General features: G+C 34.7%; 1 protein-coding gene and 1 long non-coding RNA gene across 2 annotated transcripts; one reads left to right on the top strand and one right to left on the bottom strand.

The window, feature by feature from the left end:
* Positions 1-46941: 46941 nt before the first annotated feature.
* Positions 46942-49452, bottom strand: LOC117974604 (deoxycytidine kinase-like). The gene has a single exon (XM_034930590.3). It carries the CDS (start codon positions 49230-49232, stop codon positions 48450-48452), a length of 783 nt encoding a protein of 260 aa, XP_034786481.2. The 5' UTR covers positions 49233-49452; the 3' UTR covers positions 46942-48449.
* Positions 49453-88400: 38948 nt separating this feature from the next.
* LOC106635170 (uncharacterized) lies at positions 88401-204916 on the top strand. The gene is made up of 4 exons (XR_008619930.2): positions 88401-89040; positions 197946-198073; positions 199238-199354; positions 204668-204916. It is a non-coding gene; the product is annotated as an uncharacterized LOC106635170 (long non-coding RNA).
* The last annotated feature ends 83442 nt before the right edge of the window (positions 204917-288358 follow it).

Raw genomic sequence — 288358 nt, 5'->3', positions numbered from 1 at the left:
GGCAGGTAGATCTCTTGAGCTCAGGAGTTTGAGACCAGCCTGCCCAACATGGTGAAACCTAGTATCTACTAAAAATACGAAAATTAGCTGGGCATGGTGGAGGATGCCTGTAATCCCAGCTACTTGGGTGGCTGAGGCAGGAGAATCTCTTGAACCTGGGAGGCGGAAGTTGCAATGAGCTGAGATCAAGCTACTGCAGTCCAGCCTAGGCGACAGAACAAGACTCCATCTCAAAAACAACAACAAAAAATAGAAATCTGCATACAGGAAACTCATTAGAAAGTACTCTCAGGATTTATAACAGTAAAGAAAGGAAAGGAAGCAACATTGGGAGGAGGAGGAATTGGCCACAATGCAGTCACAACAAATGCCTCAACCAACTCCATAGGGTAATGGGAAGCTAGAAAGTCCCTATAGACTGCCCGTTTTGGGATGATAATCACACTCCTGCTTTGCCCAGCACTCGCTATAACTGGAAGTTTACTTCATTAGGGCAGAGGACAGGACTCTCATACCATCATCTTATCTAGCTTTTTGATTAATACACCTATCTCTAAATGTTCTAATGATTAAAATTTTATGTTCCTATAAAGTGAAAGGCAATACTAACATCAGAGAGAAGACATACTTGTCTTTTTGCCAAAACAAAAACAAAAACAAAAACAAAAAAAACTCATGTATATATCTAAAATTTCCAAGGATGATACATTGAGATATACTGATGTTTTCTAGTCTAAAGCAAGAGATTGCCTTTAAGATTTTTATTCATTCAAATGAAGGTAAATTAATATTATAATAACTAAATAAGTTATAAATTATATATTATGAAAAGCAGATGGTAGGAATATGAAAGGTTAAAATAGTTTAGGAAAAGCTCATTAACTGCTGCTCGTTATTTATTTGGAGATTTTAATGACAGAAAGTCTAACCCTTAGAGAACATAACTGAAAAAATAAAAGCTATCTTACATTTACAATGAAAATAGACAGGATTTTATTTTAATTTTCAAAAAAATTGTCTCAAAAATGTTTTACTATAGATTTTATTAAAATAATATAAAGTTGTTCTAAAAGCTGCTGATCTTTTAAAATTTATAGTAACAAGCACACTTTGCTCAAAATAGAAATTGAATTTCAAATACAAGCATATTTCATAATACCAAAAGGTACTTTCAGAGTTAAATTTTAAGACAAAGTGTTGTTAGAGGTTTTTGTTGTTGTTGTTTTTAATAATGGCCAACTGGGTGTTAAACTGTTTTGGATCATGGATAAATGAGAATAAGATGATTAAACTTTCATTAAAAATATTACTATTTGGTGTTGAGACTAATCACCTTAAATAAAGTAGAACAGAGCACTTTCTGAAGTAAAATGGATACCTATTTATAGCTGGAGGCATCTGGGGATCTCAACTTATTAGTAACAGAAAAATATACTTACTACTAATGAACTATTTTAGGTTATTTTCTGTAAGGGAAGATTGCAATAATACCTCTATGATTTATTATGGTAATAACTGTCAAAATACTGTTGAATTCAACATTTCTATTAACATTAGGTTCAAATTTTGCCACCACTTGCCTTGACTGTAACTCAGAAATTCACATTTTTATGAGACTCCATGACATAACTTACCCTTTACTTGCCCAAAATACATCATTTACAATTTTAAAAAGTTTTCTGTTATTTAAAGTAGTTGTTACTCTGCCACAGTCTGTTGTTTTTCTTCTGTCAAATCAATATATCAAGATATTTAAAAACTAAAATGACAAATCTGTCAATTTGTCTAGAAAAAAATTTCCTTTAGTTATCACTATATTAGGGAAGTTCTACCTTTAAATCTGCCAAAAGAATTCAATCTAACTACACAAGTGTAAGACTGTTGTAATTTTAGCATTATGTTATGTCAATTTAAGACACCGGACATCCTGGCAATTACTAGCACATTAAATGCTAAATGTTATCTCTTTTGGGAAATAATTTAAGCTTCAAACCAGGCATTGATATCCTATGCTGGCATTTCATTAAATGGAGGTCATCAAACTCGATCCAAAATATACTCATTTTTTTTTTGTCGAGATAACTATCAGATTGAAAATCTAAGTTTAATATTTCTTTTAAGATTTGAGGAATCCTGAAGCAATCTGTTGTCTCTTTTATGACATCAATTTTGGAAGTGTTACACAAAGTAAAAAAACGAAATGCTCTGAGAGATGACACTTGAGAGAATGACTTTTATCCCAATTCAGAAAAAGATAATTGCTCAAGAGTCTTCTAAAGTCTTTATAAATCACAGAATAAAAGACTTTGCATTTATCCCAACTGCGGAAGGAGGAAAAGAGAGCCAATTCCAAGGAGAGTCTGGAGGGCACAACATAAACTCCCAACAGCCTCATTGTGTTCCATCTTGAGTAACAAGGTGGCCAGGTTGGCTTACGTTTAAACAAACAAACAAAAAGATGTTAAAGATACTAAAATATTCAGTATTTTTTTAAATAAAGTCCTATCTTCCTTTGTAGTGATTAAAGGCAGGGAGGATAAAATTTTTCAGAAGGGAAATTTATAACAAAAACCACTTCACCAAAAGAATAAGAGCAGTTTACGCAGTGTGATATTGAATAAAAGCAGTTTACCCAGTGTGATATTGTGAAATATATATTTAGTTTTCATCCCCATTTCCTGGCATATAACTCTTAGAATCCTTGGAATCTCCAAAGTGATGTCCTTTTGCATGCCAATAATTGACTGATGTTTGGCAGCTCCTAGGCAACTTCAGGATGGGGAAGACCAAGGTATGATGGAAGGATTGAGACTGAGGGGAGGGGAGCTGAGGGTTAAGTTAATCACCGATGGCCAATAGGTTAATCAATCATGTCTACATAATGAGGCCTCCCTAAAAACCCTCAAACCAGGATTCAGAGAGCTTCCACATAACTGAACATGGGGAGATTCCTGAGACCAGGGGGGCATGGAAGCTTTGCACCCCTTCCCCTGTACCTCATCCTGTGTATCTCTTTATCTGTATTCTTTGTAATATCCTTTATAATTAACTGGTAAATGTAAGAACATGTTTCCCTGAGTTCTGAGAGTCGCTGAACAACTTAATCAAAGAGGGTATTGTGGCAACCCCAACTTGAAGCTGGTTGGTCAGATATTCTTGATGAGTTCACGTGTGATTCACACAGTGTAAATTAGAGAATGAGTTGTTTTTCAACAAAGAAAGTTTGGGAATTTTGTTCTTATTAACAATATGTTATAAATCTGTTAATGAAACTTCCGTGTACTTTTCCCTGGTAATAGTTGTAACAGAAATAGAAGGCATAATAGTTTCTATTAGCACACACTAGGAACCAAGGAATGATTAATCTTCTCCAGGACTCCAATGTTGGTGATATTTTATTACGGATATTTTACAAATGAGGAGGTTGATGCTTTAAGAGGTCATTAATGTCTAATGGTCAAATCTAGAAGGAGTTTAAGGTGAATTAGACCTGGGTTTCCATGTAGAGTCCATGCTTGTCTAACTTGTCCTGTGTTTATAAAGTGTTTTAAATGAATTTCAACTTTTACTTGACAATGTAGTTTTAATCATAAACATATCTACAATATTGATTATTGTTCTTTGATAACACTGAGGGTAATTTATCTCCTAACTAGTCCAAGATATTATACTTTGATTTTTTATGTTTTCTTGGACAGCTTTGTATTACTTCTTTTTATCTTTAGGGCACCTCACAATGTTGTCAGTGGACCTACCTATCTTCTTGAGACAGTTCTCTTATTCCTCCATTTCCAGAAAACTGACAATTGCAACGTGTCTGTGAGTTAAGAGATTAAAATATGATGTTACTTTTACTTGTCTAAATGGCCCACCTAAGAATTATGTATAACCATTACTTTTTTTGTAAACGTCGCTTGTAGTTATTTTATTTGACTACTTGGAGACCTTTATTCTTTATTCTCTGGTTCTCATTTGTCTTGAAGGATGAAATTTCCAGAGAAGTAAACTCTAGCAAATGAAAGCATTTAAATGGGTTTTTGAAAATTGTTATTTTTTGTTTCTTGCATGTCATCATAGTACAAACAAAATTATTGAAAAACATCAGGTGTTTTGTAAGAACTTGAAATTGTGTTTTCTAAATTAGTAAGAATAGAAACAAATTAACTACAAATCCCAAGTAATAGAGACAGTCACTGACTCTGGAAGATTGACATCTTAAAAGTTTCTGTGTCTATTGATATTATAATGCGGTTTGTGTCTTTAGTTCTGTTTATGTGATGAATCACAATGATTGATTTGCGTATGTTGAATCAGCCTTGCATCCTGGGGATGAAGACTATTTGATCGTGGTGCATAAGGTTTTTGGTGTGCTGCTGGATTCAGTTTGCCAGTATTTTGTTGAGGATTTTTGTACCTATGTTCATCAACGACATTGGCTTTAAAGGTTTCTGTTTTTATGGCATCTCTGTCAGGTTTTGGTATCAAGATGATGCTGGCCTCATAGGATGAGTTAGAGAGGAGTTTGCAGGAACATGGATGGAGGCAGAGGCCATTATCCTTAGCAAACTAATACAGGAACAGAAAACCAAAGATTGCATGTTCTCACTTGTAAGTGGGAAATAAATGATGAAAACACATGGACACATGGGAGGGAACAACACACATTGGAGCCTGTTGGAGAGTGAGTGGTGGGAGGAAGGAGAGGATCAGAAAGAGTAGCTAATGGATGCTGGGCTTAATACCTGGGTGACAGGATGATCTGTGCAACAAACCACCCTGGCACAACTTTATCTATGTGACAAACCTGCGCATCCTGCACATGTGCCCCTGCTTAAAATAAAAATTGGAAATTAAAAAAAAATGTTTCTATGAAAAAAGTTTTCTATGAGAAACAACACTCTGGAGCCCTTCACATATATCATTTCCTGGAGATTTTTAATGCAGTATAGTTTTTAAAGACTCTGAAATGTCCTGTGAAAAATAAACCTGGTTAAACTGATTGAACCTGATATTTTCCAAAACAAATATATAGATACACACAGACAGATACATATATACGCACATATATGTACATAAATATGTATTTAAATTAAAATAAATGAAAAAGTAGTAGTCAAATATGCAGATCTATGTCATATATACAGATATGTATATGTGACTACTACTTTTTTGTTTAATTCTCTTACCCCTATCTTTCTCTTTTCTATGTATGCAGGTAGGTCAAACAGATATGCAATTGTATCTTGGAAGATGCTTTTCTCATATTTTGGCATCACCTATTGTTTAATCCTAAAGCCAAGGAAAGACTCAATATTTAACACTTGAATTTAAGATTATAAATTATATTTACCAAAAAGGCAAATATTATCCTAACACTGCATTTTAATTTCATGACTTCCAATATATCTGGAGATTAGGGAGGAAAAAGGTGTTAAAATTTTTATTTTAAAGTACATCACTTTACAATTTTCTGACAACTATAGCTTACAAATTTGTTTTGTCTCAAAGATTATTTAGAGTGACAAGTTATTTCTTTTGGGGGCCACAGATGCAAGAAAAGATTTACTTCATCTGCTTATTATCCTAGAAATCTCTAAACAAAATTCTAGTTCAACTTGCATTTGTGATTTCTCTAGACTTTACCTTATTTACCAGTGCCCTATATGGACAAGATCATTTAATTAAAAACAACCCTTAGAATTATAAAATTATAAAGTAAAATTGAAGGAAATGTATGGAGTATTTCATTGAACCTTATCATTTCTTTGTGTGCATGTGTTTGTGTGTGCGTGTGTGTCTGTCTGTCTGTGAGAGAAAGACAAAGCACAATGACTTAAATTGGCCATTTTGTCTCCCTATATTGGACAACTAGAGTCATGAATGCTGATTTTGCTGAGTCAGCATCCCTACTGGGAAACACAGAGGCCACTTGGTAGAGGCAAATATAAATGTTCTTGGGAAACACATTTTTGTTTAAATTTTCCTCATAAATTTATTAGACTAAAATCAACTGGTATAACAGAAATAAAAACACGGTGCAAATATAAACTTTTATTTTTATATTGATTCATTATTTGCTTTATAAATTTTTTATTTTATACATAAAATGGCCTTATGTAATTGCAATGGCATACATGAATTTTTTTCCAGGTATTGTTTGACTTTTAATAAGCTGGCTAGTGACTTTCCACTAAGTAAATCTTCACGACTAAACAGTGTACTGCAGGGATGCAAATACAACCCCGGGCCTTTGTCAACAAGCTCCCTCTATGCTCTAGTGTAAAATAAAATTATCGTTTGCTTCTTCACATCTCATATCCCTTCTCCATTTTGTACTGTGTAGAATTTGTACTTTTGCTTTGCATTTAAGGAAATACCTGTCACTTATCTTTTTTTTTTCTTTTGTAGCTTTCATGTTAATAAAGAATTGGCTGTCCTCACCTAGCAAAATATTTTTATGCACAAACTACAATGACATGGTTGCCAACCTGGTTTAATGGTTTGAATTAAGAATGACCGTTTATTTATGATAATAGAAATGCTCTCAATAAACCAGTTCAGTGCACTATATGCCATAAGTAGACTTACTAAATTGAGAGGACAGAGCCTGGTAAAAAGAAGTCAACTCCTGATCAAACAAAGAAGAAAAAAGAAAGATTGAAATAACAGACTAATTCATTTTTGATACAACGTTTTTAAAATCTTTTGAGGGAGAAATTGTCTGCTCTCTGCAAATGCAAACCAGCTAGTTTCTGCTTCCAAACAATTGAAGAGTATTGCTCACAAAATTATAAAGAAGGCTGTTTGTTTATGGAGCTCTCACGCATCTCCTTTCAGTCTTTCTCTTGACTTTTCCCTCCCTACTCCATCAGAAAACTGTGTGATTCCTTATTCCTGACATCACAAGCTCAATGACACAAAAGCCAGGCATTTAATAAAGGTGTGAAGACAACAGTGTGTGTGTGTGTGTGTATGTGTGTGTGTGTGTGTGTGAGGCATGAATTTTACAGATGTTTGAGTGCATGTGTGCATGTGCTTTGGAAGCAGGGATTTATTTCTCAGGTACTACCAATTGTTGCTAGAACTAATTGCAGGCTGTAAAAATAACCTAGATACCTACATTTTTATTTGGAATTCCTTAATTTCTGCATGTTGGTCTCTGTTATGAGCTGAATTATGTCCCCCTCAAAATTCATATGTTGTAGCACTAACCCGTAATAATTCAGAATATGTCTGTATTTGGATACAGGGCTGTTAAACAGATAATTAAGGTAAAATTGGGTCATATAGGTGTGCCCTAATCTAATATGACTGGTGTTTTTATAAGAAGAGATTAGGGCAGACAACACAGAGATGAAGAGAGGGCCACGTGAGTACACCATCTGCAAACCAAGGTGAGAGGCCTCGGTAGAAATAAAAAATTCTGACATCTTGTTCTGGGACTTCTAACCTGCAAAACTACAAAAAATTAGTTTCTATTGTTTCAGCCATCCAGTTTGCAGTATTTTGTTATGGCAGCCATAGTAAACTAATGCAGTCTTCTTTTTCAAAATATTTCTCTGGTCAAACGAAATGTGTAAAGTTCAAATTTCACATTTTGCCAAAAGTCTGCTAAAGTTTACCTGTGCTTTATTTACTAACTGAATCGTATTTTATCAAATAGGACTTGTAATTTACTGTTAATTGGCCAAAGCATGCAATTTTAACTCATTACCTTTTTTTTTCTTTTGAATCACATATTTTACTTTTAAATGATTGTAGATTCACACGTAGGTATAAGAAATAATACAGAGAGATGCGGGGTATAATCGACTGGGTTTCCTCCAATGATGACAACCAGGATATTCATATTGTTACATTCAATATACAGAATATTTCCATCACATTTCCATTCATAATGTTCTTTGTAGCCACACTTACTTCTCTCTCATTTTCACTTCCTCCATAAACCCTGACAACCATTAATCTGTTCTCAATTTCTATAATTTTCTTTTTTCAAGAATGTTATGGGCGGGGCATGGTGGCTCATGCCTGTACTCCCAGCACTTTGGGAGGCTGAGGTGGGCGGATCATGAGGTCAAGAGATTGAGACCATCTTGGCTAACACGATGAAACCCTGTCTCTACTAAAAATACGAACATTAGCTGGGCGTGTTGGCGGGTGCCTGTAATCCCAGCTGCTTGGGAGGCTGTGGCAGGAGAATCTCTTGCACCCAGGAGGCGGAGGTTGCAGTGAGCCAAGATAGCTCCACTGCACTCCAGCCCGGTGACAGAGTGAGGCTCTGTCTCAAAAAAAAAAAAAAAAAAAAAAGTGATATAATAGGAATCACGCAACGTGTAACCATAACTTTTTGGGATTGGCTTCTTTACATTTCAGCATAACTTTGTAGCAATTTCGTTACATTTTTATGTATATCAAAAGTTTATTCCTTTATACCTTTGAGTATCATTTGATGATATGGATGCATCATAATTTGTTTAACCGTTCAGCTATTGAAGGACAACTAGGTCATTTTCGATTTTGAGTTATTACAAATTGAGCTTCTATAAACATTCATATATAGGTTTTTGTGTGAATATGTCTTAATTTCTCACAATAAACGCTCAGGGATGCAATTTATGGGTTGTATGATAGTTACATTTTTAGTTATTTAATTTATTAAACTGTTTGTAATAATGGCTATACCATTTTATATTTCCATCAACAGTGTATGAGTGATCTGATTTCATCTTGTCGGCATTTTAGTTTTGTCACTATTTTTAATTTTAGACATTTTGATAGGTATGTAGTTATATCACATTGTGGTTTCATTTTGGATTTCCCTATTGTCTAATAATGTTGGACATTTTTTCATGGGCTTATATGCCATCTGTATATATTCTTTGGTAACATGTCTTTTGCTAAGTTTCTAAGTGGACGGTTTGCTGTTTTAACTGTTGAATTTTTAAAGTTCTTCATATATTATCGACATTAGTCCTTTGTAAGATAGTTTGCGAACTTCTTTTTAAATCTTAATAGGTTCTTTCAGAGAGCAAATATTTTTGTTCTTTTAAATTTTGATGAAGCACATTATATCAAAAATTATTTTTAATGTATTACACTTTTGATACTAAGTCTAGGAGCTCTTTGCCAGCCCTTGATTTAAAAGATTTTCTTTTATGTCTTTTGCAAAAGTATAGTAGTTTTACATTTTACATTCAAGTCCTTGATCTATTTTGAGTTTGTATAAAATGTGTGAGATTTAGGTTGAGGGTATTTATTTATTTATTGCTTGTGAAGGCAATTGCTCCAGCATGACATGTTTAAAATGCTGTCTTTCCTTCATTGAATTACTTTTGCATCATCACAAAAAAGTCATTTGGGTGTAGTTGTATGGGTCCATTTCTGAGTTCTCTATTCAGTTCCATTGATCTACCTATTTATTCCTCTGCTACTATCACGAAGTCTTGAATTCTGTACTATATAATAAATTTTGAAATTGGATGGTGACATCCAATTTCTGATTTAGGCAGAGAATATTCAGTTTTCCCTGATCTTAGGTAGAAAATATTCAAATTTTCATCATTAAGTACAAATATTGGCTGAAGGTTTTCTGTAGATCTTACTTCACCATGGAATTGGCTAAAAAGGGAGAATGAGAAACTGTGGTGGAGAGCTACAGATTAATCAGTAAACCCATTTTCCTAACAGCAAAAAATTGTAATAACTAGTATAGACTGTGAGTCAGAAAAAAAGCCACTTCTTTCTAGAATAAATTATTATGAAAACAACCATGTTAATAAAAATGAGAGAATTACATATTTTTACTCAAACTTTAATAATTTTTCTTACATCAAATTTGTATAAGTCTAGCTACCAGTCTTAAAAACTGTCCTTTATGCTGGGCGTGGTGGCTCACGCTTGTAATGCCAGCACTTTGGGGGACCCGAGGCAGGCGGATCACGAGGTCAGGAGATCGAGATCATCCTGGCTAACACGGTGAAACCCGGTCTATACTAAAAATACAAAAAATTAGCCGGGCGTGGTGGCGGCGCACGTAGTCCCAGCTACTCGGGAGGCTGAGGCAGGAGAATGGCGTGAACCGGGGAGGCGAAGCTTGCAGTGAGCGGAGATGGCGTTACTGCACTCCAGCCTGGGCGACAAAACAAACAAACAAACAAACTGTCCTTTAATAGGATTTAACATTATATCTCAACTTATGCTACTATAGTATGTGTACTCTAATTTATTAATTGGATTTCTAATCATTAAGACAATTTTTAATAATATATAAGAATTATAATAAGAACAATAAAGTTGAGGAGTATAAGTAAAAATGTTCTTGAATCCTAGATTATCATGTACAAAAATGAATTTACTTTTTCAATATTCATTTATCACTGCTTGATTTTAAAATTTTGAGGTTTTTTTGTACTCTTAAAAAGAGCATTGTAACATAATATTCAGTTCTAAATATCTGAGGGGTTCAAATCATTGTCCGTATTTTTATCAATTCAATTTTTTAATTGAATTGAAAATTCACTGCATTTAAAATTTATTCTATTTTTATCTTTGTTTTATATTTCTTTATAGAAAGATACTCAACAATTCAAATAGTTCATTGATAATTTTTTTTAAGTTGGAAATTAAATTCTCAATCTCAAGTGGCTTTTCATAAAGAGTTTTGAATTAGGTATTTAATCTTCAATATAACAAAATGCATAAATTGGAAGGGGAAGCAAAACAAAAGCAAGGTTTAAATCAAGTCAATTCAGAACAGATAGGTCCTAGTATTTTTCAGAAAGATTAACTCTAATTGCTCTAACAAACAACTTTCAAATTTTAGGGACTTAGCATAATGAAAGTTTATTTTTCCACTAAAACCATCAGATTAGTGCTGGACCATTTCCTTTGGACTCTCCTTCAAGCAGCGAGTCAAAGATTTAGGTCTCTTTCATCTACTGACGTTTACATCTTAAATATAGGTTCTGTGATGTAAAGATAGATAAGAAAGAAAGGGTTAAAGAATTGTACAGAATATTTTGAGAACCAGTCTGAATTTTACCTAACTTATAACAGTTTGCAGAAAACATTTATTGTCCAGAACTCAGTCATTTTGCCCCTAACCTCCCTGCAACTGGGGCTGGAAAAAGAGTTTTCTAACTAGTAAGAGGAAACAATTTGCAGAAAACATGGTATTTGCTGTCCCTGCCACACTTTCTTCTTTTTGTAATAGAATGAGAAACATACATTTAACATTGTGACATAGTGAGGGCCAGTTAGACTAGACGACTAAACCCGGGGCTTCAATTCTGTGGTCACAAACTTTCACTTTGGAAAAGTCATCTCCTTGGGTGAACATTAATTCGTCGTGTGTGTGTGTGTCTGTGTGTGTGTGTGTCTGTGTGTGTGTGTAAATAGTAAGATGTATGTGAAAGTCAGCTGTAAATTAAAGCTTAATTATATTTATATTTTTGTTATAGTTATTCATAGTAGTATTACTTTCATTCTTTGAAAACATAATCCTTTCCAAAATGAAGTGACTTACCTTGCCTAAGCTATGTCTCTTTTGGTAATTTTTTCCTTTTTGTGCTATTTTGTTAGGTTTGATTATTCTTAATAAGATTCATCATTTTACTGGGAACATTTCAGTTAAAAGGTATAGGTAGCCAAACCTGATGTGCTCATTCTGTGAAAAAGTTCAACATGAGAAAAAATAGGGAATAGCACCTATTTTGCGTAAATGTAGTAGTAAATACTAAGATAGAAAAATAACTGATTATCTATAAAAATTAGTGGAATGGTAACATTTATTTAAGCTAGTATTTCCAAAATAGGTTCTGAATAGCACAAAGCAGTTTCTTAGTAGATGTTCCAAAAAAAAAAATGCCACATTCAAATAAATTTGGAATGCTCTAAGCTAAATAAAATTGAATAAATTTCTTTATTTTGTGATGTCCTTGAACCTTTAATAACCTTGAATATGCTGATGTGAATTGTGAAGTTGTATGTAGAATTTTGCAAAATCATTAAAAAGGCGAAGACCTTTTAAATGTACTTTTTGATAGGTTTATTGTTATGGTCATATAACTTTAGAAAATACTAATTTAAATCCATCACTGTTCTAAATATGTAGTAAAAATGTTTTACATATTCTTCCCAATTGAATCCAAAATAAATGAAATAATAGCCCAGAATAATGGAACAGAACTATTCCTCTATTGCAAAACAATAGGTGATTAATAAATTATTTTTAAAACTATAAGTACTTCAACTGACCTAGTTTAAAATTTGATGATAAATCATACTCTAATGACATTTGATAGAAATCAAATGCTGATTATTAGTAAAGTAAGTGCTGATTATTAGTAAAATCTCACTGGGAATAATAGGATACTTCCTTAACATGATGGAGAACTCTTTATTTTACTATAAGCCCAATCATCAATGTACTAGTGAAGGACAAGATCTATACTATCATGGTTAAAAATACAAAACAGATTCTGATTTTCACCTTTATGACATAATAGTGATGTGAAAGTTTCTAGTCATTGCAATAAGAAAAAAATAATTAAATAACTTTAATTGTTAGAAAAGAGGAAATATAGCCAGGCGCAGTGGCTTACATCTGTAATCCCAGCACCTTGGGAGGCCCAAGCGGGAAGAGCAACTGAGCTCAGGAGTTTGAGACCAGCCTGGGCAACATAGTGAGACCCCTTCTCTACTTAACAAAAAATTTTTAAAAACAAAAGAAGCAATATTATTTTTATTAGCACCAAATATAACATTTCTAATAAGCCCATGAAAATCAACCCAAAATTGATGTTATATAGTCATTAAGATGCTTAAAGAAATGTTTAATGCAATAGACTATCCTAAATTGTAGTAAACATATAAGGATAGAAATAGCTATATAATAATAATGTTAAACATAAAGTGACAACATATAAATATATAATTATATTTATTAATATATAGTAATTGTGTAAGAATATATATATTTTTTATAGAAGTCTTACAAAGATTAAAAATCCCAGTTTACAGTAACATATGCAAACATATCTGTGTATTCAATATACATATAAAATATATATAAACTTCATGTCAGAATATATGTATTTTATATAAATATTTCATAGAAAATATTTAAAATACAAATTATCATTAATAGTTATCATTGTTCTGTTGAATTTGTTGACTTTTTTTGATTGTTTTACATTTTAGTATTTCTCAAATTATCTACATGGACCATGAATTATTTCCATGATCAGAAATAGCTTATTTTTTAAGCTTATAATACAAAAGAGGCAAGTGATTTTCCATGTAAATATCGTGTATTAATGGAATATTTTCCATATGTTCATTTGTTCTCAAAAGCATAACTGCTTTCCTCAGTTCAGCCATATACAGTTTGTGTTTCAAGGCAAAACAGCCTGCCTGAGGACATCTGTAATGAGCCCACAAAGTGAAACAACATGTACCCTATACTTGTCTTTTTTTAAGGTATTCTGTCACTATTTCTAAAGAATCATTCTGGTGTTTCCTTTATTTGTTCCTAAGATTGTTTTGATATTAAAAAACAAATATTTTGACAAGTACTTTTATAATTTTGAGCTTTAAAAATCAGTATTTGGATTCTGCCACATTCTTTAAAAATTTTATAGCTACTGTCACAGCATAACAGGGATAACATCACATTTATTCGACTTGTGCTTTTTATACCCAAATTCATTAAGCAGAGATCTTAGTAAAAATGGAAATATCAGGTATGGACCAAACTTAAACATTATTAATATAAAGCTGCCAAATACATTTGACATAGAAAAGATTATTTTCATAACGTAACAAAATCCTTCAAGATCTTCATATATTAGACATTGTGAATCTTCTTCCTAGAGTTCTTTGAATATTGATTAGTTTCACCTATAAATCAATGTTGAATCACAGTTTTAGGCACCTCATATAATTCTTGATTTTAATTGAAATACTCTTCTAATGTCAATATCTAGTTAATATTTGATAATTTTTTATAAAGACAATTTTATTATATGAAATTACTTCTATTTCTATTTCGCTTGGAGTTTTTATTGGTAATGATGACAAAACATTACTAAATCTCATTTTTAGTATCTATTTCTGTAATAATATCTTACATTCTGTTGTTTATGATGTAATTGTTTACATTGACAGATTTGGTTAGTATTTCATCACTGAATTTAACCAAATTTGGTCATAAATTAAACTTGTTTTTTAATAGCTAACATCTATCTTATTTAGAGTTTTGGTATCTGTATTTATTAAGAAGTTTATAACGTCTCGTTTTTCGTAGCATATTTATCAGTATTGGATAATCAATTAATTCTGATTTTACAAATTAATTGGGAACTTCTTATCTTTTTCTATGAACTCATTTATATAACATCAAAGTTATGTATTTTTTAGAGAATCTGATGCCATAAAATGTCTGCCTATCTTATGTGGTCTAAAACAAGTCCACACAAGGATACGGAAGATGAAGTATATGTTACACAGTTATCACACTCATAAGAGATAGAGCTAAAGAGTTATGAGTAGCAGATGACAGTAGAATTTAGTTTTAACAATACATTAATCATTCTCATATTGTACAGTTGCTTCTAAATAAATGTTCATTGCTAACCATTTTGAGGATGTATGACAGGAAAATATGGTGACATGTGAACACAGGGAAGATTGCCCTTGGCCTGTTTTAGGTTTGAAATTGATCTGCATCATTGCTATATCTCTCTGCCAAAAGTTTGTTCTCTAATGTGCACTCTGTCACAAGTTGCTCAGAGTCAAAACTCAGTTAGAAACAAAGGAAATAGATAGCATCTAAATATATCGCTTTTGCATAATTTGCTTAAGCAGAACTGAAACCAAGAGAATTTATTGCCAACTGGAAATTAGCCACAAAGATTCTCAAATGTGTTAAATCCCAGCATTAATTAAATTTTAAGTAAGGAAATTGCATTAACTGTTTTAAATCACAAGGGCACTGTTTTGTCCAACCTAAAGCAGTAATTTTTCTGACTTTGACCCAAGTGACCTACTAAAATTAATGACATTTTCAAAAATTGCTTATTTTCTCTCTGCAAGTTCAAAGGAATATTGGTTGGGTAATTATCTAAATTATATCAGACGGCACTAATAACATAAGGGAGGAAAGTTCATGGAGAGAGAAATAATTAATTGTAGATTAGATATCTGAATTTATCTTTTTAAAACATCACCTTGGGGTAAGCTCTACCAAAACCATTTATCCCAGATCACATGAATTCTGATACCACAGCTAGTTGAATGAAGTAATTTTATTTCATTTCATCATCTTTAATGAAAGAGTTTTAAGAGAAGGGGATTGGCTTAAAGTTATCCTATAATACAATAAAGCAATTTAAAATATAATTTCAAGGAAAATAGCAATAATAAAGTTAAAGTGTACTTATTACAAACTCACTTTTCCACACTTTAATATGTGTTCCACACATATTAAACAGGAACACTGAATAGATATCAACCAAGATAAAAGAAAATAACAAACGTTTGAAAAGGTTAAATAACTAATACTAGAAATAAAATATTCAAATCCCCCATTACTGTACTTACTGTCACCTACGCATAACTTAACCCAAGGAAACAGCTCTTACTAGTCAATGGTGAGTAATTTTTGTAAATAAGCCAACCTGGAAATAATACATAGATTATAAAACAAACAAGCAAGTAGATAAACAATTATAGGATACATCCCAAAGAATGAAGTTAGAAAAAACATTTCTTCATACTCACAGATAAAAAGGTGCCAAAGAAGAGGATTCATCTCAAAAGCTGATGAAAAATAATTTGTAATTGTTCTTACAATTTTTTAAAGAAGTGCCTCATGTTCTTCTTTGGCTTTTCTTGGGGAGTATTTGAATGAAAAGAGAGAAAAGAAAATTGCCAGGTGACTTCTGATTACCATTTAATAAATACAAATACATAAATCAATGAAACCATAAAGAATAATGCAGCACCATTGCTATATTAGAGGTAAGTATAGAAAAATCTCAAAAACATCAAAAGTGAAGCTGTATTAGAGCAAATATATTTAGAAAGTCAGATTGCATCATAAACCTTTTATCTTATGATCATTTTGAATAGATATATGTGGATAATTTCTTTGCTCATTGGTCAGATATATTACTGCAAATTCTTTGGGACTATTCCCATCAAGGAATAGTGTCTATGCTCTTTCCTTTTAATCTGAAACAACTTTAACCAATAGAATGCAGAGGTCATTTCTGTAACTTCTGAGGCAAGGGTAGACAAGGTCATGTAGCTTCCTCATAGTTCTTTGGGATTTTTTTTATCTCTAGAGGAAGTGATCAGCTGTGTAAGAAATATAAACAATTCTAAAACAACCATGTTACAGAGGTCATATGTAGGTGCTCTGGTAGATCATTCAGATGAACTCCCAGCAGACAACTGGTACTAACTGCTAAGCATCTGAGAGCGACATCATAGGCATCAAGTAGACAACAGGTCCGGCCAACACCTGCCTGCACATGCAGTCTCCAGTAAGAACAGCCCAGCTGATTATTTCCAAATTATTGACCCACAAAATTGTACGCAAAATAAAATAGTTATTTAAATTTGTTAATTTGGGGGTGCTTTATTGTGCAGCAATAATAAACAGAACAAAATTCAATACCCAGAGGTAGGATGCTTCCATTTAAAAAATAAACAAATAAACAAAACTTAAAACGTGGCTGAATCTGGGACCTGGTGGAAGACAGGAGCTGAAAAAACCTTGAGAAATTTGATAGCACAAACTTCAAGCATGTGAAAAGACTACCGTTGAGAGTTTAAGGAAACTGAAGAAAATGTTATTGGAATTTGGATAATAGAGAATTCTTCTTATGCTGTAGTAGAGAGTTTGACAATGCCATTGCCTGCAATAGCATGGAAAATAGTAATTGAACTTAATGAACTCCATGGTCTGGCTAAGATTTCCATGCGAGTGATGGAAATGCTAAAGAGGCTTTTTATTATGTGCCTATTCATTTATTTATTTTGGGGCAGAATCTTGCTCTGTTGTCCAGACTGGAGTGCAGTGGCACGAACACAGTTCACTGTAGCCTCATTCTCCCAGTCTCAAGTGACCCTCCCACCTCAGCCTCTGGAGTAGCTGGGACTACAGGTGTGTGCCACTATGCTGAGTGCCATTTAACGTGAGAAAAGGAGATGAACGAAAAATCAAATGTCCCAGTTTTCAAACAGAATTTGGAAGAGTATAAGGAGCCAGGACTTGCAGAGTTCCAACATAAAACTGTTCTTTGCCCACAATCTGTCCAAAGAGAAGAGCTCCAAATTAAAAATGAAATTCACAGAAAGTTTCAAATCCACGCTATCATCACATTAACATTGTCTCATGGAAAAGAGACTTGATTTCCTATAAGGGTGATTGTGATCGCAAAATTATTTAAGAACTAGCAAGATTTAAAGCAGTGCCTTTTTGACTCTTTCAAACATTCAAATAATCTTAATGTTACTGACTTTTAAGTCTAAGAAAATTAAATCAGCACCTCATTAGAGATATCGGCACTCTCATGTTCATTGCAACATTATTCATAATAGCCAAGATGTGGAAACGACCTAAGTTCATTGACCAATGAGCAGAGAAATTATCCATATATATCTATTCTTTTGTGTCTGCATTCTTGTTATCCATTTCAAGATTCATTTGTATTGTTGCATGTATTGTGAAGTTTGCTATTTCAGTTACTGAGTGGTATTCTGTTCTATGACTATGTTACAATACGTTTCATCCATTTTGCTCTTGAGAGACTTTTGGTTACAAAGGTCAGAATTCCTAGGAATATTATTTATAAATACTTATATGTATATGTGTTTGCATTTGTTTAGTAAATACCTAAGAGTTGTTGAATCATATGATAGGGATAAGTTTGGCTTTGTAAGAGATTAACACAATTTTCCCTAAGTGATTGTTCATGTTATGCTCCTGGAAGCACTATATGAGGATTTCAGGAGCTCCATTAACATTCGAGATAATGAGTTACCCATTCTTAATAACATTTGGATTTGTTATTCACTTTAATTTTTGTCATTCTGGCAGGTGTATAGTAGTAGTATCTCAATATAAATTTAATTTGCATTTTTGATGCTCATGTATTTGCTTTCTTTTCAATTTTTAAAATTAATTTGTTTTCTGAGACACCGTCCTTATAGCAGCAGGAATCATGCCAATTTTCACTTATCTGTACATAAACTTAAGACTATATCTAAATAGTTATGTGTTGAATGACCAATTGAATGTTTAAAATAAAATTGCTAGAAGAGTTCTTAGTTTTTAAAAGGCTCATTCTGGATTCAGAGATCTTATTGTCAAATTCTAGTTCTGCCAATTTGCCAGTGTGAAACATTATTCAAGCACTCATCTTACCTTGAATCAATTTTCTCATATTTACAGTTGGGATAAAGAATATAACTACCTTATTCTGTTGAAGTAAGAAAGAAATATGCTCTTCTTTAAAACTGTACCTGAGATTTCTTTGGCATTCAACAAAGGTTAGCTATTGTTTAAAAAATGTGTATTTATATTTTCTGTATCTCCAGGGTTTTACAAAATATGTAAAAAGGGAAGAAACAAGTGAACAAGGAACACTTAATTTTAGGTATCTTCCAGGCTCAGAATTAAATGCAATGCCAGCTTTCATTGTCTCAGCTACCACTGGATAGCACAGGCACTGCACCTCTCAGTCCTGTCACTGTGACTGCTGCCAGGATTCTCATTTTCCACTCACCCATATTCACAGTAGTTCTCATACAGCCTTGGAGTGTTTTCTCCCCCTGACTCTCTGATGTCATTCTTTCTTCATCAGCTCAGTACATAGTCACAGTAATTGCAGCAGGACCCCAATTTTAATCACAACATCTACCTCAACAAATCACTACCATTGGTGGGAGCAAATTTGTATGCAAAAGTGCATACAGAAGTACTTCTTTGTTTTTCAAAAAAGATGTATGTATCTTATTTTACTATAGCAAAATATTTCATTCTCAAATACATTTAGAACTGAATATAAATTTTTAGCTTCTGGCTACTAATACCATTACCCTTGCTTTTCTAGGCTTTATTACTTTTTAATGAAGCAAAATGTATTCTCTAGGTGGGCTTATATTTAAAAAATGCATGGGTGAGAAAACTGAAAGAAACTTAGAAGTGACAAATCTATGAACATAATTACACTATTATCAGCATTTTAGACATTTCCTTTCAATGCTTAGGGTCCTGACAATGCCAGCCTACTATTTTCTTCAACAGATCTTCTTACCCAACTATGTGAATTGCTTCAATTCAAAAGAAGCCTCCATTGTCAAGACTAGTTCTCAAAAATGTTAGCTTTCTTTTACTCTACATCTTGCAAGCAATTTCCTCTACAGTCAATTATCTATTTTGCCTTCAGACCAGTAAGAGATATCATTAGGTTGCATTTAGAACTCAGCTGGATGCAAGAAAGAAGTCTCTAACCTTAGAGTGACCAAAATGAAGCTACAGAGGTGCATTTTAATTTCCCCTCCTGAGCTGATTGCAACAAGCTTAATAGGTGATCTAACAATTACCCTACATAGATAGAACCAGAAGTGTCTATTCAGTGTAATTAAATTTGGTGAACAAATTGCTACATCACAAATGTAATGCCACACATTCTTTAAACTGAGTATTGGAAATCCATGCTTATTTTGTCTAGTTCCTTTTGTTTAATTGCAGCTTATTAAAAATAAAATTTCCAGAGTCTTGAATGGTTTCATTAAAATTTTTGTCAGTTTTATCATTGCCTTTGGTGAGAGGATTTGCTGAGCTTCTCAGTAAATCACTCCAATGGTCCTAGCTAATCTGTTTAATTTTAATGTGATTACTGACTTATTTGAGAATAGATATGCTATTTTGCATTTGCCTTCTACTTGTGTTTCTCTTCTGTTTTGCCTTTTTAAAATTGTTTATGTATTTTGTACTCTATTAGCTCATTAGTTACATATTCTTTCACTGTTGGTTTTTTGGTTACTCTAGAAAGTGAAATCTGTGTTCTTGGTGTCTAATATAAACCAGTGATTTTCTAGCTTACCTTACATAGCATTAATCTGAGTACTTTACTTGTATTCATGCCTTTCTGCCTTATGTCATACAGTTGTCACTTAAGTAGATACATAAGTGATAAATAGAGAGAAATAAGTATAGGTTTCTGTTCATGATATATCACTGTTCTTTTATAAAACCACATATTAAAGCATTCATCCATCTATTTAATCTTTCATTTCTGCATAGCAGAATGTTTATTTATAATTATTATTTTTCTACCAAACAATCTAGTATATCCTTGAGTAAGTTCTTCTGGTGACCACTTATATAATTTCCAATTGTCTTTTATTTTACCTTTACTCTTAAAGAGTATTTTTTGCTGACTATAAAATTCTGGTTTGGTAATTATTGCTTTCAATATTTTGAAAGTGCCATTTTCTTCTCTTCTGTCTTCCAGTTTATCTATATTCTGTTCAGTTGCATCTAATTCAATTTTAAATACATTAAGTTTTTAATTTTAGTTATTCCATTTGCAGTTGTAGAATTTCAAAATGTTTCTTCTCTGTAGTTGCCAGGGCTTTTCAGAAAACATTTTCCTTAGCATATTAATCATAGTTGTTTCATAGTTTATGTTGCATAATTTCATAATCTGGATGATTATGGGCTTGTATTTTAAGTGTCTTTTTCCTCTTTTGGTTTCCTATGTTGTCATGTCTTTATCTGTCCCTGGATATTTTAGCTTGGTTAAGATAATTTGAGGTTCAGAATAATACTATTTTTAGTTTCGTCTTGCTTGTTGGCTAGTGAAAGATTATCTTGATCCATTAAATATTTGAACTGACTCAAATGTGGGCTTCATTCCTTCAAAAGGCTGATCTGTATCCAGGAAAACTTGAAACAGTGTGCAATCTTACGAATTTGGCAAAAATATGGCTTTCTGTTAGCCCTAATTACCTAATTGCTGTGATGGTTTTATCTATGCCAACTTTTTTTACATATTGGAATTCTGCTTTTCTCAAACATAAATATTTTTTAAAGTAAGTTGCAGTGAACAGTGATATTTTAAGTCATCCTTTCAAGAAATGACTTTCCCACTCTGCAATTCAATGACAAAGAGAAGGCATAGGCATGCAATAATAGGACAATGTAGTTTGCCTATTTCTTTCTCATGTTACATAGTTTTCAACTTCTGCCTAAGTTGTTTTGTTATCCTCCACCAAAGGCCTCCCCCTCTAACATATTTTAGTAACATATATTTTGGTATTACTTCACTTATTCATTGGGTGAACATACAAAAAACCACAAGTTATTCCAACTTGTTCAATTGTACAATTTTAAAATATCTTGTTTAATTTTTCCTATACCGTGTTTTTGATTTTTAGAAAACATGATTTAATTTTCTTATATCTAGCATCACATCATTGTGTATTACTTAGCTTCTCTTTTACTCTTGCATTTGTGGATAATCAAGATTCAACTCCTGACCTCAGGTGATCCACCTGCCTCAGCCTCCCAAAGTGCTGGGATTACAGGCATGAGCCACCGCGCATAGCCAATATTCATTTTAAGTTTCTAACTTATCCATTGGCCTTTTCTGATATGTCAAAATGATGATACAGGCTCTTAATGTTCTATTTGTTGTTAATTTTTTATAATAAACCTCATTTTTTCTATTTTTAATCTCCAGTATGAAAAGATATTGTTTATTTCATGCATCTACATTTTATACTATATTATATATGATTATGATTAAATATAATCTAATATATAATTTTAAACATAATTGTATATAATAAATATATGATATATAATACATATGTAATATATAATGTAGTATAATATACTAATATGTATATTCTGTTTACTAATATAAAAGTTTTAAGTTAGAAGAATATAACATTTTAATGAAATTAACATTTTAGAGAAGTGTTATGGATATACTCAGAGAAGATACTACATAGGAGTGTATCTCCTCTATACTCCTGCTGTTGTATTGTTCTGTTTGTTATATTGCTGTTATTTGTTTGAAAAAAGCCATATACAGATGGATATGCAGGAATGAAAATACTACTAATATAACTACTTTCCTACAATGGTAAATTTAAATGCATTTTTAAAGTTTTTCTAATAGAAGTCATCATATTCACTTTTCACAGTAATGGTACAGTAAAGGAAATCACTCTTGCCTTCCCTTCAGCAATGTCTTTACATAGTCTTTTCATGTATTGATGTATCAAATTATTTATTTTGCCCTGAAAAGAATAAGAGTCTTCTGGGTGGTAATGTTCTTCCCAAAATTCTCTCTTCTAAGAATGGATTGGCAAATAATAAGGACTCATAGTTAGTAAAACCTATTTTGAGAAATTACACATAAATAAATAAAGATGTCACAGGAGTGTTGTGAGTTAGTTGAAGTTGGCAACTCCGTACTAGGTCCTGTGCTGACACTAGAATATAATCATTATCAAAACGGATACTGTCTTTATCTTTCCCCTGTCCTCACAAAGCTTAGTGCCACATGAACAAGATGTAAATATAACAAAATTTAAATAAGTATCTTTGTAAAAATAGAAGTAAATATTCTTCCCTAAAAGATATTTGCTATATTTAGTATGAGCAGATTTAGTCATTTAGTAGCCTAAAATAGTCTCATCTATTAAACATATTCTAGATCCTTCCCTGGAATAATTTTAGATATAATAATAATAATGCATAATAAAAACAGGGTTTTTAGATAGCAAAAACAGGGTTTCTTAACATTTTGCATTGGGTAATACTTTATTGTGCGGAGCTGTCCCATGCGTTTGGGTATTTAGCAGCATCTCTGGCTTACAACTAGTGAATGTCAGTAACACACCCCTCATTTGTGAACCCAAAATATCTTCAGATATTACCAAATCTGTCTTTGGGTACAAAATTGTTCCCATTGAGAACCACTCACTATGCTGCCCAGGCTAGACACAAACTCCTGGGCTCAAGAGACCCAACTGCCTTAGCATCCCAAGGAGCTTTGACTACAGGCATGTGCCGCTGCACCTGGCTTGATCAAGAAAATTTTTATAGATGGATTCATAGTGTATTATGGCTCTTATTTTTGCATCTCTCAGTGAGTTCTTTTAGTTGATAGAGGAATCTGAAAGCTATCAGGAAGTCAGCATTTATCTCACGCTTGTCCAACTCACAGCCTGCTGGCCACATGCAGCCCAGGATGGCTTTGAATGCGGCCCAACACCAATTCGTAAACTTTAAAACATTATGAAAATTTTTTGCATTTTTTTTAGCTCATCAGCTAGTTAGTATTAGTGTATTTTATGCGTGACCCAAGACAATTCTTCTTCCAATGTGGTTCAGGGAAGCCCGAAGATTGGACACCCCGATCTAGATCCTTTGCTGAAAATAGAGACTCAGGGTACATCAGTTCCAACCTCCTTGTGGGGCAGGAAGTAGACATAGTGGTCTTGATAACGGAAACATGAAGAATTCATCCCCAGATGGTCACCTTAATATGGAATATGTCACGATAGGGTAAATAATTTGGAAGAGAATAGTAGCTCTAATTTGAGAATAGTAACATATTTAATAAAAAATTACCCTATTGTTTCAAATTATTTCTTCTTCAAGCATAGTATGAAAATTACTTTCAAGTGGTAAAATTAAGAGCAACAATAAAGTAAATTACCCATATTTTCTCTGAGCTTTCAAGAAAAATGTTTCTTTAACCCCAGATTCAAACATGTAAGAACAAGTCTATAAGAATTTGACAAGTACAGATCTTGATAAGCCACATGGCCAATTTTGGCTCTTCGTCTGATAAGGGTACCAGGATTTCTTTGGGACTTTCAGAAGTTAGAAAATTGTATTTTGTAATTTGTATTTGTATTTTCTAATTTGTATTTTTCCTTTTGTTATGCAGACTTTGGCTTAAAAGTTGAATCAAGTTGAACTTACATGTTGCTTAGAAGTATGTATTATCTTACATTAATATTCATTTCAATGCATTAATTGAGCATAAGCACAATGCTTTATGATTAATATCTATATAGTCAAAACTATAAAATGGTTCAAATCCTCAAGATGAGAAAAAATTCCCTGCTGTATCTTCTTTTCCTTCCCATGTTATTTATGTAAGAATGGGCTGATAGCAGGTGGCACAATCTGATTATTACCATTTAGTGGCAAGGGTAAGAAATGGGGAATTGTAAGGGTTATTAAGCACCATAAGGGAATTTTCACATGGCACATGGGCAATTAGCATGTAGCATCATTAACTTTAACAGGAGCTGTGTGGCTAATCTGGAAATTTTCACAGTGGATCAGCGCAAAGTTATGTAGTACAGGTGTTTAATTGTTGATGGAATTAAAATCACAGCTGAATTAATTAAAAGATCAAAGAATAAAAGTGTATCACTTGCTTACAAAGGTAAGGAGGTCTGAAAAACAAAAATGTAGGTTACTTGGTACAGAAGAACATTTTATTAAAAGACTTGGAGTAATCTATGAAACAAATCTTAGCTATATCTACTGTATTCATTTTGGCTGTAGATACAGCTCTTCAGTTCTTTTCAATAAAACAGGAATTTTTAAAGCTCCGTTGTTATTTTGGATTGTGTAATACAATATCTCTCTATATATTCATTTGTATTTTTGTAAATTATGTAGAGCAATAACAAAGTGTTTCCAAATCTCATTTTCAGGTAGCTAAACACTAATCCTTCTTGATTAAAACCTTCTTGATAACATATACCTGGAACTGAAGATGTCTCAGAGTCAGAAACACAACTTTCTGTAATATTTAGGCAACCTTTCCTAATTATTCTTATTCATAAATTATTGCCACTTAAAAAAAACTAACTAAATATCTGTGTATCACCAAGTCACCTAATATTACCTCTGGCTTCTTCAGATACACACTTTTAGTCAATTGCCATTTTGCAGTTTACTGTTGAGATGCCCCATAGTGAATATTGTTTCTGAATCCATTGTTTATATTATCATTTAATAAGAATAGCTGATTTTTGTGTTTAGCATTTTAGAGTTTATTTTCTTACTTTTATAGAAATGTATAGTTACAATTGATCTGTTAATAACAAAAACACATTTCACGTATTCATCATTTTTAAAAAGAGCATTTGTAGATTATACAAACTTTGTTGAGAATGAGTGATTTCATTTGGTGTGACAAAGCTACTTTGGTCATTCAATCAGATGCTTGCACATTGAAAGTTTCTCTAAGTATGCATTGAGTAGAAATTAATTTCTGTAATAAAATATTAGTAGATTTTAAAAAACTTAACATATCCTCATATAAATTACATAATCTTAAACTCTGCATCTCTAGTTCCTATAAGGTGATAATATTATGTATAATAATAATAGTATTCAGGATAAAGGAAGATTAAGAATGGAAATTGTGTTGCCCATTTAAAGCAAATTGATAAATACTGTAATATCTTCTCCATTTTCTCATAGTACCACAAGATAATAACTACAACAGGATGAGGCATTGTTAGACATACACACTTTAGTGTCTTAAACCTAAAGATTCTGATTTAGCAAACTTGGGGTGTTGCACATGGTTCCTGGACCACAAATTAAGAAATGTTACCCTGGAAGTAAGATACTATTTGTATTTAAAGATACAGGAGATTACTAGCTTTGTATAGTAGTTATGTAGATAAGCAAAAGTGCAAAACTCCGTTCTGTTAGGGCAAATTAAAATAAATATTTTAAAAATATGTTTTATAAGCACCTACCGTTTTGGACAAAAATCTACACTGCCTTTATTTTACTGAGTCAGTTTTTCTATATGTCTTTGTTTCTTGCTCCAGTTCCAGTAAAACCAAATCAGCTCTGTACAGCTCCTTATGTATCTCAGATATATAAATTTTTTAAAAAATTAGCTAAATATTAGGAAAGGAATACATTATATATCTGTACTTTCATATGCAGCAAGTTCTAATCATTTGTTTTCAAAAATCTAAATAAATAAAATATTTACTTCTATTCTTCTTATAATGTCTTTACATTATTCAAAGACGAGTTTCTATGCAAAGCAGTATGTCTATTAGATATTGCTAAAGAAACCATGCAAATTCAAACAAATGTTTCAGCACACTGTAATTATGACTTTTTATGGATTCATACACAGAAGCATACATGCAGAGTGCAGACAATCTGAATAATCATCTGGAAGTATTTTATGGAGACATTTTTCTTCATTATTATGTTACAGCAAAAATGATTCATTCCTGTGCTTTTGTCAGGCATCTTCACATCCCACAAGTGAATTTCTGGAGTATAAAAAATACAAATTTTATGTGCTATCCTTTGGGTTTAATTTAGTAAGAATGTCAAGGATAATAAGTTTAATAAAATATACATGGTGTTCTCATAGTAGGATATACATTTGAATTAACCAAATGCTTATGTCAAATTTTATTTGTTTTTAATTTTTTAATAAACATCGTGCCCACCCTGAATATATGAATTCTGATGTTTTCTTGTTTCATAGACTATTGAAAAATATTAGTAATTTGAGCGCTTGTAATCCTTAATATTCAACATATGTTATATTTCTGGTTGCAATATGAAAAATGACTCTGAACCTACCTGAACACAGTATTCAAAGGTAATATTCAAAAGAGAATCAGTAAGGCTTAAGTGTTTGGCACTTGGTCACTTAACGATATTTATAAAAGGAAACAACCTAAAAATTTAGATGATTTTTTTTTAAATTTGAGGTAGTATTAATTGTCTTACATTTATTTCCGCAGGGTGAGCAGTTTTAGACTCTGTTGATCCATATGTTTAGTTCATATTGGGGTGTGTGTGTGTGTGCATATGCTATGCATTGCCATTTTGTTTTCTTATATTATTTTTAAAAAGTCAAATTTCTTGCAGTAAAAAATACTGAAGAGGAAATGGCAAGATTAGGTTTGTGCCCATTCACACCATAGTATTCATTAAAATCTAACTATATACATGTTAATGACAATTATATATATCTACAAACTGCATATGTGTACATTTGTCAACATTCTTGGATTGCCGTCTTATCAGTTTACCACAGAAATTTTCTTCTATAATATGCAGTTTACCAAAGCCTAAGAAAGAAACGTTCACACATTGACATTTTTTAACCTATGCAATATTTTTTTAAATTTTTTTTTATTATTATACTTTAAGTTTTAGGGTACATGTGCACATTGTGCAGGTTAGTTACATATGTATACATGTGCCATGCTGGTGCGCTGCACCCACTAACTCGTCATCTAGCATTAGGTATATCTCCCAATGCTATCCCTCCCCCCTCCCCCCACCCCACCACAGTCCCCAGAGTGTGATATTCCCCTTCCTGTGTCCATGTGATCTCATTGTTCAATTCCCACCTACGAGTGAGAGTATGCGGTGTTTGGTTTTTTGTTCTTGCGATAGTTTACTGAGAATGATGACTTCCAATTTCATCCATGTCCCTACAAAGGACATGAACTCCTCATTTTTTATGGCTGCAATATTCTTAATTTCCTTCTACTATGGTTTCATATTTTCTGAATTAAATGTGATGCATTTCGACAAGTAAACAAATTAGGTGCATATTCATCCATTAATCTATTAATGACATTTAGAAAGGATTCCACAGAGAGTCTTTAATAATTACTCACTTAGACTCAGCGTTTTCTGCTCATAAGCTGGTTTGTTGAGTTTCGATTTCTCTCCCTTGTAAGACACTTAGGAGAAAGGAGCATTTGTGAACTACAGGATACCACCGGGAAATAAAGAACCCTTAACATTGTCCTCTACTTTTAAGTACACATTATTTTTTTCTACATCTACGTGAAAGGAGGACCAAGACACTTCTGTTTTCATTGCTCCTTCTCCCTGAGTCTCTTAAAGCACTTAAAATTCTCTTTTCCTTTTACAGAGGCCAGATTCAGGTATTCATTTGAGTATATAGTTGTTGGAAATAAATTCAAGTTTAAAAAAGCATCATTGACTATTTTTACAAAAAATAATTATTATTGAGATATGATGTATGTATAATAGTATTCACCCCTTTAAAATGGATAATTCAATAATTTTATTATAATTACAAAGTGGTACAAACATCTTTATTACCTAATTGCAGAAGTCTTTCATTGCCCCAAAAAGCAGCTCCTTACTCACTAGCGTTCACTACCAATTTCCATGTCCCTCAGGCCCTGTAAACTAATAACCTGCTTCCATTCTCTATGCAGTTGCCTATTCTAAATCTTTTTTCCATAATTTGAATTATACAAGATGAGACATTTTGTGCCTGGATTTTAACACTTATAATAATGTTTTCACTGATCACCCATGTTCTTTGTATGTTGTATATATGTATGTATCCACGTTGTGTGCATCACTGTTCCATGTTGTAACCTGTATTAGTGCTTTATTCTTCTTTTGACTGAACTGTGTTCTATCATATGGAAATATCAAATTTTGTTAATGAACACAGCTGATGGACATTTAGGTTATTTCCACATTTTGACTTTTTAAATAATTCTGCTGTGAACATCCCTATACAGGTTTGTGTGTGGACTCATGCTTTTAATTCTCTTTGATATCTCGCTAGGAGATTGCAGCTTATATGGTAACTAATGTTTAATTTTGGAAAAACTACTAGGCTGTTTTCCATAGCAGCGACACCATTTTTTATTCCCATCAGTAACATGTAAGGGTTGTGATTTATCCACATCCATGCCAAAACTTGCTCTTGTTTGTCTTTCTGATTATAGCCATCCTAGTGGGTGTGAGGAAGTATCTCATTGTGGTCTTGATTTGCATTTCCCTAATAACCACTGATGTTGAGCAGTGTTTATTTTTATGTGCTTATTGGTCATTTGTGTATTTTCTCTTGAGAACTATCTATTAAAAACTGTTGCTTATTTTTCCATTCCTGACTTTTTAATTGGATTATTTGTCATGTATGAGTGAATTAGAAAAGTTCTTTATGTATTCTGGGTAATAGATTCTTAACAGCTATATCACATAAATGTTTTCTCATATTCTGTGGATTGTATTTTCACTCTGTTGATAGTACCATATTGTGCTTCTTGAAAGAAGCCCCAAAATTGTCAATTTTGATGTTTAAATTTTGTTTCTTTTGTTGCTTGTGGTTAAGACATTATATCTAAGGAACCATTGCCTTGTCCAAGGTCATGAAAACATACACTGTTTTCCTGTGGGGATTCCTCAAGGACCTAGAACCAGAAATACCATTTGACCCAGCAATCCCACTACTTTGGGGATTACTGGGTATATACCCAGTTTGGTATATACCCAGTAATCTATTTATAATAGGTATAACTATTATAAATCATTATACTATAAAGACATATGCGCACATATGTTTATTGCAGTACTATTTACAATAGCAAAGACTTGGAACCAACCCAAATGCCCATCAGTGATAAAATGGATAAAGAAAATGTGGCACACATACTGGAATACTATGCAGCCATAAAAAAGAATGAGTTCATGTCTTTTGCAGGGACATGGTTGAAGCTGGAAGTCATCATTCTCAGCAAACTAACAAAGGAACAGAAAACAAAACACCTCATGTTCTCATTCATATGTGGGAGGTGAACAACGAGAACACATGGGCATAGGGAGGGGAACATCACACACCGGGGCCTATCGGGGGATAGGAGGCAAGAGGAGGGAGAGCATTAGGACAAATACCTAATGCATGTGGGGCTTAAAACCTAGATGATGGGTTGATGGGTGCAGCAAACCACCATGGCACATGTACACCTTTGTAACAAACCTGCACATTCTGCACATGTATCCCAGAACTTACAGTAAAATAAAATAAAAATTTTAAGAAAGAAAATACACACTGTTTTCTTTTAAGAGTTTTACTGTTTGAGTGTTCACATTTAGGAACTTGATGTAATTTTAGATAATTTTTGTACATGCCATAAGAGAAGGGTTCCAATTCTTTTCCATGTGGATAAATAGTTGTCTTAGCGCCATTTTTGGAAAGACGGTTCTTTGTCCCCGTTGTATTATCTTGGCAGTGTTTTTGTATAATTGCCCATAAATATGAGAGATCCCGAGTCCCAGTTATTTTATATATATATCAATATTCATTTATTCATACATACAGTGCAGTTAAGTTATATATAACATATAAGTTATGTGTTATATATACATTACATATGTCATATAAGCTATATAACTTCTATATATCATAAAAATTATATTGATAACTTACAAGTTATATTGATATATGATATATATAACATATCATATAAGTTATCATATTTCATATAACTTATGCTAGTAGCACACATCTTAATTACTGTAACTTCCTAGGAAGCTTTACATTTTATATATTATACATTCAATTTTATATATTTGAAGTGTACAACACGATGTTTTGAGATACATATAGTGAAATGACTACTAAAGTCAAGTAAATTAACATATTCATCATTGTACACAGTTACCTATTTTGTGTGTACATGGCAGGAGTGCCTAAAATCTACTCTTTTAGCAAAAGTCCTGAATACAGTATAATACTATTAAGTAGAGACCTCACTATGTACAATGTTTCTAAACTTGCTCATTCTACATATCTGCTATTTTGTATCCTTTGATCTTTATCTCCCCATTTTTTCCTCATCCCCACCTCCTTAACCACTTTTTATTCTCTGTTTCTGTGTTTTTGATTTTTTTTTTTTTAGCAAGCATTAAAATCAGAATACGTGAGTCCTACAGCTTTTTCTTCCTCAAGGTTCTTTTGGCTCTTCTGTGTCTCTAACATTTCTATATGAATTTTAGAATCAATTTATTGATTTCCACAAAAATGCTTTACGTGCTTTTGAAGGGGATTAATTAAATATGCAGATCAATGTGGGGAGTAATTACCGCCTCAATAATATTAAGTATTCTGATCCAGAAATGAAGGATATCATTCAATTTATTTTACTTTTTATAATTAAATTTATTTTATTTATCAAAATGTTATTTTATAGTATTGTGTATACAAGTTTTGCATTGATTTAAATTTATTGATATATAATTTTTCTTTATAAGCTATTATAAATGAAATTGTTTTCTTAATTTCATTTTTGTATTGTTCATTGCTAGTTTATAGAAATAAACAGTGATCATTATTGCTTTGTGTAGTTGTCTTAAAGAAGATACGGGATACAAACAATTACAAACAAAAATATATATATTTTTATATTTATCTATCTAGTTACTTTTACTTGTAATCTTTATTTCTTCACATGAATTTGATTTACTCTCTAGTGTTTTTTCATGTCAACCGAAATGACTCTCTTTAGCATTTTTTCTTGTAGGGCAGGTCTGCTAGTAGTACATTATTTTACTTTTTGTTTATCTGAAAAACTCTTTATATTTGAAGGATTAACTTCTCTTCATATATTAGTAGAACTGTTGATTGTCAGACTTTTTTTCTGCGCATTGTAAATAATGAGTTGTTTCTGTTTTGCTGTTTTCAAGATACCCTCTTTAGCTTTTGAAAGTTTTGTTATGATGTGTCAAGATTTAGATCTTTTTGAATTCATCCCACTTGCAGTTCACTGAGATTCTTGGATGTACAGATGAATGGTTTTCATGAAATTTGGGGATTTTTTAAATCATTATTTCATCAAATATTGTTTCTTACCCTACATCTCTTTTTCCTCTTCTTTCAGGGTTCTCATTATTATAAATTGATATGCATAATAACATTTCTTATGGTCCTTGGGATCTGTTTATTTTCCTTCGTTCACTTTTCTGTTCATTATAATGGCTAATCTCAATTCATCCCTCTCAAATTATCAGATGCATTCTTCTGCCAGCCCAAATCTTTAGTTGAGCTTCTCTGTGATTTTTTTCTATCAAATACTATATTTTCCAACTTCACAGTTTTTATTTCATTCTTTTTTATTTCTATCTTTTTATCATTATTCTCTCTTTGATGAAACATCATTTGCATACTTTCCTTTAGTTCTTTAAATGTGGCTTATTTCTTTGAAAATATTGAAAATAGGTGATTTTAAAGTTTTGACTAATGATCAAAAATTGTGAATCTTTAAGGGCCATTTCTTGTTGTCTTTCTTTTTTGTATGGGACTTTTTTTTGTATTCCTTTCATGTCATGATTTTTAAATTGAAGACTTGACATTTCATATAATATATAGTGTTCCAACTCTGAAATACAGATTATCTCCCATCCTTAGGTTTTGTTGTTGTTTCTTTTTATAGTTATTTGTTGTCATTGTTAATATTTATTTTGTGACAAATAATTTTTAAAATCTGTATTCATTCTCATGTGGGTCTGCTAAAAATCTCTATTCAGTTAGCTTAGTGGTTGATTAATGAGTGGTCAGTTAAAGAGATTTTCTTAAATAGCTGCAACCAGCGTTTCTCATTCTCTGCAAAGGAGGTAGGTATGTATTGGGGCATACCTTCAATGTTCAGTGAAGCTGTTATTCTCTCTGTTCTTCTCTACAATTAAACATTTTTCTTGAAAAAATATTCCAAGGTTTTTGAAATCCTTTAGTTAATTTCAAGGGCCAGCCCAAAACTTTGCCTTAACTTTCAATTTCTATTTGTACAGGGTCTCAAGTTCAGCCAGAAATGAGAACTTAGGTGTTTTCTTAATGTGCACACAGCCCTCATCATATACTTAAGCCTACATATGTGCACCACCTTCAAAATTAACAGAAATATGCCAGAGGTTTTCAAAGCCCCTCCAAAATTTTATTTCTTGGCTATTTATTTTAACTTTTTGAATTAGTTTACATTTTGCCATATTTTAAATAACAACCTTAATTTAACATTTAAATGATAATGCTAAACAACTGTCATTGATTTCCATTGACAAATGACTCAAGGAAAATGTTAGCACAGGGTGAGCTGCAAGTTATGTAAGCAAAGACAAACCTTGTGAGCGTATTTTTCTCTAAGAAAATGCTACATAAGTAAAATAATGATACTTATCTGAAAATTAAGCTTTGAAACTTCTCAAACCCCATTTTGATCCTTGCAGTGACTGTTTACCTGCTGAGTCACTGTGATTGAAGGCTGTTGGTTTTAAGAGTGCCAAATAACTTGGATGAGAGGGATTGGACTAGGTCAAGTTAAAATGCTACGTTAAGTGTTTATTGCTATTCTTAAGGTCCTTCAGAGATTTACATTGATTAAATTCTCCTCAGATGTGAAAAGCTTTGGCTAATTTCCAAGGATCCAAAAAGTTGATTTTGATAATTTCACTGATGTTCTTATCATTTTTATGCAGAAGAGGACTTTTGGAGGTCCTTATTCTGTCATTCCTGATAATGTCACTTTTCACTTTACATAAGAGTTTCTTTTTTTCTGTGTCATTACCAGCATTTGTTATTTTTGTATTTTTTATAATAGCCATTATAAAAAATAAAATAACATCTCATGGTTTTGCTTTGCATTTCCCTGCTGATAAGTGATGTTTAGCCTTTTTTAAAAAAATAAACACTTGCTATATCTTCTTTTGAGAACTATCTATTTAGATCATTTGTGCATTTTGAATTGCATTATTTGTTTTTATATTGTTGAGTTGTTTGAGTACCTTGTATATTCTGGATATCAATCCCTTGTCAGATGAATAGTTTGCAAATATTTTCTCTCATTCTCTATGTTACCTTTCATTTGGTTGACTGTTTCCTTTGCCGTGAAGCTTTTCAACTTGATGTAATCCCCTTTGTCTTTTTTGCTTTTGTTTTCTGCTTTCGAGGTCTTATTCATAAAATTTTTACCCAGACAAATATCCTGAAGCATTTCCCCTATATTTTCTTTTAGTCGCTTCATACACTTGAGTCTTATATTTAAGTTTTAATCCATTTTTAATTGCTCTTACATGAGAGTTAGAAGTCTGAGAGTTAGAGGTCTAGTTACATTCTTCTGTATATGGATATCTAGTTGTTCCATCATAATTTATTGAAGACACTGTTCTTTCTTCAACATACATTGTTGACAACTTTATCAAAAATTAGTTGGTTGTAGATGCATGGCTTTATTTTTGGGTTCTGTATTCTGTTCCATTGTTACCTGTGTCTGTTTTTATGACAGTACCATACTGTTTTGATTCCTATAGTTTTGTATGACATTTTGAAGTCAGGCAGTGTGATGACTCCAGCTTTATTCTTTTTGTTCATGATTGCTTCTGCTATTTGAGGACTTTTGTGGTATCATACAAATTTTAGGATTTTTTTATATTTCTGTGAACAATGTCATTGGCATTTTGATTGGTGTTGCACTGAATCTGCCTATTGCTTTGGATAGTATTATCAGCAATATTAATTCTTCCAGTCTATGACCATATGACATTTTTCCATTTTTTTCTGTCCTGTTCAGTTTTGTTCATCAGTGATTTTCAGATTTACTTGTAGAAATCTTTCACCTCCTTGGATAAATTCATTCCTAGGTGGTTTTTTATATTAGCTATGATAAATGGGATCCCTTTCTTGATTTTTTAAGCTAGTTTGTTATTTGTATATAGAAATGCTACCTATTTTGTTTGTTGATTTTATGTTAGTGAATTTGTTTATCAGCTCTAAGAGTTTTTGGTGGAATCTTTAGATTTTTCTCTACATGAGGTCATATTATCTGCAGACAGGGTCAATTTGACTTCCTTCTTTCCCATTTGGATGCCCTTCATTTCATTCCCTTGCTTAATTGCTCTGGCCAGGACTTCTAGTAGCATGTTAAATAAGAGCAGTAAATATGGGCAAGGGCAAACTTTTCTTATTCCAGTTCTTACAGGAAAAGCTTTCAACTTTTTCTCATTCAGTAGATGTTAACTGGGGTTTTTCATTTATGGCCTTTATTGTGTTGAGCTACATTCCTTCCAAGCTTAATTGTTGAGAGTTTTTATAATAAAGGAATATTGAATTTTATCAACTGTTTTTCCTACATCTGTTGAGCAATCATATGGTTTTTGTCCTTCATTTTGTTGATGCAATATATCATGTTCATTTATTTTCATGTGTACAATCCATCTTTGCATCCCTGGGATAAATCCCTCTTCATCATAGGTATAATTTTTTTAATGTACTGTTGGAATTGATTTGCAATATTTTTTGAGGACTTTTGCATCTTTGTTCATCTGGGACATTAGCCTGCACTTTCCTTACATTGTTATGTTCTTACCTGGTTTTGGTCTCAGGGGTATTGGTTGTTGTTTGAAGTCTGGTGAAATTTAGCAGTGAAGCCATTCAGTTCTGGGCTTGTGTCTTATTGAGAGGCTGTTTATTACTGATTTAATCTCATTACTTGCTATTGATCTGTTCAGGTTTTCTATTTCTGGTTCAATGTTGGTAAGTTTTATGTGTTCAGGAATTTATCTATTTTCTCTATGTTTTCTAATTTGTTAGTGCATAGTTATTCATAATAGACTCTTAACGGTCCTTTGTATTTCTGTGGTTTCAGTTGGAATGTCTTTTTTGTTTCTGATTTTATTTATGAGTCATTTCTCTTTTTTCTTAGTCTGTCGTTACATAGGGTTATCACTTCCATAGAGAAATAGTAGCATATAATAATGAATCTATCAATAGTTATTTACTGGCCAATAGTTGAACTATTTAGTAACTGTAAAACAACCTAGAAGAAAGGACAATGCGAGAAAATTTTATTTTGTAATTAGACAACTGCATAAGATATTTTATGAGGTGGGTGTTTTGGCTTCACTGCGTAACACTTTACTAAATATCTCGTATTTCTCTGCAGCTAACTCTTTCTAGGTATGACTAATATAAAAGTGGTCAATTGACTTTTTAAAATGATAAAATAAATTGCATGTCATACAGAAATATATTCAACGATATGCCTGAATGACCATCTTACTCAATTTAAAAATGAATAATTTTTGCCACATTTATTCCTGGATGTAAACATGAGAAAGTTATTTTGTAATTACATTTGGGTAAAATGTACAGTTTTACTTCCACTTATACATGCAGTGAAATTCCAGGTTATAAAAAGTATATTCTTCTAAACTGCTCTGTGCTATATAACACTAGTAGGGCCTAAAGTTGTTCTACAAGTTCCTAGTTTACCCCTATAAACTCACCTATGCACTGAGAAAAACAAATACATTCATACTCATCTACATTTAATTAGCCAATTATGTTAGAAAAATAAGAATAAATAAGTACAAGATTAAATATTTTTAAAACAAATATTGTTAAATATGCAAATTAATGAATAAATAAACTAGCATAATTCCGAACCAAATAAATTTGTCTTGCTGCATACCTTGAAGGTTGAAGTGAAAAGTGACATCATTAGGAATGACAGAATAAGGACTTCCAAAATCCTCTTCTCTGTTAAAGCAATAAGAATACCAGCAAACTTATCAAATTCAACTTTTTGGAACCCTGGAAATTAGCCAAAGCTTTTCATATCTGAGGAGAATTTAATAAATGTAAATCTCTGAAGGACCTTAAGTATAGCAATAAACACTTACGTAGCATTTTAACTTGACCTAGTCCAATCCCACTCATCCAAGATATTTGGCACTCTTAAAACCAAAAGCCTTCAATCACAATGACCCAACAGGTAAAAGGTCACTGCAGGGGTCAAAATGGGGTTTGAGAAATTTGAAAGCTTAATTTTCAGATAATTGTCATTATTTTACCTATGTGTCATTTTCCTAGAAAAAAAAATCCACTCACCAAGTTTGTCTTATTTAAGTGTGAATGTGAATTAGGATGGATATTATGAAAAACAGTATAGAAGTTCCTCAAAAAACTACAAATAAAACTACTATATGATCCAACAACCCCACTACTGGGTATATATCCAAAAGAAAGAAAATCAGTATATCAAAGAGATATCTGCACCATCATGGTTATTACAACACTATTCACAATAGCCCAGATACACGATCAACCTAAAGGTCTATCAACACATGAATAAAAAAAATGGTGTATATATGCAACAGACTATCATGTAGCCATAAAAAGAATAAAATCCTGTCATTTGCAGCAACATGGATGAACCTGGAAGACATTAAATTATGTGAAATAAGTCAGGCACAGAAAGAAAAATACTGCATATTCTCACTCATGTGTGGAAGCTAAAAAAGTTGATCTCATAGAAGTAGAAAGTAGAATAGTGGTTATTAGAGGCTGTGGACGGCAGGAAAGCAGTTAGACAGTGGTTGGTTAAAAGATCAAAAATTATAGCTGAACTTGGAAGAGTAAGTTATAGTGTCCTACAGCATTGTAGGATAACTATACTTAATAATTTATTGTACACTTTTGAATAGTTAGAAAAGATTTGGAATGTTCCTAACACAAAGAAATGATAAATACTTGAGGTGATGGATATCCCAATTACTCTGATTTGATCATTACATTGTATACATGAATTGTAATATCACATTACACCCTATAAATATGTACAATTATTATGCTAATTTAAAATACTAATACAAATGTACTAATGTCCCAGTTTGTCACAATGGTAATTAGAATTTAAGATACAAACCATTAAAGGAGAATGTTACTTTAAATAGACTGTCTCACAAAGATAATTTTTCTAGGTACCAGCCCAGCACAGCACAATCAGTACATATTAATGAAGTGCTCCAAATTATTTGTTCTGTTTTTATTTTCTCCATTCTCAGTTCACCCATCCCTCGGAGTATATTACCTATATTGTCACTAGTACTTATCTTTCTTTTGCTGTAGTAAAATCACAAATAATAGGAAAACTCGAATGGTTTGTAATAAATATTTTTCCTGTTTTTTCCGTAAAGCATGACTATCTCTACACTGCCCCAGCAGGCTTCTCAAATGGGATTCTTCACCATAAATGAGATTTAGTCAATTTGGTGTTGGAATTTTCTCCCATTTCTGGTAAAACTTCTGCCTGAGCTGGAGAGCGCCAATCTCTTCTATGAGAAGAACTGAGTAGATGAGAATTTCAGATGTAAAATACTTTGAAAAAGGATAAGAAAATTGCATTTAAGAGTTGTTAGCAAAATTAGAGGACTCTTTGCATGCTAGCCATACCTAAAAGAGAGGTTCTAAATTTATGACCTTGATAGGGGAAGGGTTGATGTGAAGAAAAATCAGAAAAAGAATGAAATAAAGAACAATAGGAGTTTCCATCCACAACATGTACTGTTCCTGGCCTTTTAACATGCAATTAATTTTTTAATCTGAAAGTATTTTAGTTAGTGATATGCTAGGCTTCAAACTACTGATATTCAGATTATGTTGCAGAAATAGTCAATTTTATTTAAGAAAAGCTGGAAAGAGAGTTCCTGGGGGACTTTGACTTGCCTTTTATCATGAATAGCTATAATACTGGGAAAAAAATTTTAGGCTTTTGACACCAGTAACATGAACCCTGAAATAAGGGAGGAAGGCAAGATGAGACCCTTTATTTCTTAAGCTTAATACCAGAAAAGTGAGCAATGAAATAGCATTGTTAGGTGAATAGAATTTCAAGGTGCAAAACAATGTATATTTACATATACATTTACATAAAGAAAATGTGTTTGTACAATATATACTGTATATACTCTCAGAATACATATCAAACATTTTTTCACCTCTAGGGATGGAGTGAGAATGAGTTAGTTGTAAAGTTATTGTCTTAAATTTGTCAATACACATGGCAACTGCTTACATTATTTGTAATGGTGTGTTTGTATATTATCTTTGTGAATTTTTAAAGAAAAAATGTTATGAAAACAAAATAAAGCCTTGATAATGAGTTTGAGGGCTGGGAAACAATAGCCTTTGCTCATTAACATATTAAAGCTGTAAAATGGATATTTTTCCCCATGAGCTTCAATCAAGCTTTTGTATTTCGAATGGAAAAAGATGTGTGGAAAAATGTATTCATTTTTTTCTGATTTTTTTTTTTTTTTTTTTTTGATACTAAGTCTCCTCTGTCGCCCAGGCTCGAGTACAGTGGCGCGATCTCGGCTCACTGCAAGCTCCGCCTCCCGGGTTCAGGCCATTCTCCTGCCTCAGCCTCCCGAGTAGCTGGGACTACAGGCGCCTGCCACCACGCCCGGCTAATTTTTTGTAGTTTTAGTAGAGAGGGGGTTTCACCGTGTTAGCCAGGATGGTCTCGATCTCCTGACCTCGTGATCTGCCCGCCTCGGCCTCCCAAAGTGCTGGGATTACAGGCGTGAGCCACCGCGCCCGGCGTCTGAATTCTTTCTCTAGAGAAAACACAAAGCAAAATTAGATTAAAAATACACATGCATAAAGCGCAGCTCCGCCGTTGTTTCAGTAAATGGTGTGACGTGGCTAGGCAGGGCTTTTTAGGTCTGGACCCAAGTTAACTTGAATGCCACGTAGGCTACAGTTCATTTTTACCAGATTATTTCTTATCTCCTGTAATATATTGCACATATTCACCCATTTAGTTTTACTTATTATTTCTCTAATTTTGGAATTTTCTTCACCATTTCTGCCTACTGAAATGCTAATCAGGTATTGAGCCCCATCTCAGGTGTTACTTTCATGATTAGTTTTTGACTTGCTGACCCTCTGGCAATTGCTGTCTCCCTTGCATATTCACACACTGTTTTCCATTACAGATAATTGTGCATATTTTAGTCTCCACCGCTAGACCCCATCTTCTTTAGGGCAGAGGTTATGTCTTAATTAATATTAAATCTCTATCTGCGTAAGATCGTATACACAACATGTTGAATTGACCTGCATGTAACTGTGAGATGTTCTCATTTCACCCTGTCCCACAGCACTGATCTTAAAAGAAGGTTGGTAATAATCAGGGGTGATTTTCTGAAATTTTGTAATGCCATATCATCACAGATAAAAGCTATGAATAGCTTTTATAAAATATCTCAAATAGTGTTTTAAAATAATATGCGAATTGGTACCATTTGCAATGTAGTATTGTAAATGATTATTTAACTCTAAAAATATTTTCAGATAACATTCTTTCTAGAGCTTTTACTCAACTACATACTAAACTTAAAATTCTATTTTACTCAACCTGCTATGTATCATTTCTCAGTTTTCTTTATTTTCTGACACTGATTTTTCATGTTTATATAACTATTTTAAATTATGCCATAGGAAAAAATCCTTATGCTTTTTTTTATTAAAAAAAACGAGGCCTCACAAAATTCAGATTAAATGTTTTAACTTCCAGTTTAAAGCAGGAACAACAGTTTCCTAGATTTCCAAGAAGAAAGATAATGGTCCTGTTAAGAATGGAAAGTGACTTCTTCCTTTATCGGATAGGGAAGGAAGAAAGAAAGATGTTTTCCTGGAGAATATAGACTGTAGCTCAAAGTGGCAATATCTTTTGCCCATGCAGAAGATAAGACCTAGAACAATGGTGTCAACTCAATAAGAGGAAAGGAGTGGTCCAAGACATGGGGAAAGAAATGGAAAGAATTTCAGATTTTACAGGCAGGGTACATACCTTCTGACAAATTAAGGATGATATTAATATGTTCTACCCTAAATTGATTCATTACGAAAAGAATTGAGAATTGATCATGTACCAGCCTTGCTAAAGACAGATATGTAATCCTGAGCTAAATCTAGAATTAACAAGAGTATAGACTCTTCTGAATCTTTTTGGTGGTGGCAGACTATTTCGAGCAGGTAATATGCTGGAGGTCAAAGGAGGAGACATGAAACAATATTAGATGTTGGGTTTATTCATTTTCCATAAGGATTTTAAATGTTTCCAACTTGTGGAATGATCTTTAGAAATTCGTGTACAATCACCATACAATGACATGATAATCTCTGTTGTCTTGAATTTAGTAAAGGAGGAACTTGAACAAATTATTTAGTGGCCTGCTCTCCCTTCAGTAATCATGGTTTGTTAATGTCAAAAGTGGACAGTTATGTCATTTTACCAGCATGGTGTTAGTAAACTAGTCTTAGAACAAAACAGAGAAGAACACTGTCAAAGTAATCCAAAGTTATAAAAAAACGTGAGCCAGAGACACTGCACAGAACCAAACTCGACGTCTACTGCAACCTGGGACTTCTGATTATGACTTATTTAACCCAGTTTGAAGGTGGGTCTCTTTATAGATAAAGGGCCTAACTTAAACAAATTTGCAAACTCAGCTTCCATCCTAAATTGACAACTTACTTTTTCATAGTAACTCCCTGAAACCTATATATATACCATACATTGGACCGTCAGATTTTTTTCTCAGGTGTCTTGAAGTTGGATTTAGTAATCATGAACAAATTTGCGGCTATAAAGCTTATATGTTTTTGCTAAGTTTATGAGAATACTGAAATTTAAATTGCACGTGTCATTAAGTTCACTGAAAGATGAAACAATTTATAAAATATTATATTAGATAATGTTGAAGAAGATATTTTGAATGTCTATTCTTGCAAAAGATACACAAGTGCAGATGTTAAACATAAGGTTCAAAAGCCTCACCATTCTTTCCTTCTAAAACACCCAAGAAATGTTTCACTATACCTAAGATACCTCATTAGATATAGACTATGCCTATTTCCTTTTGCCAATTATTCATAAACAAGATTGAGAAACTCTAGATATGATGAAAGTACATAATATCTCATTGTAAAACTACGCATAGAATAGGGACATGGTAGAAGGATGTGAACAGTTCGGCACAATTTTATCATCACTGTTTTAAAATACAGATCAAAACATATCATGTGGCAATGTTGAGTTAGTAACACTATTTTTATATGAAATGGAGTATAGATCTATATAATTTATTACATATAGAATGAAGATCTACATTTACAAGTTTGTCAAAAATTTACTTTGAATAAACCAATACGTGGTATATTAGTTAAGGGAATATTTTTCTACAATAATCCTGCCTTGGTTAAACTCAAAGATCTACTACTGATTATCAAGTAATAAACTATACTTGTATCTTTTGACCTCTCTCAATATCACACTTCAAACATATGTAGATTAAGGATAACAGCAAATTTATACAATAATGCTTTGAATGAATAGATTTATGCATATTTATCAATTCATATATATATGTATACAGTCAAAAACAAAATTTTAACAGATTTAAAGATCTAGTTGGCTTTTTTTAGAGATTCACCAATCAGCCAGTATTTCATCTATGAAATTAAAATACACTCTGAGGAGCCTATAAAGGCAGAAAAGGGATGAAGAGGTAGAAAAAAGAGAAAAAAAAATTTGGTTGTTTCAAAGTCACTTTTCTTACAGAATTAAAAGAAAAAAGATTTTCTTCCTTTTAATTTTAAATTTTTATGAGTACATTATAGTTGTACATATTGATGGGGTATACATGTTATTTTGATATTAACATGCAATATGTAATATCAAATATGGGTAATTGGAATATATATTAAGATTTATTATTTCTTCGTATTAATAACATTTTATTTTTTTCTAGCTATTATCAAATGTACAATAAATTATTGTTAACTATGGTCTCCCTATTATGCCATCAAACACTAGAACTTATTGCTTCTATCTAACTGTGTTTTGTACCCATTAATAAGCCCATATTTATTCCCCCCTCTCCACTACCGTTCCCACCATCTGGTAACCATCATTCTATTCATTGGTGTAGAGCTAAAAATGTTGATCACATGAGATCACATAAGAGACACCAACGAGACATCAGTTCTAACCAAATTGATCTCTACTTCCATGAGATCAATTTTTTTTAGCTCCCACATATTAGTGAGAACATGCAACTTTCTTTTTATGCTATTTCAAATTGACTGGGTTCCTTCTGAATGGTTTTGGTGAATCTCCTGTTTTTTGGAAAACTATCCTTTTTTAAAGTTCAGTTTGATTACATGGTGCCTAGCATGACTGATTTATTTCTGGGGGGTGAGATCTGTTGGGGTCTAGTGCAGGAGCTCAGTCCAAAACAATGTCCTTTCATACATTTTATTTAACAACATATATATAGTAAATTTATATGCCTAAGTAATCGAGATTTGAAAATGCTCAATAAATATTAACTATGAAAAAAGAAAACAAATTAAGCAACGAGGTTGTTTTACATTTACACTTTAACATGTTTAAAATTAAATAAATTAGGCTGAGCTCGGTGGCTCACGCCTGTAATCCCTGCACTTTGGGAAGCTGAGGTGGGCAGGTCACTTGAGGTCAGGAGTTAGAGACCAGCCGGGCCAGCAGAGTGAAACCCCATCTCTAATAAAAATACAAAAATTAGCGGGGCATGGTGGTGTGCCCAGCTACTCAGGAGGCTGAGACAGGAGAATCGCTTGAACCTAGGGGGCAGAGGTTGCAGTGAGCCGAGATCGTGCCACTGGACTCCGGCCTGGCCCACAGAGCGAGACTTCATTTCAAAAACAAAACAAAAAACAACAAAAAAGAAACACTAAAATAAATTAAACAATTTCTATAGTTGAGTCTATAGTTACACAATTTGTTTCATTTAACAGGCTCTGTGTTATTTCTGGTAGTGAGACAATAGAACACACATTTGTTTATTTGATAAGTCTTTATTTTACTAGCTGTTTGATACTTATCACATGGATAGCTTCATTTATAGGAGGTTTTTTCCTCAGGAATTTAAAAATATTATTCTAAAAAATAAAATTTAATCTATAAACAACACCCAATTTTTATATGTATTTATAACAACCATAATTTCACATGATATATTTGAAATTGTTCCTATATAAAATATGATTGAAAGGGGGAAGAGTCTTTGGGGAAAATGCTAAAGATGAAACAAAATCAAATAGAAAGCAGATAATTCCACTAAGAAAAGAGAGATATTACCATTTTCTTCTGCATAAGGGAAGCTCAGAATAGGACAAATAATGTCATCACTTCTGTTGTATAAAATGTTTAGCTGACTTGATGTGCTGGAACTTTCAAATACATATTTGTAAATAAATATTCCCATATTACTACTGGAAGTTGAAAGTTGAAGAGCTCAGAGAGTTCTATTTATAAACTAAACATGAGACTACGTTAGGTGACTACGATAATATTCAAGTGTAGTCTAGTGATATTTCTATCTTTTCATTTACCTTTTCTGGCAACCTCCAAGCTGGGTCCTGAGATCTTTCTTTTTCTCATTCTGCACTCTTCACTTGAGTAAACTTGTTCAGGGCCATAACTTCAAATATTATTGCTCCAATGACAAATTTATATTTAGCCATTATCTTTAAACTAGAGACTTGGGGATTAAACAAATCACTTGACATCACCACCTTGATATTTCTTAGGCATTTTACACTTTACACTTATCTCTACCAAAGCAAAATTCTTGATCCCTAGCTGTCTTACTAAGCTAGGGATCAATTCCCTCTGGTCTTCTCCATCTCAGTAAATTACCAATCATATATCCCGCTGTTGGAGTGAAAATTATTTTCTTCATCTCCTGATTCCCATCTATCAGCAAACCTATTAGTTTAATTTCAAAATATAACTCATATCTCTCCCTACCTCACCATCCTTTGAGCAACTATCCATTCTATTCCTGGTCATTATAATCTCTCATAAGTATTTACTTCTAAAATAATCTGCATCTGACCACTTCTTACCCCTACCCTAGGCACTGCAATAGCCTTCTAGCTCTTTCCTGACTTCTACTCTTGTTTCCATATCCTCTATATTTTTTCAACAGTCTGAGTAACCAGCCCCTTCCTACCTCTACTTTCATCCTCTGCATTCTGTGGTTGCTCACTTTATTCAAACAGGTTTCTTTTCTGTTTTTGAACAGTCGTTCTTTCCTATTTCAACTTCTTGGCAAATGATGTTCCTTTGTTGATTCTTAATTGACATAACATTTCTCATTCTTTTCGTGTCAACATGAACCTTTCCTACTCTGAAATCCTTTGCCTTACAACCGTCTATTAAGTGGCTCCCTGACTGCCCTTCCCCAGCTCACTGAGTTACTGTGTTACAGCGCAGTACTGAATTTCTTTCATTTTCCTCTTCAGATCTGTTCTCCCTTTTCTTTAGCTTGCCTTCTGCCAGGGGAGGATGATATAAACCTTTGGTTCTGGTTTGCTTCCACCTGTAAGGAGCTCTGGGAAGAGGTTCGAGGTATGGAAACAAAGCCAGGAAACAAACCTGTTACTCTACCTACCTCCCTGTGATGTGTTCATGGGCTGGTTGTGTCCCTAAAACAAGATCGCTGAGTCCTTGAGTGCTGGGCAACTTCATACAGCTCATTTCTTTAGGTCTAGGGATGGTAATAGCTCAGATGTTCATAGCGGCAAGTCATTGAACTATCACTCATGGTTCTACTAGGCTCAAACCTTTGTAAAAAAAATCCTTTCTGAAAACAAAACAAATAAGCAAGCAAACAAATACAACTGTCTGGTGATTCCAGTGTGAGTCTGCTTATCCAATTGAGTGTGCTTTCAGTTTACTAGTGGGATTCTGACTGAAACAATTATTTTCTTGATTTCCATCATAGCATGATGATAACATGAAATAAATTTTTAATTTATTGGTTTACAATTTACTGTGCTCTGCCCACTGGAATATAAACTCAATAAGGGCAAAGAAAGTCCCTCTTTTGTTCATTTCCATTTTTATTAGTTTCTAAAATAATGTTTAGTATGAAGCAAAGCAGGCACCAAATAAATATTTTTGAATAAATAACTTATGAACTAAAGTAAGAGAAGATAATTATTAGTATGTTAGCATACAAAGAATATAAATTGAAGAATTGAGGTTAATATTAAAGCTGTTAGTATATCCAGCAAATTTTATCTTCTTTGAAAATTTTAGTGTGGAAGAATAGTCTAGTGACTCAAGATCTATACAAATCTTCACAAAGTTGGAGATAAATTTACTAATGTAGAAAACAAAACCAGATGTTTAAACTTTTGTAATGCCAAAGCAGTAAGTGGCTTAAAAGAAATTTAAAGTTTTAGCAGAAAATTTGAATTGTATGCAGATGTTCAGCATTGTACAAGCCTGTAATTTAATCATATGTGATTGCTAGCCAACTCTTCTATTCTGTTCTCATACTAGCTAAGGTAATAGGTAACACTTAGCCACTAATTCTTTAATCCAATTGACTGGGGTACTTATGGCAGAAGAATAAAGCAAACGGATGCTCACATACATAGTTTCTGCTTATCAGGAAGGAGATTTGTTGCCAAGATTGAGATAATAAGTGACTAAAAAACAGAGATAGGTTCAGTGAGAAGATGTACTGAGTCTTCATATTTTAAATCTTTTTGTGTGTGTTACTAGAGCGAAACTTTTCTGACAAGTGGTATATTTTCTATACTTTGACTGACAACCTAATCTCTAGGGAGAACTGAGCATTTCAGTGGATCAAAGACATGTCTTTCACACTCACTGGCTGCTGAGCCCAAAACAGAAAAGAGGCTGCCACAGGGAGATAGTGCAGAAGCCAGAGTGAGGAAGGTGGAGATAAAAGCACAAAGCCTTGTTATGACATTTTTGGAATCAGTTCCTCATTGTTGACCTTTATGAATAAAAGTCTTCCATGCTGAATGAGATTAAATTCTCATATCTTGAATCCTAAGTATTGCATTCCATTGAACCAGCATCTCTTCATTTCAATACAATCATTACTATGTATCTTCATTTAAACATAAAAACATTTAAGTGGTGCTTCATATTTTTAAGTAATAAAAAATTATTACTACACAAAATCTATTGTTTTAAATGAATATTTATTGGCATAGATTCTCTTGATATTTTTTCACCAAGAAAAATAACTATGAAATAATAAGTAGAGTGTAATATATATATTCTATATACACGGAATACACATTAAATTATACACACATACCTACAAATAAAGGTGCTCAAGAAATAATTACTTTAAGGTTATAAGATTATAGATATTTTAATTTTTTACTATTCTTTTTTTATGACAAATAATAAATTTTTATTAGCGTCTTTTCAATTCTACAAATTTTAAAAGTCATTATACATTTTTAAAGGTTACTAAAAATCACTGAAATATGTCTCCACTTAAAATGGAATCAAAGTAATTTATACAATTTTCACCTTTAATATTCATAATTTATTTAAAAGTAGAATAAATTTTAATTCTAAAATGATTATTACATCTTTTTAGAACTGAAATTACATTTCAATGAGTGTAGCTCCACTGTAGTTCATGAGGTTTATACTTAAGAAATATTTAATTAACAAATTAATTTATACCAAACAAAAACAAACTAAAAAAATGCATACGTATAATGAGACAGTTTATGTATGGTAATTACAGATTTGAAATTAAGTCTCCTTTGCAAAGATCAGTGCATTTGGACTGGTTAATCCACTAAATTATCATCTTTGAATAAGAAACCAAAAACAAAAATGACTTGGAAAGAAAAATAGTAGTTTCAAACTGAAAATGACTCTTCCCCTTATTTTAAAATACATAAAATTTTCTAAAACGTAAAATGGAAAGGTTTAATACACAGGAAAAACACTGCACAACTTAACTAAACAAACTAGAAAGAAAATATATTTATATACAGAACTAAGATGAATCCATGCATTATTTTTACAAATATTCACATAGATGGTTTAGAGATAAGTAGTTAAGTGTGTCTCATTAATTAATGGATGCTTTCTAGCCTCTGTCTTCATTAATTTTATTTCCTATTCAACAAAAAATAATGCTTTCAGGATATATTACATATAGAGCAATATCATTTTTATCAGTAATTTGTCTGAAAAAGAGAAAAACTTAAAGCAGAACCCTACAAAGCAAAGCAAACTACAAAGCAAAGAGTAATCACAGTGTTTGCAAAATAGAAATGTGTGACTTTAACTTTACAGCAGGCTGCCTAATTAATTCAGACAGTAGAGAAAGGAGACTGAGGCAGGAAGTAAGAGGTGGGACTAAACTGTTAAGAAGATAATAATTTAAAATAAAACTTCAGAATCCTTATTCTAGGGATTCCTTTAATTCCACTTTGCAACTTTTAATAGGTACACTAATTTACACAGGACACACTACCATTTACTATGTAACATTAAAGCTTTCAGTTTAAGAAACTGGTCACCAACGAGGTGAGAGGCACCAGGGAAAAAAGCCAACCTGCTGAGGAAGACAAAAGAGGGGAATGACAGAAGGAAGCTGGATCTTTTATAATGTAGTTTAGTCACTATGCTGATACTGGAACCATCTACCTCTACATTTCCTGCTATGAGAAATAATGTCTTTGTCTTTAAATGTCTTTTTTAAAAAAAAACAAAAGAAAAGAAACTGGTCAAAAAGTTTTGCATAAGATTCATTTTAAAAATCTTTTTTCCTTAAAACAAAAATGATTAAAAACTTGAGTTTTCTAAAGAAACATATTAATATGAAGTTACGAAGATACACAAAGCTGAAGTATCTGGAACCATTTGGCTGCCTGTAGTCTTCAGCAAGATCACAAAGTACTCAAAAACTCTTTGACCTTTTCAACCAGACTTTCATATTTATCTTTAAAGTCTTCATTAACATCCAGTGTTAAGATAGGCACCTCTTGAAGATAATCGAAGTTGGTTTTCAGTGTCCTATGCAGGAGCCAGCTTTCATGTTTATAATGAAGCTTCTCTAAATATTCAAGAGGAATGCCTTGCTCTTCATTTCTTCCCCGTAAATATATTCTATGTAAGCATTTCTCTGGAGTGGCTCGAAGATAAATGATTCCATCCAATTCAAGGCTTTGGCCAAATTGGTTATTCATCCAGTCATGCCAGTCTTGATAAATTGTCCACTCTGTCTCATTCATGCATTCAGATTCATACAAATTAGATGCAAAAATATACCTGTCACTATACACAGATCGTTCAAAAAATAATACAGGTTTCTCTGCATCTTTGAGCTTGCCATTCAGAGAGGCAAGCTGAGCTCTTATTCGACTGAGACAGGCATATGTTTGGAAGGTAAAAGACCATCGTTCAGGTTTCTCATACATCATCTGAAGAACATTCCCACCATTTTTCTGAGACGTTGTAAGTTCCTCAAATTCATCTTGAGTACTTTGAACATTGCACCGTCTGGCAACAGGTTCAGGAACCACTTCCCAATCTTCACACAATTGTTTAAGGATATTCACAAATGTTGACTTACCTGCAACGATGTTCCCTTCGATGGAGATTTTCTTGATGCGGGTCCCCTCAGAGCTGGCTGAGAGAGACGGGCAGCTTCTCTTGGGCGGGGTGGCCATTCCTTAGTCTTGTGGCGGCCCAGAGCTCTTCCGGCAGAGAGAACTAGGAGGCGGCCACAGGTGCGCGCACTGGAGCTCGCGGCGCCGCTAAGCCAGATCCTGACCTGCCGGGTCAGCTAGTGAGCTCACCGGCCCGCCAGCGGGTGTCGGGGTTGGACCTCGGCGCGCGGAGGCAGCTGAGGACACTGGCAGGCCTGCGGGGCGGCCCCGCCCTCCTCAAGCCCATTTTTTACTATTTTTTATTCATCCATAATTTCTATTTTTCCCTGCTATATTTTCATATATTTATTATATATAATATACTACATATTATACATTTATTACATGCTATAAATTACATGGCTTATACAATGCATTTTATATTATATATAAGAAAAATGTGATTATAATTTTTAAAAGTGCTGACGAATATGGAATAGACTTGTAGACATTAGTAAAATAATTTTTACTCGGTAAAGTTGAGCAGCAAAAACGTGAAAGCAATCTTCAGGAAATCACTTATCTCTGTCCAGAGGCCTAGAATAGGACAGTCTCAAAAGGTATATACAACATGTTTGTTAAGTAACTAAGAATTCACAAATAACTTGCCCGTTTTGAACAAGAAAATTGATGAAACAGTGGTAGAACTGAAGTGTACCTGCAGTAGACTTGCAGATGAGAGAAAAGGTATAAGGGATAGAAATAACAGGATTGGCAAGAAGGGGTATGCCTTATAGCAGAAAGGGTTGGAGATTATTTAGTATTTATCAACATGTACATATGTTGGTCCTCCCATTCTTGCCTTCTGGGAAAGAAAGTCCACAAATAGTAAAGAAAAGGGAGGAGAGGAAAAACATAAAATAAAGCATGGAAAAGAAACACATACATGGCAGAGAGGGAAATCCTCATAAAAAGACACTTAGAAGGCATTGCATCTGGAGTTGGTTCCTTCATGTGCATTATTTGTCTCGCTGACTTCAAGAATGAAGCCTCTGACATTCGTGGTCAGTGTTACAGCTCTTAAAGGTGGCATGGACCCAAACAGAGAGCAGCAGCAAGATTTATTTTGAAGAGTGAAAGAACAAAGCTTCCAAAACAGGTAAGGGGATCCAAGGGGTTGCCTCTGGTGGCTGGGGTGGCCAGCTTTTATTCCCTTATTTCCCAGCCCATATACTGCTGATTGGTCACTTTTACAGAGCACTGATTGGTCCATTTTACAGTGTGCTGATTGGTACATTTTACAGACCTGTAGCTAGCCACAGAGCACTGATTGGTGCGTTTTACAATCCTAGCTACAGAGTGCTGATTGGTGCATTATACAATCCTCTTGTAAGACAGAAAAGTTCTCCAAGTCTCCACTCCACCCAGGAAGTCCAGTGGGCTTCACCTCTCAGAATGACTAGGAAAGTAGAAGTTAAGACAGAGGGCACTGTCACAGTGGCCAGGAAGGAAAGAAGTACAAGTAGAAGAGTTCGGTACATAGTTGAACATGGAACTATGTTGAGATTAGAAAAGACATGTCTGTTGAAGGAAAAAGAGAAATCATGTTTGGCATCTTGAATTTCAGTGATAATCTTAGCTACAACCTATGCAGTAAACAGGTGAAGAAAAATTCAGATTATATGAGATTTGGAGGTAAATAAAATATGACGGGGAAGAGTATAGACTTCAATTTTAAGACGCTTGACAACTGAAGGGAATAGTTACAAAGAAAACAGAAATTTGAGAATTAGACAACTTCATTTTATTTTTGAAGCCAAGTAACATTTTAATCATTGGAGACAAAGACATTGAAAATAATGAAACTATATCATTGATGGCACACGGTTTCTGAGGAAGTAGGATGTTGTTATTATCTTTAAATTGCAATGGAAATAATTCAACTTAAACTAATTTTTAAAAAAAGAAAAGAGAAAATTAAAAATAAGGTCTGCATTGATTCACCATTTCTGACTCTAAAAAGACTTGGTTATTGCTATTTAAGAAAGCTTCCAAAGACTTGGGAGTGACTGCAAAGGAATAGAAGTAAGAGTTGGGTCTAAACTTTAGAACATATTGGGGTGGAATCACTAAGTCATTTTCACTGTGGTCTAATATTTCAGCCCATAAATTAAAAAATTAAAAACAAAACAACTGCAGTAATCACTAATGTTATATTTAAACTAGTTGGCAAACTGACTGAGATTCTAAGCCACCAAGTACTTCCTTGCACATTCACTGCTCTATACTCTTCCCAAGATTTTCCATGTAACTAAAGGGTAAATACTTTATATGAGCTACTACTTTATTTGTTTCTCAATATTTTAAGTATCACCCTCAATTCCACGAAGGCAGAGGGAAAGTGATGCAAGGGCCATGAATCAGAAACATTAACCACATCAGCAGGAGGGACTGTGACTCACAAAATAATGTACAAGGACTGAGTAAAGCTGAAGTTTAGTTAGTCACCATGAATACAGAACATATAGAAATTTAGAAATCAGAGAGGACAGAGTAAGGCAGATAAAGGGGGGTATAACACATGAGAAAGAGGCTGCAGATTAGTTGTTGGTTAAAATATTTTACTTTGTATGCATACACACACACGGCTATCTCTATATATATATATGCTCTCTCTCTCTCTCTTTCTATATATATGACGTCTCTCTCTCTCTCTCTCTCTCTCTATATATATATATATATGTAATTCTCTCTCTCTCTCTCTCTCGATATTTTTCCTGAGGAGATAATTTCATGGGAAAAGGCAAATACACTGAGCAATGGTTTGCAAGATAGAGTGTGATTAGGTGCATAGAGACACATGTAGAAAGTTCATATGAGGTTTTAAAAACAGAATATGAAAGAAAGAGAGAAAAAGTGAGCACACAGGAATGCTCAAAAATGTGGCATTACGAAGCATGTAGTAATGGCACACTGAAGACGTTTTACTTTAAAGTTTTGAAACATCTATCCACAAAGCCTAATTAGCTTTACATTACATTACATTATATTTTTCAGAATGTGTAGGCAAATATTGTCTGCTATCCTCATTTTCCAGTGTCATATAGAAATCTGAGACAACAGGGAAAGTCACACATAAGGACCTGTTAATGAGGTTTTGTGATTGGTTGGACCTGGCCCCTGTGTATAGCTAAACATTTCTCTGTGAATACAGAAACTGGAAGAGAGACCTATCAACCACTTTTTTTGTCTCTCTAATCCAGATTTACAAGATTCTCTTCTGATATTTGTAATCAATATATTTTAAAAAACAAATGTTTACTCAAAGCAAATGTTCAAGATAGCTTTTCTTTTTGAGCTTGAAAATTTACTCTGAAAATTTACAGAATAGGGATTTGCTTGGGAAGAAAATTAAAGAACCAAATATATTATTTTAATTAGGATTATGTTAAAATTTAAGAGTTAAAGGAAAGGAAGACTAAGTGGATAGCTTTGATGACACTATTTTATGGTTATTTTGGAATATATGACTAGATAAAGCTACATCAACATATATAGAAAAGATATGAAGACAGATAAGGAGTTCTCTGTTTTAATGTTTCTGAATATGTGTATGTATGGCTGTAGATAGGTAAGTCCTTCAAAGTAATTTTTAAATAGTCATTATCCCATTAGCTATAATCATGTGTACTCTTAAGAATGTAAAATTAGTTACAATTTCGTGAGTAGAATTTTCAAATACCTTAAAATTTCGAAGAGTCATTCAACATTTTAATTTGCTACATGACAGCATTGGCAGTGTTTGCGTAAACATTGAAATCACCACACTTACTTTTTGAAGAGTCCCTAACAATTTTTTTAATCACCTGGAATTCAAAGATACTACTAATGAAAGTAACAATATTATAACCTCTCCTACACAGGTTTGTGTTCTTGAGAGCCAACTGGTGACACCGTGATGAAACATAGCACTAATAATTGATTAAAGTGACTTCTCTCCTCGCCCCAGTGCTGGGTGATATGTTACACCTGGCAATATATTATTAAGCCCCATTGTCTTGCTGATGCACTGGGACAGAATGTCACTAACGAATCCTTCCCTGAGTGATATATTTCTCCTTCACAAGTTTGGGAAAATCTTAGAATGCACATTCAAAACCAGTCTATGTGTCTAAAGAATAAAATCAACTTACAAAAATCTTAATATCTCAAAGATTGAAATGTGTATATTATGACTGGAAACCCAGGCAATTCAAACTCATGAATAATGCATTTTGGGTGCATTGTGCATTTATGAAAAGAGTCTTCCTCCTGAGGAAAGAATCAGAGAGTAAACGGCAGACACACTGAATGATGGCTTACAAAATGAAGTGTGACTATGGGCCTGGAGATTTATGCAAAAAGCTCCTACAAAGTTTTTTTTTTTTTTAAGACCACTATAAGGTTATAGAATTACTAAAAAAATATATAAATAATAAGCCAAACGGCTGTGGTTTCAAACCCATGTATTTAAATGTCTGACTATCCACATTACAGGAAAAGTAAAGACAAGTGTGTTTCAGAGATCAAAACTTCCTGAGATGAAAAGATGCAGGTAATAGGTAATATTTGCTTGCATGTTACAAAAAAATGGTGTCAGATCTATACTAAAGAACTTGCCAAAAAGTAAACTAAAATGATAATTTAAATTTTCATCCCCGTCAGCCCTCCCAGTCCTTAGAAAAGAAGGTTAGTGACTCATTAAATCTTTTTTTAAATTCAATTTTAGTCATTGAGAGCCACAGGGGAGGATGAAAGGGTGTTCCTGTTCCCCAATTCAAATCAGATATTTCCATGAAAACCAGTATATAAATTAGGATTGCCTGCAAAAGATGGGAGAGACGTGACATGCAGAAATGTGAAGCTCAGGGGCTGCCATGAGTAGAGTGAGAGCATATAGGGAGAATTTGACCTATGTGTCCTAGATTTGGTAAGTAAAGAGATTGATGCCTAGTTATTGTTATCGTCTGCAAAACATGAAGGGCCAAGCATGATTGAAACAGCCCAAAACGCGAGGAAAGCAGAGAGACCAGCAAAAGGAGTTCCATACATTTCCAGAGACTTGCTGGGACAGCATGTCTATATTTTTCTATGGGTCCAGTGGATACTACTGACAGCACTTGAGTTGATAGCTAGGGCTGAGTCTTTCTGAGAGATCACATCCAGTAGTGTTCCTGTGAAGGCTGAGTGATTATTATGAGAACAAAATCAATGTTGTGTGGTGTATTCTTTAAAGACCAGGAGTAGAGGGATGGCCTTGAACAGTTTTCCTGCAGTGGTATTTTCTACATGTAAATGAAATGTTGGGCAAGGAAAAAAGAAAGATTGGATGATAGGAAAGACATAGATATTTTTATACCATAGCCATGAGAGAAATAATGAAAATTAATGCAAAGTTAAAGTTAGGATTTTCATTGCTATCTCTGTTTTAGGGACAATATTGAAATAGAGGTATGAAGGGGTGATGGGGTCATGTTCTAGCATTTTTTATCTGGCATAAAGTTTCAATGCAGGGTGCCAAGTGCATATATTCTTGTGAAATAGAAGGATTTATAAAATTTCTCCTCTTGCTATGCATAGCTATGTACATGAGAAAATAAAATTAAAATTAATTTAATAAAAATGAATACCCAAAACTTATCCCATCTTAAATATCAAAAGCATGCTAAATCCTTTGGCTATGCTAAGGCATAGGTGCAAGGACTCAAAAAGCCAATAATTATTTCAGAGTTTAATAAATAAATTATTTTGCTATTATTATATGTTTTAAAATCAGCTACCAAAACAGCATGGTAATTATATTAAAAATAGGTACATATACCAATAAAACAGAATAGAGAATCCAGAAACAAAGCCAAATACTTACAGCCAACTGATCTTTGACAAAGCAAACAAAAACATAAAGTGGGGAAAGGACATGCTATTCAACAAATGGTGCCGGGATAATTGGCAAGCCACGTGTAGAATAATGAAACTGTATCCTCATCTCTCACCTTACACAAAAATCAACTCAAGATGGATCAAAGACTTACATCTAAGACCTGAAACCATAAAAATTCTAGAAGATAACATTGGAAAAAACCCTTCTAGACACTGGCTTAGGCAAAGACTTCATGATAGAGAACCAAAAGCAAATGCATCAAAACCAAGATAAATAGATGGGACTTAAACTAAAAAGCTTCTTCTTAGCAGAATAAGGAATCAGCAAAGCAAACATATAACCCACAGACTGGGAGAAAAATCTTCTCAATCTATACATCCAACAAAGGACCAATACCGAGAATCTACAAGGAACTCAAATCAGCAAGAAAAACAAACAAACAAACAATCTCATCAAAAATTGAGCTAAGGGCATGAATAGACAATTCTCAAAAGGAGAAAATGGCCAATAAACATATGAAAAAATGCTCAACATCAGTAGTGATCAGGGAAGTGCAAATCAAAATCACAATGCAATACCACCTTACTCGTGTAAGAATGGTCATAATAAAAAAATGAGGAGTATAATAGTTGTTGGTGTGAATGTGGTGAAAAGGGAACACTTTTATGCTGCTGGTGGGATTGTAAACTAGTACAACCACTATGTGGACATCCCTTAAAGAACTAAAAGTAGATCTAGCATTTGATCCAGCAATCACACTACTGGGTATCTACCCAGAGGAAAAAAGTCATTACAGAAAAAAAGATAGTGGCACACTCATGCTTATAGCAACTCAATTCACAAAAATATGGAACCAGCTCAAATGCCCATCAATCAATGAGTGGATAAAGAAAATGTGGTATATATATATATATATGCCATGGAATATACTTAGCCATATAAAGAAATGGAATAATGGCATTCACAGCAAACTGAATGGAATTGGAGACCATTATTCTAAGTGGGAATAATGGGAAACCAAACATTGTATTTCTCACTTGTAAGTGGGAGCTAAGTTATGAGGACACAAAGGTGTAAGAATGATACAATGGACTTTGAGGACTTGGGGGAAAGGGTGAGGGGGATTGTGGGATGAAAGACTGCACATTGGGTATAGTGTACAGTGCTTGGGAGATGGGTGCACCAAAATCTCGGAAATCACCACTAAAGAACTTATTCATGTAACCATATACCGCCTGTTCCCCAAAAACCTATTGAAATTTAAAAAAGGATACATGCGACTACCATATACCCCCCCAAAACATCAGTTTCACATGAAATAAGTACAAACAGGAATTCAGTAATACACCAATCATCAAAACAAAACAAAACGAAACAAAAAACAAAGGGAATTAATGTTGGAGTCTTTAAAATCGCATTTTTACACATTTTTTTATTTCATATTTTCAAAAGAAGACCTATATGACCATAAACTGCAATAATATTTCATTAAGTGTTCAACATATGGTCAGCCCTCCCTATCCACATTTTCCACCTATGTAGATTCAACCAACTATGGATGGGAAATATTCAGAAAAAATAAATAAATAAAAAAACAACAAAAATAATTTAAATAAAAACAAGACAGCATAACAAATATTTGCACACCATCTACATTATATTATGTATTATAAGTAATCTAGAAATGATGTAAATATATGGGAAGGTGTGTGCAGGTTATATTCAAGTTCTATGGCATTTTATATAAGGGACTTGAGCACCTGTGGGTTTTGGTATCAACAGGGTTCCTGGAACCAATCCCCTGTGGATACAGAGGGAAGACTGTATTTCTAAGGTACAAGCAGGTAGAGGAAAAGGAAAAATTGTGTGTGTGTGTGTGTGTGTGTGTGTGTGTATTATTTTCCATTTAAATTAATAGTACAAATAATTTTCAAATATCCAATAAAGGTGAAAGAAGTTTATAGTATGCACCCATATATCTACATGTAACTTTTTACATTTTAATTTATTTTCAATTTACAAATAAAATTGCATATATTTATAATGCACATTATTAAATTTATTATTAACACCACTGTATTTGTTATATATATGTATGTATATATATATATACACACACACAAACACACATACTTATCATGCTTTTTTTAACATATTTTAAAGTAAATTTCAAATATCTATTCTATTAGCCAAAGAACACAACTATAATTTAACCAGTGAGGTTTATTAATGCAACACGGTGAGGGAGACTCACTATGGGAACCCACAGGGCAATTCATAGGATGTTAGAAAGGCCTTATATTAAGTGAATCTGTGTAGCCTTGAAGGAAATTGAGCTTTTCTATGGATTGAATGCTGGCCGGAAGTGAGGAAAATTTCATAACTGAGAATCTTAATAATTTTTATCTAGAAGGCAGGAGGAAATAAGGACAAAGCTGCAGTTGGTAAAGACTCAGTAGTCATCTTAGCTGGGAGAGGGAGGTGTTTGATATTTTCTGATTTAATGATGACCTTGTTTGTCTATGCTCGGATGAGATAATGAAATGGTCTTTTTTGTTTCTTTCTCTCACATCGTCATAGACACATGATGACAGAGTGACTTTGTCTGATGTAGGTGTTTTGAGATATTTATGTTCCACAGGAGGACACTACAATTTAGTTGTGAATGTCAGCCCAGTTTCTAACAACATCGAGACTAATCTTTAGTGTCAGGTCAGTTTCCAGATGTCAGGGGACACTTTTTTCTTTCTCAGTACACATTCCTAAATGTGAAGCTAGTGGTCCAGATACCTCAAGCCAATTTCTAACTGTTGTTTTAATGAAGCAGTGATCAGACTATCAAAGTATGAACCTTCAACAAAGCCACTCAGATTGAGTAAAAGCAATTTGGACCAACCCTGATTTGTTGCATCTATAATGGGAATGCAAAATTAATTAAACAATGGCAGTAATTCAAATGTATCCAATTCTCTATAATTGATTCGTTGTGTCCACTGGCATGTGCAACGTGTACCATTTGTGCCTACTTCCTGCATAGCAACACCTCCTATAGAAGGAAATTTGGAGATGAGGAGACATTGTTGTAAGGGTTTTCTAGGGTAAACGAACTAACACACATGTATGTCCTTTTGTTCTCTTGTGAACTTCCACTTTTATTTCACTGCTTCCTCTGTAGATAGCTGTATACAAAAGAGATCCTGCCGTGTGTGACCATAATTGCTAGTTAAAAATCAGAAAGCCATCATTTTCCCTCTAACTTTCAGAAATTACCCTTGTCTGCCTATTCTCTATAACTGTTGTCTCCTCTGAGATTTTCAAATACCCACTGACTTAAATCAGACATTATATATTATTTTATAAGAATACCACACACAGAAGAACATCTTTTAAAATATCTTAATCTGATTAGTTGTGAAGACACATCTATAAACTGAAATTCATTTTTATCTGATATTTGTGTGGAAAACTGTAACATCTGACCAAAATTTAGAAATGGCTTGGAATTGTAGATGCAGGGATAGAATTTGTGGAGGGAGAGTGGGAGCATGGAGATAATATATCAAAAAGAAAATCAAGATATTAGAATCAGAGCTGTATATTTTCCACCTTTAGCTGGCCCTGATAAAATGCATGGTTTTTTACATTAAAAGCACTTACAAATATTTAATAAATACGGTAGTATATTGTTATTAGACACTTTTCAGTTCTGTTTTGATGCTTGACTTATTTTCAATCTTCTCTTTCTTAATGGTGTAAAATGAGGAACAGGGAATAGGGGTACTCAGATTCCAACATAGAGTAGTTTTTATAGCATGCACTCTGGAACAAGAGACAAATGGGGGTTGATTCCCAAAATTCTGTAGTAACTCGATACCTAGTATTTAGTATCTTTCTTAAGATGTTTATAATTTAGTGTCTTCATTTGTAAAATAAGAATGATTTTAGCATGTTTTATAGCATTCTTATGAATATTTAATTATATAATTTCTGTAAAGCATATAAAAGAGTACATGGGACATAGAAACACCACGAGTGTGAATTGCATAGTTCAATTGAACCTTGAGAAATTCTTTAATCCATTCTCTTTTTATGAATTGATGGCCAAGGTTGGAGCTAAAAGTGCGTAAGCCCTAGTCTTCCTTCTCTTTGTACCAAATAATATAATACTATTTGGAAACCATCTTCCTCCACAAGGTAGCCAGCAACATCCTTTCCCTGCGTTTCTTCTTCTCACACAGAGACATTTCCACTTTTAGCCTGTTCATCAGAAATGCGAAGTACAGAGTATCTTACAGGCTAGATCAGAATTTGCACATGAAGGGAGTTCCCATGTCTCCTATTTTCATAACAAACATAAAGGAAACAAATAAGAATAATTAAACTTTCAGTTGCATTTCTGTACAAATTTGGCTTATTCGTTCTAGACTTCTATCATTATTTAACATTGAATACATCAGCAGTAACATATGGAAGCTCCCCCAGAAATAGGGGTTATTAGTGATTGGAACTTTACCCATTCATAATAGAAAATAAAGATATAAACCAAAGATAGCACCTGTAAACTGTAGACTCATTTGATATCTTCAATGCTGAAGAAAGACTAAAGATGACTATAGCATAACAAAAAAACTATCAATTTAGAGCCCAAAGACAACATAGAATGCATATAAAATATTTATTAAAATACCTCATACAGTAAGAAAAACCCAGAATCACATTTAAAAAAAAAATCTTTCCCCAAACAAAGCAAGTTGAGAGACCAAAAATTCCCTGACAAATCCAACCTGGCAAGTAGATGAGTTCATTACATATCACATATGAGAAACTCCTGGATGCTAGCAGGAGGGCTTTAGACATCCCTGCTGCCCCTTGTCTCTAAACTACTTTTATGCTTATTTTCTGGCTCTTTGCCTACTGTGTTTAAACGATGAGACTGGTTTTCTTGGTAGGTTCTCAAACACTTTCTGGGATGTTTAGGTTCTTAGAACACCTGCTCCTTTGCTGAACCCCACAGCCTTGGCTCACTGCCCAGCCTTCAAGGTTCAGGTGGTGAGCATATTCCTTTGCCTAGCTAGGTGAGGCACTTGTCACACTATACCGCTCTTTCTCATCAGTTGTTGCCTATGTTCTAAGAACCCGGACAATTTATCTTGTATCATGTGAAACTTACCTCTCTATACCCAACATCTATACCCACACACAAATTCCCCTTCCATCTTATAGATGAAAAAAAAAAATGGAAAAAAGTTAAAATCCATTGGCATTAAGATTTCTCTATGTGTAGTGGATGATATGGTGTGCCACACACAACCCCCTTTTGGACTAAGCTATACAGTCTCCCACATTTTGAACATGTTGGCTACTAACAGCAATTCTTTCCTCGCAATTTGCATTTATAAAAGACAGCTTTCTTTTAAGTTCATGCTGTCTCCCCAGCAGTAGCTTTCATTCAATAACTGGTTGATTCAGGGGTACAAACGTCTCTTCCCTTTGACACAATGTGGTTTAAATTAACTGTCACACTAGCTTCGATGATCTCTCTCGCCCACCATGGTGTCTGTTACCACTGCATTACAATTCAAATTCTTCCCCCGAATCCTACCAGCTTCCTCCCCTTAAGATGGTTGTTTCTAACAGCACTGCCCAATAAACTTCTGTCTGGAATTGGTGAATTCTTGGTCTCACTGACTTCAAGAATGAAGCCGCGGGCCCTCGCCGTGAGTGTTACAGTTCTTAAAGGCGACGCGTCCGGAGTTTCTTCCTTCTGATGTTCGGATGTGTTTGGAGTTCCTTCCTTCTGGTGGGTTCGTGGTCTTGCTGGCTCAGGAGTGAAGCCGCAGACCTTTGCGGTGAGTGTTACAGCTCTTAAAGGCAGCGTGGACCCAAAGCTTTAGCAGTAGCAAGCTTTATTGCAAAGAGTGAAAGAACAAGCATTCCACAGCAAGGAAAGTGACCAGAGGATTGCCACTGCTGGTTTGGGCAGCCTGCTTTTATTCCCTTATCTGGCCCCACCCACATCCTGCTGATTGGTCCATTTTACAGAGATCCCATTGGTCTGTTTTACAGAGAGCTGATTGGTCCGTTTTGACAGGGTGCTGACAGGGTGCTGATTGGTGCGTTTACAATCCCTGAGCTAGACACAAAAGTTCTCCATGTCCCCACTAGATTAGCTAGATACAGAGTGTGGATTGATGCATTTACAAACCTTGAGCTAGATACACAGTGCCAATTGGTGCATTCACAATCCCTTAGCTAGACATAAAGATTCTCCAAGTCCCCACCAGACTCAGGAGCCTAGCTGGCTTCACCCAGTGGATCCCGCCCTGGGGCTGCAGGTGGAGCTGCCTGCCAGTCCCGCACCATGCGCCTGCACTCCTCAGCCCTTGAGTGGTCGATGGGACTGGGTGCTGTGGAGCAGGGAGCAGCGCTCTCCGGTAGGCTCAGGCTGTGCAAGAGCCCATGGCGGGGGAAGGGGAGGCTCAGGCACGGCAGGCTGCAGGTCCCGAGCCCTGCCCTGCAGGGAGGCAGCTAAGGACCAGCAAGAAATCGAGCGCAGAGCCGGTGGGCCAGCACTGCTGGGGGACCTGGCACACCCTCTGCAGCTGCTGGCCCGGGTGCTAAGCCCCTCACTTCCTGGGGCTGGCAGGGCTGGTGGGTCACTCTGAGTGCGGGGCTGCCAAGCCCATCCCCACCCAGAACTCCAACTGGCTCGCAAGGGCCGTGCGCGGCCCCAGTTCCCGCCCGTGCCTCTCCCTCCACACCTCCCGGCAAGCCGAGGGAGCTGGCTTTGGCCTCGGCCAGCCCAGAGAAGGGCTCCCGTGGTGCAGCGGTGGGCTGAAGGGCTCCTCAAGCCCAGCCAGAATGGGCACCGAGGAGGAAGAAGCACCAAGAGAGCGCGAGGGCTGCGAGGGCTGTCAGCACGCTGTCACCTCTCACTTCTACATGAAAATCTCTGTCTCACATTCTGTTTCCAGGGAACTAAACTAAAAGACTAAATTACACATATTTGGAGATGAAAGAGACATAGTTTTTGCCTTCAAATAGCTCAGGTTCTGGCATTTTCTAATGCTTAGTTGCCACATGTTTATTCCCATATTTAATTTTTCAGTAAAGAATTGGTGTCTACTCTGTGCCAGCACTCTATTACTCAGGGCCTCTTTCCATACCACCAGATTAGGCAGCAGTTAATGTATGCATTCTTCAGTGTTTATCAAATATTTACTTGGAAGAACATCTGCAGAAGTCAGAGAAAAATTTCTAAGCTTCTGAATATACCACAAACACTTGTTAATAAGGATTTAATACTGTATGAAACAAAGCATTATCTTCAGAAAATGTTAAGAGCTACCCTAAACCAGCGAACCACCTTTTGTTTAAAGTGAACTTATTTTACTTGATAAAATTCTATTTTTTTTTTCAGTTCAAACTGAAGAAATGAGTAGAAAAGGTGAAGAAAGCTAAGCTTTCATTTTTGGTTCCCTCATTCCCTAGTTATGTGGAGATAAAAATAAGTTTTGTCTAGATCTTTGTTTTTAAATCTATGATGGACAAAGGTAATCTCCAATGACCCAACCCAAATATTTTATTTTTATAAAAGAGCAAACCATCTTTTCTGTATATGTTTATAATTCCATATGTCCACAAATACTTTTGCATTAGCAATGTTTCTACATCAAAATATTATTAATATTTAAATCCTTTAATAAGTAAATTTTAAATTACGCTTTCTATTTTGAGCACTCATCTATCAGACATTAATTTTAGACATATGTTACGGTGTTAGTTACACTTCAATTTTTAATTAGTTTGCTACCATTCTCCATTCTCTCAACTTGAAGCAATCTACTATAAAGCAGTAGTAAATATTTATAAATATGTTCTATTTCAAGAATAATTGGAAGAGATATCCACTTAATTCAGGATTCATTAACACTGCAGATTTAAGTTATTTTTTAACTAAAATGTCTGGCTTCCTAGTTATTAAGTGTCACATCCAAAAAAGTATGTTTGTGGCTGGGCATGTTAGCTCACACCTCTAATCCTAGCACTTTCGGAGGCAGAGGCAGGCAGATCATGAGGTCAGGAGATCGTGACCATCCTGGCCAACATGGTGAAACTCCGTCTCTACTAAAAATACAAAAATTAGCCAGGTGTGGTGGCGCACGCCTGTAGTTCCAGCTACTCGGGAGGCTGAGGCAGGAGAATCGCTTGAACCTGGGAGGCAGAGGTCGCAGTGAGCTGAGATCGCGCCACTGCACTCCAGCCTGGCGACAGAGCAAGACTCCATCTCAAAAAAAAACGGTAAATTTGTTTGCTGTGGGGGTAGATAAATATAAAGACAATATTTTTAATTTTATATTGTGCAGTATAATTATATGAAAATATGTATTTTATAATTGTATAACTGAAGTCAAAATAGATTAAATACAGTTATCTCTGCTAAGCCTCAAAATGCCAATATTTTACGATATTCTGTTTGCTGTCACTTAGTATCAATATAATTTTTCCTGTTGTACTGCAAAGAATACTTGGAGAGGGTGTGTGCTTTCTGAAGTGAATGAAAGAATGAATGAGTGAACCCATGTGTACTTTCAGAACTGAATGAAAAGATGAATGTGTGAGTAGATGCAAATGAAACTATTAATTACCGAAGGACAAGAGAGGTTCATCTTTCTGATAATAGAATTGTCTAGAACACTAGGTCCACACAAAGTTTAAATAATACACATCAAAATGATGGTTATGATGGTGATAACAAAGCACAAGAAAATTATGTGTTGTGTTATATTGTTTAATGTTTATAGTAAAAGGATATAATTTGTTCTGCACAGATTTATTGTGGCTCAGTGCAATGTTGCTCAAATTGATACATATGGAATTATGTGTGATGTTCTTTGAGTGTCATTATTTGCAAGATTTTAACAATTTTGTGCTTTTTTTCTGTGATATTCCTAAAAATAACAAAAGAGAAACTTTCCCTTGACCCCTTTGCAGGCCTCGTGACAGGGATAACTTGCTTACTTGGCCTGCAGCTTTCAGCCCTTCAGGGGAGGGGAAGCAAGTGGGTGAGCAGGTACAGGAGCTCAAGTGAGTGCTTCTGAGCATGGGCAGGAGCAAATCTCCTGCTTTTGTGTGCAGCCCTGCAGCAGCTTCTGGGGGATACCTGCAACCCCTGAAGCTCCAGAGAGTGTGTGTAACAGTGCGCTCTTTTACCTTTGCTGTCTGAGGATGGCTTAAGTGTTAACAGCTCAGGGGAGGGTCAGTGTGACAGCCTTTTGCAATTGAACTCGAATCCTTGTCCAGCATCCAGGAGGAATGAGGTCACACAAACAAATTGAAGGGTGGTAAATGCAGAGGATTTTATTGCTAATGAAAGTGGCATTCAGCAGTAGGAGAGCTGGGAGGGGGATGGAGCAGGAAGGCGATCTTTCCCTAGAGTCCAGCGGTCAGGTGGAACCCTTCTCCCAAGTCCTGCCCTCAAGCCATCTCCCTGAAGTCAAACTGCTTCTCTCCGATGTCTGACTGCTTCTTCTCTTCTCTCCTTCTCTGCTCTCTGCCAGGCGGGCAGGGGTTTTTATGGGTACAGGATGTCGGGCAGGCCAGGAGTGGTTTTGGAAAAGGCAACATTCAGGTGGGACAAAGGGGAAGTAAAGGTCTCGCTTTGGGCCACAGTTCTAGGCTTGAGGGTGGGACCCTTGCCAGGGACCCCACCCTTTTCTACTTTTCTACCTAAAATTTCTCTGCCTCCTGTCCCTGTCAGTAACACTAGCATATTGTATATAATGACTATTATATCTGGAGTCCTAAACATTTACACACCTAAATTTGAACGTTTTCTGTCATGTTTGCATTAAATAAAAGTCACATTGTGTTGTATACTATGCAAATAAAACTTTGCAGTGCTTTAAATAGAACAAAGAGTTGAGGAAATTAATTTGTCACAGAGCTTACTTTAGTGTATGCCCCCACATAAAAACAATAGAGTGTATCATATTTGTACTTTGAAGAGAGTATTTCTGTGCTCAACATCACATGTTCTATGTAGCAACTTGCAAATACCTGCTATGAAGCTGTAGGAAACATTCAATAAATAATTGAAGTAGATGTCCATTTAAATATGATTTAATTGACACATAAAATTTTAATTGAACTAAAATATATAATTGATTTAATTGATATAATTGAAGTTTATATTTAAGTGGCTAGTTTTACAATTGCTAAATGACACATACTAAAAAGTAGCAATAACTCATTCTTAGAGAGTATTCAAATAAATAGGAAGGCTTAACATTTTAATTCTATATTCTACAATGCAGTTATATAAAGAGGTATACTCTGCAATAGAATAATTGAAGTCAAAACAGAAAAATGAATTAAATACAGTATTGGACTTGGCCTAATATTGCTCAGTTCTAAACCCCAAGTCAATTATTTGTTGCTAACATTGAAAAGTCACCTATCCTGCAAAAATCATGCTGTTAATTCATTTGGTATTTTGGGGTTTTATTAATTTTTAAGTTTTGGGGTGTTCATAGTTGTAAAATCAACTAAGAAAAATTATAAGTAATCTACATTGGTCAATGATAAAGATAATTTATGATTACTGAAGTCAAAAGAATAATTTGAATTATGTACACATGTATGAGTGTGTATATTTATAGATGTGTATATGTGTGTGTGTATAGATAAAATTCAGGTGCGAAAGAAAACATTTAATGGAAATATTATTGTTATAAATGCATTTGTAGAGCTTTTACATATAGAAATTTTTAATGTACATTATGTTTCCTTATTTGTTTGAGTCACTTTGTGAGAGTTGTTTTCTGTCACTAAAACTCCTGCTATAGCCCTGAAACAAAGTGATGAAGTTGGTAAAATTAAATCTATATGTGCTTCCCATGTACAAAAGAGTTATTGGTGAAAACATCTTTTAAAGTTATTTTAAAAGCAGAATACATGGTGAACATCTTTGTGGAAAATGTAGAATATCAACCCTTATGCACGCATCCATTTTGCAAACTCCAGAGTTTATTGAATGGAAAATACTATTTATAAAAGGAAAAGAAAATGTCTTATTTTCCATTTAGGTTGGTTGTTATTCGTATCTATTACTTTTGAGGCTTTTAAGTTAGTGATCTTCATCAGCTTTGTGGTAGGAGAGACCAGTAAATAAGACAAACATGACTTCTGGGAATTATGTCATTTAGTAACCATTAAACTAGTCACACATCTTGACAAAAATGCCCAGCTGTTAGGCCAAGATAGCTTCTGTCTAGTTTGTCATTGATAGTAATGTATTTTCCCTTGCTAAGTGAATGTATCTTCCATCAGATTTCAGAATTCTAAGTGATAACATCAGCATAACTTACAATAAAATAATTATGTATGATTAACTGCAAGGAATAGTTATTTCAAAGAAAACATTTTTTAGTCAACAAATGCTCCCAAGAGCTTTTCTTTTGGTGCATGACATTTCAATTTGTTACTATGTGGTTGAAATAAAATTCACTACTCTCCGTTAATATAGTTCACATCTGTAATTTCATTTTGGTATGTTTATGAAGCATATAGATTCATGTAAGCAATAGTTTTCCTCAGAGACCTAACACTGTAAAGGCTCTTGTAGCTCTTGGTTATGTCCTAAGCAATAAGTTATTCATCCAGATAATCACAAAGCATTTAGCTCATAATCCTGTAAAAAATGTTTTATAGCTAATACCCCAATGATATAATAATCATTTATATTTTTGACATGGCTGTAACGACAAATTAAAGCCTTATCTGAAATGCTTCTTTCCCATTAATGTATTTCACTGAGCAGGGCAATATGGATGAAGGTTTTTCAAATGTATCTCAGGAGAATTTATAGATACTCTCAAATAGCATATCTCTTAACTTTAGTGGAATGGAAAGCAGATAGATGATATTGATGAGCTATCTTCAGGTGGATGTGTTAAGAATTGGTTTCAGGGACTGATGTAGACCAGATAAAAGGAAGAAAAAAAATGGATAAGTTGCAACAAGGATGTTTAATTCCAAAAGGGAGGATGGGTTATGTCCCAAAAGAAGGTTTAAACAGGAAGCCAAGATGGCACGAACAAAACTGCTTACCATTTCTAGACACAGAAAGAAGATACACTGACCTATTATTAAGGAGACTCCTCTCTAGCCACTAAAGTTAAATATTGCATAATGTGAAGGATTATTTCTATATTTTAGCTTTTGGATAGCTTTTGGATAGTGAAAATATAAGACAAAAAGTATATGATAAGAACAAGGAGGATCATGAACATTTTAATGTTTTTTCAAACAATGTAAACTCACTAGGAAAACATGCAACCCAACCTCATCTGATCTTAGTTTCTAAAGAGATTAATGGAATTACCCTTTTACTTTTTGACTAGAGGAGAAATTAGTGAATCTCCACTAGAAGAGGAAGGCATTATCTGTACCTGATATATTTTTTATATAACCTGATTATTTTAAAAGATGAAAACAACCCAGTTAACAATCATGACCTAACTGCAGGGCAGGATATATAATTTGTGAGGCCCAGTGCAAGACAAAGTATGTGAATCTACGCTCAAAGTAGCTAAGAATTTCAAGATTACAACAGCAGAATATTAAGCCAAGTGTGAACCCAGTTTAAGCATACTCTACCCATTCTACTGTAAATATCATACACACATAAAATCCACATATGTTAATAAATTCCAAAAAGTAAAATCATCAAAAGTATACTCTATAACCACTATGGAATTAAAGTAGAAAACGCCATCATATAGCTAAAACATCTTCAACTGTTTGGAAATTAAAACATGTATTTCTAAATAACTAATAGAATAAAGAAGGCAGCATAGAAGAAAATATAAATCATGTTTAATTAAATGATAATATTATGTGGTGTGTCAAAACTTGCGGAACAGGCTGGTTGTGGTGGCTTACACCTGTAATTCCAGCACTTCAGGAGACCAAGGCAGGAGGATCACTTGAACGCGGGAGTTCTACACCACCCTAGGCAACATGGCAAAACCCCATATCTACAAAAAATACTAAAATTATATAGGTGTGGTGTGGGTGCCTCTAGTCACGCTACACAGGAGGCTGAAATCGGAGGATCGCTTAAGCCTGGGAGTTCAAGATTGCAGAGAACCATGATAGTGGCATTGCACTCCAGCCTGGGCAACAAAGTGAGACCCTGCACCCACCACCCCCCAAATAAAAACCTTGCAGGATGCAACTAATTAAAACATAGTTAATATAAGAATATATAACTTGGAATTAAAGTATCATATATATTATATATATGCTCATTATGTTATAATTTAAGAATCTAGGCTGGGTGCAGTGGCGTATACCTGTAATCTTAACACTTGAGAAGTTGAGGCAGGAAGACTGATTGAGCCCAGGAGTTCAAGACCAGTGTGGGTAACATAGCAAGACCCTACTTTAACAAAACAATTACAAAAATCAGCCAGTGTGGTGGCGTCTTCCTGTATTCCCAGCTACTCGGGAGGCTGAGGTAGGAGGATTTGCTTGAGTCCAAAAGTTCTAGGATGCAGTGAACTATGATTGCACCACTGCACTCCAGCCTGAGCAACAGAGACCCTGTCTCTAAAACAAACAAACAAACAAAAGTAATCTAGATAGCAAATCAACCTCTTAAGAGAACAATAATAATAAGTAGAAATAATTAAAGACAAACATTAAATAGGCTACACTAGACAAGCTATAAGTTTATTATTTTACAAGATTAATACAATTGATAAAACTCTAGTAACAATGACCAATAGAAAGATAAGAAATGAAAATTAGTTTTATCAGAAGTGAAGACATCGTTATAGATCCCACATATATTTTTTAAATTAAGAATAATTTTCTGCCAATAAACTTGAATAAATATGTATGGCAAATATCTTTGGGAAGAAAAACTTACCAAAATTTACAGATGGTAACATAAAAAATCTAAATAATTCAACAAACATTAAAGAAGATTAATGTTATAAAAGTTTTTTCACAAAGCAAATTGTAGGTACATATTATTTCAATGATTACATCTAATAAACAGGTAAGTAAAATATAACACCAGCATTACATAAGACAAAAATTTTAAAAATCATAATAACAAGGTTATTTATGAAATCAAAAAATCATATTTAATCTCTCAGTAATTGAAAAAATATTTAACCTATGTTAGTATTTTTTACTATAAAAAGTAAATCTACACTTTTTTACTATAAAAAATAAATCTATGTATTTTTTACTATAAATGTAAATCTTTTTTAACCATAAAAAGTGAGTCTATACAGAGTGAAACACGTCACAATCTAATAAGATTTGTTTCAAGAATAGACTGGTACTAATGTTAAAAAATCAATTAATAATATAATATATCACATTAACAGACAATAAAATAAAATTATATAATTATGTTATCACTTGTAGAAAAGATACTTGATAAAATTCGATGTCCCACATTTATTTATCTATTTATTTATTTATTTAGAGACAGCTTCATTCTTGCCACCCAGGCTGCAGTGCAGTAGCACAATCTCAGCTCACTGCAACCTCCACCTCCAGGGTTTAAGCGATTCTCGTGCCAGAGGCTCCTGAGTAGTGGGATTACTACTCAGAGTCTGCCACCATGCCTGGCTAATTTTGTATTTTTAGTAGAAATGGGGTTTCACCATGTTAGCCAGGCTGGTCTTGAACTCCTGACCTCAGGTGATCTGCCTGCCTTGGCCTCCCAAAGTGCTGGGATTATAGGCATGAGCCACCATACCTGGCTATCCCCCATTTATTTTTAAGAATTCTTTGAAGCCAGAAATAAAAATAAACTTTCTACCTGATAAAATGAGTAACTGTAAATAATTTAGTGAACGAGACACTTAATAGTGAACAATTGAAGATATTCTTCTGAAATAAGGTGAGGTGAGATAAAGATACTTGCTATTATTCTTGTTTTTCAATATTTACTCTAAGTGCTAACTGGAGCAATAAGGAAAGAAAATGAAATGCTGTAAGGAATGCACTGAATCTGAGGAACCCGTTGGGAAGTATGGACATTTTAACAATATTAATTCTTCCATTCCATGACATGGAATGTATTTCCATTTGTTTCTGTAATTTTTTACCAATGTTTTAGTTTTCAGTGTACAGATTTTTCACATCCTTGCTTAAATTTACTCTTAAGTATTTTTGATGCTATTATTAATAGTATTGTTTTCTTAAAGTATTTTTCAGATAGTGTGTTGTTAGTGCATAGAAATGCTACTGGTTTTTGTTGTTAATTTTGTAACCTAAAGCTTTACTGAATTTATCAGTTCTGTTTTATTTATTTATTTATTTATTTATTATTTATTTATTTTATTTTTTTGTGGAGTCTTTAGGGTTTTTACATATAAGATAAAGGTAATCGTTATCCAAATTCCAAAGTCAGCTTTTTCAGAAAAGTGGAAAAAATAATTCTAACTTTTGTATGCAACCATGAGATACTCTGAAGAGCCAAAATAATCTTGAATAGAAAGAATAAAGCTTAAGGCATCACATTACTTGATTTCCAAATATATTATAAAGCTATTATAATCAAAACAGCATGGCACTGGCATAAAATCGGCCACAGGAATAGGATGGAAAATCCATATATAAACCCAAGTATTTATGATCAATTGATTTTTGACAAAGTTGCCAAAAGAACATACAATGGGGAAAGGACAATCTCCTTAATAAATGGTGTTGGGAAAACTGTATATTCACATGCAGAAAAATGAAATTGGCATCTTATCTCATACCCTAAACAAAAATCAACTCAAAATGGATTAAAGATGTAAATTTCAGACCTGATACTGTAAAGCTACAAGAAGAAAACATAGCGGAAAATCTCCGCATCATTGGTCAACAGTAGACTTGTTTTGTTAGCCCAGGGATACATCCCCTCTCTAATTCTCTATCAAAGTCTAGTCCACAGGAAACTTTGTTGTATCATTATCCTGCAGAAGGTCATGCTAGTCCACTAGCCTGTTGGCATCATTCTACATGCACCTATATACCAAAGAGTGGTAGCAACAATATTTTCTATTTTCATGATACATTCATGCTACATTGGGGAGGATAGACCATTTCTGGTAACAATTCTGCATAGGTATGGTGCAAATGTTATGATAATGATTTTCTAAAACACAATAGCAGTTTCTTTAACTTTTTTGTAATAGTCTGGAGATTAGTGGGACAGTTTTGGGACAGCCATTCTATCTGGGACTGAGGTTCTTCTTTCTCCACCATTTCCTAAGACCAAGGGAATTGTTCTCATCTTCATAATTGAAGTTGACCACTTTCAAGAGACTTAGAAATAAAATTCTTGGCTAGACAGCTACATGCTCACATAACATTCTCTTTCAAATGGAAGAAAGATATAATAGATTTAACATGACAATGAGCTCCCTGTCACAACTAGGAAGGTCAGAAGCTAAAGTATTATTGCATTCTAAGTTATAAATAGAAATTGGATTTCAACTTTTTAGCCAACAACGATTAATTGGTGGCAGTTACCCAGATATTAATGATGGAAGAGAAAAAGTGATCTTAATTAATAAAAATGCCTACAAGGACAGTAGTGTATGTGTGTGTGTGAGGTTAGAGGAACTGTAGTAAAACAGTTTTCATTTGTCATCAGCGTTATGAGGATGAGATGGGAGTAAATGGAGGAAAAAGTCCCAGCAAAATAAATTAAGATATATAATCTTAATATACATGTTGAATGCTTACTTATTGTCTGGTAATGTGTAAAACACTTTAAATACATCATCTCTTTCACACTGACTTTGTAAGTGAAGTATTATTTTCCCCATCTTACCAGTGGGAAAGTTGAAATTCAGAGAGCTTAATTTACATGCCAAAAGTTATAACTAGTTCATTGCTCTATTCTCACACTGCTATGAAGAAATACCCAAGACTAGGTAATTTATAGAGGAAAGAGGTTTAATTGACTCACAGTTCCACATTTCTAGGGAGACCTCAGGACACTTACAATCATGATGGAAGGCAAAGAAGAAGCAAGCACCTTCTTCACAGGGTGGCAGGATGGAGTGAGTGCAAGCAGAGGAAATGCCAGATGCTTATAAAACCATCAGATCTCATGAGACTCACTCATTATCACAAAAACAACATGGAGGAAACCACTGCCATGATCTGATTACCTCCACCTGGTCCCGCCCTTAACACATGGGGATTATTACAATTCAAGGTGAGATTTGGGTGGGGACACAGAGCTAAACCACATTATTTCACCACTGGCCCTACCCATATCTCTTGTCTTCAGTTTTCAAAACACAGTTATGCCCTTGCCCTTCCAACAATCCCCAAAGTCTTAACTCATTCCAGGATTAACACAAAGTTCAGGTCTAACCTCTTATCTAAGACAAGGCAAGTCCCTTCCACCTATGAGTCTGTAAAATCAAAAGGAAGTTAGTTACTTCCTAGATACAATGGGGGTACAAGCTTTGGATAAATTCATCCATTCCAAATGAGAAAAAATTAGCCAAAACAAAGGGGCTACAGGTCCCATGCAAGTCCAAAATCCATAGGGCACTCATTAAACTTTAGAGTTCCAAAATGATCTCCTTTGACTCCATGTCTCACATCCATAGTAGGTGGGCTCCCATGGCCTTCATCAGCTCCACCACCATGGTTTTGCAGGATACAGCCCCCCTCCAGGTTCTTTTCATGGGCTGGCATTGAGAGTCTGCAGCCTCTTCAGGCACACAGTGCAAGTTGTCAGTGGATCTTACATTCTGAGGTCTGGAGGATGGTGGCCCTCTTTTCACAGCTCTACTAGGCAGTGCTCCAGTGGAGACTCTGTATGGGGGTTTCAATCCAACACTTCCCTTCTGCACTGCCCTAGCAGAGGTTCTCCATAGGGCATCCACCTCTGTAGCAAACTTTTGCCTGGACATCCAGGCATTTCCATAATCCTCTGAAATCTAGGCAGAGGTTCCCCAACCTCAATCCTTGATGTCTGTGCACCTGCAGGACCTATACCATGTGAAAGCTGCCAAGTCTTGGTGCTTGAACCCTCTGAAGCAATGACCTGAGCTACACATTGACCCCTTTAAGCCACAACTGGAGCTGAAGCAGCTGGGACTTACAGAACCATGTCCCAAGGCTACATAGAGTAGGGGGATCCTGGACCCGGCCCACAAAACCACTTTTCCCTCTTAGGCCTCTGGGCCTGTGATGGAAGAGGCTGTCGTAAAGGTCTCTGACATGCTCTAGAGACATTTTCTTCATTGTCTTGGTGATTAATATTTGGCTCCTTATTATTTATGCAAATTTCTGCAGTGGACTTGAATTTCTTTCCAGGAAATGGATTTTTTTTCTTTTCTATCACATAGTCATGAAGCAAATTTTCCATACTTTTATGCTCTGCTTCCTCTTGAATGCTCTGCTGCTTAGAAATTTCTTCCACCAAATACCCTAAGTCATCTCTCTTGAGGTCAAAGTTCCACAGATCTCTAGAGTAGGGCAAAGTGCCTCCAGTCTCTTTGCTAAAGTATAGCAAGAGTGACCTTTACTCCAGTTCCTGACAAGTTCTTCATCTCCATCTGAGACCACGTCAGCCTAGACTTCATTGTCCACATCACTATCACCATTTTGCTCAAAGTCATTCAACAAGTCCCTAGGAAGTTCCAAACTTTCCCACATCTTCCTGTCTTCTGAGCCCTCAAGTTTCTAGGAAATTCCAAACTTTCCCACATTTTCCTGTCTTCTGAGCCCTCTAAATTCTTCCAAACTCTGCCCATAACCAGTTCCAAAGTGGCTTGCACATTTTTGGGTATCTTTATAGCAGTGCCCCACTACCTTGGTATAAATTTACTGTATTAGTCCATTCTCACACTGCTATGAATAAATACCCTAGACTGAGTAATTTATAAAGGAAAGAGATTTATTTGACTCAGAGTTCTGCATTGCCGGAGAGGTTTCAGGAAATGTACAATCATGGTAGAAGACAAAGGAGACACAGGCAGCTTCTTCACGTGGCAAGGCAGAGTGAGTGCCAACAAAGGAAATGCCAGACGCTTATAAAATCATCGGATCTCATGAGACTCACTCATTATCATGAAAACAGCACGGGAGAAACTGCTTCCATGATCCAATTACCTCGACCTGGTCACACCTTTCACACATGGGAATTATTCCAATTCAAGATGTGATTTGGGTGGGGACGCAAAGCCAAATCATATCAACTAGTAAGAGTCTCATGCTGTAATGGATTGAATATTTGTGTCTCCCTAAAATGTATATGTTGAAATCCTGCCCACCAATGTGATGGTGTTTGGAGGTGGGGCTGTCAGGAGGTGATTAGTTCATTAATGTGGAGCCCTCATGAATGGAATTAGTGCCCTTATAAAAAGAGAAATGAGACCTAGCTTGCTCTCTCTGCTCTCTACCAGTTGAGGAAACAATGAGATGATGACTATCTGCAAGGCAGGAAGAGTGCCTTCACTAGACACCAGATCTGCCAGAAGATTGATCTAACATTTCCCAGCCTCCAGAACTGTGAGAATAAATATTTGTTATTTAAGCCACCTAGTCTGTGGTATTTTGCTACAGCAGTCCAAGCTGACTAATACTTTTTGTCTCAAAATCCACCAAAATCAACTACTACCCCTGACACCACCTCCAGAAATTTGGTGCCCTAAGATAGTCGTGATAAGGAGTAATAAACTAAAGGGTGTGACATATTTGCATTAGGTACCCCAAATGTCAACTTATACTTAGTAGATTTTTGTCTATTATTTTCATCACAGACCTGCTTATGCAAATTAACTTTCCACATCCTCAGTGGTCCCTTCTTATTCTTTCTCTCACATAGCTTAAAAATCTAGATACAGAGTTAAGTGAATATAGAAATATCTATTTTTCCTTTTTATTACACAGATTTATAATTTTATTTATTAATCCATGATTCTCTTGTTAAGCTAAGATCATGGCATTTCCAGTTCTTCCTCTTGTGATAAAGAATACTATCTGCTAAAGAGTAATGTTCTTTAGCAAATTTACAGAATTTTTGTGCATTAATAAACTGAGCACAGCACAAAAGTACATTTTCGTCTTTAGATACTTAAATTACCTAAATACATTTAGATTTAATAAACTTTAAATAAATATATAAATCATCTTTTCTAGACAAAGTCAAATAATTTATTATGTGTTCATAGAGTTGTCTCACAGAGAGCTAATGAGAAGTATAAACAAGTATTTTTTTCTGATAAATTAGTAAAATTCAGAATATTTATTTGTTCTTGGTGGGGTTTGGGTTTTGCACTATGCTTTTGCCACCTGTGACAAGGGGCTTCCTTTGTTTCCTCATATCTTTCTCAGAATGAACTTTCTCCTCCTACCACCATCACAACAAACACACACACACACACATGCACGCATGCATGCATGCACACACACAAGCACCCACTAGCATCTTGAGGGCTAACTCAGATTAGAATTAAGAAAGAGTGGGCCAGGTGCAGTTGATCACACCTGTAATCCCAGCACTTTGGGAGGCCGAGCTTAACAGGTCATCTGAGCTCAGGAGTTTGAGACCAGCCTGGCCAACATAGCGAAACCCTGTCTCTACAAAAAACACAAAAATTAGCCGGGCGTGGTGGAACATGCCTGTAGTCCCAGCTTCTTGGGAGGCTGAGGCAGGAGAATTGCTTGAGCCGAGGAGGCGAAAGTTGCAGAAGCCATGATCTCACTACTGCACTTCAGCCTGGGTGACAGAGTGAGACCTTGTCTCAAAAAAAAAAAAAAAAAAAAAAAAAAAATTAAGGAAGAGAGGCTTTGGTAAGGCAGAAAAAGACTAAAACTCATTTCATGTGGACATAAAAACACAGCTGGATTGTACCAAAAATTTTAACAAAAAATGTATTTTTTTCATCATATAGATAATTTATTCTACAGATAGAGCGACATTGATGCTGCTCTTTATCCTTTCCTCCCAGTTTTGGGGTCAGAATCACATGAAGATACATCTAAACCCATTAAAATCTCAGTTTCATTAACAGAGAAATCTCTGCAAGTCTTGGCCAGAAACCTAGAGGAAAAACAAACAAACAACAAAAACAAAAAACAGGATTATTGGAATCACATGCCTGGGAAAATCAGAAGGGCTAATATCAAAAGACCAAGATAACCAGGAGGTCAAGAAAGAGAAGAAAGAGGGGCTATGGATGAAGGGACCTTGCATATCTGAAGTGGAATATGTAAGGACTGATGGAGTCTGTCTTAGCCCGCACAGGCTGCTGTAACAAAATACCATACATTAGATAGCTTAGACAATAAGCATTTATTTCTCACAGTTCTGGAGGCTGGAAAATCCAAGATCAAAGTTCTGGCAGTTCTGCTGTTTATTGTGGGCCAGCGTTGTGGTTTGCAGATTCCTACCTTCTCTTTGTATCTTCACATAGCAGAAGGCACAGAGAGAGCAAGCTCTGGTGTCTATTCTTGTAAGAACATTAATCTCATTCGTGAGGATCATCCTCATAAGCTAATAATTCTCAAAGTCCCAACTTCCAAATACCATCACACTGGGGAATAGGCTTCAACACAAAATTTAGGAGGTTACCATCATTCATTTCATAGGAGAGTCCTTACAGTAACATATGAAGGACTTTTTTGGTGTCTCCATCTATCCCTGTCCCTTATGGGTTGAATTTGTCCCCAAGAAAAGGTATGTTGAAGCACCCACTGCAACAGAATGTGACTTTATTTGCAAATTGATTTATTGTAGATGTAATTAATTATGATGAAATTAGGGTGGGCCCTTAATACAATAGCACTAGTGTTGTTACAAGAAGACAAGAGATGGAGAAATACAGACACATACAAGGAAAATACCATGTAATAACAGATGCAGAGATAGAAGTGCTGCAAGCCAAGGAATCCTAAGACTTGCCAACAAGCCCCCAGAAATTACTGAGGCAAGGAAGGATTTTCCCCTACAGGTTGCTTTGGGCATATGGCTCTGCTGACATTTTGATTTCAGACCTCTAGCTTCTACAACTATAAGACAATACATTTCTGTTGTTTTAAGCTATTTGTTTTATGTTACGGCAGCCCTAGGAACTAGTACACCATTAATATGAATAACTACCTAATACTAAGTTTTTGGAAAAGGACCAGATTGGGCGGACCTTGAATACTGTTAAAAGGACATAACAAACCTGCAAGTGTATCCCTGAATCTAAAATAAAAGTTAAAATATTTTTAAAGAGTGTCTGCTGAGAGACCAAACTTAAGGCAGGAAGACTGAAAAAATGCCTTAGTTTAATGTTTTTAATATAGGAAAACAGAGGAAGAAATGGAATCTCTCTTGGACACCAACAGTGTCCCAGGATTATTATGTTAGATGCTTTCACATACATTATCTCATTTAGTTTTTGGAATTATGCTACATTTTAGACATTTAAAATAATAATTTTCTCCTAAATGATAGAAGAAACCCAAGAAGGGTAGTATGCAACTTGAAAATTTAAAAAGCTAATTAATTAGAAAAAACAGAAATTGAATTTTTTTTGTTTATTACTGATGTTTTTTGGGTTGTATTGTCTTTGTGTTTAATGTTTTCCAAAACCTATTATTATTATTTTTTTTTTTTTTGAGATGGAGTCTCGCTGTCTCCCAGGCTGCAGTGGCGCGATCTCCACTCACTGCAAGCTCCGCCCCCTGGGTTCACGCCATTCTCCTGCCTCAGCCTCCCGAGTTGCTGGGCCTACAGGCACCGGCCACCACGCCCAGCTAATTTTTTTTTGTATTTTTAGTAGAGACGGGGTTTCACCATGTTCTCCAGGATGGTCTCGATCTCCTGACCTCGTGATTCGCCCACCTCGACCTCCCAAAGTGCTGGGATTGCAGGCGTGAGCCACCGCGCCCGGCCCCAAAACCTGTTATTAAATTGATTCAGTTAGATAACATTTAAATACATGTCTTTAGATACAAAATGAATCAAATTTGTGACAACCAAACTAGGTAATTTTATAGGGATGCTTAAGAAACCCCAACACAATATTTTTATTGTATGCAAAAAGAAGATTGAGTGATTTCTAACTACAGGTTGAAAAAAACTTAAGAAGTTCTAATATGTTATTTGAATATTTGCAAATCTATGCTGAAAATGGATTTTTTGCAATAAATTTCTTAGTGGAGCTGTCTACAGAACTTTAAAAGAACCAAATAAAGAGCATGACTCAGAACATGAAAAAAACACTGAACCAAATGTTTCTGATTTATGCTTTTTAAATAAAGTCTGAGTTTCAACACTAATTCAAAACGGGCATTTTGATAGCTATTTTCTCAAGTAGTGTGGTATATCGCCAGCAAAGATTGGTTTGCACCATCATCCAGTCTGGTTATTCTTGACCTAACTCTTTACCACATTTAAATCTGAAGATGTAATAATGTGTTTCAAACTTGAGATCACTCAGAAAAATACTCATTATTTATTGTGAATATGGTAAAAAGTAGTACTTGGAGCTAAGAAAATGTTAAATGTATTTCAAAAAAACCCTAAAAATAAAAACCTTAATAAATGAATTTAATAAATTTTGACATTAATGTGGATATGTAGATTCAAATTATCTTGTTTTCTTTATGAATTTTCTTTATGAATTACCCAGTCTCAGGTATTTCTTCATAGCAGCATGAGAACAGACTAATAAAGTTACTGAAATAAGAACTTGTAGAGTTCATTTTAAACTTTAGGATACTAAATAAATCTGTCTAAAAGCTTCTAATGCAATATATCTATTTTCTAGTTAGATGATGCCACTGAGAAATGCAATCAGAACACATTGACTTGATATTAAAATTTAAAGTGATCTCTCTTTGGTTGCCCACCACCATAACTAACTTCTTAGATAATATTTGTACAAGACTTAAAATTTCACATGGCTTTACCTAAATTATGACAAATAATATTCAGAGAAAACTGGCAATAAATGCAGAACAGATACTAATATTTCCCCTTTACAAATGAGGGAAAAACTGCCCTTCACAATGTTTATGTTGTCTTATAGCATACAATGGATAAATTGTGAAGCTACGGTTTATCCAAGTTTTCTGATTTCTGATTACGTGGATTCCTTCCTTTTGCAAAATATTCTAAATATAAATACAGAAAGCTTTGTGATTTAAAGAAATGATAGAAATATTAAGAAGATGTATCCTTGTAATTTTAAAAAGTGACTTTGAAAAGCATTGGATCAACTGGTTACTGCTGTTAAAATAAATCTGCTTAAAAGAGTCAGTGGCAAATGCAATTCTCAATTTGCATTTGTATACATTTGATAACACAACAATTTTAAAAGATAAATCATTTTCTCTCTTCGAATGAAAATTGCAGGTTCTGGAGAGTGGAGTGTAATGTAAGCAAGATAACTGACTAGGCACACCTAGACTCATCCCTTTCACGGAAAAGGACCAAGGTAATGAATAATAAATTGGACTGGAGTATTTGAGAAAGAGCATTTGAGTGCACCAAGAAAGTGGCGAGGTCCCTGTGGAGCGTGAAAGCTCACAATGACAGCATAGAGAGGGGAGTGAGGCATCCTTCCTCAGATGTCTTATTTTTCCTGCCTGGACCAGCTTGGAGCCAGAAAGGATTTATCCTTGTGAGGAAAATGTAGTCAGAAGACCCTCCAACAGCCTTCATCAACACCACAGTTACCTGAAGCCCCTACTATAGGAAAATCCCATCATTCTTACAAGCTCTGAGCACAGTTTGGGGAGCTGCCTGGAATTCACATGACTGCATTGCTCTAGATTAGGAGCACAGGTGTGTACTCCTCACCTGTCCATGACGAAGGCTGCTGATCACAGTGCCATATTAAAACTGGAGCCAATGCTGGAGTTCCTCCATTCTAGGGGCCATTAGCCACTGTGCCTTTTCAGCCTTGAAGCTCTGCTGTCATTCCCCAGGCCTAAATGGGTAGCTGCAATACCACAATTCTGACTGCCCAGAGTCTGGGCCCAGAAATGCTGTGACTCCAGTCCTGCACAGTAGGGATACCAACTCCAAGCCAGGAGAACCACTATGTGCACACACTCCCAGCTGGAAAAATGGCCCAGGGGACCCACACTTGAGTCAGCTGAACAGCCACATGCCCACACCCCTAGACAGAGACATATCCCAATCAAACTGCCCCAAGTGAACATACTCCTAAGCCAACCAAGCAGCCATGACCACATGACCCTTGACAGAGAACCAGCCAGCTGGATCTTCTCCTGGAAAACCTGCCTGTAAATCAGCCAAGCAGCCCATATACCAATTCCCCTTACTGCAAACCCAGACCAGCAGACCTGTTTCTGTCAGACACACCCCCAAGCCAGACAAGCAGTCACAGGCTTGCACACCTGGCCAAAGGAACAGCCCAGGATCCACTGTTGCAGTCCTTCTCCTGAGCTGATTAAGCAGCCATAGCATGTATGGATACGGCATGTATTTCACCCCTGGTGAAAGAAACAGTATGACATTCCTGATCCCAGTAACCAGTCCCCAATCTAGCCTACTGACTGCTTGTACATGTGTGATTGACATGAGGAACAACCCAGTGAGACAACCCCCAGCAAAACTGCACCTCTGCTACTACAAACTTCTGCATTCTAGGCTACTGAGGAACTCACAATCATTGCTAAAATAGATTATGGATGAATTTACTACACAGAGGCTATACTACTGCATCCACCCAGAGCCAAAGCCAGTGAACCCACCCAATTGACACCACAGGACCCATTTATATAAATAAATCTTTTCCTATGAAATCTACTTCATAAGATTGGAAGAGGCCACTGTGTCACTAGATGCCCAAATATCAACATAGAGGCAAAAGAAGCATAACATTTCAAGGAAACATGACAAACCCAAAGAAACACAATAATTCTACAGTAACAGTCTTCCTAAAAAAGGATATATACAAAATGCTGAAAAGAAATTCAAAATAATAATCTTAAGGAAGCTCAGTAAGATACAAGATAATAGAGATAGAAAATTCAACAAAATTAGAAAGTAAAAGTCATGATCTTAGTGAAAATTTCAACAAAGAGATATTAAAAAAAGAACTAAACAGAAATATTCAATGTGAAGAATTCAATAAATGAAATGAAAAATTCAATTGAGAGCTTCACAAACAGACTAGACACAGCAAAGGGGAGAATTTGTAAACTTGAAGACAGGTCTTTTGAAATAACATTAAATTAACAGGAAGAGACCCACTCCAATACAATAATAGCTGGGGACTTTAATACTCCACTCTTAGCATTGGACAGATCATCTAGCCAGAAAATGCACAAAACCACTCCCAAAACATTAAATTCAAACTGTACTATAGACCAAATGAACCTAATAGATGTTGCAGAACATTTCACCCGGCAGCTCAAAATTTGGAAAATGCACATACTTTTCATTAGCATATGGTCCAGGATTGCCTATATGTTGGTCCACAAAACAAGTCTAAATTTGTTTTAACTGAAATCAGATCAAGCATATTTTCTTACCCCAAGCAATAAAACTGGTAATGAATAACAAGAGAAACTTTTGAACCATACAAATACATATAAATTAAACAACATGCTTCTGAACAACCAACGGATTAATGAAGAAATTAAGAAGGAAGGAAGGAAAAAAATATGTTGAAACAAATGTAAACAAAAACAACACACCAAAACTTTTTGTATACAAGAAAAGTAGTATTAAGAGGCAAGTTTATAGCAATAAATGCCTACATAAAAAATGTAAATAATTTCAAATAAACAACCAAAGGACACAACTCAAACAACTATAAACCAATCCCCAAATTAGCAGAAAAGAAGAAATTATAAAAATGAGAACAGAAGTAAATAAAATAGAGACTAAAAAAATACAAAAGATAAAAAAGAAAAATTATATTTTGGAAAGATTAACTTGAACAAACTAACAACGACTAATGAGATTGAATCAGCAATAAAAATTGTCCCAAACAAACAAACAAAAGCCCAAGACTTGATAGCTTTATTGCTAGATTCTGCCAAACATTTAAATAAAAATTAATGCAAAATTTTATCAAACTACTTGAAAAACTTGAAGGGAAGATAATGCTTTCCAACTCATTCAGTGAGGTCAGCATAGCCTGGATACTAAAACAAGGTAAGGAAACTAACAAAAAAGAAAATAACAGATCAAAAACCCTGATGAACATAGATGCAAAATCATCAACAAAATACTACCATATCTAACCCAACAGCCCATCAAAAAGAGTATACACCATGATTAAGTGAGATTTATTCCAGGAATATAAGGATGATTCAACATACACAAATAATCAATGTGATATCTCACATTAACAGAATGAAAGATAAGTTTATGTAATTATAGGAATAGATGCAGGAAAATAATTTGATAAAATTCAACAATGCCTTATGATAAAAAAAAACTCTAAACAAGTGAAGAATAGAAGAAATGTACCTCAATGCAATATAAGCCATATATGACAAACCCACAGCTAGCGTTATTCTGAATGATGAAAAGCTGAAAAAAAAAACAGGAATAATACACAGATACTCATTCACCCTACTGTTATTCAACATAGTAGTGGAAGTTTTAGCCAGAGCAATTAGAAAAATGAAAGTAAATGGCATTCAAGTTGAAAGCAAGGAAGGCAAGTTATCTCAGTTTGCAGATGATATGATCTTATATAGAGAAAACTCTGAAGACTCCACTACAAAACTCTTAAACTGATAAACTTAGTAAAGTTGCAGGATAAAAATAATCAACATACAAAAATCAATAACATTGCTATATGCCAATAATAAACTAGCTAAAAAGAAATCAAGAAAGCAATCCCATTTACATACAATACTATTGAAAAATCTAGGAATGAATTTATCTAAGGAGATGAAATATCTCTACAAGGAAATCTATTAAACATTGAGGAAGAAAATTGAACAGAACAAAAAAATGGAAACATGTCCCATGTTAATGGACTGGAAGAATTAATACTGTTAAAACAACCATATTTCCCAAAAAGATCTATAGATTCAATGCATTCTCAGTCAAAATATCAATGACATTCTCAATAGAAATAGAAAAAACATTACAAAATTTGTATGGAACCAAAAATGACTCTGAATAGCCAAAGCAATCCCAAACAAAAATGAGGCTGGAGGCATCACACTACCAGAATTCAAAATATACTACAAAGCTGTAGTGACTAAAACAGCGTGGTACTCACCTTAAAACTGATACATAGACTAATGGAACAGAATAGAGAAACCATGTATAAATCCAGGTATTTACAGCCAACTAATTTTTCACAGAGGAGCCAAGAACCTGCATTGAGAAAATGGCAGTCTCTTCCATGAATGGTGTTGGGAAAACTGGATATTTCTATGCAGAAAAATGAAACTAGATCCCTGTCTCTCACCATACACAAAAGCCAAATCAAAGTGGCTTAAAGATTTAAACTTAGGACCCAAAACTCTAATACTACTAGAAGAAAACTGGAAAAACATTTTAGAAAATTGGTCTGGGAAACAATTTTATCATAGATAAGACCTCAAAAGCAGACGCACTAAAACAAAAACAAACAATTGTGGTTATAAACTGATAATGTTCCGCACATAAAAAAAAATCTACCACCACAGTGTAAAGACAACCTATAGAATGAGAGGAGATGTTGTCAAACTAGTAATCTGACCAGCGATTAATATCCACAATATATAGGGAACTCAATTCAACAGGAAAACAGATAAATATTATTTAAAAATTGGTGAATGTTGATAAAAATAGACTTTTTTAAAAAGAAAACATACAAATTGTCAAACAAATTTTGTTTTTAAATACTCAACATTACTAGTCATTAGGGAAATGCAATGATAGCATTTTATCCCATCAAGAATAGCTCTTATCTAAAAGACAAAATGTAATAAATGATGGAGAGAATGTGGTGAAAAGGGATCTCTTTTACCATGTTGGTGGGGATGTAAATTAGTACCATTATTATGGAAAACGGTAGGGAGGGTGCTGTCCTGAAGAAAGTACCAACAGAACTACCATATGATCCAGGAATCATACTGCTGGGTATGTATCCAAAGAAAAGGAAATCAGTATATTGAAGAGATATCACCACCCCCTTGATAATTGCAGCAGTATTCACAATAGTCAATATGTGGAATCAACCTAAGTGTCCATTAATAGATAATGGATAAAGAAAATTTTGTATATATTCAATATAAAATATTATTCATCCATTGAAAAGAATGGCAACCTGTCATTTGCAGCAACATGGGTAAGCCTAGATGATATTATATTAAGTGAAATAAGTCGGGCACAGAAAGATAAGTTAATCTCATAGAAGTAGAGAATAGAATGGTAGCTAGTAAAAGCTAGAAAGTGGAGGCAGATCTTAAATGACACAAAATTATAGTTACATAGGAAGAATAAATTCTAGTGTTCTATAGCACTGTTTTGTGGCTATAGTTAAATATTTTATTGTATATTTTTAAATAGCTAGAAGAGAAGGTTTTAAATGTCCCCAACACAAATAAATGATAAAGATTTGAGGTAATGGATATGATTTGATCATTACCCTAATTTGAACATTACATATTGTATACATGAACCAAAATATCACACTATACCTAATAAGTATGTACAACTATTATCTGTCAATTAAAAATTGTTTTAAAAAATGAAAACTGCAAATTCTATAGGTTGCTACTAAAGAGGAAGAAAATTACAAAGTTTATCGCAAAATATTTGAAAAAGGGTTTGATCTCTGTCTCTATTGTTTCTTCTGTTAATTCCACATTCTTCTTGTTTTAGAATAGTGTGTACATAGTTTCATCATGACAGATGCACTCATTCATTCTAGGAATGCTTACCTCAGCATAGGAACACCTGCCCAACTCGTAAACTTTGGGTATCAAGATAAACTATATACAAAGCAACTGTTTGATTTTTGGCTAGTTTTCCCACCAAGTCTACATCTTACAGGTTAAGAGTCATCTTTTCGTTGCAAGAAATAACTTTCAATTTTCTTGAATCATAATTGTGTTTCACTCCTTCAGGTACTTCTTCCTTGTTCATTATTGCATTCTAACAGGAGTCATATTTCTAAGTTACCACTGACCCGCAGAAGGGCTCCTCCCTACTTCTGCTCTTCCTGCAATTTGGGAAGATAAAAAGATGACAACTTTATATCAGACTTGCACAATATGGCTCAAAATTGTAAACAAATGATTATCCTTGCTGACTAGTATTCAAATGGATAGGTGGCCACAGGGCTAGCCCAAACTAGACAGAGAGTAAAAGGTAGCACTACACCCATTAAGCCAGACACGGAAAATATTTTCTTTGCAATTTCCATTTAAGATAAATTGTCTGTATGCCTTCAGAAAGCCAGGGTTTAGGAGGAGAGTATGCATTTGCTAAGGCTGGAAATAACTGCCTGGGTTGATTGTGTAACTTGGTGTTTATGATATTCATTATACGCAGCATATTTTGTCACTTGTATTGTTGAAGATTGAATATTTATGAAGATTTACGAAACTATCAGGAGGGAACTAAACACATAACACACAGAATTTCACTTGGAAGATCCTCCATCAAACAAGTTTATAGCTTTTTCCAAAATATTTGTTTTGGATCTTGTTCAACAGTTATTTTATTCTTTCACGCGCTTTCTCTGAGAGTATTCTTACTCAGGAGGCAGAACTCAGTCCTTCTAGCTTTCTTCTTTTAAAAATTTTATTTTTATACAGGTTATCTAAGGTAAATTCTTCAAGAAATCTGAATTTTAGGGGTTATGGGTACTTTATTCCTACTTAGAACTGATTTAATTTAAGAATGACAGACTTCTCCCCTCAGAAACATTTTGATGACGTATGCAACCACCCAATATAAATAATGCTTATCATAGGTACGTGGGACATTTAAAGATGTTTTTTTCTGCTTTTTTAAACTCTAAATATTGTGTCAATAACATACAATAATTGTAAACTGAAAATACATATTATTTTACTTCAAATCAAAAAGGAATAATAATATTTTAGCTTACTTATTTAATTTATTTTGATATTTGGCATACTCCATGCAGGATCTATCATGATAAATAAATGATTTTTGGCAGGCTGACTACATAATCTTTGTGACTAGAGAAAGAATCAACTTTGATCCTCTGTCTCAATTAGGACTCTATTGAAGTGGTACTGAACAGTTGAGAAAGAAACATTAAAGTAATATTCTTTACTCCCAAAGATAGATGCTTGAGCCAGGCTGTATTTATAAGTGTGTAGCTCTAACCATAAAATCATTTTCTCCATCCATGCAAACTATAATGGATTTACCTTTATCACCATTGTTAAGGAAATTATTTTGTTTCTCCCCCTTCTAGTTCTTCTAAGCTCCTTTTAGGGTAACTCTTTCAAGCTTTTCAAACTACTCTGTTTGACAGTCGGTGAGGTTATAAACATAAAACCAGTATTGGTATTCATTCACATTTTCTAGATTAGTGTTTTGCAAATGTAGTATATAATTTCACTTCAGCAGAGGAATCCTCTGAGGTGCTTATTAAAAATGAAGGTTTCCAGACCCACTAAATAAGCCTCTAGCATTGACAACATGGGGATCTGGATTTTTAAACACATACTGCAGATAATCCTAGTATATATAAAGTTTAAAAAGCTTTTAGAGGCATATAGAAAATAAATGAAAAGGAGAAAATCTGTTTAATATTTCCATAAAATGTCATGTACATAAGTAATCTCATATCCTCAAGAATATTCAATCTTTGTTTTTCTTCTGTTCAGTTCTATGATACATTTCAAAAGAAAGTCCTTGGGCATTTGAAATGAATGCAAGGCCAACTCATTTTTACTCTGTTGCTTAATTTTGTGCATTCTTCACAGGCTGTTTCAGTGAATTAAATATTAAAACAGTTGGAAAAACTTTTGAGATTCTAATTATATCTTAGATGTGTCAAGAATTTTTTAAAATAATGTATATGAAGATATAAAAAAGTTGACTGGACAGATTTATTGTTGACAAAATTAACTGCCAACTCACTCTATTTTTCTGACAGTGAGTAATTAAAAGTTCAAGTGTTACCTTTCTTTTCTAAAACAGAAAACAACTTTGGAATTTCTACTAATTAAATTTCACCTTAAACTTGTCAAGAATATTTAAGACATAGGTCAAATGTATGGTAGCTATAGTTATAATGCCTGAACTCACCATTTTCAGTTAGGCAGGGTTTTTTGTTGTTTTCATTCTCTGCATTCTCAAGCAGACTGTAATTATTCTTGGCAATTTCAAACCCATTACTCTCTGGGAAACACTGCAGTTTGGTCCTTGACCAAGTTGCCTTTTTACTTCTAAGTCAAAATCCTCAAATAGAATTTTTTTCTGACTCATTCCAAACAGTGTATAGCTAAAGTCTTCTACCCATTTATCTAACCCAGAGATAGGAATTTACAGGCATCTCTTTGCCATGCAAATTAGAATAGAATAAAAAATAAAAAATTAGAATTCAAATAAAGATTCTAATTCTGTTTTTGTTGGACTCTCACACCACAACAGATCAGGCACTTTTTGTGTGGTCAACATTATTTTTAATTACCATTACCACCTGTGAGAATAGAGATTGAATATTAAATTGGGATAAATCATCATACCACAAGTTAACAGATTCTGTCAATGACTAAATAATTATAAATTTTAGATAGTACAATGCAGCTGCTATTAGTTGGATACAAATTGGTGGATAAAGCCTACTTAATTATTTCTTTGCTTTTATAATATTAGCATGAACTGCCTGTAGATATACTGATGATCATGAATGTGTGTTTGAAAATTTATCTGTATTATTCAGGGGAATGAGCAAAATGACAGTTTTTCTCTTATAATTTTGAAATTAGCTTCTGCGTTCTGAGAAAGATATGGAAGAACAAAACCAAAATAACCCTTCTTGTCACAGATGATAAAAGAGTGGTGCATGCCCTATCATGAACAAATAATCATTCTGACCTTTAGTAATTTAACATGTCAAAAATTTAACATTTTAGGACAAAACCTATATAAGGCAATTATTAAGTTTTTATCTTAAAATTTATAAGGAAGCAAAACCAACATTTGTTTTTAAAGGAATATGATTCCAGTTCCTGTAAGACTAGGTTTAGAATGGGAGACATGGATGAGAAAAACTACTAACAAATTCAACCATCCAGAAGAACAGAGAAGCTATTTCTGAAATCTTATTAAAACATATTCCTGGAGATCTTTAGAGTGCCCTCAGATAACAATATTCAAAACACTGAATGTAGGGTCATTGTTTCTAACAAATTTCTCTTTTACACCATTAATGTGGAAAGCAGAACCGTTAATTTTATTGTGTTAGCTAAGTGCATGATTCTCTATTGGCCTTTCTAAATTTTAATTTTTAATATGTACATCATAATCTTTGATAGAAGGTTTTTTATTATATTATAATAGAATAAATGTGTAATGTAATATTTTCTATGTGAGTAATAAAGTAAACGTTAATAACTGCAGTGAATTCTCATAATTTTATGTTGCTTTGGCATCCATTTTGAATACAAGTTTAACTTTCTCATACCAGAAGCAGGGATCAGTCAACCTTGATTCAGTTTCTAGTTCTACACCATATCCATCCAACTGGCTCAAGCCGGTAGCCAGAGATAGGAATTTACAGGCATCTCTTTGTCATGCAGACTGGGCTCCCCACTTTCCCACTGTTTCTTTTAAATGGACTATTCAGGCAATTGCCTGTGAGCTTAGAGTGACATACACCCTATTCCCTTAAATATACTACTGGTAGTCATGTGCTCACTATCTCTGCCTTACTCTTGATTCCTGCCTCCAGTGAACCCAGGATGAAGGAGTGTTTCAACTCATCTGACTCATTATGCCTTCTTTGCCCTGGATCTGTAAGTAAAAACCTTTGAGGTTCCTTTTTTTTTTTTTTTTTAATATTGTGGTAGTGTAGTAAATTTGCTCCTTCCTTCCGAAAATCTAGGGGTTGCCCCAGGCCTGGTTTTCTGGAATAAGGAGGGTGGAGTGGGGTAGCATGGGAGTCACAATTTTGGGATGCCAGCACCGGGGTAATGGTCAGGGAAGCATACATTAGACATGAATTAGACAAGAGCCACCAGGGCATCTGCCAGTATTAAACAAGTTTCCCACGTGAGGGATCCCCGGTCATGGGTGAAACAACTAGGCATTAGGCCATTTGCCAGGTAAAGAAGTATTCCATGAAAGGCACCCTGTAAATACACTAGCCCAACTCCCCTTCATTTCCCTTTGGGGCAAGGTTGCTAGCTGTTCTGGTGCTGGAACCTCAGTTGACTTGGGATTCTCAAAACAATAAGCCAACTTTGCATTTATATTTATTTTAAAATTTGTCTCAAAAAAACACAATAAGAATTCTAGAAATTTATCTTTATCTTTAGTGCACAACTTGATGCCTTTGAAACTAAGAGAGTTTTAATGAGATTAGGTATCAGGATTTTTATATGTAGATATGTGAAAAATAATTGTTTTCTCTGATCCAACAACCCAACAAATTGATATTCTCTTTTTAATTTTAATCCCATCACCCCCCTGTGGAAGTCTCCTTTATTTGGAGAGAAATATTTGAATGTGAAAAGAAGAAAGTCATTTGGAATTTGTGAAGTTTGACACGGCAAATCAGCAGGTCATCAAATAGCCACAATAATTTAATCATGAGTCAGCTAGCTTACAGTATTCTCTCTTTGAGATTTCCTCGTTCACCGGCAAATCATTTATTTTTGTCTTCAATAGGATCTTAGCCTTAGCATAAGAAAAGAAAACCCATCTGTTTCCATAGATCAGCCTACAGTCTGACCTTGCTCTTCTTACTAATATAAAATTCATTTTGTGTATATATATATACACACACACACACACACATAGAAAGAGAGTTTAGTAACTGTAGTATATCTCCAAATGGTGCTTAATTCTATTTAAAATGTAAAATTAACATAATTTCTCTGATGAAAAATAGTTGCAAAAAGGCTTGCTTTTATTTGTAAAAAGCCAATACATAATAACAGCTCCCACTGCTTCTCATACAAAAAGTCCACATAGATATTAGATATATTAAAATAAAATACAGATTCTTCAATCTATATGCAGCATGGTCTCGATATGAAATTCATACACTTATATCCAAAACTGAATACTCTTCCTTTAAGTTTAGGTTCAATCAGATTGTTTATTAGTTTTATGCTTTATGTTCTGTTTCTGGACATTTTGATAATATTAACCAGTTTATATTTCCATTTAGTTTTATAAAAGTTAAGTTTATAAAGTTTTGTTTGTGAGGAGAACAGTGCTGTATATGACCAACAAACACATATTTAATTAGGTTTTGCAATTAATTGCAATTTAGCCACTAGAAAAAATGACCGCTATAACTCTATCCAGGTTTATGTAATGTCAGTAACAGTCCTTTATTCATTTTTCATCTTTTTTTATTTAATTAAATCAAGCATTATGTTAGGAACTTAAATAAAAATATAGATATTATACGTTTTTAGATCTCAAAAATAAGGTGACCAGGGCAACTGATATGTAAACAATTTATTATGTAATATATTTGATGGCTGAAAAGTTACATAGGAGGTGAGTTAAAAGGTAATTAAACTATATCTTAAGCACAGATTAGTCTTTTCATTTGGAGATATTCACAAGTAATGTGGAAAACTTTTAAATTTATTTTAGTGATGGCAGCAGTAAGGTTGAATCACTCTAATAATTGTCATTACTCCTAATTTTCTATATTCATAAAATTCAAAATGTCAGCAAATACATCTTTAACCATGCTGCTCAGAAGTGTAATGTAAAAAGATTTTGGTTACATACACATACATGCAAAATACATATATACACATATGTTTGTATACATATATTTACATATGTATAAATATAATGTATACATATATTGGTATGCACATATATACAATTACACTATAAATATATGTATACATATATTTGTATGCACATATATACAATTGCACTTCCATTATGCATACATATTCACTGTACATATATTAACTTCACATATAAATGTATATGCATATGTATTTGTATATGTGTGTGTGCATCTATATATTCACTTTCCATCTTTTTATTTTTATTTTTATTTTTTAAAGGCAAAATCTAGCTCTGTCACCAGGCTGGAGCGCAGTGGCACAATCTTGGCTCACTGCAACCTCCTCCTCCTTGGTTCAAGTGATTCTCCTGTCTCAGTGTCCCGAGTAGCTGGGACTACAGGTGTGCACCACCACACCCAGCTAATTTTTGTATTTTTAGTAGAGGTGGGGTTTCACCATGTTGGACAGGATGGTCTCCATCTCTTGACATCATGATCTGCCCGCCTCAGCCCCTCAAAGTGCTGGGATTACAGGTGTGAGCCACAGCACCCAGCCATCCCTCTTAAAGAACTTGGGATTTAAATATACACACTCAGAGGCAGATGGGGAAAGAGGAACAATGGAAAATAGAAAAACTGGTGACCAACCAGTGAGAATAGAAAAAGCACATGAAAATAGTATTAGATTTTATATACAGGGCCTAGGTCAGAGAGTCATGTAACTTACTAATATGTGTTACCTTTGCATGCTATATTTCCCAGAAGGAAAAGTAGAAAACATGATTAATAACAGGATCCAGTGTCCATAAAATAAAAACATTTGCTCACAAGAAGCAAAACTATCCTCTTATTAATATCTGAAAAAACCTTTTCTCTAATGTCTTATAGGATGCTATGGAATGTATTGTGAATGACATGCTTACCACATATACAGAAGACAGAGTTGAAGGGCTATTTGCCATAACAACCTTCACAGTATCTCTTTGTTAATACAATAAATCTTCTTTCCTTAAAGCCAAATAAACACACTAGCTAAACAATCTCCTAAAAAACACAGTTATCATGGTCTTATATCAGACAAGAATAGATTTTAAACTACCTGCAGAGAAACAGGGAGTGCATCCCATTTCAGATAATCCTTTTATTAGAATGTACTCCCTGACCTAAACTTGTTAAGCAATCCAGAGTTTGAATTTAGAGTCTGTATCAAATAGCTGGAATTATTATCTATTCCAGTTTGCCAATTAAGAATAGAATCATATCTTTTAACAATTTATTAAGCTGGAGGTGGACATGATATTTTACTATGAAAATTACAGCATTTTACAGAATGGACATCTTAAAAATACATTAAAAAGAGAAAAGCATTTGAATTGAGGACAGTGATACTTAAGCAAAATTGCAAAAGCCTACTATGCATCAACAGATATTTTAACCATCATGTGTGACTCCAATCATGAGTGAAACTATTAAAACAAATGGGTAATACGTTGTATGTTAATTATTTTGTTCTCTTTGTCCGTCTCCATATAAAATTATAATATATTTGAAACATGTAGCATATTAAAGCTTGGCTCACAAATTATAGCGTGGGAATATGCAGAAAAGATGATATTCCTAAAAGGAAAAGCAGGCCCCAAGAAGCTCTCTCTACTGAAAATTATTAGAGTTCAGTAATTCTTGAAAACAACAGCAGGTACACAAATCAAGGTTGGAAACACTCCAAAGATCTCAAATAATAAAGTAGGTAAGATTATTGATAACAAAAACATTGTTTTTATGTTATCTTAACATATTTCTTACCTCAATTTAACAACTAGCTTCAGTATTTAGTGTTAAAATGTATATTTTCTGCTTTGAATGATTCATCCTTATGGAACTAGAAGATGTAGGATAAAAATATTGTTTGGTGATGTATTTTGACATCTGGTTGATATTTTAACTGACTGCTGAGCTCAAAAATCATGAATGTCTATACAGAAACTGTTTATGCTTGTGCTTCTAGAGCGGAATGCAACTCAACTGGTCTAGCTGACAACTCTGTAATCTGAGTTGCTCTTAATGTTAACCCTTTGGCTATGTCTGTATAATACAAGGTAAAGGTAGATGTGGTAAATTGAAGCCAGAGATAACTAATCTGTATGCCCAGGGTCTAAACAATTAAATACCTTGTTCCATGAAAATATATTGAGGTCATACCTTCACAATGGTAGATGAAGTAAGATAAAGAAATTTAGCTTTGCACAGAAATTTATCAGCTATATTTTTGGCATTTGCTCATCTTCCATTATTGATTTTAACTTCCTCCTCCTCCTCCTCCTCCTTCTTCCTCTTCTTTCTTCTTCCTCTGTTTCTTCTTCTTCCTTTTTTCTTCTTTCTTTTTCTTCTTCTTTTTTGTTCTGTGGTAGACAAACCTTAACATTGTCTCAACCTCCTGGTATACATGCCCTTGTGTAATCCTCTCTCATTCACTGTGACTTGCTTTAAAATAATGGAATACAGCAAAGGCTACGAAACGTCACTTCTCTGAATAGGTCACATAAAATTCACATAACTTCCTTCTTGGTAGCAGAATCTCTCAATTGCTGTCTTTGAAGAGCCAAGTTGCCATTTTGGGAGACCCACAGGCTAAGAAACTGAAGGCAATCTCCAGCCAACAGGCAGCTAGGAAATAGCGCCCTCAGTCTAAGGGCCCTAAAAGAACCAAATTCTGCCAGTAACCTTGTACTCTTGAAAGCAAATCTTTCCATAGTCTAGCTTTGAGATGCAGCCTTAGTTTATATAATGATTGTGGCTTTGGGAGTGATTCTGAGTCAGATAACTCAGGTAAGCTGAGCCCTAATTCCTGAGCCACAGAAACTGAGAGATAATAAATGTGTATGTTGGTTTTAAAGTCTCTGAGTTTATAGTAATTTACTATACAACAATGGATAGCTAATACAAGATCAAAAAAATGTTTTCTGTAAATTAGCATATTTTCAATGAAGAAATAACTAACTCTTACTGGCATATTTCTATTTTATGTTGCACTTTGTAGGAAAATTAAGTGATTGGTAACAAACAAAGAAACAAAACCCATGGAAACTCACGTTTAAAAAAAAGAAATTCCATAGATAATTTCAATCAATACATAGGCTTAATATGTTCAATAAGTATTTGGTTTTTGACAAAATCATTTCTAAGCTCTTTCTACCAATTTGTCCTTGATACAAGGCAAAGTACTTGGTATCAGGCTTCTAGTATTTGCTAGTTATAGGCAGCTATTGTTAGAAAGAATAAAACATTTGTATATTAATTTGGACAACTACATTTTAGAAATTAATACTAAATATAACATATGTGCAGAAAAGTTTACAAATAATTACTGTACAGCTCACTAAATTTTCACAAAGTGAACATCCATACATAATCAGTATTCAGATTAAGAAATAGAACATTAGCAACAATCCAGAAGTTTCTTCCAAAAAGAGGAAGACCATGGAAGTGAAGTGCCATTCTCAGCATATCATGTCAATGGTACATGACTTATCACTGTTGATGTTGACTTTGACTACCTGGCTGAGGTAATGTTTGTCAGAATTTTCTACTACAAAAGTTTTTCTTTTCCCACATTTTCATACTGAACACTTGCAAGAAAGTCACTGCATGTAGTCCACACTTAGAGTGGCAAGTTTTGTTTCATCTATTAAAGGAGCAATATCTACATAAATCTTTTAACATTCTTCTGTATGAGAAAATTATCTATTCTCTCCTATTTATGTATTTGATCATTTATTTACATTTGTATGAAAGAAAGGAGAAAGTTCTTTCATGCTATGGGTATATTCAACATTACATTATTTATTTTGTTACTCAGATTGTTTCAGCTTTGACAACTGAAGTAGAGTTGTCATCTATCTCTGACATATTCCCACTGATGTATTTTCTGAACCCTTTCTTACTTTTTCCTGAATGCTTTCTTACTCTTAGACACTAAAACACTATTCAGGCTTATTTTCCATATTTTATTCCCAGTCTTAGAATCATCCATATCTCCCAAGAGCCTGCTTCCTTTTATTGGAGAATTGTATTGGAAAATAAGATCTAGGTGCTAGACATGCTTATTGCTACTGTGGTGTCATTGCTTCTATGCCCTCCTAGCTGACAGAGCAAGAGATACAGTATGCATGTCTACTAACTCACATGTGCAAATCTATACTATCTATATATGCAGGAATCTCTGCCCATATTAAGGCATACATGATTCCTGTCAGTGTTTACTGTATCTTTTAATATGAGCATTCTTAGTTTTTCTCATTTTTCCTCATTATATGGTAAGCATATTAATAGATTTTCTCATGTTGAACCAACCTTTCATTTTAGGAAATAAACCACAATTATCATAATGTTGTGTTCCATTTATACAATATCAGATCGGGTTTTCCAATAATCTGTTTATCATTTTTGCATTTATGTGCATAGAAGTTTTGTCTGTAATTTTTCTTTCTTGTGATATCCTGGTTAGGTTTTGGTTTGTAGGTCATGCTGGATCCATAAAGTGAAGTGTGAAAAGTTTTCTCTCTTTATGCTTCAGTGAAAACTTGAAGCTATTATTCTTATTGTTGTTCCTTTGAAATACATTTTTTCATTTTTTTTAGCTGCTCTTATCTTTCTTGTGTCTTTTGTGGTGAACTTTTTTCTATGACATGGCCTAGTGTGGCTTTGTTTTATTTGGGATTTATAGGACTTCTTGGTAATTCTTTTTATTTGCTTTAGACAATTCTTGGCAATTATGCCTTCATATTTTGCTTCTACTCCATTTTTTCACCTCTCTTTCTAGGACTCCAATTACATGTACAATAAATCATTTCAATTTGTTCTTTGCTTTATGTGTCTCTTTTATTTTTTTTTCTGTATTTTTCTCCCCTTTTCTAAATTCTGTTCTCAGACTATATTTTCTTTTGTCTTCAAGTTTGCTAATTCTCTTCTCTGTTGTGTCTAATATTCTGCTATTTATTTTGAGGTTCCTAATCTAAATTATTTTTATTTTTCAGTTTAAAATATCCAGCTGAATGTTCTTAGTGAATTCTAATCATTTGGTGAAATTCTCTGTTTTGTCTATAATTTTCTCCATCTTCTCCTCTATCATCTTATAAAACTTATCATAACTGTTTTAAAACCCTTCTTTAGGAACTTCAATGTGTCTCAGTCAATTTTGGATTTATTTCTGTTGTCAATTTGTCAGTTGATTTCCTTAAAAAATTGAGCGTGTCTTTTGAAATACTCGGTGTTTTAAAACCTAAGCACTTGACATTGTATATGAAAAAGTCTATAATTAGCCTCTGGATAACTTCTTGTTTTTCCACATATAGGTCAACTTTACTAGGCAGATAACAAAGTCACCAATTATTTTAATCCATCAGGGACTGATCATACTCATGTTTGCTTTGCAGTTTGGGCAAGGTTCTGTATATATCTGATTAGTCTCTTCTACAGCAAATGATTCAAAGTGAATAAATGTCTTTGATTCACATTTATTAGGCATAGAAATTCAAACTAATCCAGAATTGCAAAAACAACTTTTAATTAAGTACCTCAAATTGAGTAGCTCAAATGTATTTGCAACAATAAAAAAGAAAAGTCAGAAGGAAGAAAAAGCTCATTAAGAGAGTATATATAAAATAATGTGGAAATTTAGAAAGAGAATTTAGCTATGCTGCCTTTAGCAAATTTGTTTACCTCTCTGTGCCTCAGTTTCTGCATTCATGCTGTAAAATAATGTTGCTGTGAAGATTGAAGGAGAAAATGTATATAAATTGCTTACAAAAATGCTCAGCAAATAATATGTGCTTAGTAAAATTTATCGGTTCCTATGCTTATTACTATCACTGGTAAAATCACTAATTTGGCATTGTGTTTTTATCTGGGGAAACTGGATGAAGTTCTACAAGTTAGATGCTAAACTGAGCTTCATAGATAATTCTAATTTGACCTATGATTTAGCAATGTGATGAGGGAGGAGACCTAATAAAGGAAAGTGTATGAAGATTCACTCAGATTAGAGAAATAAGTGTATGTTATAGAAAATGACATGAAAACTAGGTTACATTTGTTATGAGTAGTATGGCTCCCCCATGTTTGGTAGTATACTTTCTTTTCCTTTTTTTTTTCCTTCACTTTTTGGACCTATCGAGTCAGAACTGATATTGATAGCAAAATAATCATAAATAACAAAGTTCAAATCCTTACTATGTATCAACTCCGTGATATGCTTCATATGTGTGATCACTCACAATCATCACAGCCACCTCGTGATGTAGCATCTCTTTTTAAGCACCATTTTACAGGTCATGTGAAGGAAGAAAGTAAAGCTAATAGATGTTACCAAATATCTTGTATACGAGAAAAAGTGAAGCCAGTTTTAGAGCACAGAACATTGATTTTACAGTTTAAATGCTGACTTTACACGTCTTCCTTAATTGCCCTTGGTTTTCATTAAAGGCAAAAAAGGAAGCAAAGAAAATTCTTCAAGATTTCTTGTTTTGCCAAAAAGCTGCCATTAACTATTTACTTTCCCTCCTCTCATCCCACTCACGTAAATTTCCTTTAAAATGCATGTTGTGGGTCTTTGCATAATCTGCAAATGTCAGACACTCATTCCCAGGTCTACATTTCCTACCTATTTCCTTTCTTAAACCATACAGATGTTTTTGGCAAACCAATACATCTGCACAGTTTGTTTTCCGAGATTAAACAACAACAACAACAACAACAACGACACCACCACCAGATACCTCTTTAATATTGGAATTGAAAACTCAAGTTACAATTTTGTTTATGTAAAGGTAGTGTGTGTGTGTGTGTGTGTGCGCAATTTATGTGTATTTGAATGCCTATGTGTTAGCATATCATCTTTTGAATTCAAAGAAAAAATAAAGACTTCAACAAAGATGTAGAAAATTTATTCTTATTTGATAATGATTCTTTTAGCTACTTCTCATACACATGTACCTGGTATTACATGATGTTCTTTTGCAAGAAATGGATCTTTAACATTATACCGTAGTTGTATAATTTGGAGAAGAATGTATCATTTGTGGAGAATGATAGCAAAGTGCAACTTTATTTTGAAGTATACATGACACACGGTCAGATATTAAATCAAAATTGAATCACAGAGCTTTTTCACTTGGTAAACTATATCATGTGAAAAACAGTTGGTCCAGTAAGAGAAAGAGTCCACATCTGAGCTATAGAACTAACCTTTATACACATCTTTTAAATGTGATTACTTCACACACTATTCAGTCCCAAGTTTAATTAGTTGCATGAGCTAAGGCATACCTAGTGGATTTGTGGGTAACTGTTTAAGAACTTTGCAGTTTTCTCTTATGAAGTAACATATAAATTTATATTTGTATAATTATTTATGATATTAATATGGTAGATTTGTGCCTCACTCAAATCTCATCTCATCTCAAATTATAATGCCCATAATCCCCACATGGCGAGGGAGGGACAAGGTGGGAGGTGAATGGGTCATGAGGGCGATTTCCCTCATGCGGTTCTCATGATAGTGAGTGAGTTCTCATGAGATCTGGTGGTTTTATAAGCATCTGGCCTTTCCCACACTCACGCATCTCTCTCCTGCCACCATATGAAGAAGGTCCTTGCTTCCCCTTCACCTTCTGCCATGATTTTAAGTTTTCTGAGGCCTCCCCAGCCATGTGGAACTGTGAGTCAATTAAACCTCTTTGCTTTATAAATTACCCAGTCTCAGGTATTTCTTTATAGCAGTGTGAAAATGGACTAATACAGTAAATTGGTACCAAGGCACTGGGGCATTGCTATAAGATACCTGAGAACTGGAAGTGACTTTGGAACTGGGTAACAGGCAGAGGCTGGAAAAATTTGGAAAGCTCAGAAGAAGATAGGGAGGTGTGGGATAGTTTGGAAATTCCTAGAGACTTGCTGAATGGTTTTGGTCACAATGCTGATATTTATATGGACAATGAAATCCAGTCTGAGGTTGTCTCGGATGGAGATGAGGAACGTATTGGGAACTGGAACAAAGGTCACTCTTGCTATGTTTTAGCAAAGAGACTGGCGGCATTTTGCCCTTGCCCTAGAGATCTGTGGAACTCTGAACTTGAGAGAGATGATCTGAAATTGGAACTTAACGTTTAAAAAGGAAGGAGAGCATATAATTTTGGAAAATTTACAGCCTGATTATGTGATGTAAAGAAAAACTCATTTCCTACGGAAAAATTTAAGCTGGCTGCAGACATTTGCATAAGTAATGAGGAGCTGAATGTTAATAGCCAAGAAAATGAGGAAAATGTCTCCAGCGCATGTCAGAGGTCTTCACAGCGGCCCCTCACATCATAAGCCCAGAGGCCTTGAAGGAAAAAATGGTTTTGTGGGCTGTGCCCAGGGACTTGCTGCTTTGTGCTGTCTCAAGACTTGGTGCCCTTGGTCCTAGCCATGGCTAAAAGAAGCCAACATATAGTTCAGCCCATTTCTTCAGAGGGTATAAGCCCCAAACCTTCATGGCTTATATGTGGTGTTGGGCCTGTGCATGCACAGAAGTCAAGAATTAAGGTTTGGGAACTTCTGCCTAGATTTGACAGGATGTATGGAGATGTCTGGATGTCCAGGCAGAAGTTCGCTGCAGGGGTGAATCCTCCCTCTGTTAGGACAGTGTGGAAGGGAAATGTGGGGTCAGAGCCCCCAAACAAAATCTCCACTGGGGCACTGTCTAGTAGAGCTGTGAGAAGAGGACCACCATCCTCCAGACCCCAGAATGGTAGATCCACTGACAGCTTGCACTGTCCACCTGGAAAAGCCACAGATGCTCAATGCCAGCATGTGAAAGCAGCCAGGAGAAAGGCTATACCCTGCAAAGCCACTGGGGCAGAGCTTCCCCAGACTGTGGGAGCCCACCCCTTGCATCAGCATGACCTGGATGTGAGACATGAAGTCAAAGGCGATTATTTTAGAGCTTTAGGATGTAATGACTGCCCCACTGGATTTTGGACTTGCATGGAGCCTGTAGCCTTTTTGTTTTGATCCGAAATTGGAACTTATGTTTAAAAAGGAAGGAGAGCATATAAGTTTGGAAAATTTCTCCCACTTGGAACAGGTGTATTTATCCAATGCCTGTAATACCATTGTATCTTGGAGGGAACTAACTTGTTTTTTATTTTACTGGCTCACAGGTGGAAAGGACTTGCCTTGTTTCAGATGAGACTTTGGAATGTAGACTTTGGGTTAATGCCAAAAGTCTACATTGTTAAGACTTTGGGAGACTGCTGGGAAGGCATGATTGAAATGTGAGGATTTCAAAATCATATCATCCCGCCCATGGCCTCTCCCAATTCTCACATTCTCACATTTCAAAATATAATCATGTGTTCCTACCCAAATCTCATCTCAAATTGTAATCCCCATAATCCCCACATGTCAAGGGAGGGACAAAGAGCAAGGTGATTGGATCATTGGGGCAGTTTCCCTCATGCTGCCCTCATAATAGTAAGTGAGTTCTCACAATATCCAATGGTTTTATAAGGCAGTTTTCCCTGCTGTTGCTCGTTCTCCCTTGCCTGCCGCCATGTAAGATGTGCCTCTTCCCCTTCTACCATAATTGTAAGTTTCCTGAGGCTTCCCCAGCTATGTGGAACTGTGAGTCAATTAAACCTTTTTGCTTTAGAAATTACCCAGTCTGTGGTATTTTTAGTATCTTTAAAGCAGTGTGAAAACAGACTAATACAGATATCTGTTATATAAAGAAATTTACAATATTATTTGAATCTGAAATCTTTTGAAGACCTTGTCATGTTTTATTTTCTCTGATTTTTACATTAATTTTTGTCCAGAATATATGTTTATTAAAGATAAATATTTTACAAATGTTTTGGTCTAATCTAAGAGCGACAACTGATGTGTTCATGTCATGATTATCGAGAGAGCCAGTGTGTGTGTGTGTGTGTGTGTATGTGTCTGTATACAACTTATCTCTTGACTCTCAAGGTAAAGGAAAGTAGTAATCCAAGAGAGAAATGGAAACTAAAGAAATTAAAAGCTCCTGCACCCATGAATTTCTATTACCTGGAAAACAATTTAATGTAAAATACTTAAGCCTTTCTTTTCCATTAGATCAAAAACAAATATACAACTAACAATGTAACTTAGGATATATTGTTGTATCACATTTAAGAATGGTTACTTACAAACTTTAGGCTAGCAAAAAAAAAAAGGCAATAAGTAAAATATCCAAGAAAATAAATTTATTTGGCTTAGGTTGTTATGAGGCACTCATCAAGTAACAACGTTGCCATTGCAGTAATATTTTCAGGTATATTTAGTGGCATGTAAAGATGGGCATGACATCTTAAAGGTAAAACAATCAGTTTTAATAAAATGTGTAATTTTTGTTTGTTCTTTGAGTAGATTTGTGTTTGTTTAGGGAGTGAACACTATGAAAATTAGCCATAGAGATATAAAACAAGTTTCTAACCTCTGTTCAATGAAAATCTCTGAGTTAGTGTCTACAAAAAGATGATTTTATTAAGAAAAATATAGGTGTCAATTATCAAGATAATTCTATAAGTGTTTATATACATGCACACACATACACATACACAAGTTTTAAAACCCATGGCTATATTGCTTTTCCTTAATTGTTGAAATTATAGACTATTTTAATTTTCGATTTTTACTTTATGTATATTTTTGAAAAATTTAAAAATTAAGCTTACCATATTGCATAGTTAAAAAAATACTTAAAAAATTCATATATAAGTTGATGTGAGTTCTAGAAAAAAGATGTATCTATACTTACCTAATGTATATGATATAAAATTTCAGAAATTTATGCTCAACATAATTGAAACAATGAGTAATAAAACATACTTTTTACTAGTAAAAGGAGAGTTCTAAGATTGTATTAGATATTTTTGGAAATGTATAAAACATCTACAAGTTCCTCAAGGGTACGTGTAAGACAAAACAATGTAGACCTGAGTGGAAAAAAGATCTTCCTCTAAAAAATACCTTTCGTTCTGGTTATTTTTTCCCACATACTTCTTATTATTTCAGGAGGCATGACCTAGATGTATTTATAATCCATGGGACAATTTAAGACCCTAGGCTCTTACATTCTTTGAACCTTGGTTCTCACTTCTGGAGTTCTGAATATGTTAGAGAGTATTCTCATTAATAACTAGATGTAGTCCAAAACCACTTATAATGGTTGAATGAGAGGTTTTACAGAACATACCTGTTTTTTTCTCTCTGATTGCTGAATGAAATACAGGTAGTGTTTAATTACATATTTTAAACTTTCACTCTTATTCTGAGATAACTAAAGGTTTTAATAGCATATATGTGGAATGTGACTAATAAAAAATTTAAGTGATAACATCTTGATGGTGTCAAAGAAATTCTAAGGGCCCCAGAGATAATCTTTTTATATAGGTTTGGCATTTTAAAAATGGCGAAAGTATAAACCATCTGATATATAATGAATTTGCTCTAAATAAGAATGCAAAGCATATTGTAATTACAATGTTCAAAATGATAAAGTAACATTTAAAAATGATAGCTATGATATTCAGGCATGAAGAGAATCAGATCTCATTTATACAACTATAAGTGAGAATAATTTAGTACAGCAACTTGAAACTCAAGGGCCTCTGGTTTACCTAATTTTATGTCTCCATTGCAAATTTTAAAATATTCTTTCTCATAGTGAATTTTTACTTAGTTAAGTCATAATTTCTCTAATAAATGTTTAAATACAATATAAATTTAGAGTCAGATATTGATATGGTTTGGCTATGTCCGCACCCAAATCTTATCTTGAATTGTAGTTCCCATAATCCCCATGTGTTGTGGGAATAACTCGAGGAGATGTAACTGAACCATGGAGGAGGTTACCCTCATGCTATTCTCATGATAGTGAGCGAGTTCTCGTGAGATCTGATTGTTTTATAAGGGGTTTCCCCCGTTTTTCTCATTCTTCTCTTTCCTGCTGCCATTTGAAGAAGCAAGTGTTTGCTTCCCCTTCTGCCATGATTGTAAGTTTTTTGATGCCTCCACAGTTATGCTTAACTCTGAGTCAATTAAACCTCATTGCCTTATTAATTACCCAGTCTCAGGTATGTCTTTATTGGCAGAATGAGAACAGACTAATACAAATATACAAATTCATTCTTTGTAATAAATTTTACTCTACATACTGGCATATTTAACATTAACTTAAAAATTTGTGACAAAACCTGTATTTGAGAAAGCTGTGAAAATGACAATAACGTTTATCTGATAAAATGTAACATAGTATAAAAAATGGAATACAATAAAATAAAAATATAAAATCAAAGAAAATGAGAAAAGAAAGGGGAGACCTTTGCTTGCACTCCTAATGCAGTGTCTCATTAATTAGAGACTGCAATTGACTTCACTACGTGTACTTTAGGTCCAAATAATAAAATAAGAATATAAATGACACAAAAGCACTTTTTAAATGTAGACTAAAAAATAAAAACCATTCATAAAAATTATTAGAGCTGTCAATTAATAAAATAATATGGCCAATCAAGTCACGAAAATCTGTTCAGCCTCAGTGCTGATCAGGAAAACATAATTTAAACAACATTGGGAAAAGAAAACTAAAAACTTCTGTGCATTTTACTATCAGATTAAATTTAAAATGTTGATGTTGTTAAGTATTGAGGGAAGTGTTAGGTGAAAAACTCCTTAGTGGCAATGGTAGACTGCACTTGAAATGGCCTTTTTGAATGGAATTTCAGTAATAATTACAAAAATGTGAATTGTACATTTTCTTTGTATATATTGGTAATTGAATTTTATTTCTAATAACAGACCTCAAAACAGTGCTTAAACCAAGTAGGGACTGGACTTTTTTCTGATAAGAAGTCTGGAGACAGGCAGTCCATATTTGGTGTACATATACCAGGATTTCACCGGGAACCTAGTTATCCCTTTGTCTCTCATCTCAGCTTTCTTGAGGACACTTTGACTTTTGTGTGCAAGTCCACTGATCCACATCTACCCCTGCCTTTGACTCTAAAGTACTTTACTTGAAGTCACACCCTACAATCTGTACCAGCATCTGTATATACTGGTTGGAACTTCATTGAGGTCTGTAAATGAGAGGCTGAATTGCTAGTGAATTAGCAGTCTTTGCTATGGTGTTTGTTTGTTTGTTTGTTTCGGAGTCTCATTCTGTTGCCAGGGCTGGAATGCAGTGGCAAGATCTTGGCTCACTGCAACCGCCGCCCCCTGTGTTCAAGCGATTCTCCTGCCTCAGCCTCCCGAGTAGCTGGGATTACAGGTGCCTGCCACTACACCCAGCTAATTTTTTGTATTTTTAGTAGAGACGGGGTTTCACCATATTTGCCAAGCTGGTCTCGAACTCTTGACCTTGTGATTTGCCCACCTTGGCCTCCAAAAGTGCTTGGGATTACAGGCGTGAGCCACCGCGCCCAGCCTGCTATGGTTTTCACTAGCAATTCCTCTTCTATGAAACGATCCTTGGTAGATGTGAAGATGTAACACCCAGATTGCTTCTCAGGGAAGGACTTGCTGCTCTCATGGGGAACATACACATCAGAGAGCCTCCTGTGGTCAGTTTCTCTAGCATCTCTAGACAAAGATGGAAGCTATGAATGGGTTGGTCTAACAGCATCGATTTCCACTTCCCAAATCCAGCCTAACTACTGATCTCTACCAATCAGGCTAACATTTTCTCAGAGATGCACCACAGTCTCAGGCTCTTTCTACTTTTAAAATCTTCTCCATTCTTCTCTTTTTTTCTCAGCTGTCAGACCTGGTTTTTAGAGTCAATATTTGCCCTATTCTCTTCTCCTTCTGTCCTTTATCCCTCACAGGTATTTTTCTCCAATATAATCCTTACATGAAAAATTCTGTGTTAGCATCTGCTTCTTGAGTGCCTGAACCAATTTAATTTAACAGTCAGTAAATTTTATTTCAACAATGCTTTTATTATTTCTCAAATTTCATTTAAAAATCCCCTTCTTTCCATGGAAAAAAATAAAGCACTACAAAAATAGCAGAATCAGTGTATAAACCAATGAAACCAATGTAACAACACTTGAGATGGTAGAAGAAAAGGTAACAGTCACTCTTTCGCCACACTTAAATAATTTGGTGACATAAAATTATGAAACATTTCTGAGAGACTGCAAGGAGATAAGAGAATATTGAAATGTAAAGCAGCAGAATTAAGACTTACTTGTCCTCTGACATTTGTCCTGGTCTGCCATTTTTTGTTATTTAATAATTTTCAATGATTATTTTTCATTATTTCTAATTAAACATTACTCTATGTGTGATCATTGGTGAAAATAATAAATATTCAAATGTTAATTCCAGTTCAAAACTGAAATGTGTGCATACATGTGTTAATACCATTTTCAAATTACTGCTTTTGAGATGGTGGAAACATTTGGATAACTAGGATTTATTTTAGCACAATTAATAGATAAATAAAAATAAATATATGAAATTTTACTCAGTAATTTTACATTTGAATTCATTAGCACCTTTTTCTCATTTGTGATTTCAAACATCTTTTAAATTGTATGCCAACTGCTTTAAATGTATTAAAAGAGAACACATTTTTTTGTTTGTGCTGTATTTTATTAGTGACGTTTGGTGCAAGAAGTATATCCCATGTTCTACATGCAAAACACAAAATTTATAAACTCAGAATATATATGTATATAATATGTAATTTGGCATTTTATACAGCATGAATCCTTTATACTCTGTAAAATATGTTATAAATAAGAAACATTATACGAAAAAGTGGGTTTGGTTCAAGCATCTATCCCAGTTATTTGGACATATGTTATAGAAATTAAAATTTATCAGAAAACATTAATTTGTTTGAATTTCCATAATAATTTCATTTGTTTTTCAAAAAAAGTGGCTAAAATGTGAATAATACTTTACTACTATAAATTTCTATGTTAAGGCTAATCATTATTATACTTTACCACAGAACTAAACTCGTGTTTCAACATTTCTTATATGTGACCTGTTTTACATGGTTTTACCTTTTCTTTTACTGTGGCATGCACAAAGCATGCTCAAGGAATATGTTTTCTTCTGTGACTGAGATTGTAAATGTTCACTTATCTTTAGTTATATTAATTCTTGGACAATGTTGATTGGATTGATAAATTTCTAAGTAAAAGTGAAACATAAAAATGTAAATATTGAAATACCAGATTTTTATCATGTCTATGCAGATTAAAACAAGAAATTAACCAGCAGTTTATGTACAAACATTAAACACATGGTAATGTTTTGCATGGTTTTTATGTTACCCTTGAGAACCTTGCTAATATGGAGAATTCTCCACCATTTCAGAGTGAGTTCTTATCATTTAGAACCTCACTTTCAATGACGAACAACAGATGAGCTAACCAGTGTAGAATGATTCTGCAAAATAAGAAAATCTCCTATCGATTATGGGGTACAGGAAAATATAGATCCTAAATGCCAGTCTGCACAGAGACCGCATGCTATGATAAAGTTTCCAGCACTCAGAAGCAAAAGTATATGAATTAGGTTGCCAGTTAAAATTGTTTGGGATCAACTGTTCTCATTGTATGAAATGTTTTTATGTCATTTGTCCTATTTTCTTTTAAAAATATGACACTTTATTATCATCTTGAGGTGACAGATATCTAGTTGGCATACGTGTTTGTCTTCACATTTTGAAGAGTTGGATGTGGATGGATTTTACTCTTTGTAAAATTTCACAATTGAAAATACCTCGTTACATATTTTTTAAAATAATGACCATTTAGAAGTTGAATAAGTTTCATAATTTGTCATGAAAATCTTGTTTTTCAAAGCATCAAATTCATTTTAATAGCTACTGTTAAAAAACAAAAATGCTTATGGATTTTCTTTTGTAAGTTTGCCAAACCATTCAGTTTCTTTTCTAAGTTTGCCAAACCATTCAGAAAGTGACTTGTATGTAGCTCACACATTTCTCTCATTTTCTTCTATTTATGGGTCATAAATATAAGAAAACAATGAATTTTGATAAACGTAATATGGTATTTTTCTAAGATCAATTAATTTTTCAAGGATAGATTTTTTTCAACCATCACTGGGGCCTTTTAATTTCTATTGAATGAGACACAATTAAAATTACATTGGCACTAAGAAAAACAATCAAGATTGTATTTGACTGTTTTATTTCCCTAATAAATAATGGCTAAGATGACCCTGCAAAAGTTATTGTTCTTCACAAAATAACATTTGAGAGCATTCATATTTACAATGTTTGCCATTTTATATGTTTCTTTAGCCTGCAAGATAATTCTAATTGAGTTGTAAAAAATATGAAGATATGACTTTATTGCACCTCAAGTAATTACAGTGTTAAGTCTAATAAGCTCTTTTGTGCTCATAAATTTTCAAATTCCAGCTGAATAAAAGTGACCACTTTTAACTATCTATTAATGGTTAGGTTAAATTATATACATAAACATAATTAATTTTAGACCCCCAACAATACTGTTTACTGTGTTAGTCTGTTCTCAGGCTGCTAATAAAGACATGTCCAATACTGGGTAATTTACACAGGAAAGATGTTTAGTTGACTCACAGTTCCACATGGTTGAGGAAGCCCTCACAATCACGGTGGAAAGCAAAGGGGAAGCAAGACACAACACATCTTACACGGCAGCAGGCAAGAGGGCATGTGGAGGGGAACTGCCCTTTTATAAAAACATCAGAGCTTGTGAGACTTATTCATTACCACGAGAACAGCAGGGGGGAAAAATCCACCCCTATGATTCAGTTACCTCCCACCAGGCCCTTCCCATGAAATCTGGGGATTATTACAATTCAAGGTGAGATTTGGGTGGGGACATAGAGCCAAAACATATCACATGCATAATGTAAAGTAACAATTATTCAAGTAATGTATAACGTAAAGTAACAAACAAAATATTCAAGATGATTATTTTCTAGTGAGAGATTTAAAGGAGGTAAAGCTTGTCAGAGAAAAATTCCCCACAAAAGTGTTAGGTTGAATTTTATGTCACTTCTCATCTGTATAGCAGATTATAAGAACAAAAAAAATCTAATTCTTGTGTATACATCAGTTATTAAAATATTAAGGAATTTAGTGTTAATTTAGACATTAGGAGCCAAAGAAAACTAGAGGTTGGCCTTTCTTCATGCTTATCCATATGTTTCTTTCTTTTTCTTCTTTTTATTATTATTTTTAAAGTCATGGCCTTGCTTTGTCACCCAGGCTGGAGTGCAGTGGTGTGATCCTAGCTCACTGTAACCTTAAACTCCTGGGCTCGAGTGATCCTCCTGCCTCAGCGTCCAAAAGTGCTGGGATTACAGGTGTGAGTCACCATGCCTGGCCAAACTTCTTATATTTCTTATATAGTATATTTTAAATAAAATAACATGTTGGGAGAAAGTCACACTTTCTAATAAATAAATACATCAGACATTTGAGTTCCTTGATATCTTTTTTTTCTTTCATGCCACTTAAAAATTGGTTGTGAGGTTAGCAATGTACACTTAACTTTGGAAAATAATATTTATTAGCTATTGAATATATGGACCTTGTCATCATGGAGACCTAATATTAAGTCCCATCTTAGTGATTTTGTAGCTATGAGATTTGGGCAAGTTATGTAACCTCTTTATACCTCAGTTTTTGCATATGTAATATCTTATAGTGAACTTACCTCAGAAGATGAGACATATAATTTATGCAAAGCATTTAACATGTTATGTAATATATAGTAAGTTCTCAATAAAATAAATACTATATTCTCTAAAGGTTTGCATTTAAAAATTGATATTTACAATGTGAAAAATTCTAGAGACATACACCACTTTTGAAGGCTACTACAGCTCATTCATTACAGTATATTAAATTTGTATAGTGTATATTTTTGTTTGGATGAAATCTGTTTTCCATTCTGCCTGCTGGGCAAATAGCTAGTTCACAGCGGAGCTGAGGAATCCTTCCAGAGTAGAAAGAAATCCTCTTCCTCCTGCACTGAGGCTCTGAGGAAACTCACATTCCACAGATGGAGGCTCTGGATCTGCTGCATACAGCTCTCAGTATGTTTTTCTGTGCTACAGAAGGTGTCAGGGAAGGTGTGATATAGGAGTTTCAAGAGGTTGCTTATCAACAGGAAAGAGTCATTACAGAAGGAAAATCACAAAGAAAGAATGAAAATGTGAGAATGGGAAATGGAGAATAAAATATGGGCTCTGGAAGCTGGAAAAGTTTAAGTCCAAGTTTTACCACAAAACACCTGTATATTCTTGGGAAAGTTTTTGAGCTTTTTCTGTGTTAAGTTTTTCATCTAGTATGATCTATTATTTCAATGGGGCTAATAATATCTGTCATAGGAGGTTATAAAGGGGATGATTAATAGGTACAAAAATACAGTTAGATAGAAGGAATAAGATCTACTGTTTGGTAGCACAATATGGCAACTGGAGTTAACAGTAATTTATTGTATATCTCAAAATAACTAGAAGAGCAGAACTGGAATGTTCCTAACACAAACAATTGATAAATTCTTGAGGAGATGGATACCCTCATTGGCCTAATTTGACCGTTACACATTGTATGCTTGTACAAAAATATCATACACACTCCATAAACATGTATGACTAGTATGTATCCATAATAATTACAATTTTTAAAAGTTTAAAAGTAAATTGTGTATATTCAATAAGATAATACAGTTTGGGGTACTTACTAAAGAGCTCAGTCTACTGTAAAGTATTGAAATTCGCTAAAGAAGAAGAAGAGGAAGAAAAAGAGGATGAGAAAAAAAGGGGAAGGAGAAAAGAAGAGGTAGTAAGAACATATTTGAATTGTATTCACTGAGAAAAAAAAGCAGAAAAAGGCCGGGCACAGTGGCTCAGGCCTGTAATCCCAGCGCTTTGGGAGGCCGAGGCGGGTGGATCACCAGGTCAGGAGATCGAGACCATCCTGACTAACACGGTGAAACCCCGTCTCTACTAAAAATACAAAAAATTAGCCGGGCGTGGTGGCGGGCGCCTGTAGTCCCAGCTACCGGGGAGGCTGAGGCAGGAGAATGGCATGAATCCGGGAGGCGGAGCTTGCAGTGAGCCGAGATCGCGCCACTGCACTCCAACCTGGGCGACAGAGAGAGATTCTGTCTCAAAAAAAAGAATTGAAGAAAGAAAAGATGTATGAAATTTTGGCTTGTAAAAAGCTAATACTAGACAGAAATAAGGAGTATCAGTGAGAGTATGCAGAATTGGAAACCTCATGCATTGCTGATGGGAATGTAAAATGGCACAAGTGTTTTGGAAACAATTTGGGAGTGCCTCAGAAAGTTACATATGAAGATACTGCATGACCCAGCAATTTCATTCTGAAGTATATAAGCAAGAAATTGAAAATTTATGTTTACAAAAAAACTTTAATGTGAATATTCTTGGCAGAATTATTCATAATAGCTAAAAAGTGGAAATAGCACCAAATGTACATCAGTTAATAGGTGGATAAACAGATATAATACAGCCATACAGTAGAATATTACTGAGGCATAAAAAAAATTAAAGTTGTAATATGTGCTACAACATGGATGGGCTATGAAAACATTATGCTAAATAAAAGAAGCCAAACACAAGAGGCTGCATATTTTTTAAATTCATTTATATGAAATGTCCAGAATGGGCAAATCCACAGAGACAGAAAGTAGTTTAGTGGTTGCCTCCGTGGCAGAAGGGAGGCTGCTAATGGGTATGGGAGTGCTTTGGAGAGTATGAAATTGTTCTGGAATCGGGTAGTAGTGACAGTTGGACAACTTCGTGAATATACTAACAACCATTGAATTATATACGTTAAAAGAGTGGATTTTATGCCTAAATAAAACAAAAATTAATACTAGGAAAAATAAAACAGAAAAAGGCACAATCTGGCAAAGAAATAGTGTAGTATATATAGAGAGAATGCTTAAATTCCAAAATAAACAGTACATTCTATTTTTATATAATACTATGATTAAAATGTTATATATTTTCTCTAAGGGCACTATGTCCACTGAGTAGCAAAATATGCTTAATAAACCAGAATGAACATAGAATGAGGCAAGGTAGAATAAATAAAGCAAAAACAAAGAAATAAAGCAAAAACAATATATTTAAAATATATGTATTACATGCTTAATTTATGGCAGTTATAATTTTTATCAAAACACCATTTTTCATATGAATATGAACTTGCCATAAAAATAATGCCTTTAGATTTAAATATACAAATATATGTCTCAATTATAAAATCTATCCTCATGAGTTACTTTAAAAAATACAAAAAGAGTAATATCAACTATTCTTTAACAACATCTCTGTTTTAAGGGTTCTGCTTTATTATATTTGAATAAATTAATCTGAGTCTAGCAGGGAGCAATGGTAACCTGATCCTCTCAGCTTCACATATAGCACCCTTCCAAGGCTCTCTTCTTTCCTTAGAAAATCATCCAAGGACACATTATAATTCATTGTGTCCTGTATCCTCATTCATCTGCCTAGACTTGTAAATATCCCCATGATACTAACAAAAAGCAGCATAAAATATTGGTCTAATGACATGAATAGAACTATAATTTGTGAAGTGATTAAGACTTATAATTTAATGGGGATTGTCAAGAACACCTTGGACAGAAAAAAAAGTTGATTAGTAATGCTTGAACATAAAGAGCAGAAACTTTACTCATCTGCTTGGTATTTTAGCTTTTTACAAACATCAAATGTAATTGCTTTTAGTAATATTTTAATAGCACAATCATTTAGAATACTTGGTGTGAAATTTGTTAATTTGAGACTTTTAGGTTATGTTGTGTTGGCTCTGATAAATTAAGTTCAAAAGTCCTAGGACAGAGTATTAACCAAAACCCATTCAAATCAGTTAGACATTTGCACTGATTCGACAGTGCTGATCCGCAACCAACTGAAATTTGATCTTATGTAATTGTAACTAAAAACACCAAGTTGCCAGGTTACCTTAGAAAGGCCTATCATAACTTAATGATATTCAAAAATAAAGAAAATGCGTGTGTGTGTATGTGTGCCTCTGTGTGTGTGAGAGAGAGAGAGACAGAGAGTGAATGTTGAAAACTGAGTATTTTCTAGAAGATTTTTTTTCACTGCTTTTTGAATTATTTATGCAGGCAGCAGCCTATTTTCTGCATTAGTGCTTATTCCTTCAATAGGCATAAGTGAACAGTGAGTCAATCCATCTTCTCTCACCAGTTTGTGGACAAAGAGATTTAATTAAAATAAATGCACTTAAAATAAATGTAAAGTTTATTTAAAATTTAGCGTGGGATTATTCTGCCATAACCAAATGGGCAAAATTTTTCTTTCTGAAGTTAATATTTAAAGAGAATCTCAGGAAATGTGGAAAACTTAAAATTTGGGGTGCTAGGAATCTTTTCTAAATAAGATACATTTTATATACCTTTTTATGTAGGAGAAAAATACATGCGCACATATACATAATTCCATATTCAATTTCAAAGTATTTGTGCTGCAGTATATTTGTCTCTAACTGTTATTCTTTCAAATATAAGGGACCAAATGACTGAAATCATCATTGGTCTTCAATGTGAATAATAACCTGTATTTGACTCCAACTCTTACTTGCAGATTTATTTTATATGTCTACATAATAAAGATGATCTTATTCTCTCATTTATATCTACAGTCTTCAGAATAGCTGGTCTATATTGTGACTTTCAATGTTAATAAACTGCACGCTAATGAAAAGACAATGTTACATTGATATTCTCCATAACAATTCCAGGTACATACAGTGGCATTAAATAATGGTAATACAAACAATGAAGAAACTGCTCACTTAAACATTCAAACATCAAAATATCTTTTACATGACTTAGTTTCAATATAATCAATTTCCATTACTTTTTTCATATGTTAATAAGTATAATGTAAAATTATACAGCTGAACTATAAGTATCTTTGACTCACTCTTCATGAAGCTTTTATGAGTCTTAATATTAATGCTATACAGACAGTTGACTAAATATCTTAAATAATTCAACTTTTCAACTGGCCTTTTAGGTCATATTTGATTAAAGATAACTGTTTCAAAAGTGACAGATTTTTTTTCTTTTTTTGGGGAAGGAAATATGTATCAAAGACCTCTGATATTGAAATATTAAAGATCTGAGACATCATTCTAAGAGCATACTGTTTTAAAAAGAATGGTTCAAAATTCTCCAAAACTATGAATAGAAAATGATTATTGAAAGTACTGGTTACCTAACAAAAACAGTTTAAAAAAACAAAACACTGCATATAAAGCCTAGGACTATAACTGACATCCTGTCTAACAGACTATTAATGGTTATATTTTAATATTAATTTATTCTTTGAAATGCAGAGACTGGTGTTTTGAAATAACTACTCAGAGGTTACTCATAATAATATTAAACAAGCATGTTTTTTGGGGGGGTTCTTTTCAACATAATCTTTTTTTCCTTTTGGGTTGTTCATATACTTATTTTCATATATTTTGTTCTTTTCCAGCCCCAGAATTCCCAGTTTTAACAATTTCTGAATTCATTAGCCTTATTTTTTATTCACTCCTCTCTTTATTTGACTTAGATCTCTTAGTCCACAGTTTTCACACCATTTTCCATTTTTCCCTTTTTGGTCTTTTGCCTTTTTGTGTTTGTGCTGCATCTGTCTGGCGGTCCCCAGCCCTTTATCCTTGAAGAAGACCATATGCTTCTCTGCACCACAGCAGCCTAACTAGGGCACGTTCGGCTTTCAATCATCTTAAAAACGTCCTCTGTAGCCCATCACTGCCCTATGTTTATCTATTATTAGATACATATTTATTTGTAAACATTTTATATTGAACAATAGATGATAAAACATAGTACAATATTTCAGATACATTTTTTGAAAGTCTTATCAATTGTCAACACTTTGCTTGTGTTCATTCTCTCTCTCTCTCTCTCTCTTCTTGTATGTATCTTCCTGTGTGTGTATGTGTGTGTGCTGGAAAAAAAAGAGTTAGTTTTATCCCTTACTTACATCTACAGATAATGCTAAAAATAAAAATGCTACACTGCATGACCAAAGAATTGTATTCTCAGTGAAAACTTTTATTTGGAAAAATTAAAAAAAAATAGATGCTGTCCTTTAAAAGCATAGCTCTTGTACACAGTAATTATTATATAAAGAAGAAACTGGTGAACAAATGAATGAAAATAAATCTAATAAGAATAACAGTATATTGGCCAGGAGCGGAGGCTCACGCCTGTAATCCCAGCACTTTGGGAGGCCGAGGTGGGTGGATCACGAGGTCAGGAGATCGAGACCATCCGGCTAATGCGGTGAAACCCCGTCTCTACTAAAAATACACAAAAATCAGCCGGGCGTGGTGGAGGGCGCCTGTAGTCCCAGCTACTGGGGATGCTGAGGCAGGAGAATGGCGTGAACCCAGGAGGTGGACTTTGCAGTGAGCCGAGATGATAGCGCCACTGCACTCCAGCCTGGGAGACAGAGCAAGACTCTGTCTCAAAAAAAAAAAAAAAATGCTTGTGATTTTTGTACATTGATTTTGTATCCTGAGACTTTGCTGAAGTTGCTTATCAGCTTAAGGAGATTTTGGGCTGAGACAATGGGGTTTTCTAGATATACAGTCATGTCATCTGCAAACAGGGACAATTTGACTTCCTCTTTTCCTAATCGAATACCCTTTATTTCCTTTTTCTGCCTAATTGCCCTGGCCAGAACTTCCAACACTATTGTTGAATAGGAGTGGTGAGAGAGGGCATCCCTGTCTTGTGCCAGTTTTCAAAGGGAATGCTTCCAGTTTTTGCCCATTCATTATGATATTGGCTGTGGGTTTGTCATAGATAGCTCTTATTATTTTGAGATACGTCCCATCAATACCTAATTTATTGAGAGTTTTTAGCATGAAGCGTTGTTGAATTTTGTCAAAGGCCTTTTCTGCATCTATTGAGATAATCATGTGGTTTTTGTCTTTGGTTCTGTTTATATGCTGGATTACATTTATTGATTTGCGTATATTGAACCAGCCTTGCATCCCAGGGATGAAGCCCACTTGATCATGGTGGATAAGCTTTTTGATGTGCTGCTGTAAACTAGTTCAACCATTGTGGAAGTCAGTGTGGTGATTCCTCAGGGATCTAGAAGTAGAAATACCATTTGACCCAGCCATCCCATTACTGGGTATATACCCAAAGGACTATAAATCATGCTGCTATAAAGACACATGCACACGTATGTTTATTGCGGCACTATTCACAATAGCAGAGACTTGGAACCAACCCAAATGTCCAACAATGATAGACTGGATTAAGAAAATGTGGCACATATACACCATGGAATACTATGCAGCCATAAAAAATGATGAGTTCATGTCCTTTGTAGGGACATGGATGAAATTGGAAATCATCATTCTCAGTAAACTACCGCAAGAACAAAAAACCAAACACTGCATATTCTCACTCATAGGTGGGAAGTGAACAATGAGAACACATGGACACAGGAAGGGGAACATCACACTCTGGGGACTGTTGTGGGGTTGGGGCGGGGGGAGGGATAGCATTGGGAGATATACCTAATGCTAGATGACGAGTTAGTGGGTGCAGCGCACCAGCGTGGCACATGTATACATATGTAACTAACTGGCACATTGTGCACATGTACCCTAAAACTTAAAGTATAATAATAATAATAATAATAATAAAAGAATAACAGTATATTTTGAGATAAGCATGTTACATTAGGTGAAGAGCAGAGCCTGATTTAAATTATTCTCCAACCATTTGCCTGCTCATACACTATATTGAGTTCATTAGTAAAGATAGGGTTTTAGATGCAGAGTAGTTTTTGTTATACTATTTTATTATAAATAACTAGCCCTCCACTTGTAATTTTTGTCATGTGCATTCAATTTTGTTACCTTGTTTACAATTATTAGACCTGATGGATTTGCTTGCTTCCATTATTCATTACCATAACCTCCAATTCTTTATTTTATTAAAACATTTTCACTCCCTGATCTTTAAATGCCCCCTAGACTATATTCCTTGAGATCAGGGATTTCTTTGTGTTTTGTTGATGACATAATCCTAGCTCCTAGAACAATGTTATTACATATGAATTACCCAATAAATATTTGTTTAATGAATTAATGAGTAAAATGTAAAAGCTTTTATTCTCTTGATGTCCTTGGAGAATTCCTGCCTGACTTTCAATATTTTATAAGTAAGCCTCCACTAAATCTCACCCAGAATTGGTCCTTTCTCCTGTTTCACTACCATGTTTTTTTTGTGTCCACAGTTTTGATCAATGTTACTAAATGTAGCTAGTTTTACTAAATTTTGAGGACTTTAAGGATGGATACTGTTTATTATTTGCTTTTACATTCCCAAAGTTTAGCATAGTGACAACTATATAATCAAGAGTATATATTCACGTAGTTAGTAATTAACAAACTGGTTATTGTCCTTATAATAAATTTTTGTTGTTAAATTTAAAGTAAACTGCTAAAATGGGCAAAGTAAATGTCAAAAATTGGAATTTCACAAGAGATAATATTTTTAGCAAAAATACATGCATTTTGATAGTTTTGTAAATATTTTAGAAAACAACATATCTAAATTAAATTGAAATACGATAAAAATATTAGAGAAAATGTGTTTATAACAGCTTCGTTACTGAAAAGATAGAATTTGGCTAGGTACTTAATTTACTAATAGGTGGCGTACTTACCAAACCTGTGGTAGTCTTTTCACAATATTATATGTAAAAAGCATAGTTTTCACCAAGAACAAAAGAAGCTTGATGTAATATTTGTGTATTATATGAAATTGTTATGAAAATAGATTTTCAAAAATGTTTTGAAAATGTGTATGTATGCTGTAAGAAATGATCACAAACTTGGTGATTTAAACCAACTCAGATTCATCATCTCATAGTTCTGTAGGTAAGACATCTGACATACAACTCACTTGGTTAAAAGGAAGATGCTATTGGCAGGGCTACATTCTTTTCTGGAAACTCTGGGGAAAATCCATTTTCTTGCCTGTTTCAGCTTCTAGAGACTAGCCACATTACTTGCCTATCAACCCACAATCTTCAAAGCCAACAAAAATCCATTGCTATGACCATTTTTCCTTCCTTGCCTCTGCATTCGACTCAATTCTTCTGCCACCATACTCCACTTTCAACAATGTTTGGGATTATATTGGGTCTCCTAGATGGTTCAGGATTTTCTCCCTATTATATGGTCAGTTGATTAGCACACTTATTTCTACCTGCAATGTTAATTTTCCTTTGTCATGTAACATTACAAATTAAAAGGTTCTAGGAATTAGGATATGTCCATAGAGTCATTCCTCAGTATAAAGGGGGACTGCTTCCAGGACTCCTGCATATACCCAAATTTGTGCATAGTCAAGTGCTGTAGTCAACCCTGTGACACCATATATATGAAAAGTTGGCCCTCCTTATGTGCAGCTCTTACATCGTCTGAATAGTGTATTTTCGATCTGCCTTTGGTTGCAAAAAATCCAGGTGTAAATGGACCCATGCAGTTCAAACCTGTGCTGTCTAAGGGTCAACTGTATATATAACTGTATATATAAGAATGTATATGTGTATATACATACACTCACACATACATATATATGAATGTATTCAGCAAGCATTACTGGTATGTTTGATATCTTTGCTTCATATTTATATTATGTAACTAATTTTAGATGCTTTTTAAAATATAAGATTTGAATAAATTTGACATCAAAACATTTGAAAACTGTTTTCCAGTTTAAAGTTTTCTAAGTTAATTGCTTTAATAACTGCAAGTAGGTAAAATATTTCTTCTAATGGTATAATTTTTTAAATTACATATAATTAACATTTTTTGTTTCTAACTTACAAATTCCAAGTTCTCTCTTTGGAACCATTCTATCACTTAAATTCTGAGATAAGATAAATCCATTATCTTGAGTGCAACACATTTAGAGTTAGGCTGTGGGGCTTTTTTTTTTCTTTTTTGAGAACAAGAAAGGCACTTATAGTCCATCCAGTACATCACTTAGCTACAAAATAAATGCATAAAGAAATGGTTGAAATGAAATCTAGACCAAGGAAGTTTAATAACATTGTAATTTATTCAAATAACAGGACATAATGATCTGCTGACTAAAAATCTCAACACCAATATGTGAGATATTTATTTGCCGTATTACTTTAAGGTTTGGAGGGAGCTGGAGTGGGTGAGTATTTTGAGAATTGCATAAAATTTAGTGGGAATATTTGGAATAAGTTGTATCTAAGTTTGGCACATGTGTGAGGGAATACATGATTTCTAAAACATTAGCTTAAAACCTTGCTTCCCTTATATAAGACAATAATTTTATTTATTTAATAAAACCATGCACATAGTAGCATTTCAGGTGAATGAAGATGGTGAAAAATAAATAAAAAATAAATGACTTCAAGAAATCTGTGTTTTATAAGAGAAAAAATAAGTCAGGGTTCAAACAGAATCTTTCATATATGTAAGAAGGCATTTGTTAGAGGGATTTGACCTTATTATATTTTGAGAAAAAAAGCAGGGAGTGAAGTTAAGGTGTAGAGTTTGTATTATTTTCGGTTTTTATTTGTTGGTTTATTCAAACAGCATTAAGTTGTTATGAGGTTAAAATAGTGGGTTTTAAGGTAGTATTTAGAAGCCTCATGGTAACCCCAAACCAAAAATCATACAATGGGTAAACAGACACAAAGCAAGAAACTAAATTATATCACCAGAGAACATCACCTTCAGTAAAGGAAGACAGAAAGAATTGAAAGAAGGCCAGAAAACAAATAACAAAATGGCAGGAGTTAGTCCTTCCTTATCAATAATAACACTGAAGGTAACTATATGAAATTCTTCAATCAAAAGACATGCAGTGGCTGAATGAATGAAAAAAACAAAACTCTTTGATCTGTTCCCTAGAAGAAACACACATCAACCATATATACACACATAGCCTGAAAATAAAGGGATGGAAAAAGATATTCTATGCCAATGGAAACTGAACAAGAACCGGAGTAGCAAAACTTATATCAGACAAAATAGATTTCGAGACAAAAACTATAAAAAGAGACAAAGAAAGTGACTATATAATGATAAAGGCATTAATTCAGCAGGAGGATATCACAATTTTAAATATATATGCACCCATCACTGGAACACCCAGATATACAAAGGAAATATTATTAGGGCTAAAGAGAGAGGCCCAATAAAATAATATCTGGAGACTTCAACACCTAACTTTCAGCATTGGACAGATCTTCCATACAGAAAATCAATAAAAAAACATAAAGCTTGGCCAGGCATGGTGGCCCTCGCCTGTAATCCCAGCACTTTGGGAAGCCAAGGTGGGTTAATCACCTGAGGTGAGGAGTTCAAGACCAGCCTGGCCAACATGGTGAAACTCTGTTTCTACTAAAAATATAAAAACTAGATGGGCGTGGTCGTGGGTGCCTGTAATCCCAGCTACTTGGGAGGCTGAGGCAGGAGAATTGTTTGAACCCTGGAGACGAAGGTTGCAGTGGGCCGACACAGTGCCACTGCACTCTAGCCTCAGTGACAGAGTGAGACTCCATCTCAAAAAAAGAAAAAAAGAAAAATGAAAAGAAACATCAGCTTAATCTGCTGTATAGACCAAACGGATCTAATAGATATATACAGAACATTTCATCCAACAGCTGCAGAGTACGCATTCTTTTCCTCAGCAAATGGATTATTCTCAAAGAAAAACTACATGTTAGATCACAAAACAAGTCTTAAAACCTCAAAAACACTGGAATAATATCAAGCACCTTCTCTGACTACAATGGAATAAAACTAGAGATGCATAAAAAAAGAAATTGTGGGAACTATACAAACACATGTAAATTAAACAATATGCTTCTGAAGTACCAGTGGATCAATGAAGAAATTAAGACAGAAATTGAAAAAGTTCTTGAAACAAATGACGATGGAAATACAACATACCAAAACCTATAGGATATAGCAAAAGCAGTAGTAGGAGGGAAGATTATAGCTGTAAGTACCTACATCAAAGAAGGAGGAAACAAAAAACAATCTAATGATTCATCTTAAAGAACAAGAAAAGCAATTACTAGAAGAAAAGAAATAATAAAGTTCAGAACAGAAATAAATAAAATAGAAATGAAGAACAATATAAAAGACCAATAAACCAAAAGTTGTTTTTTAAAAAAGTTAAAATTGACAAACCATTAGCCAGAGTAACAAAAAAAGAGAATATCTAAATAAATAAAATCAGAAATAAAAAAGGAGACATTACAACAGATAATGCGGAAATCCAAAGGATCATTAGTGTCTACTATGAGCAATTATATGCCAATAAATTGGAAAATCCAGAAGAAATAGACAAATTCCTAGACATGTACAACCTACCAAGATTGAACCCAGAATAATTCAAAAACCTGAACAGATCAATACGAAGTAATGAGACTGAAGTAGTAATAAAATTCTCTCAGTGATTAAAAGCCTGCAGCCCACTGGCTTCACTACTGAATTCTACCAAACATTTAAAGAAGAATTAATACCAATCCTACTCAAACTATTCTGAAAAATAGAGGATGAAATACTTCCAGACTCATTCTATGAAGGCGGTATTACCCTGAAACCAAAACCAGACAAAGACACATCAAAAAAGAAAACTATAGACCAGTTTCTCTGTTTAATATTGATTATTGATGAATAAATCTTCAACAAAATACTAGCAAAATGAATTCAATAATACATTAGAACAATCGTTCATCATGACCAAGTGGGATTTATCCCTGCAATAAAAGGATGATTCAACATATGCAAACCAATCAGTGTGAAACATCATGTCAATAGAAGGAAGGATAAAAACCATATGATTATTTCAGTTGATGCTGAAGAGAATTTGATGAAATTCAACATCCCTTCAAGATAAAAACCCGCAAAGTATAGAAGAAGCATGCCTCAACATTATAAAAGCCATATATGACAGACCCACAACTAGTATCACACTGAATGGGGAAAATCTGAAAAATAAACCTTTTTATCTAAGACCTGCAATGTGACAGTGATGCTCACTTTCACCACTGTTATTCAACAGAGTAGGGGAAGTCCTAACTAGAGAAATCAGACAAGAGAAACACATACAGGGAATCGAAATTGGAATGGAATAAGTCAAATTATCCTCATTTGCAGGTTGTATGATCTTATATTTGGAAAAACCTAAAGACTTTCCCAAAAAACTATTAAAGCTGATAAATTAATTAGAGTTGCAGGATACAAAATCAGCAGCATTCTATATGCCAGTAGTGAACAATCTGAAAAAGAAATCAAAAAAGTATTCCCATTTATCATAGCCTCACATAAAACTAAATACCTAGGAATTAACAAAGGAAGTGGAAGATATCTATAATAAAAAAATTATAAAACACTGATCAAGGAAATTAAAGAGGACACCAAAAAAATGGGAAAAGATTCCATGTTCCTGAATTGGAAAAATCAATATTGTTAAAATGTCCATACTACCTACAGCAATTTACAGATCAATACAATCTCTATCAAAATACAAATGACACTCTTCACAGAATTAGAAAGAAAATCCAAACATTTATACGAAATCACAAAAGATTCAGAATAGCCAAAGCTGTCTTCGGCAAAAAGAACTAAACTGGAGGAATCACATTACCTGACCTCAAATTATACTACCAAAACTGCTGTAACGAAAACAGCATGGTACTGGCATAAAAACAGACACATAAAGAGACATATAAATGGCAAACAGGCAAGGTGCTCAATATCATTGATCTTCAGAGAAATGCAAATCAAAATTACAATGAGATGTCATCTCACTCCAGCTAAAATGGCTTTTATCCAAAAGTCAGGCTATAACAAATGCTGGCAAGAATGTGGATAAAAGAGAATCCTCATATACTGTTGGTGGGAATGTAAATTAGTACAACCACTATGGAGGACAGTTTGGAGGTTCCTTAAAAACCTAAAAACAGAGCTGCTGTGTGATGCAGCAATCTCACTGCTGAGTATATAGCCAAAAGCAAGGAAATCAGCATATTGAGGACATATATGCACTCCTATGTTTGCTACAGCACTATTTACAGTAGATCTGGAAGCAACCTAAGTGTCCATGTACAGATGAATGAATAAAGAAAAGTTGGTACATATACAGTATGGAGTACTATTCGGCCATAAAAAAATGAGATTATGTCATTTGCAACAACATGGATGGAGCTGAAGATCATTATGTTAAGTGCAATAAGCCAGGCACGAAACGACAGACATCACATGTTCTCACTTATTTGTAGGATCTAAAAATGAAAACAATTGAACCCACAGAGATAGAGAATAGAAGGATGGTTACCAGAGGCTGGGAAGAGTAGTGAAGGATCAGGGGGAAGGTGGGGATGGTTAATTGGTAGAAAAAAACTAATCACAAAGAAATACCCTACAAATCCAAACTGAAGGACTTTTTACAAAAGTTTCAGTGTCAGGGTAGACAAAGACTGAAGAACTGTTTCAGATTAAAGCACATAAAAGACACAGAGGAGACATGACAAATAAACAGAATAACTAATCCTGGGCTGATTCTTGAACAGACAAAGAACATTATTGTGACAACTGGAAAATGTTAATATACTACACTATCAATTTCCTGATTTTTGGTAACTCCACTATGGGTATGCGAGATAATGCCCTTTTATTTAAAACAAAAATAAACACAAATATAAATGGTTCCCAACTGATGATGACTCAACTTAAAAATTTTTCAGCTTTATGATGGTGCTAAAGCAATACACATTCAGTGGAAACCACACTTCAAATTTCAAACTTTTATCTTTTATCTGGCTAAGTATATGCAGTACGATACTCTTATATGAGATATTCAAAATTTTATTATAAAATAAGCTTTGTGTTACATGATTTTTCCCAACTGTAGGCTAATGTAAGTGTACTGAAAATGTTTAAGGCAGGCTAGGCTAAGCTATGATGTCAGGTGGATTAAGTGTATTAAATGCTTTTTTTAATTTACAAATTTTCAACTTACGATTGTTTTATTGGGATGTAACTTCATTATAAGTTGAGGAGCATCTATATATTGAGGGGTAAAGTGGCAACATGCCTTCAACTTTCTCTCAAAGCTTTCAGAAAAAAAAACTGTGTGTATGTATGTATAGGTAGACTGGTACAGCTATAGGCACAGACTTTAATATAAATAAAAATGTATGGTAAATTGAAAGAACAAATGTCGAATGGTAATATTTGGGTAATATGAACGAAAGGTATATGAAGCTATTTTGTACTATCTTTGCAACACATTTGTAAATTTGAAATTGTTTCAAAATGAAATTATTTAAAACTAGAGATTATTATTTGAAGAGTAATAAGCCAGGCATCATAAAATCAAACAGACATATGAAAAGGTGCTTAAATCCATGACCCTAAAAAGGAGAACATTTTCTTATGAAGACATGTTTTCGAATGTGTAGGGAAGAATGGGAGCACTTAAGCAAACTTAAACAATTTCATTTAGAGCTCAACATGATGTATATACAACTTTCTCCTGAGATATTCAAATATTAATCACGGGTATTTTAATTGTTCAGATAATTGCAATAATATTTGTTATGGCCTAACATAAGACAGAGTGTTGGTTTCCTTATGTTAATTCTTATGTCTTTCATAGAAAGGCCACACTATTATGTTAGACTTCAATTCAACATGCATTTACTGAGCACATGCTAACCATAACCAATAGCACAAAGGTCTAAATGCTGGTAAAGAATATATGGGGAGAAAAAGAACAGATGAGTACAGATACAAATAAAGACTAACACCTGGTCTGTGGGACACTCAAGAAATTGTAAGAGCTTTGATCAAAATAGACTTTATTTAAAACACATGTAAATTAAAACAGTAACATGAGCAGACAGTCAACCTTTGTATATTGTTTTCTTTAAGTAATTCCTTTGACACATGAGCAGAATTAGTAAGTTCCCTAGGAAGATATTCAGCAACAATGAGAGGTTCATGTCCAGATTTGTTATCCACATTTGTAATATCAACAAAGTGTTGACAAATCCTGAGATTTAGAAGAGAAAGTAAGTAGCAGTGGCAAGAATTGATGTTAGGTAAATTCACACTCATGAGGAAGAAAAGTGGGCCAGAAGTTACAGTGCCCAAAGAGAACATGCATCACTACCTTCCCTTCATTTGAAACCTATGTATATGTTAATATAACTCATCCTTCAAATTGTAGCATAAGAGAAATCCAGAACTTAATATTCTATCTAAATGTAGTCCTTCCTTTATTTTACCTTCCCCTCAATTTGCTTATATTCTTTATATATTAAAATTGTTTACAAAGTCATCTCCTCACTAGAATTTAAACTACTTAAAGGAAGGGAAATAGTGTTTCATTGTATATCTTCAGAATCTTGTTCTCTGAAAATCATTGATGTTCAATAAAAAAAAACAATAAGATTACACAAATTAAGTGACATAAGCTATTAGAAAGAGTTTGAAATTTAAAAATTAATAAGTCAAAAAGAATTGAGAAAGAAGGGATAGAGTTTCAATAGAAGAATATTCTTTGAGACCGTATCGGAGGTTTAAAGTAAATAGATGATGAAAAAAAAAATGATGGTATCTCAACACTAACCTTAGATTTTAGTGGTGAAGGGGAAAATAACAGTTATGTGCTAGCTGGAAAAAGGAGCAGAGATGAGCTGCAAAACTTTGGCAAAAAACATGAGGAGGACTAATCACAGCAGAAAAATTCCTCCCAGTATTGAAGATATAAACCATAGTGAAAAAACATGGCATTAGCAGAAAAGGAACACAAACTTTTCTGCTTAGAAAAAAAAACTTAATGTTAATAGTAATGATGATAATAAACAAAAGCAATATTAATGTTTCTAACATGTTTAGATATTTTACTAAGTGTTCAGTCACTGTCTAAATGCACATTAACATCCCAGCAACACAATGTGGCAGATAGTAATATTCACGTTTTGTAGAAGAGGAAATTAAGCATAGATAAATTACAACACTTGCCCAAGATCACACAAGTGGAAAGTGGCAGATTCATATCTAGAGCCAGGACTTTCAACCACTACATCATTATATTTTACATTTTGCTATGTCCAGCCCTGTGATAGGAATTTGATATATGTTTTCTGGGAAGGCTTTCCTGATTGCCTGTTGGCAACACTTAATGAGTGCAACATATTTTTACACTCTCTGTTGTGTAGTCACAGGAAGACTTGGAGTCACATTTCCCAGAATCTTTTGGCAGACAAATTTTGCTTAGATTCTACTATTGAGGGCTTCTTGCACAAGGTTGGACAGCTGAAGAAAAAAGCCATTTTTCTTCTTCCCCAGCAAAACACAGAGAGAGGATACTGTGTAGTGTTTGTGTATTAAAGAAAGTTTAGTGTATTCGTGTATTAAAGAAACTGCCGATGTTTCTGCACGAAACCCTTGACAGTAGCTCTGACCATTGGTAGTAATTTTCTGTAGTACGTAAGGCTGTACGTGACAAACCTAAAAGCTAGAGGTTATTTTCCTTGACCTTGCTCTTTCTGGTCTTCTTGTAGTTTGGAAGGAGCCATCAGTTTGTATTTCGTCACTTCCTGCTGGAATTTCAAAGGAGTTTCTGTTTCCCAATCCTAATACTGATACTGATTCTATATAATAGTTTAATAGGGACCAATTTATGACTTTTCTCTAACTCACAAGCCTGCAGGTCATATATAGGCCTGATGTAATAAAATTTTACTTTAGAGAATTCAAACATCAGGATCAACCTTGCACCCATGAAATGACAGTAGTAACTACATACTGACATCTTTATAGAGTAGTAAGAATTAAATGATAATGTGTGTCACACACAGATAAAGGTAACTGGAACATTCCACTGGGTTAATGTATAGAAGAGTTATACTGGCAGTTTTTACTTTAGGACTCTAAATTCTTCTAGCTGATTTTATTTGAGCAGCCAATAAAAAAAATCACCAAGAGAGAATGAGAGAAACATGTTTTACATTTAAAGTTAAGAGAGATAATTCATTTTTATAGAAATGAGGCAGTATTATTCTGTTTCATACATTGTGCTCATAACTTTTGATTTTATCTGCCAAAAATATTTTGCTGTTATCTATGCAAATATATCTAAAATGATAGTCATGATGCTGTGTATGTATTTCTTTTAAGTAAAATGTAGTACTAAATTTGATAAAGAAGTAAAAATTTAAATTTAATGTCTGCAAAGTTCTTTGGATGATCTTGCTCCTATGTATTTTAACGTGAAAGTGTGCAACAGAAAAATATTAATGGGGAAATGCTAACAGGAATGCTTGCATAAAGCACATACCTAAGAAGATGATTTTCAAACCCACATATTAAAGCTTTGGGGCCTTTTTATGATCTTTATTCTGCACATGACTGAGTAAAGCTTTAAGACTTAAATTCCCTTAGGTGCTTTATTGGTTAGGGACCAATTTATTTGGCAACTTGGTTGTACAGTGGCGGTGTGGGTATTCTCAGTGCATATCTGCAGATGTAGAGCTCCAACAAACTAGGAATATGTGCTGTAAACTAGAACAGTTTAACAGAGCATTTAATGATTATTTGGTCGAAAATGTCTGTAAAGGGAACAAGAAATTCACACACCAGGCCTGCAATGTTCTTTCTCCTAATCTTTTAAATGAAGCGATTAAAGGTTCATTTGCCTTTTAGGTCTGCAATTTTACATTTTGAGGTTTTGTATACTGACTTTTACATGACTGACTCTAACTTAAAAAATGGATGAATTTTAAGTGCATTTTAAAGAAAAATATCAAATATAAATATTATAGATGATTGTTATATTAGCTAGAAAAGCAGACTACAGACATGTAAACTGAGGTATTACTTAATAATTAAAAATATATATTGTTTAGCCAGTCACAAGAGGGTAGATACTACATGATTACACACACACACACACACATATATATGTGTGTGTGTGATTTAGATATAAGGTATCTAAAGTAGTCATTCTCAAATAAGCAAAGAATAGAACAAAAGCATCATCAGAATGCCATAAACTTAGCCATCACTTCCAAAAGTTTCCTTCTATCCCCTTTGTGTTTTTTGCTTTGTTCTTTCTATGTTAACAGCAGTTCACATAAGATGTGCTCATTTAGCAAATTTTAACTATACTGTACAGTATTGTGAATTATAGGCCCTATGATTTACAAGAGATCCCCAGAACTTATTTTTCTTGCATAACAAATTTTGTATACACTTTGACTCACACCTGACCATTTGCCCCTTCCTTGCGCCTGTCAACTAACAACCATTCTACTCATTGTTCTATGTATTTGACCATTTTAGTGAGTAAAATCATGCAATATTTGTCTTTCAATGTCTGGCTTATTTCACATAACATAATATCCTTCAGATCTGTCCATGTTGTTGAAACTGACTCAATAGTCCCAGAGATAGTTTTTTTTGGACAAACATAGAAATTGACCCTTCTGGTCTTACAGCTTGAGTGTTACCTTTGTTTTATCTTTCCTTCTTTCCTCAGGAAATGACCTTCAGACCTCTCAAAAAAAATGATCAAAGAACTGAAACTCACCAGATCACCACATCCAGACAATGAGATGTTGGACTCCTCATTTATCATGATTGCTTCCTCGCCCCTCCCTAGTTCCTATTTTCTTACATATTGTTACATTTCTTCCCCTGTTGTATAAACCCCTAGTATTAGTCAAACAGGGATATGGATTTGAGACTGAGCTCCCATCTACTGGGATACAGAATCCAATTAAAATCTTCTTCCTTGGCATTACTTCTTGTCTCAGGGACTGGCTTTCTGTAGCCGGGTGTGGTGGTGGGCGCCTGTAGTCTCAGGTACTCAGGAGGCTGAGGCAGGAGAATGGCGTGAACCCGGGAGGCGGAGCTTGCAGTGAGCCGAGATAGTGCCACTGCACTCCAGCCTGGGTGACAGAGCGAGACTTCGTCTAAGAAAAAAAAAAAAAAAAAAAAGAATAGATCATTTTAATGTACACAAATTAAACTAATTTTTTAAGTTGATTTTGATTTTGTGTCTTTTGACTTTACTGATTTTGCTTATTAATTCTAATGTTTTGTGAAATCTAATTTTCTACATATAAAATTACATGATTTGTAGAAATAGATTTACCCTTCCTTTTCTGTTTGGATTAAAAAAAATTTTTTTTAGCCTAATTTTCCTAGATAGGACTTCCAGTATGCAAAATAACAGAGGTTAGAGTAGGCATCCTTGCCTTGTTCTGGAACTTCAAAAGAAAGATTTCAGCTTTTCACTATTGTGGATGATGTTGCTGTGGACTTCCTATAAATGGACTTTATCGTGTTAAGTTTCTTCTATATTTAATTTTTGAAAGTTTTTGTCGTGAAAAAGTGTTGAGTTTTATAAAATTACTTTCCCACATCTTTTGAGATAATTATGTGATTTTTATCCTTCTTTCTGTTAATGCGGTGTATCGCATTGGTTGGTGTACAAATTTGTGTATGTAGAATCTATCCTTGCATTCCGGATTAAATCCTGCTTAGCCATTGTGTATGATTCTTTTAATGTGATGTTGTATTCAGTTTGCTAGTTTTTTACTGAGTAGTTTTGCATCTATGTTCATCAGGGATATTGGCCTGCAGTTTTCTTTTCTTATGGCATCTTTGTCTGGCTTTAGTAACAGGGTGGCTTCATAGAGTGAGTTCAGAAGTGTTCCCTCTTTTCTTTTTTAAAAAACTTTAAGAAGGATTGGTATTATTTTTTCTGTAATGTTTGGTAAAATTTACTCATGGAGTCATCTGGCCCTGGGCTGTTCTTTCTTGGGAGATTTTTTATTACTCCTTTAATTTTTTTATTTTTTATTGGTCTGTTCATACTTTCTATTTCTTCTTGATCTCCTTATTTTATGAAAACGTTTAACAATTTCGTAACCTGTATGTGCATATTTTAACTACATCTGACAGTTTCAACTTTAACTCCTCTCATAATTTTCATGCTGCCATAATCAACTGCAAAAGAGTCATTCATTTCACTATCTCTCTCTGCTTTTGGCTGAAAACATTTATGCATTTTAAACTGAACATCACCATTTTTAAAGTATCTTCATATGGGATGCCTTTTCTCTTTAAAAATATGACAAAATTCTTTATAAAATTTTGTAATATTTTCATAAAGATTTTACAATAGCATGTATTTTGTAATTTTAAGTCCTCTGATGATATCTTTAAGCCCAGATATTTCATCAGAGTTTATCTTTTTCATCCTAGGGTTCTTTGTTGCTTTCATTATTCGCTTACAAACTGTCACTCTAAGAATTTTGTTCATTTCTTTTAAGACTATTAGAAATTTATCTTCAATTTGTTGTCAGCTGGCAGTTTCTACCTTTTGTCTGGAAATTTCCTTAGCTAGACCAATGAATTCATTAGGCACATTTCCCATTTGTCACATCGTTGCAGGAAACAGTGCTGCCAGACAATCCACCTGCTTTCTTTTATGCCTTCAGCAATCACCTCCTCTAAACCTTTTGTTTCCACAAACATTCACCTAAAGATTCTTCAGAGTTTTCCTTGAGACCTGATTCCAGGTCAATGCCAAATATCCAGGTACTAACTTATTTTGCACTCAGTAAATAACCCCAAACTTAGTGGATTGAAATAAAAATAATTATTTTATTTATATCCGTGACTTTTCCAGATCAGGAAGGGGTTCAGATGAGCCGATCTTATTTAAGATCTCTCAGGCGGTTACAGTCAGATAACGGCTGCATATGAAACAGCAGGGAACCAGAGTAGCTGGTTATTGGTCAGGAATCTCTTTTCATGTAGACTCGAGTCCTTTCCAAATGTTCTCTCCACATGCACTAGTTTGGGCTTCTTCACGGCATGGAAGCCTCTGAGAAGTTGTACAGATCACATGATAGCTGGTTTCTCTCAGGGCCAATGTTCAAAGAGAAGCAGGCTGTGTAGCTGCATACCAGCTACAGAAGTCACATAGTGTCACTTATTTCATACTTTATTGGTTGAGGCAGTCACAAAATCCACCTGACTCTGGGGTTATGAGATATAAAGTCAATACTCACTGGAACAAATACAAAAGTCTCATTATAAGAACATACAGAATGGAATATATTTTAAAAGAAGACATCTTAGGAAAATTCCTTCTGCCTTTAAGGCCTTTAGCTAAAATGTAGGAATGGTTTTATTTAATATGCTCTTAAAACTACACACTATTTAATAGCTATACCGAGGTTCTCCCATTATGTTAATTAAAATTAAAATTTAAGGTGTTATAAAATTACCAAGTGTTATGGACTAAATTGTGTCTTCCTATAATTCAGATGCTGAAGCTCTAACTTCAGATGTAACTGTGTTTGGAGACAGGGCCTTCAAAGAGGTGATTAAGGTTAAATAAAGTCATAAGGGTGGGGCTCCACACCCATAGGGCTGGTGTCCTTATAAGGAGAGGAAGAGACAGCATAGAGCTCTCTCCTTCTAGGCTCACGCAGGGGAAAGGCCAAAATAAATTTCTGTTTAAGCTCCCTACTCCATGGTATGTTGTGATGGCAGCCTAAGCTGGCTAACACAATAAACAAAATACATGCTTGTTCTTTAGTTTAAAAGATAGAAAATATGCTTTTCACATTCACTCTTTTGGAGTGCACAATGCAATTTACCAAGTAAAACTATCTGAAATCCTGCAATAAAAGGATAGGCTCAAATACATTTAACTGTTTAATTCTGTGATTTCAAAACCCATCTGTCTGTGCACTAAGATCCTTCATCCTTTCTTGTTACATCTATTGAATGTTGTATAGTAATTTGTTTTTCTGCAGTGTGACGTTTTAGGTAAAACTGAATATTGCTTATTTGTATCGGCTTTTCTACTTAAGGAAAACATATGGTCTATTTCTGACACAGCTTTTTCTTAATTAATAGGCTGATGGTATATATATAGATATATATGTGTGTATATATATAGGCTCTTATATACAACATATATATATAGCTTTACATATATATGTGTATATATATAGCATGAGCCTATATATATAGCATCAACTGAAATATGATTTCTAGAAATGTTGCAGGTATATAATGATAAATGTGATGTAGAAAAGCCAAGTGCCAATAACAATCAGATAAAAAAAAGAAAAAATCATTGATTTATAATATTATCATAGAATCACCATGCCTGCTATTTTAGTCCCTTTGGGCTACTTTAATAAAACACTTTAGACTGGGTAATTTATAAACTTCTTAGAGTTCTGGGGGCTGGGAAGTCCAAGATCAGGGCACTAGATTCAATGTCTGGTGAGGTCATGCTCCCTGCTTGATAGATGGTACTCTCCAGTTGCATCCTCATGTGGCAGAAGAGGGAAATAAGCTCCTTTGGGCCTCTTTTATAATGGTGCCAATCCCAATTATAAAGTTGAAGACCTCATGACCAAATTACCTCCCCAACGTCCTACCTCTTAACACCACCAGACTTAGGACTAGGTTTTAACATATGAATTTTGGGGATCTGCCAATATTTAGGCAACAGCACCTGCCATATTTCTCTATATCTTAAGCAAAATCAATAAACTTCTTACTTTTTTCAGTTATTGTTTGGTGAATATTTGTTGCTCATAGCTTAACATGTTCTGGCTGATGCAGAATTAGTACTTGTAAGTAGAATACTACAAGTAACATAATTTAAAACGTAGAATTGCTATAGTTGATAGGGATGGTTGGCAAAGACATATATATTGTCATCTTATAGATGTCATCATATATATTGTCCTCTAGAATGCTGATGGTCCTTGTTATATACTAGAAAAAAATTGAGGCAAAATTTTATACTTGGTTTCTCATGACAAACTACATGCTGACCAAGTGTTGGAAGAATAAGAAAAATTCAGAACATTGACATGTTCTTATAACTTTTGCTAATTTTGACCAATAATAGTGATGATATCAGATCAGCACTATCCACTTCACTATCAGAGAGAGAAGAAAGTTTCATTAGTTAGAGGAAGAGAGATCTAATGCACTTAATAATGACATATGATATCATTTAATAGAGATTTACATAATTTACAGGTTGCATGATTAAAAAAATGATTATTTCTCTATATTAAACAATAAGATCGAGGCCTATCCAGGTCACCTTCCAAAATGCTGCCTGTAATCCCCACATTTTGGAAGGCCAAGATGGGATGATTGCTTGAAGCCTGGAGTTCAAGGCCAGCAGCCTGGGCAACAAAGCAAGACTTTGCCTCTGCAAAAAAAAAAAAAATTAGCCAGGTGCAGTGGCATGCACCCATAGTCCCACCTATTGAGGAGGCTGAGATGGGAGGATCCTTTAAGCTCAGGAGGTTGAGGCTGCAGTGAGATATGATCAAGGCTCTGCACTCCAGCCTGGGTGATGGAGTGAAACCCTGTCAAAACAAAAAATCTATACAAAGGTGTTGTACGGGGAAGTCTTATCAGGTTTTTAGACTGTGGCAGGAGAACTCTGTTATAAAATATTCTACTGAGACTTATCTGATAAATAACAGCACACTCCAGCAAAGATGAAATTCCAGTGCCCGAATTTCCTTAAGGCAGAGGCCATTTCCCAAATAGGATAATGGCTAGAATACAACCACCATAAGATAAAACAAATATCAAATCTGACCACTTTATCTAAACAAAAACTGTGGAAGGAACATAAATTATTCACACACAAAAAATGTGTTGAGGACTCCTTAGGATGACAACAATGTCTTGTGATTGTTCAAGGAAAGTTCAATCTTCAATGCTAAGAGAATCCTAACTTGGTGATATTTCCAATAGAAAATGTAACTGTCCCAAACTGCCTTTTATTTAAAACAGACCGCATGATATGAGTCTAGCCAAAGAGGTATAACATGGAGCTGTTGTCTGGATGTCTGGTAAACGTTTTTAAGAAGGCAGATACTGCTACATTTTTTTTTTTTTTTTTTTTTTACTCTCTGCCTACTTGCCTTTTAGCTCCTTCTCCACAGAACACAGGTTTGAAAACTGGGGAAACAGCAGCCCTCTCGTAGACGTGAGGGAAAGAGCCACACAGCAAAATGGCATAATGTAAAGGCACAGCAGCCTGGATTTCTGAGGGAATTGTTCAATCACCCTATTTTCTCTGGACTACACAACTCTTAACTTTATGCTAAATGAGAAAGATAAATGTTACTTGAGTAAGTCAATATTTGTTTGGCTTCTGATTGTTGACAGATAAACAAATTCTTCGCTAATACCTTAAGCAATCTAGATAAGTCATTCACCCTTTGAATAGCAGTTTCAGGTGTCCATTCAAGCAGTGTTTCTTGAGTGGACTCCCATTGACAACACTATGTTAAGAGCCGACAGTATAATGTTGAGCAAGACTCAGGGTCTGTATTAATTGGTAGCTGCAGTTAGTACAGTTTGAAAAGTTTCACTCTGCAATAGAAAGTGGTTGAACACAAAGGGCTGCTCTTTATTATAACACAGAGATGAAGTTAAGTAGGAATAGAGCACTGACGATTTGGCCAGAAAATTGGGCAGGGATAAGATCATAGGACTTATGTATCTTGCTAAATTATATAAGCAATATTTTTTCTTGTAATATGGGAAAACAAATTAAAAATTCTTAAATCATTTGTATATTTTCAAATATTTATAGGTTAAATGGTTTGAGTCAAATAGAAACATTTCTACTCTGCAATTCCTCATCTCAATCTACAAGCCATGTATTATTATTGGACATTCTTCTCATGTATTCCTTGAGGATCTTGTACAATTTGTCTGTTAGTTAATTTGTTTGTTTTGATAACTTTATTTTCATGACCATGAAGATAAGGATTTGGCATAACTTCTAAATCTGGTATCATAGGCAGACCTAGATTTATGACAGGTGTTTTTCTAAGTCAATTTATTAGCAATGTCCTTGTGAATAATTTAGTATAGTTATAGCCAAGATTGGTTTCTGTCATATATGCACTAACTCTTAAGAAATTTGCACTTACAATTTCTAGTTCCATTTCAAATATTACCCATTGCTCACTTTCAATACTATAACAATATGTATACCTGAGATTTTTAAAACTCATTCTTAGAGAAATTACTAAATGGAATTTTGAGCTGCTTCAAGTTAGATGCTGTTCACTTTGGATACATCGATTTATTTATTTATTTAAAAAACATTCTTAAACTAACAATATTCACCACTATAGTAACTAAAACATTGTAAGAGATACACATATCTCCTGAATTTCAACCTTTTCACTTTTTTAAGGTTTTAATTTTTTTTTTTTACTCTCTGCCTACTTGCCTTTTAGCTCCTTCTCCACAGAACACAGGTTTGAAAACTGAGGAAACAGCAGCCCTCTCGTAGACGTGAGGGAAAGAGCCACACAGCAAAATGGCATAAACATTTTTAACTTCTATTTTAGGTTCAAGGGTATACGTGCAGGTTTCTTATAAAGGTGAATTGCATGTCACAGGGGTTTGGTGTGCAGAGTATGTCATTGCACAAATAAACATAGTAACTGATGGGTAGTTTTCCCATCCTATACCTCCTTTTACCTTCCACCTGCAGGTAGGTCCTGGTGTCTGATGTTCTCCTCTGTGTGTCCATGTGTTCTCAAAGTTTAGCTCCCACTTATAAGTCAAAACATATGATATTTGGTTTTCTGTCACTGTGTTAGTTTCCTTAGGGTAACGGCCTTCAGCTCTATTTATGCCTTTTTTTTTGAGATGGAGTCTCCCTCTGTCGCCCAGGCTGGAGTGCAGTGGCACGATCTCACCTCACTGCAACCTCCACCTCCCAGGTTCAAGCAATTCTTCTGCCTCAGCCTCCTAAGTAGCTGTGACTACAGGCACACACCATCATGCCCACCTAATTTTTGTATTTTTAGTAGATACAGGGTTTCACCATGTTGGCCAGGCTGGTCTTGAACTCCTGACCTCAGGTGATCCTCCCGACTCAGCCTCCCAAAGTGCTGGGATTACAAGGGTGAACCACAACACCCAGCCTCTATCCATGTTGCTGTAAAGAACATGATTCCTTTCTTTTTCTTCTTTTTCTTTTTTCTTTTCTTTCTTTTTTTTTTTTTTTTTTTTTTTTGCCTCAGCCTCCCGAGTAGCTGGGACTACAGGCGCACACCACCAAGCCCAGCTAATTTTGTATTTTTTTTAGTAGTGATAGGGTTTCACCATGTTGGCCAGGATGGTCTCAATCTCTTGACCTCATGATCCACCTGCCTCGGCCTCCCAAAGTGCTAGGATTACAGGCATGAGCCAACGTGCCCAGCTGATTCCTTTCTTTTTAATGGCTGTGTAGTATTACTTTGTGTATATACATATATATGGTGTATATATATACACATATATACATATATACATATATACATATGTGTATATATACATATGTACATATACATATGTGTGTGTATATATATACATATATATATTCCACATTTTCTTTATCCAGTCTACTGTTTAGGCTGATTCCATGTTTTTGTATTGTGAATAGTGTTTCAATGAACATACACAACAACCATGTGTCTTTATGGTAGAATGATTTATATTCCTTTGGGCACATACACAATAATAAGATTGCTGGGTGAAATGGTAATTCTCTTTTAAGTTCTTTGAGAAATTGCCACACTGCTTCCCACAATGACTAAACTAATTTACATTACCACCACCTGTATATAAGCATTCCTTTTTCTCCACAGCCTCACCAGCATGTCATTTTTGACTTTTTATAACTATTCTGACTAGTGTGAGATGTTATCTCATTGTGTTTTGATTTTCTTTTCTCTAATGATTAGTGATGTAGAGCATTTTTTTTCATATGCTTCTTGGGCACGTGAATGTTTTCTTGTGAAAAATGTCTGTTCATTTACTTTGACCACTGGGCAACAAGCTAATAAGGTTTTTTGTTTGTTTGTTTGTTTGTTTTTTGAGATGGAGTTTCGCTGTTGTTGCCCAGGCTGTAGTACAATGGTGTGATCTCAGCTCACTGCAACCTCTGCCTCCTGGATTCAAGCGATTCTCCTGCCTCAGCCTCCATAGTAGCTGGAATTACAGTCATGTGCCACCACGCCCGGCTAATTTTGTATTTTTAGTAGAGATAGGGTTTCTCCATGTTGGTCATGCTGGTCTCGAACTCCTGACCTCAGGTGATCCACCCACTTTGGCCTCTCAGAGTGCTAGGATTATAGGCGTGAGCCACTGTGCCTGGCTGGTTGTTTTTTGCTTGTAAATATGTTTAAGTTCCTTATAGATTCTGGATATTAAGGCCTTGTCAGATGTGTAGTTTGCAAATATTTTCTCCTATTCTGTAGGTTGTCTGTTTACTCTTAATAGTTTCTTTTTCCGTGCAGAACCCCTTTAGTTTTATTAAATTCCGTTGCTCAATTTTTGTTTTTGTTGTATTGCTTTTAGCATCTTCATTATGAAATCTTTTCCAGGGCCTATGTCCAGACTGGTATTTCCTAGGTTATATTCCAGGACTTTTATAGATTAAGGTTTTACATTTAAGTCTTTAATCCATCTTGAATTGATTTTTGTATATAATACAAGGAAGGAGTACAGTTTTAATCTTCTGCATATGGCTATCCAGTTATCCCAGCACCATTTATTGACTAGGGAGTTCTTTCCTCATTGCTTGTTTTTGTCAACTTTATCAAAGGACAGATGGTTGTACATATGTGGCATTATGTCTGGGCTATCTATTCTGTGCCATTGGCCTGTGTGTCTGTTTTTGTACCAGTCTCAGGTTGTTCTGTTTGCTGTAGCCTTGTAATATAGTTTGAAGTTGGGTAATATGGTGACTATGGCTTTTTTATTCTTCTTAAGATTGCCTTGGCTATTTGTGTTCTTTTTGGGTTCCATTTGAACTTTATAATTTTTTTTTTCTAATTCTGTGAAGAATTTCATGGTAGTTTAACAGGAATAGCACTTGTTTTTCCATTTGTTTGTATCATCTCTGACTTCTTTCAGTGGTGTTTTGGAATTGTAGAAATCTTTTGACTCTCTGGTTAACTATAATTTTAGGTATTTTATTCTTTTATGGCTATTGTAAATAAGATAGCATTTCTGATTTGGCTCTCAGCTTGGATGTTGTTGGCTTTATAACATTTCAACTAATTTTTGTACATTGATTTTATATCCTGAATCTATGCTGAAATTGCTTATCACACTTAGGAGCTTTTGAGCAGAGACTGTGAGGTTTTCTACCTATAGAATCATATCATCTGCAAACAGAGATAGTTTGACCTTCTCGCTTCCTATTTAGATGCCTTTTATCTATTTATCTTGCTTGATTACTTTGGCTAGGACATCCAGTACTGTTGAATAGAAGTGGTTAGAATGGGCATCTTTGTCTTATTTCAGGTCTCAAGGGGAATGCTTCCAGTTTTTGCCTGTTCAGTATAATGTGGGTTTGTCATAGATGGCTGTTAGTTTTTTAAAGTATGTTCCTTCAACGCCTAGTTTGTTGAGGATTATTAACTTGAAGCGATGTTGAATTATATCAAAAGCCTTTTCTGTATCTATTGAAATGATAATGTGCTTTTTGTCGTTAGTTCTGTTTAAGTAATGAATCACATTTAATGACTTCCACATGTTGAAACAACCTTACATCACAGGAATAAAGCCTACTTGATTATGGTGGATTAGCTTTTTGATGTGCTGCTGGATTTAGTTTGCTAGTATTTTCTTGAAGATTTTTGCATCTATGTTCATCAAGGATATTGGCCTGACATTTTTATTTTTTCTGGTATATCTGCCAAGTTTTGGTATCAGGATGATGCTGACCTCATAGAATGAGTTAGGAAGAAATTCTTCCTCCTCAATTTTTTGTAATCGTTTCAACAGAAATGTCACTAGCTCTTCTTTACACATCTGGTAAAATTTGGCTGTGAATCTGTCTGGGCTAGTGCTTTATCTGGTTGGTAGGCTTTTTATTACTGATTCAGTTTTGAAACTTGTTATTGGATCTGCTCAGGGTTTAGATTTCATCCTGTTTCTATCTTGATAGGTTTATCCACTTATCCAAATCTTTTAGATTTTCCAGTTTGTGTGCATGCAGATGTTTGCAGTAGTCTCTGAGGGCTTTTTTTCCCCCCTGTGGTAATGTCCCCTTTGTCATTTCTGATTTTGTTTATTTGCATTTTCTCTCTTTTTTCTTTATTAGTCTAGCTAGCAGTCTATCAATCTTAATTGTTCTTTCAAAAAACAAATTCCTGGATTTGTTTATCTTTTGCATGGTTTTTCAAGTTTCAGTTTCTTTCAGTTCAGCTCTGATTTTTGTTATTTCTTGTCTTCTTCTACCTTTGGAGTTGATTTGCTCTTGTTTGTCTAGTTCCTTTAGTTATGATGTTAGGGTCTTAATTTGAGACCTTTCTAACTTTTTGATGTTGGTGTTTAATGCTATAAATTTCCCTCATAACATTGTTGTAGCTATGTCTCATAAATTCTGGTATGTTGTATCTTTGTTCTCATTAGTTTTAAATAATTTCTTAATTTCTTCTTTCATTTTGTTGTTTACCCAAAAGACACTCAGGAGCAGACTGTTTAATTTTCATATAATTGTATTGTTTTGAGTCATTTTCTTAGTACAGATTTTTATTTTTATTGGGCTGTGGTCCAACAGTATGGTTGGTATAATTTCTTTTTTGTTTTGAATATGCTGAGGATTGTTTATAGCTGATTTTGTGGCCGATTTTAGACTATGTGTCCTTTAGGATTAGAATAATGTATGTTCTGTTTTCTTTGGGTGTAGAATTCTGTAAATATCTTTTAGATTCAATTTTGTCAAGTGTCAAGTTCAGGCCCCAAATGTCTTTGTTAGTTTTCTACCTTGATGATCTGTCTAACACTGTCATTGTGTTGTTGAAGGCTTTCATTACTATTGTGTGATTATCTAACTCTCTTTGTAGGTCTCTAAGAATTTGCTTTATGAATTTGGGTCCTCCCCTGTTGGGTGTGTATATATTTAGGATAGTTAGACCTTCTTGTCAAATTGAACTCTTTACCATTATGTAATGATCTTCTTTGTCTTTTTTGATCATTGTTCATTTAAAGTCTGTTTTGTCTAAAATTAGAATAGCAGCTCCTGCTTTTTTTTTTTTTTTTCTGTTTTCTGTTTGCTTGGTAGATTTTTCTGTGTCCTATTTCTTTGAGCCTATGGGTATCATTACATGTGAGATGAGTCTCTTGAAGCCAGCATGCAACTGGTTCTTGCTTCTTCATCTAACTTGCTATCTGTGCCTTTTAATTGAGGTCTTCATCCCATTTACATTCAAAGTTAATATTGATAAGTTCAAATTTAATTTCTGTAGTCATGTTGTTGTTATGCAGACTTGACTGTGTGGTTGCTTTTTATTGTCAATGGACTATGCACTTAGTGTGTTTCTGTGGTGGCCAGTAACAGTGATCTTTTGTTTCCACATTTAGCACTCCCTTAAGGATCTCCTGGAAGGTAGGTTTGGGTGTAAAATATTCTTTTCACATTTGCTTATCTGAAATGAATCTTAATACTCTTTAACTTGTGGAAGTTTAATTTGGCTAAATATGAAATTCTTGTTTGCAGTCTCTTTTCTTTAAAAATGCTGAATACATGCTGATATGGTTTGGCTCTGTGTCCTTATCCAAATCTCATGTCAAATTGTAATTCCCAGTTTTGGAGGAGGGGCCTGGTGGCAGGTGATGGAATCTTGGGGGTGGACTTCCCCTTGCTGTCCTTGTGATAGAGTTTTCTTGAGATCTGGTTGTTTGAAAGTGTGCAGCACTTCTCCCTTTGCTCTCTCTCTCCTGCTGGATATGGAAAAATGTGCCTACTTCCACTTTGCCTTCCATCATGGTTGTAAGTTTCCCGAAAAACTTACAAAGTAGAAGCCTGTACAGCCTGCAGAACTGTGAGCCAATTAAAACTTTTTGCTCTATAAATTACTGAGTCTCAAGTAGTTGTTTATAGCAGTGTGGGAACGGACTAATACCACAAAATTAGTACCAGAGAAGTGGGGGGCATTGTTATAAAGATACCTGAAAATATGGAATCAACTTTGGAACTGGGTAATGAGTAGAGGTTGGAACAGTTTGTAGGGCTCAGAAAAAGACAGGAAGATAAGGGAAAGTTTGGAACTTCCTAGAGATTTGTTAAATTTTTGTGACCAAAGTGCTGATAGTGATATGGACAATGAAGTCAAGGCTGAGGCAGTCTCAGATGGAGGAACTTATTGGGAACTGGAGTAAAGAGCACCCTTTCTATGCTTTAGCAAAGAGACTGGCAGCACTGTGCCCCTGCTTTAGAAATCTGTGGAACTTTGAGCTTGAGAGAGATGATTTAGAGTATCTGGCAGAAGAAATTTCTAAGCAGCAAATTACTCAAGAGGTTGCCTGGCTGCTTCTAACACTGTACATGCATATACGTGAACAAAGAAATTATCTGAAACTGGAATTTTATTTAAAAGGGAAGCAGCACATAAAAGTTTACAAAATTTGCAGCCTGACCATGTGGTAGAATAGAAAAACCCATTTTCTGGGGAGGAATTCAAGCCAGCTGCAGAAATTTACATAAGTAAAAAAGAGCTAAATATAAATAGCCAAGACAATGGGGAAAATATCTTCAGGGCATTTCAGAGACCTTTGCAGCAGCCCCTCCCATCTCAGGCCTGGAGGCCTAGCAGGGAAGAAGCGTTGTGTGGACCAGGCCCAGGGCTCTGCTGCTCTGTGCAGACTTGGGATCTGACACTCTGCATCATGGCCACTCCAGTTGTCGCTAGAAGGGGCCAAGGTACAGCTTGAGCCATGGCTTCAGAAGGCACAAGCCATAATCCTCAGCAGCTTCCATGTGGTATTAAGACTGTGAGTGCACAGAGGGGAATTGCTGAGGCTTGGGAGCCTCCGCCTAGGTTTCAGAGGATGTAAGGAAGCACCCGGTTGTCCAGGAAGAAGTCTGCTGCAAAGACAGAGCCCTCATGGAGAACCTCTACTAGGGCAGTGCTGGGGGAAAATGTGGGGTTGAAGCCCCCACACAGATTTTCAACTAGGGCACTGCCTAGAGGAGCTGTGAGAAGAGGGCCACCATCCTTCACACCCCAGAATGATAGATCCCCTGACAGCCTGCACTGTGCACCCTAAAAAGCCACAGGCACTCAACACCAGCCCATGAAAGCAGCTGTAGGGGCTGTACCATACAGAGCCACAGAGGCAGAGCTGCCCCAGACCTTGGAAGCCCACCCCTTGCATCAGTGGCCTGGATGTAAGACATGGAGTTAAAGGAGATTATTTTGTATCTTTAAAGTTTAATGACTACCCTGCTGGGTTTTGGACTTGCATAGGGTTTGTAGACCCTTTGTTTTGGCCAATTTCTCCCTTTTGGAAAGGGAGTATTTACCCATGCCAATATTCCCATTGTATCTTGAAAACAATTAGCTTGCTTTTTATTTTGCCAGCTCACAGGTGGAAAGGACTTGCTTTATCTCAGATGAGACTTTAGACTGTGGACTTTTGAGTTAATGCTGAAATGAGTTAAGACTTCAGAGACTGTTGAGAAGGGATTGTTGTATTTTGGAATGTGAGAAAATGAGATTTGGGAGGGGCCAGGGGTGGAATGATATGGCTTGGCTTTGTGTCCCCACCCAAATCTCATGTTGAATTGCAATTCTCAGTGTTGGAGGAAGGGCTGGGGGGGGCTCTCACTCACCATTTCCCTGCAGTGGGGGGGGCCTCCCCTTGCTCTGTGCCACTCCCAATTGGCAGTTGTTCTGCCTCAGTCTTCCTTTCTCATGGGCCAAAATTGCTTCCTTGATGAGTTTGAATGTGTTCACCTGGATGATCCAGTTAAAGAGCTAGTGTTGTCTGGGCTTGGTGGCTCATGCCTGTAATCCCAGCATTTTGGGAGGCTGAGGCAGGCATATCACCTGAGGTCAGGAGTTCGTGATCAGCCTGGCCAACATGGTGAAACCTCGTCTCTACAAAAAATACAAAAATTAGCTGCGCATAGTAGTGGGCTCCTGTAATCCCAGCTACTTGGGAGGCTGAGACAGGAGAATCACTTGAACCTGGGAGGCAGAGTTTGCAGTGAGCCGAGACTGTGCCATTGCACTCCAGCCTGAGAAAGAAGAGAGAAACTCTGTCTTTAAAAAATAAAAATAAAAAAGAGCTAGTGTTTACTCATCACTCTTCCTTCTCTCCATGGGAGCAGTGCACACTAGCTGCTTCTATTCAGGCATCTTGGCTGGAATCAGGTAAGTCAATTTACATCTCATTTTACTTTCTTCAACTTTGCTTCTCAAATTAGAGTTCAAGTACTCATAGGGATTGGAAATAATGTGCCAAAGTATTCAAAAAGCCACAGGAGACCCAAATGTCTATTAATTTTTTTTTTTTTTGAGACAGAGTCTCACTCTGTCACCCAGGCTGGAGTGCAGTGGCACGATCTCTGCTCACTGCAAGCTCCGCCTGCTGGGTTCACACCATTCTCCTGCCTCAGCCTCCTGAGTAGCTGGGACTACAGGCGCCTGCTACCACGCCTGGCTAATTTTTTTGTATTTTTAGTAGAGATGGGGTTTCACCATGTTAGCCCGGATGGTCTCGATCTCCTGACCTCGTGATCTGCCCCACTTGGCCTCCGAAAGTGCTGAGATTACAGGCATGAGCCACCGCGCCCGGCCTAATTTTTAACAAAGAATTATTACAAATAAAAAATCTAACAGGTTCTATAATTTGATTCATTTAGTTTCCAAAATAAAGGGACAAAAGGGTTTTGAGAAAAAATTTCACATCCTGATCCAAGGTTAATTAATGGAAAAATCAGCATTGCATTTTATTTACAATCTATCCACCTATTAGTTTATTGATATAATTTCTGGTTTATCTTTTTAAATTATGGGCTTCTTATTTAGGAGGATACTGGCAATACCAAAAGTTATTTAAAAATAATGTTTGAAAACATTTACTTGTTATTTTCACATACTTCTTGGGCTATTTGATACATTTTCAGAGCAGAGGACTCTTCAAGTTCTTCAACTGCAAATCATTTTCTCTCTCGACTTTAAGCAACTTAAATCAGTCCCTGTACTCCATCCTGTGACAATTGTTGTTACTCGGAACAATTTAAAGAGTTCATGCTAGGCATGTTGGCCTTTCACAGACATTTACCCAGAAAGAAAATAAATGATCTGTATTCTCTTCTCTCCAGCCTACATCTGCAGAACATGGATAAACATGCAATCGCTGAGGGTGGTAGTACTTCCCTGGCAGAATTAAAATATCAGAAAGCTGAAAAGGCTGTTGGGCTGTCAACTGGACCATTCTCCAAACATTGGACAGAATAATTCCAAAAAAAGTACTCTAAAATTGGCTATTTATTGCATGTAAGATTGAGTTCTGAACATTTTGGGGTATTCTTTGGACCTGTACATCATTATCAGAAATCCTATGGTTGAAAAAGCAGGCAGTAGTCATTTTTATTTTATCCCAATCTCCAGGCAATATCCTTGCCATATAGTAAATAATATCAAATCAGATGTAACTGCAGGGACTATATCTTTAACATGCTATCCTCGGCACCTGACATATTACCAGCTGTGACTGAATTTTTCTAGTTTATTTTTGAGACTCAAAGGATAAATTAAATCGTTTTCCAGATAACAAACTGCCTTAAATGAAGTATGGTGATCACAGATCCTCAAAGAATGGTTTCCTCCAGTGATTGACTCTCCTTTTTGTTTGGTTTGTTTTAATTCTATTCACTATTTAGATTTCATCTCATTTGAGCTGAGAAAGTCATTGGGCAAGACAGGCCTGGACTGCCTGCCTTTGGTCACTTATCAATTACAAATAGTGTTTTCGATGTCTATTTTTATCTCATGGTTTCCTGTCGAGCATTTTAAAAAAGAATTGGAATGGCAATTCAGTGAAATTATAGAACATGGGAAAGGTCAAAGGTATATAGTTTAATGTTATCTTTCAGAGAACATATGAGGTTATAAAATTCTAAACCCTAGTTCCTGTGACAAAGCTTGTAAAAAGGAGAAAGAAATAGCAAATCATAAATCTGGCCCTCTCCCACTGTCTGAAGCAGAAGGAACCATACCAGCCTAATCTGTTTGAGTTACAAGGTTTAGAATGTAATCTGTGACTCACCGTTTTATAATCAGGTTTAAATTTAGTCCCTTCAAATAAAACATTTATGAGGGCACTTTTTTTTTTTTTTTTGAGTTGGAGTCTCGCTCTGTCACCCAGGCTGGAGTGCAATGGCACAATCTTGGCTCACTGCAACCTCCGAGGCTTCCTGGGTTCAAGCGATTCTCCTGCCTCAACCTCCCAAGTAGCTGGGATTACAGGCATGCCCCACCACGCCTGTCTGATTTTTGTATTTTTAGTAGAGATGGGGGTTTCACCCTGTTGAACAGGCTGGTCTTGAACTCCTGACCTACTGATCCGCCTGCCTTGGCCTCCCAAAGTGCTGGGATTACAGGCTTGAGCCACTGTGCCTGGCCAATGAGGGCGCTTTTCAATAAGCCTTGTAGTGACTCTGTTTCATTGTTTTAAAAATTGGTCTTTAAAAATAATCTCTGAACTTAAAAGTATTTAATGTTAAATAAATTAAAATGCTTCAACATGAGAGAATGTTATTCATATGACATCAAAAAACCAATTTGAAAATAATCCTTCCATAATCAAACTAAGTTTAGGTCTTTCCAATAGCAAAATTCATGAGGAATATTAATTCAGCGCACGCAGGCAGTAGGTGGAAATTAGCTTCATTGTATGGTATCATTTTCTTGAGGCATTTTGTGCAGATAGTTTTCTTTTTCATTTTTAGTTCCAGATTTAATATATCTAGCCCAAATTTGTTTTGCTCATATGGATATAGTAAAATTAATGGCTTGCAATTTACTGATAGCTATTGCTTTATTTTGCCCCTCCTAAGAGGCTACAAGAGTGCATATAAAACACAGTGGTAAAAATGTCTAAAAGGAACTTGTGTTTCTGGGTTATTCTTGTGTTGTGTACCTTCAACTGGTATTTTACACCATGACTGGTCAGTATAAACATAATCACATTTCTTATGATTTTAGTTATATCAACATCATGTCCTAATAAAAATGGAGACTGAGAAACAGGAGAAGGGGAATATTTTTTGAGCCTAATGAGGTTCATTATATGTAACTACCTGATAAAGAAGTTGCTCATAGTCTCATAATACAGAGCAGGGGAAGTGAGTAATGTTCTCTGCCATTTCTAAGGTGAATCTAAAGCATTTTTCCTTCATTTTTGAGTAAGCTCAAGAGCCTTCCCATTACTATCATTTAAATGCATATATATATCCATACATATACAGACATGTATATGTATATACATAAGGTTATGTGTGTGTATATAGATATATATATGTGTGTGTGTATATGGATATATATGATCTGAGTATATCATATATATGATCATATCATCATTTAAGCTATGATCTTTGAAAAAATGTTTTCTCTCACTCTTCATTCAGAGGAATGAACATGCTTCTGGCCCTTCCTGTCTCTCATTAAATACTTTGCCCTGTAGAATTCTCTTATTCACCAACACAATTTACCCACTCAAACAACTCAGGCTATTGTTTGAGGTGGCTCCCATTTCTAGGTGACCCACAAAAATGGTGTCACCCTTGACCTTTCCATTTCCAGTAATTTTCTCCTAAGATACACCTGAGTCATGTTCATGGGCATTTCCTTGACTGTGTTTTCAGCTGAAATTGGTCCATTTAGAAATTAGCACAGCCAAATTTGACATAACAGACCATCCATCTGTTTTTTCACCTCTTTAGTATTCCTCTCTCTATTCTTCAAATTCAAGACAGTTCTGGCCACTATTTTTTTTTCTCTTTCTCATATATAAAAGCAAATCCATCTTTCAATATGCCCATATTTAAATTTCTTCTCAACATTTTGCTGCCACTGGAGTTCAACCTAATTATAATTACATATCAAGCTGTTGGACATATTCACCTGAGTAAGTAGGAAAAACTGGGATTTTATGTCTGATATGTTAAATACAAATATTTTCATTTAATTTTTAAAGTAATCTAGCTGTGATCTTTGATAAAATGTTTTCTCTTACTCTTTATTCAGAGGAATTAGAGAGCCTCTATATTGGCCCCTGCTTGCAATGAGAATTTCTAAACAAGAACAACACCATCAAGAAAGTACTGAATTATATGAATTTTATCATTTATGAAAATTATATACATAACTGGCTCTTAAGTGCTGTGCAAACTTAACATATTTAAATGTATTGTATGGTTTCTTTGACTGGAAGTTCATCTTCTCAAGTTTTTTTTTTTCTTTTTGAGATGGAATCTCACTCTGTCACCAGGCTGGAGTGCAGTGGTGTGATCTCAGCTCACTGCAACCTCTGCCTCCCGAGTTCAAGTGATTCTCCTGCCTCAGCCTCCTAAGTAACTTGGACTACAGGCATGCACCACCACGCCCAGCTAATTTTTGTATTTTTAGTAGAGACAGGGTTTCACCATGTTGGCCAGGATGGTCTCGATCTCTTGACCTCATGATCCACCCTCCTCGGCCTCCCAAAGTGCTGGGATTACAGGTGTAAGCCACCATGCCCAAACCTTTCTCAAAGATTTTTAACCCTTAGTTATACCTCAGCATAAATTTTCTACATTGTCTGGCATTTAGCTACAGAAACAGTCATTATATAAATTAGCATCTATATTCAGAATCTGCTGTCTCATTGATATCTTTTGTAGCATTTTTCCCCAGCTACCCATTGCATTTAGCTGTCTTGATCTCATTTCAGACTTGTACAATTTATCCTTTGTCTTTCATGAAATGGCATTGATATTTCTGAGGAGTACAAGCTAATTTTTCTGTAGAATGTTCCTCAACATTTTTCTGATAATTCTGCTAGTTCCTCATAATTAAATTTTCATTATACATTTTTGGCACTAATGTCACATAATGTTGTCTCCTTTTCAATGTATAACATTAGGAGGCACTTGTCAGTTTATTTTATTATTGTTGATGTTAAATTCGTTCACTTGCTTTTGCCTATTCTAGAGCGTCACACATAACCTACAGTATAAACTTTTGTGCCTGGCTTCTTTCACTCAGTACAATGTTTATTTGATATACTTGCATTGTTGCATGTTTCAGTAATTTGTCCTTTTTATTACTTTTTATTTATCTTTTAAGTCAGGGATTAACCTTTTTTTTCTGTAAAAAGTTGTATAAGTATGTTAATCTTTGCTGGCCACATACTGATATTTATCATTTATGTGTGTGTGTGTGTATGATATATGAGGGTGTGTGTGTATGCGTGTGTGTGTGTGTATGTGTGTGCATATAGGGGTTGTGTATACAGATTATATGAATATATCCTTTTAAAATGTAAAACCATTCATAGCACTCAAGCTGTATAAACACAAGCCTCAGGCCAGATTTGACCATTGGCCTTAATTTTCCAACTCTTATTCTAAATGAGTTTTTGTTGTTGTTTTGTTGGGGGGGCATTGTCTTCTATTTAATCATTTATTTTTTATTTGTACAAGTTTTGGGGGTAAATATGAAATTTTGTTACATTTATATAATGGATAGTGATCAAGTCAGGGTATTTAGGATGTTCATCTCTTGAATACAATACATTTTGGGTTAACTGTAGTACCCCGACTCTGCTATCAAACATTAAATTTATTCCTTCTATCAAACTATATGTTTGTACCCTTTAACCCACATCTCTTCATTCTCCACCCCATTCCCACTTACCCTTCTCAGTCTTTATTCTGTATGTTTTTCATTCTCTACCTCCATGTAACAAGATTTATTAGCTCCCATGTAAAAGTGAGAACATGCCTTTTGTCATTCACTTTTTGATGAACATTTTGGTTGTTTCTTGTTTTGAGCTATTATTGAAACTAACATGGACATTTCTAGAGAAGTCTTTCTGTAGTTTTTTTTTTCGTTTTCATAAAATATACATAACATGAAATTTACAAGTTTTACCATTTTCAGTTGTACAATTGAGTGGCATTAAGTACATTCACAATGTTGTGCAACCATCACCATTATACCTTTCTGGAATTTGCTCATCGTATCAAACAAACTGTGTACCCATTAAATGATAACTCTCTATTCCCTTTTAGATATGTTTTTACTTATATAAATGCCTAGGTGGGGAATTGCTGGGTCTTATGTTAGGTGTATATTTAATTTTATAAGGAATTCCAGAAGTGTTTTCCAAAATGATTCTACCATTTTACTCTTCCATCCACAATTCATATGAGCTGTAAGTGCTGCACATTCTCATCAACATTTGATATTGTCAGTTGTCAAATTTTTGCCATTCTGGTGGGTGCTCCAACAATTATCCTTAGATCTAGGTTTCTGTTTATCTACCATCCCCCAGTTTTCTCCTTCATTGTAAAAGCTGGCTCATATCGGCTCTCCAGAGTGCGGAAAGGTGAAAGAGAACAGTAAGGCCAAGCAGTTTCTTCTGAGAATTTTACTCTGAAGATTCATTTTCCCTTTTCATTCCAGTTCATAGAACACACCTTAATCGCAAGGTCAGAGGTGCCAGTAAGATAAGGAGCAAAATGTGATTTTTAGCTGGGCAACTACTTGTGCTTCTAAATCCTTGGTTTACTTACTAAAGAAAAAAAAATAGTTAAGAATGGATCTTGGGAAATGACTAGTATACTCATTTGTACTTTCAAAACTTATTACAGGTAGGTTTATTTTGTGTTTCTTATTTCAATATTAACTTAAGTTTCCCAGATAGAAAACAAACTGATGCTGTCCTATTTATTTAACAACCCAAAGGGATGAAGTATTTAATTTATTTTATATTTTTGTGTGATTCAAGATAATATCATTTCCCTACCAAAAAGAGAAGAAATGAAAAATTATTCCTGTCTACTTGGTCTTGAATAATAAAACATTAGTGCTGATGGAGACCTTCAGTTAGACCAAACTAGATACAATCATCTTATCCATAATGCTCTGTAATGGGCAATTATATTCTTCTCTTTGAACATTTTAGGTATTAGAAAACTTCATAATTACTTATAAGGCAGCATTCCAATTGCATGCAACACAAATTGTTAAGCGTGTGTGTGTGTGTGTGTGTGTGTGTATTTTTGTGTGCATGTGTTAAGTTGGGCCAATATTCATGATCATTTAGTACTTACTAACGTCAACTGATAATTTTACTTTTTTTGTTGAGACCAATTCTCATTTTAGCCCTCTTAAAATACTTTAGAATTTAATGGATTGTTTTTGTAGTTTTGAAACAACCTTTGATTGATGTATTTTGAAAATTCATGTAAAAATGGTTATGTTTATTCTTTTGGCATAAATGACACTAGTGAATACAAATGATTACTTTTGTTAATAGTTTCCTAGGTGTTAGTGTTTACAAAATGAACTTCACAATATAAACTATTATACTATACTCCAGGAAAGTTTATTAAAAATTATAATGAATTAGTCATTGCTGAGTCAAAATCAAGTCCATAATTTTTTCCTTTAAAGTAAGCCACATTTCAATGCTGCATAAAACATTTCTGATACCTAGGGTGCTATTTGGCCAATAAATGTATGATTGAAATTCTCTGCATAATACCTTGACTACATAAAGCCTCCAAATTACTTAATTTGCAACTAGTATAAAGTTTAACCACTCCGTTGAGGTCTTGTTGGATTTAAGGGTCTACGTAAATTCCAATATAAATGAAAATCTCTTTAACTCATTCCAAAATATGCAACCTACTTTACTGATCTACTTTAGAAGTACTAGGAAATTGATTAAAAGTATAATACACTTCACAAATTCATGATCTCCCTTCTAGAATACCGGAATTTTATACAAAAGTATATGCCAGGCCTGCATGCCTTCTCTGATAAATTTTTACATATGTTAGTTATCAAAGGTAAGGTCTATAAACTAAATTGTTGATTTAATGATAGAGATTGCCACCAAAAATAATTTTATTCTATGTTTTATAGTTTCAGATAACTCCAATTATCTCAAAGCCCCCAGAAATAATTATTTTATTCTCATAACAACTATTTTGTTTTTGTTTTAATTTTAAGTGTAAACCTTGTATACATTTAGGTAACTGAGATACCATTTTTCACTGTCTCATGAAGGTCTTTTATTTGTCATTTCTTTGTTATATAACCTATAAAAAAGATTACATCAGAAGAAGTTACACCAAATATAATAAAATCTATTTGATAACTACAAAAATTAATTCGGTGATGACCTTTTAAAACACAATTATAACAGATGTATAATTTAATTACATACATGAATATATAATTACAAATATTGAGAACTGTTCATCCTACTAAGCACATTTTTCCAAAGAAAGGTATAGATTACAAGCTATTAAAAGATACTTAACATTATTATGGAAAAGTAATTTTAAACCACAATAAGCTATTACAACATACTCATTAGAATGGCTAAAAACAACAAAATAACTGACAATATAAAGTTCTGATGAGCATGTGAGGAAATGAGAACCCTCATACACTGCTTGTGGGAATGCAAGAATTGTTAGTGTCTTTGTTCACAAAAGCCAAAAAAATTGAAATATCAAGTAGATGGAAAAACGAATGATGGTATATTCATACAACAGAACACCACTAAAAACTACAAAATCAACATCATGATACATGCAATAACATGGATGAATCTCAAAAGCATTATAGTGAGTGATAAAAGTCAGGCTAATAGAAAATAACTATATAGAGTAATATACCATTTAGATTATGTGCTTAAAAACATACAACATTAGAAGACAGAAATAAGATTAGTGGTTGCCAGGGATGGGGTTGGAGTAACAGAATTGACCACAAAAAATAGTAGAAGGGAATTTTTTCAGTGAAAAAAGTTCTTTATCTTTGATTGATGTGATGCTTATACACCTTATAATACTATATATGTCTGTCAAGTGCATTATATTGCACACTGAAAAAGAGTAGATTTTGCTGCACAATTATTTGACCTCAATAAATCTGATAAAAAAGAAAAATTATAAATGCAAATTATGAATGCAACTTTCATCTGCTCTGGCTCCCGCTGATTGCTTAGGGTAACAGGGAACCTGTGCAAAGTGTGTAGAAAATGGGGAATGGTATGTGGAACCAGTGCAGTAAAGCTCCATTGAAACTTTCCACTAAACTACTTGAAGGTAACTACAGATCACTACTTGAGGATGTATTTTTTCTTTTTTTGAGGAAAACATAGTCAAATCATAAATAAATGGTTTGGGATCAGCATCTTACAAAAGTAGTAATATGATTCCAGTCTTTCATTTTCAGTCATATGAATATGTATTTATGTTATAAATCATTAATACATATACAATACATGAAGGTGAATAAAATAGAAACTTATTATCCAGCTTTAAAAATAATAAATGGTTCTGAAGTCACTTTGTTTCACTTGCCAGTTGTATTCATTAGTTTTCTTACAAGGATAATCAAGACTATAAAATGTATGCCTATTATGCCCCCTCCTTCTGTCTTAATTTTACTATTTATTTATCATTATTTTAAAATATTTACTTTTTGTTTTTATAATATAGATATAAATATTTTTCTGTGACTTTTTACATTGAAAATTATATATTTGATGACTGAACTGCCTTTTTAAAAACTTCTGAACAGCATTGCAATGCTTGAGTATACCAAAATGAATGTGTCTATTGCATTATTGATATATACTTATATCATTAAAATACTTTCTATGCTTTGAACAATGCTATCAGAAACATTCTCATAGATGCCTTGTGGTAGACATATGCTAGATATTCTCAAGAATATCTAATTGAAAGTGGGATTACATGTTTTCATGCTATAGATTCCTGAGTTAAAGGATAGTACTAAATTGTTTTAAAAAGTAGTTTTCTACACAATAAAATATTACTCAGTCATAAAAAAGAATGAAATCCTGTCATTTGCAACAATGTGGGTGGAACTGAAGGACATTACGTTTGGTGAAATAAGCCTGACACATAAATAAAAATATTGCATATTCTCACTTATATGTAGAAGCTAAAAAAATTACATTCATGATGATAGAGAGTAGAATCATGGTTACCAGATGAAGGGAAATGTGATAGGGAAGGGGGAGTAAAGGTTAATAAATACAAAAATACAGTTAGATATAAGGAATAAGATACTAGTGTTCAGTAGCACAGTAGGGCAACTATAGTTAACAATAGGGAAAAGTAGTATTTTTTTAGTGATGTAAATGGCAGAATAAGGACTTCCAAAAATCTTTTTTTCCATAAAAAAAATGATAACCCTGCTGAAAAATGGTCAAAATCAACTTTTTTAGAGCTCTAGAAATGAGCCATAGCTTGCAAAAACCCAAGGAGCATTTATTCAAGAAAAACATCTAAATCTCAGTGAGAATAGTGAGCTTTGTGGTATTTTTACTTGTCTTGTTTACATTTCCTTTCCTAACTTTATGGAAGCCTTGAAAGCCCTTCTACAATCATGGTGAAAACTAGTAGGCTAACATCCAGAGAAGGAGGAAAACATCTTTGGAACTCTTTCCCAAAAATATGTTATTATATCACTGTGTGACAGATACCTGGAAACTCCCCATTCACAGGGCATGTCTTTATTCCAACTGACTCAGAGCTCATTATTGTCAGCAGAATTTTCTCTAGGAGAATTTGTTGAAAACAATCAGCAGCAATTGTTTAACATAACAACTGCCTGAGGTGGCAGTAACAGTTCAGGCAAACAAGCTAACCAGAAAATTTAAAGGAAAAGCTGGGGAATTACATGTTCCTTGTCCATCTGAGGCTTTGAAAACCTTCAACATATTTCTGGGATACTAGAAGACTAGAATTTCTGTGAGTGCCCAGAAATAACCAGAGTAGGCCCTAAGCTCTTACCTCAGTGACCTTGAACCTCTCCACAGGCAAGAATAAAAGCTGACACAGAGTTTAAAAATGTCTTGCAGAACTTCATGGTGTGATCCAACATCCACACAGAACCCCTAGGAAAAGGCTGGGAGGCATATTGATTCCTTTCATTTGAGAAAATAGCTGTATGATCACTACGTGACCACTAGTCCAAACAAGCACAGACTTCAAAGCCATGAATGGTAAACCATATAAGCTTTACACAAATTGTTTAAGACAGTCACTAAGCAAAATTGAGCAGGGGCAGCAACAGCCAACAGAAACAATACTTAAGTTGGGGGCAGTGCGAAATCTGATTTCTGGAGTGGCAACACTATATTATTCAACATGTACAATTTTTGGAAAAAAAAAGTTGATGAAACAAAGAAAACAAAATATGATCCATATTTAGGAAAAAATCAGTTAATACAAACTATTCCTGAGATGTCTATACACTGAACTTACTAGATAAAGTTTTAAAACCAACTCTTTTAAATGGCTTCAAAGAAATAAAGGAAAGCACATCTAAACAATGAGGTATGTAAACAATGTCTCACTAAATACAGACTATTAGGAAAGACAGAATATTTTTTAATTTTCAATTTGTGGGGGTACATAGTAGGTGTATACATTTAGAATATACATGAGATGCTTTGATACAGGCATACAATGTATAACAATCACATCAGGGTAAATGGGGCATTACAACACCTCTAGCATTTATCCTTACCTTTTGTTACAAACAATCCAATTTTTTAATTTGTTTTAAATGTACAATAAATTATCATTGACTGCAGTCACCCGGTTGTGCTATGATATGCAAGGTCTTATTTTTTCTATTTAATATTTTTGTATACATTGATCATCCCCACTTACCCCTCCCCTTACTGCCCTTCCCAGCCCATGGTGACCATCATTCTACTTTCTACCTCTATGATTTCTATTGTTTTAAATTTGGCTCCCACAAATGAATGAGAACTAATAATGTTTGTCTTTCTGTGCCTGGATTATTTCACTTAATATAATGACCCCAGTTCCACCCAAGTTTTTGCAAATGACAGGATCCCATTCTTTTTTTATGGCTGAATAGTACTTTATTGTGTAGATGTACTACATTTTCTTTATCCACTCATCTGTGAATGAACTCTTAGGTTACCTCCAAATCTGGACTATTGTGAATAGTGTTGCAATAAACATGAGAATGCAGATATCTCTTAAATATACTGTTTTTCTTTCTTTTGGGTATATATCTAGCAGTGAGATTGCTGGATCATATGGAAATTCTATTTTTAACTTTTTGAGGAACCTCAAAATGGCTCTCCTTAGTGGTTGTAATTTACACCCCCCACCCCCGCAACAGTGTACGGGAGTTTTCTTTCCTTTACGTCCTCACCAGCATTTGCTATTGCCTGACTTTTGGTTATAAGCCATTTTAACTGGGGTGAAGTGATATTTCATTGCAATTTTCAGTTGCAGTCTCTGATGATCAGTGATGTTGAGCACCTTTTTATGTGCTTATTTTCCATTTATAGGTCTTATTTGAGACATGTCTATTCAAATCTTTTGCCTATTTTAGATTATTAGATTATTATATTTTTTCTATGGAGTTTTTTTCAGTTCCTTATATATTCTGTTCATTAATCCCTTGTCAGATGGATAGTTGGGAAATATTTTCTTCCATTTTATGGGTTGTATTTTCACTTTGTTGATTGTTTCCTTTCCCGTGCAGAAGCTCTTTAACTTGATATGAACCCATTTGTCTATTTTTGCTTTGATTACCTGTGACTGTGGGGTATTACTCAAGAAACTTTGCCCAGTTCAATGGCCTAGAGAGTTTCTCCAATGTTTTATTATAGAAGTTTCATAGTTTGAGGTCTTAGATTTAAATCTTGAATTCATTTTGATTTAACTTTTGTATTTGGCAAGAGACAGGAGTCTAGTTTTATTCTGCTTATGGATACCCAGTTTTCTCAGCACGATTTATTAAAGAGACTGTCTTTTCCGCAATGTATGATCTTGGCACCAATGTCAAAAATGAGTTCACTGTAGGCATCTAGACTTGTTTCTGAGTTCTCTATTCTGTTCCACTGGTCCATGTGTCTTTTTAATGCCAGTACAGTGCTGGTTTTGTTACTATAGTTCTGTAGTATAATTTGAAGTCAGGTAATGTGACTTCTCCAGTTTGGTTCTTTTTGCTTAGGGTGGCTTTTGCTATTTGGCAACTTTTGTGGTTCCATGTAAGTTTTAGGATTGTTTTTTCTATTTATGTGAAGAATGTCATTGGTATTTTGATAGGAATTGCATTGAACCTGTATATTGTTTTGTGTAGTATGGGCATTTTAACAATATTGATTCTTTCAATTCACAAAAATGGAATATCCTGCCATTTTTATGTGTCCTCTTCAATTTCTTACATCAATTTTTTTTCTTTATCTTTCTTTCTTTTTTCTTTTTTTTTTTTTTGGTCATCTCTCTTTATTACCTGGGCTGGAGTGCAGTGGCACAGTCTCGGCTCACTGCCACCTCTGTCTCAAGGATGTAAATGATTCTTATGTCTCAGGTTCTTAAGTAGCTGGAATTATAAGCTTGTGCCACTGCAAGCAGCTCTTTTTTTTTTTTTTTAATAAAGACAGGGTTTCACCATGTTGACCAGTCTGGTCTTGAACTCCTGGCCTCAAGTGACCTGCCCATCTCAGCCTCCCAAACTGCTGGTATTACAGGCATGAGCCACCACGCCTGGCTGCATTAACATTTTATACTCTTCATTGTGGACATCTTTCACGTTTTTTTGGTTGATTCCTAGTTATTTAATTTCACTTGTAGCTATTTTTAATGAAATTACTTTCTTTATTTGCTTTTCAGATTGTTTGCTGTAGGGACATATAAATGGTACTAATTTTTGTATGTTGATTTTGTACACTGAAACTTTACTGAATTTGTTTATCAGTTCTAATAGATTTTTTGTGGAATTTTTAGGTTTTTCCAAATATAAGATCACATAATCTGCAAAAAAGCATAAATTGACTTTTTTTCTAATTGAGAGGCACTTTATTTCTTCTCTTGTCTGATTGCTCTAGCTAGGATTTCCAGTACTATGCTGAATAACACTGGTGAAAGTGCTCATGCTTGTCATGTTCCAGATCTTAGAGAAAAGGCTTTCATTTTTTTCCCCATTCGACATGATACTACCTGTGGGTCTGTCATATATGGCTTTTATTGTATTGAAGTATGCTCCTTCTATAGCCAGTTATTTTTTTAGGATTTTTATCATGAAGCCATGTTGAATTATATCAAATGATTTTCAGCATCAAGAGAAATGATCATATGGTTTTTGTCCTTCATTCTGTTGATATATGTATCCATTGATTGATTTGCATAAGTTGAACTACACTTGCATCCCAGGAATGAATCCCACTTGGTCCTAATGAAGGATTTTTGAGTGTGTTTTTGAATTCAGTTAGCTAGTGTTTTGTTCAGGAGTTTTACATCAATATTCATCATGGATATTGGCCTGTAGTTTCCTATTTATTTATTTGATGATTCTTTGTCTGATTTTGTTATCAGGGTAATACTGGCCTCATAGAGTGAGTCTGGAAGTATTCTCTTCTTTATTTTTCAGAATAGTTTGAGTAGGATTGGTATTAGTTCTTCTTTAAATGTTTGGTAAAATTCAGCAGTGAAGCCTTCAAGTCCTGGGCTTTTCTTTGTGAGGGACTTTTTTACTAGGGCTTTTATATCATTACTTGTTATTGGAGTGTTCAGGTTTTGCATTTCTTCATGGTCCAATCTTGATAGGTTGTATTTGTTTAAGAGTTTATGCATTTCTTCTATGTTTTCCAATTTACTGGCATATAGCTTCTCATAGTAGCCTCTAATGTTCCTTTGAATTACTGAGGGATCAGTTGTTACCTCTCTTTTTTCATCCCTGATTTTATGCAATGGACCTTCTCTCTTTTTTTCTTAGTCTGGCTAGTTTGTCAATTTTATTTATCTTTTCGAAAACCAACTTTTCATTTGATTGATTGTCTGTTTTTTTGTTTCAATTTCATTTATTTCTGTTCTCTATTATTTCTTTTCGTCTGCTCATTTTGGGTTTCATTTTCTCTCGCTTTTCTAGCTGTTTAGGATGAATGATTAGGTTGTTTATTTCATGTTTTTCTACTACTGTGATATAGATGCTTATACCTATAAACTTTCCTGTTAGTACTGCTTTCACTATATCTTATAAGTTTTAGTATATTGTGTTTCCATTATAATTTGTGTCAAGAAATGTTTCAATTTGCTTCTAAATTTCTGCATTGACTCACAGGTTGTTCATGTGGGTATTATTATAATTCCATATGTTTCTATAGTCTCCAAAATTCCTGCTGATATTGATTTCTAGTTTTATTCTATTGTGGTTAGAGAAGACGTCTGATATTATTTGAATTTCTTTGAATTTTTTGAGAATCATTTTTGAGTTAAGGTATAGTCTATCTTTGAGAAAGTTTCATGCACTGAGGAGAATAATGTCTATTCTGCAGGTATTGGATGAAATGTTCTATAAATATCGTTTAGGTCCATTTGGTCTCCAGTACATATTAAGTTTGATGTTCCTTTGTTGATTTTCTGTCTGGGTGATCTATTCAATGCTGTAAGTGGAATGTTGAAATCTCCAGGTATTATTTTATTAGGGGCTATCTCTCTCTGTAGCTCTCATAATATTTGCTTTATATATCTTGGTGCTCCAGTGTAGGGTCACATATATGTACAATTGTTATACCCTCATGCTGAATTGATCCCTTTGTCATTATATAAAACACTTTTTAAAACTATTTTTATAGTTTTATTTTTCGGGAAACTTATTTTGTCTTATATATGTATAGTGACTCCTTCTCCTTTGGCTTCCATTTGCATAAAATACCTCTTTTCATTTTTTTTTCAGTCTATTTGAGTCTATACTTCACTTTGTAAGTGAAGTATGTTTCTTGTAGGCAAGAGATCATTGGATCTGGGTTTTTTATCCGTTCAGCCACTATATGTCTTTTGATTGGAGAGTTTAGTCCATTTCCATTCAGTGTTATTATTCATAGGTAAGGACTTAGTCCTGCTATTTTGTGATTTGTTTCCTGGTTGTATTATGGTCTTCTCTTCCTTGTTTCCTTCCTTCTTGTCTTCCTTTTAGAGAAGATTACTTTAACTTGTAATATATTATAACTTCTTGATTATTACTTTTGTGTATCTATTGTATGTTGATTGAGGTTACCATGAGGCTTACAAATAATATCTCATAAACCATAATTTTAATCTAATGATAATTTGACACTGCATCACAAACTAACAAGCAATGAGAAAACTAATAACAACTCTACACAAACTTTGTCCCTCTGCTTTTTAACTTTGTTTGATGTTATTTATATCTTATTGTACTATATCATGAAAAATTGTTGTAGTAATTACTTTCAATCTATTCACATTTTAGTATTTGTACTCAAGATATGAGTAGTTACATATCACAATTACTGTTATAATCTGTTTTTCTGCATACTTATTATTACACATGAGTTTTGTACCTTCAGATCATTTCTTATTTTCTTGTTGCTCAATAACATTCTTTTCTTTTGTATTGAAGAACTTTGTTTAGCATTTCTTGTAGACTTGTCTGGTTTTGATAAATTTCTCTGCTTTTGTTTGTCTGGGAAAGTTTTAATTCTCCTTCATGTTTGAAGGATATTCTCCCTGGATATACTGTTCTAAGGTAATTTTTTTTTCTTTCAGCATTTTAAATATGTCATGCCACTCTTTCCTGACCTGTGAGATTTTTACTGAAAAGTGTGCTACCAGTTATAATGGAGATTCATTGCATATTATTTGATTCTTTTCTCTTGCTGCTTTTAGGATACTTTTTTACACTTTATCTGTGGGAGTTGATTGTTAAATGTCTTTCAGTAGTCTTATTTGGTTTAAATCTGCTTGGTGTTCTTTAACCTTCTTGTACTTAAATAATAATATTTTGCTATGAGTATAGAAAGCTGTCTGTTATTATCCCTTTGAATAAACTTTCTACCACTCTTTCTCTGCTTCCTTTCTAAGGCAAATGACTCTCAGATTTGCCATTTTAAGGCTATATTCTAGATCTTGAAGATTTTCTGGATCTCTGACTGTGTATTTTCAAATAGCCTTCTTCAAGCTTACTAATTCTTTCTTCTATTTGATAAGTTCTGGTGGTAAGAGACCTTGATGAGTTCTTCAGTATGTCAAAGTATTTTTTTAAGTCTACTGCAGCTGAGATGGTACCCAAGCCACAAGACAAAATCCTTCCCACTCTTGTCTCTCCTTTCCACTAGCAGAGAAATTTCTCCCCATGGCCACAACTGCCCTAACCTGTGGTGAGTACTGCCTGGCTATCATCAATGTTTATTCAAGGTCCAAGGGCTCTTCAGTCAGGTTATAGTGAATACTGTCAGGCCTGAGACCCTTCAATTCAGGGCAGTGGGCTCTCCTCTCACCCAGGGCAGGTCCAGAAATGCCATTCAAGATTCACAGCCTGGAATTGGGGGCCCCAAAAACCTGCTTTGTTTTCTGCCCAACTGTGGCCAAGAAGCTGGTACCTAAACTATAAGAAAAAGTCCCTTTACTCTTACCTCTCCTTTCTTTCAGGCAGAAGGACTCTCCTGTAGGCACCACTGCTGGAAATATACTAGGTCATACCTGAAGTCAGCACATCTCTGAGTCTAACCCAAGGCCCAAAATGAGTACTACCTAGTACTGATTATTCAGGGTCCAAAGGCTCTCTAATCAGCAGGTGATAAATCCTGCCAGGACTGGGTCCTTCCCTTTAAGGCATGGGTTCTCTTTTGGCCAGTAGTCTTATTTCTAGAAATAAGAACAGGTATGTGTAGAAATGTCATCTGTAAGCTAGGGCCTGGAATGAAGGCCTTAGGACTCTGCCTGGTGTCCTGTCCTACTGTGTCTGAGCTGGTAGTCAAGTTCCAAGACAAAGTCCTCTTTACTCTTCCCTCTCCTCTCCTCAAGTGGCGGGAAGGAATCTCCCATAGAAGTATGAGCTGTGCTGCCTGCATTTAGGGGAGGGGTGGCATAAACACTCCCTTGGCCACCCTGGCTGATGTCTCACTGGGTCTTTTGCCCCCATGTCCGTGGGCTCTGAGTTGCCGAGCACCAGGAGTTGCCCAGAAATTGCAGCAATTTTGACCTAGCCTGCATTTCAAGTTTATTTAAGACCTCATTGTACTTTAGCTAATGGTAGTGCTTGCCAGAACTCAGGTTCTGACTGCTGGGATCATGATTCCTTTTTGCTTGCGCTGGTCTACATGCTCCCTTCTTGGGTACTGACTGGGTTCTATTTGGTGTTGCTTTCCACGGTGACAGGGCAATAATGAGTTCCAATGCAGAATCCCACAACCACTGTGCTCCTCCTCGAGCACACAAATTTTCTCTGAGTTCCAAACAGCCACTGCCAGAAAATGGAATAGGGGTGGTGGTGGCTATTTTAGACTCTTTCCTCTACCTTTAAGTACCTCTTTCAAAAATATAAAGTTAAAGCCAGGTACTGTGATTGCTGTTATCTCATTGCCTTCTGGCCCCATGATTTTTTCTGAGAAATCAGCTCTTAATGTTACTGATATTCCCTTGTAGACAAAGACTCCTGTCTCTCTTGTTGCCTTCAAGGTTCTCTCACACTTTTTAGCTTTTAATATTTTAATTATGGCATGTCTAGGTGTAGATCCTATAATGGTTTTTATCAAAAATAAAAATATTTGCCACTGTTTATTCAAGTGGTCTGTCACATTCTCGCTTTCTTCTGGAACACTCGTTATGTGTTTGTTAGTATGCAGATGGTGATTCACAGTACTTTGTGGCTCTATCTACATTTCTTCACTTCTTCTTTTTCTTCCTCAGTTGATTAATCATTAACCTTGATAATTCTTTCTTCTTTCAGCTGAGAATTGCTATTTAGCTCTTTAGGGGAATATTTTATTTCAGTATTTTTAATTTTAAATATTTTTCCCATCTTTCACAATTTCTTTTTAGTCTAAAGCATTCTAATTAAATTTTGTATATTGGTCTTATTTCTAAATAGCATTATTATACTTACTAATGAAAAAATTATGTAGACCGTATATTATCTAAAGATAATTATGGTTTGATTTTTTTCCTTTTAATCTCACTATTTTTCATTTGTTTGTTTATCTTGGATTTTCTATTTTGGTTCATTTGATTATGCTAAGTAGATACCCTGTTATAATGTGAACAAAACTAGTGATAGCAATCTCCATGTACTGGTTCCTGAAAGAACCATTGACAGAGCATTTTCTATATTTACAATGCTCCAGTAGGTGTTTGTTGCTAAGTCACATTTATAAAAGAACACTACCAAACTGTCTATCAAAGATGAAATGAGATTCACATTGTATGGAGGTGGTATTCTCCAATGGAGAAAGTTCATAATTACTGTTGTGAGAACTGTAGTGTTTAGAATGAAATCAAATAGATTAAATAACAACGTTCTTTATCTTTCCCTGAAGCACTTTTCCTGATTCTTGCTCTTTTATTATTTCAAAATCCCCTACAATTGAGTATATTATCTAAGCAAAATTATTAAGTTTAATGTGTGTTTCTTGAGAACCTAATATATACTACATGATAATATGACAATTATTACTGTCATGAATATATATTTGCTTAGAGTAAATTTTCTGTTGAATACATATCCTATCCTCAAACTATTTCCTTTTGAAATTATATAGGAATTATATATGTGGAATTATATGTCTATCCAGAAAGGCAGAATCGGTTTTTGACATCTGTTTTCTAGGGCTCCACCATTACTTTCATCTCCCTTAATTAACTCCTCTAAATATTTTCACATTCAATCGATTATTGAACCAATGAGTAGAAGGAATCATAACAAATAGAAGCCCAGAGAAGTTGAAATACTCAAGATCAAACAATTGTTTCATACTAAGATTATTGTGTATTTCTTATTTTCCCACAATGCCATTTCCAGAATTCATATAATAGTATTATAATTTACTGAAACATTAGTATGTGTCAGACAGTGTGAGAAGATTTTTTAATGGATTTGAACAACTAATCTCCACAATAGAGCTATTTATTCTTGTTTTTTAAAATTTACAAATGTATAGGCATTAAGAGAGTTTTCCTATGTATTGCCCAGATTAATCCAACTTGTAAAGGGTACAATGGTGGGATGGGAACCCAGGCAATAAGAGATTAGCTCTTCCAATATGACCTGCTTTGCTATACTGCATGCTATACATGACTAGTGAGTGCTACACATTTTTCTATTTAATACTTATACAAATACTAATCCAGAAAATTATTTTTTAAACTAATTTTTATTTGGCACTTGCAGGAGATTGGCTCTAGGCCCTCTGTGGATACCAAAATCTGTGGATGCTTGAGTTCTTGATATATAATGGTGTAGTATTTGCATATATAACCTATGCACATGCTCCCATATACTTTAAATCACCTCTAGATTATTGATAATATCCAATGTGATGTAAATGCTATGTAAGTAGTTGTCACACTGTATTTTAACACTTGTATTATTTTTATTTTGTATGGTTACTTTGTATTTTTTTATATATTTATTATCCACAGTTGGTTGAACCCACAGATGTGAAACCTGTGGATACGAGGGGCCAGATGTATTGCTTTTACTCATAGAATATTATTACACACAAACTTTTCAGGAGTTGTTGACTTAGGATTAACACCCATAATCTGTATGGCAGAGTTATATGTCTATTAAGTCTTTCATTAGGATAGACTGGGATTTAAAAAAGGTCTCTGAGCTCTCAAATTATCGAAGGATTCATGGTTATTAGAAATTCACCAGGACTTGAAATTGATGAAGCTAATTTCCTAAAAAATTAAGAAGAGCAAGGTAAAGTCACTGACTTCTATGTTATTTTCACACACCCATGTCAAAGTAAACATTGCACTTGACAAAGTTAAACAGGCAAAGAAGGTGACTGCAATAGGGGCAGAGGCCAGACGGAACTCAGTCTGAGCTCTCAACTCAACTCTGGCGAAACAAAGAGCAGAAGAGTTTTTGAAAGCTGGGGTCAGGGAGATCATAGACTATCTGTGTTAGCTAATTGGCATCAGCCAAATGATGGGAAGTAGTTTTACAACTTAGAGCAATGCACCCTCCCACGCTCCCGCAGAGACTAGAAGAGAGGGACACTATCTTCATTGATGATTGCATTTCAAAGAGATGGCTCCCAGGTCCTTGAGTTGTAAAACTGGCAGGAGGCTTTTAAAAAGATTTACATCTCAAAAGGGCAGAGAAATAATTTGCAATTACAAATATTCTAAAGTGATGCTCTAAAGAAAGCAAGGTTAGGGACCTAGAGGCAGAAAAAAAAAAAAACCCTTCTAAAATTTAGTCATACTGAGAAAAACTTTAAAGCTGTATCAGTCATTTATATGAAATATACAGACACAGAAACATAGACACACACACACACACACCAGAATTGAAACAAAAAAGTGAAAGGATAATCTCCTCATAGCATAGTCAGGATGCTTAAGAAGGAAACGTGCATATTCTAGAGATTTAGAAGTATATTTTAATTTTTCAAAATGTTTGGTTGAGACAATTATTTCCAATTTTAGGTCCGGCTTTTGGTCCAATTCCAAACTGTAATTTTGAGTCTTTAATTCCTTTTCTTGATAAACTGAAATTATAATGGTTTTGTGCTCTGTCTCAATATTCAAACCTTCATTAAATGCTGAGCATAAACTCTTGGTAAATAAATACGTGTGCATGTGTATGTGTGTGTGTGCCTGTGTGTGTGTGCCTGTGTGTGTGTGTGTGTAAATATAAATAACATTATCAAAGGACTAATTGACTTACATAAATATCAGAGGGATAATTTTTTGAGGAGTCTTTGGACCAGATTAAAATTATATTGTTGAAAAAAACCTATAATATCCAGATAAACAGTTTTAGAAAGAGTGCTACACTTCCAGTTACTTTAAGCTGATATTATAAATAATTTTATACATAAAATTAGCTCTCAGTCAAAATGAATGTCTTGATAAAGATATACTGAAAATTTTGCCATAAACATTTCAGTATCCCTTTCTTCTACTACATAATTTCTTTTTCATATGAGCTATAAATGAGATATTTATAGCTGAATCTCAAGTAGATTGGGCTTTCCAGTAAAATATACTTTACTTATTTTGGTGATTATGCTTCCTTTTCCAATCCAATTGCTTTTGCCCAGATTCTTTCCTGACATCCATATTCAATGACAAATTCTATTCTCCAAAGGCACTTTTCAGCATGTGTCTGCTGTTTGCAGCCCTGGCTGAATAATCTTCATACTGCAGATGAAACAATTATTAATAACACATTTTTAATATTACATCTCAATATATTAGACATAGTTTAGACGGAGAGAAGAAAATGTTTATAGATTTTCCAGATTAGTTTCAGAAGTTGAAATTCTTTTCACTGCTCTATATAATTAGTCCTTAAGCCTTTGTAACCCTAAGTTAATAAATGATTATAAAAGATTACCATTACTATTGTTATTATTATTGTTATTTGCTTGCTTGTTTGATTATTTTATCAACAACCAACCTTCTATGTCACATTCTTTTATTTCTTCTACTTAATAATATTAACAATCATTAGTTCCTTAATCAGTTCAATTATTAGCTCATCTGCAGAATGACTCTGAGAATATCCTACAGTCTCTATCAGGGACCTGTGCACAATGGGAATGTCAAATATATATAATATTACAGAATAAAATTTAATAAGAAGTGGACAAAATACAACAAAGTATACATACATATGCTTGTAATCACCAAGAGGTTTTTCCTGCCCACTGCACAAATAAAGTCCACAGCATTGCAGTAAAGAAAGAGTTTAAAAGACACAAGCCTGGCCATATCATGTGGGAGATGGAGTTAGCACTCAAATCAGTCTCTTTCAAAGCTCATAGGTGAGTGGTTTTCAAAGGCAATTTGGGGGAAGGATGTATTAGTCAGGGTTCTCTAGAGGAATAGAACTAGTTTTATATATATATAATTATTTTATATACAATTATATATAATTAATTTATTTATATATAATATATTATATATAAATTATATATTATATATAATATATAAATTATATATAATATATAATTTATATATATAATTATTTTATTTATATATATAGAGAGAGAGAGTGAGAGTTTATTAAATATTAACTCCCACAATAGGCTATCTAAAAGCTGAGGAGAAGGGAGAGCCAGTCCAAGTCCCAAAACTGAAGAACTTGGAGTCTGATGTTTGAGGGCAGGAAGCACCCAGCATGGGAAAAAGATGTAGGCTGGGAGGCTAGGCCAATCTAGTCTTTTCATGCTTTTCTGCCTGCTTTATATTCTAGCCACGTTGGTAACTGATTAGATGGCGCCAACCTAGATTAAGGGTGGGCCTGCCTTTCCCAGCCCACTGACTCAAATGTTATTCTCCTTTGACAACACCCTCACAGACACTCCCAGGATCAATACTTTGCATCCTTCAATCCAATCAAGTTGATACTTAGTATTAACCATCACAAGTCTATCTTTTGTTGACTTGAACACACACACATCTCTTGAGATTATACATAATCTTCAGATAAAGACAATAATAACGTCATAATTTTGCCTAACATAATACAACTATCCTTCATAAACTGGACGCACCAATCCCCAACCCAAATGCTATTACATGAAGTTAACAATACTTAAATACTGATATGAAGTCAATAAATCTTATGTCACATGACAAAGGAAAAAGGAAATAAAATAAAGATATTTTCTCAGCACAAGTGTATAAATGCACAAATATGTTTTTAACAAAAGAAGGAGGAAATATTCATGACAATTACAGTCCTTGTTTTTGTAGCTGGTCATGTGGTCATAGCTGGTATCGATGACTACCTTCTTCTACTACTAATTCTATATTCCCTTTGCCTTCAGCAAGCACCTCAGCAGGCCATGCTTTTTTTGTTTTTCCTGGTGGAGTGACCCAAACCTTAATTCCTGAAGAGTCTGAGCCATTTTTTCCTGCCTGGATTGGACTGTTGCAGTTTTACAATGACCTTAATCACGGGGCATGGTAATATTAAGAGATGCCCTAATAGATCTCCTGTATTACATGCATACTCTTCCTTACCTCCATTGTGGAGTAGTAGGCTGATTTTATCTTGATAGTCTGGCCAGTCACCCCAGCCAACACTGTAACTCTCTCCTTAGCCTATTGACTTAAAGGTAGGAGGAGCCCAAAGTATCCAGGTGGCAATCTTAACTTCCCTTTATTTGAACTGTTGTGTCTCCTAGGGGCAGCATTCCTCGCTCTGGAACTAAGACCTCTAGGCAAGCAGAATGTAATGTCATGGGAACAGGAAGCAAAAATTTTGCTAGTGGATCACTAGGGGTGATGGTGAGTGGTGCCACTTTCACTTCCACCCCTTGATTCCTGGACACGTGCATCCTGGCTATGGGAGAAACAGTACCATATATTGGATGCTGATTCACAGCATACATGGCCTTCTGGAGAACTTTGCCCAGCTTTGTATTGTCATCTAGTTGGCATTATAACTGTGACTTCAAAAGGCCATTCCACCATTCTGTCAATTCAGCTACTTCAGGATGATGGGGAATATGGTAAGACCAAGGAATTCCATGAACATGAGCCTACTGCCACACTTCTTTAGCTGTAAAGTGAGTGCTTTGGTCAGAGGCAATGCTGTGTGGAATACCATGATGGTGGAAAAGGCATTCCATCAGTCCACAGATGGTAGTTTTAGGAGAAGCATTGAGTGCAAGATAGGCAAACCCATATCCAGGGTAAGTGTCTATTCCAGTGAAGACAAACCTCTGCCCTTTCCATGATAGAAGAGGTCCAATATAATCAACCTGCCATCAGGTAGCTAGCTGATCACCCTGAGGAATGGTATCATATTGGGGGCTCAGTGTTGGTCTCTACTGCTGGCAAATTGGGCACTCAGCAGTGGCCATAGCCAGGTCAGCCTTGGTGAGCGGAAGTCCATGTTGCTGAGCCCATGTGTAACATCCATTCCTGCCACCATGGCCACTTTGTTCATGGGCCCACTGGGTGATGACACGGATGGCTGGGGAAAGAGGCTGAGTGGTGACAACAGAACGGGTCATATTATCCACTCGATTATTAAAATCCTCCTCTGCTGAGGTCACCCGCTGGTGAACATTCACATAGGATACAAATATCTTCAGTTTCTGACCACTCAGAGAAGTCCATCCACATGCCTCTTCCCCACATATCTTTGTCACCAATTTTCCAATCATGCTTCTTCCAAGTTCCTTGACCATCCAGCCAAACTATTGCTACAGTTTATAAATCAGTATATAATCGCATATCTGGCCATTTCTACTTCCATAAAAAGTGCACAGCCAGGTTCACTGCTCAGAGTTCTGTCCAATGAGAAGATTTCCCTTCACTGCTGTCCTTTAGGGATGTCCTAGAAAGGAACTGTAGTGCTACAGCTGTTGACTTTCGGGTGGTGCCTGTATATCATGCAGAACCATCTGTGAACCATGCCCTACTCTTCTCTTCCTCTGTCAACTGATCATAGGGAACTCCCCATGAGGCCATTGGTACAGGCTGGGGGAGAGAAGGCAGGGTGGCAGGAATGGAGACCATGGACTTTAGATCCACTTCTTCATGTAAATCACTTTTGCCTTCAGGACCTGCTCAAACCTGATCACATATATATACCACTTGCATTTGATGATGGAATGCTGCTGTGCGTGAGCCACTTTATAACTAGATGGGTCACAAAGCACCCAGTTCATAAGAGGCAGTTCAGGTCACATGGTGACTTGATGACCCATTGTCAAATGTTTGTTTCCACCAAAGCCCAGTAACAGGCCAAGAGCTGTCTCTCAAAAGGAGAGTAGTTATCTGAAGAAGATGGCAGGGACTTGCTCCAAAATCTTAGATGCCTCAGCTGTGATTCACCTATGGGGACCTGCCAAAGGCTCCAAACAGCATCCCTATCTGCCACTGACACCTCAACACCATTGGATCTGTTGGGTCATATGGCCTAAGTGGCAGAGCAGCTTGCACAGCAGCCTGGACCTGATGGAGAGTCTTCCGTTGAGAACCCAACTCAAAGCTGGCAGCCTTTCGGGTCACTCAATAAATGGGCCAGAGGAACACACCGAAATGAGGAATGTGTTGCATCCAAAATCCAAATAGACCCACTAGGCGCTGTGCCTCTTTCTTGGTTGTAGGAGGGGCCAAATGCAGCAACTTATCCTTTACCTTAGAAGCAATATCTCAACAGGCGCCACACCACTGGACCCCTAGAAATTTTACTAAGGTAAGGTCCCTGAATTTTAATTGGATTTCTTTCCCATCCCCTAGCCTGCAAATGGCTTACCAGTAAGTCCAGTGTGTTTGCTACTTCTTGCTCATTGGGTCCAATCAACATAATGTCATCAATGTAATGGGCCAGGGTGATATCTTGTGGAAGTGAAGAGTGATCAGGGTCTCTCCAAATAAGATGACACAAAGCCGGAGAGTTGATATACCCCTGAGGTAGGACAGTAAAGGTATATTGCTGGCCTTGCCAGCTGAAGGCAAATTGCTTCTGGTGGGCCTGAGATGGGAATGGAGAAAAAGGCATTTACCAAGTCAATGGCTCCATACCAGATACCAGGAGATGTGTTAATTTCCTCAAGCAATGAAACCACATCTGGTACAGCAGCTGCAATTAGAGTCACCCCGTGGTTAAGCTTATGATAATCTACTGTCATTTTCCAAGATCCATCTGTCTTCTGCACAGGCCAAATGGGAGATTTGAATGGTGATGTGGTGGAAATCATCACTCCTGCGTCTTTCAAGTTCTTGATGGTGGCACTAATCTCTGCAATCCCTCCAGGGATGTGATATTGTTTTTGATTTACTATTCTTCTAGGTAGAGGTAGCTCTGATGGCTTCCATTTGGCCTTTCCCACCATAGTAGCCCTCACCCTACCAGTCAGGGAGCCAATGTGGTCTTTCTGCCAGCTGCTAAGTATGTCTGTGCCAATTATGCATTCTAGCACTGAGGAAATGACTACAGGATGAGTCCAGGGACCCACTGAACCCACTGTAAGTTGGACCTGAGCTAAAACTCTTTTGATTACCTGACCTCAATAAGCCCTTACTTTAACTGGAACACCACAATGACGTTTTGGGTCCCCTGGAATCAACGTCAGCTCAGAGCCAGTGTCCAGTAGTCCCCAAAATGTTTGATAATTTCCCTTTCCCCAATGTACAGTTACACTGGTAAAAAGCTGGAAGTCTCCTTAGTGAAGGAAGGGAGAAAGATTAACAGTGTAAATTGTCGGTAATGTAGTTGGTTCCTTCCTCAAAGGGACCTGGCCTCCCCTTCATTCAAGAGGTTCTAGGTCTGTAAACTGGCACAAATCTAAAAATTCATTGAGGAGCCATGATTCTCTGTTTTTAAAATTCAAATTAGTCTTTTGTCCATTCGACCCAGAAGTTTTCTGCTTACATAAATTAAGTAGAAATGCAGTAGGCTTCCTATCAATTTCACTTCTAAGGACACTGTGATTAATTAGCCAATGCCAGAGCTCAACATGAGTCAGATTATTCTGATTGCCACTTTGCCTCTGCTGTCCATTACAGTAGCTACACCCACTTTGCTTTTGATGGTTGAGTGCTGCCACTTCGCCCCTGCCACCTCAGGATCCAATTATTCCCATTTTATTTAAATTTTGTAGTTGAGTGACTGACTGCAGCTCCCACTGTTAGCTCTGACATACAGAGAAGAGCAATTACAGGGCTCTTCAAAGATGCAGGTGCTGTCCTCACAAATCTATTGCATAAGGCATTGGCCAAGGGTATATCTTCTGGGCCCTTCCACTTCAGATGATAGGTCTAAAATGACTAATCTACTCCACAATCCCAATCTCCTTAAGCCTTTGGATCCCTTCCTCTACATTAAACTAAGAGATATCAGGCATTTCCAGCTCGCTCACATGGGCCATCTATTAATCCATATATCAGCTAACCAAGAAAATAAACTATTAGAACCTTTTGTAACTCCCTCAACTGCAACATTAAATGCAGATTCCCTACTTAGTGGGCCCAAATCAATAAATTCAGCCCGATCCAACCAACTTTGTGTTCCTTCCACCATTATCCCACACCCTTAATATCCATTCCCATGCCTGTTCTCAAGACTTATGCTCATATAAATTAGAAAACTCAAGCAGTTCTTTTCTAGTGTAGCATACCTCCTCATGGGTCACACTCTGAACCTTACCTCTGGGGTCCCACCAGTACTTTAGTCTAGTTATAGGTCTCGAAGCAAACAGGGGTGCTGAGGGTGGCTCCGGAGGAGAATCAACATTATCTTGCCTGGCGACTTCCTTGGTGGAGGCCATCACTGTTGTCTCAGGCAGTGCAGGGTTTATCTCCTCAAACAAATGTGTAAAGGCTGATGGCAGCATGGGTTGGGGAGGGGACGTTGCCACTATTGGGGATGGGGAAGCTATTTCTTCTAGCAAAAAAGGTTCATCAGAGTTTACAAACTCAGTGTCTCCAACATCATCAGGGTCCTCCCACACATCACCATTACAAGTTGCACATTCCCATTCTTTTCCAATCAATCCCCTGACTTTAACAGGAGACACCTGGTGAGGCTGTGCATGCACCTTTCATTGCATGTCAACCACTCTCATGATAAGAGCTGTGTCTGCTTTTTCACAATTTCAGATCTTTCTCTCCAGAAGATAAGACTCTCACTCAGGGCAATCTTAGCAGATTTGAGGCTGAGTATCCACTTCTGAATCCAGGAGTTAGAATTCCTGAGTTCCTCATTTTTTTTCATCATTTTGTCCACTGAACTTAAGAGAAACCAACCTCCTTCATTATGTTTCTTGGTTCTCCAGATATGGTCAAAGGTATTATACAGAGTCACTAAACTCCTTGCCTCTCATGAGCAGAGAATCAAGAGTGTCAAATGCATTTATTCTACATAACTCTCTAAACAGTTTACACCAAGGACTCTCAGTGGTCTCCGTATGTTAGAAGTAGGGTCCTTAGCGTTTTTGTGTCTAATCATATTAAGCAGCCAAGTCCAGAAACCCCCAAAACAATGAAAGAACTTCATCCTTAATAATCTGCTCCCCTAGAACCACTTCTGCTACCAAAATCTGTATTAGTCAGGGTTCTCTAGGACAGAACTAATAGGATATATAGATATAGATATAGATATACATAGATATATAGACATAGATATATGTAAAGAGGAATTTATTAAGTATTAACTCACATGGTCACAAGGTCTCACAATAGGCCATCTGCAAGCTGAGCAGCAAGGAGAGCCAGTCCAAGTCTCAAAACTGAAGAACTTGGAATCCAGTGTTTGAGGGCAAGAAGCACTCAGCATGGGAGAAAGATGTAGGCCGAGCGGCTAGGCCAGCCTCTCTTTTCACATTTTTCTATCTGCTTTATATTCTAGCTGCACTGGCAGCTGATTAGATGGTGCCCGCCCAGATTGAGGGTGGGTCTGCCTGTCCCAGCCCCCTGACTGAAATGTTAATCTCCTTTGGCAACACCCTCAAAGACACACCCAGGGTCAATACTTTGCATCCTTCAATCCAATCAAGTTGACACTCAGTATTAACCATCACCATGGGGTAAGGGTTGCTAGGCTTGCTGCTGATAGGTTGGGGCAGAGATGAAATCATAGGTGGTGAAACTGTCTTCCTGCATGCTGAATCACTTCTGGGTCAGGCCACAGGAGTGAGGTTGACAGGTCCAAGTGGAACCATTAGGTCCAGGTGGAACCATGGGTGTCAGACATGCAAAAAACCTGAATAGATATCTCAGAAGGCCAATATACAATAGTGGTGTTATCTGCAGGTGTGACTGGGAATTGTTTATGTGTATAGGCATAATTTAGATTCCTCTCCTCCCCAGTCTGAGGGGCTTTTATTAGGTTTACAAAGGTAGTTGACTTTTGTAGAAGGGCTAGTATCATTTAAACTACAATCTAAATGTCTCTCAAAGTTAGCTTGCCCCAAAACCTCAGGAAAACTTAGAAAAAGGCAAGACGGGAGGTGGGTTAAATCAGATCTCTTTCACTGTCATAATTTTCTCACTGTTATAATTTTTTTGCAAAGATTGTTTTATGCTTATTTAGCAACCCCTTAAAATAGCTTACAGGTAGGATGTTGACCAGGTCTTCACTACCTGCCTGTTTTCTATTGTATTATTTTCATCATTCTAAGATATCATTTTTGAAGTCCTTCAGCTTTTTTGAGCTTTTGGAAAATATATTCATAATTTTTATGTTATAAAAAGTTATCTGTAAGTTCTAAAACCTATTATAATAACTGGGAAATTTAAATTAAAATTTTATTGCACCTGAATTCACCTTTGTTGCATTGCTTTTCTCTGGTTAAAGGAAGCAATTTATACATGGCATTTTCCAACTTCAGTTTCAAGAGAATACTTTGATATTTTAAAATATTTCAATCCTAAGCAAAATACTGTTGCACAATTCTTCTTAATGTATGTAGAAAATAATATTCATACTTTTGTTAGCCTATTATATTACAGAAATATCCAGAAAACAACAACAAAAAATAATGTGGAAGGCAGCAAATTTTAACTCTGGGGATCATTTGTCAAGTCATTGTGTAAAGTGCTCTTGAATGTAAATTATTGTCATTGTCAAGTAAATTCAGATAATTTGAATCGAAGATAAAACAATTAAAACAAACTGCTCTTCCTTTGATGAAAGATTTTCTTGTATCGGTAGGACTGAGGTGTTCATTCTTTTGCTATTTGTCATTTAGGGTTTGCTTTCAGCTCCTATAGCTTGGTCTTAATCTGTTGCCTCAATATGGAAGTTTGCTTCTTCCCGATGGAGCAGGAGAATTTCTCCTGGCTTCTACAGTCTGTCTTCAAGAAGGGTCTAGATTGTATTTAAGAGTTCACCTCAATAGGTCACATCCACTCAGGATTAATTTATGGTCAATTGATTTGAGATTTTAGTTCTTTCCTCACATTCCTTTCTGTTTTGGCATGTATTGTAAGATAACCTCACGAAGGAAGTGGAATGCATTGTATTCGTGTTCCCACCCACACTCCAGAAGGGAGAGAATGGGGCACCTAACCAGAGGGTAGAAACCTTGGCAGGATGGCATTTCAGAATTCTCTCTACCACAGATTCCTTGCCTTAATATTAAATCCACAGTTCATGAAAAATCTCTTTTCTTAGACTCATAGACCCTTATTAAAGCTAATAGAACCAAAATAACTTAAATATATGCATCAACTTTTTCCTTTTTTAAAAAAAGAAAATGCTAGGAATATCCCTCAGAGCTCTCTATTGGCAACTCTATAGTTTCTAAATTATATTTCCTGTTATAATAGTATTTTGATCATATGTTTTAATTGTAGTTTAGTTCATGAGTCAGTTTTTTTCATTTTAGTAACCCCCAAAATATATTTAAATGAAAATTTGCACTTAATTTTAAATAAGGACCAGAGTCTAAAACCAATCGCCTGCCCGGCATAAGGACATCTAGCTTAGTTTCTGTACTGAAAACAATAAAAATATCAGAAATATCATAAAGCAAAACTAGACAGAATGTATGATCATACCCCAAATAATGAAAATATGGTACAGCAGGAATACATTAAATTCAAAAGAATGAAACTTAGAGGGTTGTACATGCATTAAATGAATATTACTGAAAGTGTTACCTAAAATGATTTATTGGTATCATTTTAGATAGCTTTTACAATTTTATTAAAATTCCATTATGAACCAGGAAGTACTACAGACTTGACATTTCATTATTGACAAGCCAAATTATGTTTTTTTGGATATATTGTAATGTGTCTACAAATAATAAGGGAAAATATGAGGTCAATGCAATTATGCATAAAATCTGCCTTAATTATCAAGATGGACTAAGTACCACCAGGATTTACTAGATAATTATTTTATTCTCAATTAAATCTTCACATGAGAATGCAATCTGAGGTCTTTTCTTCCTTATAGAATGCTACCATAACAAGATTTAAAACTGTGTGTTTGTGTGTGTTGTGTGTGTGCATACGCGTGTTTTATCCATGGTATTGAAATATAAAAGAAAATGTCCAAATTTTAATCTGTATTATACATAATATTTCACTTGATTACTGATGCTCAAGATTTATTTGAGGACTTCATATTAATTACACAAATTTTTGTGGAACACCAATTATGGTTGATACAGAAGAGAGAAAGTGATAAATTCACAGCCCAGTCCTCACATTAATCTACTCCACAAGTTTATCTAAGAAATTATTAGAGACCCTATTAAAGCTGAATTTTACAATTGCGTGATAGTCACTTTCTGCCCTCACATTCCTTGATGGAATATAATATAGCAAGAAATGATAAAACTAAGGGCAATCCTGTTCTGGGTTTTTGTTTGTTTGTTTGTTTGTTTAACCTTGAATGCAAAATTCACACCAATTAACTAAAGACTACATGTACAAACACTTATAAGTTTGAAAAGTAACAATATGAATTCTTTTGTGTAACTTGTTTTGTTTTGTTTTTGAGAAAGAGTCTCACTTTGTTGCCCAGGAGTGCAGTGGCATGATCACGATCACGATCACGATCACGGCTCACTGCAGCCCTCCAGGCTCAGGTGATTCTCCCACTTTAGCTTCATGTGATATATTCATGCTTGTTCTTACGGGGTTAATGGATGAAGTCTTAAACTCTTAAAATTATAATGCAGGAAGATACCAGGAACATAAAGGACCAACTATATTTATTAATTGAATGGTCACTAGAAGCTAAGGATTTATAAGACAAATATTTGCAAATATTAAGGATCTTTTGGCATAGGGTTAAATGTTGACTTTATTTTTCTCACATTTTATAGTTTCGTTGAAAAGACTAGTTTTAGATTAATGAAAGAATAAAAGTAGTGCTGTATCTTTTGTTTCTCTTTGAAAATTAGGAAGATTTTGGACTATCTAGGGCTTTAAAAACTTTTTAAGTGGTATGTCACCTATGCTATGCAAGAGTACAGTGATCAGTCAAATGCCTTACAAAGTTTAGTTTTATGATTTTGTTGCAATAAATTACAATTGCAATTGTTTAAAAATTTCATATGTAGTTATTAGAGGAAATATACATGATTGTATGATGTAGAGAAGTTACATGAGAGAAACACTCAAACTTGTTATATTTTCGTGAAAGTTACTATTATGTCTTGTCCATTTTGTAGATATACTGTCCTTTAAATTGTGCTTTTCATTCATTCTTTGAGTAGCTATTAGAAGCCTTTTCATCCAGGCATGAAAACATGTATGTACATTAATTGCATTTGAAAGTTTTGTGTGCATTTGTGTGTGTGTGTGTGTGTGTGTGTGTATTTGATGCAATGTTTTTTGAACATCTATTTTTGACAACCTCAGTATGAAGAAATCTGGCTGGGATCTTAGCTGTATTATTTTTGTGAACAAAAGCAACAGTGGTGTGTCATTTCCAAATATTTCTTTCCAGTCGTGAACTTCTGTCTATTTCTGAGATGATAATGCTATGATGGCATCAGATGACAAGTAAAAAATGTAGGACTTTTTTTTTCAATCTCCTAATTTAGTTCAACCAAGCATTTGCTCTTTCTTTCTTAAAATTACTGGGATGTAACATGAGTATATTGCCAGTGTATCTGTGATATCACTGTATCAACATAGAACAACTCAGTCAAAAGCCCAAACATAAAGACACACAGGAGTTGTCCGGGTGCGGTGGCTCATGCCTGTAATCCCAGCCCTTTGGGAGCCCGAGGTGGGCGGATCACCTGAGGTTGGGAGTTCGAGATCAGCCTAACCAACATGGAGAAACCCCGTCTCTACTAAAAATACAAAAAATTAGCCGGGCATGGTGGTGCATGCCTGTAATCCCAGCTACTCAGGAGGCTGAGGCAGGAGAATCACTTGAACCTGGGAGGCGAAGGTTGTGGTGAGCTGAGATAGCGCCATTGCACTCGAGCCTGGACAACAAGAGTGAAACTCCATTGCAAAACAAAAACAAAAAAATAAAAAAAGCAAAAAACACACAAGAGTCACATCTCAACATTTTGAAATAAAATAAAATAGGCTTATTGTAGTCCTGAGACTTTTTAATCATGTGTCTCAAATAATCTAATCTGTTGGCCATCTCTAACAAGTAGCCTTTCTCTTAAAAACACATTTCCATTACACATTTTAACAAAAAGCTATGGATTTGTGGCAATTCAAACATAAGTAAGGATATTAAAAATACTTCACCCTTAATCAGTCTTCTGGGAACATTAAAAACCAGAGGAATTTTTGAGTTCACATGATGGCCTGCCTGGTATTGACTTCACAAGTGATTCTTCTATAAGGAATAAAAATGTTGTCTACATGGGAAGTTTAAATTCAGTTGACAACTATGGAGTTCAAAATAGAACATACCATACAGGTCTGGGCTGTAGGAACTAACTCACACGATCCCCCTTCACTCCTCTATGTAACACCCACCAGAGTTGGTGGCAGCTGCAGAAATTTCCTTTGGTAATATTCATTTGAGAATATCTCAAAACTATTTTTGATGTTGTAGATATTTAAGACATAATTCATTATGATAAAATGTCACAAAAAATTTATAAACTCAGAGAAAACCATGTGTGTAAGGCTATGAGCACGTTGATTTGAATTTCTAGGTGAACCTCTTTGTAAAGAGCATTCATTTTCCATAGGCTCAGAACCTATTTATACTTCTTAATGAGAACAAGTTTTCTAATAAAAACAAGTTTAAAAAAACCTTTTAACCTGGAGTATGGGAAGAAAGAAGATTAGAGATTTGTTAATGAACCTTTAAAAAAGTTCAGTAAACAACATAGGTAATTACTCTTGGGAAATGCTGCTTAATTAAAACACAGTCATTCTAACAGCATACACACCTGCTGCTACCAGGACTTATTTTTTTCCTAAAATAACTTAATTCCTGAACAAGTTTCTCTCTTAGTTCATTTCTTTGGAGAATCTTCATCTCAGTTTTCTGCCTTAATCTTGTGTTGTATCTCATAGTATTAATAATTATAGTAGAATACTACAGAGCAAAAAAGGTTTTGAAAAGATCGATGTCCCTCTAGCGTTTATAGCCCTGTGTTTCACTTTGGAAGATAGAAATTATTTTCTTCTCAAAACATTCTAAACACAGTCATAACAGGTCTGAGATAGTAGTTTTTTTATTAGGAACTCAAAGCATGACCTCGGAGTTGTAGCCAAAATAGGAGAACTATCATATAAACACTGACCAGCTAACACAGTATTATCAGGAAATTTTATTCAAAGACTGTTTAAACTATGATTTATTCTGAAAACTGTTGTTACATTTAAAGAGGTTATTTTCCCCACATATATTCAATATTGTGTCTTATCCACGCCTACAAAAAATAATAAAAATGCTTAATTAAGTAGGCCTAAGTTATAATAAAAATAATAGCAATTAATAATATATAGACTGCATTTACTATGTGCCAGGCTCTGCAATATGCTAAACATTTGGCATTGATATGACCACACTCATGTGTGCATTTTGTTAATCTATTAATAGGATCCAAAACATTGTATTTTTCCACATGAGGTTCAAAATCTCTTATCCACACTTGGCCACTTGAAGACAACCCTAGGAGCAATGCTGTTAACAAACGTGTTTATTTTTTACATTAGAAAAGGATATTTAACATTTAATATGGTGAAAAACAAATAATGAAACAAAAATGATATCTCCAACAACATGAACAAAAACGATATCTTCAGATATTTTTGCTGATTTGAAAAATAGCAAGACATATAAGTTGTTAGATACATAGAACATTCATGTCAGAATATTTAAACAGTACTAAGTTGTTCAAAATAGACATCATTATTACAGTATCATAATGCTGATGTGATTACCATTAATAATGTTGTGTGTGTGTGTGATTGTATTATGGAAAATATATATATATTCACAAATATTCATTATTTCATCTATTTGTATCTCTTTTCAAACAGATCTACATCACCCATTTAATGACTGCCTACTATTACATCATAGGCATTATACTCACCAAATTTACTACAAATTAAATTTATTTAATCTTCAAAATCAATCTAGAAAGTATCATCTTTATTTCCATTTTACAGATGAAGGAATTAAAGCAGAGATTGAATGACTTGTCAAATCTGACCTTGCAAGTAATTAATGGGGTCTGGTTAAAAATAAGGCAGCCTAACACCAGAGACCATGCTTTTAATCTCTATTCTGTCTTTTAGAAGGTATAAATGGCTATAAACTGGTTCATTTACTTTTCGGGGATCAACTGCAAGATTACATCTGAGGATTGTAATAAAATCTAGTTTTATTTCTTAAAAATAGCTAATAAATGCACTGATCATCAGATACATATCATACACACATTGTTTGGTTAAAATGAAAAAAAAATGATGAGACAAAATCAGACACATATTAAGAAATTTTGGTGGGCTTTGGTTACTCACACCTGCAATCCCCACACTTTGGGAGTGAGCAGATCACTTGAGTCCAGGAGTTCCATATCAGCCTGGGTAACATGGCAAAACGCCATTTCTAAAAATAAATAAATAAATAAAATACAGCCAGATGTGGTGGCATGCACCCCAGGGGTGGATGTTGCAGTGAACCAAGGCAACAGAGTTAGACCCGCATCTAAGAAAGAGAGAGAGAGAGAGAGAGAGAGAGAGAGACAGACAGACAGACAGACAGACAGAAAGAAAGAAAGAAAGAAAGAAAGAAAGAAAGAAAGAAAAGAAAGAAAAAGAAGAAAGAGAGAAAGAAAGAGAAAGACGGAAGGAAGGAAGGATGGAAGGAAAAAGAAAGTAAATAAATTTTATAAATGTTGTAAGTGCTGTGGTAAAGATATGTTAATAGCACACAAAGAAGCATGATTTAATTTAGCTCTGAATTTCAGGGGGAACCTTCTGGAGGAGATAGCACTTTTGATCGACTTCATAGACGAGTAGGCCATTAGTAAAGCCATGAAATGCAGAAGTATAGAGGAGTAAAAAGCAAGAGTGAAGGAAATGGACTTGGAACTTCATATGTACAAGCAGCATAGTAGAAGTTTGATGCAAATAAGGAGTACACTTAAAGATGGGAAGAAAGATAAATGAACCTGAATAAATCAGGAATTACTATAAATTATATAGCATAGAATGTTCCTGTTCATCAATAATTGTGTGTTCCTTTACATCACGTCTCCTTTTCCAGGCCAAGGTACTTAAGAACCTAGTCCTACTCCATCTCTCTCTTTTTCTGCAATGGCCATTGCCATGCTGTGGCTCTAACTTCGGAGACTACGTGGTCTAGTTGGCATAACAAAAAGAATGATAATCTGTCTGACATACATCGAACTATGATATGATGTAAATGTTAATTATGCAAAAAATATAATATTTCAGGGACTGTATGTTGTAGCAGGATAACCTACCAACTGTATTGTCATGATGAATATAAATTGAGACATTGCTGTCTTATTTTCTTCATTATTCATAAGGTATCTCTGCATCATACCTGCTGTTTCCAGCTTTCTAAAGCTGTACAAATCCAGTACCGTGACTTAAGTCTTCACTCCCTAGTAAATAAATGTTTGATATTTCACTGTTCAAGTTTCTATCCTTTTAGGGCTTGTTTTCTGTTGATAAATCATTAATGGCTTATGTGTAACCCTTCCCAAATGAGGATTTACCCAAACTTTCTGGAAATAGCACCTATCTTAACTGAAAAAGAATGATAATGTAGATGGTGAGATGTCAAAATGAAAAAATACTAGGATGCTGGAACAGAAAGTAGGATACTAGTCATCAGACTGCATGGCTCCTAATCTGCCTACACACCTGCATGATACAGCAGATTACAAGATGACAAGCAAGGAGTGATTATATCTCCCTGGAGGAGGGAAGTAAAGGCTTCATGAAGGAGGTAATGCTTGAACTGAGTTTGAATATAACAGTAATTTCTTTCCCCAAACAGAAGAAGAAAGTCATTATAGACAGAAGGAACTATGATAAAAGAAAGCAGTCTGGGGAAATTGTATCAGTTCTGTATAAACAGATTAACAGGTGACAATGGAGCTTGAATCAGAAATATAACTGAAGAGAATATGTGGGGCCAAGTATAATGCCATGTTATAAATATTTTTTAAATAGACATTGAAGAATTATCTTTGGTTTTATTTATTCTAATAAGTTTGAATAAATTCTCCAACTATGTTATATGCACTCCCTTAGGCCTTCAAGATAAAAGACCACAATGTCTCTGCCCTTGAGAAGCAGAAGCCTCGGCTGTTTCATAAACATATGAATGCACATAGGTTTTCCAAAATCATCCTCACGTCAAGATGTAACATAAATGACCCCACACAGTGATATAAATAATATGCATATTTTCCCCTAGTCAGTCTAGGCATGAGTGGTCCAGAGATTGCTAGGACAGCTTGTCTCCATAGGATTATCTTGAGACTTCTCTTTAACTTTTCACTTTGCCTTCCCCTAGGGAGTTAACTCAGGTGTTAGACTCAGAATCATGGTGGAGATTTGCTTCTAGCTCTCTATTTACATTCCAGTCTGCAGGAAGTAGGAAAGAAAAGAAGGTGAGGGGAGGCAACTACTTACACGAATATAATTGTTAATTGGTTACACCTAATTTTAAGAGACTATGTAAAGGAGCCTCCAGCTAGATTTCCATTATCACAGCTAAAATGCAGGATTCTCTTGCTGAAAGGAAGAAAATGAATAAATGAATGGGTACTGAGAAAAAAATAGCATATCCTAATACAATGAGTGGATGAAAGAGAAGGAATTGTAAAGAATATCTCGCAGATTTTGATGTGGGGGTATTGAGAATGGTAGTTTTCATTCAAATATATATTATAGGGAACAACTTAGAAGGAAAACAAGTTTTTATGACACATGAAGTTCAAAGTTATTGTGGGATAGTCTGGATATAGGTGTGGTCTTAGTCTACTTAGTTTTACCATCGCAGACTATCTGAGGCTGCCCAATTTATAATGAAAGATATTTATTTCACTCATAGTTCTGAAGGCTGGGAAGTTCGAGGGCATGGCACTGGCTTCTGGTTATCCTACTGTGTGATAACATGGTATAAGGTCAAATGGGAAGTAGACACATTCCAAGGGACCAAACACCGAAGGCATCCTTGTTTTCAAATAACCAGCTCTCATGGAAATTAACCTAGTCCCAGGAGAACTAGAACTCACTATTGCAAGAACAGCATCAAGGCACCCATAAGGTAGCAGCCCCCATGAACCAAACGCCTTCTATTAGCCCCCACATCTTAAAGGCACCTCCCAACATCATTACATTGGAAATTAAATTTCAATGTGAGATCAGGCAGAGACAAACCATAGCAAAACCATAGCTGGTGTCAAGAAGTCAATTGGACATATTATTTTAAATGTTTTATTATTAAGTTTACCTTGAGATATACATTTGAGATTCACAAGCATAGATATTTAATTAAGGATACTTAATCTACTTTTGAAGTAGATATCACATGCAAAAAAAGAAGTTGAAAGAGAAGAGAAAAAAGTTGAGATAAGGATCCTAGTGAACACAATATAAAAAATAAATTAACATATCCATTTAAAACTGATTGCAATTTTTCCTGCCATCTCCAAGATTACAATTTTTTCTGTCATCCCTAGATGTCTGCAAAATGAACACTAGGAGAAAAGCAAATCTGTATAACACTGCTCCCTTTTACTAGCAGAGACTGATGTGAAAAGAAAAAAAGTAAACAAAGAAATTTTAGTATATGTGTGCTGCCAGAGATGATACCCAGAGTTAAAAAATATTAATTTAGCAGAAATATTAATTTTTTAGATATGCAAATGTAGAACTAGAACTGAGGCTTAAGATTAAATTTGTCTTTAAAATAAAAAAGAAGAATTAAGTGTATGGGAGAAGAGAGCTTAAGGGAGAAAGTTTAAACAATATAGCAAAAGGCTGGAACTTATGAAGAAATGTTGGTGGAGATAAATGTCTTAAGACCATGTATTGGGAAATGAAACAAGATTTTAGAACAAGGACATCCAATAATATCCTATTTTAGGCTGGCTCATTTGTTGCAATATTAAATCACTTTTGTAAGCCCTTCTACCAATTTAGTAAGGTATAGTACACATATTTTGGATATTTGTTATGAGAGGGGTTTGCTGGTAAGATAGCATGGCTAAGAGGCTAAATTTCTTGTGTAGGCTGGCACAGAGTAAAGAAAATGGAAATTAAAAAAATATGGGCCAATGTCATTGAGATTTCTCTGTAAACATTAAAGAAAATGACAGTAAGGATAAACTTCCCCAAGACTTTGCCGACCTTTTAGAAACAGTGACAAATTTCAACATATGATAATTCAAAATGTCCCTCTATTTTAAAGTCAGATGATTAGCAACCTTCATTATACCCGCAATGTTAGCTCTTCTTTGATACGTAACATATCCATAGGTCCTGAAGACTAGGACGTAGACATCTTTGGGAGACCATTATTGTGCCTATTGAAGAGTCAGAAACCATATTTTATTATAGATAAGTTTTTTGTAGTCATTTCATAAATATTCTCTGGAATATCACATTTTCATGAGTGAGTCAGCATGACTAATTCAATGAGTTAGTGAAATTTTTATAAAAGTGAGTGTTAATATTAAAATCATCTTAGCAATTAACTTTCAAAGTAAGTTTCTGATAGGAATTAAATGCTGAAGAGCCAGATATTTTGATGGAAGTTGTCTCAAACATAAAAAGATAGCTAAGCTGTAGAAAACAGAAATGGAAAATTTAAAAATTCAGGAGTACTTCATAACCACATTTATGGTTACATGTCACCAAGTTCAGGTAACTAATTTACTCATTGGAAAAGGCACTGAAAATACCTTTAAAATATTAAAAATAGCATAATGTAGCACAATTTGAAGGCAGAGTACATATTGAAATGATATTTCAAAAAATTACACTCTTAAAAATATATTTTTTGGATGTTTATGTAAAATGATGGTGATAACTTGATGTTTTCTACCTCTGTGGAATGCATATGAAACCTAAGATAGTGGATATTACAAATGTAGTATAAGAAAACTCAACGCATGCTTATTCTAGATTTCAGATTATTGATGATCTTCACCGCAAACTCTAAAGCCTCCTCTGTTGGGGCAATAAGAGAGCAGGTGTACGTGATATGAGTCTCCTTCCTAGATAATACATTGCTGCAGCTTGCATGTGTAGAAATTGAGCTAAGTGTCATTCTGCCCAGTGCTGAGATAACAGGTAGGGTGGTAGCAGTCATACTGGCATATGCATAACTAACTCACTTGGTCCTGCCATAGCCAAGCAAAAATATTGAATTTTCCACCAATGAGAACTCAAAGTTTCTTTTGAATTACCTGATCCAGTGGCACAGATTCTATTAATATCGTTGGAATCCCCGAAACATTTTACAGTTAGAAACTCAAAGTTAGTGTATTACCCCATTTAAGAGACAAGAAAACTAAATGCCAGAAAGATCAAGGAGGCAAAATTACTTCGACAGATGGATTCACACATGAGTTAGCCTAAAATCTGTATCCCTCAATATGAACTATACTAATAATGAGACCACTATCCTGATGATGAGACCAAAAACATCCATGTGAACAAAAGACAGTAAAAGGCTTGTAGGTAAGTTCACAGGTATATTTCCCTCTCATCTACCTCTACTTCATATTAATCTGCCAATATAGTCAAACAAACAAGCAGGGCCAACATACTAATTAAAAGCCATTAAGTTAACAAAACTATAATTCTGCATCCAGTAGAATAAACTCTTCAGTGTTTCATGCAGGATTTCTGACATGAAGATATCTAAATTCTGTAAGCATGAACTCTGTTTCCAGAGTGTAAATTTTTTTATTTGATATGAGTACAGTTATCAATTGGGTCATAATTCAGATCTGGGAGATATTGTTAATGGCGAACTTGTTTCTGACTGATAGGACCTTCAATATAGAAGTATATACATCTTTGCCACAGAAAGTGGTAGCATTCAGCTCCACAGAATAATACTGTTAAAGGATTCCCGATGCAGCTAAGTGTGGTGTTTCACACCTGTGGTCTTAGCTATCCTAGCTACTTGGGAGGATGAGGTGGGAGAAAATATTCAGCACAGGATTTCGAGGTTGCAGTCAGCTATGACTGGGCCACTGCAGTCCAGCCTGGATAACAGAGTGAGACCCTGTGTCAAAAATAAAAATAAAAATAGAAAAATAAAGGAAAATAAAAGGATGCCTGATGCTGAAATAAAATAATATTCAACTCATTTTCACTATTAACACTTAAAATGAGCTCAGGCTATAAAAATAATGTCTTCTGCTTAATTACTTTTCCAGAACTGTAGGGTACTTAGGCATTCTCACTCTAAATACAATTACATGCATGTATTTTCAGCATTTATGTTAAAGATGATTCTAATGTCTTTTCCCAGTATCTTTAGGCAATGAAAGTGATGGCATCAGTCTGTTGTCTATTTCAATGTTTTCTGTAAGCTCTATAACACACTCAAAGATACAGATAGATTTCTTTCGTTTGGTCTAATTCTTTTTTAATTCTTTTTTTATTCACTTGTTTATTTGTGTTAATTTTTAATATTTGTAAAAAGGAATAACATTTGAAAACCACTATTTATCATGAATATTTCCTTTTTCTGTAGTAAGTTTTCTCAGTTACTTACTTCACATTTCTAAACAAGACAAGAGGTAAACATTGTTGGTTTCATTACTGATGATGGGAACTTCGATTAATTGGTTAAAACGGTGAGCTCCCAGCTTCTTCATTGTATAGTTACCATTTTTAATTTGTAATTAATAAGTAATATGGGGAGAGATATTTCATATCTACACAAATGTACTTCAATTTATCAAACTGTAATCCTCTAGGTTTAGCACTATTGATGTTTTTTTCATGAATCTATTTTTAATATGATGGCAAAATAGTATTTTCTAAGTCTGTTATTCCTTTTATGTTTATTAGCTGGCATTCTACTGTGAGCAAGAGCATTCTCTATTTTTTAGTTAATTAATTATAGTCAGTACTAATTCATGGTTATAATTTTAACAAATGATATTCCATCACCATATGGATTTTGATACACAAATTTTATTAGATTTACATGGTAGAATTCCTTCCAGATTTTTCTTTTCTCTTTTTCATGTAGATATATAACTACTTTCCCAACTGTTTAAAATCTGGCTCCAATTATTCTCAAAATAATTTCTCACTTGCTCAACTTTGAAATTTAAAGAAAGTAGTTTTAGATTGGCTAACCTATACGAGCTAAAAACAATAACCATAATTCAATAACTGTGTGCATTCGTTTGTCTTTAAATTGAGAGTATATATACACAGTACTATATTCAAAATCATTTTTTTTAAATAAAACCAATCACTGCTAGTCAAATGTAACTTTAACACATTATGTATCACTCGACTAACTGAAGGCGAAATCTGGAATAGAGATTATGAAGTAAGTAAAAGAAAAGCTGTTCCAAAAAATAAGAATAAAAAGACTCAGGCTGGGCGCAGTGGCTCACGCCTGTAATCCCAGCACTTTGGGAGGCTCAGGTGGGTAGACCACAAGGTCAGGAGATCGAGACCATCCTGGCTAACACGGTGAAACCCTGTCTCTACTGAAAATACACAAAAAATTAGCTGGGCTTGGTGGCGGGCGCCTGTAGTACCAGCTACTCGTGAGGCTGAGGCAGGAGAATGGCATGAACCCAGAAGGTGGAGCTTGCAGTGAGCCGAGATCGCACCACTGCACTCTAGCCTAGGCGACAGAGCGAGACTCCATCTCAAAAAAATAATAAAAAAAATAAATAAATAAATAAAAAGACTCATGCCCCTCGTTGAAAGGAAGAAACAACTTTTGCTTTGTTTTACTGGTTAATTTCTCTCTTCAAAGTTCAGTAGCTCCAGTGAATTGTGTTTGCATGAAAATTAAGGCAGGAATCCCCACTCTTACCTATTTGTAAAGATAAATGACAATTTTCTTGATTACATGCTTTGGAATCAATAAACACTAAAAACAAAATTTGTCCCCACTCTTTACAGCAGGGCAACTGTGGCTACAACTCAGTGCTCTATAGCCTACCATTCGATCCTTTTGATACACTTGATAGATTACTTGTTGCTTTCACAAGAACTCTGATTTTAATATTCCAAACAGCAAGTATTGTAATCTAGAAAGTCAAAGAGAGTCTTAGTGTCCTGTAAGTCACACTCTGTGCTTGACAATCTTCAGACACAAATTCTCAAATGGAAAACAGGTATCTGTCACTCAATATTTTATCCTACACCCCCAGTAACTTTGAGTTTTTATGGTTGGTTATATAAATGGCATGCTGAGCTTAAGCTAATGTGTTTTCCATCACAAATGGCACAGCTGCTTTTTCCTCCTGGATTAAGCATTGAGCAGGTGGTGTTTTCTAACCATTTATGTTCATTCTGCCTGCTGTCATGAGCAAGAGAGATCATAGATGTGCTCAGCAGCTCTTGCAGTTAAATGGTGATGAACAGAACAGTGAGAGTCTGGTTTGACCACGGAAGCATCTCATTTGAAAACCATGGCAACAGAAGTGTGTGAGATGGGGCTGGGCTCTGTCTTCTGTCATCCAGAAATAATTTAATGTCATCTAGCCATCATTTGTTTTGGCTCTGGTTATTGTTGAGAATAGTGAATGGGAGCAGGAATATCCCTTCCCTAGAAGTGATGGGTTGTTTTATCTGGTTACAAGAGCAAAGTTTGTCATCAATGATTTACAAATACTTTATCTTTTTTAAAAACATTCCTTAGAATAGTAAGAAAGGTGCAGAGAAGTGGCCATGATACTTCCACACTCAGAATGTCAGCTAACAGTGTCTCCATTTGTAACGTGGACTACATGCATAAAGAAAGACAAAGACTTTCTTGCTGAGACCAGCTCAGTCAGGGAGACCCTAACCCAGTGGCGCTAGAGGAATTAAAGACACACACACAGAAATATAGAGGTGTGAAGTGGGAAATCAGGGGTCTCACAGCCTTCAGAACTGAGAGCCCTGAACAGAGATTTACCCACGTATTTATTAACAGCAAGCCAGTCATTAGCATTGTTTCTATAGATATTAAATTAACTAAAAGTATCCCTTATGGGAAACAAAGGGATGGGCCAAATTAAAGGAATAGGTTGGGCTAGTTAACTGCAGCAGGAGCATGTCCTTAAGGCACAGATCGCTCATGCTATTGTTTGTGGCTTAAGATGCCTTTAGGCAGTTTTCTGCCCTGGGCGGGCCAGGTGTTCCTTGCCCTCATTCTGGTAAACCCACAACCTTCCAGCATGGGTGCTATGGCCATTATGAACATGTTACAGAGCTGCAGAGATTTTGTTTATGGCCAGTTTTGGGGCCAGTTTATGGCCAGATTTTGGGGGGCTTGTTCCCAACACTTTCTCATCCAATCATATCAGCTAAAAAAATTGTTTCTTTATACCTTCTTTTTCATTTCAAGGGAAAATAATAAAAAAAAAATAGATATCATACTCAAAGAAAAAGTATTGAATACTAGATCTTATGAAACATTTAAAAATATAATTTTGGGGAATAAAATTTCACATTGGTTTGATGTTTGACTTCTAATTTTAGGTTGATGACTATGTGTGAAGAAAAATGTAGATGAAAGCCACTGTAAATAAAATCAAGCTTGGGAAATAAATTGATGACTGTGAAATGATCATTGCCTTTCTGATTTTCTTTACTTTTGTTTCTTATATTCTGCTATACTAAATGTGTCATTTTGAATTTGTCTTGTTTCTATTAATAAAGATTTTACTGAAGGGAAATGATTATAAGTAAGACAGTCTACAACACTGGCTGGTCCAGGGAGGTGGAAAGCAGCATAATCAGAATAGGAGTGTAATTTCAGGCCAGGAAAGAGTCAAAGATACAGACTACAGAAGTAGTACAGAAATAAAGGAAAGCATAAGTCCAAAAATGGGAAGGTGATTGGGAAAATGTCAGAGAATGTGGTACAACAAAGAATAGGTAAAGAACTGTAGGAAGCCAGATGTCTGTGGCACTGCCTAGAGAAAGATCTAACAAAATAAAGCAAGTAGAAGGATTGGAGAGCAGTGAACTTTTGTGTTAGGTCTCATTGATTTATTATTTCATTATTCATTCATTCTGTAAAAAGCTATGTTATAATATTTGGTGTTTCAAATTTCTAAATTTACATATTGGCAACTATGTAAAAATAAAATTGGAATGGATTTTGCAAAATAGAGGAGGCTTTTAGGTTTCTATCTTATCTCTACTTTTTCAACTTGTACTAGGAATCCTCACAAAGAGTTACATGTTCCTGAAGGCTACAGAGACTTACCTACATAATCATCCATTTCAGTATTCTTATTTAAATGCTTTTCATTGATAGAATACCTTAATCTTACAGCCACAGGACAGAAAAGGAAATGGTTAAGAGTGAATGTATCTCACATCTCTTACAGAAAACATGGCCAATTTAAGATTTTTGGTAAGAGGCCAGGCTGTGAAGCCTGTTAAGAGCTTGATCTCAAAACTGAGCCACTTAAAAGCTGGTTAATATTAAACAAGTTAGGACTCAACTTTTTCATCTCTAAATATGGCCTAATAATACCATATGCTTCATAGAATTGTAGGGGAGAAATGATTTCTTAGTAGAGCTCGTGGTACAGTGCCTGGACCATAGTACTTTTCTAGCACAATTTAGGTATATAATAATGTATTTATCACTATATTATTTTGAATCCTGGAAACTGAAGAACCTTTAGGAAATTTACATATTATTAGCAAAAGAAATTTGAAGTGGTTTGAGAAGTGTTTTTATACTTTAAACTGGTGTTATCTTTTTTAACTCAAAAGTTAATATACTTTTGAGTTAATACAATAAGCAGACACCAATCTATATATTTTATTTATTTGTATATTGTACATTGCACTAATTGTACTGTTACACTATTGTACCATTGCACTAATATATCTTTGCATATTAACAATACAAATAGAAATTAAGAAGGATGAGATACATATAATTACAGGCAAGCACTTATGAATAAAATTAATGTGGAGGTATTTTTTCATAAAACAAATTTACCACCATAACACTTTATGAGATTCAGAGTCTAATTAGTCCTCTTGATCCCCTAAGCACTGTTGTGACTAAAGGAGGTATAGCAAAGGCATATTGAGTAAACCGTTATTGAGCACAATTCATATAATCATTGACTTGGGGAATTTAGAGACCTTATGAAGAGAACAGAAATATGTCCATGAATGTAGCCTTGGAAATTTTACTTCTAAACTCAGCTCATCACTGAGAAATATTTCCTTATCTTTCTGACTACGCTGTGTTCTTCCTGTTTCAACCAGACCTTAACCATTAACATAGCACATACTTACACTCATTTACCTCCCTTCTAGACAGGAAGTTTCTGAAAAATATGTAATTTTCTTTTGTTTTCTCAGTCCCTGGCATACATTCAGCAGATAATAGGTGGTCAAAAATATGTGCACTTTAATATGATATATATATGGACACAAAGACCCGGACTATATGCTATAATAATTTGCTGAGGAATGTCAAACTCCCCAAAACCTTTAACATAATATGCCCAATCATTTCAATTATTTTAAATGTCTACTTTTATTGGACATGAGTAAATAAAACATTTTAACACAGCTATGATTTTATAGTCATTTAATTAACAAGGTAAAGCTGATGACCTTATCGCACAACAGATTTTACAATTTCCAATTAACTTATTTTCTGGAGCTAAACTGATAGATAAAATAGAGACAATTTTCTACTTGGGAGTGCAGGCACTTTATCCTCCATTGCTCTTATAAACATTTTTTGATGCAACATTGACTATGTTAAAAATAAGTCTGAGATTAGACATTCAACTTCATTAACAATAGGAATGAGGTATTAGGAGAATAAGGTATCAACTGAATAGCCATTCAGACTTTACCCAAGGTGGGAAAATTATAAATGAGAAGCTTCCTAAAATGGAAATGATGCTTTCTAGCAATGTGAAGGACATATGAGACCCAATATAAGCAGTTAACTAAGCCATGTTTTATTTATTTTAATTGCTAGTGGAATATCCATTAAATTGTAGAGTATAAACTGATGGTTGATAGAGTAAATAGGCCCAAAAGTGATGAAAACAATGTTCATCTTATAGTTCTGAGATGGACTCTGGACCACAAACAACCAGATGTTTAGGAGAAATAGGCTTTTTGGCGCTTCTAATCTTACCCAAAAATAAAATATATAATATTTTGTGCACTTTCCAAAGTTCAATGATTTGTTTTCACTATTACTAGAGGAAAGTGTTGAGATGTTAATGAGAATATGACATTTTAAAAGGCAATTGTGATATCAACAAAGAATATATAAACAGTGTGGATAGCATTTTCCATACATATAATGCTAAGGCATTTTATATAAGAAATCAGAAAGTTTCTACCATGTATTTTTATTAATTTAGCACCTGTAAGAAATACCTAAGAGCAGGCGTTCCCAACCACAGAACCACAGGGGGTACTGATCCATGACCAGCTAGGAACTGGCTGGGATAGCAGGAGGTGAGTAGCAGGGGGCAAGCAAGCATTGCTGTCTGAGATCCGCCTCCTCTCACATCAGCAGTGGCATTAGATTCTCATAAAACTACAATCCCTATAGTGAACTATGCTGCAAGGGGTCTGGGTTGCAGGCTCCTTATGAGAATCTAACTAATGCCTGATGATCTGAGGTGGAACAGTTTCATCCTAAAGCCATCCCCCCACCACCCTGTCCCTGGAAAAATTGTCTTCCACAAAAGAGGTCCCTGGTGCCAAAAGGTTGGGAAGCACTGCCTAAGATGATGTGGTAAAGTAAAATAAATAAATCTGTTCTTTCAAGAATATAAAATTTAATTAAAGGGGAAAAAAACTGATGTAACTATATAAAATTCACATGTGGAGAGGATGTGGGTTAGAGAGAGAGAATTAGGAAAGGCTTTCATGAAAAGTAGATTTTTTTTTAAACTTAAGACTAATAAGAATAGAACACAGGTAGGTGGAGAAAAGAAGGAAATTGAAGATAGAGTCAAAGGCATTTATAAAGGCAAGAAAGTACAAAGAACTAGTTCTGTTTAGAGATTAATGAGTTTCATCAGCTTGCACGGGCCACTTGAAAGATTAGTGATAATTATGAAGTGTAGCTTTTGAAAGGGGTTGGATGAGACTACACCATAAGTTTTTAGGTGGATGATTCAAATAAAAAAGGAAATTTTCTGAAAGAATGATTGTAATAATTAATTTTAATGAAAGCATGCTATGTTAACTTTACATGTTCTGTTATTTCATTTAATCCTCACAGCAACTCTATAAAGTAGATGCTACTATTGTCTCCATTTTGTATAAGAGGAAACAAGCAAGAGGAGGTGAATAGCCCATTGTTACACAGATAATCATATAGTTAGGATTCAAACCTGTACAGTCTGGCTCCAGCACCCATTTTCATAGCTCTTTAGCTATTCTGCCTATCAAGGGAGTTATTCTAGAAGTCTGTTTGATTTTTAAAAGAATAAGTCATGTTTCAATTAATGAAACCAATTTAAAACTAAAAGTGAGCCATTTTTAATGGAAACAACCTCTGGCAAGAAGAAATGCCATTTTCTTCACTCTTCATTTTCCCAAAGCACTGCTGCAAAATTGTTCTGCCTGTTGGCATAATGGTAGAATATTCATTCATACTAAGAACTAATTAATTGAAAATAACTTTGATTTAGTTCAATTAAGCAAAAATATAGGGTTCCTGTGTCAATGTAGAAATTTTCTTCCAGGTAGTACCTATTCTTTCCCAGTATTTAGATTAGAAAACGTAATATTGAAGTGATAATGAACTCTTACCTGTAAAAGGATAATACTCTAGGACAAAGCCTGAATATGTAAAAAAAAATGAAAATAAGAAGTACAAGTTGTGTTCTGGAGAGAGCCTTTTGGTTTTTCTATGCCCAAAACATAATCTGTTAAACAAGTAAGAGCCTCCTGACATCTACATGTTAGGAGATGCAATCTCAAAGATACTGTAATGTAATTCTCATCAGTTGCCATATCATTAAAGGTTTAACTCAAAGCAGTGAATGCATTATTTAAACTAGTAGTTATAAGATTTTAATGGAGATAAAATTTCATTTTCTTTGTGTTTAGCTCTTGATTTATTAATTTGGTCTTGTATGCATTTCAAAATATTATATTCCATTTGGTCTTATCTTTTTTATAATGTAATATCTTGTTAAAGTATTTCTTTTCTTCTGTTTATTCCAAGACCCCAAGTAGAATAGGCATTTTTGTTTTTGCATTAATTTACTTCATTATCTTAATTTTCAGATTTTTAAAATTTCTCCATATCAAAATCTTTATTAGTTTTCCAATGTTGCTATAACAAATTGCTGTAAACCTACTGGCTTAAAACAACAGAAACGTATTATCTCACACTTTCTGTAGGTCAGAAGTCTGAGTGGACTCAACTGGATCTACTGCTTACAATCTAAAAATATTAAAATCAAGGTTTTACAAGGACTACAATGTTTACTGGAGGCTGAGGGCAAGAATCAACTTCCAAGCTCATTCAAGTAGTTGACCATATTTATTTCCTTATGATTGTAGGGCAAATGTCCACATTTCCTTGTTAGCTGTCAGGTGAAGGCTGGTTTTGCTCCTGAATTCTGCCTGCATTCTTAAGCTTTCTATGTCTTCCTCCAGTGAGAGTGAGTTGAGAACATGCTTTAATTCTCTCTGACTTCAGCTCCTGTCTCATCTGACTAAAGGGAAAATAGGCAAATATAGTTACAATTGTCTAACAGACTAGAATTACTGGACAAAATATTAGTAAGTATATAAGAGAAATTAATGATACTATCAACTACATTAATTTAATTGTGATTTATAGAACACGACATTCAAAATGGCAGTTTACACACTTTTTTTTTCAGGTGCATATGAAATGTTCACCAAGACAGACAAATGTAGATGGATTTCAAACTTTTTGAGACAGAGCAAAAGCAGTGTTTGGAAGAGAATGGACAATTTTGTATGGTTATATTAGAATCAAAGAAATAAGCGATATAAACATTAAAAGCTAATCTCCAAGTAATTAGAAGGAAAAATATAATAAAGGTAAGTAGATAAATTATTAAAAAATAGAAACAAGCAATACAGAAAGTTGGCAAAGACAAAACTTGTTTCTCTTTACTAGTCAATAAATGAAGGGGTAAAACAAAATTTACCAATATGGGTAATAAAATGAGGATATCACTGTAGATTTTATAATGTTACTACAAATGTAACCAATTAGAAGTACAGAAGTTCTAATGAAATAATATTCTCAAGATGAAATAAAAAGTCTCAATAGCTCTGTATCTATTAAAGCAATTGATCTTACAATAAAAAATTTTCCACATAGGAATCTCCTAGACCAAGTAGTTTTAATACTAAATTTTATCATTTATGAATAGCAGAAATAATACCAATCTTAAACAAAGTAATTCTGAAAAGAGAACAGAAAAGCACTCACCTTAACTAGCTTTAAGAGGCTAACATAAGCCATTGACAAAACCTAACAAAGCATTTCAAAAAAGCTGCAGACCCAAAGTCCTGAGGCAAACATCATTAAGAATGCAAAATATTCTAAACCATAAAGAAATTAAACACATCATTGTAAAAGAAATCCCTCAAAATAAGTAAAATTTTTCTCAGGAATTTGAGGTTAGTTTAAGATTTTGAAATCAATTAAATATTTTAGATAAATAGAAAAATGATGAAAATTAAATAACCATCTCAATAGATATATAAAATAAATTTGAAAAGAAAAACAGCAATTATTCATTAAGAAGAATCTCAGAAAACATGAAATAGAAGGGAAGAACCTCAGTCAGATAAGTGGCATCTAGGAAAATGCTGTAACTAATCATGTTTGATGGTGAAATATTAATCCCTTTCCCTAACATTGTGAACAATGCAAAAATGTTTGGTATTCTGATCTTCATTTAAATTTCACTGGAGAACCTTGCTTGGGTAATAGGGCAAGAAAAAATAATAAATGACATAAATATTAAAAAGCAAAAATTAACTGTCTCTATTCTTAAATGACATGATTATTCATGAAAAAAATTTCAATGAATCTAAAAAAGAAACATAGAACTACTAATTGACAGCAAGGTCAGAAGACACAAGGTCAATATACAAAAATTATTTTTTTCTGTGTAATGGCAACCAACAATTGAAATGGAAAAATTTTTTAACTCCACTTGAAAAAACAAAACAACATAAAGCTGAAATGCTGCAAGTGTGGGAATACATCAGAAAATTCAAAAGAGACTTAGAAAGTCAAAAGTCCGCAGGTATGTTATGAGCATGTTTTTGTGTGTGTGTTAACCTTTTCCTTAAGTAATGCTGATTACTGTTGGGTTCTGTTTAAAGATAATCCACCTTTTGGTTTTTCCATTTTCATCAGGGTTATCTAGAGTTCCACTCAAAGACCACACATCAGCTGAATCATAGTAACCCACCCAGTTTTTATCACAATTTTATGAATCTGAAAAAAATCTCAAAGAAATCAGAATAAAAACTCTTCCGTTTCTGTTCTAAGAAATCTTTGAGTGCCCTGGAGCAAGTGGAGCTACTCATCCTTTACGTTCTTTATAAAGGTAACAATCTCTAGTCATTTCCAAGTTGGAAGCATGTCAGAGCCAAGACTAGCTAAGGAATTTAGTCAGAATATTGGCTCCAAAAATCCAAGGTCTTTCCAATAAGTTAATAGTTATTTAACAGTAAATTTCCCTGGTACTCATTTGATGAGGTTGTGCTAAATAAATTGGATTCTATTCAAATGTGTGAGAAGAGAATGGTATTTTGTCTGATTTGCAATTCTTCTGATCAATCATCTGAGTAAACAGCAAACTGATTAATACCTCCGAACAAGATAAATGAGTTTTACCTTCTTCCTATAATTTCCCTAGAATTTCTATTTTATATTAAAAAGGACAATATGTAAGAAAATAATAAAAAGATATAAGGTAATTTTTCTCCCTTCAACTTTTAAAGAAATATAACTATGAAGTAATTATATAACTATATACTTACATATATACTTACATATTATATTGTATTTGACTTTCAAGAAGTCACTGCTGTCCCCTTAATAATAGTAAAATATTATTTAAACCGTTGATCCCAATGCGAAAGGAAATGGGTGTCAGCATCTATTTTATAACTACTAATTTAAAATAGAAGTGGTAGGTGAGAGCTCTGATTTTTTTTTTATTAAACAAAAGAGCACTGCCCACCATTTGCTGGGTACATACAAGAAGGGAAGAACATTGATTAATTACAATACTAAATAAATATTTCTCTGAAAATATTTTATAAAGAGAGATAAAAAGAGAAAGATAGTTTATAACCCTAAATAAGCTTAGGCACATTAGTTTGGGTAAAAACAAGTAAAATTATTTTAGAATCTGGTATTAGTTTTCTATTCTTGTGTTATAAATTACCATAAATTTAGCACTTTAAAACAACACTCAGTTATTGTCTCTCAATAATTGTTTCTTTTTTATTTTAATTTTTGTGGGTATACAGTATGTGCACATGAAATGTTTTCATATAGGTATGCAAAGGATAATGGATGCAATCATATAATGCATGCAATTCCATCATGGAGAATGGGGTGTCCAACCTCTCAAGAGTTTACCCTTTGTATTACAAACAATCCAATTATACTCTTTTAGTTATTTTTAAATGCAGAATTAAATTATTATTGACTATAATCACTCTCTTTCTATTTTCTTTTGTACCTATTAACCATTCCCACTCTTCCCTCCAGACCCCACTCCCTTTCCCAGCCTCTGGTAACTATCCTTCTATTCTCTATTTCCATGAGTTCAATTATTTTAATTTTTTGTTACCGCAAATAAGTGAGAACATGTAATGTTTGTCTTTTTGTGCCTGGCCTGTTTCACTTAACACGATGATCTCCAGTTCCATTCATGTTGTTGCGAATGACAGGATCTCATTCTGTTTTATGGCTGAAAAATATTCCACTGTGAATATGTACCATATTTTCTTTATCCATTCATCTGCTGATGGACACTTAGGTTGTTTCCAAATCTTGGCTATTGTGAACAGTGCTACAGCAACAAAGACAGTGCAGATATCTGTTTGATGTACGGTGTTCCCTTCTTTTGGATATATACTCAGCACTGGGATTGCTGGACCATACGGTAGCTCTATTTTTAATTTTTTGAGGGATCTCCAAACTCTTCTTCATAGTGGCTGTGCTAACTTACATTCAACCAACAGTGTACAAAGTATCCCTTTTCTCCACATCTTTGTCAATATTTGTTATTGTCTATTTTTTGGATATAAGCCATTTTAACTGGGGCGAGATGATCATCCCAGTTTTGATTTGCATTTTTCTGATGATCAACGATGTTGAGCACCTTTTCCTATGTCAATTTGCTATTTGTATGTATTCTTTTGAGAAATGTTGATTCTGATTTTTTGCCCATTTGTTAATCAGATTATTAGATTTTTTTCCCATACAGTTGTTTGAACTCGTTATGTTTTCTAGTTATTCATCCCTCATTATATGGATAGTTTGCATATATTCTCTTCCATTCTGTGGGTTGTTGCTTCACTTTCCTGATTGTATCATTTGCTGTATAGAAACTTTATAACTTGATATGGTCCTATTTATCCATTTTTGCTTTGCTTGCTTGTGCTTGTTACTACTCAAGATATTTTTGCCTAGACCAATATCCTGAACAGTTTCCCCAATATTTTTGTAGTAGTTTTATAGTTTGATTTTTGATTTTATCGTTGCAATTTTAATTGATTTTTGTATATGGAGAGAGATAGGGGTTTAGTTTCATTCTTTTGCACATGGATATTCAATTTTCCCAGCAGCATTTATTAAGAAGACTGTCTTTTCCCCAGTGTATATACTTGACAGCTTTGTTGAAAATGAGTTCACTCTAGGTGTGTGGATTTGTTTCTGGGTTCTCTATCCCGTTCCATTGGTCCATGTGTCTGTTTTTATGCCAGCATCATGTTGTTTTGGTTACTACACCTCACCTCTGTAGTATAATTTGAAGTCAGGTAATGTAATTCCCCCTTTCAATAATAATAAAATAATCACAAAGGTGAAGGAGGAGCCAAGGCATGTCTTACATAGTGGTAGGCAAGAGAGCATTTGCAGGGCAACTGACCTTTACAAAACCATTGGATCTCATGAGATTTATTCACTATCACAAGAACAGCATGGGAAAATCCATCCCCATGGTTCAATTACCTCCCACTGGGTTCCTTTGATGACACATGGGGATTATGGGAGCCACAATTCAAGATGAGATTTGGGTAGGGATACAGCCAAACCATGTCAGGAACTCAGAACAGTTTAGCCCATGGTGGTGAGTTTTGTGGGAATTCAAGTTCAGACCACTGGGATCAGTGGTCTTCCTCTGGTCAGTGCTGGTTTAAATCCTCTCTCCATGGGTGGGCATCAATTGAGTTTGGTTCAGTTTTCTTTTCTGTGATAACAGGACAACACTGAGTTTAGTGCCTCACAATTGTGCTCTCTCTCCTCTAGTACACAGAAATGCTCTCCATACCTTGCCACTGCTGCTGGGAAGGAACAGGGGAGGAGTGACATTGAGATTCAAGACTATTTTTCCTACCTCTTCAGTGCCTCTTTCAGCCATATGAAGTTAAAACCAGGTAATGTGAGTGCTGATCTGATTTCTGACTCATTTGAAGATGCTTTTTCTATGTGTAGATAGTTGTTAAATTGATATGTTTGGGGGGTGACAAGCAGTAAAGCCTTCTATTCTGCCATCTGGCTCTACTCCTGTCTCTCAATAATTGCTTATGGATTAGGAGCTGAGGCACAGCTTTGGTGGATCATTTCCTCAAAATCTTAAACAGTTATAATTAAGCTGTTGGTCAGAATTGTAGGGTCATGTAAGGTTCAGCATCCTCTCCCACACTCATAGGGGGTCCTATTAGTAGAATTCAGTTTCTTGCAGCTGTAGGACTGAGACCCTCAGTCTCCAGAGGCTGCCCCTCTGCACAGGCAGTTCACAACATGGCTGTTTGCTTTCATCCTTGAACCCTGCAGGAAAGTAACCTTTCAGTCTCTTTTAAGGGACTCCCCAGATTAGGTCAAACCAATGCAAAGTAATCTGTGGTTGAATAACTAAAAGCCAACTAATATGGACCTTTATTGAATCTCCAAAATTTCTTCACCTTTGCAATGTAACCTAATCACAAGAGAGAAACACATCATTTTCACAGGTCTCACCCGCACTTAATTATGGGAGGGGATTATATATAAGGTGTATGCCATGGGTTATTTTGGGACCAGCTTAGAATTCTGTGCACAGACTGTTTTGCCATATACCAAAAGATTAGCCCAGAGTCATTTAAATTTTTTGGGGGGTGGGTAGGGGGAATATCGGTGATGGAAAGAACTCATATGTAATAAAAAAATTGCTTTTATCTGATATTCTGATCTTCAGGGCAGATTCTCTGTTCAGATGTTATGACAGCATTGATCTGGCTTTGACCTGTTCTAATTTCCTTTTATCACTACCTTTAGTTTCTCTTTTTAAAAATGTATTTGCTTTTCATTTTTACCTTTAAAAATTGACATAAAATTGTATGTGACAAATGCATACAATTTTATGTCAATTTTTAAAAGTATGTCTAAGAGAAATCTAACTCCATGTTTATTGCAGCACTATTCACAATAGTCAAGATATGGAATCAACCTAAGAGTCTACCAAAGGACAAATGGATAAAGAAACTGTGACATATATACACAATAGAGTTTCATTATAACCTCTCTCTCTTCCTTTTTTTTTTTTTTTTTTTTTTTGACAGGTCTCATTCTGTCACTGAGGCTGAAGTGCAGTAGCACAATCTCAGCTCACTGCAGCCTCGACCTTCAAGGTTCAAGCAATTCTTCCACCTCAGCTTCCTGAGTAGCTGGGACTACAGGTGTGCACCACCAGGCCTGGATAATATTCACATTTTTTTTTAGAGACAGATGACATGGTTTGGATTTATATCCCCATGAAAATCTCATGTTGAATTATAATCCCCAGTGTTGTAGGTAGAAACTGGTGGGAGGTAATTTGATTATGGGGGTGGATCCTTCATGAATGGGTCAGCACCATGCCCTTGGTGCTATTCTAGTGATAGTGTTCTCATGAGATCCGGTTGTTTAAAACTGTGTAGCACCTCCCCCCACTTCTTCCTGCTTCTAACAGTGAGATGCACCTGCTCCCACTTTGCCTTCTGCTAAGAGTAAAAGCTCCCTGAGGTCTCCCCAGAAGCAGAAGCTGCTATGACTTCCTGTACAGCCTGTGGAATCATGAGCCAATTAAACATCTTTTCTTTATAAATTACCCAGTCTCAGGTATTTCTTTATGGCAGTGTGAGAACGGACTAATAAATTGGGGTGTCAGCATTTTGCCCAGGTTGGTCTTGAACTCCTGAGCTCAAGAAATTTTCCCTCCTCAGCTTCCCAAAGTGCTGGAATTATAGGCATCCCCAGCCTTAACCTCTCTTGATTTTCCTCTTTTATGTCTGCCTCTTGCCTCTAGCAACCTTTCTCAGCCAAATCATTTACTCTTCTCTTACAGCGCTAAGGAGACATCATGTGACAGAACAGTGGTAGATAGTGATTCTGGCCAATTAGACAAAACAATTCCCAAACCTGTGATTTCTTTACTTGCTTCCAGGGTAAGGGTGGGAAAACACGTATTTATCTTCCCAGTTGCTTAGGCAGGTAGGACTAGCCATGTGATACAATTCTATTTAAGGACACTTGAAAGGAAGTTGGCTGAAAGGCTTTTGGAAAAGAATACCCTCTCTCTCTGATAAGCAGAAAAGTTTTCCCACCCTTTAAATTCCACTTCTACAGCCAGGCTTCTGGTTTTCTGCCTCTGATTGCAGTTCTGATACTGTAAATCTCTGTAAACAATTTGGGACCCTGGGGAGAAAAGTATGAAGGCACTTAGGGAACAAGCATAACAGAGCACAAGGATGGAAAGGGACCAGGTCCTTCATGATACTGGTAGACAGCCAGACTCAAGCCGAATGCTTACACAGTTCTTTTACTTGTAACATCTAGCCTTTATGGGGAATGGGTTTAGTTTCATCCAACAGAGAAATGAGCACCTAACATGGGGCTTTTAATCTTTCAATTTTAGTACATTCCTCACTCTTTGCACAGAAAATTACCCAAGAAACCTGAGTTTGTTTGTGTGAGATGCCGATGCAGTTTCACATTTTACCAGGAACTACTCTTTGCTTCCATCCTTCAAGCTCAGGCCCCCTAATCTGGGCCACAAAACAGTTTCATATTACAGAAGTTTTCTCTCTGGGACAAGTTATTTTTCAATCTTAACTGTCTCACCAGACTTGTCAGTATATGTCTAAGTGTTTAGCATAGAGTTTTAAGTTCCTTCTCTTGAAATCATATGTCCCAAGTGAATGGTGCCATGTGATTATATGCCTATTGATTTTCCTGATGATGTTTGATAATGAATGAGGCTATTTTCTGTTTAGAATATAATTTTTTGGCAATATCAACAAATGGCAAATGTCATATTTTCAAAGTAATTGCCCCACAAAGATAAGCATTTATAATATTTTACTCACTGTTTTCCTTGGCTGACATCTAATTGACTAGGAAAAAAACAATTTTTGCCTTCATTTACAAGTAGATTGTTTTCTAAAATGAGTGCTTGCATTGCCAGAGCCTTAAATTAAATAGGGTAATACAGTCCAAACATTTAAAAGATACCCTCCAAACATGTAGTTAGTGGTCAACATGATCTTTTTAACATTGTCTGATCAAAACAGAAATAAGTAGTCCAAATTACTAAGAAAAAATGAGACAATTGTCTTACAATTTTATTATATGAAAAAATCAATTAAGGTACCAGAAACCTAGCAATCCCAATAATAGAAAAGTAGCATCAGGAGAGGGCATTATATTTTTCAATTTTGTGGAATTTAGGATATGTAATTGCCATATATTTCTTTGAAAGCTGCATTTACAAATTACATTCCTCCGGTTTTCTTCCCAAATAATTTTTGACATTCTCTTTTGGTCTATGTGGAAAGATTGGTCTTGAACTATCACCTTTTTGAGGAGAGAATTCTTTGAAGTATTTCAGACTATCCTAAGAATGCATAGAGCAGTCTTTGGTACTGAAGAAAGTTACATGTCAAAACTTTTCATAGACCATTATGAAAAGCAACTGAGGAAGGTTGCATATAACACTTAGGCATTATAAAATGTAATAATTCTAGAAAACTTAATTTACATATTTGAACAATGAACCTAAAGTTATCAGTATTTTTTTTAAATACGTGAGGAAATCCCTGCTTCCTGTATAGGCACTAAGACATAAAACCATATGAAAACAGCAAAAACATTCTTTAGAAATTAATTATAAAAAATAACCAGAAGAGCATAGGTATGGCTTATATTTGCTTATTTTAAAGCAAAACTTAGAAGTTTACTGAATGCTAAATATGTAGGCAGTTTTGTTTAAAGCAGACAAGGTAGAAAGGAAACCAACACATTTGGGCAGTAACCTAGAGCTGTAGTTAAACCTGTGAATTTCAGACTAAAAGAAGGTTGTTTTTGAATCCTATCATTAGCTGTAGAGCCCTGGGCAAATTTCTAAACTTCTATAAATTTCGGTTGCCTTATCTGAGATACATAGAAATGATAATAGTGTTTCTTTCATAATGTCATTACAATGATTTGAGCTATAAGGCTTAGTATAGTTTCTGGTAAGTGCATATAATTCTGAGAGCACTTCTTTATGCCTGTATTATCTCATTTAAACTGCACAGTAACCTTGTGAAAAACCTTGTATTTAGAATACATTACCTGATGAAGAAAATATGTTTTCCCAATAGAGTCATAAATATGCTTCAGACAGTTTGTCATTAAGAAAATGCTCTAAATTTACTTTCCTTTATGATGTTGTGTCATTGGATTTCATCATTCATAAAATCTTTTTAGTGGACAACAAAAAATGTTTATTTAGCGTATGAAAGAAAAATAAAACTCCAGGATCCCAAATTCACTAAGCCAAAGGGAAAGTTAGGTTTTGGAACTGAGTCACACACAAAAAAATTACCTTCCTTTCGTTTTCAAACAGATAACTGTAATTTCACATGCTTACTTCATCTTATGTAACATGTAGATTTAATGGGCATAAGATGAATGCATAATTGACCATTCTCTTCACTCCTTTCTTTCTACATGTAAAATGTAGATTCACTGAGTGCTAATCAGAGTCTCACAAGAATGTAACCACTTACCTCATTGCCTACCCAGTCTCCCTTTATTTTTTTCTTTTCTCCTTCCCATCCTGCTCACTCTTTCCCCTTTAAATATTAAAGTTCTCAAAATCCTATCTGAAAAAAGCATAGGGCGCAGATCCTACTGGGACTTGTGCTTCTTTTTCCCAGGTGTCTCCTCAACTTCGTCAAATTAAACCTTTAAATTCAGATATACCTTAGTCAACTTTTGGTTTACATTTTTGTAGTCACAGAGGGATTCTTTAAATGGGGTTTGGCTCTTGGCCTGCAGCAACCCTCCTATTGGGGCTGGTACCAGCAGAAGCTCTTAATTACTCTGACTGATTGGATGACTTGCTGAGGACTAGTAGCATCCCCTTCCAGAGATCCTTAATCTCCGTATTTTGGCTGAGATCTGAGGTTTATTCTGCCGCAGAACTCATTTTCAGGGAGTTTCCTGCTTCTGCAAAGGTGGAGAGCAAATCATCAACATAGGCTCTATTCTCTGGGTAAGGAGCTTGTTTGGGGTTTTGTTTTGTGATTTGGTAGCTTAAGATAAAGGTTTATTGTTAGTTTTCTAAAACTTTTCCTCACACTCCAAGATCTCAACTATATGTAAATTGTGCTATCACTTTTTTTCTTTTCTGTTTTTTTGTTTGTTTGTTCCAGTTCATCTTCCATTATATTTGACCAATTTCGGTTCATCTTCTATTAGATTTGACTGAAACCCCTGCAGCTGCAAAAAGTCTAATTCCAGGTTGTTATACATTCTCCTTTTTTAAGTTCAGACACAACTGACAGGAATTAACATTGAAATAGAGATTATAAGACTGACAAAATTGAGTCTTCGTGGAAATAAGATACCAGATTTTAACCTCACTCTGTTATAGCATTGCATGACAGATAGCAGACCCTGAGGGAAATACAAATATTTTACCCCAAAATATATACTTTAACATATTCTGAAATGGCTCTGCAAAGTTTTCTCTTGTGGGAGAAATTTGCATCTGTAAAGAATTTCCATTAATTCAGCAAGACCTTATATTTCTAGGTCTTTCCCAGATCTAGGAGAGACTAAATGAGAGTCTGACACTTTTAAGATCTAAAAAGAGACATTTACCCTCTATTCTCTATGAAGGCTACTTCCTGGAAACTTCATTTACATAACAAAAACCTTGGCCTCCACAATCTCCCTTATCTTAGCTCAGGCATTTCTTTCTACTGACTTCAAGTCTTTAGACAAAGTTTATCTCTTTCAACCAATTGCCACTCAGAAAATCTTTGAATCCACCTATGACCTGTAAGCACTAACCTCCCTGCACCACCCCCTTCACCACTGCTTCAAGGTATCCTGCCTCTTTAGGCTGAACCAATGAACACCTTGCATGTATAGATTTATGATTTTGAAATATCCCTATTTCAGGATATTACATTCTAGGAAGGAAAGCAGATTAAATGCAAATAAATGAATAAACAAAATTATTTTATGTTCATTTGCTTATAAATTTGCTGTATAGTACATATTACACAAATACATATGTTTGATAATATGTTGTAAGAATTTGTATTTGATAGAGGAAGACAAAGGCAGCAACAAAGACAGAGGAAAATTCTATATAAGAAAATAAATGAGGATAGAGTCACAGAAATTCAACTTCACACAGGCTGTCAGAAAAATCCCTTTCTTAAGGTGTGACAATTAATACCTGATTTCAAGACTTCTAAAGATACAGTAATCAAGATGTGTGGTACTGAATAACTGTAGGCAAAGAAATTAATTGAACAGAGACAAACCAACACATGTATGGACAATTCAATTTCAACGAAGTGAAAAGGCAGTTTAGTGGAGAAAAGATAACATTTCTATGTATTCATTATAAATTCCATTGAATGGATGAAGAAACTGAGATTTGTCCATATTGTCATAGTTGGTAAGTGATGTTGTCAGACCTGTTTAACATTTATTTCTTTATACCATTCCAGGGGAGAAGAGGAGAGTAAAAGTGAAGAAGAAAGAGGCAAAACAAGTGACTAGACCACATGCTGAACAAGTTGTAGCTCTCATTTACTTTTCAGAGAATGTAAAATGTTACAACTGCTTTGGATAACAGTTTGGCAATTTCTTTAAAAGTTAAGCATATATATATATATATATATAATCATATAATCTAGCCATTTCACACATCAGAATTTACCCTCATCCCCAAATAAAAGCACAAAGATGTGAATGCCCATAGCAGCTGCATGTGTAATAACTCAAAACTATAAAAAACTCAAACACTCATCAACAGTGAATAATTAAACAAATTGTTTACAGTGAGAAATTGCAAAAACGTTATCAGTTGAAAGGAATGAGCTACTGGTAGCAGCAACAAGGTACACAAATCTAGAAATAATTATGCTGAGGAAGAGAAGCCAGAAAAATATAATATATATTATATTATCTCATATATATTAAAGAATAGAGAATGCAAACTAATCTATAGTGACAGAAAACAAATCAGTGGCAATCTGGGAATGAGGGTAAGGGGTAAGAGGAAGGGATTAAAATGGGGCATGAGTAAAATTTTGGAAGTGATAAGTATATTTATTATCTTGACTGGTTATGGTTTTACAGATACATACTTAACGGTGAAAATTGGCAGATTGTACATTTTAATATGCATAGTTTATGAAATGTCAATTATATCTCAAATATTAAGATTATATAAGAATAATCTAGAGAAATAAAACATTTTTAAAAAAATTATAGTAAGAGTTGTTCTCTAACCATTGTAGTTAATCAGTTTTACTAAAGAATAACCACATATAAAACCTTGTTCCCTTATTTACAGAAAGTTTCTCCCGTACAGTTTGTACACTGTCTATTCATGTGAGCTAATGCTTTAAAAATTAACATATTAATTTTCCTATATTATATGAACCTAGTGTTTTATCCCAATAAATTAATCATCACATTTTCTTTATAGGTGTTTTTTGTGGAAAAAATTTAATCAACCCATATCATTTTTGTGTGCGATCTTTCCTTAGTGAACATTAAATCTAATCATTTGTTATTTGCATTTGAAGTAATTATTTTAACATGGGCTCTTTCCTAAGCACTTTGAAAATTAGTCCTCTAAAGCCTTTTGTTGTATATAACTTTCTCTCTTGTGTTTTGTATAATTATTATTATATAGTAGTATAATTTAAAGGGGAAATGTGCAATAAACCCATATGCTTTATTATTAAAAGTAGGTACTGTAAGTTTTACTCCTATGCCAATTGGATGGAAGATCAAGAGTTGTGATGATTGGGAGGCTGAGGCAGGAGAATGGCATGAACCAGGGGGGCAGAGCTTGCGGTGAGCCGAGATCGCACCACTGCACTCCAGCCTGGGCGACAGAGCGAGACTGTGTCTCAAAAAATTAAAAAATAATAATAAAATAAAATAATAAAAAAAGAGTTGTGATGATCATTTTCAGTTTTTAAAATAAAAATAAAAGAAACAGTCCAGAATGGTCAAACTTTGACATTTATTAAAACATTTAGAGACACTAAAACATACAAACAATTTTTGGTGGTTAAGACCATGTGCTCTGGAATAAGAAATTGGTATTTAAATTCTTTCTATTTACTGTTACATTTAAGGCTTTGTTTAAATGTTTATGTGTAAAAAGATCAAAAGCACTTTCATATATTTTATTTCTTTAAATAATTTATGCCATTCAATTTTTGCCAAAAGAGATAATAAATCAGAGCAGACAATGAAGAAAAACTTTTTTTTTTCTTTTCTTCCTTAGCAGCATTTTGGAGAAAAAAATGAAGACAAAAATTTTATGGTAATATACAACTTAAGTGTAACATATATGAAATAATACTATTTCCTCTAAAAACATTTTTATTGAAGTAATTCTCTTATGTTTAAGTTTAAGGAATAGATTTCTGACATTTCTGCAGATGTTTAATGATGTAAAAATATGTTTTTGAGCAGTTGCAGAAAAGTAACTAAAAAATGGCTACATATATAATAATGAAATGATTTTAACTTTTTGTCTATTCTGATTAGTTAGCAGGTAGCTTCATTATTTAACAATCTAGGTGGTAAATATTTGGTATTCTTGCTTCTCTTATCAGGAAAAAATGATTTACAAGAAATAATCTGAATAACAACATATTTTAATTCCAAGTGCCTTGATTTATATTTTAATTAATTCTGGATCTACTTTTAGAGAATGAACAATTCTCATTTTATAACTTCTTTGATGAAAGAGAGAAGTCATATACATTTTGTTTTCCATTTTCTATAGCAAAACGAAGACATTTAAAAAAGAAAACAAATTTTAAAAGTCAACAACCCCTTACTAGCTGCTTGAGCATGAGTAAAATTCTTAACACCAAAACTCATTTTTAATAGCAGTAATTACAGGTAATAAAGCATATTCCTCTAAGGTTTGTTGAATGAAAAAGTTGAAATAAGGCCGTAAAGTACTTAGAACACCTCACAGAAAAAAGTTAGCAACAAATAATCGTTATTATTTTTATTATATTATACATTGTCCACTTAATTGAAGATTTTCAGGAGAATTTCTGCCAATTTTCTTAATATAGCAATTGTTCTCCTAAGCTATCTGTGTATTTTTATCGTAATGCCTGTGAATTATGTTAAAATGCCATTTGCATCACTACTAGAAATCTTGGAGCCAGGTTGATGCCCCCAGCCTTGAATCATATTTGTATACATCGAGATAGGCTAGTTTATTTTACAATAGCAAGAACATCTATATTGCAGTGGCTTAGAGACAGTAGTTTATTTTTGCTCCTACAAACACTGCTACAGACCCTCTACAGAAACTGTAAGTCATGAGTTAGTTGTTCCAACATTTCAAGCTACTTTGATGTTATGGTTTCATTTTGGACTGGAGCTGACCTTGTGCTAACTGGCAGATCTTTTGTTGGCATCTCTTCCCAACTTCACGCTCAGTGACATAATTTTGGTATACCACTAGAAGTCATGAAATCAGCAAATGCTATTAAGACTTTCTTTTTGCCTTGTTTCAGAAGTAGTTGTTAAATATTTATCAGGAAACTTCATCAATAAACCCTTTCATGAGCTCCCATGCAAAGCAAGAAGATGGAGATTTATACATCTGCTTTTAAATCCTTCCAAGTCGAATAGAAATGATACAAAGTAAGTAGATAGCATTATGGAGGTACTGTTTGAAATAAGGTGAATAAAGGCCTTTCTGTAAACTGTATACTGTTTTTAAGTGAGGAAGCAAGCCATGTGGCTGACAAGGAAAGAGAAAATGCAAAGGCTTGGGTTATGTTTGAGAAATGAAAGGAGGCCACTGTGGTTAGAGTGGAAAGAACGACTTGGAGGGTGGTAAGAAGTGAACACAGAGAGCAGCCAAGAGCCAGGGCATGTAGGGCCCTGTTAGCCAAACTAAGAAATTTGGAATTTAAGTGAGATAGTAATTTATTTGACAGTATTGAGAAGGGGAATTACATTACATGAGTTAAAATTTTAACAGAGTCACTTATAACTGTCCTTTTAGAGAATAACATCTTTATTTCTGAATGGAGCAATGGGAGGACAGTAAGTGTAATTTACTGATCAAAAAGCACAAGAGTAAGAGCAAGGTTAGGAGGAAAGAATTGCAGGGAATTCACAAGCTCAGGTCTTTGTAACTGACTAGGATTTGAGTATTGTACAGAAATAAAAGCCAGTTATATTTATGTATTATACTCATATATTTTGGTCTACTTTAAATTGAGGAATGTGCTGTGATGAGAACAAAAACTGGGCATTTGTACAAGGGGTAAGATTTGTATGCAGTATATTTAAGACAATGACCTTCACGGAAAAAGAAAAAGATTGCAACCAATAAGCTTGAAAACTCAGTGACTCTGAGGCCATTCAATCAGGAAAATAGACTATTTCAGATATGTCCCTGAATAAGTATGCAGAATAAGTCACTCTGTTAAAGAATGTATCCATGCCTGAAGTTCGGTTTTTGCTCTTACTAGTATGATTTTCCTGAACTTTCTTTTCCTTTTATTAAAAAAAATTCTAGTTTTCATTTATCTGAATTTTATTTCTGAAATTCTTATGAAATTTTATCTAAAAACCATTTTATCAATTCAGCGTATTAATGGAAAAAAAAGTCTAGTTTCTCCTTTTGCCAAAACTATATTATTTGTGTTTTTCTTCTCCTCCAGAATCATTAAATGCTTTTTGATGCTTTGGTAATCAAGTTACTTGATTGTCATAAATTGTCTGCTATTTTCCCAGACACTTCAGGCAATATTCCCATGGTTTGTTTTTATTTGTGATATTTAGATATGATTGTCAGTTTGAATATTATGTTCTATAGTCAGACACTTTAATTGAATATAATTTTGAGTGATGTTTTCAGTTTCAAACTTTTCCTTCCCACATTCACACAATTTCTCCAATTTAGAAAGAAAATATAGATAATGACTGACTATGATTTTTAAAACCCGAAGTTTCAATTCTCTTTGAGGTGAAGGATAATAAAAAAAAAACTCCTCCATTAGGATACAACCCAGCCTCTCTTCTCCATAAATGGAGTTAGGAATCTAACATGGCTGTCTCTGTAAGGAGGCCATGGCCCTAGTTGTCATTTTTCATAGTGGGGAAACTTGTGAGTGTGAGGATCATTTGATTTTGTTGGAGGCTCATGTTAATTTTTTAGTTTTGGCCATCATACTTGCTATTTGATTTCAAGATTTTTTTCTCTATGATTATTTTGAAATGTAAGTTAAAATGGATAATGGATATTGGATTTTTTTTATTTTTAAATGTGAAAATAATTACAGACATAATAATATAAACAGACATTAATTAATTCTAAGTACTATATTATTCCTGAAACCAACCCTATGAAATAGTTACTATTTTTTTACCATATTATAGATGACATGATGTAAAATTAAATTTGCTATATTAGTAGATTACGGAGATAGTACATTGAGGAGTCCTAATCTGAACTCAGAAAATTTGATGACAAAACTCATTTATTACCCATTAGCATGTACTTCTTTATACTACAAAGAGACATACGACAGAAATAAAAAACCGATACACATGTCAGTGTTTGGTTGGTTCCATGTCTTGGATACTGTGAATAATGCTACAAGGAAAATAGAAGTACAGATATCTCACATTGCATGGTAATATTGTCACAGGATCCTTAGGGAGTTGCTTTTCCAGCTGTAAACTTCAATGGCCAGTGACACCTTTGTCCAAGTTTTGTTCCACTGACTGGGCCTGGCAGGCTGTGCTCAGCTAGCACTACCAGCCCGGACACCAAGCCTGCCAAGGGGAAGCCAGGTGCAGACAGGCAAGGAGTGCATGAGCAAGTGAGTGCAGGGTGTTGCTTCTGCTGCTGGCAGGGTGGGCAGACCTACATTCTAACAGAAGTGCTGTCCGTGCAAGCCTGTTGCTGAGTCTCATGCACCACAATCGGCTCCCACTGTGGGTGCCCATGTCTGGATGAGAGGCATGTGGTGGTGCCTGGAAGCTTGCAGATGCCAGAAACCACAGAGCATCAAAGAGGACGTCACAGATGTGGCTCGGGGAGTCCCTATGTCTGGGCTCCCCAAAGGGCCACAGCTCTTCTCTCCTTGTCACCTACAATGTGGCTAGTGGGGAGTGTGTTTCAGCCCTGTTTTTGTTACAGCTCTTTCAGTCTCATGATTTGGTGTGTCCCAAGTTCTTGTCCCTCATCCAGGAAGAATGAGGTATGTGGACAACTGGAGGGTGAGCGAGGCAGAGAGGTGCCTTATTGAGTAACAGTACAGCTCTCAGGAGACCTGAAGTGGGTAGCTCTTTTCAGCAGGCAGGTTGTCCTGATGAGTGCAGCTCTCAGCAGTGAGGATGCCCAGAGTGGGTAGCTCCTATCTGCAGGCAGGTCATCCCAATGAGTGTGCATCCCTCAGAGGAGAGGAGACCTGGAGTGGATAGCTACTATCTGCAGGCCAGTCATCCCGGGTCTGTGCTGCTGTCAGCTGAGAGGAGACTCAGAGTGGTAGCTCCTATTCACAGGCAGTTAGACCTGATGCCTGCCCAAGTCTGTCTGAGTCCTGTGTTTTCATGGGATGAGAAGGAAGGAGGTGCATATTGATTGGTTCATGGGTGGCCATGTATGGGCCCAGAAAAAGCACCATAAGTTCTCACTCCTGTCAGGGAACTCCACCCAGAACTGACAGCCCGGCCCTCTGGCTTCAGGTCATCCCTGGCTTGAAGGTAGGGCTTCACCAGGGACCCACTCCTTTCTACCCCAGAGACTGTCTGCCTCCTGCTGCCATCTATATGTCATCCACAACTCCCAGATGTTCATGCTGAGGAGTGCCTGCAGGCCCTTGCTGAGCTGACCTCAGCCTACCCACCTCGGCTTCCCTCCTGTGCTCATCGGCGCCCAAAGTCCGAAGGAGGCTGAGGCAGCAGGGGGCTTGAGTGTCAGCATGGCACTGAGTGCACACACACCTGGCCTAGTCATGACAATGCCTAGGCTCCACAATTTTGCTCTGAAATCCAAGCAGGCACCTGCAGCAGGGGGAGGCCAGGCAGCAGGAGGAGGCACTTCTGAGCCTGCAGGTTCAGGGGGGCCTCCTAGGTCTGACTGGGTGGCTACAGCTGCGTCTGGGAGGGTGGGGTTCCTGCCCCCACAACTTCGAAGGGGGCAGGGAAACTGCTTGTTCCTGGCTCCTGCAGGCTCCATGGAGTGCACAGCCGCTGTCGTGTCTCCCCAACTGCAGCCAGTGTCTACTTAGTGGCCGCTCCAGACTGGCTGCTGCTGCCAGTGTATGCCCAACAGAGGCATTGCTAGGCCATATAGTAGTTCTGTTTCTCATTTCTCTCATTTTTTTAGAAATCTCCATACTGTTTCCTATAATGACTTTTGCAACATGAGGACTGTAGGTAATAAAATTGTACTGTATTTGGTATTTATACTAAATGAGTAGACTTTTAATAATCTGCTCTTGCCACACACAAAAAACATGAATAACTGTGTGGTATGATTAATATATTAATTTGCTACACTATAATAATCTTTTTACTATCTATATGTGTCCCATAACATCATGTTTTCTACTTTAAATATGCAGTAAAATATTCTTAATGAAAATAGTGTAAGTGTCATCTTTTATGTTTTTGTAAGAATGCTTACAAAATAAAATAAAATTAACATGTGTTCCCACATTTCTTTATCCATAAAGTGACATCCTAGCACTTGGACAGCATAGTATATTTCCTGACATCAAAATCAACAGAATAGCTCATACTAACTTTGAAGTAACTCTGCAGAGTCCTGAAAGGCTAGAAATGAGAGCACATGCTTGGTGCTATTGAGTCTTAAGTAGACTCTCAATAGCACCAAGAGCACATGCTTGGTGGGAGTCTACTTAAGACTCAATAGCACCAAGCATGTGCTCTCATTTCTCAATAGCACCAAGTAGGTACACTTATTTCTATGTCTTTGCTGATAGTAGAGTCCACTTGCTTCCCCTCAAAATCATGTTATCCTTTTAAACTCTAGCTATCTTTCTTTAGTTTGAGGAATAGAACAGCAGTCCCTGATAGCCAGAATGGCTTGGTATCTATCAGTTAAACCTTGTTGCTAAGAGCTATACTTACAGCTAGGTCTTGGTGCTCTTTGAATATAAACATTTTCATTGAACACTAATTCAGTGTTCACAAAATAATAACTGTGTGACCATGACAGATTAAGAAAAAAACAAAAACACTCTGTAATAATGCCTGAACTCAGAGAAGCAAGAACATTGTTCAAAAAACAAGCAAAACAAAAACAAAAACAAAAACAAAAACAAAAAAACCCTTTTCCCTATCCTAGCTAACATGAGTGACTGCAGCCCTGTTACCTATTGCAGCTTTAGCTTAGTTTCATTCTACCAACTATTTAGATAAGATGTAATCGGGAAACCAAATTATTCCCTTATCCTGATAGCATCGTATCGAAATCAAAGGGCTGCTTTTTTGAACCCTTCCTCAAATAATCTAACATAAGTTTAAATAATATAAGTACTTTCAAGTATCTTCTCAATGACACCCCCCCTGACTTTCTATGTTGCACATTCTTCCTCATTGTGAAGAGTCAATATGCTCAACTGTAATCTATTAGAGATATGTTACTAGTGAACTTTGATTTGAGGGTGTTGATTAATTTCTAGAGTATGCTTGTAACCATACTATTTTACCTAGAGCAGTGTCTAGAATATTTATGTTTCCTAAAATCTAGACTTTCCATAAAGATATACAATCTTCCAGAATAAGCCAAACATATTCAAATACCCATACATTAGGTCAATGCACACACCTTTTAATAATTTTCAGCCTCATTTAAACTCTTTACCTTCCCTCCCATTTAGCTAAAGCCTTCCACGATAAATTAACGGGCCACTGACAGTGGCTTCCAATTAAGTCAAGTTCTAGTACACATTTCTACCTTGTTTTACAACTCCACTTATCTACTAGTAGAGAATCTTCTCTAAGTTCCACACTCTCATATTTAATCATGAGACCTGAAGATGAACCAAGCTAAAAACCATATATTTTGGTAGTCTTTGGTAATTGTAATACATATTGACACAGAAAATAGTAGAATTTATCATTGAATAATAACTTTGCCTATTGTCTGTCAACTGAAAGAATATTTCTGCTGAAACCATACACTATTTTCCTAAATTCACTTTTTGGTTCTGTGTCACATGCATTCAGGTCTCAGTCGTATTGCAAAATAGTATAGTTCAGTTGCTGACGTAATATGCTTTCAAGTCAGACGGTTTTAAATCTTACATGACAATTTAGTAGCTGTATGACTCTAGGTAAGTCCGTAAACTTCTCAACAGGTGATAATAAAACTTCACTTGCCCGGGCGTGGTGGCTCACTCCTGTAATCCCAGCACTTTGGGAGGCCGAGGTGGGCAGATCACGAGGTCAGGAGATCGAGACCATCCTGGCTAACACGGTGAAACCCCGTGTCTATTAAAGATACAAAAGCAAAATTAGCCAGGCGTGATGGCGGGCGCCTGTCGTCCCAGCTACTCAGGAGGCTGAGGCGGGAGAATGGCGTGAACCCGGCAGGCGGAGCTTGCAGTGAGCCGAGATGGCGCCACTGCACTCCAGCCTGGGCAACAGAGCGAGACTTTGTCTCAAAAATAAAACAAAACAAAAATAAAAAAAAACAAAAAACTTCACTCATGGGGTAATTATAAAAAATAAATAATAATAAATTTAAAATGTAGTACAATTACATAATAATCTCACCGAAATTCTGAAATCCAAAATACACAAAAAATAAAAATTTGGCAAAACTCATTTTGAGACAAAGTCGGCCTTGAAAAAACATAAAGTTATTCATAGTCTGTCTTTATGTATCCTAGTTTGCGTAAATGTTCACATATTTTACTAAAAACTATCAATAGATTTGATTACAGGATGTTGCCCCGATCCTGCCAGAAATTTTATGTAATACAGAATTTACATGGCATTGTCTTACTACATTCTCCAAATTTTTGAATTCTGAAACCCATCTGGTGCCTATTATTTGCTCTACTGTTGTTCTCTTCAATAAAAGAGGACAAAGAAGAGCAAATAAAGCCACAGAATACTTTGAGTTCAGCTCATGCACAGAGTCAGCAAAGTAAGTTTCTACAATTCTCATGAAATTGTCCTTTCCAAGCAGTGATGACAAGATATAGAAGGGGAAAGGCCATGTGGATATAGAACTATAAGATTTATAACTCACATGGAATTTGTAATTAACCTAGAATTGACCTGCATCAGTAGAGTAAGCAAGAGCCCAGCAATATTCTAAAGCTTCCTCAAACAGTAAGTCTCATTTTATCATTTTATGTTTCTTAAATGCTGCCAAGATACCTGGGAGTGGAATAAGAGCCTTTGAGCTGGATTCTCTACTTTATTTGGTCAAGCCACAATGATGACCTTCAATCAACTTTCCTTTTGTTCATTTAATTCAAAATTTATGTTTTCTAGATTTTTTACACATAGTATTTCATTTTTATGTTCGTTTATGTATTCTTACAAAAAACAAATATTTGCTCTCATGAAATAATTTACTATTAAACATTAATTTATCCTTTTTATATAAAACAGAAAAATTAGCAATGTTAATCTCCATAAAAATCGTAAGACCCTATGAATGTTCTCACACTTGACAAATAGCTCTTTTTTAATATTTTAATAAAACTTGTTATTATTACTTATTGTTAGTACCAATTATTCATATAATACTTGCATTCAGCTTTTATTTGAATTTATAAATAATAATACCGTCACCAAATTTAACCTTCATTTCTACATGACAAGAATCTCCTGCCAATTGTTGAACATCTGGGATAGATATATAGACATCTAGGAAATAACCTTTAGTTTCATTAAGGAAAGGAATTTTTTTTACTTAAGAAGAAAAACATGTTACAGAATATTGAGCTGAAGAAGATTTTAAAATGAGAATACAATTTTATATTTTATATATTAAAATATGGACTAAAACTGTCTTTCCTCCCAAATTAAACAATTTCAAATCAAACTTCTAAATCTTGTATTGATTAAACAGCAAATATTCATATTGATAGCATATAACATATTTATTGTTAATGCTAAATTCTAACCAGGTTATAATGTTAGGAATTCTCAGACACACTAACAATTTACCTGCCACCTTGGCTGTCAATACTTTAGAGTTGTCACTAAAATGATGTCCACTTTATTTTACATATTTCTAAAAACTTGTTCTGAAAAAAACCCATTAATTTTTACTTTATTTCAAAATATGCTATGGATAATTTCTGGTCCTGCAACTATTCTCAGGAGAATCAGAAAAAACCTATTTCAACAAATCTCAGGTTTTGATAATACTATGTGTGTAATTTAAAACATATAATTTTACTGTCTGTGAAATACTGCCTTTGAAAAGTTATTATGGTTACTTATTTCATGAAAAATTAAAAAATTAAAAATTAAAAAATTATGTTGTATTTTCTGACATATCTGTGAGATGCTTACACTTAGGAACTTTTTTTCAGTGTTTGCAATGCAGTATGTACAGTAACTACTTGGAGTTGGCACAGACTTCTCAGGTTAAGGGCAGAATTCCATCGGACTGCTTATCCTTACTTCAGACAATAGCTGCAAGCACCACTTTTGACCAACTTTTTAGAAATTTGGCAGTGCCCACTATCACCTCAGGTTTGATAACTTACTAGAACAGCTAACAGAACTCAGGAAATCACTGAATTTATGATTACAGTTTTGTTAAAAATAATCCACGTCAGAACAAGCCAAATAAAGGGACTCATAGGGTGAAGTCTTGCAAGATACCAAATGTGGAGTTTCTTGTCCTCAGGATGTGTCATCCTCCTGTAACATTCATGTGTATCAGGAAGCTCACTGGAGTCTTATTGTTCAAAGTTTTTATATACTTAGAGTTTCAGTACTTAGCCATGATTAATTAAATCACTGGCCACATGCTTGAACAAAATATCCCTCCTTTCTTTCTCAGAGGTAAGACTGATATCATCTGGCTCAAAAGCTTGAAAGTTCTAATCTCATCATTATTATTTCTGGTGTGACCCATCCTTAGTCATCTCATTACTTTAATCTCAGATTTGGTTTAAGGGGCCTATTATGAATAACACTCATATCATTAGAGAATCTTCAAAGATTTTGAAGTTACCTCCAGGGAACCAGGGACAAAGTCAACTTATTTCATATTATACCAGTGTGGAATCACACATGTAGCCAAATATATGTGTGATTTCAACATTTTATGCTACATACTTGCAGTCACATATTCTAATTGAATATGTGATTTCTGCATGGTTTAAAATACTTTTACTGTCGTATTTTTACCCATCAGCCCTTCGCTCCCTCAGCTACGTGGTTACCAGTGTTACTTAACTAAATTTTGAATTTAAATAACAAAACTGAATGTCTGCCATGTAGCTAGAATCAAGGTATTCATAAAAGCCATCTAAGTTGGGTAAAGTTTGTTCTACTCTCTATGCAACAAATATGCTTCTGGTATCTTTTGTGGAATTTAAAGACTCTGAGTGGACTCCAAATAAAATAAGAATTCATAGCACTTTTCTGTAATAATTATATAATTTTACTAGTTACTGAAAAGGTACTAGGTATAGGGCTAAAAATATCACATATAATATGTATATATGTAAACTTTAAAAAATCATCAGGTATATTTTTTCTTTTTATTTTGTTGTTGTAATATAAATTTACCACTGTCATTATTATTAAGCGTACAGCCCAGTTGTATTAAATACATTTGTAATATCCAATTACCATATATCTCCATAACTCTTTTGATCTTGTAAAGCTGAAACTCTATAGTCATTAAAAACATAATTCCCAATGTCTCCCACTCCCCATGTCTTGGGAACAACCATTATATTTTTTGTATCTATAATTTAGACTATTATCATTACCTCAATGATATAGTTTGGATGAGTGTCTTCACCCAAATCTCATGTTGAAATGCAATCCCTAGTGTCAGAGTTGGGGCCTGGTGGGAAGTGATTGAATCATGGGGGCAGATTTCCTATGAATAATTTATCACCATCCCTTTGGTGCTGTCCTCGATATAGTGAGTGAATTCTCATGAGATCTTGTTGTTTAAAAGTGTGTGTTGTGGTAGCCTCCCTTCTTCTCTTGCTCGTGCTCTGGCCATACGACATGCCTGCTCCCCCTTTGCCTTCCACTATGATTGTAAGTTTACTGAGGCCTCCTCAGAAATGCAGCAGATGCCAGCATCATGTTTTCCATATAGACTGCAGAACCACGAGCCAATTAAACTTCTTTCCTTTATAAATTACGCAGTCTCCAGTATTTCTTTATAGCAATGCCAGAAATGACTAATATAGAAAATTGGTACCAAGGAGTGATGCACTGCTATAAAGACACCTGAAAATGTGGAAGCAGCTTTGGAATTAGGTAACAGCTAGAGTAAGTAAGTGTGCCGAGAGCTCAGAAGAAGACAGGAAGGTGAGGGAAAGTTAGGAACTTCTTACAGACTGGTTAAATGGTTAAATGGTTAAATGGTTGTGACCAAAATGCTGATAGTGATATGGACAATGAAGTCTAGGCTGTTGAGGTCTCAGATGGAAATGAGGAACTTATTGGGACATGGAGTAAAGGTCACTTTTGCTATGTCTTAGCAAATAACTTAGCTGCATCTGTCGATGTCCTAGGGATCTGTGGAAGTTAGAACTTGAGAGTGATGATTTAGGGTATCTGGTGGAAGGAATTTCTAGGCAGCAAAGCATTCAAGATGTGGCCTGGGTGATTCTAACAGCTTCAGCTGTTCTCCTAAGCCACTAGATTCTATCACTGGGAGACATACATCACTGTTAACGCTATTAGGCAGGGCATGCTCTCACCTAATGGAAAAACAGTTTCTGCTACCTCATTTTACTTTCTAGTCAGTATTTGGATTTTTATTGAAGATTTTACCAGAGTACCTATGGTTTATTATTTAGTTAGAATGCTTACACTTTTTAGACTTGTCTGGTTCTGCAACAAGCCCTAACCAGGGTAAAAATACAAGAGTCTGTGACAGATGAGCTGAGTGAATCTTACCTCTGTCTACAATTTTGGTGTTTTACAGAAAGACAATTTATCCCTAATTTCACACTCAGATTGGATTTAATCTTTTGCATTAGTGATTCTGATAGGAAGCTTGATCCCAGCACCATAATCAGAGCTCTGTTTCACTGTAGGTGATTTATGTAGATTTGTAAGAATATCCAGAGAGGAAAATCCCCGATGACCTTAGGGTGATTAACTGTTTTATCTTTATAAATTTCCTGGACAATGTAATTGATGGTCCTAATACAGAGCAAATTTATTTTGTTCTAGCTCTACTGAAGACTTTAGTTACAAGTTTAGATGTCTTGTCAAATTAATTTATATAAAGATAGTGTTTGTTATCTTGATAGAAATGTCACGGAACCCAGGGGCAGGAAAAGCAACTGGATCTGAGAACCAGGAAACTTTCAGGGAAAATAAAAACTATTTCATCAATTTCTCATACATTAGTGCAGTATTATTTTTTTCTCATCCTGCTTTTTTTACCCCCTCATTCTCAATTCACATATTTTGCTAATAATGGACCAATAATGGTACCAGTCCAAATTTATGAATACAGATTAGTATTGCTTGCTTTGAGTCAGATATGCATTTTGGTCTAGTCAATGGTCACGAGGTTAAATTACACAGTATAGTCATACCTTTAAGAAGATACCTGTGAGTGAGACCTCTCCCTTCCAAATCGCCATTCGAATATTAATATCGTAAAATATTAGTGCCATTCAGATAGTATTAGGGAGGGTATGGAGTTTATTTCAAGACCAATTGGGAATATCAAGTAGTATAAAACCATTCAGATCTGGGAAAACCAACTTTATTTTAGTGTAAGACATCTGCCAATTTTATGTATTTTGTCATCCTTTGTAATACTGTCTTTGAATGATTTGTTTGGTATGAAAATAAATTTTTAAAGTGAAATAAAGTCACGACTCAAAAAGGTTGTATTTATTTACTTTTATCCTGATTCTATCTTATGCAATGTATGAAACATACTAATATAATAAATTATGTTGGAATATGATATATTAATAGAAATCTCTTAACTTCAGAGTTATAAGGTGAAGTCTAAATTTCTCAATAGCACAGAAGTCAAAATACTTGCTACTAAAATTTACTCAGAGGTAAATATATTTCCCAGTACAGATGGCCCACACAGCATGGTAATATTTCACTTTCCATATTACGAAAGCACATGTTAAATTTAACTAAATGCAAAAATGTATACACTCAACTATTTAAGTACAGGAAATGAAAATAATTTAAGATTTATTAACACACTGTTATAGTCTTCTTTTATATTACTGTACATGAATATATATATAGTCAAGGTCAAATAAGTTTGAATTTAATGTAAAACTAATAAGGCCAGATTATATTTCAGTATGAAACAATCTGGTATGTTCAAATACATAATCAGGAAAAAGGAATTCGAGAAAGCAGAAAAATTCGGGTAAAATATAAACCTGGTTACTTTGAGAACAACGTCACTGCTGTATTCTCCGCTGCTGTGGGGCATGTGGAACAAAAACAGAGAACAATCTAGAGGCAAAAATAATGGGTGCACTAGAGAGAAAATATCTTACAGTTCTTCCTAATGACCACAGAACACCGAGTAATCCCTTATAGATGAGAGTCATTAATGTGGTTTTGAGGCTTTGTCCTCTCCAAATCTCATGTTACCTCCTCATTTCTCTCTTACCCTAGCCTCTGACCACCACCATTGTATTCTCTACTTCTGTGAATTTGACTGTTTTGTATTCCACATATAAGTAAGATCATGCAGTATCTTTCTTTCTGTGTCTGGTTTATGTCACTTAGCATGATATCATCCAGGTTCATCCATGTTGCCACAAATGACAGGAATTTCCTTGCAAATAACATTGCATTGTATGTATATCCCACATTTTCTTTATCCACTCATCCATTAATGGACATTTAGGTTGTTTCTGTATTTTTGTTATTGCAAGTAATGCAGCAAGGAACAAGAGGCAAATGCCTCTTCAAGGTCCTGATTTCAATTCCTTTGGATATTTGCCCCAAACTGGGATTTCTGGATCATATGCTCTTATCTTCTTCATTGATGTATCAAATATGATACATTTTTGCTGTTTCCTATTATGTTAAAGAAAATATTACATTTGTTTTTTATTTTGAGACAGAGTTTCACTCTTGTTGCTCAGGGTAGAGTGCAATGGTGCGATCTTGGCTCACTGCAACCTCCACCTCCTGAGTTCATGTGATTCTCCTGCTCCAGCCTCTGAGTAGTTCAGATTACAGGCGTGCACCACCATGCCTGGCTAATTTTTGTATTATCAGTAGAGACGGGGTTTCACCATGTTGGCCAGTGTGGTCTCAAACTCCTGACTTCAGGTGATCTGCTCACCTCAGTCTCCCAAAGTGCTGGGATTACAGGTGTGAGCCACCGCACCTGGCTAGAAAATATTACATTCTTAATAAGTTGTGCAAATAGGTATTTGAGTAATCCTTGTTAGACAGAAAAAAATGTAAAAAAATTATTTGAAATGTTGGAAAATTTGGAATTTTAGTCAGGTTAGTTGACTAAATATCTGTTTATTTAAACACTGTCCTGACCAGAAAAGCATTTATGACAAATGTAACCAATTATATTTGCTATATTTAAACTTAAAATCACGAGAAATAATTTTTAAATATTTGGATTAAATTTAATTTTACTTTTAAATTTAAAAAAATATGCTAAATGTAGGAAAATATAAAACACAAATAGATAATGTTTAATAATCACTACAGCTCTATAATCCATAGTAGTAAAAATTGCTAGATATATCCCTAACATACATCTACCTTTCTTCTGAATTTATCAGTATTTTTTGTAGGAATGTGATAACCCAGAATTGTGAATACAATCCCTAGTTTCTGCTAGAGGTAATGTGATAACCAAAATAATATTATATTTATAATGTTTTAGAATTGTAGTTGCAGATTTTGGGGAAGATACTTTTTAGTGATCTTAAAAGAAAAGGCAACCCTCCTTCTCCATTTTGTTAAACCATTGTATAGGATGTAAATATATTGGATTATCTCCTTCTCAGTATGTATAATGGCATTAACCAAAGTTTGGTGCAAGTGAAGTTGAGGGTTCCTGGCAACCCGGTGAAACAGAGTCTGCATAGCAGCAACAGACTATCTAGTTCCAGATAGTCTTTTTTTTTTTTTAACTAGAAAAGGAAGTGAAATTTTGATTTATGTAATGGAGACGTTGAATCTCCATTACATCTAGCTGAGCCTATAAAAGGAGAAATACTGAGTTTCATATCAGAAATGGGCTTATGTATGTAAAATAACATAAAATAAATAGTATTGGTTATGCAACCCAGTAGCAGGTCAAAAAGCCAATAATAGCTGTTTTACCATGGCAAAAATATAATAAACTGCAGAAGTATTACCTTGGAAAGCTGACTGCATACGAATCGGTATTTAAATTTGATAGAAGATTAGTGTTAGGAATGTTAGAATTAGAAAATATTTGATCTCAATGATACAGAAAATAGAACACATAAAACCTTGTTGGATGAAGAATAAAATTGAGAAAATGCTTGCAAAAAATAATCTTAAATAAGTATATTAGAAAACATACTATCTCTTCTAGTGTTCATGCCCCTATCTGATTTCCTTCCCCTGGCTCTGTTTTAACACTGTAAATGACTTCTAACTGACAGAAGGTGGTGTGAGTAATGCTGTGTGGCTTCTACGGCTAGGTTTCAAGAGGTCTTGAAGCTTCTGCCTGTACTCTGGAAATACTTACTCTGAGGAAAGCTAGCTACCCCGTAAGGGGTTTGACAACTGTGAGACCACCATGATGTAAGTTAGCCTTAGCTATTCATATGGAGAGGCTATGTGGAGAGAGAGAAAGAAAGGGAGCTGGGCGCTGTGGCTCAGGCCTGTAATGCCAGCACTTTGGTAGGCCAAGGAGGGTGGATCATTTGAGGTAAGGAGTTCAAGACCAGCTTGGCCAACATAATGAAACCCTGTCTACTAAAAATACAAAAATTAGCTGGGTGTGTTGGCACATGCCCGTAGTCCCAGCTGCTCAGAGGCTGAGGCAGGAGAATTGCTTGCACCCAGGAGGCGGAGGTTGCAGTAAACTGAGATTACGCCAATGCACTCCATCCTAGGCGACAGGGCCAGATTGTCTCAAAAAAAAAAAAAAGAGAGAGAAGGAAAAAGATGCCCAGAGATCTCCCACCCCCAACTGTATCAGTATCCTATCTGTGAGGAAATAAAATTCATTTTGGATGATCAACTCAGTTGAGTCTTCAAATGACTGTAACCCAGTCACTATCTAACATGTAGTGCATGAGAGAGAGTCTCAAAACAAGAAACAAACAACAAACAAACTGCGCAGCTGAGGTTAGTCAAATGCTATGAAGAATAATAAAATAGTTGTTTTAAATCACTAAGATTTGTGTTTATTTGATACACAACAATAGATAACTGGAACACTTAGCTTCTGTTCCTGGTGAAAAGAACATGCACTGATAAAATATTAATAATATACAAAGAACTTCTAAAAATTGAAGACAAGAGATAATGAGAACAATATTTTTGAATAATTAAAAACTTAAATATACCTATTATTTGATTCAGAAGTTCCATTTCTGTGAACATTTGCTATGGAGAAAATTGATTACAGATAAGTGGGTAGATGGATGGATAGACAGATACAGATATCTATAACTAGATATAGAAACATATATGTATATAGACAAATGGAGAGAGAGAATGTTGATTGCCACATTGTGGTTGTGTCAAAAAAAAAGAAAACAAAACCCCCTCCTAATCTAGAAATATCCCCTTAAGAAAAACTAAAACTGATTTAAAAAAAGAGAAATTTAAATATGTAACTCTCAATTTTGAGGGTTTCAGCAATTCTACTCTGCAACGGGGGAAGAGGAAGCAAATTGCAGAAAAATATGAATAGTTTATCCAAATGTGTAAAGTTAAAGCTTAATGTTATTCAGTAAAATGCACAGATTTTAAATGTAGACTGTGAATTTAGCAAATATATACCACTGGGCAATCTACGCTTAATCAGGATTTAAAATGGCTCTATTCAAAGTAAAAATTTTTCTCATATACCTTTCCTGATAATGCCCAACCCCAGAACCAACTACCATTATGATTTTTATTATGATAGATCATTTCGTCTGTTTTAGAATATCATAGGAATTGAAGTAGGAACTCGCTTGTCCTCAGTCATTTCTCCTTGGGTAGTTTTTTCTGTCAGTAGTTTGTACCTTCACCTTGAGGAATGTTATTCCATTCCATGTTTGCTTTTTTTGTTTCTTTTGAGGGATATTTGGATTGTTCTCAGTTTTTGACTATTAAGTATTAAATGATTATAACATTCTTGTATAAGTCATTTTGGGGACAGATGCTTTCACTTTCATTCCTCTTTATTAAACATAAGAGCCATAGGATACTTACATCTTAATTTTTATAAGTGAATGACAACCAGTTTTCAAAATTATATTGTACTGCCTCTGAGAATGTCTGAAAAACTTATTTACTATCCGTTACTAGAAGTTGGCATTGTTGGCTTTTGGAATGTTAGCCTTTATAAAGATTTTGAACTACTAGTTTATTTTCATTTCAATTTGCATTACTTGATGACTAATTATGTCCCAAAATATATTTGATTATTGGAAATATTTGTATATATTCTATATTGTAGTATCAGTTCAAGCATTTTTCTCTTTATATTGGGATATGTATGCTCTCTATTGTCATTACACAAGTTCAACAATATAAATATTAGCATAGAAATCAAATTGAGCAGCAATTTTCCGGGAAGTTGAAGATAATTTACAAGTTTCTCCTAGATCTTCATCTTTACTCTTAATTAAATATGCTGCAAGAAGGCTTAAATTTTTATAATGAAGTGGACATAAATTTCAGAGAGTTCTAGAAGATTAATTGAACTTAAGAAGCTGTGAGATACATTGGCAATTATAGACAAATAATGCAAAATTTCCCCACAGAACTTTGGCCATCAATTTACTTAGCGGTATACCTAAAAAGTGGAGACTTCAAATTATAGAAGTGTGAACAGCTTAACTGAAGGTCACCTTTGGAATAATGCTGGAAATCTTATTACTATAACATTTAATATGATCTATTGCTACTGGTATATGAGATTTTTTTTTTTTTGACAAAGTCTTGCTCTGTTGCCCACAGTGGAGTGCAGTGGCGCAATCTCAGCTCACTGCAAGTTCCGCCTCTCAGGTCCATGCCATTCTCCTTCCTCAGCCTCCCAAGTAGCTGGGACTACAGGTGCCTGCCACCACGCCTGGCTAATTTTGTGTATTTTTAGTAGAGATGGGGTTTCACTGTGTTAGCCAGGATGGTCTCGATCTCCTGACCTCGTGATCTGCCCACCTCGGCCTCCTGAAGTGCTGGGATTACAGGTGTAAGCCACCACACCCAGCCAAAATTAAATATCTTTAAACATAGTAGATTGACATTCCTATACAAATAAATATTAACTGTTCCTGCATGAGCCATAGTTCACAAATCAGAAAGCACACCTATCATTTAAACAAAAGCTAAACAGATAATATATCACAATATATCACAATGTTTATGATGGCATAATGATTTTATTTTTGAGTTGGTTTATTAGTATGTTGATTACATAGTGATAATATTCACAGATATTTTCTCAACTATTTACTGAAGAACATATTTATTGAAATACGCAAATGACATCTTGAAAAATTACCGTCACCTACTTTTTTTTTTAACTGTAATGACTGTACAAATCATGTAGAATACAAGCCTTAATTTAAAATAAAAAAAAGTATTTGGTTTAGGAGAAAAAACCACTTATGATCTTGTTTTTACTTCACGTTGCCCATTATAACACATATTTCCCAATGAAGAATTGTGAAAATATATAGAGTGTTCTGATTTCAAGCTTTCTTTCTATTTCATAAGTGGTTTCATTCTAAGAACGGAAGTGTACTAAGTGAAAAATGCTACAAATGGAATAAAAGCAGCAAAAGTTTATAACTTGATGAATTAATTATGCAGAAATTACCAATTTTAATGCTAACTGCAGGACTGATTTTTATTTTTTTTAAATAAGCAATATGAAAACAGAATTGTTACCTAAACTCAAAGCTGACAGTGCTAATAGAGTAAAAGAGGAAAAAAAATGAAAAGGGCAAAAAAGCTTTTCTTCTACAAAGCTTCTGCACAGCAAAAGAAACAATTTAAAGAATGAAAAGGTAATCTACACAGTCTGAGAAAATATTTGCAAACCATGTATTTGATAAGGGATTAATATCCTAAATATGTAAGGAACTCAAATAACTTAATAGAAGAAAACAAATCAATTAAAAATGGACAAAGGAAGTGAATACATTTTTGCAAAACAAGACACGCAAATGTTCAAGAATTATATAAAAATTTGCTCAACATCACTCATGGCAAGAGAAATACAAATTAAACCCGCATGAGATACCTCCTCACACCTGGTAGCATGATTAATATTAAAGAGATAAGAGATAAATGTTCGTGAGTGTTTCTTTGAAACCAATGAGAACAAAGACACAACATACCAGAATCTCTGGGACACATTTAAAGCAATGTGTAGAGGGAAATTTATAGCACTAAATGCCCACAGAAGAAAGAAGGAAAGATCTAAAATTGACACCCTAACACCACAATTAAAAGAACTAGAGAAGAAAGAGCAAACAAATTCAAAAGCTAGCAGAAGACAATAAATAACTAAGATCAGAGCAGAACTAAAGGAAATAGAGACATGAAAAAAACCTTCAAAAAATCAATGAAACCAGGAACTGGTTCTTTTAAAAGATCAACAAAATAGATACACCACTAGCCAGACTAATAAAGAAGAAAAGAGAGAAGAATCAAATAGACACAATAAAAAAATGATGAAGGGGATATCATCACTGATCCCACAGAAATACAAACTACCATCAGCGAATACTATAAACACCTCTATGCAAATGAACTAGAAATTCTAGGAGAAATTAATAAATTCCTGGACACACACACCCCCCCAAGACTAAACCAGGAAGAAGCCAAATCTCTGAATAGACCCATAACAAGTTTTGAAATTGAGGCAGTAATTAATAGCCTAGCAACCAAAAAAGTCCAGGACCAGATGTATTCACAGCTGAATTGTACCAGAGGTACAAAGAAGAGTTGATACCATTCCTTCTGAAATTATTCCAAACAATAGAAAAAGAGAGACTCCTCCCTAACTCATTTTATGAGGCCAGTATCATCCTAATACCAAAACGTGGCAGAGACACAATAAAAAAAGAAAATTGCAAGACAATATCCCTGATGAACATCAATGCAAAAATCCTCAATAAAATACTAGTAAACCTAATCCAGCAGCACATCAAAAAGTTATCCACCACAATCAAGTCGACTTCATCCCCAGGATGCAAGGTTGGTTAAACATACACAGATCAATAAATGTAATCCATCACATAAACAGAAACAATGACAAAAGCCACATGATTATCTCAATAGATGCAGGAAAAGCCTTTGATAAAATTCAACACCCCGTCATGCTAAAAAACTCTCAATAAACTAGGTATTGATGGAACATATCTCAAAATAATAAGAGCTATTTATGACAAAACCACAGCCAATATCACAATGAAAGGTCAAAAGAGGGAAGCATTCCTTTGAAAACTGGCACAAGACAAAGATGCCGTCTCTCACCACTCCTATTCAACATAGTTTTGGAAGTTCTGGCCAGGACAATCAGGCAAGAGAAAAAAATAAAGTGTATTCAAATAGGAAGAGAAGAAGTCAAATTATCTTTGTTTGTAGATAACATGACGTATATTTAGAAAACCCCATCGTCTCAGCCTAAACTCTCCTTAAGCTGATAAGCAACTTCAGCAAAGTCTCAGGATACAAAATCAATGTGCAAAAATCACAAGAATTCCTATACACCAATGATAGAGAGCCAAATCATGAGTGAACTCCCATTCACAATTGCTACAAACAGAATAAAATACCTAGGAATACAACTTACAAGGAATGTGAAGGACCTCTTCAAGGACAACCACAAACCACTGCTCAAGGAATTAAGAGAGGACACAAACAAATGGAAAAACTTTCCATGCTCATGGATAGGAAGAATCAATATCGTGAAAATGGCCATAGTACCCAAAGTAATTTATAAATTCAATTCTATCCTCATCAAGCTACCATTGACTTTCTTCACATAATTAGAAAAAAACTACTTTAAGTTTTCTATGGAACCAAAAAAGAGCGCTTATAGCCAAAACAATCCAAAGCAAAAAGAACAAAGCTGGAGGCATCATGCTACCTGACTTCAAACTATACTACAAGGCTGCATAAACCAAAACAGCATTGTACTGGTACCACAACAGATATATAGAAGAATGGAACAGAACAGAGGCCTCAGAAATAATACCACACATCTACAACCATCTGATCTTTGTTTGACAAACCTCACAAAAACAAGAAATGGGGAAAGGATTCCCTATTTAATAAATGGTATTGGGAAAACTGGCTAGCCATAGGCAGAAAACTGAAACTGGACCCCTGCCTTACACATTATACAAAACTAACTCAAAATAGATTAAAGACTTAAACGTAAGACCTCAAACCATAAAATCCCTGGAAGAAAACCTAGTCAATACCATTCAGGACATAGGCATGGGCAAAGCCTTCACGACTAAAACACAAAAAGCAATGGCAACAAAAGCCAAAATTGACAAATGGGATCTAATTAAATTTAAGAGCTTCTGCACGGCAAAAGAAACTATCATTGGAGTGAACAGGCAACCTACAGAATGGGAGAAAATTGTTGCAATCTATCCATCTGACAAAGGGCTAATATCCAGAATCTACGAAGAACTTAAACAAATTTACAAGAAAAGAATAAACAACCCATCAAAAAGTGGGCAAAGGATATGAAGAGACACTTCTCAAAAGAAGACATTTATGCAGCCAACAAACATATTAAAAAAAGCTCATCATCACTGGTCATTAGAGAAATGCAAATCAAACCCACAATGAGATGCCATCTCACACCAGTTAGAATGGCGATCATTAAAAAGTCAGGAAACAACAGATGCTGGAGAGCATGTGGAGAAATAGGAATGCTTTTACACTGTTGGTGGGAGTGTAAATTAGTTCAACCATTTTGAAAGACAGTGTGGCAATTCCTCAAGGATCTAGAATCAGAAATACCATTAGACCCAGCAATTATCCCATTACTGGGTATTTACCCAAAGGATTATAAATCATTCTACTATGAAAACACATGCACACGTATGTTTATTGCAGCACTGTTCACAATAGCAAAGACTTGGAACCAACCCAAATACCCATCAATGATAGACTGAATAAAGAAAATGTGGCACATATACACCATGGAACCCTATGCAGCCACAAAAAAGGATGAGTTCATGTCCTTTGCAGGGACATATGTAAAGCTGGAAACCACCATTCTCAGCAAACTAAGACAAGAACAGAAAATTAAACACCGCATGTTCTCACTCATAAGTGGGAGTTGAACAATGAGACCACATGAACACAGGGAGGAGAACGTCACACACCAGGGCCTGTTAGCGGTACGGGCCTAGGGGAGGGATAGCATTAGGAGAAATACCAAATGTAGATGACGGGTTGATGTGTGCAGCAAACCACCATGTCACGTGTATACCTATGTAACAAACCTGCACGTTCTGCACATGTATCCCAGAACTTAAAGTATAATAAAAAAAAGCAAAAAAGGAAAAATTTGTGTGATCTCAAAAACTCCTTTGTAATCATTTCCCGCAGTTTAAGTGTTAAGATAACATTGTGCAATTCTTAGAGTTTGCAAATCATGTTAAAACCCAATTTCCTGTCTCAAGGTGGTTCAATATTGTTGCTAATTACATGACTGCCTGATTAGTTTCCTGGTGCTACTTCCAATTAGTTGAGAAGAAATTTAATATTTTGTGTCATTTTTTCTCATCATAAAAGAAAGGATATGATTAGAATGTTCTTTTTGTAAGGTTTAGGAGGATTAAATAATATTTGCAAGAAAATAGTATGTCTTGAGTGTTCAAAAATATGTATATATGGTATTATGATTATTCATCTTTTCAGGTTGAGTGAAGGGAATTAATTAAAAATGCATGAAACAGTACATTAAAAATTATAACCAGTGTCTAAATGCCAGGTATTATTATGTAATCTGGTTGCAGAAAACCAAGGTACAAAATAATTGTCACATTATCTTCTCTTAGACACACTAATGCTAGTTAAAAGGATTCTGAATTAGAGTTCCCAACTACTCAGGAATTCTCAATTGTTCCCTAAGTTTGGGTTCATAAAACTTCTTTTAATAATTTATTTATTGAATTTTACCTAGTACTTTTAAAATTACTATCTTTCTTTAGATTTCCAAGAAGCATTAGTGACAGTTAAGTTAGTTTGTTGATTAGAAAAAGTAATGAGTTTCAGTTTGCTGCAAATGAATCTTGAAAGCTCCAATGATTACAAATGTCTGACAGTAATTGTTTTTATTTCCATGGCTAAGGTACAGGATTTTTTAAGATTAAATGTACTGAAACTCTCTTACAACAACCTAATTATTTACTGTGTGCTTAGGTAGTAAATATATAATAGTTGAACACTGTTCAGTTTAGTGTTCCTGGAAATTTAGAGCTTTAGCTCTGAAGTTTCTTTAAAAACCGTTTTATCAGCCTATCTTTTAGCTTACTGACCAGAAAGCTGAGGCCAAGAGAAGCTATGCGATTTGATCAGGGCCACAAAGTTATTATGAAAGCAGCTGAGATGAGAACCAAGTCCAGACACCTTCCCACTGTATTATGTAAATGGTAAATTAAATAAAAAGCTGGCTCTTTGAAAATATAAACAAAAGATAGACCATTAGGGGGATTAACCAAGAAAAAAAGAAAGATTCAGATAAACTTGATTACAAATGAAACTGGATATATTACAACCAATACCACAGGAATGCAAAATATCATTCAAGGCTACTATTAACACTTTTATGCACACCAACAAGAAAATCTAGAGGAGACAGATTAATTCCTGAAAATATACAACTCTTCTAGATTAAATCAGGAAGAAATAGAAATTCTGAACCCACCAATAACAAGCAGCAAGATCGAATAAATAATTTTAAAAAATGCCAACAAAAAGAAGTCTGGGACCAGATGGATTCACAGCTGAATTCCATCATATATTCAATAAAGAACTGGTACAAATTCTACAGAAAGTATTTCAAAAGATAAAGAGGGAATACTCTCTAAATCATTCTATGAAGCCAGATTCACCCTAATACCCAAACAAGGAAAGACTTAACAAAAAAAAAGAAAACAGTCAGCTATTATCCCTGACAAACACAGATGCAAAAATCTTCAACAAAATACAAGCTAATCTAATCCTACAGCATGTCAAAAAGATAATACATCATGATCAAGTGAGTTTCATAACAGGGATATAGGGATAATTTAACATATGCAAGTCAATAAATGTGAGACATCATCTAAATAGAATTTAAAACACCTATTCAATAAACGGTGCTGAGAAAACTGGCAAGCCATAAAAAAGAATGAAACTGAATCTTCATCTCTCACCTAATACAACTCAGGATGAACCAAACACTCAAATCTGAAGTATGACATGAAACCATAAAAATTCTAGAAGATAACATCAGAAAACTAGACATTGGCTTAAGCAGAGAATTCATGACTAAGACCCCAAAAGCGAATGCAACAAAATAAAGAAATAAATAGGACCTAATTAGACTAAGAAAAGCTTCTGTACAGCAAAAGAAGTAATTAGCAGAGTAGACAGACAACCCCCAGAGTGGGAGAAAAAACAGTCATTATATGAAAAAGACACACGCATATGTATGTTTATGGCAGCACAATTCTCAGCTGCAAAAATATGGAACCAACCTAAGTGCCCATCAACCAATAAGTGGATAAAGATAATGTGGTATATATACATCATGCAATACTACTCAGTCATAAAAAGGAATGAAACAATATCTTTTGCAGCAACTTTGATTGAGCTAGAGGCCATTATTCTAAATGAAGTAACTCAGGAATGGAAAACCAAATATTGTATGTTCTCACTTATAAGTGAGAGCTAAGCTATGAGGATGCAAAGGCATAAGAATCATATAATGGACTCTGGGGACTTGGAGGGAAGCATGGGAGTGGGGCGAGGGATTAAAAAAAACATATATTGGGCACAGTGTACACTGTTCAAATGAAGAGTGCACCAAAACCTCAGCAATCACCTCTAAAGACCTTATCCATGTAATCAAAAATTGCTTGTACCCTAAAAATTATTAAAAGGAAAACAATAAAAGAATAATAGAGATAACAAGTGTCCTAGTGAATAAGAACTGCCAAAGGAAAGAATAGAGAAGAGGATACAATTAACAAAGACATATCGAAAGAAAATGCCTCAGAACTAAAGGACAAAGAAGTAAAACTGACAATGTTTTCTATGCACTGTATAATTAATGAAAAAGAAAAGACATACATTGAAGAACACAAATGAATTCTATATTAACATCTTCTCAAGAATATTACATTTAAGATTACTTAGAATGGATATTTTGCTTTTAAAATGGAGACATGATGGCTATCATCCTAGCAAAGTAATTAGAATTAACATCAATGATAATGAGATGACTTGATATTGTATGTGTTTTGATGTGGTAAAATATAAAGTGCATGTATCACCTGTAGAGTATTCTTGCCCAAAATGTTTAACCTGAATGTAATAATAGGACAACTTCCAGGAAAAACTAAAATATAGAGCATTATGCAGTATGCAGGGTAAATGATTTAAAATCTTTAAAAAGACTAATAATATGGAAAACAAAAATAAAAATGAAGGAAAAACTGTGCTAGAGTTATGAGAGAGATATATAAATAGAAAGTAAAAAGGCAGAATTGTCCAGTGCACTTCAGGTATTTTCACTGGGACCTGAAGTTAAAAACAAACAATGGAAACAACAACACAATAAATAAAGGACATTTTGAAGCCTGAAATCTGAACATAGACTCTATATTAGATGATACCATGAAATCATTTTAATTGTATTAAATGTGAAAATGGTATTCTTATTTAGGACAATGTCCTTCTTCTTAGAGGATACTGGAAAAAAAATACCAGATGAAAGTGTCATGTCTGCTACTTCAACACTGTTTAGAATAAAGAAAAAGGAGAAAGAGTTTTCATATACAAAGAAGTCACCTATGCACAAAGGTGACTATTGGATAGTTATACCAACGAACATGACAGCAATTGTCATGTTAAATGAAGTACCAAAATTTTTTGTATTTTTTTTACATTTTTTTCTTGTCAGGTACTAGTACTGGAAGATGAATGTAAAAATCTTGATAAATCCCTGCCTCTGCTATCCTCAAATATACTAGCCTTTCAAAAAAGAAATAAAACAGAAAACAAGTCCACCTTGCCTGCTTCAATTTGTATTTCATTTGTAATATCACTACATATTCAAAAATGGTTTCCATGATTTAATTTTTTTTTTTTTAGCTTGTATTAACAGAGTCAGAGAAGATGTTCTGGTGAAGGGTAAACCTTTAGATTAATTGTATGAATTTCCTAGAGAAGTCTTAGTACAGTACTACAAACTGAGTGGCTTAAAACATCAAAAATATATTCATTCGCAGTTCTGGAAGATAGAAGCCTGAAATCAAGGTATTGGTAACATTGGTTCCTCCTGAAAGAGAATCTATTCCACTCCTCTCCCTGATGGCAGACAGCAAGTAGTGGCATTCCTTGGCTTTTAGATACTTTATTCAAACCTCTGCCTCCATCTTCCATGGAGTTGTCCCTACATCTCTGTCTTCTCATGCACACCTTCTTATAATGATTCAAGTTATATTGGAATCAGGGGTCCATCCTGCTCTAATAAAACCTTATCTTAACTAATTACATCTACAAACATCTTGTTTCCAAATGAGGCCATATTCTGAGGTGCTGGAATTAGAACTTGAGTATATCTTCATGGGAGAACATAATTCCACCCATAGCCATAACAAATGTAATTTTTCTGAATAAACTGATGAGAATATAAAGTTTATAGGCATACTTCTCTGTCTTTGTCTTATAATTCCAAATAGTGTTTCAAAACTGAAAAGTATTTACATTTATTGTATAATAACTTCTATGCATGGAAACAAATATACATATATTTCATATGTATAATTTCATATATATACATAAGTTCATGAGAAAAACTAATGCATATTAAGCAAAGTTTCCAAATTAAAAGTATATTTTATCATGAACTAGATTTTAAAAATAAAGAGATTACCATCAGCCACAGTGGTATTTGCCTGTAGTCCCAACTACTTGGGAGGCTTAGGCTAGAGAACTGCTTGAGCCCAGTAGTTTGAGCTCAGCCAGGGCAACATAGTGAGACCCTCATCTCTTCAAAAAAAAAAAAAAAAGAAAAGATTATCTTACTGATTTTCTCAATAATGAGTCTGTTCTCTTTTTGATTTACAGTTATTTTCAAGGAAAATTGGTATCTCAGTGATTACCAGTAAAACATAAATCTTTGGTTGCCAAGAATGGGAACTAATATCAAAAGACAATATAAATTTCCCCATGTACTCTAACCATTACAAAAGTCATTTAACCTCTCTGAAACTTTGTATTACTCGAAATAAATAAAAGCCCTCTGTATACTTATATGATAATCAATATCACCATATTATTGGATCCGGATTTTACAATTTTTTCCATAGAGGGATTCTAATGTTCTAGGAAGTCAAAAATTATTACTTTCAATGGCAAAAACCACAATTATTTTTACACCAACCTAATAATTCGGGTAATGAACATGAAAGAGTAAAGTCTAATGCATGAGTAGTAAACAGTGTGGTTCCCATGAGCTCTATGAAACTTGGCCTTCTTTCTATTTCTCCACCATCTCTAACCCCAACAAATAAGAGCAATGGCAAATCCATATTTTCACTTCCTTAAATTAATTGGACTTACTGTTACTATTAACCTTAAATAAAGATGGCTCATTAATTTGTTTATTTATAACCCTTGGATCCCTCCTAATACCTGAAATAGTAAAAAAAATACCAGTGGAACCCATAGCACAGAGACTTTACTAGTAAATTCAAATTTCAATGATCTAGAGATTTATGGTATAATTATTAAGTCTTATTATTTTTATCAAAACAAAAGCTTCTAAATTTTTAATAATCTTGTACATAATGTCACCAGGCCATAGTTCCAATTTAACCGAAGGATGTACTTATTTTCTACTAGGTGTTGCTTTTGTCATTAATTATTTTAGGTCATGTGTAATGGTTATGTTTACACAAATAAGAGATCTGGGTAGTTTCCCCTTTAACTTATGAATTATTTTTATTTTTGCAAAGATAGTACTTTATTCAGGATCTATGATACAGGGCCCGATTCATTTTCTCACATTGTTTAAGTGAAACTAGCTGAAGACAGAAATGGCAGCTGATAATACCTATCAAAAAATCATCAGAGAGCTGTTATAGAGGAGGTGACAGCCAACATTTTGTTAAGGATGAAGTTTTCTTTATCAGCTTACTCTGTATCCTTTTCGACTGAGTTGCATGGACAATAAGCTATGTAACGAATTTTTAACAACACATTTATTTAAAACATAATATGGGGTACACAGAGCCAAGAATGAGGTTCCATATGGGAAGGTTGTTGTTACAATGGTCATTCATGTAGACATATATTTGTGTTCTATGTGAATTTAATGAAGAGAGAGGTGTAATTTTGGCACAATGTCAATATTTTAAAAATACTTCCTCAAAATTAGAATATCTAAACAACATTTTAGAAATGAAGACTAAGTTAGGATGTAAGATGGAGTGAGGTAAGAATTAAGTGCAGGGACAGAGATGCCATTATAAAAAATCAAACAGACATACATGGGGTGATAAAACTGTGCTGTATCTTGGCTGTAATGGCAAAAGTGCAATTACTTTTGCACCAACCTAATATAATTTGACATGAGTCTATGCATGCAATAAAATTGTATAGATTAAATGCATATACATATATAAATGAATACAAGTAAAACTGAGAAAATCTAAATAATATCAGTGGATTGCATCAATCTCAATATTCTGGTTGTGTTATCGTTTTGCCAGCTGTCACTATTGGAAAAAAACTGGGTGAAAGCATACAGGTTTTCTTGGTTTTATTATTTTTGTACATCTGCTTGTGAATTCTTTCACTTAAAATCTCAATTAGAATTATCTTTTCTTGAATGTCATATTTGCATAAATTAAACTATGATTACTTTTAAGACTATATAAACTTAAAAATACCCAGAGTTTTTTTGATAGTTGTAGTTAGTCGTTATAAACTTCGGATCAGACAGTTAATGAAAGCTTTAAAAATGTGCATATGACTGCTTTTGACCATGAATACTCAAATTCATGAAGAAAAAATAACCTCAGATATTAAAGACATGTAATTTTTGAAGTAACATTTCAAGTAGACATAATGGATTTATCCTTAAAAATAACAATGTTTATATTCTACACTATTAGTTTATCAATTTTTATGATAAAATATGAATATGAGGTCTAAACACATCCATTTGTCATAATTTATTCTGTACAGCTACAGAAATGAAATAACTCAACTAACTAGAGATCCTGAGTATCATTAGAATCTCCACATTTAAGTTCTCTCAAGAAATTGAAAAGTGTATATTTTAAAGGAATTTAAAAATTTTTTATTCACTTTTATCTACTTTCTGTATTTTATCTTGACAACCTGGTGAGCTTCTCAACCTTGAACCATGCTAACATATTTCTCTGAAGATTATTTTTAATCATTATTTATAAAAAGTATTTCTTTGGCAAAAGGAAAACTGTAGCAGTTGTATTTGTGATTCTTAATAAGTGATGATGGGAGGTTAATTGGAAGGTTAATTATATGGAAGTTAAGTCTGTAGGAAACATGTGATTATTATTTTTCATAAAATAGAAATCTTGTTTCTTTGGACTATGCTCATAAAGGCCTAGAGAATGGGAGTGTTGACACTGTGAGTTCTATATTCAATTCTAGTCAATATAACTTTATAGGGACAGTTTCTAGAACAAGGTTAGACAAAGATGTTGGCCTGGTTTCTGTTTTTATTAAAGCTAAGACCTAGGGATATTTAAGTTGTTATTTCATGAGATCACAGCCTCATGGTCTAAAATGTAAAATCAAACTCACAGTCCCATCACAAGTTATTTTATAGATAATTCTAGGTCTCAACCCAGCATGTTGGCAAGCATTATTAGAGTTACTAGGTTCAGTACACGTCCATTTTGGAATGGTAGTATAATATAATATTCAATTTTGCATTTTCCCCAATAATGCATTCTTGGGTTTTTAAAGTTGAAACCTTAAAAAATTGCCAGGAAGATTTGAATGAAGGAAGTATCAAAGTCATAAATCTGGTCATTCCAGTGTTACTTCCTCTTGGACCCCACATTACATTACTAGTGCCCTTAGAATATATACAAAAGAGTTTTCCTGTCCAGTGTGTAAGGGGTTTAGACGTTTCCATTCCAACTAAAAATAACCAAAAAGCTGAACAAACCAAAATGAACAATTCTTTATAGATTCATAAGAAAACTAAGGTCACAAGGCAAACTGTTGTCCTCAAAATAGGAGAGACAGAAAAGAGAATATAGAAATTCACAGCTTACCCGACCGAAACCCCCCAGAGGAACAACTGCCAGGGTAGCAAAATCTGAACTGCAATTGACAAATTGCTGGAAGCTTAATGTGGACTATTCTGAGAGATTAAAAACCCCAGGGGAACTAAAATATCAGGCCCTCCACAGTTTTGTGCATTTTACTTCTCGGAGCTTAGCCAGTTTCTCACAATGAATAGTGGAGAAAAATATCCTACTTTTAGTGAGGGGAGAAGAATAGGAATCATCTCACAATACATCAGAGAATGCTGTTCTTCTTAACAAAGTCAGCTCTCAGGGGAAATAATTTACCGAGAACCTAACTTGCTGGGATTTTATCAGAGCCTAACTAACCTAAAGTGAGGAAAATACCCAACTTCATCTAGCTCTACCCATTACTTGGAAGAAGGGAAATACCCAATTCCAACCAATGTTAGCCGTCTACATGAAAGAAGGGAAATACACGATTCTACTACTTTCTATCCATCCTGCTGTTTCATCTAAGGGAGAGGAGGATGAGAAACACTTGTGAAGTTCACAGTCCAAAAAGACAAAATCACTAAAAGACTGAGAATTAATCATAGGACTACAAAATGCTTCTCCTCCCCTCACATCTTACCATTAAATTACTAAAGTTCTATTTATAGCAGTTCATTTTACCCAATATCTCATATCCAGCTCTCAAGAAAAATTACAAGACATTATACGAGGGAGAACAAAAAAGACAGCCTGAAGGCAGATACCAAGCATCAGAACTAGATTCAGGTATGGCAGAGGAATGTAGAAATTATCATAATGGGAATTTAGAACAATTATGATTAATATGTGAAGGGCTCCAATAAATAAAGTAGATAGCATGCAGGAATAGCTATACAATATATGCAGACAGATGGAAATTTTAAGGAAGTGTGAAAAAGAAATGCTAGCAACTGAAAACACCATAACAGAAATGAAGGCTTTGATGGGCTTATTAGCAAGGTGGACACAAGTAAGCAAAGAATCTCTGAGCTTGATGATATCTCAGTAGAAACTCCTGAAACTAAAAAGCAAAGGGAAAAAAAAACCTGTAAAACAACAACAACAACAAAAAATGCCGAATACTAAAGAACTGTGGGCACCCACAAAAGATCTAATAAACATGTAATGAGAATACCTGGTGGAAAAGAAAAAAAAAATGAAAGGAAGAGAGTAACTATTTGAAAAAATAATGACTGAGAATTTTCTTCACGTTTAAATCTGAAACCAAGCCACACACCAGGGAAGCTCAGAGAACAACTAACAGGATACAAACTACAGAAAATCAAATATAAAGATAAAAATTCTGTTGGACAACAGATGGAATAAATAAGTTAGTTATAGAGGAATAAAAATGAGAACTACATTTGACTATCCTCAGAAATCATACAATCAAGAAGAGATTGGAGTTAAATGTTTAAATGTTGAGAGAAAAAATAATCACCTACCAACCTAGATTTCTGTACTCAGTGAAACTGGGCTTCAAAAATGAAAGAGAAATAAAAATTTTCTCAGACAAATAAAAATTAACAATTTGATGCCAGAAGACCTGCCATGCAAGACATATATTTTCAAAAATGTATTTTAGAGAGAAAATTATAGAACAGATAGACAATATAAGCAGATAGATGGAAATTTTAAGGAATAGTGAAAAAAATGCTGGAAAAAATTATATAGGTCAGATTATATAGGTCAGAAACCTAGGTCTTGATAAATAAAGAGCATCAAAAAGCAATAAATGAAGATAAAAGAAAACTTTTTTCTTATTTTTAATTGATCTAACAGAGAACAGTTTGTTCAAATTAATAGCAACAATGTACTTAACTATGTGTGCTTATATATTAATAACATATATGCTTACATATAAGTAAAATGAATAACATTAATGATACAAGAAATGGGAGGAAGGATTTAGAAATTTTTATTATAACGTACTCACACCACCTATGAAGTAGTATAGTGTTATTGGAAAGTCGACTGGATCAGGTGTAAATGTATATTGCAAACTTATTCTAAAAAAAAGAAAAATTGACAGCACATACAATGCTTAACTGAAGCACCAAAAGGAAGAAAAAGAGTGAAAGACAAAGATAGGCAGAAAGACCAAGGGAAACCTAATAACAAATATGGTAGATACAAAGCCAACTACATCAATCACTTTGAACATCAGAGGTCTAACTGCACCATCAAAAGTCAGAAAGGATATAAAAATATGACTCAAATATTTGTTGTTTGCAATAAACCCAATTCATATATAAAGACACATGTAGTATAAAAGAAAACGTATAATGAAAGTTAGACCATGCTTACACCAACCAAAAGGAAGTGGGAATCACAATATTAATTTCACACAGAGTAGACTTCAGAGGAAGAAAAATTATCAGGCATCAAGAGGGATATTACATAATGATATGTTGTGATTCTCCAAGAAGACAATAACAATTATTAATGTTTATGCCTAACAAAAAAGTGTCAAAATATTTGAAGCAAAAATTTATATAGAAACAAAAATAAATAGACAAATCCATTTTTATACTTGAGGATGTTAACATCCTTCTACCAGAAATGAACAGATACAGCAGACTATGGGTAAGGACGTAGTATCAACATTATAAAAATAAATTGAATATAATTGATATCAATAGATTTCTTGATCCAACAACAGCAGAATACAGATTTTACTCAAGCTCACATGAAACAGTAAGCAAGATAGGCCACATTCTGGGCCATAAAACACATCCTAATAAATTTAAAAGAATACAAATTTTACAATGTTTGCTCTCAGGTCACAATGGAATTAAGCTAGAAATTAATACTAAAGCATAGTTGGAAATCCTAAAATATTTAGAAATTAATCAACACACAACAAATATCATGAGTCAAAGAAGAACTCTTAATAGAAGTTTTTAAAGATATTTTGGACTAAATGAAGATGAAAACAACTTATCACAATGTACGGGATGCAGCAAAGCTGTGCTTAGAGGAATATTTATAGCACTGAATGCCTATACTAGAAAAGAAGAAATATCTAAAGTTAATAAACTAAATTTCCACATTAGGAAGCTGGGGAAAAAAAGCAATTAAATACAAAGTAAGCAGAAGAAAACAAATAATTACACTCAGAACAGAAATCAATGAAAAAATAGGAAATAAATTGAGAAAATCAATGAAACCAAAAGCTTTTAAAATATCAACAAATTAATAGCTTTTAGCCAGATTAAATAAGGAAAAAGAGAGTATGCAAATTACTAATATCAAATATGAAAAAGACACATCACTACAAATTCCATGGATATTAAAAAGACAATCAAAGAATACTATGAACACCTGTCTAAATTTGATAACCGAAATGAACCAATCTATTGAAAGACACCATGTGCCAAAACGATAAAAAAGTCACACAAGAAGAAATAGTCAAGCTGAATATGCCATTATATATTAAAGAACTTGACAATAATGATCAATATCCTTCCCAAACCAAAATCACCAGGCCCAGATGGGCTCACAGATGAGTTATACTAAACAGTTGGGAAAAATTACATCAGTTCTCTACAATCTCCTCCAAATGAAAAGCAGAAGAAATATTTACTAACTCATTCTATGAGGCCAGTAAAACCTAATACCCAAACCAGACAAAGATGTCACTAGAAGAGAAAACTACGGACGATATTCCTCATGAACATAAATGGAACGATGCTTTAAAAAATATTCTTAAAGAGAATCCAACAACATATTTTAAAAATTACACACAATGACCAAGTGAGATTTATTGCAGACAGGCAAGACTGATTAAGAATTCAAAAATTAATAAGTAATCTTGTCACCTCAACAAGCTAAAGAAAAAAAACACATGATTATATAAACACATAAAGAAAAATAATTTGATAATATCCAACATCCATTCATGATAAAGCCTCTCAGAAAGTTAGGAATAGAAGGGAATGTTCACAACTTCACAGAGAACATTTGAAAAAATTGACAGCTAGTATCACACTTAATAGCGAGAAACTTGAAGCTTTCCATCTAAGACCATCAAGGAGGCCAGGCGCGGTGGCTCGCGCCTGTGATCCTAGCACTTTGGGAGTCAGAGAAGGGCAGATCACTTCAGGTCAGGAGTTCGAGACCGGCCTGGCCCCCGTCTCTACTAAAAATACGAAAATTAGCCGGGCATGGTGGCACATGCCTGTAATCCCAGCTACTGGAGAGGCTGAGGCAGGAGAATTGCTTGAACTCGGGAGGCAGAGGTGGGAGTGAGCTAAGATCATGCCATTGCACTCCAGCCTTGGTGAAGAAACAAGATTCCATCTCAAAAAAAAAAAAAAAAAAAATCTTCAAGGAAGAGACATTCCTTCTCATTACTGCTTTGCAACATCATCCTGGAAGTCCTAGTTGATGCAATAAGACAAAGAAAGGTAATCAAATTATACTAATTGGGAAGGAAGAAACAAAACTATTTTTGTTTGTAAACGGCATGATTGTCTCTGTAGAAAATCTGAACAAATCAACCCTCCTGGAACTGAGTGATTATAGCAAGATTGAAGGATTCACAGAGTGAATCACACTCCCATATATCAGCAATGAACAAATGAAATTTGAAATTAAAAAATAATACCAATTACATTATTAGCACTGAAAAATTTTAAAAATTCAAATCTACCAAAATATTTACAAGATTTATTGGAGGAAAACTATAATAGTTGATAAAAGAAATTAAGGTTGGGCACAGAAGCTCACACCTGTAATCCCAGCACTTTGGGAGACCAAGGTGGGCAGATCATTTGAACTCAGGAGTTCAAGTTCAAGACCAGCATGAGCAACATGGCAAAACCCTGTCTCTACCAAAAATACAAAAATTAGCCGGGAATGGTGGTATGCCTGGGGTTCCAGCAATTAGGGAGGCTGAGGTGGGAGAATTGCTTGAGCCAGGAAGCAAAGGTTGCAATGAGCCAAGCCAAGATTATGCCACTGCACTCCAGCCTAAGTGATAGAGCGAGACCCTGTCTCAAAAAAAAAAAAAAAAAAATCAAATAATAACTAAATAAATAGACCGATGTTTTATGTTTAGCCATAGGAAGATTCAATATGTTCAAGATGGGAAGTTGTCTTTCCAACTTTGTCTATAGATGCAATGTAATTCCATTAAAAATTCCAGCAATTTATTTTGTGAATATTGAAAACTGACTGTAATAGCCAACATAATATTGAAGAAGAACAAATTGGAGGATTTAAAACTATCATCTGACTTCTACTTGCTAATATTTTAAAATATGTGTATATATATACATATTTATATTAATATGTGTTCCTTTTCTGTCTTTGGTTCATTTACCTTCTTACTTTGTAAATTGTTCACCTCGCCGTTTGTTTATGACTTGTAAAACTATAGGTATATTAATGGTACTAATTCATTTGTACTATTTTTAGAATTTGGAAAGCTACTCATATGAGTACATTCCATATTCCTTTCGATTCTTTATTTGATGATTATTTGGTTTCCAAAAGCTTTTGTGTTAATTGCCTTTGAATTTTTGGTTGTTTTTAGTATTTGTTTTGCAAATACTGATAATTTAAATTAATTGTTTTTTATGCATTTTTATTTTCTTATTTGCTGCCTAGCCTATAATATACTAATGCTCATTTCCTAATAGTGATAATAGTTATTTATTAAATTGTTATATTATTGTAATTAAGAATACTGATTATTTTAGTTTTCTACTTTTTTTCGTAATAGAAAGGCATGCTATTTTCCAGACAATTTGGTAATAATAATAAGCTTAATGTTTAATTCATTGAGAAGTTTCTGTATGTCAGGAAACACTAGAAGATGTAGATTAAAATATGTTATTATGATTTCTGTCACTCTCTTAAGAGAGATAGAAACCTTCTAATTCTTGTACTGTGACAATTTGATTTCCAGAGATACACAGGGAAGAAAAAATGGATAGAATTAGGAGTTGAAGATGTAGGACAGGGAATTTTTAAAAACTCATGAAAGATCAACAAACAGATTTAAGAAGATCAAAATGCTTCAAGCAGGATAAATAAAGAAAATCAAACTATAGCCATGCTATAGCAAAACAGTTAAAAATAAAATACAAGTATAAAATAGTTAAAGTAGCCAGAGGAAATAAAATACACTTTATTCTCAAAAAACACAAACAAAAATATATTTGCTGTCACAAATTAGTGAAGACAGAAGAAAAGCAAATGACTTCTGTAAAGTACTAAGGAAAATAACTGACAACCTAGAATTACATGTAATTGAATATAGCCTTCGTAAAGATGAAATAAAGATGGTCCCTTAGAAATAAAATTTAAAGAGATCTGTTGCTATCAGGCTTGCAGAAAGAACATATTGGGGTCTACAAGCAGAAGAAAAATATTTCCAAATGGAAAAAAAGGAAATGTAGGAGGGGGGATAAACACCAGAAAGTGTGCATATGTGGGATGATAATTTAATATTGATTGAAAAAACACTGGTAAAGTCTTATGGGGTTTAGAATACAGAGAAAATGAAAATACATTTGAAATATTCGATTTAGAAGGAGGGGACACATGAAGGTTCTGTAGTGTCTTAGTTCCTGAAGTGGGCACTGAATGCACAGGTGCTTTCTTTAAAACAAACAACAACAAAAAATATCCACAACTTTAATTTTAAGTTCAGGGGTACATGTGCAGGATGTGCAGGTTTGTTACATAGGTATACGTGTGTCATGGGGTTTAGTTGTACAGATTAGTTCATTAAGGTATTAAATTAAGTCTAGTATCCATTAGTCATTGTTTTTTGTTCTTCTCCCTCTTCTCACCCTCTACCCTCCAGTAAGCCCCACTGTGTGTTGTTCTGCTCTGTGCACCCATGTGTTCTCATCATTTAGCTCCCACTTATAAGTGAGAACATGTGGTACTTTGTTTTCCATTTTGTGTTAGTTTGCTAAGGATAATGGCCTCCAGCTCCATGCATGTCCCTGTAAAGGATGTGATCTCATTCTTTTTATGGCTGCATAGTATTCCATGGTGTATATGCACCACATTTTCTTTATCCAGAAATAAAACTATTTTTGTTCATAATTGGGTGTTGAGATTGATTCCGTCTCTGCTTTTGTGAATGATGTTGCAATGAGCATATGTGTGCATGTGTCTTTATAGTAGAATCATTTATATTCCTTTGAGTATATACCTAGTAATGAGCTTGCTGGGTCTAATGGTATTTGTGTCTCTAGGTCTTTGAGGAATTACCACACTGTCTTCCATGATGATTGAATTAATTTCCCCTCCCACCAACAGTGTAAAAGTGTTCGTTTTTCTGCACAACCTTGCCAGCATTTATTATTTTTGACTGACTTTTTAATGATAGCCATTCTAACTGGTGTGAAACGGTATCTCATTGTGCTTTTGATTTGAATTTCTCGAATGATCAGTGATTTTTTTCATATGATTATTGGCCACATGTATGTCTTCTTTTGAGAAGTGTCTGTTCACGTCCTTTACTCACTTTTTAATGGGATCTTTTTGTTTTTTTCTTGTAAATTTGTTTAAGTTACTTACAGATGCTGAATGTTAGACCTTTGTCAGATGCATAGTTTGCAAAAGTTTCCTCCCATTCTGTTGGTTGTCTGTTTACTCTGTTGATAGTTTCTTTTGCTGTGCAGAAGCTCTTTAGTTTAATTAGATCATATTTGTCAAGTTTTGCTTCTGTTGCAATTGCTTTTGGCATCTTTGTCATGAAATCTGCCTGTGTCTATGTCCTGAATGGTATTGCCTAGGTTTTCTTCCAGGATTTTTATAGTTTTGGGTTCTATATTTAAGTCTTTAATCCATCTTGAGTTGATTTTTGTGTATGATGTAAGAAAGGTGTCTGGTTTCAATTTTTTGCATATGACTATCCAGTTTTTTCAGTACCATTTATTAAGTAGGGAGTCTTTTCCCCATTGCTTGTTTTTGTCCAGTTTGTTGAAGATCAGGTGATTGTAGGTATGCAGTCTTATTCCTGGTTGTAGGTACGTGGTTCTCGGTCTTGTTCCATTGGTCTATGTGCTTGTTCTTTTACGAGTAGCATGCTGTTTTGGTTATTGTAGCCACGCAGTATAGTTTGAAGTCGGGTAGCATAAGGCCTCCAGCTTTGTTCTTTTTGCTTAGGATTGCCTTGTCTATTTGAGCTCTTTTTTGGTTCCATATGAATTTTAAGATAGTATTTTCTAGTTCTGTGAAGAATGTCAGTGGTAGTTTAATGGTAACAGCATTGATTCTATACATTGCTTTGGACAGTATGGCCATTTTCACTATATTCCTTCTTCATATGCATGAGCATACAATGCTTTTCCATTTGTTTGTGTCATCTCTGATTTCTTTGAGCAGTGGTTTGTAGTTCTCCTCATAGAGATCATTCACTTCCCTTGTTAGCTCTATTCCTAGGTATTTTATTCTGTTTGCGGAGATTGTGAATAGGAGTTCCTTCGTGATTTGGCTCTCAGCTTGCATAGGAATGCTAGGAGTTTTGCAAATTAATTTTGTATCTTGAGACTGCTGAAATTGTTTATCAGCTTAAGAAGCTATTGGACTGAGGAATGGGGTTTTCTAGATAGGATCATGTCATCTGCAAACAAAGATAGTTTGACTTCCTGTCTTCCTACTTGGATACCTTTATTTTTTCTCTTGCTTGATTGCCCTTCAAGATCTTCCAGTGCTACTTTGAATAAGAAGGGGTGAGAGAGGGCATCCTTGTCTTGTGCCAGTTTTCAAGGGGAATGCTTCCAGATTTTGCCCATTCAGTATGATATTGGCTGTTGGTTTATCATATATGGCTCTTATTATTTTGAGGTATGTTCCTTTAATACCTAGTTTATTGAGAGTTTTTAATGTTAAGGAATGTTGAATTCTATCAAAAGCCTTTTCTGAATTTATTGAGATAATCATGTGGTGCTTGTCTTAATTCTGTTTATATGATGAATCACAGTTATAGATTTGTGTATTTTGAAGCAACATTGCATCCTGGGGATGAAGCCCACTTGATCGTGGTGGATAAGCTTTTTGATGTGCTGCTGGATTCAATTTGCCAGTATTCTGTAGAGAATTTTTAATCAATGTTTGTTATGGATATTGACCTAAAGTTTTGTTGTTGTTGTTGTATCTCTGCCAGGTTTGGGTATCAGGATGATTCTGGCCTTATAAAATGAGTTAGGGACAAGTCCCTCCGTTTCAGTTTTTTTGGAATAGTTTCTGTAGGAATGGTGCCAGCTCCTCTTTGCACATTTGATAGAATTCGGCTGTGAATCTGTCTGGTCCTGGGCTTTTTATGGTTGGTAGGCTATTTATTGCTGCCATAATTTCATAACTTGTTATTGGTTTGTTCAAGCATTCAATTTCTTCGTGCTTCAGTCTTGGAAGGTGTAGGTGTCCAGGAATTTATCCATTTCTTCTATATATTCTAGTTCATGTGCACAGAGGCGTTTATAATACTCTCTTATGGTTATCTATATTTCTGTAGGGTGAATGGTAATATCCCCCTTATCATCTGATTGTCTTTATTTGAATCTTCTCTCTTTTCTTCATTAATAACCTAACTAGTTGTCTATCTATTTTATTAATTTTTTTAAAAAAGCAGCTCCTGGTTTCATTGATTTTTTGAAAGGTTTTTTATGTCTCTATCTCCTTCAGTTCAGCTCTGATCTTGGTTATTTCTTGTCTTCTGCTACCTTTTGGGTTTGTTTGCTCTTGGTTCTTTAGTTCTCTTAGTTGTGATATGAGGTTGTTAACTTGAGATCTTTCTAGCTTTTTCGCGTGGGTATTTAGTGCTATAAATTTCCCTCTTAGTGCTGCCTTAGCTGTGTCCCAGAGATTCTGGTATGCTGTATCTTTGTTCTCATTAGTAAAGAACTTCATTTTTGCCATAATTTCATTGATTACTTCCAAGTCATTCAGGAGCAGGTTGTTCAATTTGCATGTGATTGTATGATTTTGAGTGAATTTCTTAGTCTTGAGTTCTAATTTGATTGCACTGTGGTCCAAGAGACTGTTATAATTTCAGTTCTTTTGCATTTGCTGAGAAGTGTTTTACTTTTGATTATGTGATCAATTTTTGAGTGCCATGCAGCAATGAGAAGAATGTATATTCTGTTGATTTGTGAAAACTTATCAAGCTAAACACTTAGGATGTACATAGTTTCCCTATGTATCTGAAATCACTATGCATTTTATAGACAGTTTTTTTTTAAAAAGAATAAGAACTCTATACTAATCTAATATGAGATATTTTCATGAAGTAAATAATGACACTTTGGTCAATGACAGGCCACATATGCAACTGTGGTCACATAAAATTATGAAGCTTAAAAATTTATTGCCTAGTGACATCACAGCTATCATAACGCTATAGCACAACATGTTACCAACAAATTTGTGGTGATGCTGATGTAAACCTACTCTGATGTCAGTTATATGAAAGTATAGCATGTACAATTATGGACAATATATAATATTTGATAATCATGATAAATGAGTATGTTGCTGGTTCACGTATTTACTATACTTCTTATTTCTATTTTAGTGAATACTCCACATATATATATATGTATATGTGTGTATATATATATGTAATATATATATATACACACACACACATATGGATGTAAGTTAACTGTAAATCAGCCTTGGGTATGTCCTTCAGAAGGTATTCAAGAAGAAGGCGTTGTTATATAGGAGATGATAGCTCCATGCATGTCATTGCCCCAGAAGACCTTCCAGTGGGACAAGATGTGGAGGTGGAAGACAGTGATATTGGTAATCCTCACCCTATATAGGGCTAGACTAAAGTGTGTTTTTGTGTCTTAGTTTTTATCAAAAAATTAACCATACCCAACTTACCAGACAGTCAAACTCTCAAAGGAAACAAAGAACATAAAAACAAAATGCCCCATCCAAAGGTCAGCAACTTCAATGGGTAAAGGAACATAAAACTTCACAGATGAGAAAAAATCAGTGCAGGAACTCTGGCAACTCTAAAAGTTAAAGTGTATTCTTACCTGCAAACAATCATAGTACCTTTCCAGCAATAGTTCTTAACAAGATTGAATGACTGAAATGACAGACATTAAATTCAGAGCCTGAATTAGCAAGGAAGCTAAATGAGATACATAAGAACTCTGAAACCAAATTCAAGGAAAACGGTATGAAAATATAAGAGTTGAAAAACAATATAGCATTTTAAGAAATAACCAAACTCAACTTCTGGAAATAAAAAAAAAAATTCACTATAGAAATTTCATAATACAACTGGAAGCACTAACAAGGAAACAGACCAAGTTGAGGAAATAATTTCAGAGCTTGAAGACTGCTCCTTTGAATCAACACAGGCAATAAATAAATAAATATCTAAACAAAAATTAATTTTTAAAAATGAACAAAACCTCTGAGAAATATGAAATTATATAAAGAGATTAAACCTACAACTCACTGCTGAGAAAGAAGAAACTTGGCAAACAAATTTGAAAATATGGTCCATGAAAAATTTCCCTATCTCACTAGAAAGGTTGACATGCAAATTCAGGAAATTCGGAGAATTCCTAGGCAATACTATCCAAGATGACAATTTCCAAGACATATAGTCATCAGATTCTCTAAGGGCAATGCAGAAGAAAAAAACCTTAAATGAAGCTAGAGATAAGGGACAGGTCACCTAAAAGGGAAATCTAACAGGCTAACAGTAAAACTTTCCAGTTGGTTTTTTGTTTGTTTGGTTTGTTTTTGTTTTGCTTTTTTGGGGGGGTGGGTATTTTTTGTTTGTTTGTTTGTTTTTGTGACAAAGTCTCACTCTGTAGCCCAGGCTGGAGTGCAATGGCATAATCTCGGCTCACTGTAGCCTCTGCCTCCCGGGTTCCAGCCATTCTCCTGCCTCAGCCTCTCGGGTAGCTGGGATTACAGGCACGTGCCACAATGCCCGGCTAATTTTTGTATTTTTAGTAGGGACGGGGTTTCACCATGTTGGCCAGGATGGTCTCAAACTCCTGACCTCAGGTGATCCGCCCACCTCAGCCTCCCAAAGTGCTGGGAGTGCAGGAGTGAGCCACCGCGCCCGCCCCTTTCTAGTTGTTAATAGAATTCTAAATCCATTTTGTCCTGGGCTTCTGGTTGTTAGGCTTTTTATTACTGATTCAATTTCAGAACTCGTTATTGGTTTGTTCAGGGATTTAATTTCTTCTTAGTTTAATCCTAGAGGTTGTATATTTCCGGGAATTTATTCATTTCTTCTACACTTTCTAGTTTTTCTAGTTTTTGTGCATAGAGGTATTCGTAAGCAGTCTCTGAAGGGTTTTTTTTTTTTTTTTTTTTTTTGAGACGGAGTCTTGCTTTGTCGCCCAGGCTGGAGTGCAGTGGTGTGATCTTGGCTCACTGCAAGCTCCGCCTCCCGGGTTCACGCCATTCTCCTGCCTCCGTCTCCCGAGTAGCTGGGATACAGGCACCCACCACCATGCCCGGCTAATTTTTTGTATTTTTAGTAGAGACAGGGTTTCACCGTGTTAGCCAGGATGGTCTCGATCTCCTGATTTCGTGATCCGCCCACCCCGGCCTCCCAAAGTGCTGGGATTACAGGCATGAGCCACCACACCCGGCCTTTTTTTTGTTTTTGGCGCGCGCGTGTGTATGTGAGTGTGTGTGTGTATGTGTGTTTCTGTGGGGCCAGTGGTTAACATTCCCTATGTTACTTCTGATCGTGTTTATTTGGATCTTCTTTCTTTTTGTCCTTTATTATTCTAGCAAGTGGTCTATCTTTTTAATTCTTTCAAAAAAGAAACTTCAAGATTTGTTGATCTTTTGTATGGACTAGTCATGATGCTAGGTTGTTAATTTGAGATCTTTTTAACTTTTTGATGTGCAAATATGCTTCATGAAAAATGGACCATGGGCATTTAGTGTTATAAATTTTCCTCTAAATATTGCTTTATCTCTCCCAGAGATTCTGGTATGTTGTATCTTTGTTCTCATCAGTTTCTAATAATTTCTTGATTTCTGCCTTAATTTTGTTATTTACCTTAAAGTCATTGAGTAGCACATTGTTTAATATCCATTTGTATGATTTTGATTGATTTTCTTGGTATTGATTTCTATTTTTATTGCACTGTGGTCTGAGAGTGTGCTTAGTTTTTTTTTTTTTAATTTGCTGTGGATTGTTTTATAATTAATTGTGTGGTGCATTTTAGAGTATGTGCCATGTGCAGATGAGAAGAATGCATATTCTGCTATTTTGGGGTAAAGAGCTCTGTAGATATGTATTAGGCCCATTTGGTCAATTGTCCAGTTCTGCTCTTGAATATCTTTGTTAGTTTTCTGTGTTGATGATTTAATACTGTCTGTGGGGGTGTTGAAGTCTATTACCATTGTTGTATGGTTATCTAACTCTCTTCCTAGGTCTGTAAGAACTTGCTTTATGAATCTGGGTGCTCCTGTATCGGGTGCATATATATTTAAGATAGTAGGTCTTCTCGTTGAATTGAGCCCTTTGCCATTATGTAATGCCCCTTTGTCTTTCTTGATCTTTGTTGAATTAAACTCTGTTTTGTCTGGACTAGAATAACAACCCCTACTTTTTTCTTTTATTCTGTTTGCTTGATTGGTTTTTCTCCAGCCCTTTTCTTTGAGTCCTTGGGTGTCATTGCATATGAGATGGGTCTTTCTAGGGCAGTATATAATTGGGTCTTGCTTTCTTATCTAACTTGCCACTCTGTGCCATTTAATAGGGGCAATTAGCTGTTTACACTCAAGGTTTGTACTGATATGTGTGGATTTGATCCTGTCATTGTTTTGTTAGCTGGTTATTTTGCAGACTTGTGTCTGTGGCTGCTTTATAGTGTAACTGAGGTATGTAGTTAAGTGTGTTTCTGTAGCAGCCTGTAACAGTCTTTTCTTTCAATGTTTAGCACTTCTTTCAAGACCTCTTGTAAGGCAGGCCTGGTGCTATTGAATTCCCTTGGCATACACTTGTCTGAAAAAGATCTTATATTTTCCTTCACCTATGAAGCTTCCTGTAGCAGGATATGAAATTATTGGTTGGAGTTTCTCTCCTTTAAGAATGCTGAATATAAGCCTTCAATCTCTTCTGCATTGTAGAGTTTATGCTTAAAGGTCTGCTGTTAGTCTGATGGGCTTCCCTTTTTAGGTGACATGCCCTTCTCTTTAGCTGCCTTTAACACTTTTTCTTTCATTTTGACTTTGGAGAATCTGATGACTATGTGTCTTGTGGGTGGTCTTCTTGTGTAGTATTTTGCTGGCATTCTCTGCTTTTCTTAAATGTCAATGTTGGCCTCTCTAACGAGGTTGGGGAAATTTTCATGGATGATATCCTGAAATATGTTTTTCAAGTTGTTTGCATTCTCTACCTCTCTTTCATGGATGCCAGTGAGTCATAGATTTGGTCTCTTTATATAATCCTATATTTCTTGGAGGTTTTGTTTATTCTTCTTTATTTTTTTTCTTCATTTTTGTCTGACTGAGTTATTTCAGAAAACCAGTCCTCCAGCCCTGAGAGTCTTTCTTCAGCTTGGTCAATTCTACTGTTAATAATTGTTATTTTATTCTGAAATTCTTGAAGTGAGTTTTCAGTTCTATCAGATCTGTTTGATTCTTTTTAAAAGTAGCCATTTGATCTTTCATCTCCTGTTTTGTTTGATTGTATTCCTTATAATCCTTGAATTGAATTTTGCCATTCTGAAGCTCAATGATCTTTACTCCTATTCATATTCTGAATTCTATTTTTGTCATTTCAGATATTTCAGCCTGGTTAAGAACTCTTGTTGGGGAACTGATGCAGTTGTTTGGATGTAAAAAGACACTCCGGCTTTTTGAGTTGCCAGAGTTCCTGCACTGTTTCTTTTCTCATCTATGTGGACTCATGTTCCTTTAACCTTTGAAGTTGTTGCCTTTGGATGTTTTTCATTTGTTTGTTTTTCCTTTTATCTTCTTTGATGTTGTTGGGAGTTTGTGATTAAGGTGGGTTCAGTCAATGGCTATGTTTTTGAAAGACTTTAAGGGACCAAGGCTCAGCTCAGCACTCCTGGGCTGCGTATTCCTACTCTGGGGGACTGAAATGAGACCCACAACTTTGTTCTCTAGCACTTCAAGGTTAGAAACTTGTTACATTAGAGGAGCTGAGATGTTCTTGGACCACTGGCCACACACTCTGTTGAGCAGTGCCATCCAAAGTGCTTAGTTGGGCTGTGACAGTGGTAACTGTACTCATTTGCACATGCCAGCAACAGTGGCAGTGCAGTAGGGTGCATGCTTATTGGCTGTGGTGGGGCACTGGCAGGCATTTGGCAGGTATCTGACTGTCACCCTCCATGTGTACATTTGCAGCAGTGGCTGTATATCATGGGATGCATGGGGTCACTTGTGTTCATGTGCATGTTTTCCTTGGTGGTGGTTAAGGCATGGGTGCAGGGCACTGGCAAACGTGGGGCTGGACATCTTCATGCATGCATTCACATGTGTGGCAGTGATACTGGCTGGGGGCGGGGACTCCAGCAACAGCAGTATATCAAGGAGGGGTGGGGCAGGGTGTGTTCAGGCCAGCGTCAATGGCATGGCATAGTGGGATGCACAAGCTCACCCACATTGACAGGGGTTGAGAAGCAAGGTCCTCCTGTGCACGTGTGCACCGGCAAAGCAGTGAGAGAGGTAGCTATGGGTTAGTGTGTGCTGGAAAGGCTGTAGTGGAGGGAAGGTGTGGGTAGGCTGGTGCACATTGTTGGAGATCACTCTGCTGGTGCCCTCCAACAATGAGACATGGTTTGCCAGTGCAGAAGCTATGATGCTGGTCCCTGGGTAGCACCCTAGTTACGCATCCAAGGCTGCACTGCAAGTAGGCACTGCCAGTCTAGGGACCAGGGAGAGGCCAGCAGACTCAGGGGGCACTCTGATCTCTCTGACCTCATCTCATAGGCAAGATTGCCCTGCTCTGTTGAGGTATCATAGTTCGCCTCAGGCTAAATTCTCCTAAAGGAGTATGGTGAGCATTGGGAGATGGGCATCCCTGGCTATGCTCCACTGCAGACTTTCCCACATCAAACCCTATGGGCTCTACACAGACTGAAGCCCTGCCCCTACTACCTCTCTAGCAGCTCTCCCCGCCAGCTCAAGTGTCAATGGATGTTGTGTATTCCCTGCTGCCAGGATTCTAGAGTTCCATGGGTTGCTCCCCAGCTGCTTAACTCCTCCATTCTCCAGGAGTCAGTGAGGGTCAAAAATGGGTCCTGGTGTGTGGTAGCCCTTTGTAGCATTCCTGGCTTCCTCCCCCTTCACTATAGCATATGTATCCTTCCTCCATCCATTCTGAATGCATTCCTTCTGAAGATCTTCTTGGAGTGTGCCAGTCTTCCTGATGTCCTAATCCCTTGGTGGCAGATGTTACTCCTGGCCATTTCTAGTCAGCCATCTTGCCTACCAACTGCAATTCTATACCTAGAAAACAGTATACTTCACTAAATGGCTGCAGAACTGATAAATGACTTCAATACAGTTTCAGTATATAAAATCAATATAAAAAATCAGTAGCATTTCTATATACCAATAATGTTCAAACTGAGAGCCATATCACGAATGCAATCCCATTTAAAATAGCCACCAAAAACCAAAAGACCTCGTGATGCATCTAATCAAGGAGGTGAATGATCTCTACAATGAGAATTACAAAACAGTGCTGAAAGAAATCAGAGATGATACAAACAAATGGAAAAGCATTCCATGCTCATTGATAGGAAGAATCAATATTGTTCAAATGCCCATACTGGCCAAGGCAATCTAAAGATTCCTATCAAACTACCAACACGGTTTTACAGGTACTTAGATAAAACTGTTCTAAAGTTTATACAGAACTAAAAACCAGCCTAAATCACCAAACAATCCTCAGCAAAGAGAACAGAGTTGGAGGCATTAAACACCCAACTTCAAACTATACTACAAGACAAGTGTTACCAAAGCAGCATGGTACTAGTAGAAAAACAGACATATAGACCAATGGAACATAATAGAAAACTCAGAAATAAAGCCACACATTTACAACCATCTGCTCTTTGACAAGTCTGACAAAAACAAGCCATGGGGAAAAGACTACCTATTCAATAAATGGCACTGTGATAATTGGCTAGCCATAGGCAGAAGAATAAAACTGGACCCCTACCTTTCACCATGTACAAAAATTAAACCATGATGAATTAACAATTTAAATGTAAGACCTTAAACTACAAAAACACTACAAGAACACCTAGTAAACAACATTCTGGATATCAGCATTGGTAAAGAATATGACTAAGTCCTCCAAAGCAATTGTAACAAAGCCCAAAATTGACAAGTACAACCTAGTTCAACTAAAGAACTTCTGCACAACAAAAGAAACTATAAACAGAGTAAACATACAGTCTACAGAATGGAAAAAAAATCACAAACTTGAGTAACTTAAGCAACTCAACAAACAAGAAACTACATCATTAAAAAATGGACAAACGACATGAACATACACTTCTCAAAAGAAGACATGCATGTGGCCAATGAATATATGAAAAAATTATCATCATTACTAATCATCAAAGAAATGCAAATCAAAACCACAATGAGATACCATCTCATACCAGTCAGAATGGCTATTATTTAAAAGTCAAATAACCACAGATGTTGGTGAGGTTGTGGCGCAAAGGGAACACATATACACTGTTGGAGAGAATGTAAATTAGTTCAGCAACGGTGGAAAGCAGTTTTGTGATTTACCAGAAAACATAAAACAGAGCTACCATTTGACCCAGTAACTACCATTTGACCCACTATATATCATATGAAAAACTTTATGATATATAGTGGATATATATCATAAGAAAACAAATTGTTCTACCAAAAATGCACATTGACTCCTATGTTTATTGCAGTGCTATTCACAATAGCAAAGACATGAAATCAACCTAGATGCCCTCCATTCCTAGACTGGATAAAGAAAATGTGGTATAGGAACACCATGGAATACTACACAGCCATAAAAAGAATGAAATCATGTTCTTTCTGACATTATGGATACACCTAGAGACCACTACCCTAAGAGACTTAATGCAAGAACAGAAAACCAAATACTGTGTGTTTTCACTTATAAGTGGGATCTAAACATTGAGTACACATGGAAACATAGATGGGAAAAATAGACACTGGGACTATTTAATGGGGGAGGTTGGGGACATGGGTTCAAAAATTATTTATTGGGTAATGAGTTAATTACCTGGGTGACAGAATATACCAAACCTCAGCGACATGTGATTTACCCATACAGCAAACCTGCACATGTAACCCCTGAACCTAAAATAACAGTTGAAAAAATAATAGAAAAAAGCTTATAGAGTATTGACATAAAGAAAGAAAATATCTTTGTATTGCTATATAATGTAAGGAAGTGTTTGTGTTTTAAGCTAAGTGTTATAATAGAGTCAGAAAGTTTAAAAAATTTAAAAATTTATAAATTTAAAAAGTCACAGTAAGCTGATTATTTTAGTATTAAAAAGTAAAATTATTTTTTATAAATTTATTGAAGCCTGATTGTATAGTGTTTATAAAGTCTACAGTAGTGTAGAATAATGTCATAGACCTTCACATTCACTCTGCATTCACGCACTGACTCACTCATAGCAACTTCCAGTCCTGAATGTCTATTCATAAGTGCTCTTTAGTGGTGCATGATGTTTTATTTTTTATGTTGTATGTTTACTGTAACTTTTCTATGTTTATATAAGTTTTTGATACAAAAACACTTACCATTATGTTACAATTGCCTATGGTATTCAGTATAATAGCATGGTGTACAGGTTTGTAGGCTTGGAGCAATAGGCCATACTAGGTAGCCTAGGTATGTAGTGGGCTATATCATCTAGGTTTGTGAAAATACATTCTATAATGCTCACACAATGATGAAACTGCCTAAGAATACATTTGTCAGAATGTATCCTAGTCATTAAGGGAGTATAAAATATACTTTTTTTCTTACTATTTCCCCACCTGTTTTTCTACTTCTCTGTTCTACTTTCTTGCTGCTTCTAGCATGTCCAGTGTAGATGGAAGAAGGAGAGGTGAAGTGTAGAAAAGTTTCACTTGACTGGTGAAGTTGCAACTGTATTGACACTGTCTCACGACATTGCATATCCATACATTTTCACTGGTCAGGTGTTTTCCTGGGTTCTTCAGAGACTTGCAATTCCCTGAGCTGTCCAGACTCCTCTGGCTCGTTACTTACCTCACTCCTCCAATCTTCCAGCAACCATTCCTCACTGACTCCTTCCCCCTCTCAACTCCAAGTCTTACATAAGTTTTGTTTTGTGTTTATTTTTATCCGTAAAGCCTATATTTCTTCCTTGGAGTCTGTCTTTTGAGAAGGAACAATTTAACTGTACCTATCGAATACTGGAAGTGTAAGTCCATCCAGTAAAGCCTCCTTTCTTCGCTCTGCCTCCGCGGGCCCTCCCACCAGGCTCCAGACTTTAGAATTTTTCAAACCTAAGTCTGATAACAATCATATTTTCTTCATACTCTAGGGTTTAAATGCTTTAAGTGGTTCTAAAGTCCTTCTCACTTGGCTTGAGATAGTGAATGAAGAAACACTAGTGTGTTTCACAGATCGTATGTTAGTAAGGTGTATTTGGGGAGAAAGGAGAGATTGTCAGCAGTAGTTGTGGTTATAAGTTTGTTTGCAGAGGGTGAAAGAGCAGACAGTAAAGCAGGAGACAGCTAGGAGATGTTGGTGTTGCAATCTGGTTTAAATCTCTCCCTCTGTTCTCCAGGTAATCCCACAGCTATCTGCTAGAATTGCATGGCCTGCTATTTGCTGAAGGGAAGGAGCAAAGACAATTCTCAGGACCTGCTAGTTTGCTGGCTGCTGCGTTCACTTCCAGTGTCAACTAGCCTTAGGGTATCACATCTTCTTGTAGGTCATGCAGCATGAGTACTGCTGTGTTTCATGCCCAAAGATGGCTTTGGGGGAGTTAACAAGCCACACCCAGCAAAGAGTGGAGTTAAGAAAATAATACAGCTAGAAAGTTCTGTGGCAACTGCCCCTCGTTTATCTTCTGCCATTTGCTTCCAATACCAAGATCTAAATCACCATCTGTTGCTCCAAGGTTTTCTCAGTGTTTCACTTCTGGAACTTCTTTAGGGTTGAGACTAGTGCACATACACCATCTTGTCCTGACTACATTTCAACATATTTTGACACAAATAATTTAATTTAAAAACCTCTATTTTCAAATAAAAAGGAAAAGGTAATTAGTCAAACAACTATGGCCATTTTACCTTTTGTATGGTTTCCAAATTATTTATTCAGATTTTACTATCTTAGGCAGTGAATTAATTTAAAAATTATAAAGAAAAAGAATGCTGCAAGCATTATTGCAGTTTTTTTCTATGAATTGCAAATAGGTAGAAAAAAATGATGTAAACAAAATTACCTCACAGGTGGCTGACTAAAGATATGGGTTTATTAGACTCCTCAAAAAGCAATAGGCAAATAGTTTTCATAGAGAGTTATTCTTTTAATTTTGATTATTAAAAGTATTGTTTTCTCTTGGGACACAGAGTTTGTACAGATTTACTGATTCTCAGAAGAGAAACTGTGATGCCATCTATTTATATAATACCTTGATGTCTTTAAATAAATTTTTTGAGTTTATTGTTTATTATAATACTGTTACGTAGGTAAGACCATTCTTTTTAATCCTTTTTTTATACTGAGGAAATCAAATTGCAATATTTAAGTCACTTGCCTGAAGTCTCAGTGAAAGTGGCCACATCGAATTGAAATCATCTTTTTCCACTTCCCATTGCTCTTCTACCACATGTTCTCTCTCACAGGTTTTGTGAGCATGAGTGATATTTTTTCCTTTCCTTTTCCCTCCTCTAACATATAAAATGTAATTTTAATACTAAATGATTTCTTTGTGAAGCCCTTTCCAATTCTTGGGTCATATTTACAGAAAATATTTTAACAAGTTTACTGAACCTCTTCTTTTTAAGTGAAAGATTGCAAATAATGTGTTAGTGCAAATATTTGCAATAAATTATAATTATCCTAATGGGTACACCTATTATTTGGTTTTTGAAAGGAATTGCTCCATCGCAGAAATTTTTGTACCCCTTGTCTTTGGTTTCCTGTTGTGAATTCAGAATTTTATATCAACTGTGCATGCTTCAGATAGCTTAGTTGTCATTAAAATGGAAGATTGCTATTTTGAGTTTTATAGAGGTCATTGCCATGTGGGAAAAGCAATGCATATTTTGCTGAATTTCTGGTACTTAACAGAAAAACTTTTTTAAACTGTCAGAGTTGATTGCTCGGTTTTGTTGGAACAATAAATGTGTGTTGGTCAGATAACTTGTGAAATAACAGAATAATGAGCAATCATCAAAAAAGCAAATTTTTCAGTATGGTAATTAATTCTAGAGTAACATGCATCAAGTGTGCCTGTTTTTTTTTTTTACTGTCAAATTTTCTGAACCACTTTTCTGATTTTAACTCTGAAGGAAACAACCAATCAAGTCTGATATCTGTGTACAGACAAAAGTAGGTGTTTTCCAGTATGTGGATTTGCTGTGAGAAGACACTAGCAGGCTGTCAGGAGCAGACTTGTGTCTGTTTATCCAAGCAAGGGCTGGGGAGTAAGTACCCCTGATTGCAGGAGCATGAAATGGCCAGGTAGGAGGAAAAGAGTCAAAAGAAAAGACTGAAACAATAGGGAGATCAGCCTGATTTTATATTTTCACTTTAGTTTATGGGAGAAGAATGTTGAGGCAAAAATATTTAAGTGAGTAACAATAGTAACTTAAAAGAGACTATTTAATTGATCTCTTTTTTAGTTAATATTTTCTTTTATTCAAAAACTTGTTGAACAACTATGTGAAACACTAGGCTTGAGGAGTAGAGGAGAACATAAAAATTACACAGATCAAGAATTATTAAAAGCAATGGGCAAATAGTTTTCATATAGAGTTACTCTTTCAACTTTGATTATTAAAAGTATTGCTGCCTCTTGGGACAGTGAGTTTGTATAGATTCACTGATTGAAGAAGAACAATGATGCCATCTATTTATATATCTTGATGTATTTAAATAAATCATTTGAGTTTATTGCTTATAACAATAATGTTATGTACGTAGGGCCAAATGACTATCGTTTGCCATTAAATATAATCCAAGGTAGAATGTAATAAATACATGAGATTTTAGACCCTTGTGGGGATTTCAGATTAAAGAGAGATTTCAACAGAAAAGCTATGAGAGTAAAATAAGTCACTTGAGTCAAGTTTTTGTAAATAAGTAGAATTCTATTATGCAGAGCTCCTAAGGAAGATAAGAAAAGGCAAGAGAAAAATGTGAGAAGAACCATGGAGTTCAGAAATTTGGGATAGGCTAGGAATACTGAAGTTAATCTATATGCCTTATATTAATATTCAAAGAAAATATGAGATTTAGAAATATCAATTTAATAGTTATATAAATATAAATTTAGAAATATAAATTTCTCCCATATAATGAATGGTTTAGAATACTAAGATTAGGATTATTTTAACTAAAAAACTAAACTACCTTGAAATATAAAATTTTATTCATTGTAAAAGAACAAAAGTCACAAAATGGGAAAATATATTTGCAACACGTTTAACTAAATATTAGAAATAATAATGCTAAAATAGGAAACATTAAATAGCAGTTACTCTGTACCTTGAACACCGTTCTGAATTTTTAATATATTTTATTGAACTCAAAAATGCATTAAAATGTTTTATCAGTGTGTAAGCTCTTCCCTGTAATCTAGCCATTAATCATCTGTTTTAAATGGTGAGTTTAGTGGAGTGAAAATAGTGCTCAACAATTAAGAAACTATTAGAGTATTCTAGGCATAAAAAGAGACCCTGATAAATAGTGAATGTGGCTAGGATGAAAAATGGAATGAAAAAGAGAATAGATAGTAAAATACATACATGAATACTAACTGAATATAGAAATGGGAGTTGGAATTAACTATGTTGTTTCTTCCAATATACAAATATTTAAAATATTTGGGCACATTGAAAGGAGCAAGAAGTTTGGAGAGAAGACAGGACATTTAGTTTGAAAAATGTAAACATTGAGGCATGAGAAAGATGTATGACACTATTTGTCGTAAGTTCTGGATTTTAGGTGTGAGAGTAGAAGAACAACACTAAAGATTTGAATTAAATTGCAAGTAGAGGAGACATTAAGCCTAGTCTATAGGGATGCCCCAAGGTCTACATTGGTTGTATCATAAAATGTGGTGTTCTGTCAATAGGAGACTAGGATGCTATACCATCGATTAAAGGGATGGTATTAACTATCTGCAAGATTAGAAACATTTTGTAAAAGCATTGGTGCTAAGAGAGGAATGTCCCCACTTCCAATGAAATAATTCACATTTTTACAATATAAGCAAATCTGAGATTTAATCATACAAATTATGTTTTAATAATGTGAAAGTGGAAATATGGAAATATGTGTGGGAATTTGAAGAAGACTTAAGAACAAATATTTGACATTGTTTAGTCAGCATTCTCAAAGGAAGAAACTCTGATTAAATTGTGTACTTCCCATTCACGATCTGCTAAAGATCTCTAAATCTTAGATACACACTCTGGAATATGTATACTTCACTTCCTTCTGGACATCTATAGTATACGCATAATTGAACATATCTTCCATTTAATTATATTCCGACAGTGGTATTCCTTATCTTTATGGCATTATCATTTACTTAAGACAGAAAGTGTCAAGCTATCTTTAAATTCTCACATCCATGAAACCTCCACATAGAACTTTTTACAAATTATCTAGATTCTACCCTTAGTATTTTTCTCAAACTTTTCTCTTTCTTGAATTTTTCTTGAATTTCATGGTATTTGCCACTGTTTTTGCTTAGATCTTGATCTTTTATTGTCAGGACTTGTGTAGTAGTATTTTACCTGGCCTCCTTGCTCACATTTGCTCCTTATAAAAATACAACATTCAAAACTGCCCCAAAGGATTCATTATAAAATGAAAATGTGATTATTTCATGTACTTTCTTCGGAAATTTAATTGGGACTTGACACTTTATAGAATGCAGAAAAATAACTTTATAACCTAATCTTAATATGTATTTCTGTCATCTTAATTCTGATCACACTTTTTTGAAATGTTCCATTAAAGACAGCCTCATTCTAAGAGCACATAAAACATAGCTATATCATAACACTTATCATAGTGTTTGTAATTATTTGCTTGACTGCCCTCTCACTAAATGAAGAACTAGTGTTTTATTTATCTTTCACTAGCTATAGTCTGAGAAGTAGTAGAAATTGTTAGGCGCTTAATAATTGGGTGTTGAATTAATTATTGAATTATTCATTTACTCTTAGAGCCTGCTGACTACTCTTGAAATAAATAAAAGCAATTTCAAGGTTTTACCAAATCAGCCACATTATAAATAAGCATTATCATATTATGATAGCTGTGTCATATTATTTAGTTGGTTTAATTAAATCATTCTATTAGAAGTTTCTTATTTATTGAAGTAAGTACACTGGAAATTTCAACAGTGTAATTCAAGGACATTCATGTTGAAAAGTGGTTCTTCCAAGGAGGAAAGGAAGCCTCAAAATGATGTCTAATGCCTTCAGAGCATTTTATATTTTATTGAGATGCTTATCATCATATAAAAACAAATATAGAGATGACATAACTAAGGTTCACTGGCAATGAAGGGATATTTTAAGAAGATGAATTTTATCAAACACATTTTATAAATTTTATTTGAAGTCATGTTTTTGTGTTCGTGATATAAGAACATTCACACATTCTTTGAAGGAGCTGATTATGTATCTCTCCTCATGATACTCACAAGTGCACAGTAGCATGGTGATATTTGGAGGTTCATTACTCACTTTTTCAGATTTTCTACTGGAACCACGAAAAACTAATTCTTACTTCTACATTTTGACATTCTTTCTCATTCTAGTATTCTAACTTTCTTTTCTGATCATTTATTAAATGGAAGAATATCAAAATATTTAGTATTTATTATGTTTTTATTTTCTCTTTGGACAGTTTATTTTAGTCACTTCACCTTTCCTCACAATCACATACGGAAAAATCTGTAATTTATGTCTTTATGTTTGATTGTCCACCTGAATGCTCTGCTTTTAATTTTAGTTGACATATTAGCCTCTGTCCCTTGGAAACCTGAGATTCAACTTGTCTTACATTTGTCTTTGTCTCTGCCTCTACTGTCTATTCTTATGGTGGTATTTAAGTTAATATATTACCATACATTTTGTAGCAAAGGCTTTATAATTGAAAATGATTTATGTGCCACTTTCTCCCTTAACTACCATATTAAAATGGTAAAAAAAATTATAACAATTCTGTCTTCTATAAACTCTAGTATTGTAAGTCCTCTTTTTTATAGTTTTTATTATTATTATTATACTTTAAGTTTTAGGGTACAAGTGCATAACGTGCAGGTTTGTTACATATGTATACATGTGCCATGTTGGTGTGCTGCACCCATTAACTCGTCATTTAGCATTAGGTATATCTCCTAATGCTATCCCTCCCCCCTCCCCCCACCCCACAACAGTCCCTAATGTGTGATGTTCTCCTTCCTGTGTCCATGTGTTCTCATTTTTCAATTCTCACCTATGAGTGAGAACATGCGGTGTTTGGTTTTTTGTCCTTGCGATAGTTTGCTGAGAATGATGGTTTCCAGGTTCATCCATGTCCCTACAAAGGACATGAACTCATCATTTTTTATGGCTGCATTGTATTCCATGGTGTATATGTGCCACATTTTCTTAAGCTCTATATAGTAGCACACAAGATATAACTGTTTGTGTTTGAAATTACCGTTACAACATCATAATTTACTTCAGTTATTGTAATAACAATTACATAGAATTTATAAAACTTAAAAAATAGACCTTTGGGGTTAATAGGAAACTCCTAAAAAAATGTAAATGAATAATGAAACTAAACATTTGAGAAAGATGCTATTTTAATTAAGCAGAGAAAGGAATTTTTTTTGACATATGATATTGTCAAAATTAGCTAGATTATCTCACAGCTCACAAGATGCAAAATTAAATTTCATATACATTAAAAATTTGAGTGTTAAAAGATTAGAAAAAGTAAGTGAATATCTGTATAATGTTTTACATTTTTTAAAACAAGCTAACCCAGAAAACATAAAAAAAGAAATACTAAATATTTAGCTATTAAAAAAATTAAGCAAAAGATATAAATAAAGTTAAAAAATGAAATTTTGTTTAAATGTTTACAAAATAAAAAAATAGAAAGAATATTAGTACCCCTTGGTAAAGAAAGAAACAAAAAAATAAAATGGGAAAAAATTACACTTAGCAGTTTATTTGAAACAAATCTAAATGAAGTGTATTTTACATGTATTATTCAGTGTTATTTTTCAAGTTGCTCATTCTCTCTTCAGCTGATCTTAGTACTGATATGTACAGTGTTATTAATTCCTGGCCCTATGTTTTACATTGTCCCACAATTCTGCTATAATCTTTACCTAGTTGCCCTAATTTCATTTCTGTCTATTGATCTACAGTTATTTGTTTTTTAAAATTAGTAATTTATAATTTTGAGTAATATATGATTATTTTTATTATATTTTGACAAATTTTAGTTGTATATATATATGAGGTACAAAGTGGGGATTGGGGAGATGATAGTCAAAGGGTACAAAGCATCAGTTTGATAACAATTATTTCAAATTAGTAAACATAATTTTTCTATATCCATTTTATAAAATTAATTTTATTTGAGTTAATTCATGTACTGTTTATTTTGTGCTGTGCTTTCCATGGAATTAGATGTTATACTTTGATTTAGAATTTGGATTTAGAGGAGCTCCAGTGGCGCAGTTGATTAGTGTGCAGTACTTATGCAGAATTTGGATTTAGACACTAATTTTTTGTTTGCTTTTGTTTTTTTCCCCTCCATGGGCTTAGCTTTCTGTATCTGATGATTTTTTGGATTATTTTCACCCACCAAAGCCTAGAGTATGCTCTTCTAATAACAGTGAGGTTTCCCTAATTTGTGATTACATTGTGGATTTAATAAAGCCTGCTACTAATGCAATGTGATGATTGGTTCAGTTCCAGCTCAAAAAGCTGTGTCTTTGTAAGTTACCTCCTCAGGTCCACTGGTTGGTACATGTAATGTCTCAGGTTAACTCTTGGCAATGGTTGTGTTTAAGTTTTCTTTCATGAGCAGTCTCTATATCTTATTATTGATCCTAGTTCTAAACCTTATTGTAAGTAAAACACTTTAGTCTGTGTTAGCCAATATCTGCTGCATTTCTTTCGACACCCACATGTACCCTTGCACACTACTTTGCATTTCTCTTCTGTTCCTGGTTCTCAGAAATAGTTATCCTTATTTTGAAGGTCTGCTATGTATTTGTGGGTTTTTCTTGCTCTATTTTATCAAGTATTACTATACATTTAAGGCATGAAGTGTATATGAAATAATATTGCTGCACAAACCTCTCTAGACTTCTATTCAGAGAATCTAAAACATTCCAGGGAAAAAAATGAAGAAAAAAATTGAGATCAATAAATAACATATATTTTCTTTTGAAAAAGATGAAAAGGCAAGTTTATCCTATGGTAGAGTTGCTAGTTCAAGCAATACTCTGGTGATTTTTCCAACATAAATTGTGATACTATTGTGAAATCATCCACCAGAGCTAAAAATCCTTTTGTTTTAGTGTTTATAGCACAGGTGAACAGAGAAAGCATTGTAGTATGACTGGTTTGGTTGTCTGCTCTCTGCATGAATGTTTTCATTAGGTGTTTTGATTTATTAAGTTGTGAAAATATGCTGGTGAGAATCCTCTCCTGCTTTGATTGTGATGCTAGCAGCTCTGACCCATACTTGCTCCCAAATACAGATTATATTTCGTGAATGTTTCCATTTGTACCAGGACTTTGAAAGACAATTTTCTTAATCCTGACTGTCCTCACCGAGACAAAATGTAATTGTCATTGTCAAGGATATCAGATTCTGAAATACATACATTTTCTAATATTCTCACTCAATTCAACTCAAAACATAATATTTAAACTCTAACTTTTATTACAGCTTTATTGAGCTATAACTGATATGCAAAAACCTACATATTTTAATGTATACAATTTGATGAATCTGGACATATTCATACACCTGTGATACGATTGCCACAATCAAGGAAATACACATAGTCATCACCTCCAAATGTTTTCTGGTGTCTGTTTGCTTTTTTTTGGAATAAGAGCACTTAACATAAGATCTACCCTCTTAACAGATGTTGAGTGCATAACACTATATTGTTAACTGTATTATGTTGCACAGCAAATATCTAGAATTTATTCAACTTCTAGAAGTGTAATTTATACTCATTGAACAACTTCCCATTTCCCCCTTCCCCATATCCTGTCAATTACTGTTCTATTTTCTTTTTCTATAAATTTAAGTATTTTAGATACCTCATATAAGTGTAGTCATATAGTATTTGTCCTTTGGTGACTGACATTTCACTTAACATAATGTCTTCCAGATCCACCATGTTGTCTCAAATGATAGAATTTTCTTGTTTTCCATGTTGAATAATATTATATTGTATGTGTCTGCCACATTTCTTGTACCCATTGATCTGTAAATGTGTGGATTTATTTTTGGCCCTCCATCCTTTTCCACAGGTTCCTATGTCTGTCTTTATGCTAGTATCATATTGTTTTAATTGCTGTAACTTTGTATTGCATTCTGAAATCAGGAAGTGTGATGCCTATAACTTGTTTTTCTTTCTCGAGTTCACTTTAACTGTTCCAGGTCTTTCATTGTTCCATATGAATTTTAGGATTGATTTTTTTTTTCTATTTCTGTAAGAAATGCCATTGGGATTTTGATGGAAGTAGCATTGAATATGTAGATCACTTTTTGAGTAGTATAGACATTTAAACAATATTAAGTCTTTCAATTTATAAACACTGAATATCTTTCATTTATTTGTGTCTTTAATTTCTTTCATCAATGTGTTGTAATTTTCAGTGAATAAGTCTTTCATGGCCTTGGTTAAGTTTATCCAGTAAAATTTCAGGAAATAAAATTAACATACAAAAAATAGTTGTGTATACTAAAAATAAACTCTAGCTTTTAAACTTTACCGTGTTAGCAATACAGGTTTTTGTTGTTGTTGTTGTTGTTGTTTTTAATGGAATCTTGCTCTGTCGCCCAAGCTGGAGTGCAGTGGCGCAATCTCGGCTCACTGCAAGCTCCGCCTTCCCGGGTTCACGCCATTCTCCTGCCTCAGCCTCCCGAGTAGCTGGGACTACAGGCGCCTGCCACCACACCCAGCTAGTTTTTTGTATTTTTTTTAGTAGAGACGGGGTTTCACTGTGTTAGCCAGGATGGTCTCGATCTCCTGACCTCTTGATCCACCCACCTCGGCCACCCAAAGTGCTGAGATTACAGGCTTGAGCCACCGTGCCCGGCCAGCAAAGCAGGTTTTATCTATTCCACTTTATTTTTCACAATATGGATTTTAATTTAGGCAACCATTGTTTGTGTTTAAAACCAATTTGTAACATATAAATTATTTTTCTGACACATAAAGTTGAAAACTCATGGGTACCATTTTTCAGAGGTTTGCACATGAGATTAGTTTGGTACTGCAGGAGATGGCACTAATTAGGAAAATATGATAGAACACAAGGTAATAAATTATGTGTCCTTGAGAAAACAGCTTCTTATTTGTAAATTTAGGGGTTAACCAAGGCTTTTATAGTTGTTGGAGATTGACAGACCTTTTGGATAATCTGATGATAACTCACATATTTAGGAAAAGGCACATTTTTTTCTCCCCAAGATGTATTTATATTAAGTTTAAAGAGTTGAAGACTATCCATAGATCCTGTTGTAAATCCAGAAATCCTAGATCAACAAATCTGTTATGATTTTTTTCTCATGTCACTTTCTTCTCCAATATTTGTTTATTTTTAGTTATTGAAGTATAATTTACATAGAATAAATTTTTGCAAAGTTTTTTAAAATACAGTTTGAGTCAGCAGTTATGACAAATGTATGAACTGGAATAGCCACCAGGCCAAGCAAGATTGAAAACATTTCTCTCACTCCAAAATGTTTCAGTGTGCCACTTTTCAGTGTACCTCGTCCTTCCCAAAGACAGTCAGTTTTCTTATTTTGCCACCATAAACTACTTTTGAAATCATGTAGTGTATACTATTCTGTGCCAGGCTTATTTCACTAAAATAATGTGATTTAAATCCATCCTAGTGGCACTCTCACTTGTTTTTCTCCTTTTTTTTTAAATTTCTGAGACGTATTCAATGATATGTTTGGTAAGAAGCATCTGGGATAACGATCATAGGATTATGTGAAAGAAGAGTGAGGCCAGATGGGTAAGTGGTCATTCTGAAGTTAATGTATCTTTTTGGAGCAGAAAATAGTTTTAACCCAACAATATGCAAAGTTATGCTTTACCCAGCACATTAAAATTCTATTACTATTTTTAAATTTCCAAAATGTTTATTTATCCTTTAATCTTTCCTTATGAGCCAAATAAACTGATCTTAAATATGATTATCTATATAATCACATACAATCATTATATATATATATATATATGTATATGTATATATATGCTGTACCCCTGGTTTGGTATTTACTCTCATGACTTGAGTCCATTATTAGCACACCTGTTAACATGCATTTGTAATCTCAATAATTATTATATATTTCTAACAAATGTTTACCTCTGTAGTCTTTATTTAAATAACTAATTGTGTGCTCTGGACCACTGTTAACAGGCTCACATGTAGTTAACACTAGTTTGTATTGTCCCTCTTCCAACTGTTTGTATTTTTTTGTGTTTCTATTTGTTTCTGTAGCTTTATTGCATTTTTATCCTGTTATGTAATTTTTGATTCTTATTTTGTTTTAAAAAATGACCTTGCTTTTGATTGAAAGGAGTTCCAAATGGTTTGACCATATTTAGCTTGCATTTATAATTTTAATATATTGAGAAATATTCAATTGTATCAGCAAGAAACTTCAATGCTTTATCTTCCATGTGTAATCGGATGGCTTAACTTCATTTTCTTCAAGTGGTTCAATCACAAACAATTCACAAAATAAATGTTATCTGGCCTCTAAGAGTTCCATTTTAGAACAATTGTGTTTCTAATCAAGATTGACAAACTAATTAAATTGCAGCTCTGTCTTTATTCTTCAACATAAAACATATTAAGTGTGTTTGAAGGGCTTCACTGTACTTATTTACAGTCTCACTTTGAAACAAATTTCATGTTTCACAGAAAGAGCTTAGGGAGAGAGAAAGGAGACAAATAGATCTTTTATCAGTTTAAAGTTGGACAAATAAAACAGCATAAAGCTTTTCCTTCAGTCCAACAAACTTTTAAGTAGAATTCCCACTGCATTCTAATAGCAAAATTGACTCAGTATTATAGATTATCTATTAGAGAATGGATATGAAAAGTGGATGCAATTTTTGATAAGATTTGCAAGGAACACACATTGGGGAAATGATAGTCTCTTCAATAAATAGTTTTGGGAAATTTGAATATTGACATATAAAAGAATGAAACTAGGCTCCTATTTTTCTTCATAAAGAAATCAACTCAAAATGGATGAAAGACTTAAATGTAAGACGCAAACCTATCAAACTACTAGAAGAAAGCATAGGAGAAATGCTTCATGACATTGAACTGGGCAATGGTTGTTTTTTTTGGATAAGACCTTAAACACACAGGCACCAAAAGCAAAAATAGACAAATGGGTTTAGGTCAAACTAAGAAACTTCTGCACAGCAAAGAAAATAGTTAACAAAGGTAAGAGACAACCCACAGAATGGAATGAAATATTTGCAAACATATATTCTGGATATTAACCTCTTGTCAATTTGCACATATCTGACAAAGGGTTAATATCCAGAACATATTTAAAAAACCCTATTCAATAACACAAAACAAATTATCCAATTAAAAACATGGATAAAAGACCTTAATAGACATTTCTCAAAAGAAGATATATAAATGGCCAAAAAGTATATGAAAAATTCTCCACATTACTAATCATCAGAGAAATGCAAATCAATATCATAATATCTCCTCAACCCAGTTAGAATGACTATTATCAAAAAGACAAAATATAACATTTGTTGATGAGAAGATAGAGAAAAGCAAACCCTTACACACTGTTGCTGGAAATTTAAATTAGTAAAGCCATTATAGAAAATAGTACAGAAGTTACCAAAAAAATTAAAAATGGAACTGCCATATGATTGAGCAATCTCACCGCTAGTTATATATTCAAAGAAAAGGAGATTAGTATGTAGAATAGATATCTGCACTTCCATGTTTATTGCAGCACTATTTACAAGAGCCAAAATAGGGAACACACTTAAGTGTCCAAAACTGGATGAATAGAAAAATAATGAAATATTGTCATTTGTGACAACATAGAGGAAACTGGAGGACATTATGTTAAGTGAAATAAGCCAGAAACAGAAAGACAAATACCACATGATCTCACTTATGTGTGGAATTTAAAAATATTGGTCTCTTAGATGTAGTGGATAGAACAGTGATCACCAGAGACTAGGAAAGGGAGAGAGAGTATGGGGATAGGTTGGACAGGTACCAAGTCACAATTAGAAAGGAAGAATAAGTTCTGGTATTTTATTGCATAGTTGGGTGACTATAATTAACAAGATACAGCTGTGAGCCTCATAACAATGGTTTGATCAATGTCAGACTGTATATATAACTGTGATCCCACAAGATTATGATGGATCTAAAAATTCACGTTGCCTGGTGACATTATAGCTGTCGTAGCTTCATAGTGCAACACATTATTCATGAGTTTATGTTATGCTGGTGTAAATAAACCTGCTACACTGCCAATCATGTAAAAGCATAGCATGTACAGTTATGTACAGTATATAATACTTGATAATTGTAATAAACAACTATGTTTCTGGCTTTTGTAGTTACTACACTATACTTTTAATTGTTATTTTAGTGTGTATGTGTTCTACTTATTAAATAAAAAAAGGATAACTGTATACTAGCCTCAGGCATGTCCTTCAGAAGGTATTGGAGAAGACATCGTTATCATAAGAGATGAGAGCTCCATGCATGTTATTGTCCCTAAAAAACCTTCCAGTGGTACAAGATGTGGAGGTAGAAGACAGTAACATTGATGATCCTGACTCTTTGGAGGCCTAGGCTAAAGTGTGCATTTAACAAAAAAGTATAAAAAGTAAAAAAACCAAAACCCTAAACATTTTAAAAATAAAAAAGTTTATACAATAAGAACATACAGAAATAAAATACCCTTATACAGCTGTACAGTGTGTTTGTATTTTAAGCTAAGTGTTATGACAAAAGTCAAGAAGTTAAAAAAGTTTATAAACTAGTTTATAAAGTTTATGAACTAAAAAAGTTAGTTACAGTATGCTACAGTTAATTTTTATGTAAGATAAAATGTAAATTTAGAGTAGACTAAGTGTACAGTGCTTATAATGTCTACAGTGGTGTACAATAATGTTTTACACCTTCACATTCACAGTGTTCACTCACCGACTCACCCAGAGCAGCTTCCTGTCATGCAAGCTTTATTCATGGTAAGTGCTCTATAAAGTTGTACCATCTTTCATCTTTTATACCATATTTTTACCGTAGCTTTTCTATGTTTACATATGCTTTTGATATACAAACATCATTGTGTTACAATTGTCTGTAGTATTCAGTATCGTAACTTGCTGTACAGGTTTCTAGGCTAGGAGCAATAGGCCATTTCCAATAGCTTAGGTGTGTAGTGGGCTATAACATCTAGGTTTGTAAAAGTACATGCAATGCATTTTTCAGAGCTGTCTCCCTAGTTAACTGATGCATGTCCATATTGCATATCTTAAAATAGCTAGAAGGGAGGAATTTTTATGTTCTTATCACTAAAAAATGATAAATGCTTGAGATGATGAATATGCCAATTATCCTGGTGTGATCATTACACAATGTATATATGCATCAAAACATTACATTATATGCCCACAAGTACACACATTAATATGCAAATTAAAAATAAAACATAATTTAAAAAGTAGATACACAATCTCAAGCATCGAGTTTTGTTTAGCTATCAACTCAGATAATTATATATTTTAGGGTGAGTCTATTGGTGTTCAACATAAAGTACTGAATACTATGTGGTTTATGTATTACTAATTGGGTAAATAGGGAAGTTGTTTTGAGAGAAATTGGTGGCCAGATGTAGAGTAGTGTTGGGTGCATTCATCTGTGATTTCTAAGTATATACAAGCATAATGCCAACCGTGAACACAAATATTTTCTTTATATTAATATATTTTAGCATTTTCTCTTCTACATATTTTTCAAAATCAGTTTATGTGTTTTAAGTGAAAAAAAAGTGACTTTGCACCCTTTTCTATCTTTTTAGTGACTGCAAGCCTTTCTTCTGCCTCTAGATATATTTTTATCTATTAGTATCATTCTTCTATTTGAATAGGTTTTATCGTACCTGGTGTTCATTTTGGAAAATACTTTGAAACAATTCTCTTTCACCAGGATAAATACCAATAAATATGTGCTGACAAAGCTTGGTTTTTCATTATAACTAACATAATTTACAGTTTCAGGATATTATTGCATATCAGCCTTTCAAAATGTTCCAGGAAGTCTCATATGTTATAAAATTATTATTCAGTAATTGCACCTTCAAGTGGCTGGAGTAGCAAAATACATTCCCTAAGATATTAGGTATAGGATTTGAAACAGATAACAGCGATTTTTTGACATGTGCTTAAAATACAGAAGGCTTATTTTGATCATAAAAATGTTAAGATATGTAAGTATATTTAATCCTATTGCTTTCCTATTTTACTTGTCAGCTTCAGAAATGTTCCCTTAAAAAATTAGCTTAATAGTATTATCTTTATAAATAAAATTCTTTATACTTTCATATTTACAATTTAAACTGTTCTATTTTGTTCTCAATGACAAGGTTATTACGAATGCCATTAATAAGTATGCTATTTCATTATAATTTCATCAATAATTACTATTTTGTTAAATGTTAAAAAACATTTTCCAGGCCTGTCTTCAAGTTATCTTCGACCTGAATAAATTTATTAAAATTTATATTTTAAAAAGTAAATATTTATACTTATTTAAAGATAAAAGTAGTAAAAATTACCAGGAATGTAATTAATTATTTGTTTAATCTTTTTTATATTTCCTTAATCCATATTTAATACTCCTTTGGTATGCTGTGTTGAAAGAAGCTACTTTCTTTTCAGAGAGGTATACATTTTAAGTACCCTTCAGTCCATTTTAATTCATGAAAGAACTAGGTAACTTGAAAAAATAGGTAAGCCCTTGTTATTCATATTGCCATTCTATTCTACAATTCTGCTTTCCATTCTTTGGTCTTTGGAGTTGTCACTTTAAAATACAGGCTTAAGGAAGTGAATAACTGTATCTTTCAATTCTGTTTTTACTCATCAATATTATTCAGTTATATAGTATATATGCCTAAACTTATTTTATTATGATTATTAGTTCTAACTAAAATATGGAAACGATATTTTTGTCTTAATCATTGCTTTGGAGAAGCAATATTTCACCCTTATCTACATGCTCTTCTTTTTTTCCTTTTCATTACCTAAAATGTGACTGTATTAGTTCATTTTCATGCTTCTGATAAAGATATACCTGAAACTGGGAAGAAAAAAAGGTTTAATTGGACTTAAACTTCCACATGGCTTGGTAGGCCTCAGAATCACGGCAGGAGGCAAAAGGCACTTCTTACATAGTGGCATCAAGAGAAAATGAAAAAGAAGCAAAAGCAGAAACCCCTGATAAACTCATCAGATCCTGTGGGACTTATTCACTATCACAAGAATAGCATGGGAAAGACAGGCCCCCATGATTCAATTACTTCCCACTGAGTCCCCCCGACAACATGTGGGAATTCTGGGAGATACATTTCAAGTTGGGATTTGGGTGGGGACACAGCCAAACCATATCATTCCACCTCTGGCCCCTCTCAAATCTCATGTCCTCACATTTCAAAACCAATAATGCCTTCCCAACAGTCCTCCAGAGTCTTAAATTTTTCAGTATTAACTCAAAGTCTACAGTCAAAAGTCTTATCTGAGACAAGGCAAGTCTCTTCTACCTATAAGCCTGTAAAATCAAAAGCAAGATAGTTACTTTCTAGATACAATGGTGGTACAGGCATTGGGTAAATACAGCCATTACAAATGTGAGAAATTGGCCATAGCAACGGGGCTACAAGACCCATGAAAGTCTGAAATCCAGTGGGCAGTCAAATCTTAGAGTTGCGAAATGATCTCCTTTGACTCCATGTCTCACATCCAGGTCATGCTGATTCAAGATGTGGGTTCCCATGGTCTTGGGCAGCTCCGCCCCTGTGGCTTTGCAGGGTATAGCCTCCCTCTCAGCTGCTTTCATGGGCTGGTGTTGAGTGTCTGTGGCTTTTCCGGGCAAATGGTGCAAGTCGTCAGTGGATCTACCATTCTGGGTTCTGGAGGATGGTGGCCTTCTTCTCACAGTTCCACTAGGTGGTGCCCCAGCTCCACTAGGTAAGGACTCTCTATGGGGGCTCCTACCCCACATTTCCTTTCTGCACAGTCCTAGCAGAGGTTCTCCATGAGTGCCCACCCTTGCAGCAAACTTCTGCCTGGGCATCCAGGCATTTCCATACATATTCTGAAATCTAGACAGAGTTTCCCAAACCCTGATTTTTGACTTTGCAGGCACTTGCAGCCTCAACACCACATAGAAGCTGCCAAGGCTTGAGGCTTGCACCCTCTGAAGCCATGGCCCAAGCTCTACATTGTCCCCTTTCAGTGGCTGGAACACAGGGCACCAAGTCCCTAGGCTGCACAGAGCATGGGGACCCTGGGCCCAGCCTACAAAACCATTTTCTCCCAGGCCACTGGGCCTGTGATGGGAGGGGCTGCAATGAAGACCACTGACATGCCCTGGAGACATTTTCCCCGCTGTCTTGGGGATTAACATTCAGCTCCTCATTACTTATGCAAATCTTTGCAGGTGGCTTGAATTTCTTTTCAGAAAATGGGGTTTTCTTTTCTATGACATTGTCAGGGTGCAAATTTTCCAAATTTTTATGCTCTGTTTCCCTTATACAACCGAATGCCTTTAACAACACCCACATCACTTCTTGAATGCTTTGCTGCTTAGAAATTTTGTCTGCCAGATGCAACTAAATCACCTCTCTCAAACTCAAAGTTCCACAAATCTCTAGGGCAGGGGCAAAATGCTGCCAATCTCTTTGCTAAAACCTAACAAGAGTCACTTTTGCCCCAGTTCCCAACAAGTTCTTCATCTCTATTTGAGACCACCTCAGCCTGGACTTTATTGTCCATAATACTTTCACGCTTTTGACCAAAGCCATTCAACAGATCTCTAGGAAGTTCCAAACTTTCCCGCATTCTCCTGAGCCCTCCAAACTGTTTCATCCTCTGCTTGTTACCCAGTTCCAAAGTCACTTTCACATTTTTGGGTATTTTTCCAGCAACACCCCACTCCTGGTACCAATTTACTGTATTAGTCCATTTTTCACATTGCTGATAAAGACATACCAGAGACTGGGAAGAGGTTCAATTGGATTTACAGTTCCACATGGCTGGTAGGGCCTCAGAATCATGGCAGGAGGCAAAAGGTACTTACATGGCAGCAGCAAGAGAAAATAAAGAAGAAGCAAAAGTGGAAACCCCTGATAAATCCATTAGATCGTGTGAGACTTGTTCACTATCATTAGAATAGCATGGAAAGACCAGCCCCCATGATTCAATTACTTCCCACTGGGTCCCTCCCACAACACATAGGAATTCTGGGAGATACAATTCAAGTTGAGATTTGGGTGGCTAGACAGCCAAACCATATCAGTAATGAAATAACCATCTCAATGGTAATATTCTATTAAATTTATATATATATTTGTTCTTATGTACACAGAGGAAAAAAAAGTCTTTAAAGGGGAAAAGTAACAAATTTATGTATTTCATAGTATGAGTACACCAAGTACCATTTCTGTTCTTTTTACCCTTGATTTTGTCTTAACCTAGTTTCACATACCTATTGGACTAGGTAAACTCCCACATTTTAAGTCCAATTTCTCCACACAGGATATTTTGGAATGGTTACTTAGGTATGTTTTGAAATATAGACTCATCTTGAATTATTCACCTTTATAAATACCATATCTGTGCTGACCTTGACCTTTGAGAGCCAGTTATTTCTTCCTAAATCTTGAACTATTGCTTCATTTATACAAAATTGACCAGGGTGTCCCTATTTGAAGTATTTGGCAAGAGCAATAATTTGTTTGGCCCAGTCTTTATGCCTCAACCTACTGTGCCCTTTATGTAATTTGTGATCTATCTTTGCCTGCTTATATCGGCAGGCATAGGATTGAACATCTGTGCAATTTAGACTGCTGAGTTCTCTCTAGTAATAGAGGACAGACAAGTGATGAAAATACTGTAGTGAACTAGCAATGACTGAAACAGCATGCTGGAGATTTTCCTTTTGGTGAGGGAAACTTCTAATTTATCAAGTACAGTTGATTTGACAACCTCAGATCGACACTCAACCCTCTCTCTGTGTTATTCCTGGGCACAACAATCTGACCAGGGCACTATACATTTCTGCTCTGAAGGGGTTTCTATGGAAAAAAGGCTTGCCATCAAACCTCTCCTATCCTGGGTCTCTCCCAGGCAACTGCAGAGCTCCATGGAAAGGTAAACTCCTACCCAAAGTCTGAAGTCTTAGGCTTCCCCTAAGCAAAAATGCTCTCAACCTACCCCTCCCACACTAACTCCTCAAGGTCCCAGAGGCCTTCCTATTCTCTACTAATTGTAAAAATCACTTGAGTGGTTGGGTTGTGGCAGGAATTTGAGAGAAAAGAGAATCATTCAGGCTGTTATTTTCTCAAAATATGTATTATTTCAGATTAGAAGTAAAATGTACAAATAATCACTGTTCATGTGCCATTAAGTTCAACATCTTATACAGGTTTGGGAACTGCATTAAATCTCTTTTATCCCATAAATGTGAAGCAAGTTTATTGCACTCATTGCCATCTTGTTTCGGACCAGTGAGACAGAATACAAGTCACATACACAACTTATTTGAAGCAGATGTCTTACTCACAGATAGGCAGCCAGGGACAATATAAACCTGGAAATCATTGACAGCTACTCCCCCAAAGCTCAGAAAAGCGGCCTGGAATTGATGGAGTCTTGTTTGTAAATTTCCTGCTTGCACCACAGCTAAGGGACCCCCAAAAGCAGCACAACCCAGCTTATATACCTCAGGGGCAACATGACACATTGGTTTAAACACTGAAGGACACTTTGTTCTACGGAGAGGACTGGTTAGTCCTTCTTTTATCTCAGGATGTTGCATTACCACCATATTCTACAGGTATTTCTGTAAATCAGAAAGGGGGAAACTTTTGATTTAAGGTCACCCTGAGAATGTTCTTGCATAACAGTCTCCCTTTCTTTTGCTATCCTAACAATGATTTGAGAAACACAGTCATTTAGAAAATCTCACATTCTGTATTATTTCCAGGCAGTCCTGGAACCAATCCCTCATGAATACCTAGGGATACTGTGTTTTCTTAATTTTCATCTTTATGGAAATATCCACAAGCCCCATGTTAAATCAATCAATGAATAATCAATTTCAAAAACTCCCTAGGGGTGTGTGTGTGTGTGTATGTGTGTGTGTGTGTGTGTGTGTGAGAGAGAGAGAGAGAGAGAGAAAGCAATTATACATGTCTATCAAAAGGGATAATAAATTATTGCTTACCTAATTATATTTAATATTATATATCTCTGAAAACTATTAAGAATTTTGTTTCTTCTTTTTCAATCAGGAACCAAACCAAAATTGAAAAGCCGCTAGAATCATGGATTTCAGGGGAAAAAAAATCCTTTTGTATTGACTGGCAGGCATTTTTGAAAAACTTTTGGAGACTCATAGTACCAGTTAATTATCGTTATATATTTTATCTAAAGTGTCTAACCTCAATTTTTTTCATTATACGTTTCACATAAATTAAAACAATATTAAGGATCAAATTCCTGGTCTTTCTGGGTTTCAAAGTAGAAAGGCTTTCCTGAGTTCACATTTTATCAGGATTAGGAATCCAATCTTGAAAGACCCACCTGACCTTTAAAGTACATGAACCAACTCTTCTACTGAGTTTTTTATTCTGTGATCTCTTGCCATATTGATGTTTCATAGAGGATTAATAAAAAACCTCTAACTTTTGGCTCGAACTCTGGCAAAAACATATTTTAAGATCCTAAAATTATACCTTGTATTATTTTTGTTATTTCATGTATTTTAATTTTTCTGCATACCAAGAGCACTAGAATATTCCCAAATAGACTATTTTTCATCATTAAGCACAGTGTCAGATAACTAGTAGATATTCATGAATTGGTATTTGACTATTCTCTTATTCTGTATTATGAGGTTATAACAAAATATCTGTGACTGGGTGATTTATAACAAACACATTTATTGGCTTATAGTTCTGGAGGTTGGGCAGTTTCAGATCTAGGTACTGGCATCTGGTGAGGACCTTCTTACTGTGTCACCTCCTGGTGGAGGGTAAGAGAGAGACTAAAGGGGGACACCCCAGCAATAACAAACTCACTTTCCTGATAACAGCATTAATTCATTCACTCTGCCCTCATAGCCTATTCACTACTGATTAAACCCCACCTCCTAATACTTTTGCATTGGGAATTACATTTTCATCATATGCTTTTTTGGGGGGACATATTCAAACCCTGGCAACTATCAAGTTTGTATTTTATCAGGATTAGAAAACTATCTTGGAAGACTCATTTGGAAATTAAAATTAAAAATAAACTCTACCTATCACTGATTTATCCATTTCCAAATCCCTCATGAGACAAGTGCTATCATTTTAAGGAATATGGATTAGCACTCAAAAAATGTTAGTTAAACGAAAGGATAAACTAATACATAAATGTAGTATAATATTCTTCCTCTTGAATTGCATGGATTCAATCTAGTAATATTGAAGTTAAGAAGGCATAGATGCATGTAATCTGAAGCAATCAGGAAAAATGTTTTTTGAAGTTACTTGGATTGGCTCAGAATGAAAATAAATATTTGAAAATAAAAGAATTCAGGCCATATTCTTATATTTATAACATGCATGATGGAGAAGTCAGATGCAGCAACAGAAAGAAGGAAATGTAATTGACATGTAGACTTTGATTCATGCCTGACTACACAGGAATATTCTGTTCTTAACTCTGCCATTATTCAAACTGGCTTTTCTTGAACTACATTTAAGTCTAGAAAAATTAGACTAATAGCAACTTGAAATAATTCTCTTTCTTCAATACATATTGGATAACTATAAAAATAATAGAGAATTTTAACATAGTTCTAATGGCAAAAAGTGAGCTAATTTTGGAAGCTTAATAAATAAGTTCTAACTAGAGAAAAGCCTGCTCTTATAAAAGAGAGAATGCTCTCTAAGAAGTGTCAAATCCTAATGTATCAGTTTTGCTGACATATTGAGAAATTAAAGTCACATTCAAAAAAGGTTCACTATAAAAAACATTACCAAAGTAAGTAGTTTGCCATGTTGATAACCTAAAAAATATATACAAATTTGAAAACAAATACCGAGTATATCTTATAATACAATTGATTTCAATATGTCTGAGTTGATTAAAAATATAATTTTATGAAAAACTCATAAAAAGAAAAAGAGGTACACTATTTAGAAATCCCTTGAGTGTTTAAGTTATTCCAGTATTCGTCCAATTGTCTAATCATTATTTAAGAAATAAGGACGTTTTCATGTACTTTAAAAAATTACAGTGTTAACATTTCAATTATTCCATATCAAATATTTTTATCTTAAACTCCAAAAAGTCTTATATTTTTATTCTTCCCTTTGTCTCTATCTTTTTATAATGGAATAAGAATAATAGGCCTCATCTCCTGTCCTAAAAATTGACTCATATAAATTCAGAATGCGTAAAACTGATTAGCAGATGAATTTCTGTGAAAGATAATAGGATATAACAAGAAAACATTTTTTTTCTAACTTTGAAATTTCATCTTTTATGTTTTTTAAAGTTATAGAAACAATGTCTTGTTTTTCCCAAAAAAGAACATTTTATAAATATTCTCCTAATTTATCTTAAGGATATTTTTATGTCTGCTTTATCCCTTTGCCATTTGTAAATTATCCAAGAAGATAGACAGTCATTATCACCAATAAAGGTAATGAGATCTTTCCTGTTTAAATAAGAAAATAAGGAATTGAAAGTCAAAATAACATAGTATAAGGAGATTGTTGTTTTGGTATACTTAGCAGTAGAGGAGAGCAGTTCTAATCATCTACCATAAAAAAAGGGCCCCAAATGTTTGATACTTCCAACTTCAATAGGATCTCCTTCTGAGCTAACTCACATGACCATTGGTAGGCTTAAGAGTACCTTTTCATAGGGTACCTCACATCAGTGAGGCACATGGCAGTTGGCTTCCCTTAGAGCCAGCAACAAAGAGCCAAAGGAGCCCAGTATTAGCACATCTCAATAGGAAGCCACAATATTAGCAAATCTCGGGAGTGAAATTCTATCTCTTCTATAATATTCTGTATGTTAGAAGGGATCAGTGAGTGCAGCCCATACTCAGAGAAGATGATGACGCAAGGGTGTGAATAGCAGGGCACAGGGATAATTGGGGGGTTATTGTAGAGACTGATTACTATACATCCCCAGCTCAAGGCTAATAATGGAGAAAAACTAAGAAATTCTAGACTAGATATTCAAAATTATCCTGGGTAAAGGATCATTTTTAATTTTACCTTTTTTAAAGACTTTTGTAAAACTACAATAAAAATAAATTTTTAGAAGAAAGAAAAAGATATACAAAATTCAAGTCCTTTCAAATATGACACTAAACAGACATGACATGTATTTCAACAAATATAGGCAAAACAATCATTAATAGGAAAAAGAATAAAATAATTCAAATGTATTCACACTGTTCGCTGAAAATGTGTGTATTGGTGGTTAATACAGAAAATTAGTATTAAACTCATAACTTATTTTTGTCCTTCTGTAATTGTAATTTAACAACAAAATTACGGACAAAATGCAGAGGCCACATAAAAACTTATGGAGAAACTTTAAGCAAACACTGTATGTGTCAGCATATAAATTTTTAATGTGACAAGTAAATTTGCTTGCTGTCTTATTTAGCTAGGTTGGATTGATAATAATACTATTTTAAGGGGAACAAAATAGATCAATTTTGTAGGATTGTTTTATTAATACTCACAATAGAGAATGCAGTCTTTCCAAAGCATCTCAGTAGGAATGTGAACAGATATTAAAGGCAATCTTAGCAGCCTTTAAACTCAAGTTTAAAAATAGCAGCCTTTTAAACTCAAGTTTAAAAATAATTTGAGTCATTTTTTAAATGACTCAAATTAATCATTTAAAAAATTTATTCTAAATGAAGGGGAAAATGAATATTTTTCTTATTTGAAATAAATTGTATTGTGTATATGTGAGTTTTACAACATGATGTTATGGAATACATATATTAGTAAAATGGTTACTATAGTGAAGCAGGTAAACATCCCTAACCTCTCAAATAGTTACACTTCTGTGACAAGAGCAGCTAAAATCTATTTTTTTTAAATCCCTAACGCAATATGATTTTGTTAACTTAAGTTCTCATGTTGCACATTGTCTCTAGACTTGTTTGTCCTATATATTGGCTACTTTGATCTACAAATGTTAAAAATAGTGAGAAAAATGATACTATGCAATGTTTTTCTTTCTGTGTCTGGCTTATTCTACTTAATAATTCTGTATTTTCAAGTTTCATCTTCAATTATTTTTCAGTAAGCTGTTCCAATCATTCATTCTACACAGTTATAACTTAAATTATTCATTTAAAGAAATAAATTAATTCTGATTCCATGTATTTCATATATGTGAGCCTTCTTTTGATGGAAAATAAAATGTAAACTGTTTTGTTAATCTGTTTGGATATCTAACTCACCTCTTTAACCTCTAAGAGTTTCTTCTGTTCCTGAAAATTTTATGGCAGAATTTTTCCCATTGATAATTAACTAAATGTGCAATAACCATTGTTTGTGATAAATTTCCACATATTGAAATAGTAGTATCATATCTCAAATCGAGCTTTTAATTGTTCTGTAGTATATCACATTTTTCACTACATCGCTCAGCACATTGTTGAATTTAACTAACATGTTATTTTTCTTAGTAAATTTTTTCTACACAAAGAAAACAGTGTATTGATTTACATTTTAGCTCACGCTCTAACCTCCAGCATTCCATCAGAGACCATTAAACCTGAGTTTAGTTTTTCGATTTTATTTTCAAGTAGTTTTATTTGTAAGAATCAATATTTATGAACTTCATTTTTTTCCTAGAGGTCTTCCAAAGAACAAAGAACTCTTTATTTTCATTTTAATATAATAAAATCCTGAAATTAAATACACTTAATATGTATATAATTTTATATAACAATATATAATTTCATATAATAAAGTCCTGAAATCAAAACACACTCTTACCCACTCTTAAATTCCAAATTACATTTTTGAACACTGTAATCCTTCAAAGTTCAACACATTTCAGAACTGGTTGGTTTGTTGTAAATTAAGCTTCTTAACATAATTTTCCATATCACTGTTCTATTAAAATACAACACACACTGAACAAGTTTCCATATTAATGATATTTGTACTTTCATCAAGTTGCCATGAAAAATTCTCACTTAATTTATTCTACACATTCATGTTCTATATCATTAACCACTTCCTAGATATATATGGTATCATTGTAAGGTTGTATTTTAGCTACCCTGTTATGGTTCATTAAAAAGTATCCAAGCAAGTATATTTGATAGTTTTCCACTAAGATTTCAGCAACTTTTACACAGTTGATACTTCATGAAAAGCCTATAAGTCACTGTGTTTATATCTGAAATATTGAATATTTACTTCTGTCTTCTTTTTAATTCCTTATTATTTCTTTCAAATATTTGCTTTGCTCTAAATGAATTTCTTTGTTTTGCTTGTAAATGCCACTTAGACTTTGAAGGTTGTGTTGGTTTATTAGCCAGTACATTTCTACAGATAATACAGTGTGGTTTTGTACTTCACCATCGATTATGACTATAAAACTCAATTCAGTATATGAGAGGTCATATGGCAAAGTAACCAGAAAGAAATCTTGTGGTCTTCATTTCCTCTGAACTGATTTCACTCTCATCATTTGGAATATTAATTTTCCCACTTCATAACAAGAGGCTCTTTTTTCCACAGAGGCTCCACAAAGCCCTGTGGAGCTTGTTTCATCTTCAGTGAATTTAGGATTAAAAATAAATAATACCCATTTAAATCTTGGTTTCTATTTCCACACCCCAATAAAAGGAACTAGAACTCCCTGGAAAACTGGCTGGCGCTAGGGCTGGGCAGGGAATATATATGATGAGTCTAGAGCATAATTATAGTGACACAGAAAAAGAAAGTGCTTAAAAGATAATGAAAAAAAACAAAGCCTATGGGGGTCTGTCAAAGAGACAAGGTAGCCAAGTTAAAGAGTTCCAAATGGCCAAAACTGGAACAGCTTCAGCCAAAAAAATTAATATTGTTGCATTAGATTATAAACCAAAGTAGAAATAACCATGAACCATGAATAAATACTCATGGATCTGAGCTGATATAAATAAATATTTGGATAAATAAATAGACATGTCTCCTGTGCAGAAGAATTTCGAATAATTTATGTAGATAATCTCCCACAACTCCCACCAAAGAAGTGAATACTTTTACCTCTTAAGTGTGAGCTGCATAGAATTACTTCCTTCCAAATTACAGTATGGAAGGGGGGTGTGATGAGGAGTCTGAAACCATTTTTTTGATGTTTGACCGTTGACAGATTTTAGGCCTCATCCCTTCCTCTTTCCTTTAAATCTCACACATGGGCCATCTGAGAAGAAAGCCTGGGTGCTCCCTTCTTTGATGCAGGCAGAGGTTTCAAACCACGCAAGCCCCTACTACTGGAGCTGATTTTGACCTCACCCCTAAACACAATAAAAACCCCAGATAGCCAGTCTCCTTTTATTGCTCTCTCAATCCATTTTGATCTTGCTTGAAGTTTTCCATGGAAACCTCAAGTATGTAATAAAACGTTCCATAACCTCTAGGCATGTGTGTTGTTATCAATCTGTTCTTCAAAACAAATTTGGCGGGATTTTCTCCTGCTTTTGTAGGATGATCACAAGGGTGGGCTATAGTTTTATAGTGGAAAAAGCTGACAAATTCTGTTAATACATCAGCTAGGTGATTAAGGTTAAGACAACATGTGTCCTTCATAAGATATAATGAGACTGACACCAGTTCTGTGGTCTTCCTTCAAAAAATCCATAACCCCATGTAATAATAAGAAAAACTTCAGACAAATCTTCAGTTGAGGGATAAAATATCCTACAAAATATCTGACCATTACTCTTCAAAACTATCAAGATCATGAAAAACAAGGAAAGGCTGAGGAAACTGTTCCCAGGCGAACTAGCTTGGGCTGCTTGTTCTCTTGGTCCAATAACAACATGCAGACAGATTGAAAAAGAAGGGAGTTTATTTCTGCAACTGGTTACAGGGAGAAGATCAGAGTAACTCACCAGACCAACTCAAAGTTATGTTTTTCTCCAGTGTATATATACATTTTAAGCTCTATGCCCACCTGTGGCAGCACACCTAAAGTGAGAGTGTTTCATTCATTCTGTATCTAATATTTAACTAAGGTCTAGAGTCTGGAAAGCTTCCTCTAGAGCCTTGGAAAGTTTTTTAATCATAAGTGGACCCTTGTACTAGGTGTATGTGTAAGAATGCTTTTATTCTTCTTTTTCTTTTCTTTTTTTTTGAGATGGAGTTTCACTCTTGTCACCAAGGCTGGAGTGCAATGGTGTGATCTCTGCTCACCGCAACCTCCGCCTCCCCAGTTCAAGCAATTCTCCTACTTCAGCCTCCCAAGTAGCTGGAATTACAGGTGCCCTCCACCACGCCCAACTAATTTTTGTATTTTTAGTAGAGACAGGCTTTCACCATGTTGGCCAAGCTGGTCTCAAACTCCTGACCTCAGGTGATTCACCCACCTCGGCTTCCCAAAGTGCTAGAATTACAGGCGTGAGCCACAACGCCTGGCCCTGCTTTTATTATTCGATCAGACTTTAGGGTCTGAGAAAACCTATGTGGGGTGTTAATGGGTTTATTTTCACATTTCAGCCCTTGTACTCAGGCACCAGTTTATCCAGTTCTTTAATGTTTAACATATGCATTCATCAGAATTGTAGTGAAGGGTTTTGGAAACTGGCTGCTTTGGCTGCTAATGGAAACCTGGCCTGCCACAGAATGTCAGAGTCAGAAAGAGCTTAAGAAGACACAACAAGTAATCTTTGTGTGGTATCTTGGATGGGATCCTGGGACAGAAAAAAAGAGGTTAAAAACTAAGGAAATCTGGATAAGCTATGGAGTTTAGATAATAATATATCAATATTGGTCCATTAGTTTTGACACGTACTATAGTAATATAAGATGTTACAACAGAGGAAGCTGGATGTATGGGAACATTCTTTCCTATCTTCAAATCTTTTCTGTAAATGAAAGAAAAACTATTCTATAATATTCTATAATAGTTTACCTAAAAAAAAATACAAAGTCTATACTTCCTTAATATTGATAAAATATTTTGCTACAAATTTAAAAGCTTAAGGACCAATATTGTTACATAATAACAAATTATTAAATGCTTTCCTTGTCTCAGAGTTTTATACACATGTAGGTACTATTGCCAAGTTAACCTTAAATTATGCCACCTTGTAACATGATCCTGCAGTGCCTAACTGATAAACAGCACCCACAGGTGACATACCACATGAGTTTTACAGTTCCCAAACTAGCCTATCTCCTGTGCACTTGTTACTGATGCCGAAGCCATAGGGGTCTGCAGCAACCTCAGTTCTTGCCTCCTCAGAAAAAAGAATTTGACTGAGGGGCATAATGCAGAAAAAGAGGCAGAGGCAAGTTTTAGAGCAGGAGTAAAAGTTTATTAGAAAGCTTTATAGCAGTGAAGACTAAATTCTGATTTTTCTTATATTGCCCAAGTTCTTATCTAGAGGTTTGGGTAGTCATGCCCTACAAACCTTAAATTATCATTAGATGGTTTTTATTTAACCCTATATATTGTGACTTACTTTCCAATTTGACTCTGGCATAACATTACGTAACAAAAAAAGAAAATCAAAATATTTTACCCCAAAACATGTTTCTTTGCCATATACTGAAATAGCCCTGCAAAGCCGTCATTTGTGGGGAAAATCTTGCATCTGTAAAGAATCTCTATTAATCATAGCTAGATCTTTTTCTTCTGGGCCCTCCCAATCATGAAGAAATTAACTGAGAGTCTAGCACCTTTTAAAGATATGAATAGGAAATATTTACCATTCATTTTATCTAAGGGCAGCAACTATGAGACTTCAAAAGAACCTTGTTCTCCACAATCTTTTATCTTAACCTGAAAATGTCCTTTCTATTGATCCTGGGTCTTTAGACAAATTCGACCAATTGTCAACCAGACAATGTTTAAATTTACCTATTACCTGGAAGTCCCTGCTTTGAACTGTCCTGCCTTTCTGGACCAAACCAATGTATTTCTCAAATGTATTTAATTGATGCCTTGTGCCTCCCTAAAATGTATAAAACCAAGTTGTACCCTGACCACCTTGGGCACAAGTTCTCAGGACCTCCTGAGGGCTGTGTCATGGGCCATGGTCACTCATATTTGGCTCAGAATAAATATCTTCATGTACTGTACAGAGTTTGACTCTTTTTGTCAACAGCAGGAATGAAGAGAAAATAAAGTACACGTGGAAGAGGAGCAGGCAGGCAATTTGAGAGATCAAGATCACAGTTTGACCTTTTGACTTGGGATTTTATACATTGGCATACTTCTGCCATTTTGTGTTTCTTCCCCCCTGATTCTTCCCTTGGGGTGGGCTGTTCACATGTGCAGTGGCCTCTGCTAGCACTCGGGAGGGAAGCATGCACAGTGTGTTTACTGGAATTGTACACAAACTCACTTGAGGTGTTATTCCCTTACCAGCCGAATGTCTCTAGGAATTTATTTATCAGTTAAATTCCGCCATTTTGCCTCTTAGTGTGCATGGGTGAGCCCACTCACCCAACTCCTGAAGTCTTACTGGGAAGCTACTGATCACCAGCTTTGGATTTTTCCTATCTTTTGCGGGGGCTACCTTTCCCTGGTGCCAGCTGCGAACAATTATTATTTTAGATAGACACTTAACAACCACTTGACCATCACCTGATCATCACCTGACATTTCTGTTTGTGGAAGGGGCAGTGGGAGGGCGTTTTTCTATTGCCTTGTTCATATCTAATTAGCTACCTACTGTAATATACCAAGAGGAATTTTGTGACATCACATTTGAATTTTGAGTCAATGTAAAATTTCTATAAAAGTTTTTAAATGAAGTTGACAGAAATCTGATAATTTGTTGTCAAGCATCCCCCCACAAAGCCACATTTTGTGACCTAGAAGTAACATATATGACAGAACTGTAACAGCCAGGTTGGAGGATGTTCCTGGGAAAACTCCAGTCCGCCTGCACTCTGGGGTGGAGCCTCAGGAAGTTCGTGTCCTTTGAAGCAGGAAGGAGCCTGGCCCCTCGTTTTCCTGTGTAGAACCTGGGATTCGACTGGCTAGTCAGAAAGAGCTGTAGCAGGGACTCTGGCCTTGTCAGAGTCCCTGTTTCTCCCTTTTCTTCCTTTTCACCCAATAAAACCCTGTCTTTCTCACCATCGAAATTGTCTGTAAGGCTAAATTTTCATGGCCATGGCACAAAGAACCCCATCTTTAGCTGAACTAAAGAAAAGTCCTGCAACAGAACCACCAGGGATAATTTTTTAGCTGTAGGGACCTTCCAGGATACTTGAATTTGCTTTCTGAACAGTCCCTAGACAAAGGGGCAAAAGGCACAGATAAGTAGTTGAGGAAAGATGGAAAAAATACAGAGCCTATTTTCTACCGGAGTTGATGTTCATGGCAAATCTTAAAGGACTTGCAGTTACTATGGAAATGGGGGCCTATGTTTTGGTACAAGATTAGGCAGGAAAAATGCAAAAATTTAAACTGAAAAAAATCATATTGAAATTGTTCTTCAGAATCTCTGGTTCCTTCTATGGTCTTTAGAATCTTCCTTCTATTATCACTTCCTCACTGTTCTCCCAGCAAGACTCCAGGTATCAGCACAGAGCCAGGACATGAATAAGTGCTTTCACATGGTAATTGCTTTGCCCTAAGGGGAATCCTAGGAAATGGCCATGGAATTGTGTATTTCTGTGTTCTGAATAAATTTTCATTTCTATCTAATCTGGTATTTTATCTTATAAAATAGAGCTGAAGTGTCATTGTGCTGCTTCAGAGAGCTGAACACAATGTAAAAATCATTTGGATACACAACTCGTCATGTTTTGCAATGTAAAAACAAAACAAAAGGCCCTTTTCATTCTCTTTCTGAGTTTTTGCATTTCATTGCTCACCGTCAGTGACAGTAATAACATTGTTTATTCTTAAAACTGAAAATAGTTTTAAAAAGTTTTAGGAAAAGGTCACTTATACTACACATCACCAGAATAAATATTACTTTCATGTACAATGGTTTCTAAGCTTCTGATGGATTAGTTAATTGTGGAAATCATCTGAGGAAAAGAGTTAAGATCTTTTGAGCACACTGAGCACTTCCATTTATTGTGACTGATTTAAGACAGACACATGAGGGTTAAAAAGAGGAATATTATGTTGGTTGGAATTTCAAGTTTTTTTGTAATGCTTTGAAAAATCTAATCCCTTTGTCAGGTTCATAATTATGCCAAATGTCATGCTTAGGGTCAGATTCCAGGCCCAGCTGAGGTCTGAGGGGAGTGAGTGGATGAGCAAATAGCTG

Source organism: Pan paniscus, chromosome 8, assembly GCF_029289425.2.
Source record: "Pan paniscus chromosome 8, NHGRI_mPanPan1-v2.0_pri, whole genome shotgun sequence".
NCBI classification, from domain to species: domain Eukaryota; kingdom Metazoa; phylum Chordata; class Mammalia; order Primates; family Hominidae; genus Pan; species Pan paniscus.
The sequence above is the reverse complement of the archived record's forward strand: the minus strand, read 5'-3'. Positions and strand labels throughout refer to the sequence as shown.

Coding starts and splice junctions, on each gene's coding strand:
- LOC117974604 (XM_034930590.3), bottom strand. CDS start 49,232: ATGGCCACCCCGCCCAAGAGAAGCTGCCCGTCTCTCTCAGCCAGCTCT.